We start from the raw sequence: 256,592 nt of genomic DNA, 5'->3' as shown, positions 1-256,592 counted from the left end.
GATCCCAACAAGGATCTTTCTAACATCTCTTCCTCCTCACCCAGCTTTGGTGAAGACATGAGCTGTCCTCACATGGATTATAGACTGTCAGAAGCACCACCCTGAAAATATGCACCCAGAGTGACCCCATTGGGCTGGGGGGGGGGGTCTTGGGCTCAAAAACATCCTTTCCTTCTCCCTTCATCAAAATGGTCTGGATGTGCTACAGTCAATCCCAAACCGCCTTGGAAAACAATTTGAGAAACACAAATTTGCCCCCCAAAATATTATTAATAACCGTGAAGATTCCTGTAGTACTTGCTCAGGGTAAGACACTGCTTTAAGAGAACAGTTTGGTATATTAGCTCATTTAATCATCACAACAACCCTAAAGCAAAGTCCAATTGTTAATCCATTTTACAGATAAAAATATGAAGCTTAGAGAGGGTAATGACTTCCCAAAGATTATACAGGCACTATGGCCAGAGTAGAAATTTAGACCTCAGAAGTCTGGCTACAAAATCCAGGGTCAAGTCCTTTCTATATACTGCTTCTCAGTACAGCTGTTGTCTACAGAAGATTTTTATATAATCTCAGGGGTATTCCAGGGAAAGCAATGCTTTAGCCCAATGGATTCCCATCTTTTTCCATCCCAACACATAAGAAACTGACTTCTTCAGTAAGTAATGGCTAGATTGATTCTTAACAAGCAATTCTTAACACCCCTAACTGCCCCTTCTGTGAATAATTACTGTCTCCTGCTTAAAGCCAAACACATGACTCTAAAGGGCAGAATTTCAGTCTTTGTGGCAGTGAATGGGTACATCTATCCAATGATTATTGTATGGCTACTTTCCCAGTGGTCCTTAAATCACAATGTAAGCCATCTGTGGCTCATATAAAGCAATCATTGTTAGATCAAGATGGGAGCCTGAGGTCAAGTAGGTTCTCTACTTCCTTAGCATCTCTACATACAGAGAAATCCCTGGGATTTCTCCCGGCCTGTTATCCAGTAAGTGTGAAATTGTCAAAGGTCGTCAAGGACAGTGACGGCAAGACTTGATTTCTCTGTCTTTTTCTTTCTCTTGTTCCCTCTTTCTTTTTCTGTCCCTCTTTCTCTGGCTGAGTGTCTCATTAAGATTGTCAACAGTAGAATGGATGCTATTTGACAGCCAAGATCACTTCCCTGGGTGATAAACTGTCACCAGTCCACACAGAGACCTTACTAAATATTAAATAATAATAATACCCAAACCCTAATCTATCATCCATCTTAGACAGGTTTGAATCATTTTTATTGACTGGGCATCCAGTTGTTACTTAAGCCTGGTAAGCCACAAGTGACCAAATCTCTTATACAGTAATGAGTCCATGATAAGCGTCTATCACCATGGTAGCAGCAAGTCAGGAGCACGTTTAGTGACATTTATGCAAAGAGTAAAGCAATCGTTCTACCAGGGATAAAAAGATGGAGAAAAATGGAATCAATGAGAGGCAGAAATCTGGCAAAAAATCAGGAGGAAGTCACTATAGCATCGAAGATACTATCAAGAAAGTACACATGTCATTATCATGGGCAGTTTTCATCTTCCCGATGGAATCTCTTGAGGCAAAATGAGAGAATGGAAAGGGTATGCTAAATTCTAAAATAAGAGGAAGAGCTCTCTATTGGAAATGCCAGCGAGAAAGTGGGAGCTTCAGAAGCGAGAGCAGTGAGAGGCCATCTGGAAAGTCATTTCCCGTTTGGCTTAACGTCTGGCACATAGTAGGTGCCTTGGTTCCTATGACATGATCATCGCCCCAGTGAGAACGCCAGTGCCGGAATGGTTTGCATCCTTTTCCCAAGCCTCTCTTACGAGGGGTAAAGCTCTCCAACCAGTTTCCGCCAAGTCTCCAGAAATGCAGACTTTTGTTTCTCGTGCAGCTTATGCAGCTCTGCCTTATTTCCCTGCAGCCAACCGGGCCTGAAAGACGGGAACAAACAAGATGGACAAGTGTGGCAATGAATGAACCATTTTACTGCAATTAGAAGTTCACGGAGAATAAATTATCCTCTAGTTCAAGCTGTCCAGCAGTCATCCTCATTAATAATAACACTTCAACAACAGTCTGCTTCCCACCACGGCAGCGAGTGCTACAAACTTCAGCATTACTCTTGAAGCAGGAGTCACATCCCATACGGCTAGCCCAGATCACCATATGCAGCGTGCAAGAGAAGGCTTAAATTACAAGGAAGCTTGAATGCATAACTGTCCATGAGGTTCACTGGCTAGATGAGCAGGTGGAAAAAATCCAAGGGCTTCTCTCCTTCCAGCTTTCTCTTCTAATTCATGCTAAATTGTAAATGATTTTTCACATTAATGAGTAAATCTATCTAAAAGGATACTTTCCTCTCTTCTTGCTTCATTGAGAACATCTCTTTCACTATAGTATCCTCATTTCCTACACGTGGCCATATATAGGGAATATAGAAGACAGAGATTTTTGCGCAGATATATTCTGTGGAGATATATCTTATCTCTACATATACACATACATATATATATACATTCACACACATCATCTCTCTCTCCCTCTCTCTCTATATATATATTATATATATATTATATATATATATATATATATAAACTAAGTGGAGATTTCAAATACTTTTTTGGTGATCTATACAAGAAACAATGGATTTTGTTCATGTTAGATATCAATCATTTATACTTTAAAAAGTATATATATATAATATATACTATTCTACATTTCTAATATTATAAATTTATATATATATAAATAAATATATAAAGTATATATAATATATACTATTCTACATTTCTAATATTCTACATTATATATATATATATATATATATATATATATATATATATATATATATAAAGAGAGAGAGAGAGCAATCCGGCTCTCAATTGATGCTGGCTATTGGCTAGAAACCTGTTCTTCTCCATGTGGACTTCTTCATGTTGTTTCTCTACAGGGCCTACTTTGGGCTTCTTTGGAGCCTGGTGGCTGATCTCCAAGAGCAAGTATCCACCCACATCCCAGAAAAAAAAAAAAAAAGGAAAGCCAAGCATAAACCCTATTGCCTCTTATGACCTAATCTCAGGGACTATACAGCATCGCCTACATCGATTTTATTTGTTGAAGATGTTAGAAAGTGTTGTCTAGATTTAAAAAGAGAAGTAATAGGCTTCATCTCTTCATGAGAAATAGCAAGATCCTAGGAATTCATCTGGGACCAGAAATGTTGCTGTGTATGTTTTAAGTTTAAAGATGAATAGATGCGTGTTAGACAAACAAAGGGCAGTGGCAGGAGCATTTCAGGTAACATTAGAAAGTGGCACAAGCAAATACCAAAGTGTGACACAGCACAGCTAATTCTGAAAACTACGAGTCATTTGGACTTTTGACTGCAACAGTTGTTTGACTGGAGTGCAAGATTCAAGGGCAGAAAAATATGACAGATATGTGATTCAAAAAGAAGTCCCAGTCAGGAATATAGAGGCTAAATTGCTGGAGACTAGATGAAAGTTAGCCCAGGTTGGTGACTACCTGCAAGTGAATGTGGGTAAGATAATGAGGTCTGAGATTATGGTGGCAGCACTGGGGATGGGGAAGTGGGGAAGAACAGAAGAAATTCAAAGGTAGAATAATAGGAAAAACCTATTTATTGAATTTCTACTGTGCATTTAATTATCTCTAAAGCTACATACTCATTTTCCTACAAGAACTGGGAGTTCTAGAGTCTAACACTGAAGCCCACACATTTAATTACCAAGCTATACTGATCAGATGTGGCGATAACAAAGGAAAAGGTTTCTGACAAGCAACTAAGTAACTATTACTGCCACTTAATAAAATAGAAAAATAAAGAAATATGGGAGGATGGGGGAATAGGATAGTGGACAAGATATGAACATGTTATATATAATGAATTTTAGGTGTCCCATAGGAAATTGAGTGGAGATTTCAGATACCTTGGTGGTGATCTCTGCAAGGCAAAATGGATTTTGTTCATGTTAGAAATGAATCAGTCATCAATCATTTCTCCTTAAAAAGGACCTTATGAAACATCCAGCCAATTTTTTATTTCATAAATGAGGAAATCTAGGCCCAAAGAGGTGATCCAACTTTCCCACTGATAAACAACTGTTTAGCTAGTAAAACTTGCATAAATTTTGACTCTTAGCCTAGCTCAGTAGACTATGCATTTTCCAAAGAATTATTATGAAAGAACAAAAGTGTCCATAGTCAAATGCTAGATTTAGCTAACAATTTAGTTTGATTTCCTCAAGACTTCTCAGAAGCTTTATTATATATATTGGGAATTGCTAAGAAACAAATTTTCTATCCAGAGTTTTCTAAATTCATATAGCCACACAATTTTTACTCAGAGAATACTTCTCAGCATTGATCTTCTTCACTTTATATTGGAAATGCTGGTAGAGTAAAAAATACATAGGCTTTGAAACCAGGACCGGAATTGGATTAAGTCTCTGCATACTAGTAGCTGGGCAGCCTTTGATAAAGTCATTTAATCTCTCTGAGTCTTAGTTCCTACATCTGCAACATAGAGTAAGAACATATTTTTCACGATACTTTGTACGTCAACATGTATAATACATGTGGCAAAGACCCTCAGACATAGAGATGATCAGTAAAAATTAGCTACTATTTTTTCCTCCTCTTTAATCAGCAATTATTCACTGGACATTTTCTATACTCCCCAAACCATTCACAGATATATATTAATTAATATGATATTACTCACCATTATTTCGGGAAAACTAAAAAGATTCTGTCTTTCCTATTTATTTTACTCCGAAAAAAATTGCTACCCATTAATATTAATCACCTTGACACCAGACCCTGAATTCTTCCGATTGGAAAGCTGGAAGAGATGGAGAAGTAGAAATCTCATTTATCATAACAAAAGGTCCCTGTTGATTCATCACAACAAATCTTCACGGAATTTGGAATTTCTCCAGATACACAATTAGCAAGTCTTCACTTCCTTGCTACTCATAATTGAATTATAAATGGAGTTAGAAATTCCTACAGATAATCAGTATATAAGACGGAAAGAAACTGTGATGGTTAATTTTATGTGTCAACTTGACTGGGCCGCAAAGTGCCCAGATTAAACATTATTTCTAGGTGTGTCTACGAGGATGTTTCCAGCTAAGATTAGCATTTAAATCAGTGTAATCAGTAAAGTAGATTATCTTCCCTGATGTGAGTAGACATTATTTAATCCATTGAAGGCTTGCATAAAACAAAAAGTGAAGGAAGGGAGGATTCATTCCCTTCCTAACTGCCTACTGAGCTGGCACATTGGTCTCCTGCCCTCAGACTAAGATTTATACCATTGTACCTTTGGTTCTCAAGCATTTGGACTTAGACTAGAAGCATACCACTGGCTTTCCTGGGTCTCCAACTTCCAAACAACAGGTTGTGAGATTTTTTAGTTTCCATAATTGTGTGAGCTAGTTCTTCATAATAAATCTCTATATGTATACCCTATTGGTTCTGTTTATCTAGAGAACCCTGACTAATACAGATTTTGATACAAAAAGTGGTTCTAAAGAAACAGAACTTGAAGAATGAGTTTTCTGAATTGGTTCCAGAATTTCTGGAATTGATTCTTTAACCTGATTAGAGATAAAGATGCTGATGACTCTGTTTCCAATAGTACAGAGAACACTGATAGTCCACAGCATGACCTAGCCCAAACATCTGCATGAGATAATTCTAATCAACTACTTATAATAATCAAGAAGCTAGGTAACTCTGTAATGATATTTTTGAGTATTTTCTAAAAACTAATGAATATAATGACATTGGCTGATTACTTCTAATGTTGGTGGACAGAGTAGTGAAAAAAAAAAAAAAAAGATGAGCTAAGAGGTTTCAATTTCCAGTTCAAGCACTCCATGAATAACCTAAGGAGTTTTTTTAAGTGTCCCAAAGGAGACTTCTATCTTCTGTAGCTGCAGAGATGAAATTGCTGAAAATCAAATGCAGAAGAACAATCCTGTGATCTTGGTATTGAGTTACAACCCAAGCTGAACTCCGGGCCTCTCAGAGTGTCTACTACTAAAATGAGGGCATTCATTGAAAAAGAATGGGATCCTGTAGGCTGAAACAGGGATGTGTGAGAAGACTGATGAAACTGGGGACATTAAAACTAAATTCTCATGAGTCTTTGCCAGTGGAAGAGTTCTCCCCACCCTCAGTGCAATCACCCTTTTCACTCATAATAGTGTTGACCTTTCCATCTCAGTCTGCATTGCCTAAAGAAACTGTAATGGCCTCTCCAAGGTAGTTTCCTTTCAAGCTAATGTTGAGTATCTTCAAGACCCACCCCATCACCCCTCTTTGCTTTTAGCCCTAATAATTATATTCAAGTGTCAGTAAACACCTAAAGATGAGGTACAGCATGTGTCCCATGAAGAGAAGCACTACATTCCAGAAGAAACACCTGAATTTTCTAATTTATACAAGGCAGAAAATCAGGGAACATCTGTGGATATAAACACTAAGGATTTTGGATAATGGTAGAAGGAATATAAAGTTGGGTAAGGTAGAATTTATTGATATAGGTTCACTAACCAAGATTGTGCATGTAATGTTGCAGCTCAGAAAGTTAGGGCTTTCTAACAGTTTTTTCATTTAGTTGGCCAAAACATGAACCAAAGGGTAGCCCATAGTGAACAAACTGGAAAAGCCCAACTTGCATTGGTTTAATGTATAAGAAGGGATTCAAGGGTTTAGAGACACTGGAATATTAGTGTGGATTTTTTATTTAAGACCTACTCACTCACACTGGAAGGATCCAGAAGAAGGGGCAGCCTGGTTGGTCCAGCGGTTTACCACTGCCTTCAGCCCAGGACCTGATGCTGGATTCTGGGATCGAGTCCCATGTCAGGCTCCCTGCATGGAGCCTGCTTCTCCCTCTGCCTGTGTCTCTGCCTCTCTCTCTCTCTCTCTCATAAATAAATAAATAAATAAATAAATAAATAAATAAATAAATAAGAAAAAGAAGACACACCTTTTACCAAAACTATGAGAAATAAATTTGTGAGGGAGCTCCAACATCCTTGAAGAGCTCTGTGATCACTCTTCTTGGTAGGTAAAAATTTACAGTGGAAACTGCAGTCACTGAATTGGGAAACCTAAATGCAATAGGAGTGATTGGATCCAAGGTGTCAGGAGCTGACTGGCAGCACTCAACCACCAAACACAGGATGGGCATAGTTACCATAATGGACAGCAGAATGAAAGTGGCAATCAGAATATCCTGACCTGTGTGGACTTTTGGCATTGAGTAGCTAATCTTATGATGTTCCTAGACATGAAATACCAAATTCTTATACACTCTGTATAAGCAGAAAAATTCTAGGTCAAATGAACAAAAGTCTAACTTGGATCATAAGACAGAGAGTCATGGCTATTCAATTTTAGGCTTGAGCCCATTTACAGACCCAGAGCACTTGGATGAAGGGGAGTCCAGGTCCCCTTGAGAGAGAACCACAGTAGACTACAGAAATGCAATACTGTTAATTTTCCTCCCAGCTTTCCCCAAAAGGAATCTATTGCCATTTACCAGAGCACCTGTACAGGGGGGAAAAGGAAATAATCAGACATTGGGAAGACTACTGGATACTGGCTTTGAACTGACACTCATCCCAAGAGACCCAAAATATCACTGTGGCCCACAAGACAGAGTAAGGACTAACAGGTGCCAGAAGGTCAATGCAGTTTTAGTTAAGGTCTATCACATAGTGGGTCAGTGGGGCCCTAAGCCCATTCTGTGGCTGTTTCTCCAGTTCCAGAATGAATAATTGGAACAGACATACTTAGCAGCTGGCATAATGCCCACATTAGCTCCCTGACCTGTAGAATAAGGGTTATTATGGTGAGAAAGGCCAAGTGGAATCCATTAGAATGGACTCTATGGAGGTATTGCTTTTAGTAAACCAAAAGCAATACCACACTCCTAGAGGAACTGCAGAAATTAGTGCCACTATCAAGAACTTGAAAGACACAGTGTGGTGATTCCCACCAAATCTTGACTCAACTCTACTATTTGTCCTATGCAAAAGATAGATATCAATACAAACAATCAATAAAACATAAAGGAAGATGGCAAGAGAAGAAAAAAGAGACAAAGAACTAAAAGACCAACAGAAAACAAATAACAAAATGACAATAAAAATCTTTCCTAATCAATAATTACTTTAAATGTAAATAGATTAAATTCCCCCAAACAAAACACATAGAATAGCTGAAAGGATAAAGAACTTCAAGATCCAACTATATGCTGTCTATTAGAAAAAAGATATTCCTTGCAAATGGTAACTAAAATAAAGCAGGGATGGTTATATTAATATTAGTCAAAATAGACTTTAAGTCAAAAACTTTCACAAAAGGGTCAATTCAACAGAAAGATATAACAATTATAAATATTTATGCACCCAACATCAGAGCACCTAATTATATAAAACAATGATGAAACTGAAAAGAGAGATAGACATCAATTCAATAATAGTAGAATACTTCAGTACCTTACTTCCAATAAGGGACAGAACATCAAACAGAAGCTCAAAAAAGAAACAAAGTACTTAACTAACCTATAGACCAAATGGACCTATAAAGAACATTGCACCCAACAGCAGCAAAACACCATTTTTCTCAAGTGCACATGGATCTTCTTCCAGGATAGATCACATGTTAAGTCACAAGATAAGTCTTAACAAATTTCAGAAGATTATAGTTTCACCATATATCTTTTCTGGCCATATGGAACTAAACTAGATATCAGTAGCTAAAGAAAAACTGGAAAGCTCACAAATATGTAAAAATTAAGCAACAAGGTCTTTTTTTATTAAAGCATATTTGACACACAATGTTAAATTAGTTTCAGGTGTACAATGTAGTGATGTGACAATTTTGTACATTATGCTGTACAAACAACACACTCTTGAACAGCCATTGGGTAAAAGAAATTTAAAAAGAAAATTAGAGAATACATGAAGACAAATGAAAAGTGAAAAGACAACATATCCAAACTTATAGAATACAGCAAAAGCACTACTAAGGGGGAATTCTTAGCAATAAATGCCACAGTAAGGTAGATGCCACTGCCCGGGAAAGAAATAAAGAGACAGTGCAACTGATGACACAGAAATAAAAAGGAAGCAAGAGATCACTATGTATATTTATACACCAACAAACTGGATAACCTAGAGAAAATGGATAAATTTCTAGAAACATACAATCTACCAAGACTGAGTCCTACAGAAACAGAAAGTCTGAAGGGACTAATAACTACAGTAGAGGTTGAATCAGTAATCAAAAACCTCCCAACAAAGAAAAGCTCAGGATCAGATGGTTTCACTGGTGAATTCCACCAAACACTTAAAGAAGAATCAACAGCAATGCTTCTCAAACTCTTTCAAATCCTTGAAGAAGAGAGAACACCTCAGATTCATTTCATGAAGCCAAATTACCCTGCTGTCAAAGCCAAATAAAGAGCACCAAAAAAGAAAATTACAGGCCAATATTCCAGATAAATGAAGATGCAAAAATCCTCCATAAAAAAACTAGCAAACCAAATGCAACACACAACATTAAAAAGATCACCATAACCAAGTGGTATTTATCTCTGGGATATAAGGATAGTTCAATATATGAAAATCAATTAATTTGATAGACCACATTAATAGAATAAAGGATGAAAATTACATAATTGTCTCAAGATGCAGTAAAAACATTTGACAAAATTCAACATCCTTTCACAATAAAAATTCTCAACAAGCCAGGAATAAAAAGGAATTACTCCAACAAAATAAAGTAAAGTCCACAGACTGGCACCTGGGTGGCTCAGTCGATTAAACATCTACCTTCAGCTCAGGTCATGATTCCAGGGTCCTGGGATGGAGTCCCATGTCAGGCTCCCTGTTCAGTGGGGCTCCCTGCTCAGTGCTTCTCCTTCTGTCTTCCCCTTTCCCTACTTGTGCTCTCTCATTCTCTCTCTCTCTCTGTTAAATAAATAAATAAAATCTTTTTAAAAAGAAAGAAAGAAGAAGAAGAAAGAAGAAAGAAAGAAGAAAGAAAGAAGAGAAAGAAGAAGAAAGAAAGAAAGAAAGAAAAAAAGATGGGGGTGAATGGGTGACAGGCACTGAGGGGGACACTTGACGGGATGAGCACTGTGTGTTATTCTGTATGTTGGTAAATTGAACACCAATAAAAAATTAATTTATTAAAAAAAAGGAAAGAAAGAAAGAAAGAGAAAGAAAGAAAGAAAGAAAGAAAGAAAGAAAGAAAGAAAGATCCACAGATTACACCAACTCCATGGTAAAATACTGAAAACTCTTCCTCTAAGACTCTAAGATCAGGAAAAAAACAAAGATGCCCACTCTCATCACTTCTATTCAGCATAGCATTAGAAATCATAGCAAGACCAAATAGGCAAGAAAAAGAAATAAAAGGCATCTAAATCAGACAGGAAGATGTAAAATGTTTCTGTTTGCAGATGGCATGATCTTATATATGGAAAAACCCCAAAGACTCCATAAAAAACTTTTAGAACTAATAAACCAATTCAGTAAATTTGCAGGATACAAAATCAACAAATACAAATTATTCTGTTTCCACATACTAATAACAAACTATCTGAAAAGGAAATTAGGAAAACAACCTCATATATAATAACAAAAATAATAGGATACTTAGTAATAAGTATTAAGGAGTGAAAGACTTGTATAGTAAAACTAAGACATCGATGAAAAAATTAGATAAAACATAAATGAAAAAAATGCCATATTCATGGATTGGAAGACAATATTATCAGATGTAATGCCCATCAAAATTCCAATGGCAAATTTTTACAGAAATAGGAAAAAAAGAACAAAGCTGGAGGTATCACACTTCCAGATTTCAAAGTATATCACAAAACTACAGTATTCCCATGAGTGAAATTGAACACAGAGGTCTGAAATAAATCCACACCTCTTGGGTCAACTGATCTTTGACAAAGGTGCCAATAACACACAATGGAAAAAAGATAGTGTCTTCAACAAATGGTATTAGAAAAACTGGACATCTACATGCAAAAGAATGCAGTTAGATCCTATTTTATACTACACACAAAAAATCAACTCAAAATGGATATACTTAAATGTAACACCTGAATCTGTGAAACTCCTAAGAGAAAACGGGGGAACAGCTTAATGATGTTTGTTTTGGTGAGGATTCTATGGATATGATATGAATAACACAGTCAACAAAAAACAACAAAAACGAAAATAAACAAGTGAGACCATATTAAACTAAAAAGCTTTCTACACAGCAAAGGAAACTATCAACAAAATGAAAAAGGCAATCTATAGAATGGGAGAAAATATAAAAAATAGTTAAACTCCCACCCTTCATATTGGTTGTGCTGTCTCATGTGATCAACTCAAGTTAATAAAGATGGAATATTTACTTGAATCAAAGAATAGAATGGTGATTACCAGAGGCTGAAGGAAGAAGAAATATGAAGTTACTAATTAGCATAAACTTTTGGTTAAATATATGAATATGCTCTAAATTTCTGGTGTCAAACACTAGACCTTTCGTGAACAATAATGTACTGTACACTTAAAAATTTAAGAGAGTTGGTCTCATGTTAAATGTTCTTATTATAACAAAAGTTTTAAAAAGAAAGTTAAAAAAATCACAGCAATTCCAATGTTTGGACTTATTTAGATCCTGATTCAACACACAAATGTAAAAAATAATGAGATAAATTGAACACTGACAATATTTAATAATATAGGAATTATTGCTAATTTTTAGGTAATAGTGACGTGATGTTATGGAGGTTCTTTTGTAATTCTTATTCCTTTGAATATTCACTTAAGATAAATGTGAATGAAATGCTGTGATGTCTAATATTTCCTTCAAAGTAATTAAAGTGAGGGGGAATGGTAAAAAATTTAGGTCGATCAAATTTGGATGTTGATAAATGTTGGAGCTGGGATTGTGTACAGAAAGTGCTTATCGGGTGCATATACTACCCTCACTACTTTGTGTATGTCTAAAAAATTCCAAACTAAAAACTTTTGTTTAAAGTGTACTATAAATGTTATCAGTATATCAGTGACATATGCAATTAGTTGCTTAACAAATGCATCCTGATAATCCAGTTTTTCCATCTCTTTGGAAGATCCTTGAGGGAAAGGAAATAAGAAAAAAAAATGAATGCTTGTTTGTCCCAGTGAAAGTAGCTCTAGATTTCAAAACTATAGTTCAATGATATTCTCCAAATTTAAGATAAAGGACTAACATCTTCAAACTCCCATCCTTCATATTGGCTTTGTGGTCTCATTGTGATTAACCCAAGTTAATAAAGATGGAATATTGCATGCACATGATAAATTTTCATCTTGACTCTGAGCATCCGTAATAACTCTCTGCCTTTGGTAACTAATAAAAGGAAGGTATATGTCCAGAGGAAATCCCAAACAACTGGTATCTTTCTTGAAATGTATTCTGTATCCATAAAAAAAAATTTAGCTCCTACATATAACTTGAGTTGGATATAGACACAGTTTAAATACATGGAAATAAGCACTATTCTCTCCCCCCACATGTGCCAATCATAAGTAGAATTACTTCTGTGCAAATCTAGTTAACTAGGTTAAAGACACAATGGCCAGAAATGTATTAAGGAAAATAAAAGTAAAGAAGAAACAAACAAACAAAAGAAGAAATGGAGGGAGGGAGAAAAGAAGAAAGAGGAAGGAAGGAAGGAAGGAAGGAAGGAAGGAAGGAAGGAAGGAAGGAAGGAAGGAAGGAAGACAAAAGTTGACACTTCCTACCATAATGCAGAACATTTCAGTTTAGTAAGCTTGGTGCAGCTGTTCTCATAAACCCATGAAGAGTGGAGCCAATTGTCCATTAAAGATTTACCAGCCATTCCTAATCTTCACTGTGCAAAGTGTCCATTAGAGATTTCCCCATACTAGTTGGTGAGGATTACTCTTCCTTTCAAAGTCATTTATGGTCACTAAGGAATCTGGACTGTAAGAAATGGATTGTTGGTTATATAACCAAAAATTTACATATGATTACTGACTTTGTCAAATTCTCAAGTTGTCCCAAGGCACTCTAATAGGACCTTAAATGTGTGCAAAAATAAATTTTTTAACTAACTATCTGAAAAGTTAAATCAATGGTATCTTAAAACCAGATCATGTCCTGAGTTTTGGGTTCAATAAAGGGTATTAACTTGGGAACAGTAACATTTCCCTCTTAACCCACTATCTCCAGATTTGTAAAGATGCAGCCAGGACTAAGACAATAATACCAGTCTTCTGAGATAACTGAACTACCAAAACCTAGAAAATACCAATAATCCTCTGAAATGTCCAAATTACTGATTCAAATAGTTTGGTTATTCTCATTCACATTAATTATTTCCAATGTACGTATTGGCTGCTTATATGCCAAGTACAGTACCTGGGAATACGAAGGTGATAAAAACAGAAAAGACTCCTCATGGAGCACACAATCCAGAGGAGAATTAAGGGCAGGTCTCATCTAGACCCTAAAAGTCTATAAGTTAACCTAATATGGTGGGACGCTCAGCAGCTTCCTCAAGTGACTACATTGATACAGGGAGTCCTTAGAGATATCTAGAATTATTCTTGCCAGGCTTCTCGGAAGGGCCCTCATCCTCTTCCCTCACTTCAGGAATAGTTTCAAAGAGAATGGAGAAAAGAATAGAAACTGGTTTACTTTTGGGAATCCAAAAGAAGAAAAAACACATTCCCTACTTCCCTTCTGGAACTCTGGGAAACATTTGCCTTCAGCCAGTGGATCAACAAACATTCATAGGGATCATTTTTGTGCTCCAGACACATCTTTATATGGCTTTTATTTTTTCACACCACCAAAGAAGGCAGCAGTGGAGCTGAATGACTTCGTAAGATGTCTCAGGTAGAAATTCCAAGATTTCTCCCAGTCTGCAACACTCCAAAAAGAATGGGAAGTACACTGACTCTTCATTCTTCCTCACCTTTTTAGGATACAGATGTTAGCTTTAAAAAGAGGAGAGAGAGAGAGAGAACAAGTGTCCTCAAATGGACCCTGACGTCATGATGAGGGAGCACAGAATTATGAAGCAGCATAGAGGATCAAATGGGACAACTGCTTATCTCAGGAGAGACCAGTGCAGGACAGGTAAGCACCAAGGAGTAGTTCTATCTCTTCACTGTTGCTATGAGACTGAAAACATCACAGTTTAGATCAGCCCTAGGAAGAAGTAGAAATGATCACTCAATAGGGCTTAAACCAGAAACAGAGAAAACTCAGAATTGACTTAGTTTGTCATGTTTATAACCAAGGAGTAATGGTGTCTTGGAATGTACATTTAGTCGAATCATACAAAGTTATATTTTTCTTACACAACCAAGACAACTGAAAATAGTACAACCTGTAGGCAAGCTCTGTGTGTATTTGTATGTATATGCATGTGTCCGCAAAAATCACCAGATGTACTTGAATATTAGACCCTTCATAACAGCCACCTTCAGAAGTTCTATTTATGGTATTGTCATTGTTCAACTCTTTCTGAACACTTCAGCATCATTTTATAAACCATACAATAGAAAATCAATTCCATTAGTTCATATTGACTCTCCGTGTTTGATAAGCATTTGTACAATAAAAAAAAAGAAGAAAAGAGATGATTTGCTTAAATCATGGCTTTGTTCACTGAACTTGGCACTTCCAAGCTTTTGGCAGTTTCCAGAAATCAGTAGACACATGTTTATTAGCTCCGAAAATATTCAAAGAATAAAGACAATCCCAAACATGTTTTAAGTAATGGCTACTATGTTGTATGTAATACATGCGTTGTCCAAGTGACTGTTTATTTGGTTGTGCTAGCATATTTGTGAAAAACTAGAACCAAGCCCCCCCCCCAAAAAAAAACGGCCAAATTACTTGATGGAGGTATTTTAGGACAGTGACAAGTATATCAACTTTGACCAAATGGTCGTTTCCCTTGAAATCACATTCTATCACTGTCTCAAATTCCATGACGCCTCATATTTTCCCACACTTTAGAAAGAGCTTTTTTTAAGGAGGCCATAGCATCAGTGCTGTCATGTAAGAAGAGCAGGGGGGGAGCTTGAGACAGTCGGTCACCCAGCCTCCACTGTCTCTCAAGCAGGTATCTTAGCATTTTTATGAACATTACTCTTAATCTCATTTTTCATTCCCATCTTGCAACTTTATGCCTTGCTATTGATCTATGTGTTGCTGCTTAGAGACACCAATGAGAAATGCTGAGAATATTCAATAAATAAAAAATATCCATCCACCCCGTATGTGATTCCTCTTTAGAAAATTGTGCAAGTAAAATAGTGTTTTTCTGCTCCCTGTTCGTTCTTGAGACCAAAGTCTATGCCCTGCATGCAGAATTAACTCCAGGGGATGAGTAGTGGGTGTTCTAAATTTCAAATCTCAAACCTGGTTCTGCAGCCCAATATTGCCTTAGAGAAGTTGCCTTCTATAATTATTGATTACCTTGCACATACTGTAATTGAAGTCACATCTACAAAGATCTCGGTTTAGATTGTAGCATTTGTGATTTTTCCTGAATGAGAAATGCATGCATTTGCATTATTTCTATAAAAGAAGTTGTTTTAAAATGAGAAAACACTTTTCTATTGCACATATTTTGCTACATTGAATTTAGCTGGGGATCTTGGTACATTTTTGTACATTCGGTACATTTTTCATTCAAATGATCATTCATTTAAAAAATTCACAAAGACCACCTGGGAGGTGAGGGATGAGTTTTTTATCAAACAAGTGAGTCAATTCAGGGATCAAAAATATGTGCTTCATCTTGGTACTGTGGACATTGGAGGTAAAGTTCACTGAGTAGGATGGGAAGAATCCTGACCTAGGCATCAGGAAATGTGGGTATTAGTATTTGCTTACCAGGCTACCTAGATTTAATTTGACTTCTCTAAACACACATTCTACTACCTGCATTCTCTTTCTCAGGCTCTCATTCTACTACCTGCAGAATGAAGGAGCTGAGACCTGATGTCTATGACCACTGATAATTTTCTGAGCTTCATGCATAAAACGTGAAGGTATATTTTCATACACAACTCGTTGCACCTTATGGCAACATTGTCTCTCTCTCTTCCCTTGTTTCCAAGTCTCTTAAGAGCATTGAAAATATTTTGTCTACAGAGAATAGAATACTGAGGAGTAGGAGCTGAGAGGTTGCACTGGGAAGCAGTCTCAATTAGAGTCTTTTAAGTTCTAAGTGACCCAAAAAATCCCACAGAAATCTACTTTGATGGGATAAGAACACAACTATCTTGCTGCCTAGGCATTTAGTGTATGATCTGTTCACACCCAGAGTCTGGACATTTAGATAAGGACTTGAGTTTAGGATTCCCGCCACAAGTTCCTGCTTTGGTTTTCCCAGGACATCTATTAAATAACCACTATGGTTGAGCCTACAAAATGTTAGTGACCTCTGTCCTTACCACCTTATAAATAATAGGTGCTTGCTTCTCTGCTCTCTATCCCCTGCTCGTTCATGACCTGGGATGGAGGACTGCCCTTCCCCAGGCTCATTGTGTCTGCCCCACTTCTGGGATTTCTATGTAATAAATCTTGAGATTTTATTTCTTTTGAGTGAAGGTATTGAAACCGCAACTTCAATCAAAATGACTCTGGGGTTTTGACTTCCCCAAAGTGGAAGCTCAGATGCTAAAGAAGCTATCTGCCACCCCATGTGTGCAGTTTATGCCCCATCTTTCAGCAGGTCATAATCTGCATATTCTTAATTTAATACACCAGTTACAAGCTCTCCAACACACCCCGCATTTAAAAAAGGAAATTTAGGGATGCCTGGGTAGCTCAGCTGGTACAGCATTTGACTCCACCTCAGGGTGTGATCCCAGGGTCTGAGGATGGAGTCCTGCCTAAGGGTCTTTGCTCAAGAGGAGCCTGCTTCTCCCTCTCCCACTCCCCCTGCTTGTGTTCTCTCTCTCTCTCTCTTTCTCTCTCTCTCTCTTTCTCTCTCAAATGAATGAATAAACAAATAAATCTTTAACTCATTTCTTTTTTTAAAAAAAGGAAATTTATTGCTCATGCCTTTGAATAGTCTAACTATGGACTGAATTGTAGTCCCTCAAAATTCATACATAGAAGCTCTAAGCTTCAGAATCTCAAAATGTGACTATATTTGTAGAAGCACTTTGAGGAGGTAATTAAGGTTAAATGAGGTCATTAGGTTAGTGGACCTTAATACAATTTGACTATTGTCCCTATAAAAAGAAGAAATTTGGACAAAGAGACACCAGAGGTACACATGCACAGAGGGCCAACCATGTAAAGAGGCAGCAACAGGATGGCCATCTGCAAGCCAAGGAAAAGGCCTCAGAGGAAGCCAACCCTGACTTTGACCTTGGACTTTAAGCCTCCAGAACTGTGAGAAAATAACTTCTATTGTTTCAGACACCGAGTCTGGTGTTTTCTTATAGGAGCCCTAGCAAACTAATACCGGTCCTTTGCAGGGCTGGATATAATTTGCAAAGCGTAGTGAAAAATGAAACTGTAGCACCCCTGGTTCAAAAAGCAGAAAAAAAAAAAAAAAGCACCAAAAATGATAATAAAACATTAGCCTTTTTTCACTTTTTCTTGTCTCCCTCCAACTTATCATGGTGGTTGTTGTTTAGGTTTTGGGAGCATATCTGTTTTTACTATTTTCTATATAAGTAATCATAAGCAGAGAAAAATTATAATGTTAAATTATTAACATGGATTTTACCATTCATCTCTATATTGTGCAATGCCAGTTTTAAATGCAAATGTAAGGCCACTTAACACACATGCAAGATCACCAAAAAAGCACAACTCATATTTCATAACCTTTCCATGCATATACATATCAATCTTATGAGAATAGTGGAAACACTGCAGAAGCTAACTCAACTATTTCTATTTCACTTCTTGAGACACATAAATCCTGCCAACACAGTCTATCCTACATTTATTGATGAATATGGAAGAACTGAAAGGAAAAGCAACTAAAAGTTGCTCTTTCTTACCCTTTCTTTCCAGTGATCATTTTCAGAGTAATGGTTAACTAATACAGGGAAGTAATACACAGGCAAGAAAAGTCCTGACAGGGTTGTCTGATTACGGTTTTTTGGAATGCCCTTGCTTGCTAGCTGTATTCCAAGTCAGTTCTGATTCAGAGGGAAGGGATGGCCTCCCTGGACCATCAGAACCGCAGCCTACTCAGTCACAGACATGGCAGGCTTACCTTGTACTCGCTCTGAATCTCACTGAGCCTCTACACATTGTGGAGTTTACTAAAATTCCGTATTTCTGGTTCATCATGAATGCTATATGCTGGTGGGGTGGCAAGGAAAGCAGACACATTTACATGTATTCCTGTGTTCATACCCATGTTCCACTGTTCCCCTGGACATCACTTACAAAACACAAGTTAAAGAATGAAGTATAAGATTTTCAAGACAACAGCTGAGCATCCTTCTGAGCACGGGGCTTTGTGTACCTGCACCGGACACACATCCGGGAAATTAGTCCTAGTCTCTTGATATGATGTTATAGAAAGCTCACGATAGCATCAAAAGTCAATGTCTCTTTTTTCCTTATCTGCTGCTGCTGCTTGCCCCCATGTTGGCCTTTCTCTCAGGCAGGCTCTTATTTCATGGTGACTAGATGGCTGCAGAAAACAAACCAGGTAGAGTTCTTTCTCAAAACTTCCAGTGACTGTCTCAATGCATCTTGCTAATTCCAATGATCATATGCCCATTTCTGAGCCAATCACTGCAACTAGATTCTCTATATAATTCTCTAATTATTCAGAGATCTATCCCAGTGCCCATCTCTGAAGTTAGGGTTTGAGACTACTCCACTGGAATGAAGGGCATGTACAGAAAGCCAGGAGTGGAGTAGGTGGCCAGAGGAAAATTGGGGTACAGTCACCAAAAGTAGAGCAAACGGATGCAAGGAAGCAAAAATAAAATAAAGGTCAGAGGTCATTATAATTATCCTGGTCTAGGATGTCAGGGTAGAAAGCTCAGTGTAATTAAAAGTCACAGAATTTGAACCCGGAGAAGTCATGGAACCTACGTTGATGACTTTCCTGTTCCAAGCTAGGGTCACCAGGTGAGGTTGTGCAAGAGCAAGAGCTCTTGCTATGGCTCTTTTCCAAGAAGTTATGGTATATGTGCAAGTTCTATTCCAGGATATTCCATTTGGATGCTTCTTTTAGCATTTTCCCATTATCATCTGAAATTTACAATCGAATTATCTTATACCCCCTGAAAGCATTTCTATTTCTAATTATTACATAAGAACTGCTTGCAAACATGTAGTAACTAGCGCTACAATTACTTACCTGAGTTCTATTCAAACTTCCCATGAAATTTCATTTCTGACTCAGTGGTTTTCATCATAGGGAATAGGAGGTGGTTAGAGGGAGGAGGCTGATGGGATGCTTAGAGGTGGAAGAGGGAGAGTGAAAACAAGGGGTCACATTGACAGTTGTACACCATGTTTGTCCGATCGGCCTCTGGACCAGTGATCATTGGAGCTTCTGCCCAAATCAAAGTCTCCCCTGGGGGGAGCCTCATACTTTCTCTTGGAGGAAACTTCTCCACCTCATATGGAGTACATATTGCTGTGTGACATCTCTTACACACACACACACACACACACACACACTCCCAGAAAGCCACTCAAGAGGATGTCACTGGCACCGCTGCAGTATATACCCACAGTGAGGCCACCAACCAGAAGGATCTTCCTTCCAAAGTACCCAAGACCACTCCAGGTATCATCACTTCCAGATCCCCTTGTCAGAGCCCCCTGGGTATCTTGATAGCTCTTGGCAGTGTAACTCTGCTAGAGCATTTTAGATTCTGTATTCTGATGTCCTCATTTCACAGAAGTCCCACTTCTGTTGCCCGACAAAGGTCTTGTCCATTTTGTGTTCCACCCTGTCACTCAAATACCAAAGCAGAGCAGCCAGGCTCCCTTAGATCACTTGGAGTTGTTAGTGGCAATAGGAAAGTAAAACTAATGGACACCACTATGTATTCAAAGACTTTTCAACTACCAAGGCTAGCAGAGCAAGTTTGGGGGCATAGAACTCTTCTCCAAGAATTTCCACCATGGACAGAGACTACATAATGTTGACAGATCTCTATCCCAATAGGCTTCTAGTGAGTCAGTGACCTCACTGGCTTGGTTTTGCCAAAAAGAACAGATGTGTCCTACTGTCTTCAGTGACAGTAGCTTAGACACAAGCTTGGGACTCACTAGCAGTGAATTAAATCTGATGAATTCAGCCAGGAGGAAGTCCAAGATGGAGATCTTGTTCAAAATTGGGGAGTCCCAAGAGTGTGGTATACAGAAATGTTACTCTATTTCTCATAGAAACTTCTGTCGTAGAAAGTTGTTTGGGATTCTTCTTGGCATATGAAGAACATTTTTTTTTCAGCTACTGAGTGGCAAAGCTGGAACTAGAATCAATAATTATTTATTTTCTCTCCTCATGGAAAAAGCACAAGAACCACAGGGCAAAGATTACTGACAGTCATAGATTTGGCATCTACCACCTTTGTCCCAAATTATGGAAAATTTGCCTTCATCCAATCCAGATGACTTATTATTCTGTAGTCTCATGAGAAATGATAGAGAGAAACTGTTAAAATTTTGTGAACTTTGATTGGCATCTATTCCCTAGGTTTATATGACAAAGCCAAAGTCTTACATCCTATTTTCCATAGCAGGTACCCTGGCTCTTTCAGGTTTTTTTCCCACTGAATTTTTTCTCATCTGTGATCCATCTAAAAGAAACGTCCTCATTGTCTAAATGATTTTCTCTCCTACACTTACTCTATTTCCCCAGAAAACCAGGATATGATTCTAGAATGCTAATGAATTCATATCTTTCTAAACTTCACAGATCTCTCTGATGTTAGCCTCCCCTCCAAATGTAGTTCTCCAGAGGTATGGGAGAGTTTTCACAGAACAGAAAACAATAAAGGTTTAGGTCATTTTAATAATGGAGAAACTGAAGAAAAGTTAAGTAAAAGTCATACAAAAGACACTCTAGGGACATGACTAGGACACATGTGATCTTGTCCCCAGGCTACTAGACAGAACCTATATATTATTCAAAGAATAATCCTGCTGACCCTCTGATCTCTGTGTATAATTAGGTATGGCTCAGATTCTTCTTAAGTGTGTGTGTGTGTGTGTGTGTGTGTGTGTGTGTGGCTCATGGTATTTAGTCCAGATAAATAGCTTTCCAATTGCTTACAATAAATGTAATGCTTCCTGAAAACAATAATCTCATTCAATTCTGCCTCCCTTTTCTTCATTCATGTGACTAAACAAAGACCTATGAGACTAGTCCCCTAGTCCCCAGGTCATCACCATGAGTGATTGAGTTGTCAGCCTTTCTACGAAAGCTCCTACCTGGATCTCAATTAGTGCTAATTATTATAGGGACTCCATTACCATTACCCAAGTGAAGAAATGTCTCCCCTGATAAAGTCTATGCTGTAAAAAAAAAAAAAAGAAGAAGAAAGAAATTTAAATTTGCCTGCTTCTGAATCAAACATCCACATTTTTAGTGACCCCAACACCAGACCTATAAGCAGGGTAAGTAGTAAGACAACATGGCAAGGGTGTACCCACACGGTGCCAAATCATGAAGACCCAAAGCGAGTGTTGATAGGAGTATTCTGTACATAAACAAAGATTATCTGCCATTGGCATCTGGCATTGTGCCCATACTACTATTAAAGGAACAGTTCTAAAGGAAAGGAGTGGTGGCCTCCCTTGTCACCAACTCCGCTGCCTCTCACTTAGTACTCAGCTTCACCAGATCTGCCTCCAGTCCCCAGCTGAGCTTCTGCTGATTTTACCTCTGGAACAAGGTTTCTCAACCTTGACACTATTGACATTTCAGATCAGATAATTCGTTGTATGAGTGGCTTTCTATGTACTGTGGGATACTTTGCCCATCCCTGGCTTCTACCTAATGGATGCTAGTAGCACCCACTACTTATAAAACCAAAAACATCCCAAGACATTGTCACATGCCCCAGAGCAGGGAGCGAAGCTGCCCTTGGTTGACAACCACTCACCTAGGGTCACAGAAAGCGGGGTCAGGAAGAGGTCACAGGTAAACTGGCTCTCAGAGGACACAAGTTAACCTTTCTGGTATCCTAGTACTCTCCCAGAATGTGCCAGGGAAAAATTTCTTACCCCGTATACACAAAAACATGTAAGTACATATGGGCAAAATTTCACTTCAGAGACCCCTCAAGCCCAAGAATTAATGCTCTAGGGCATTACTATCTTTACATCAACATTAGAATTTTTTCACACAGGAATTCCCTAAGAAGCAAAGCAAAACCAAAATAAAAAACAAATACTGCAAATGTAGTTCAAATACAGATACATTTACAAGATAGAGATATCTTATCTTAAACTAACTGAAGTCTAGTCACAAAATGGTTTGGCACAATTTAAGAGCTTGCAAGCTCTAGATTTTTTTTTTCTTCTATTCTGAGTGAGCTCATTTTTCCAGCTCCACCCGCATCCCCTTTCCTTCCCAGAAAAGCACTGAATTGGAAGTCAGAGTACTAACAGCTAACTTTCCTCTAGCACTTATCAAGGGCCAGGCCTTAGTTCTGAGCACTGTTCTAAGCATTTTTACTTATACTCTCCTCCTCATGGCAACTCGATGGGATAAGGACTAATTCTTCCCATTTTACAGACAACGAGATATTTAGAGAGTAACTTTCTCAAAGTCACATAGCTAGTAAGTAGCAGAACCAAAAGTCAAACTGAGATGGCCTGGTCCCAGAGCCCATGCTCATGACCACTCTACCCTCCAAACTATGTGTGGTTCACAGACAATGGGTAGTAGTTATCTAATGATAAAGGAAAGAGTCCTACATTTCCAGGATGTATGACTTTCACAGTTAATACTACAGGCATCTAACCATCATTTCCTCCCTGAACCCTTTTCTCCTTCATTTTCTCCATCCCACAGGAGGAAGGTAAAGCTTTGTTTCTTTATTGCATCCTGACTAGCCTCCAGTGAATTCAAATGATTCGGGTATCATTCACCATTGTTCCTCAAAGTCTGGTCCAAGAACCATCTGAGGATGAATCACAGTAGTACTTACTAAATATGCAAATTCTTAGGTCCTACCACAGATCCACTGAATTAAAATTTTGGAGGATGATGCCCAAGGCTGTGCTTTAAATAAGCTGTTTAGATGATTCTGATATATACAAAAGTTTGAGCTCAGTTTAGACTTCTATGATTGGTTAGCTCAGCTAGTTAGAGCTAATTAGACTGCAGTTCAATTCTCAGACAGAAGAGCCAACTTTGCTTGGCAGTTCTACTTCTACCCTTTCCTTATTTATTCAGCATTCTTCCCAATTACAAACAGCTAAACAATATGGGGAATTGGGGGAAACAATCTGGATAAAGTCAAGCTTATTACCCAAACTGGAAAACTAATTTCAAGAGTATCATTTTTATTCACAGTGGGCAACATTTTTTTTCCATCAGCATTTCTTGAATGCCTAACTAATAATCAAGACATTGTACTAGTTTCCAAAAAAGGAAAACATCAGTGAGACTTACCCTAGTTCTTGGTTAACACATGTCTGGGTCGTAGGTCCAAAGATCTTAAAGGCAACAGAGCCTGTAATTCACTCTTCTGAGCATCTTGTGAGGTCATATTGTGGGTGGATTCTTTTTATGAAACAAAAGCACAATAAAAGCTCTCAATGGGATAACCAGAGCCAATTTACAAAGTTCTGCCTAGACCACAAACCCTGAGTAATATTATTTCTTTATCTACCTAACTCCTGAACTACCAAATCTCTCAGCAGTTTAGAATCACTCTCAACCAAATCAAAGCTAATAAAAGTCTTTGAATTTTACTCTCAGTCATTTAAATCAGACAGTATCTCTGAAATAACTTTTGCTAAAGCTGCCAATGACAGAAATACTCTCTGATTTTTTTTTTTTTTTTTGGCTAAACTATATAGAAACATTGGTATTATTGTAGAGAATACATAACCAAAAAAGGAGTCAGCTTCTTCCTTTGAGAAATACTAATTAGTAGCCTGGTAGTCAGTGTTTGGAAGTGAGCATGAGAAAGTGTCTCCCAGTAGATGAGCTCCAATACTGTCTTCCCAGCAGGAACTGTGTGCCAGGACTGCTCCTTAGTTACAAGCAAGTTTTATTGTTTTCCCTAAACGAAAATAAAATAGTCTGGTGGTAGAATGGAATTAGAGAAATGGGACTTCATTTGGGAGCCTTACCAACCCTGTTCAGAGAGGAAAATTCTCAGTTTTCCATAATTGTCTGAACATTTCAGACCATGGTTCCAGAACAAATGCAAATTCTACCGCATTTCATCCCCCCAATTTGACTTTGACACAGCCATGTAATTAATGGTGCAAAATCATTCCTCAACTTTGCACAGCATTCTGTGCTTCAGCTTCTCATCAGTAAAAACAAAAACAAAAACCCAAACTCATATCATTTGTCTCCCCTTCCCTCTCTGTAAAATCCTAAGAATTAACAAAGTATCTACAGCATTTTTTAAGAGGGTTCTACTTTTCAAGGCCTTTTTTGAGGTGAAGCATTAAGTAGCTTGCATTATTTTCTCTCCCTGACACTTTAAAGGGAGAGTTGATGTGGTTAAACAAATGTTCATTAATTCCAAGTAGATAAGAAAATATATTGTAAGTAAAACTAAAGCCTTCTATTTTCCATTTTAACTAGACCTAGATTTTTTGAAGATGTAAAGTCCTTTTTGAAATTTTAATTGCATCTCAGATTTCTAATATATTTGACATTTATTCTGTAACCACCATGTCCTAGGACCCTTCATATATATAAAATATCATTTAAGCTTCTCAACAAATCTGAGGACAGGACTACACTATCTCCATTTTACAAACAAGGGCCTGGGGTTCAGAGAAATAAAGCATACTTGTTCAATGGCATAGAGCTAGTAATATGATTCAAATCCTGGTCTTCTAACTCCAAATTTAAAGTTCAATCATTTGTCCTATAGCCATTACCTGGTTAGGTACAACTGCTTAGAATAACTGAGTGATCAAAATTCAGAGATTCCACTCTGCTAAAGAATCTCCTATGCTTTATATCCTGTACCTTCATGAGGCAGTTTTCATGTATTTTGCAAGTTTGGCATGCTCCCATGTTCTCACCCTTTCCAAATCATACTTGTTTTACCGGCGTGAATTATAACAGAAATATCCACAGACTTCCTTCTTTTTTTAAAGCTTTTTAGAAAAATGAGCCATTGGAAAAGATATGGAAGTAAACATGCATAGCATATAGTGACATGACCCAAGAATTTCTTCCACTCAACACAAGACTTTAAATCACCCTTTCTAGTCTGCCCTGTTGTTGCCAGGGCAAACAGTGCTGCTAAGCACACCAGAACTCTTGCAGGATCTTTCTAAAGGTTCCCTGCAAAATGCATTGTTTTTATAACTGCCAGTTAAGTGATGCTTTGGCTGCATTTGAGGAAGAGTGGGGACATCCAGTGGCCACCTAGGTTGATAACAACTGAATTATCACTACAATGATACGTTATGATTTGATATAAACCCTTATGCTGCAAAAAATGCTAAAAGATTTTTGGTTTTAACAATTTTTAAACAACTGTAAATGGGATCCTTTGGTAGCTACCTACAAGTATTGACAGTTCAATTGGCAAGTATATCTCCCCCGGATAAATTTATTTTTGGATACCTAGGTCATAGTCCACTGCTCAAAATGATCTACCACATTAAACCAAAGTACGTGATGACATTAACTTCCAAAAAAGATTCTGAACATAATAAGCTGTTTGATTCAGTCCATTTACATGGATGACCTTCTGGCCTCAGGGTGTGCATGGCATACCAATATTGAAGAAGTCTTCCTTTTGGCAGTAGAAAAAAAAATGAAAAAATTAGAGGGGTCAAGAGGTCTCATTGACCAGCTAGTGCAATTTGGGAATTGAAATTTTTTCAGTGAGGAAAGAACGCTGTGTCTTTTAACCTCTCTAGAACAATATTATTGAAAGTTGTTTGGTGTTGTTCTGTCATGAAATGAAAGAAAGAGTTTGGCTAATAAAAAATACCATGTCATATTGTTCTCCTGGAATGCAGTTTTAATTATTATGCTTGTAATTTTTTCCTCCTGTCGCATGGGAAATTTTAGACCTGTTCAAAACTCAACTTTCATATCCTTATCTGAATAGAACAGGTAAAAGTGGAAGACAAGGTAAACAGATCAAGGACAAGGACAAGGGAACTCCTAAGATGGAATCTTTGGAACATGCATCATTATATCTGCCCTCCGAGTGGCTTAACGCAGGGGCAGCCACCCTCAAAAAAGTTGCAGGTAGATGCATCTTTTCTTAGTGTTTTCTCAGTTTTCTCAGTGTTGGCCCATCCCCTGGCTTTCCATAATAGTCACTACAGGTCTTAACCGGCTTGCCCTGTAAGCAGTGCTCCAACCTTCCTTAACTTTCCCCACAACTGTCAACACAATCATGGTATACAATCACAGGACCCTGCTCCCAGTGAGATGTTCCTAATCAGAAAGGAAGTTAATGACTCTTTGGAAATTTAAGGGTAAAGGACAGATGCTGTTTCACAATGTTAGTGCTCCAAAAGAATTTTTCCCTAATAGACAGTGCATATCACATAAAAATAACTTGCAATGTTGGAATTCCAAACATAATGGTGGGTGTTCAAACTGTCCATCTCAGAGTTTTATAAGTCATACCAAGTAGACTCTTAGCTAGAAATAAAATCAATCCTAACTCTTATCTATTAAAAATAATCAGAAGAAACAAAGTCCTGTATTCTAGCATCCTCATAAATCTCTAGATTTTTTTTGCTTGACAACCAAAAAATGTACTTAATTGTACTAATTGTGCTTAACCCTCTATCACCCAGGCTCACCTTGAATACAAAACTCATGTACACAGTTGATCACCTAACGATTCCCATTTTGAAGTCTATCATCTCTGTTTTGTAATAACACAGTGTTTTATTTTAGAATTGCTTTGGAAAGATTGAGGACCAAGAGATCAGTGTCCCAGCTCTGACTATTCCGTCTATTAACCATGTGACTCCACAGTAGTCAGTGACATTTCAAGCTTGGCTTTCCCATCTGTGAAATGAGTGAAACATTCTCTTCTACCATTTCCTTGTTTGTAATTGATCTATTCACCCAGTGTTACACGATTATACAAAAGTCATCTGACATCCTGAGGTCTCTGTAGTAGATTCTTTCCTTCCAAAGAAAGAACCACCAAAGTTTCACTGCCACACAGAAACTCTGTACTTAGTTAATTGTATATCCACATTTAGGCTGGATGATATGTGGCATAGAAATGCCCCAGATCCTCCTCTAAACTCCCAAAGTACTTTATTATACCTCCTATTTCTGTGAGATGTAGAAAAGGGGACGATGAAACGAGAATCCAGGATCTTACATCTCACTTTCTGCTCTAAACAATAATTATAATGATTTCTGAAGAAGGCAGAAAAAATGAGCAGTGCTGCCGTTCACGCCATGGTTCTCAACAGTTTGCCATAATACGCATTTGAAGATCTTTCTTATTTTTTTCCTGCCAACACAGGAATAGGAGGCAGATCAGCAGTGAGGGATATCACAGGAATTTGCTTTCTCTGTCTTAAGAAGAGCCATTCCGTTTCTTGCCTGAAGTTTAACTTGATTATGCATTCATTAAAGACGAGTGATGGCAATGATTAAACAAAAACATCTTTAAAATGCAGAGTTCATTTCAGCCCATTTGGTTTTGTTACACACAAATTGGATTTGCATTGCATCCTGCACAGCAGGTACTCCACTTGAAATCAAAGACAGATGCTTTTATGGGATTAAAAAGAAAACCTAGGGGGAGGGGGAGAGAGGTAGATATTGAGATATTTTGCATTTCGGTAATAATGGCTCCAAAATGAAATAGTGATCGTATTGCCGCTTTATCTACACAAGTGTTTGGGCTATAATTAAAAGGAAACAAGAACCCCCCATCATAACTTAAATCATTGTCACAGAAGAACATTTAATTTGCAGGGGAAAAAATGATTTTTCCCATAAATGTCTAATAATACCTTAGCATATTTGAAATTTAATCATAAGTGGCTTAGAATTAAACCATTTGAATTATTACTGAAACATTTCAAGTGGTGACATTAAATGCTTTGTTTGAAATTAGCCATTAATTCAAAAGTCTTCTCTAGCACTGCTGTGAGAGTTTAACTCCTTGTCTGTAAACAGAAGTCCCTGATTCTCACACTATATAATTAATCGGCATACTTCTAGAACATTCACATTGCTGGCTATTTACTCTGGCACCTCCGGTTAAATTACTCTGGACACTATAATTTTATAATTGATATCATCTGCTGTTTTAAAATTTTTAGATATTTGTCAGCTTACTGGACATCTGTTGGGAATGCTGTCTGAGGAAGAAAAAAAAAAAAAGTCAGGCTGCCAGAGCCCCAGTGTGGATTCCCTTTCTATTACTTCTGAGAAGCTTTGTACAGTGAATATGGTTAATATCTTACACTGTCTTGCAGAGTGTCTGACTCTATAACAGAGTTATATTAGAGCTTCTCATCTATTCGATGATTGCATCTTATGATAGCTTGATTGCACTGATGGCCTCAATCATTGGCCCCCTTGTATCTATGCTCTTTGGAATGTGAATTTGTAGATCTTCTGTAAAGAGATGGAATCTCTCTTGAATCTGGGCTGGGCTTGTGATTTGCTTTGGTCAATAGAATTTGGTGTAGAGGATTATGTTCTAAGCCTAGGCTCCAGAGATCTTTCTCTTGAACCCCTGATTCTGCAGTGAGAAGAAGCCCAAGCTTGTCTGTTGAAAAAATTGAGAGATGTGTGGCCCAGTCACCCATAACTCCTGCCAACATCCAACTACATCCAGAAGCAGACCGCCCCAGCCAAGATGAAGCTGACCCCACCAGAAACAAGAACAGCCTGGCTGAGTCCAGGACAAAGAAAATCATTAATTTGGAGATGTTTGGTTACACAGCAATCAGTAACGATACACATCTGGATCAGATTGTTTTTAAGTAGTATTTAACTTAGACTTTAAATGGTATCTTTCCAATGCTTCACACAATATTTATGTCATAGCATACATTCTGTAAGTATTTACTAATTCACAGTTCAGTGGCGATTTCTCTGTTTTAGACTGTGTGTTCTAATAAACTGTCAAAGCATGTAACTATGTCCTTTTGTACAATGCTTGGGAAACAACAGAAAGAGGTATTATGTCCTGCTCTTTTTTCTCACTGCAAATATTGCACATGAAAAGTGACCCAGGAACAATGGATCAAAGACTTGTTGTAGAGAAAAGCCAGTCCCATGTGCAAGTATTTTAACCAGCCTAAAAAGTCATGTGAAATCATACCAGATGGGCTTACTATTTCAAAATCTTCATGGAAGAAAAAAAAAAATCTTCATGGAAGAGAATTCCACATTCAAGGCTGGATGTCACTTTCCAATGATCTGTAAACCTCTCAAAAGAAGGATGTTTCTCAATATGCTGAATCTACAGAAACAAAGAATTGGAAAACATTTTAGGAATCATCTTGCCCAGCCTCCTACTTCACACAGAAATCTCCACCTCAGTCCCCCAGAAAGGTAATAATTGTAATTAGTAGCTAACATTTAATTTACACTTACCAAGTTCTAGATCCTGTTCTAAGTACCATCTGTGCATTAGTTCTTCACAAAAATATTATAAGGTAAGAGCTGTTCAAAAGTTAGGAAAAAATGAGCTCCAGAAGGTGAAGCAACATGTCTAAAGTTATGTAGCTAGTACATGGCAGAAATGGAATTCAAACTCTAGAGCCCACTATCTTAACTATGAACCGGTACTCCCTGTTAACAATTAGAGTCATTCATTGAAGATCAAGCTACCCTGTGGTGAAGTAAGTTCTCCCCTTCTCCCAGAAATACTCTAGCAGAAGCAAAACATCTGAAAACTATATAACTTAATTATTCAAAACCCCCCAAAAAAAATTATTCAAAACCAAACCTCCCACATTGTAATTTCTACCCATTGACTTTGTTTCCAGCCTTAATAGCTGCAAAGAAAAATTCTGTATTCTTTTCTACATGACAGACTCTCAAGTATTTTGCCTTTCTTTTTTCATTCATTCTTCATCCAACATATGTTTCATGTTCTTCACTAACTTGATCACCCTCCTAATGAAATCTCCACAACCTCATCAGTCCCTACCTTGCCATTTAATGCAGAGATCATTATCTTTGTAACCTAAGATAACATCTAGTTTTTATGTTGTGGTTGGTTGGTGTGTGGTTGATTTGATGATTTTAACTAGAAAAATTAACCCTGAAAATATATCAAACACTGAACTATTAAAACTACAAATATTTTTCAAGCCATCCTATAAATATTTTGTACATTTGTGTTATTTGCCTAAGTGTAAGACCTCAGTTAATACTTGGAAAGGTACATGAGTCAAGTCCATTACCAGATTCAAAGCAATTTCATTGTTAGCCTATTTAGACATATGGAATCCAGAGATGGTACAAATCCATTACTGTTTTTTCTAGACAGCCTTCTAATTCATTCAGAGTCTGCTTGAGAAAGGTGTCCAGCATCACTTCTTACCATTGGCCCACTTCCCAAGTTTCCACCTTCATTTTGGTGGTCCTTCTGTACCTGATGTCATAATACTTATGCACTTAGTACGAATATGGCACCAATGCATAGTAAAGGATGTCTTCCAGATTCTTCAAAATAAAGTATCCAAAAGAAAAATAATATGATCATTATACATCTTCTTTTTAAAGATTTTGTTCAAATCTTTTGCTCACTTTGGAGGGTTGTTTGTCTCTTAGTGAGTTGTAAGAGTAATTGATCTATTCTGGATTCAAGTCTTTGTTAAATATTGCAAATATTTTTACTCTTTTGGTTGTTTTCCTCTTCATTCACACAAGTGGTGTCTTTTGAAGAGCAGAAGCTTTTCATTTAGATATGGATCAATTTATTCAATATTTTCTTGTGTGCTTTTTTGTGTCTTAAGAAATCTTGGTCTACTCAATGTTTGAAAGAGAGTTTTCTATGTTTTCTTCTAGGTGTTTTATGATTTTATCACTTGTCTTTAGATCCATTCTCCACCTCCAGTTTATTTTAGTATTATGTTGTGAAATAAGGGCAGAGCTTCATGTCTTTCTCCTGTATAGATAGCCACTCTTTCCAGCACCATTTGTTAAAAAGACTGCCTTTTCCTCCCTCATTGAATTATCTTGGCACCTTTGTACAAAATTAATTGATAATATGTCTGGACTCTATGCTGCTCCATTGATCTATATGTCTTTCTTTATGCCAAGATCACATTGTATTGGCTACTATAGTTTTATAATAAATCTTAAAATCAAGTAGTGAAAGTCTCCATCTTCCTTTCTCTTTTCCAAAATGTTTTTGTCTATTCCATACCCTTTGCATCTCCTTATACATTTTGGAATCGATTTGTCATTTTCTATGAAAATCATATTTACAATAAGATTTTTATTAACATTGGATTGACTATATCAATTTGAGAAGAACTACATTAAATCTTTCAATCAATGAATGTGATACATCTTTCCTCTAATTCAGGTTTTCTTTCATTTCTTTTATCAGGGGTCCTTAGTTTTACCAGGCAGGTCTAGCACAATATTGTTGAAATGATATTTCAACAAATCTTGTGTAGGAATTTCAGGAATTACTAATTACATTTTTCAAACAAGAGAACAAGATGATCAGATTATGTAGTTCATTCAAAGTCAAAGATCTATCAACTGGCTGAACCCAGATTTGAATCGAGAAATAACTGAATCCAAAGATCATGTTCTTAACCACTAGGCCAGCAATTCTCAGGGCAAAGATAGGAGTTGAACCAATGAGGAAACTTTTTCAAATCTTATATGCCCATTGCCATATTAACTCGTTAGAGAGAGGAAAAGTGGGCTTGGATGGGTTACAAACCTCCCACAATGTTTCTGTTATAGCCTGCTGGTCAAGAACTACTGAGTAAGGCTTCAGTCTCAGCATGGTCAATTCCAGCTGGCCACCCTTTGAAGCTCATCCCGCTCGGTTTCTAAAAAACTAGGCTAGGAGAGAAAGATCTGGTATGACTGGAGAGCTAGACAGATCCTATGCTACCAGACACAGCTTCATAAACTGATGAAGCTCCCACATTTTGGTCTCACCTAAGCTTCCATTCTATGAATAAGTTTACAGTCATTAAAGATAAAGCATGCAATCTAATTTTAAATACAAGTAGGTTTTAAAATCTAACAATTATTTAATTTGTTTCACTTCATTCATTCCACTTTAACCTTCCACTTTTCCCTTCTGTCTCTCCTTCCTTTCATAAGCTAAATGTTTAGTTTTGAAATGTAAAGTTCAAAGAATATGAAGAATGGAGAAGCTACCAAGAAAAAGAAATGGGATAGGGTATGGCAGATTAGATGTGCTGCGTAGTACGTGGAGAGAAAAGAGGATCACGGTCATGGAAACAAGTCAGCAAGAAGCCATGCTCAGGAACTTCCCTGTCTGAAGAGTTTTGCCATGATGTGCTGGTCGTAGGATACACCAGAGGAATCTAGCAGCATGAAAACGAAATGGGTTTAGTAGTGAAATCTGCCTATGTCTGTTAGAGAGGGAAAGAATGACAGTAATTCACGAATTAGCTATTTGAATAGAAAGCAGACTTTTAATAGATATTTTTATTATAATACTAATAATTGCAAATACTGTCCTTGGAACTGTGTCAATGAAAAGGGAGAATAAGTTCATGTTTACTGCTCTCAAGGAGTTTTCACTTCATAAGGAAGAAAACACACATACGTAAAAGACAAGACATCCTGCAGTAAATGCTGTTGACTACTCAGAAACAATTTCTGCTCATCCAGCCCGCTCTGCACAGCACTCTGATATCCTAGGACCCTGACATAAAGGGTTAATCATCTTATACAAAGTAACAGGGATATGGATTCATAGGACCTAGGTTAATTTACTTGTAACATGGCCTTAGATCATTGACTTGATTCATCTGAATGGATGCTTTGGTCTGTAAAATGGAATGAGAATAAGTGCTTTACAAGTGTCTAATGAGTATTAGCAGAGATAATGGGGAATACTTAGTAAACTGTCAACATATAGTTATGGGTGCTGGTGGTGGCAATCATTGTAAGTCATAGTACCACAATTATCGCCCATTTCATCGAGCCCACTGTCTGTGAGCCCAACCTCAATCAATTACTTCTGTCTTCACATATTTTTAGGGACATCCATAATAACCCTTTATCTATATACTTTTCCAGTTCTATAGCTTCCATTCAGTGAAACTCCAAGTGTCCTCAGAATACCAGAACCAAAATTTAGATGTCTGAGTGGTGACTGTTAGGAGCATTCATTGACCTTGGAACACATTTGCCTGTTGCTGGTCAGATTTAGAACCCTGTATCTTCAGGTACAACTACTTTGGATCTGTGCTACCTCCCAGTCACAAACTTTCAATCCCCTTTGGTTTACCCATCTATACAAGACTTCTGTCTTGACCACTGATTCTAATCACTAGTGTAATTTGCCTCAGGGTACCTGGCATTTTGCCATGACTAGCACTCTCCATTTACCCATTCTAGAAAGGCTATATTGCTTCACTCCTGATAGAGGCACTTATCTTTAAATGTTGCTCTATGATGTAGAATATTGGGATTATATTTGTAATAATGACTAACATCTAAATAACATTTCAGATTAGAAAGCACTTTCACATCTAACCTCATAGCAACCTTCTAAGAAAGTTATTATTTACGCCCACAGTGAGAAAAATTGAGACTGGAAAGATTAAGTGAATTTTCCAGTATCATATCATATATCTAAGCTAAAACTTAAAACAAGGCTTCTGACTCCAGTACCTACAAATTTGTCACGCCCAAACTTCTATTTGGTAAAAGAATCTTTTATTTGCCAACTTAACCAAAACACACATTCATTTATTCATTCAGCAAACATGTAGCGAATACCTAAATGCTATAAATGCCTTTTCTTTCAAAGGTGTTCACAGTCTAGCAAGAATACAATTCTATAAACACAGGAGCAGTTTCTTATTCATCTTGGAATTATCAACTCCTGACACAGTATCTGGCACAGAGCATATTTATTGAGTGAATGAATGGTATATGAATGAATATATTAAAAATTAAATTACTTTTTAAGGCAAATGCTAATACAATGAGAAATTACTCTGTAAAGCACAAAGTGCTACATAAATTTTAAGCATTATAACTGTAGTCAATTTTAGGGGGAATTTTAATTCTAATTAGAATGCCACAGTGAGTTCTTTGATAATCTTAATAATGTCTTTTTTTATTCTATTTAACATTATTTCCTTCATACTCAACATACCATCAGTAGGAAGACTGTTTTAAGTCCCTACTTCAAGAGTTCTTTAATTCTCTGACCTGATTGCAATCACTTCAGCAAATTCACCCACACCCTGATTCTGTCATTGCCAAAATTCCCATATGGAAGGGGAGGAGCCCTCTCAGAGGACTTGGCACAAATCCTTATAATAGCACTTATCACATTTTATTGTAATTATCTGTTGACATGTCTTTTTCACCCTCAAATCAATGCCACTTGATTATTCACCTACTAAAAGTTTTCAAGATCTCAAAACACAATCCAGAATTTTTTTAAGTAAAATTTCCTCCTTAAGAAATTAACCCCAAATAAACTTCCTTTACATTTAGAAAAGATTTAAGAATGCTCCACTGCTTGATTCAGTGTCCTTAATACTTATCTTTCACTAAAGTCTTAAATTAATATGCAATATCCGAAAATGAATATTCAGTTTTTTAAACACACACAACCTAACTTGAGAGGGTAGTTTGGAACTACAAGGTTCTCTGCATCCAACTGATGGTAATGATGGCCAGGCTAATATGTTTCATTATTAAAGGTCAGTCTACTCGGTTATTACTGAGTTGCTAGTTAAAATCAGTACCATGTGGCTAAGGCTTCCACAAGGCACTTTCACACAGAAGTCAGGGACCTTGTGCTGATTTTTTTCTATAAGATAAATTTAAAGTAGCTTCTTGTAGTTTAAGAAAAATATTTAAAGATTGGGTAAAATCACTGTTTTAATAACAGATGGTCATTACTTCAAATTCATTTTCTTATGTGTTAAATTTGCTTATCATTTTATGTAATATTTGTGTACACATGCTCAGAGACTCCAAATTTTGTTAGGATCTGATTGCTACCGATTTTGCAGAAGAAGAGAAGTGGCAATATTTTGGAAGCTCAGTATCTGAAATAGTTGGAAAACTTCCTAGAGTGATCTGTTACTGAGACCCTCAGAAGGCCAAGATTTTTCTGCTTTACATAAATATGCCACAAGCAGATGTTTAGAGTTTATGCTGTGTACTAGCACCACCAGACATTTGGATTTGCGTCAGGCTTATGAGAGGGACAAGACCAGAAACAATATTTGACTCTCAGAATTGAGCTAAATAAGAGTAGGTAGCTAATTTTAAGTAAAACTTGGAATGACATATTACATAACTAGGATAGTGTGTGGCATTCACTGTTTCGTTGTACACTACATATGTGCTGTTTCTTTATAGAGATTCTAAAGCCTATCGCTTCAATTCATCACTCCCCAAAATTATTTTCAAAAAAGGAATAATAATTCCGGGCTATGGTATTGAGAAAGTTCATCTGACTGGGAAATATCATCATAGACGTAAAAGGTTCACAAACAAGCTAAAGACAAAATTCAGAGCAGGAATATTCTGTCAAAAGAATTCCAGCCACATTGGCAATAGCTCAGTGACAGCGGTTACTCCTGATAGCCTCCTGTCAAAGGCAGGGTTGCTGGGAAGTGACTGACACATTTCATCAAAGCTTCCACTCAGCTGCCTTAGCCAACTGTCGCTGGTAAATGACTTAATCTTTGCTAAACTTTCATGCAGCAAAAGCGAAGTAGTTGAAATGCACCCACATATAGACCTGAAACTCTAATGAGATCATTTGACATTCTGATTGATACGAAATCTACACTGTGTTTTGACTTGCCTGCCACCATTGATATGGTGTATTTCCAGTTTGAAAGGTTCCAAAGTGATAGTTATTTTACAATACATCCTGACTGTAACTGAGAACGAAGAAATGTGGAAATGAATTAGTTAATTGCCAGTTATTTGTTACAAGGTAAATTTTTAATCACATTTCATATGTACTATTTTTTTTCTAAGGGAAAGTAATTGGTTAGGAGGACAGAGGGACATAAATATTTTATGTAATCTCCTAAAAATAAAGAGTTGTGTGGGTTCTTTCATGAATGTGTGTTTATATGCCTTAGGTCGAGGGAATTTATTCATGAATGTTGAAATGCAAGATAATGCCAGTTGCAACATCTGCCTAAGTCCATCGTAGAACAGCCACTGCCACCCTACAGCATCCGCGACTTTCTTACTAGAATTTCAGATCGGTTTGTATTTTATGGTAAACCCACACACTTCCCAAAGAGGTTAGTGGGGCTGTGACTTTTTGTGCTCAATGGCGATCTTTTCTACAAACCTACGTCGTAGTCTTCGTGAGCAAGGGTGGGAATCAAAATGAATTCTGGGCACCTCCACTATACTGTACTGCTAAGTCAGGGAAATCCTATTATAACATTTACATACGAGGTGGGCAGAGAGGTCCAGCATCTGCATTCATGTACATTCCTCCGTTTCCACCACTGCTTGAGAAAGATAAATTGCTATTACCGGGAGAATCAAGAGGGAAAATGTTTGGCTTATGTCATCCAAAGCTTCTTTACCAGGGGAAATCGGCCTAAGCTTGTTAGTCACCCAACATACTAAGGCTCTGTGATCAAAGGCAACAACCCCCAAATTGCATTGTGCCAATCACTGTTTTCCCTTTGTTTTCCCTTCCACCTCTTAAGACATCAGCCCATCTGTTTCTGATTCTTTACAGTTAACTCTGCATGTTGGCGCTCCTCCCTCTCCCTCCCCCACTTGCTTCCTCTTTCTTTCAGTCTTGAGAACCGATTTTCCTTTAACTAGGAAATTTGATCTTGCCAGCAATCAGAGCTGGAATACAGACATACACAAGTTTCAGTCGAAACTCTCAATACGTAAAATTTGAATTGCTTCTAAATTTGGCAAAGTGCCTTGCTTTCTCCAAATTCATAAGACAGATGAGACACAAAAGTGAGATCTGTGATGCAGTCCTGCTATTTCAAATGCCATATTGATATAGTCATTATTTGTGCCAATAAGGCTCACTGTCATCTAATTTTAACCTGTTTCTGTGTTAATTATGCTGAATTTTTGTCTTTCCTCTCTTTTGATATATTATGTTCTTCGTTGAATAGAATCTAAGTTTGTGAACAACAGAATCTTTGCAACAACTCCCCGAGTGCCTGTCAGGTGCAAAACACTGTACTTGCGATCTGAGGTGAGGGTCGGGAAGTATTAAAAAATGAACCAGACATGCCTGGCATGTATTATGGGCTCCATAAAATGTGTGAAGAACAGAAAGAAGGAAAGGACAGTAAGGAGGGAAGGAGGAAAGATAAAACCATCTAATAACTCATTCCGTATAAGAAAGTATACCCTCCGAGAAGAAATGTGTGGGAGATATCAGAAAGGGAGACAGAACATAAAGACTCCTAACTCTGGGAAATGAACTAGGGGTGGTGGAAGGGGAGGAGGGTGGGGGGTGGGGGTGAATGGGTGACGGGCACGGAGGGGGACACTTGACGGGATGAGCACTGGGTGTTATTCTGTATGTTGGTAAATTGAACACCAATAAAAATTAATTTATTAAAAAAAAAAAAAGAAAGTATACCCTCCGTCCCACCATTCCACTATAATTTCTTCATGGCAGATGTTATTACCCGATACGGTCTTGGTTACTTGTGCGATTATCTTTCCATTTAGCCAAAAAGAAAGGACGATGAAAGGAACAAACTTGCTGGTCTGGCTTACAGTTTTGAGAAAGTGTTTTTGCCTAGAACCTGGGACATGCCAGAGAAATGGGAAATTAAAGAAAAATGAAAAACTCGTCTGCCTTTAGAAGGACAAGAGGACAGGAACTCTTTTCCACTTTGCACATTTATCCCCAGTGAACAGCCTTCCTTCTGGAATCTTTAGTCCCCACCACGGTGAGGAAGCCTACTCTGAGTGATCATGTTGGCCCAGTAATCAACTGTGGTGTGTAAACAAATTAGCAGCTGAATTTGTCCCCATCGACTGAGGGATTTTATTTTATTTTTTAATGAAGGCCAGCTTGGAAACTGATTGCTTTTGATTGGTCTTCCCCTAGCAGGTTGAAGGTGGGATTCCTCTCCCTCCTTTCTCAGCCCTGCTTCTTCACCCACCCCTTCCTCCCATGTCACATTTGAGTCTTTCTTTTACGTATTTTTTCTCCATTTAGCTTCCAAATTTCCCCCATCTCTTCCTGACTGAGGAATTCTTAGAGACTTTCTTAGAGTTTTATCCCTTCTTTCCCACTCTGTTGTACGCTTTTTTTTTTTTCATACACAGTTGATTTACCACAAACAGTAATCTATTTCCTCCAGGGAAAGGTGTGGTTGCCTCGGAGAGCACACTTGCTAAAATAATGGAAAGTTCATAGTTGATTATTTGCGCTTAATTATAGTTCAGATACTCATGAAAATTTCCTTACTCCTCTTTGCAATTAGGTGTAGTGATTAGAAAACCTTATATATCACTCTCCAGTTATCCTTTAAAAGCCCTCCTCTGCTTCATGGTGGTGTAATTGGCTCTTAATTTTATATTGCATAGACAGATTAAAAAGAGGCAGCTTACCCTTAGAGAGCTGGATGAATAGGTTAAAAAAATAATAAAATAAAGGAATTAGGACCACACTGCCTGTCACCCCAAATAGGTCTGGGGTCTCCTAATGACGACTAAATAAATAGCTCCAAACCAAACTTGAGCAAGTGCCTTTGGCAGTGTTCCTGGCTCTGCAAGTTCATTAATTACAGCCTCATTTATAGTCCTATAGGTGAAAATGCAAATATGATTGTTATTATGATTATTATTTATTTATTTGCTTAAAGAAGATCCTATATCTTGCTGAAAACTGTCATTTTGTAAAAATATTGCCGTAGGGCGGGCCCCTACCAAGAAATGTAAGGCATGTGCACTTCACACATCCTTGTGAGATGCAAGTGCCTGTGAACTCTGACAGGCTATAATTACTGGCAGGCAGAGTTGGCTGTCAGTTACTTGTAGGATTTGGGGGCTAAAACGCTTCATGCATGAGATTTCTTCCTGTGTGGCCTTTAGCAGATACCTGAAGCTCCCCTCTTAGGGATTTCTATGTTCAGGTCAGTGATTCCCAAGAAGGTGGGAGCGGGGGAGACAGGGAGGCAAGGAGGGGAAAGGCGATGTGAGAATCTTCATAGAGTGTGGAAAACCTACCTAATAGTTTGTCGTTTGGTTTTGCAAATACTAGAACTACAACTCTTGGTTTTATCTTTCTGAGCTTAGAAAATACAGAAGGAAAGAGTTTTGCATATTTGACTGTAACAGTTGATGTAGAACCTTGCCTTCTACTGGGTCCTAAGAGTAAATGCGAATGCCTCCGGGGTAATTAGTTTATCTGCCTACTTTCTGCAATAGGATCACTCTAGCAGAGCTTTCTGAGGATTTGGAAAAGTAACAGAGCAAGATCACATTTGCTCACACCTAGATCCTACCCCCGGCTTTTCTCTGGTCCCACTCAGTCCGGTGATGCATTCCAGGGCCTTAGCAATCTCCTGGCCCCCCTCCAAAGAGGACCACAAACAGACTCTGGCGGCCTTCATCCTACTTCTTTTTCCTGCCCCTCACCTCCTTTGCCCTCTCTTCCTTCCTTTTCCAGGTGAGATTCCATTATTCATTATTGTAATCACCCTCTGACATACACCTTCCACTGTCTTGCCCCCTCTCCCTCTGTCTTGGGTTCACTTGGTTGTGCCAATGACTGGTGTTGCCTTGCAGCTCCAAACCCTCCCTTCTTTGCTTTGCTTTGTGATACTGAACCTAGATTCTGCAGGCATCATTCATCCTTTGCCTGCTATTCCAGGGTGGCCTTTGCCGGTAGAGGACGCTGGCAGGAGACTGCAAGGCCAAGGAGGAAGAAGGTGCTCTCTCTTCGGGCGCTGTGTCTACCCCCAGATGCAGGTGGACTGGCACATTGGTGTCAAGGCAATCTTCCTCACAGTGGCATGGTTCACTCTTCGGCACAGCTGCAGTGGCCAGGTGCCTCCCCGGAGACCAGACTCTGTCTGCGGGGCACTCCTCCAAGCCTCCAGACCACCTCCCTCTTCATGGCTCCTTCCTCTGTGGTTGCTACCTCTGTGTACCTTAGATTTTTCCTTTACCCCCTTCTCATAGTCAGCCATTGCTGACCTAAGTATTGGTATTTATATTACATTTTTCCTGCTCTAGTTCCTGGTGTGGTTTGCCTTCTGACTAGACCCTGACCCCACAGCTGGTTAAACCAACTCTTGTCTACTTTGCAACTAGAACCTCAAATCTAAACAAAGCTGAAGAAAAAGATTGAATCCTTCTTACTACCTCACTCACTCTAAATCCATGATCACCAATATCAAGCAACATTTCTGCATCTGTAGACTGCATATGCACCCCTCATCTTCTAGAGCACTATTTCACATCTCCCTATCTCTCCCCAACCCCCAGTGCCTTTCTCCTGGTCCACACTCTCAGCTGACAACCCTGCTTCCTATGTTGATAAAGTAGAAGCTATCAGAAGAGAATGTCCACACATTTCTACTGTCATGTCTGTCAGCTCACTTGCATCTAAATCCATTACCCAGTGCCTTTCCCTGTCCTAATAGATGAATTTATTCATTCATTCATTCATTCATTCATCCATTTAGAGAGCATGCAAGCAGAGAGGGAAAGGGCAGAGGGAGAGAGAGAATGTTAAGCAGGCTCCATGCCTAGTGCAGAGCCCAGCTTGATTTTATGACCCTGAGATCATAACTTGAGCCAAAATCAAGAGCCTAGTGCTTAACTGACTGAGCTACCCAGGCACCCCAAATTGTGGTCCTATTTAAAACCAAGATCCCACACTTGAACACTAGGTCTCATCTTCTAGGGCCACTCCAACAATTCTCTCCCTCTTATAGTCCTGATACATTTCCTTCTCTACTCAGCCATTCCTGAGATATTAAAACCTGTTTTAATATCTCTCATCTTACAAGATCCTTCTCATGTTTCCGCAGTCTCCCTCCAGTTACTACTCCAGTTCACTACTCCCTCTTGTATTTCAACTCCCTAAACTTTGCCCATGTCTGGTCTTTACTTCCACTTTTCTCATTCTCTCTTCAACTCATTCCAATCCAATGAAACAGCTTTGTCAAGGTCACCGGTGCTCTCCAGATTGCCAGTCAGTGTCAGTTTCAACTTTATTGATATGTCAGCAACTTCTGACACAGAATCTTCCTTGTTTTAGCCACAGGCATCACCCTTGTGTCAGCCTGCTGGGGCTCACATAATAAAATACCACAACAGGGGGTGGCTTAAACCACAGAAATCTCTTTTCTCCCAATTCTAGAGGCTAGAAGTTCAAGATCAAAGTGGTATCAAAGTTGATTTGGTGAGGCCTCTCCTCCTGGCTGGTTGAAGCCTGCCTTCTTGCTGTGTCCTCATACAGCCTTTTCACTATACCCATGTTGAGACAGAGATTCCTTGTAACTCTTCCTCTTCCAACAAGAACCCTGGTTCTCCGTGCCCACTCTTCCAATCTTATTTAACCTTAATTACCTCCTTAGAAGCCTTAATTCCAAATACAGTCACACTGGGGGTTAGGGCTTCAATGTATGAATTTGGAGGATACAGTTCAGTCCATAATAACTCTCTAAAACTATGGTCTATTTTCCACAGAGTTTCAGAGTACTCCTTTTAAGATGTCAGATTAACTCATTCTTCAGCTGCAAGCTCTTCAGTGGATTCTCATCTCACTCGATAAAAGCCAAAATTCTACAATGCTCTCCCCTGATCTGATCCCATTCTACCCCCAGTATTTCCTCTGATCTCATTTTCTAGCATTATGCCCCTTGCTCCCTCCACTCTAGCTGTAAGGGACTCCTTGTTATTTTTTGCACATATTCTCATTTCTGTACTTTCTGCTAATTTCATAAATTTAATCTCATTTTACCCTGATATCCACATTGCTGGCTCCTTCACTTCCTTAAACTCTTTGGTCAAATCCTATTTTATTAAAGGAATTTTCCATGATTACCCTACAGAAAAAAGAAATTCCTTACTCCCAGCTTTCTATCTACTCTTTGCCTGTCTTATTTACATTTCTTTATATGTATAGTTTCTTTTTTCTCACTACAATTTAGTCTTTATAAGAGAAGGACCTTTGTTTTGTTCACTGCCGTATCCCCAGTACCCAAAACAGACCTGGCACATAGCAGGTCTGAAATTTAGGTACATGGAATATTATATGAGTGAATTAATGAATACTCAAGTCGGAACCCTATAAAATATGGTTTGGAAGTTGCAAGGAAGTCAACAGGGGGAGGGGAGCTTATGGCTTCAGTAATTGGGTTACTGATAATATAGTAAACCAAGATAGAGAACACAGTGATAGTGAGTTTAATGAGTACAATATTTAATATAATGGATTTGAGATCCTAGGAAGAATTTTATTATAGCTTGAATCTAGAAAATGAATCTCAACTGGAGAAAGACTTTATTCAAAGTCTTTAAAAAAAGGAAGTCTTAGAAGTAGATGATCTCCTGTCACACAAAGAAGACTAAGAAAGGCCTTGAGAAACCAACTGTTTACTGACATTGGCGCCAGACAAACGATGTTCCCTTTGCCTAAAACTATCTTTATGGTGGTATCATGTTTATCTTAGATCCAACTCTGCCTCTGAAACCAGGATAACTCTACAATGGGCAACATCCCAATAAACTGATACCAGGCCTTCAACTTTCATGATAACTACAAAACAAAAAAGAAAAAGAAAAGTGTGTTAAAGGAAATGATGGTATTTCATACGTGCAATTCTTTTGACGTCAGCAGCCAATTTCCCAGAGGTGAAATTTATTTTTCCCAAGGGGCAGGCAAAAAAAATTCTTCCAATTACTGCCATGAGGTGGAGACACTAGGTATTTCAGTGAATAACTTAGTTTGTTAATTCCTATTCCAATTAAACTTATATGCTTAGTCTTTGGAGGGAGCTGGGATACAGGATCTTTTCAATGAGCCTACATAACTGTGTACTAAGTGTTGTAGTCTTTTGGCCATGCATGATCAATTATTAGTGATATTAGTGTATCTCCATCTCCTTTGCTTCAGTCCTCTCTCCAGTATTGAATTCTAATGTAGTTGACATCACCGACCAGACCCAGGGATGAGCATGTAACTCAGACTACACAAGAAGAAAAGTTTCATTCTCATGGCCACAATGTTTCATTTGGGATTTGGTTTATGACCCTATCTGGGCTGATAAGAGTTAGTCCCAAGACTTGTGTCTAGTCTATTTGGTGAATGGAATTCTATTTCTCCATGAGACATGAACCTTAGAAGATGCTGAGCTAGAGCTACAAGTTTCCCACTAGCTTCCAAAAAGAACTGTGAATGAAGCCAACAAAGAAGGCAGAGTGGAGAAATAATGGGAGAATTGGTCCTGGTAACATCATTTTAGTCCCTGGAGCAGTGTATGAAGAGTTAGTCCTAGTCTGACATTTTGCAGTTCCCAAGCCAATAAGCTCTCTCTCTCGCTCTCTCTCTCTCTCTCTTTTTTTTTTTTTTCCTTTTCTGCATGAGCTGATTTGAATTGGGTTTTCTGTTATTTATAAATCAAGGAGTCTGAAACATAAAAGATGCCTGGAATTAAGACACTCACAGGAAGTAAATTCCAGGCCACAATCTGTAGATGGTTGGTGGGGAGCTAAAACCCCTGCATCATGCCCACAGCCCCATCAGTAACAGGGCCACCTATGAACTCTGAATCTTCCTCTCAGTTTCTTCAGGGTTAAGTTGATGGAAGAAGTCATTTTATTGTTTTCAGGTGCAATTGGCACTTAAATCTGCCCCCATCAAATAGAGGTGAGATTTGTTCAGCTCTCACAGTCCCAGGGAATGCAAGATCAGGATTTCCTTAGAGATGGGAAGACAATTCGAATCAGGTTGTCCAGCTCTATTTTGCTCCTTAGAATAATTTGTAGCTATGAGCAATGCCATTGCAATTCCAAGACCTAGGTTTATTTAAGCAAACCTAATAAACTTTTCCCCAGGTTTCCTGCTTTCCAGCTTAGGGGTTTGATTAGTGTCATAATCAATTTATCAATGATCTGGGGCCAAAGGGATTTTGATCTCAATATTATCCCGCTTTAGTCTCTTCTCATTTAGGCAGAAAATTAAGGAAATATATGGATTAAATAGGCTTTTAAAATAAATCTATTATCTTTTTATACAGATCAATTAATACCAGGTCAACTGAAATTTTACTATGCCCATATGGCAAACTAGTGGAAGAGGTAACTTCTTTTTTTTTTTTTTTTTTTTTGGTTTATTTGTTTGTTTTTGCTTTTTTGAAGGGAAGAGGAGCTGGCACTGCCTACATAAACCTTGTTCTTTTCATCCTCTGACAAGGATTCCCAAAGGAAGATCCTGTGGGACACTATCTATCCCAGCAGGAAAACAAACAAAAGCCCTTCCTGCTTTTGAAGTTTATCACTTTTAAAATATTGCTATTATGATGATAAGCCCTTTTGAGATTGGCTTTTTTTTTTCTCATGGATATTCTGATAGTGTTCAAATAAGCAAAACAAAGTCACCTTTGGATTTCTTTTCTTTTTTTTTTTTTTTTTTTTTTTGAGAAATATACTTCACTGAAAACTAAACACTTCAGTTCAAGAAGAGACCAATGATGTAGTCTAGCATTTAGCTTCCAAAATCAGGTAGCCTTGAGTAGAGTTTGGTGGTCTCCATAATACACTCTGCCCCAACTTCAGTATACCATTAGACACAATCCCAAGCATTGTTTTAATCTACCAGCAGTGTTTTACCTGCTCTCTAGAAAAATATATGTTATAGCTCAGCCTACTGAGGAAATGTTCATATTATTTCTGAACCTTCATGACTGACTTATTTGAAAGTAAGAGGTAATGCTACAGGAGGAAGTTGGTAGAGAAGAATTTATTGCTGCTATTGGAATATAAGTGGGATATTCCTAGCCTTTCCCTAGCAAGAGGCATTCAGCAGAATCATAGCCTTCTCACACATTTAACAAAGAATTGTTAGAGACCCAAACAGCACAAATATTCATTAGCCCTCATATGCAAGAAATAGCATCAAGAGAAATACTACTGGGGTACCTGGGTGGCTCAGGGGTTGATCATCTGCCTTTGGCTCAGGTTGTGATCCCGGGGTCCTTGGATTGAGTCCTGCACTGGGCTCCCCACAGGGAGTCTGCTTCTCCCTCTGTCTATGTCTCTCCCTGTCTCTCATGAATAAATAAATAAAACATTTTTTAAAAAGAGTAATATTGTAGACTGAATAGTATTTATCACTTATAAATCCTGTTTGGGTGTCAACATGAGAAAAGTTTGCTCCATCCTGTTCCTATATAGCTCAGTTGCAATATTTTCACATAAGTCGTGAATGCCAGTAGAACAGGATCTGAGTGGATAATTCACAGAAGAAAAATGGAACAGCCAAAAAAATTAAAAACCATATGAAAAAATGTTCAGCCTCATAACTAATAAAAAAATCCAACTTTAAGCATCAATGATATATAACCCAATTTAGTCTTCACAGGGGAAAGCCTAAATCCTTCCTAATGCCTTTGAAATTCTTCGAAATCACTTACAATTCTTTATAAATCTCATTCCACTTTGGCTCCATGAGTTCAGTACATGGTTGGAGCATCTTATCGTTTCACAACGCTGTCCTTTTTTGCAAACAATGTGCTACAGACATGAAACGTATCCCCCTTTCTTAATTTTCACATAAAGAACAGACTTACCAAAGGTTTGCAGGGACAGAGAGGTTGTGAGTCATTATTTTTCTAAGCTTTACTTCCTCCCTCTATTTTCAGAATTCCTATCCTCAGATTCAACCCACCCCCCCACTCCTCAACCCATCCCCCCATCCCTGTCCTGGATTTCCTACCTTCGTACATCAAAACTCAACTTCCCTCTATCTTTCCTGCAGTTGTTCACTTCCTACTTGGCTAAAGGCATCCTGAGTCACTGATTTTTTCCCTACCTCTAGTCTGTGTCCCACCTTCAGCACAGAAAAACGCACTGACGGAGACTTTGAAATTTCCTGCTTTGCCCTTCTGTCAACTCCACAAGGTTCTCTGAAAAGAATGAGAGGTTTAGATGTTTGTTTTCTCATCAATTCGAATTGTGCCACTGCTTTTAAAAAGCAGGACCTGCTGCAGTCTGTTTGGGCTTTAAGTAACTTTTTTTTCTCCTTTATCTTAAATTAGTAAGATTTTCACAGTAGTAATACTCAATGCCAATGAGGGTATATGGTATAGTCACATTCACACCTAAGTTCTAGGTGTGCAAATTGATGAAAAAAAATTTCAGACAAGCAATATAAAAAGAATATTAAAGTCAAGATAGTTCAAAGAATCTATACTTTTGAGCCTAGTTATTCTGCTTCTAGAAATTTATGCTAGAAATGGTAATTAATGAATTAAGTCTTATATGTAAGGCTGTTTTTTACAGTATGGTTTATAATAAGGAATTCAAAAATCCAATAATAAAAGAATAATCAGAATAAATCATGATATATTCATACAAAATACAGCAATTAAAAATTATTCCTTTGAGGAAACTGTAAGGCATGGGAAAATGTGTTATTCCTGTTGCTAGACTTAAGCTCTCTAAAAACATGATTAGTTGATGACTAATTTATATTTGTACCCCTCAAAATTCCAGACAGAGCCTTCCATATGATACCTGCACAACAGATATTTGTTGAATGATAAATAAATGAATGAATAAACAAGTGAATTTTGACTTGGTGAAATTCCCTTTCTTTTCTTCTAATGCTTTATGATTCCACATGGTCTTTTCTGTTCCAGAACATACAGTTTAAATGCAGAGACAAGATAAACCCAGATGGTAACAGTGAACAAAAGAACACTCTGCAAAGAAGTACCGACTTCTGGTTCCTACTTTTGCATGTAAACAGCTTGAAAGTTGCCAGACCATCGTAACAAAAAAGCAAAAAAGCTGAACAGACTGAAAAATCAACAACCCTTTTCAAATCTATTAGAGAGGGGAGGACATGGGGCAAACAGCTGCCCCAAGATTGCCAAGACGGATAGGTAAATAGAGGGAGTCACAGCTTCCCAGAGCACAGATTCACAAGCAGAAATCATGGAAACGAGTGCCAGGAAGCAAAATCTGAACCGTAATTGATAAATTGCTAGAGGCTCAGTGCAGACAACTCTGAGAGTTATAATAAAATACTGAATTATGTTCGTACTGTGGGGATATGGACAGGGCAAGATAGTGTCTTGGTGAAAACTCATAAACCCATCTCCACTGCTTGAATAAACAGACCCAAATATATTAGCTACTAACCCTTCAAAAGTTACATTGTATTCACAATCAAAGGATAGGGCATTTTTCCTAATTTGTGATACCCATCTTCCATCATATTCCTACCCACTCCAGCAGTTTGAGGAGAGTAACATAGCTAAGTAATCCATGAAGAATTCACACTTACATGTGCAAGCTTACACAAACTCATTTTTGGTTCAGCTGTTAGTCTCGAAACCAAGTTTCCAACAAAACACGGTCTTTGTAAAATTACCTGGTTGAATGTCCTCAAATACAATACATTCAGCAAAGAAAATTTTCAATAGTTCAGGTGAAATTAAAATAAAAGATAGACACTGTATATCTAGGTATGTCCTATACCCCTTTAGAGGATCATAAACTATAATAAGATCCAATATTTTTTTGCCTCCTCCCCCAAGACAATTTTTGCTCCGTTGGGGACAATATCATCCCCACCGAGAATGAACAGTGTGCACTATTCCTATGGAAAACAAACAAACAAAAACAATTTAAAGTGCAATGCTCTTAAAATGCAGTCCTGGATCTGCAGAGTTATCTTTGTACAAAAGATTTACAGCATATATAAAAGGCAGCACGTTATTTTCTTAAGCATTTGATTCAATCAGTTCATTTCCATCCCCCCCCCCCCGCCAATCATTCCTATTTCTTTGAAACTTTGAGGAGGTGGAGTGAAAAGTAACATTTAAAAAGAAAACAAAAGTTTGAGAACAAAAAAATAACAAATGATTAAATTAGAGATAAAATTCACCACCTATTCTAGCACTCTCGACATGCCTTTGATAGATTGCTATTGGCAGTTCTATACATAGTGGCTTGCTTTCCTCACTCTGCCCCCTCCCCATTTCTCTCAATCATTCATTCTGCATATAACATATACAGCCACATATCTATATTACTGAGAAAGGATCAATCATTTTTTTCCCTATGCTGCAGAGACATACAATATTTATCACAGGTTATAGAAAAGAAAAAAGAAAATCTAAGAATATTCCCTTCAGCTGTATTTCTGTTGTGGAATCAGGAGCGTCCCAGTCCTCCTAGTTTGGCTTGGTTGTCAGCTTGGTCCAGAACAATCTGTAGTGCAACAAGGTTGATAAAGTTAGGTCCCATACCCAGTGGCCATTGAAAAGAAAAACAGACCTGGTTATTGGTTATCTTCCTCACTATATTAAACACATCTCCCATTAGGCAAACTCCTTTCCATTGCTTTAAACCTCTCAATACCTTGTAAATCAAATATTTATCAACTGAGAACCTCTTTTCTAGCTGTCTGATGTTTCCGCTCTGACAAAGTTGGACACTAGCCAATTGGTGAAGAAACCTGTGAAAGGGAATCAGCCACAAGAAAAAAGAAAACTCTATTTCATTTTTATTTCACAGGAACAAACTGCCAACAACTCCATGCCCCCACTTTTTTCTTTAAAACTTCCTTTGTAAAAATGCTTGCCTGAAATGAGCAGAACTGGCCATTCATTTAGTCAACACATATTTATTGAATGTTCATCAGCTGGGCCATGCATCTTTGGGGTCTTGTAATCCATATTTTAAAGGTTGCTAGTAAGGTAGACATTGCAACTAGTAACAACTCATAGACGTATGTTCACAAAACACAGAGACTTACAAAGGTAGATCAGGGTCATGTGACTAACCTTATGGTTAAGGAACTATTTATGGAAATCTTTCTGAACAGGAAAGGTCCTGAACCTGACTTAAAACAGGAGAAGAAATCCATATGGTGAGTGGGCAGAGAGAGGTGACAAATCTACATGAAGGCACAACTGGCATATTTCCAGGAAAAGCAACCACTCCAACAAAATTACCATGTAGACGGACCGCTTTTAAAATACGTCAGAACCATTTTCAGAACTATTCTCTAACCCATATAGACGGTAGCCTAAAGTAATACTATTAGTGATTATCTATAAAATGTGTTCAATTAAGAAACTTAAAGGTGGCTCAGTCGGTCAAGTGTTTGCCTTCAGCTCTGGTCATGACCTCAGGGTCATGGAATCAGCATCAGACTCCGTCAGATTCCCTGCTAACTCTTTTTTTTTTTTTTAAGATTTTATTTATTTATGATAGACATAGAGAGAGAGAGGCAGAGACACAGGCAGAGGGAGAGGCAGGCTCCATGCCGGGAGCCTGACGTGGGACTCGATCCCGGGGCTCCAGGATTGCGCCCTGGGCCAAAGGCAGGTGCTAAACCACTGAGCCACCCAGGGATCCCCCCTGCTAACTCTTAAAAAAGAAAAAATATTAAAAAAAAAAGAAACATAAACAGTGGACATAATCTTGCATCCACTGCAGTTACTAGCTTACCAGTTTTCAAAAGGACATATTCAACATGTTGAACACAAATCTGGTTATCCAGGACCAAAATTCTTCCACTATTTTGTTCTGAATTCTGGTACATGACAGAATGACAAGTGGCAATGTTTAAACATATATACTCCCAGGAACCAGCACCAGAGTTTCTGATCCAATGGTTCCAGGGTCAGAGCCAGGACATCTGTGTTTTTCAAAAACTCTGTAGGTGATCCCAAATTGCACTACAGTTGCAAACAAGTGCTCAGCACAATTTCTTATTGCATCCAAGTTCCAAAATACCTGCCTTTGGCTTATTATGTGAGCCACGTTTACATATTGTTGTGAAAGTTGTTTCTTCAGTGTACCATGAATTTTCCATTTCTGGAATCTACATTCACTACTGGGAAAGGAAAAATAGTGACCACTCTACTTCCCAGATGCTACAGCTAATGCTTTCTGCAGAACTGTAGTAGTCCCTCGCACAAAACACACACATGAGAAGTCATATGTGGACTGAGCATACAACACTATTTGCAAAAGCCTAATGGCAGTCACGGGACCCAGAATTTTAGGTAGACAATATTGCTGGTTTATAGGAGGACTGTGTGTGTGAGTGAGTGTGTGTGTGTAACTAAAGAAGAAAAGAGAGAAGAGGAATTCTGGTTCCAACTGTTATAGTGAATGTCTACATAGCATCAGGCACCTTGCTATCATGGGCACCAGGTGAGCGCTGGCTGTATCACCAACCTTGTCCTTATGAATCTTACAGCATAGCAGAAAAGGCAGAAAATGAACAAGTAGTTCGCAGCATATCATGACTCATATGGTAAGTACTGGGAAGAAAATCAAGAAGGTACAGTGACCGGGAAGGGCAAAAAGCCTTCCCAGATAGGAGAGTCAGAGAAGGTCTTTTTAAAGTGATGACATTTGATATGTCAGGTTTCAGCTAATGGGTAACAGGACAACAGCCATGTAAAGAATGAGGAGGAAAGTGTTTAGGCGTGCGAGAAAACCTGAGGCTGGAAAGAACCTAACCATCCTGGGCCATCTGTAAAATGATGAAATTGAGCTACATGGTTTTAAATGACACTTTCTGCTCTAAAATTCTATAAAGAACAGACTCAAGTAATTAGTGGGTAAGTAGGGAAATGAAAAGCATTAAGCAAAGCATTTTATTCCAATCTGATAGACATACTAAAGTTAGAGACGGGAAAGATCTGTTTGTCTAATTCCAATTCCACTACTTGGTTTAATGACCCAGAAATAAGGTTACTCACCCTTTCATATTAGTATAACCAGGAACCTCTACTCACAGATCGTCTATATGGCATTTCTTGAAAACATCCCTTTAAAAAGGAAAGCTTAATGGACAAAAATACATAAATGGATAATGTAAGAAGAAGACAGGAATCAATTATTCTCATTAGTCAAGAAGACAGAACAAGAACTAATGGCTTTTAAGCTATAGAAGACAAAAACTTGGGTTAAATAGAGCAGAACCTCACTAATTCTCACTTCAATAATTTTCAACCCTATAATCTCGAGAAAGAAAACTAGTAGACTTAGTTATATTTCAATAAGCATTTAATAGTGCAAAGGTAGTTGGAGCACTCTAGTGAATTAAGTCCCATTACTCTCCAAAATCTGCCACGAGAACGTTTGCTACCTAGAGTTCCATGTAATGTGTCTAATAAAGTAAGTCCTTGTCAAAAGTAATATGCAAAATATAAATTTGGTTGTGACCATTTTCTGTTCTTAGAGAACTTTTCCTCTGGTTGAGATCTTATTCTCAAAATCAATAAATCATCAGGCGGTTTTCCATACAGAAATATCAATTATAAATTAGATAACAAATTATCCTCTTTCCATCAGGAAGGATAAGGTTTGTTTCATATCGTTTTCCATTATGTTTATTTCAGATAGTTACATAGATCCCGTAGAAAGATGAAAATTGTCCTACAGATGAAAATTGGCATCTTTCCTATATATTCAGAATACAAAGAAAAACACCAGTTAAAAATAATACAAAAAATAAATGATGTCCTATTTTAGCCTGTAAGAGGCTAGCCATGTGTCCTCTTCAGCTAAAAAGTTCATGCCTACGTTAGGGCCATGGGGTTATTTACCACCAGATCAGTGCTTCTTAAACAGTCTTTCACTACATGTTGATGGGCTGCCAACCCTCCATAGGCATAGCAGAAATTTGTGATCTAAATGTGAGAAGCATCTGTGTTAAAACTGAGGATATATACTGTTGTGTGACAGGCAATGTCTTGTCAGATAAAATGCCATAGGGAGAAGACTACAATTTTCTGGAAGTCAGAAAGCAAAAGGCATAGCATAATAGCAAAGTAGGTAATGCCAAACAAATGCTACCAGTAATGCTGGCCAACATTTACTGAGCAATCTCTATGTGCCTGGTGCTCTTGAAACACTTTATTACTTCCTTGAATCTTCACAATAACCCTCAGGGAGGTATTCACGATATTCCAGTTTTCAAGACCAGGAAATAGAGGCTCCTAACAATTAAGTAACTTTCCTCAAAGAAAGTGGTAGAGCTGAGGATTGAACCCAGGAAGTCTCACTCCAAAGCCTATTCTCTTAATTTATACATTGTAATTCAAGTCAGTAGTGCATAAGATTTTTTTTGTCAAATTAAGCCAAGCTACTTGGTATCTTTGGTCATGCTCCATTCAAAGACATATTAAGGTCTCCATATTAAACCCATGTCTGGAGGACACAAATCACAGGGGTTCCTTCCAAACAGAGAAAGGCATATACCTTCCTTCATGATCACCTGGCAATAAGGCTTATTGCCCTAAGGTAGAAGGCCCTTTGCCACACAGGGAAAAAAGATCCTCCCCTTCCACCCAAAGGGACTGTGGAAAAAATTTGGAAGACTAAGGTAGAAAAAGAAGGCCGATTTCAGCACCCTTTATTATTTTCTTCCCCTACCCCTGCCTTCTCAAAACCTTATGGAAAAAGCAGCATAGGTTCAAGGAAATTTAGAGAAACCTATAGTTAGGTATAGTTAGGTATGTAAGAACCTTAGGAGTAGAGAGTAGAGAGCCTCCTATTTATAAGTCTGGGAAGAAACTGCTTTCTGCCTTGCCTTTTATCTGTGAGTGGTGACAGTAATATAATCTCAATGACTCATCACATCTAGGCAAAAGGAAAGCCAGAATTCAATTCTCCTGAACACCCCCAGTCTCTGATGATGAGACGGAATTGAGAAGGTGGACTGCAAATTTCCCATACTCTCCCAAGTTGAGTTTGACCACCCAGAGAGAAAATGGGTCACACCAATATCACACTTCAGCAGGCCACGCCATTAGGACGAGAATAGGAAAAGGCCCACAAGCCAGTCAGAAGAGCCAACTCTTAGCAAAGACCAACAAAGATGCAAAAAATAGTGACCCACTGTCAGGTAAGCAATCACCCTCCTTCATGTAGCTTAATTCCCCCTTCAAGAAAAGATGAGTATTATGATTTCAGTTGTGTACCCCCCAAAAATATATACTGAATTCCTAACCCCCCAGTACCTCAGAATATGCCCTTATTTAGAAATAAGGTCATTGCAGATATGATTGGTTAAGATGAGGTGATAATGAGGGTGTCTGGGTTGCTCCGTCAGTTAAGTGTCAACTCTTGATTTCAGCTCACATCATGATCTCAGAGTCATGCGATCAAACCCCACATGGGGCTCTGTACTGGGCATGGAGCCTGTTTAAGATTCTCTCTCTCCCTCTGCCTCTGTCCCTCCCCTGGTTTGCTTCTCTCTCTGTCTCATTCTCTCTCTGTCTCTCAAAATAAATAAAACCATAAAAAAAAATGATGAAGTGATATTGGAGTAGGGTAGCTCTCTATTATGATTTGACTGATGATCTTATAAGACAGTCATGTGATGACAGAGACACACAGGGAGAACACCATGTGATGATGAAGCAGAGATTGGGATTACACACCTGCAAACTAAGAACACCGACAGTTGCTAACATATGACCAGAAGTTAGGAATAGGCAAGAAAGGAGTTCCCTAAAATTTCAGATGATTCATAGCCCTGCCATGGACTTCTGGCCTTCAGAACTATGAGTTAATACGTTTCTATGTTTTAAACCACCCATTTTTGTGGTACTTTATTATGGTGGTCCTAGGAAACTAATATAACAGGTATGGACATGGAATTCCAAAAGACTATTTTATTTGAGTCATCTACACAGAAGCCAATTTACATGAAGAGGCTATTTAAACATTAGACTAAAATATAGGTGGGTTTTAAAATAAACAAAAAAATTTTTTTAAATGGGGCACCTCAGTGGTTCAGTTAGTTAAGCACCCAACTCTTGGTTTTGGCTCAGGTCGGTCATGATCTCAGGGTCGTGAGATTGAGCCTTGTGTCAGGCTCCATGCTCAGCAGGGAGTCTGCTTGAGATTCTCTCCCTCTGACCCTCCCCCTGTCAAATAAATAAACAAATTGTCTTTAAAAATAAAATAATAAAATAAAATATAGGTGGGTTTTCCTTTCATTATCCAGTGGGTAGAAAGCTTTAAGGAACAGATTACTATTGAAAATTTAAGGATTCACATTTTCTTTGCATATCTGAGTATATTTGTGTTTGTGATCTCACATCATGTGATTACTAAAATTGTCAGAACTTTGTTTTATAAATAAATAAACATGGTCAAGGCAGTAACCAGTCCTGTGTTGTTGAATGGCAGCAAATGAATAGCATGATCGCAATGAATATTTTTTTCTTGGTTTTCCCAACTTGTTTATTTAAACAACTTTTTGTGTTTTAACCCCTTTAAGTGTGTTGCCAGCAATTCTCGTATTGCAAAGGGTGTTGACACACAGACGTCTGAGAACCTTTTCTTCTTTGGACACACTGTCAACCAAACTCATTTATTAAAGACACACTATGGGCTAGGTACTACAGATATGAAATGAGAGAGTTATAATCACTTTTTTCAAGAAACAATCAAGTAGATCATGGACTATCAGTAAATGTGTTAATCATGTGGCAGGATATTTTTTTTTAATTTTTATTTATTTATGATAGGCACACAGTGAGAGAGAGAGAGAGAGGCAGAGACACAGGCAGAGGGAGAAGCAGGCTCCATGCACCGGGAGCCTGACGTGGGACTCGATCCCGGGTCCCCAGGATGGCGCCCTGGGCCAAAGGCAGGTGCCAAACCGCTGCGCCACCCAGGGATCCCCGGATATTATTTTTAAAATAACTTTGACAAACTGATGCACAACACAGGAGGAGAGAAGAGAGACCATGAGATCTGGGAGAAATCAAAAAGGTTTCCTACCTAGCAAGGCATGATAGGAGCAGGGGTCTGAGGGGCCCACATGGACGATGGATTAAATCCATTTCCTGAGGATTCCATAACTACACACCACAAACTAGGTGACTTAAAACAACAGAAATGCATTCTTTTATAATTCTGGAGCCTGAAAGTCCAAAACCAAAGTCTCAGCAGGGCCACTGCTTCCTCTGAAGGCTCTAGGGAAGGATCTGGTCCATGCTCTCTCCCAGCTTCTGTGGTTGCCAGCAAGCCTATGTAGGCACATCACTCCAATCCCGGCCTCTATCTATACAAGGCACCCTTTCCTGTGTCTTCAAATTTCTCAGGTGTAGATGGTAATTGGCACTATTATGGACATGATGCATAAAGTGAGAAGTAGAATCTAGGGTGGAATTGTGGAGGGAATATCAAGTTTTTATAAGGATACCATACCATATACTCCTTTTTATAAGGATACCAGTCAATGGATTTAAGACTTATCCTAATCCAGTATGACCTCATTTGAATTTGATTTATATCTGCAAAGATTCTAGTTCCAAATAAGGTCACACTTACAGGTACCAGAGGTTAGGACTTTGGCATATCTATTAAGGGGCATAGTTCAACCCAGAGCATGAGATGAGTGATATTTAGTAGGGGATGGTTTTTAGAGAAAACATCAAGGATCGTTTTTTTTTTCTCCCTCTCCAGGTCCTCCCTTCTGAAGAAGCCTTAGCACCATGCAAGCCCCTAAAAATCAGTCTCTACTCCAGGGAAAATAGAATAAACCTCAACTTAACTAACATGAAATGTCCATATCCCTTGGGAAAATGGGGGCTTAAAATATAAATCGAAGCATAGAAAAAAAGTATACTTATACTTCTTCCTTCCTTTCCCAGGTTGGGGACAGAAATTCAGATAATACGATATATTTGAGGACATGTACAGAGTATTTTTGGACCACAAAGATCAGGGAAACCAGAGTGATGGTCTAAGCAGTGTTTATCAGAAGCAGTCTTGAGTGAAACCCCACCGGAAGAATAAGCAGTAAATACATAGCAACGACGGATACGATAAATGCAAAAGGCTTCTAGGCAGAGAACATGAGCTTAGGCACAGAAGTAAGAAAGAGTATGCAGGGCACTGGCATTGTTTTAGTCGGACTGATGGAAGAGCTGTAAGAGGAAGAGTAGAAGGAGACAGGGCCAGAAAATTGGGCTGGGGCCAGACTTCGCATGTCAGAAGGTTGGCTCCATCAAATACATGAATGATAGTGTGAGAAAGGCATGACTGGAGCCAGACTAGGGAGGAGATTACTGCTATCCATCTGCCTAAGGCAGTGGAGACCTGAATGAAAGCAAGAGTGGAAGGGATGGAAAGGAAGATATCTAAACAGAAGAAGAAAGTTAATGTGACTCCCAGGTTTCTAGCTGGATAACAACTGGTCAAGAGCAGCAGCTTTCAACAAGTTTTTTTTTACTGTGATCCACCAAGAAACATTTTGCATTGAGACCAAGTATATATACATATATAAACACACCCATCTGGGACTGCTCTTGGAGTTTTATGGAACAACATTTAACCTTACTATACGCAGTGCACTTGTGGTGTGTTCTTTTCTGTTTTTGTTTTTGTTTTGTTTTGTTTTTAATATTTTATTTATTTATTTGAAGAGAAAGACCATAGCAGGGGGAGGGGTAGAGGGGGAGGGAAAAGTGGACTCTCTGCTGAGCAGGGAGCCCCTATATGGGGCTCGATCCTAGGACCCTGGGATCATGATCTGAGCAGAAGACAGATGCTTAACTGACTGAGCCACTCAGGCACCCTGTTTTTGTTTTTAAATGCTGGTCACAACCCACCAAATTGATTTTACAGCCCATTAATGGGTCACAATTTAGAAAATACTTAGGAAAACACTTACTGAGGGATGGTGTTGCTATCATAGGGAAGTGAATACGAGAAGAGGAAAAGTTGAAGGAGAAGAAGAAGGGAAGATGAAGAATCAAGTTGGAGATATGTTGTTTGTCATGGACCAAAAGTTGCCCGGGCTGTTTCTGTTTCAATACCTTGTCTGATGCCTGAACTTAGGCTCCTACCTACAGCTGACTTTCTGGGGAGGTTTATCTGTAGAGGATTAGCTGCATGCATAAGAGGCACTTCCACACTTCTCACCCTTGTGACCCTGTTGCCCAGCAAGAGGAGGAAATAATTTTCCCTAATCTCGTATATTTTACATAAAGGTTAGACAAAAAGCGAAGTCAAAAAATATTTGGTGAACAAATTTGAAAATGAATAAATCAACCCAAGAAAGACAATGCACACTCATATTTCGAATTTCTTACATTTAGGGATCCCTGGGTGGCGCAGCGGTTTGGCGCCTGCCTTTGGCCCAGGGCGTGATCCTGGAGACCCGGGATCGAATCCCACATCGGGCTCCCGGTGCATGGAGCCTGCTTCTCCCTCTGCCTCTCTCTCTCTCTGTGTGACTATCATAAATAAATAAAAATTAAAAAAAAAAACTACATTTGAATTTCTTACATTTAAACGCACATTGTTGATGGAGATAAATGTTGGAGGTATAATTTCAAACTTCATAGTAATGCTTTTCGTAGGTAGCAAATGCATGTGGTCAAAGAACCAAGTACGTAATCAGTTATTTTGGGGAGATATTTCTGTTCATGGTATTTATAAATGACTGCTAAATACAAGGGATACACTTACTCAATTTTCAGCAGCTCAAACTGCATACACATGCACCTCTACTTTTCCTTCCTCTTCAGCATCTTTTTCTCTTCCTTTCTCAATTTCCCACATGCTGGTCCCCTGACTCCCTCACACAAATTACTATGCAGTCTTGGACTCTGGAAGATTCCCTGTTTTGCCACCAGCCACCACTAATTGGAGCGCATACCTCATAGTATAATGTTTGAAGATGGTTGAAATGTTATCATCATGGCTTAGGCCAGCAGAGTTTCAATTTCAATTCCAGTCAGGAACCATGTGTTCTGGTGGTGATTTTCTTGCACTGATTTTCTCTTAAACACTGCCATAAGAACTTGATATTCCCTCCACAATTCCACCCTAGATTCTACTTCTCACTTTATGCATCATGTCCATAATAGTGCCAATTACCATCTACACCTGTAAGAGCCAAGTCTCTATCTTCAGCCCATACCTCTCTTCTGAGTTCCAGGATTATTTCTTAATCCATCTAGTAGGTATCTCCACATGGAGAGCTTCAATTCCAATATGTCCAGATAAAATTCGTGGGTTTTTTCCCCCTCTTCCAGTCTGCTCCTCCCTAAACTGGTTCCATCTTTCACATTCTTGATCTTAATTGGGGGGGAGAGATGTTATATATTGAAGAGATGGAAACTCAGAATAACCACTTTCCCAGAACTCTTATTGTTCTAACAGAAGCTGCTCATCTTCATACGAGAAGAGGGGATCTGGGACGTTTTATTCAGAGAGTTGGTTGTATCAGACTCTTATAATAGCAGACTGTGTTGACCACCAGGCAAAAGCACTTCACCATGCTTACCCAGAAAAATCCTTTGGCCTGCCAAATTCACCATGATCTCTGTCTTTGAATTCTATGAATTCTATGAATTGGTCCATGAATTCCAGCAGGCCAGATGAGTCAAGTCTATCTAAAATGTGAAAACATATAAAGTTTCACTGAAGACTTCAAATCCCTTTGGCCCAAAGATAAGACTCTTAAAAAAAAAAAAAAAAAAAAGGCAAGTATTTCATCAACCCTGGAAAAATCAGATCTGTAATCCCAGTGTGTTCACCTAAAAAGCAGGTGCTCATTTTAAGCATCTGTGTTCTCCACAAAACACCTTCTAGGCAGGCACTCAAGGAAAGCTTTTGTTTGACTGTCACAGTCTGATTAGATAAGGCACTGCTAGCCTGTTAATTGGTCTCTAGGCTTTATTCATCTATCTCTTATCACTAAACTTGCTGTTCCTAAGGAGGAAACAGAAAAATTCTCCAGAGCTGGTGAGTAGTTTCATCAGGACTTTCAGCATTCTGTCCAAACCTATGATACCCAGCTGCTGGGCTACACCGTAGAGAGCCAAACCCTGGTTTAAAAATATAGGATTATCCCTTGTCTATTTAGTGAGGCAGAAGGCATTTCTTTTTCCCCATCTTCAAGGGGTTGAATGCCTGTGGCCTGCTCCCATTCATATGTTAAAATCCTAGCCCTCAACTTCAAGGTATCAGGAAGTAGGGCCTGGGGGAAGGAGTGATTCAGTCTAGAGTGTGGGGCCCTCTGGAGTGGGTTTACTGCTATAATAGAAGAGACCCCAGTGAGCTATCCCACTGCTTCCACCAATGAGGACACAGCTTGAAGATGGCTGCCTAGGAGCCAGGAAGCAGGTCCTCAGCAGATACCATAATCCACCAACTCCTTAATCTTAGACTTCTCAGCCTGCAGAACTGTGAGAAATGTGTTTGCTGTTAAAGCTATCCATTCTGTGATATTTTTGTTATAACAACCAAACTGACTGATCTTTATCACCTAAAGATACCACCTGGCTCAGAGAATTTTAAAAAGTGATTTTTAAAATTATTACCACTTAATCTGAAAACAATAAATTAGTCTCAATGTCCAGTAGTCACTGGAGTTGGCAAAGAAAATACCAGACTATGTGGTTTAATTTTCTAAAATGTAAAATGTGTGATGCAGTGTTTGACAAACAGTAGATGCCTGATAAATGTCCCTGTTCTTTCTCTCCCCTTCCTTCTCTGTCCTCTCCTTTCCCTTCCCTTCCCATCTGTTTCTATTACCACCTTATTGTACGCGTACTGTACATGTACAGGCATAAAAATAGGCAGATGTGTATCTTATAAACGCAATTACTTTAATAAAATAGGAAATCCCATTCAAGACATAAATACTTAGAAGTCTTCATATTTTTCTTTTTCCACAAATGTTGGAAGGCTAAGGAGAGGGACATGTTTTTCTGGACAGGCAGAAATGTGGGAGAAATATTTCTAATATCTTGTAGATGCCACTATCTTGTGGGAGAAAATAATTCTATATATCATAAGGATGCCACTCCCCAAATCTGAAAACCATAAAATCTGTTTTTCCTTCAGTAGACTGAACATAAATGGCCCTATCAAGTGAGAAGAATGATTAAATACTAGACAAAGCCTGAGCAAAACTGGAAGTGAGAAAAACTTATCTTTTGCCTTTTTACCCCTCCTCTTAGAGGCACCTTACCGGTTCCACATGCCTAAACCTAGGATTCTATCCTGTACCCTTTGTCCTCCATAAGATAACAACTGTCCTATCTTCATTCTTTAAAACCACTTATGAAAAAAATAAAATAAAAAACAAAAATAAATAAAACCACTTATGTCTGGGGGCACCTGCGTGGCTCAGTAGGTTAAGCACCTGACTCTTGATTTCAGCTCAGGTCATGATCTCAGGGCCAAGAGATCACCCAAATTGGGCTCTGTGCTCAGCATGGAGTCTGCTCCTCCCCCTTTTGCCCCACCCTCTGCTTGCATGTTCTCCTCACCCCCCAAAAAAGAAATAAGTAAATAAAATCTTTAAAACAAAACCTGATGTTTGCTGCAGTACTACTGCCTTGCATCAGCATAAAGCTTTGGGGTCTGACCAACATTGTAACTGAATTTACCACTCAGGCTTCACAACTCTGCAAAGCAAATAAAATGGCTGTCTCACTTTATGAATAAACTGAAGCTCAGGGTTTCAAAGTTATATGGCCAAAAAGTAAAACATAATGTAAAGCAGCCTTCCTATTGGCCTTAACCAAGATGACAGCATGAGAGGAACTCTATTTGGAAGTGTCTCTATTGAACAGAGAGAAAGAGAAAGAGTGAGATACAGCTCCAAAATGAAAGTTCTACTCTCTTAACATCAATCTTCTCTGGATCTTTTTGGTTGACCTTCATGATTTATCTATACAGCACTAATGTACTGAATTTTGAAAAGTTTTAAAACTGTTTCAAAAAATAGACTGGCCCATGATTTAAGTCAGGAACTTAGATTTATTTTGTTACAATGTCTTCTCAAGTTTTCTCTGAGGTTTATGCCCAGATTCTACAAACTGAGGAAGTTAATAAATAGATAATATAAGTTGACTATTCAACTAGTCAATTCAATTAACTATTAATGATGTAACTTACACATATCCTACCTCTTCTCAATCTCAACAATCTAGAAGGAAATCTGAAAGGGCAAGAGGGAAGGAAGGAAGGAGAGAAGAAATAAGAGGAGGAGAGAAGGAAAGAAAGAGGGAGGAAGGAAAAAAGGAAGGAAGGAAGGAAGGAAGGAAGGAAGGAAGGAAGGAAGGAAGGAAGGAAGGAAGGAAGAAGGAAGGAAGGAAGGAAATCTTCAGCCTTTATCTAAATACTCAGTATTACATAAGTCATTTCAAGAACTAGAGAGCAAAGTCAAATCGCTTTTTTGAGTCTTGAAGTAAATTATCAGCCTAGTACAGACCCAGGCTAAGACAGATATAGCATTTAACTTCACGGGTGGCTATAATTTCTGGATTTGTGAGAGAGTGATTCCTGCTTAGTATATTCCAAAAAGGACATGAAGTTTCTTAAAGGCCCTGTATAAATCAATTCACATTCATACTGAGGTAGTTTGACTGTGACTCCAAAATGTCTGAGTTTCATTTTCTCCCTGTTAGAGATGAAACCACTGACATTCATCTTTTATGGACATTTCCAGCTAAAGACTTTTTTTGGTAAGTTAAAATTTGAAGAGCATGAAAGAGAAATTATTCTGATTTATGATGACTTCCAATCAGGACCAATTAAGAGAAAATGAACCAGGGAAATTGGAGTGGGGAAGGGAAATAAGATCCAGCAAAGTGAAAGTATTTAAACCTAAGTTTTCTTTCACTGTGATCCCCTGGGTAGAATCAAGCAAAGGCAGCTTCAGGATCAAGGGTCCCTGTGCCCCCAGGCCTCACCCACATCAGGCTTTTTCACTTCTCATCTTGCTCTAGGCACAGATGACTTTGCCTGGGATTAGTCTACACATGCTCTATATTTTACTCAGGAGACTACCAGATGTACAGAAATGCTTGTCCTTTGTGACACTATTCAAGTATAAATGTAAAACAAATTCTTCTAATATTACCATACACCATTCATTTCTGACTTGGTTCCCACCTAAACACCTTGTGGTTTCAAGCTGAAAATCCAAGGCCTCAAATTTCACACATTTTTTTTTAAAAAGTATTTATGTCAGTTCTGCCCTTAGATGTGAGCCTAGGGGCCTCTGTGCTTGGGCAGGTGCTTTAGAGGGTCCCCATAGCACACTGCACTCACACACAAATAAAGGTTTTAAGGGCTGCATAGGTGCCTCTGTCCCTTGGGATCTTTCACTGGCATAGCACCTTTTATATTATCTACATCCACCCTTATGGCCAACATTGTCAAAACCCCAAAGAAACACCCTTCACCTCATGCCCCAGATTCACTACATATAGAACGACTTCATTCACTTGCTGTAAAGGTTTGTGGGTTGTGCCACTGCTTGATGCACCCACCCTGCTTTGGAATATGAAGAAGATCTCAGTGGCAGAGGTGTTGAAGAGACAAGACAAATTAATTAACCTGCCAAATGTTTCCTCTGAGGTAGTATGCACACCAAAGATTATTGCATAACAAAGTAGTATTTCCCAGCCATGCTAAAATGTTTTCTTGATTTTATTTGTGTTCCAATTCATGGTTCCAAGGGTACTCACAAATTAATAAGATAGGTGCAGCCATTATACATGATAGCTGAGAAACATTTTACAATCTTAAACAATTCATACTACTCTTACATTTGCGTGTGTATAATTAATATATGCATATGCACATACACGTAGACATAGACATAGACATACGCCAGGGTTTCTCAACGCCTGAGCTATTTACATTTGGGGTACATTAATTCTCTGAGTTGTTTTTGGTCTTCTATTTTGCTTTTTGGTGGAGAGGGGGTACTCGCCTATGCATCGTAAGATACTCAGATTTAGCAACATTACAGCTTTCCAACCTCTGGAAGCCAGTAGTTTCTCCCCAGCCTAGTTTATGACAATCAAAAATGTCTACAGACATTGCCAGATCTCCCCAGTTGAGAATCCCTACGCAGGACATTACACACATGAAACATGACATTGTTTCATTATGTTTGCAACCTGATGGTTGTTGAACTCTCAGATTGTGAATAGTTCTTTCTAAAAATACTTAATAAGATTCGATTAAATATCTTAAAAATTAAATTTATTTTTTTTAAATTTTTATTTATTTATGATAGTCACAGAGAGAGAGAGAGACAGAGGCAGAGACACAGGCAGAGGGAGAAGCAGGCTCCATGCACCGGGAGCCCGACGTGGGATTCGATCCCGGGTCTCCAGGATCGCGCCCTGGGCCAAAGGCAGGCGCCAAACCGCTGCGCCACCCAAGGATCCCTTAAAAATTAAATTTAAAACAACACTACTAAATAACATTTTAAATTTTGATATCTATTCCTTATAATTCGCATTTTGCCTTATAATTTTAATAGATTTTTTAATATTTTAGGAGACTATCATTTTTGCAAGCATTATGAAAAAAGTTCCAATTTTTTGTTTTATACGTTTGCTTTAATTGATACTTTTTGGTGAAAACATATTGAAATGTACTTTGTGTGGTTTACATTCTATTTTTGATCTTTTCAAATGATAGAATAATAGCAAAAACCAAAGCAAATCTCAGGAAACAAAACAGAAAACCTAAAAACATAAATAGAAATTCCTTAAAAAGTGGACTGCTAAAATTTTTTAAAACCCAGAGCAGGGATCCCTCGGTGGCGCAGCGGTTTGGCGCCTGCCTTTGGCCCAGGGCGTGATCCTGGAGACCCAGGATCGAATCCCACGTCGGGCTCCTGGTGCATGGAGCCAGCTTCTCCCTCTGCCTATGTCTCTGCCTCTCTCCCTCTCTCTCTCTGTGACTATCATAAATGAATAAAAATTTAAAAAAAAAATAAATAAATAAATAAATAATAAATAAATAAAACCCAGAGCAATGAACAGACACATCTGTTAAATATCACTCACTGGTTTAACCTTGAGGGAAGTCTGATAAGACCCAGATGCAAATCAAGAGAGAGAAACAGGCGCCTAGGTTACAGTTCTGTTACACAGCTCCCTGGAGAGAACACAGCGTGCTACAAAGGACCACACAAGGGAGGCAACCAGGTCACTCATGAGGTGGAAGGGGAATGTGGGGGAAAAGCACCTTAATGTGGTTTCTGTGGGAAGGAAAGCATGAGGCAGGACAAGCAGGTTTAGAATTTACTGATTTGAATAAATGCCTCAGGCTCTGGGGGAGATGGGCAACCTCTGGTCTGTTTGGGTGAATCAAAGCAGGTATAAAGTGGCCTAGAGTATGATGCCCCATATAAAGCAGATGATTGTGGGTGTGAATTTAGCTGCTCAAGAGAGGGAACTACCAGCCTCCAGCCAGGGCCTCAAAACTAAGTCAAGAAATAATTTTATTTATTTATTTATTTATTTATTTATTTATTTATTTATTTATTTATTTATTTATTTATGATAGTCACACACAGAGAGAGAGAGGCAGAGACACAGGCAGAGGGAGAAGCAGGCTCCATGCACCGGGAGCCTGATGTGGGACTCGATCCCGGGTCTCCAGGATCGCACCCTGGGCCAAAGGCAGGCGCCAAACCGCTGCGCCACCCAGGGATCCCAGAATTTTTAAAAACTCTATTACACCACACATAGAATTCAGAAACAGGATCTTACAAATTCTTTATTTGGTAAAGATGCAACTACTGATCGTAACAAGTAAATGAGGAAGAAAGATGTGGGTTTTTTTCTTCAAAAGACAACAAATGGAACAGATCATATGAAATCTTTGCAACTTTATCTTCTTTAATAAGTGATGATTTCATTACCGGATCAAACAATGTGAAGGGATGTAGGCCTCCTTATGAACTCTTGTTCTGACTTTGGAAATGTTAGGTGTGGATCTAATTTAACTAGATTCAAAAAGGATTTGATATGACTGACAGAAATGTATATAGACTGGGGAATAAATGATAAATGAGGCAATCACAATGAAGGGAAAATGAAAATATAGAGATATATCCCTGTTCTCCAGATAACTAACTACATAAAAGTTTGTGTCTTTAGAACTTACATATTATAGAGACAGATGACAAATATGACTGGCTTCCTAGTGATGGAAGCAAAGAATGAATCATTATTTGTGTAGGGGCCAGGGGCAGGCTGCCCATGATAGGCCACTTTGCAGGAGCATTATTTTGAGTTGAAAGTCATCAAAATCCAGCATATCAGGAAAAGCTCTTTTCCTGGTCCTCAACTGCCTAATTTTATGTTAGAAAGGAGAACCTGTACCAGGAAGAGAAATGTTAACAGAGACATCCCCCCTTTTACCTAAGGAACTTAACCACATAATAGGACAACCTTGTTTTTCCAAAATTCTCCTTTTACCTTCCTACTAATGGTCTTCCAACATTTGTATCCCCAGGCCCTTACCCATCTCCTTAGTTCATGTAAGCTTCATGTGCCCTCACTGTCTTTGGAATTTCTACTTCTGTGTGGATTTCCCATAGGTAACACCTATTAAATTTTACTTTTTTCCTGTTAGTATGCTCATGACAATTTGATTCTAAGTCCAGCTGGAAGAACTTTGAAGGGCAAAGGAGTCCTCCTCCCTGCCATTTGTTTCAGAGTTCACAAAATACCTATCAGAAAATAAAAACAAGGATACCTGCATGGCTCAATGGTTGAGCATCTCCCTTTGGCTCAGGGTGTGATCCTGGAGTTCCTGGATCGAGTCCCACATCGGGATCCCTGCATGGAGCCGGCTTCTCCCTCTGCCTATGTCTCTGCCTCTCTCTATTTGTGTATCTCTCATGAATAAATAAATAAAGTCTTAAAAAGAAAAGAAAAGAAAAACAGGGGTGCCTGGCTGGTTCAGCGGATTAAGTGTCTGCCTTCAGTTCAGGCCATGGTCCTGGGTTTCTGGGGTCCTGGGGTCCTGGGATCAAGCCCTTCATCGGGTTCCTTGCTCAGCAGGCAGCCGCTTCTCCTTCTCTCTCTGCCTATCTCTCCCCTTCTCATGCTCGCTCTCTCTCTCAAATAAATAAAAATCTTTAGAAAAAGAAAAAAAAAACAGTTGCTAAGAAATGCATCTTTTCTAGGAACTGGGAACACAAAAAGAATCTTCTAGATTCTTGGAGCTGAATATCATCTGTTATGTATGTATCACAACTAACATTTGTAGCAGGAAGTTTTTTACAGTTAACATTAGCTAACAGATTCTTTTCCATTATGATTTTCTTTCATAGAATGTACTGGAGGCAACTGTTCATTCACTCTTACCCATGCATATTGTCAGCAAGTACTCCTGGACTTCCCAGGTGGTTTTGAGGAGAGAAATGGGGAGAGGAGCTCAGCCTGGGAAGGCAGGCACACAAGCACAATCATTAATTAGCAGGAATGCACCTCAACTAGAAACATCTCCTGAGGTACCAGGTGATTTCTTTTGCAATACAAGCACCATACCCAAACTTTAACTACCCCAGATTCTGGACACAGGAGATGACCTCTGTGTTGGCTTCTGTATGTTAACAGGTGTATTATCATTGAATAGATGATATTATAGTCAGAAATTAGAGGAGCCATTACATGTATACATTTCAAATCACATATTTTTGCTCAATAAAATTAAAACCTTCTATTATCTCTCTAGCAAACATCATGAAATAACAAACCCAGTGGGGGAAGGTAAGGTGTATTACATTATCCAAAAAGAGCCACACTTTTATATCCAGTTAAACTCATTGCAGGTAAATATTCTAACAAGTCTCACCAATGCATACTTCAAGTTACCACTTCAGTCCAATTTGTTTAAATTATCAGTGTTACAAATTACCTTCCATATCATGTCCTGGGGAGGCCTGACAAAGTTTTGCCCAATGGGGCAATTTCCAATTTGGTCCCACAACACACTACAGGAAGTCAACTTCCAAGTGACACCTGTTGAGAAGGAAAAAAAAATTTCCCTTTAAGGTCCTTCCAGCGGGAATTAGAATCAAGTTGACATGACACAGATTGTCAGGGAAAAGTCAACTTTAATGGGCTTACATACAGGAATCCACCCAGACATGGCTATTCTAAAGACAATGAGGCAATATGAAGCTTATATGAGATAAGGCCTAAGGATACAAAGGAGAGAAAGCTCGTTAGCAAAAATGTGAAAGGAGGCTTTTAGAAAAACAGAGGCTGCCCTATTGTGTAGATAAATAAGTTTCTTAGGTAAAGGCTTCTGTTAATAGCTCTCTTCCTGGTACAGGCTCTCCTTTTCAATATAAAGGTAGGAAAGGACCAGAAAGAGAGCTTTTCCTGCACACACTGGGTTTTGACTACTTTCAACTCAAAATAATGTTCATGCCCAAATGGCCCATTTTGGGGCAACCTGCCTTTGGCCCCTACACACCAAATATCTCGATTGTACAGACTTTTTATGTTATATGTGAACTGTATGTGTCCACACTGGACTATCTACTCTAAGGCTACTTCCTGAAATTGTTTTTCCCAGTTGTGAGAAAAATTTTAAAGGCATGCATTGATCTTTGATAAATTTTCTAAAAATCCTCCCCTCTAAAACAAACCAAAAAGTCATCTATTTGTAAATGCTTTATATTATATAAAATTTATTTTCAGGATAGCTATAATCCTCCATCTACTTCCCCTGATTGGCCTAATTTATTTATTGTTTTTCTTGTGTTTAACAACTATGCATATTTAGTGAGTGCTTATTCTTTCTGGGCACTGACTTAAGTGTTTCGCTTCACTTGCGTTGTCATTTTACATTAGGATAACCATAGGAAATGATCCCCATTTTACAAATAAGGAAACTGAGTTTTGAATGAGCTGAAAAATTTGGCCAAGGTAAATGAAGATAAAAATATAGAATTCAAACTGAAGTTTATCTGAACACAGATCCTATTTCTTTAATCCTTATGCATCTAAACAATTATGCTAAAACTTACTATTGCAGATGCATGATTTGCTTCTTTAATCAAGTGTGTGTATGTATACATATTTATATATTTGTATATACATGCATACACATATTTGTACTGTATTTCAGGTAAATCATGGGTTAAATAAACTTTTGAGACTAGCCACAGAACCTTTCAACTATGCTCTTTTTAATTTTTAAGATAAGGTGTATTGGGATCTTCAATTTGAACATAACATACTCAGAGAAATTTGGGAGTGTGCACAAAAGAAAAAAATCATCCAATTCTTATTAAAGATGCACATTTTCTAATATTCTCTTAACCATTAATTACAACCATTTGATTAGGAAAACATTCCATGGAAATGTACATTTTAAATTTTGAAGACCGGTTTTTTTTTTAAAGATTATTTATTTATTTCTTCATGAGAGACACACACAGAGAGAGAGGCAGAGACACAGGCAGAGGGAGAAGCAGGCTCCATGCAGGAAGCCTGACATAGGACTCGATCCTGGTTCTCCAGGATCACACCCTGGGCTGAAGGTGGCGCTAAACTGCTGAGCCACTCGCTGCCCTGAAGACTGGTTTTAATATATTTTATACATAAAGTTTAGCAGACTTAGGGATCAAGCAGACATAGGTCGCAATTCTAGTACTATCACTTCCTGGTCAGGTGGTCTTAAAAAACCATTTGACTCCTTGCACCTGAGTTTCCTTGTATGTGAAATAAGAATAATAATTAGGGATCCCTGGGTGGCGCAGCGGTTTGGCGCCTGCCTTTGGCCCAGGGCGCGATCCTGGAGACCCGGGATCAAATCCCACATCGGGCTCCCGGTGCATGGAGCCTGCTTCTCCCTCTGCCTGTGTCTCTGCCTCTCTCTCTATGTGACTATCATAAATATAAAAAAAAAAAAATTATTAAAAAAAAAAGAATAATAATTATTCCTACCCCATGGGGACAGCCTGAAAATTGAGTGACACAGTATATGTAGGATGCTTGACAAATAGTGCTTGGAAGAAGAGAATGATCGACATGGTATATTTTTCTTTTAGATCTACATTAAAACAGGTAAATCAATTAAATAGCAAACCAAAATGTATGGTCAACATTTACAATGAAACTAGATGATTAGATTTCTTTACAAACTTCAGAATACCAGCTGGTGAGGATAAACTACCACAGCCACAACACCAGCAAGCATGGTATCAGGGTCTGTGCAGAAGAAAATAGAGAGAAGTAAAGACAAAGCACCATCACGGTGTACCCATTTGGCAACAGTCACTGAATCCAAAAGGGTTTTAGCTAATCCAGTAATGGGTGAATACAAAGATCCCTCTCTGTGAGGACTGGAGGCCCTGGAGGAATCTAGTCCTTCTAAACTTTCTTTCAGGAAAAGGCTCCTTTTCAGGAAAGGGCCATGCACTAAGGAGAAATTGCTGGAATGTAGTCAAAATTGAACAGAATAGGCCCAATAGAGACAAAGGAAAGAAAAAATACAAATAAAAGTGGAGGAGGAAAACAGAAGCTTTAGAAAAGTCATGGAAGTATTGGAAAACAATGAAAGAGGGAACTTTCTGAGTTAGAAAAGCCACTCTGAACCAGGCCTTTACAATTTCAGAAAGAGGGACGCCTGGGTGGCCTTTGGCTCAGGACGTGATACCAGAGTCTGAGGATCCAGTCCCACATCAGGCTCCCCTCTGCCTGTGTCTCTGCCTCATTTCTCTCTCTGTGTCTCTCGTGAATAAATGAATAAAATCTTAAAAAAAAAAATAAAAATAAAATTTCAGAAACAGAAGTCCTGGAAAACAACAGAAGAGGAAACTCTGTGAAGTTAGAAAAGCTACCCTGAACCAGGTCTCTAAAATTTCAGGAATCTGATTTAACATAAAAATGAGCAGCAGAAAAAGTATCGAAGTCAAGTCCTATGCAAAGTTATTGTAAGATAAAAGAGAATAAAGAGGAGAATAACATCACTACAGATAATAAAAGCATATCAGAAAGACAGGGACAGATCAAAACTGTAACCTATTTCAAAATGAGCTAAAACATTAAGAAATGATACAAGATGTAAAAGAACAATATATATCAGAATTAGAAAAACTCAGAAATGATGTGACAGAGCATAGGAAAGAATTATAAATAAATGAAAAGACATTTCAGAAATGATGATTATAATAGAACGAACACAAAAGCAAATAAACACAAAATATGCCTCCAGAAAATAGAAAGTGGAAAGGACAAAGATTTTAAAAATCAAAAACAAATAAAGAGATAAAAAGATTTTAAAAGAACATGACAAAGAAAAGATAGCCAAAGAAGATTCAAATTCCATAATACAGAAATCCCCGTGGAAGAAAACCAAAGCAAGGAAGAGAATAAGTGCTATAATAATAGTTCAAGAAAAAATTTCCTAAAATTAAAAAAGAATTGAGAATATCTATTGGAAGACACACCAGCCACCAGAGACCATCAACTCAGAATAACCAATGTCAAGGCATATTCTAATAAATTCATACGGTTTTAAAAAGAAAAAAATTATTTGAGCATCTGGGGGAAAGGCAAGTGATTCATAAGGGAAAAAAATTAAGCTACCACCATACTTTACAACAACGTTTTATGATAGGAAAAAATATACAGCAACCTAATTAACGTACTCAAGAAACGTCTAAAGGAAATATTTAAAAAAGGATTTTTTATCCAGCAAAACTGACTTTCAGATATGAAGAGCATAAACAAACTGTTATCAACATGTAAGAACTCAAGGAATATTATTCCCATGAGCCCTTCCTGATGAATATACTGTAAATGAGCTTCAGAAAATACTATAAATGAGAATAAAAATCATGACAAAGACATAGACACAAGGGCTAATGGTAAGGACTAAATATATAAAACATTTAGTTATAGAACTAAGATCAAATAAGCATTAAAAGGAGAAGGTATAGGACTAATGTCTATATACTTAGGCAATCCAGATGTAATACAGCTATAAAAATTAATGTGAGATGAGGAAAGTACATGCAAAAAGCATTTAGTTTCAGTGATCATATTGCCAGTATTTGTGAATATAATATTGGAACTGAGTAAATGAACAACAGCACAGTATCCTGATTCTGTCATCCCCTGTGTCCTTAAGAGCTAAGATTTTTGCTATGGAAGAAAAGAAATAGAGATATAATACAGAAGTAAAGAACTTCTGTATTACTTTTTAAATAAAAAACCCTGTGTTCCTGAATCTCAGTTAGGCCTATTGGTAGGAACTCATAAAGCAACTCTGTCCACTGAAGAGACCTGGAAATAATCACCATTCCCAGCAGATTGTGGTTTTGAAGTACTACCATCACCACCACCTAACCCCATCCCAAATCTCACCTCCCCAAAACATCCAGATGCTTCTAGAGCAGTAACTATCTGGGGCTGGAAATACACAAGATGAGCGTGGAAACCCTGTTATAGCAAAGAAGCTATCAAAAAGTGAATTAAAAGGATTCAGAAGCCAACATGTAGAGGCTCCTACTAGCCAAATACAGGGCAATTTGAGCTTCCATAAAGACATTTGAGTGGACGTAATGGGGACCGAAATTTCTTTTTTTTGCAGAAGGAAACAAACGCAAGTCTGGCCAAATGTCTGGATCCGGCTGACAATTTGTAGGGAATAGAGAAAAGATAATAAAGTGTTAAAGTGAAAAATGTAGACCGTGAGAAACTACAGCTCTGGTACCTCAGGTTGTTCAAAAAAGAATTTGTGAGAAAAAGAAAGGGATGGAAGAACTGCAGATTAAGAGAGATTAATTTTTTTGAGAGTTATTTATTTTAGAGAGAGAGACAGCAAGTGAGCAAGAGAGAGAAAGCATGGGGGTGGAGGAGAGAAGCAGAAGGAGAGAGAGAGAGAGGGAATTTTAAGCAGACTCTGTGCTGAGCATGGAGCCACATGCAGGGCTCAATCTCATGACCCTGAGATCATGATCTGAGCTGAAACCAACAGTCCCACACTTAACCAACTGAGCTATCCAACTGCCTCAAGAGAGATTTAAAAGACTTAAATTTTTAAAATACAGCAACCTAATTAACATACGGTAAAGGATGCATTACTTTTCTAGAAAACTATGAAGTCATACAAAGAAGCCATTATTAATGGCTTCTAATAATAGAAGTCTATTATTATAGATTCAGGATGGCGGCTAGTTTGGGGAGGAGGAATGCTGAGATTGGATTAGGATCCAGGGAGTGGTTTCTGGCATAACTGGAAAAGTCCTATTCCTAATCCTGAGTAGGAGTTACAACAAACACAGTTTACTAATCTATGCGTTTTTGTGTGACTGTCTGTATCTGTGCTTTATTTTAAATAGAAATGTCACATAAACAAGTGATAAGTGCTAAATAAATATTACCAATCCTTAAAATTAAATGGAAAACTTCTTTAAATGTCCTAACATTATAATAAGCAACTAAGCAATAGAAAAGAGAGATTCAAGATGAAGAAGTTCTAAGAGTCTCAGGAAATACCTAGATTTGGCTCTAGTCTTCAGAACAGACTCTAGCAAAGACAGGAAATTAAAGATTTCATCTTTGGTTTTCTCCTGGGTCAGAAAGAGAAGTTGCAATATCTGCTCAGAATCAGAGCTTTCCTAAGAATGGAAAAATTAAGTACTCAAAGCAACAGAAATAAAAGGGGAATAACCTTTGGAAGAATCGGGATAAGAAAATGAAAACCCTGGTGAAGGATGTTTTGGTGCCAAAAAGCACGGATGTGTAGCTACAATAGTGAGGAATCGACCCTCTCTGTGTAAGAGGACAAAGACACTCGTTCTGGCCCATGCAAGCCAGCTCAGCCCTCCCGGATTCTCTGGTTACCATTTTAAATTTTTTGTAATTCATGGGAGTCTAGCACTCAACTAGAACCAAGGCCCTTAGCTCAATTCTCCCTGAAATGTTTTAGCTCTTAAAAAAGTACCCACTTGTCTATCTAGAAACAATAAGTGGCACAGAATGTCTCCTGTCAGGCTCCAGAGCAGGCCAACTCTGGTGGAGAACTGCGCACGCATGAGGTTTGTGGGACGTTGCTTGTGGAGGCCAACAGCTGGGAGGGAGCGGAAGAATTGGGTAGAGCCAAGAATGGGATTGTGATAAGGCAAAACACAGACCTCAGACAATCCTAGGGAAAGGCCTGGAGCCGGGATGGCCACTCAAAGCTGTTTCATCTTGAGGCGAGGGGCATGGGCTTTATTACCACCACCACTGACCCTGCCACTGACCCTGAAGGTGCGCTGCTCCTGGGGAAGCGGCAGGGCCTGAGGCTAAATGGCTCTCTCCTCCTTTGAGGGTAATTCCCTGAGGGTCCCTCAGCTAAGAGCTGTCAGCCACCAATATGCCCGGTGATAGGACGGGAGTGCCTCAGTCTTAAGGGGAGCTGGACAGCTTGGCGGAGCATCCACCAGAGAGAGAACAATTCAACCTCCTCACTGCAAGTCATGTATCAGGGACACTGTTTCTACAAGCTTGCATCTCACCTTGCCCCTCCAGTACCTTTTGGTCTTATGCTTTTGTTTTTGTTTTAAAGATTTTATTTATGTGAGAGAGAGAGTGAGCGAGAGAGACAAGGAGCAGGGGGAGGGGCAGAGGGAGAAGCAGACTTCCCCCTTAGCCAGGAGCCTGACAACATCTGGCTTGATTCTGAGGCTCCAGGATCATGACCTGAGCTGAAATGCAGACGCTTAAGCGACTGAGCCACCCAGGTGCCCTGCTCTTATGTTTTGAAGAAGAGTTCTGCCTCAAAGTTCCAAAGATGCCTAGGAATTTGGCCTTTAAAGAATTTCCTTTGTGTGTTGAAATTCAGTTTATGTGAAGACTTGCATTTCTAAGATCACAACATTCCCATTCATTCATTCGACCAATATTTTTTAAATGCTTTCTAGGTGCCAAGCCTTGGAGATAGAACAGAGTCCCCTATTGGCTAAAGCTTACTATCATTCAGTGTGGTTCAATCTTGCATAATGATGACATTCTGCATAGGTTCAGAGTAATCTCCCATTTCACTTCCATTCTGGGGTTGAATGCTACAGAAGATAATTGTGTCATTCCTGAAAAATCTATAACACTTCAAGATTTTTCTGTGACATTTCTTCTCTGAGCTAAGTAGCTTCTTCGACTTGTTATCTCTTTGAGATTGTAGCCAGATGAATGAGGCAGGGGCTTTAGATAGCAATTCAAGATAGTGTTCCTGACACCTTTATAATGATCAAGCTTCACACTCTGGGACGTTTGGAAGCAAAATCACACCACCTATGTTTGCAATCACTTGGTATCATTCATTTTCTTGTATAAATTGCATGGAGCATGTTTTGGGATATAATTCTCCATAGATCTTTCACATCTCTGAATGTTTAAAAGGCTAAATCTAGTATTTAAGCAATGGAACGTATTTCTTACTTTGTGTTATTATTACAATTATTATTACAATTAGGTTGCTTTATTTTCTAACTATTTGCATATAAACCTCATTCTTTAAGGCCTCCCTCAATATCCTGCCCTATCAATTATTTCTTCTTTTCATGTGTTATTTCAATCATTTGCTCTTCACAAGTGCCTGTCTCAGCCAATAAATATTAAACACACTCAAATTTCCTTCACCTTAAAAAATAAATAAATAAATAAAAAACCTCCTTCCTCAACTTGTGCTCCTCTTGGATTTATTGCTTTATCTCTTTTCTTCTTTGTTCAGTCAACTATCGTGAATGAGAAGTCTTCACCTACTTTTTCCATTTACTCACTTCCCCGTTTATTTCTCGATCTTTTGATATCTGGATATCACCAGAACCGCTCGACTAGAATTCCTCTTGGTAAGTTTGCTGGTCACTAGTGATTTTTCACTGCTGTGATAGTAAATCCTATGTATTGGCTTGCCTGGGCCATGGGATGCCCAGATATTTGGTTAGACATCATTCTCAGTATGTCTGTGAGGTTGTTTCTGGATAAGATTAGCATTTGAACTGGTAGACTGAGAGTAAAGGAGATTGTCCTCCCCAAGTGGCCGGGCCTCATCCAATCCTCTGAAGTCCTGCACAGAACAAAAAGCCTGAGTAAGAAAGAATTCTCTCTCTCTGCTTGTCTTGAACTGGGACATCCATCTTCTCCTGCCTTCAGACTCTGGACCAGCACAGTCTCCAGCTTGATAGCTACAGATCTTAGTACTTCCCAGCCTTGAGAGCTACATCAGCCAATTTCATATAATAAATCTCTTTATACTTATTTATATATAAATGTTTTTACTTAACTTTTAAATACCCTTATATATATCCTAGTAGTTTTGTGTTCCTGGAGAATGACAATGAATACAATCATGGGGTATAACATTCCTACTTTGCCTATTTATGACCTAGGTGGTTGTTCATCAAACTCTTCCTCTTCAAACTTTTCCTCCCTTAGCATTTCCACAACCCTTTCTGCTAGTTCTCTTACCTCTCTGACTCCAAATAATTGGCTCTCCTCCTCTCAAATGTTCACTAAATTTGAAATTTTAAAGCACTTTCCTCCCCTTCATCCCTACTATGTACCCCTGAGGAATTTTTACCACCACACTCAGTTTAATTACCATGTGTTTGTTTTTTCTCCAGTTTTCACCTTTGTAAATACTTATCCTCCACACACATTCTTCTTCCGATTGTTTCTCAGTGTTTCTACCTGGACATGTGTATGCACTTCAGACTCAACACATTCAAAGCTATGCATGTTATTCTCATAGTCGTCATCATAATCATCCAGTCATTTAACCCAAATCTCAAAGTGACTTCAACCCTTCTTTTCTTTAGCACTACCTTACACTGAGTGGTTACCAAATCTTACTACTTTACCCAATGGAATCAATTAGATTCATCCCTTCTTCCCCACTGTTCTGCCTTATTTCTGATCTTTTATGCCTTCCAGCTCCTAGTATACCTTCCTACCTCCTGTCTCTCTCTACTCACAACACTGCCAACAGAGATGTTACTCTAAACAAACACATGATAGTGTCCTTCCCCTGCTTGAATGTCTACTAACATTTCCCCCAGAGGTAAAAGGACAAAATAAGAATATGCATTCTGACTCAAACTTGCTTTTCCAGCTCATCTCTCACTCCACTCCACCAGACCTTCCACATGCAACCAAAACAAGTATTCATGACCATTGCACTTTCATGGTGACTCTAGAATCCCTCTGCCAAGTTATTCCCCACCTGGAGAACTTCTATTTATCTATCTTTCAAGGTTCTCACACTAAAATGTCACTTTATCTGAGTAGGTTTTCTCAACACCTTCAGGCATGAACAATCACTGCTTTTCAATTACCCACATACTTGAAACATTCTCTGGCTCTTTTGCGATGATTAACTTACATGTTAGCATCCTCCATTCTCTTAGAAGCTCCCTCAGAGTAGGGACTACATTCTATTTGCTTTTTTGCTTCCAGCATAAATGTGGTCCTTTGAGCCACAATTAATAGAAGAGACTCAATAAGTGCTAAATGTTATTGTGTTGGGGCACCTGGGTGGCGCAGTGTGTTAAGTGCCTGACTCTTGGTTTCAGCTCAGGTCATGATATCAGAGTCATGGGATCGAGCCTTGCATTGGGCTCTGTGCTCAGTGCAGAATCTCTTGAGATTCTCTCTCCCTTTCCCTCTGCCCCTCCTACTCATAATTTAGGGAATATATTTTATATAGAAAAAGGGTTTCCAGGATGCCTCAAATTTCACTGTCTAAAATCAAAAAGAAACACAGAACTGGAACCTTCAACCAAAAGGTTAGATATTTATTTAAATTACCTATGGCTTTTAGTTATTATTAATATACAGAGATTTTAGGAATCTTAATAACTGTATTAATGAACACTTGAAGTTGTAATTTTGATCCTTTATGATACTGGTCTCCTAGTGTGCCTTCCCACCTCCTGTCCTTCCCTCCTCTAGTCATAACATCCTTAGGTGCACATCCTTATTTGGCCTGTATATCTGTTGGAAGACAACATTTGTTCTCTTTGATAAGAAGCAAACATTTTATCAGACTTTGTAAAACTTAATGAAGTGTGGGAGGTAGCCTACAATTGTTCTGTGATACCACTTTATGAGAGCACAATGGCAGGAGAGCTGCAGAGTAGCATCCCTTGGGGAGTTGCTCAGCACTAATGAGGGAGAGATAGAAGATCTGGAGGAGGAGCAGAGAAGCTGGGAATCTTGGTGGGCTTCGTGGTGCATTGTAGGCGCCTCATGGCTGCTCCACTCTTCTAGTTGCCATTTGACTCTAGAGAAGAGGATCAGCAAAGACTCTCCTAAGATTTCCTGGAACAATCCTCTTTCCCTTCCTGGTTTTCTTTCCAGTGAGTACCAACAGGGCTATCTCTTGAGTTAGGTTAAACTGTATGTCAACCCCAATCTCCATTACCATCACCACCTGGAACACTTAACTCTAGGCACAGCCTATGGCAAAGATCACACTTCCTATACCCTCTGCATCCTTATGGGCAAGACCTAGTCATAGTGGTAGTAAGGGTGCTTTTTAGATTTAAAGTCATCAGCTGCTTCCAGAAGATGACTATGTTAGGAGATAATCCTTAGTCACATCTAAGAGCAAATTAGTCTAGATATAAAAATGGCTTTCTTTTTCAGAGAAGCAAAATTCTTCTACGGAATTTATTTTAGAGCAGTGTTAATTAATCCCTAGAGCTAGACAAGGGTGTTGTTTCATGCTGTTCCTGAGAAAGAGACTATCTCAGGGCACCAGCATTTCATTTCCAGCCTCTGAAATTCAAAAGCTCTCTGGAGGAGGCCTGCACAGTTGCATACTGGCTGCCACCTCTGGGCAGAGCTTAGAGAAGCATCCTCTCTACTTCTTTTTTTTTTTTTTTTTTCCTCTCTACTTCTCTTGAGCAGCTCAGTAGATACACCTCAAAATGGATAGAAATATAATAGGGGCAGGACCAGATGTACATAGAGCAGTACAGGAATTCCAGAATGTGAGAACACTGAACAAGTGTATGGGCTCTGAACAAATCAACACATGTATGCCTAGCTTCTATTCTTTTTTCTTTATCCCATGGAATTAGAGGAGGATAATTCATAGTTACAGAGGGTACAAAATTTCAGAGTCATAACCTTAGGGACAAATGCACAAAATTTCCTGTGTTTCATGATATTACAGTACAGAGGCCACCTGTAGCTATAGAAATATCCAACTGCACTTTGGTCAGGGGCTCTTTAGGGGAGGAGAGAGAAGATAAGAATCCCTTAATATAGCTATTTGTGGGAAAGGACAAGAGAATATGATGAAAACTCATAAAGACAAAAGTGTCAATTCATGCAAACCAATATTATTTGTAAGTTAGAAAAAGAGGAAGTGGCCATGGAGTTAAATTTTGAAAGACGAATAAGTACCCAGATGAGGAAGAGCATTTCAGGACATAGAGAACAGCATGAGGGAAAGTGGAGAAGGGTGAGTGAGCAAGTATAGTTTAGGAAGCCAGGAGCATTCATATTCGTATTGGTGACTAGGGATAGTTGCAGAGAATGAGTTATCAGGGGAGAGAAACCGAGACCAAGTCACTTAGAACCTCTTTCCATACTGAAGACTTCCCTTTGCCATGACAACTCAGGCAGTAGGAACTCGGGCCATCTGTAACATGCTGAACTGAAACAAAACTAGCGGTCACAGAAATTTAATAATAAAGAAACAATATGCTGTAGTCAAACAGGAGAGAGCCACATCTTTGCAAGGGAGTATATAAAAACCCACCTCTCCATTGCCCAAGAACCAGCCTGTTCAGAGGTTCCAGTCCCAGAGCCGACATTTATTCACTACATGAGCAAGTCACCTAATGTCTCTGAAACTTCTTCATCCTCCAAAGTGGGGATATTTATATCTATTTTACAACATCATCTTGACAGTGAAATGAGCCTCTATCATAGGTGAAGGCATTTATAACAGTGCCTGGCATATAATTAATTATTCAGTAAATGCTATTTTCTTTTTTTTTTTTTTAATTTTTTAAATTTTTTATTTATTTATGATAGTCACAGAGAGAGAGAGGCAGAGACACAGGCAGAGGGAGAAGCAGGCTCCATGCACCGGGAGCCCGATGTGGGATTCGATCCCGGGTCTCCAGGATCGCGCCCTGGGCCAAAGGCAGGCGCCAAACCGCTGCGCCACCCAGGGATCCCCTTTTTTTCCCTTCTTCTTTTCTCCTTGTACATTTTTATATGTTACCGTTACCCCACTGAAATGAATTTCTACCCCTCCGCCCATTCAAATCTTACTTGTTTATTCGCTTGTTCATTAGTCCATTCATTCAGCAATGGTTATTGAGTGCTTGTCATGTACCAAGAAATGTGATGAAGCTGAAGATGAATATGGCAGTGCCTACTCTATTGGAAAGGAGAAATAAATAAATACACAAAGGCAATGTAAGAATAATATGAAATCTTCCTTGACTACTCCAGTTGTAAGTGATCAATCATTTCTCTGATTCCTTATGCCACTTTCATCACTTACGGCAAAATTACCTTGTAATGTAGTTAACTTTTCAAGTGGTTGTGATTCATCTCCCCAACCAGATGTAAGTTCCGTAAGGATGGGCACCATATCTCATTGTTCTTGCAATCTCTTCAGTGCCTCAATCATAAGAATTTAATAAACACACGCTAACGATGGTGATGAGCTAAAGAGGCAGGACCTTCTTCACTCATGCATTTATGCAAGGAAATTCCTATCATTAACAAACTAACACTCTACTCCCCTTTTATTGTCTTCTCATAGAATTGATATGAAAGGAAACAAGGCATGCACTGTAAGTTTTCATTCATAAGACTGCTGTGTCATTTCCCATCCCCTACAAATGGGCTTATTCCTAAACTTCAACCTTTCTCAGTCTTCAGTCCTGCCATGCCCCATTTACCTTCTGCAGATGGATGATCTGGCTATTTCTTTCACAGAAAAAGCAAAGCTCCTTGAATGAACATTTCTCAGACTTTCACCTGTTCTTCACCTACATGCTTATTTATATTCCAACCTCTTATCTCCTCCCCCCCACCTTCATTCTTGCTTAACATTACAATCCTCATCTCTTCACTGGATCTAATTTTCTCCCAACTTCAGATGAATCTTGCTTCCTCACTTATCTGTTCCTATCCCATGCCCAATCCTCATAATCCTAAGCCTTTCTCTACTGTCTCCTTCCTCTTAGCAAATAAGCATGCTTTATTGTCTCCAATTAAAGAATACGAAGGAGAAGAGAGGACAGAGGAGACGATGAAGAAAACAAAGCATTCCTTGACTGGTCCCCCTCCACCAACTGCCTTCTCTCTGCCCTGCCTCCATAGTCAGGCTTAGTTTGGGTGTAGATAGCATTTTTAATGACTTTCCCCAAAATTAAAAAGAATGAATGCTGTCTCAATGCAGACATCTTAGAAAACATACTACATAAGTGGTTTTTATGTCTGTACATTTTTTTCAGTATAACTTTAGAGGAGGAATTTTTTTAAAGGTTTTATTTATTTATTCATGAAAGACACAGAAAGAGAGAAACAGACACATGGGCAGAGGGAGAAGCAGGCTCCCTGCAGGAAGCCTGATATGAGACTCAATCCCAGGACCCCAGGATCACAATCGAGCCGATTGCAGATGCTCAACCACTGAGCCACCCAGGTGCCCCTAGGGGAGGAATTTGTTTTCATCATATGACTAGATCATGAATTACTTAACTGGTGCCTTATAATTGAACATCAAAGGTATTTCCAATTTTTTATCATTATAAATAATGCTGTGATTAGTACATATCTATACACTTTTGTGCATATCTCTGATAATTTCCTTAGTGACAAAGTGTGATTTTTTTTTTGCGCCAGAGACCACATTTTGGAGGGGCTTAAAAGAGTCACAGATAACTTGCCTTCAAAGACTGCATTTAGCATTTACACTTCTCTGCCTGACATTCACTCTTCAATTCACCGAAATCTGATTTCCTGAATCTGTTTGAATCGTTCTCCAGGTTCCAATTTCTAGATTGACTGCACTAACCCCAAAGCATTTGACACCATTGACAATTCCCTCCCACCTATCACAAAATGTTCTCCTCTCTTGGTTTCTGTCACCTCACTGTCCCTTGGTTTCTTTCCTGCCTTTCTGTGCCCCACTTCCCAATTCCATTTTTTCTGCACTGCCTATGTTGCCCATTAAAATTTGTATACCTTCCTTGAACTTCTTTTCAGTATATTTGATCTTCCTGGTCAATCTCATCCAACAAAATGTTAAACTACCACCTAGAGACAGATAACTCCAAAATCTCTACCTCTAGTTTAGAAATGTCTCTCTTTAGCTCCAGGCTATCCAACCACCAACTGGATGTTGCCTTCAAACTTGATGGTTCCAAACTTGAACTCATTATCTTTCCCCCCAGATGTGATGCTTTGCCTGCCTTTTGTATCTCAGTTATGATGACTCTTACTTGCCCAAACTAGAAATCTTGGAGCCATCCATCCTCACTAAATCCTACAGTTTTTTCCTAGAGTTCTCCTTTCTTTTGAACTGGACTTAGCATAACCTATGATAAACTAATTTATATAGCACTTTATACTTTGAACTATGATCAATCTTTTTTTACATATATATATATATATATATATATATATATATATATATATATAACTTGTTATTCTGTAGCTTTTAGGTCCGTGTCATGTCCCCATGGAGAACTGGGATTGTGTCACTAATCCTTAACACAAAAGTTCCTTTTTGGTATGAAGGAAGGTAAAAAATAATAAATTGTTTACACTCAATAAATGTTTGTTGAATTGAATAAATAAACAAATCATTACTGCCCCTTACTAAAATGCTGAAGCAGGAGATAAGTCTTTGGATCCTGTTTTCCTTTCCTGCATCTCTTCTATTATTCCTTCCTCTCCCAAGGCTTTCAGGTCTTTCATATCGACCAGTCTTTTCTATGAAAGAGGAACAAAATGATCTGATAAAAACTTTCACTGTGAGATGCATCATATCTCTCCCAGGAATATTTGCATGTTGAGAGGTCAGGGGATAGCACAATTTAACAAAGGCAAATGAATGAGAAGTAGATGAAAATTTGGGATTCATCAGAGGATGTTTGCAACTATGTCATGTTGCATGTGTATAGCAGACAGAATTTTTACATGATATAGAATTATTTTGATTTGAAAAATATGTTAGGGTAGATTCCAGCATTTGTCATGCACTATATAGAAGCCAGTCTTAGCTCATCTCCTCAGTTGCCAACTTGCTGACACGGTCTGTGTTGTGGAAGTCAGTGGAGAGGAAGTCCCTCCCTAAGGGATAAAAACAAAGCCATAATACCATTGTCTAAAATGGTCCTTGTGGTACATGGTTTTTATGTCAATAAGCCACATATCTCAATCTCAAAAACTATCTTCCTTTATTCAACAGTTTAAAGGAGGAAAAAAAATTTTCAGACATGCTAATTCTATCCACAGTTCTTATATTAAGTCATTACAATCCCTTCTTAAATCTTTCCAGCCTTTAAGTGGATTTAAAAAAAAAAAGTGCAGGGCAGTTGTGTTTCAAGAATTATATAATACCAAGTTGGCTTAGTCTGTTTTTTTTTTTTTTTCCAACTAGCAGTGGTCCTCAGCTCTATGTGGAAAATAATGTGCTCACAGTAATGCTGGTAGGCACAGCAGTCTCCCATTTTTTCAGGCTGCAGGATTCCTCATTACACACAGCTAAAATGATGTTTTACATTGACACACTGGGCTCTACCAAACATCCCCACATTCATGCAATACATCGTTTCATTGGTGAGAAAGGAAGGAATTTCAGGGTGGGATCAGGGCAGCAAGAGACTGGTCTTTGAAGAGTTATGACATTATTTCATAAACTGCACATCTCAATCCAAAGATATTTTACACTGTAGACACTATCAATCTCAGTCCACTTTTTTCGTATCTGCTAAAATAATATTTTCTTTTATTCCTATGAAGACATTACCATGAAAAAATTGAAGTGTTCCCATTCTGTTAAATAGTAATGCTTCATTTCCCTGGCATCTACACCTGCCATTGTTGCTTTCTGAACCAGTAATATCTGACAAATGGCACAACTGAAGGTTTATTTCTGTTATCCCCATGAATAAGATGTGTTAAGAAGGCAAACACAATTCTGCTTCTTCTCCTCCTTTTTACTTCTCCACAGAAGTTATCTTTTCCAAGTACAATACTTCACTTATTTACCTGTTTAATATTTATTAAGTATCTATTGTGTGTAAGAAATTTATGTTCTTCACCATTATTCAATTCTCTGCTAGGGCTATTTTTTTTTCTTTTGGTGTTTCTTGTTGGTGTTGTAGTAGTGGTAGTCATAGTGAAATTCCAACAGGTGGTCAAGAATGACAAAGAGACATCCACTTCCAGCCAAGATGAAGAACAGTAACCATTATCCCTCTGGACCAAAACAACCTAAAAAAAAGACAAAATATATCAAAGGAGTGGTTTTCAGAAATTGAACATCAGAAAATTAAGGACAACAATCACTGAGAGATAAGAAAGAAACGAGGTGAACATTATGAATGCCCCAGCTTCCTAACTGAGGAGAGTTTCCAGGCTGTAGCACAATAAGAAGAACCCACGTAGATCCCAGAGGTGTTCCTGAGTTGAGAAAACAGAGTCAGAAGTCTAGGTAAGCCATGGCAGCTCAAATTCACAGGGTAAAAGGAGCTGTGAGCAGCACTGTGGAGATCTATGATGGGTCTCCCTGGAGTATAAAAGAATTCTATGCCATAATAGAATTCCACCCAGAAATCACACAGGTGGTGGGATTAGCAGACAAGGACACTGCAACAGTTATTGTAACCATTTGACATGTTTACTAAGTTAAAGGAAAGATTGAACATGTTAAGTAGAGACACGAAAATATATAAAAGGTGCAAATCAAGCTTCTAGGAATGAAACTATAATATCTGAAATGAAAAATGCCTCTTATGGGAACAGTAACAGATTAGATACTGCAGATAAAAATATTGAATTTTCAGACATAGAATTAGAAACCATCCAAAAAGAAACAGAGAAAGAAAAACATTGGGGGGAAAAATGAGCAGATCTTCTGGGAGTTGTGGAACATCTTCAAGTGGCTTAGTATACATATAATCGGTATCCATAAAAGAGAGTGGACAGATAAAATATTTAAAAGTATAATGATCAAATTTTTTCTAAATTTGATGAAAACTATAAACCCATGAATCCTAGAAGCTCAACAAGTCCCAAGCACAATAAAACACATGAAGAAAACTACACCAAGGAACATCATAATTAAGATGCTTAAAACCAGTAGTAAACAGAAAAATTGGTTAGGGAGCAAAAAGTCACATTATATACAGAAGAACAAAGATGAGGAGGATAATTGACTTCTCACTGGAAACAAGACAACTGAGAAGATAGTGGAGCAGCATCTTTAAAGTACTGGAAGAATAATACTATCAACCTAGGATTTTATATCCAATAAAAACTCTTTCATAGCGAAAGCAAAATATTTTTTTAAAGCACAAGCAGAAATAATGCATTAGAAACTATTAAAAATAAACTTTTTTCTTATTATTTAACTCCCCCTGAAGGATAATTAGTATGCAACATAAAAATAATAAAAATGTATTGAATAGATTTTAGACATCATTAGGAGTTAGAGAAATGTAAATTAAAACCACAATGAAATGCTATCAAACACCTATTAAAATCGGATGTCTAGGTGGCTCAGTTGGTTAAGTGTCTGCCTTGGGCTCAGGTCATGATCCCAGGGTCCTGGGATGGAGTCCCATGTCAGGCTCCCTGCTCAGGAGGGAGTCTGTTTCTCCCACTTCCTACTTATGCTCTCTAGCTATCTCTGTCTCTCTCTCTCAAATACATAAATAAAATCTTTTTAAAAATTCTCTAAAATTAAAAATACTAATGATGTGAAGCAACTAGAACTCTCATGTCCTACTGGATAAAATGTACAGTGGAACAACCACTATACAAAACAGTTGAACAATTTCTCAAAAAGTTAAACACATACCTAGCAGCCTCCATGAGCAGCAAGTGTTTCAGTAAATGAAAGCCTTCCAAACCACCATCCAGTAGACCTACAACCATCCATAATGACAGGTGAGTAGTTGAAGGTGAGGAGAATTAGTCATTCTCTTTCTAACCCAAAGTAAAAGGCTTAGAGAGACACCAATTGAGAGAAATCCATTTTTGCCCATAAAACAGATTCTATTCCACCTGGCGGTACTATTACCTTTGGGAGATAAACCCAAATTTTCATGATAAAAAAAAAAGGATATTATTTTGGATCCTATTATAAAAGTCTTACAGAAATAGCTATAACACAACTGTATAATAATAAGCCTAAAGGAATATGATAATCATACATTGTATAGCAGGGCTTTCAAGTTCAACATCTGAAGCAATAATCATTTTTTAATTACTATAATTTATTTTACATATAAATAAGCAATTTTAACAGCAAAATATTTTTTAATTAGCTACATACAGAAACTATGCAAATTAGCTTAAGCCCCTATTTCCCCAAACTCAAGAGATATCTGAAAGCCTTGCCAAAACTCTTTGGTAAGTCCAGCATTTCCTCATGTTGAAAAATCAATCACTGGGCCCTAGCAGAAACAAACTACTCTAAAATATCACTTCTCTACTCTCTTTTAACTTTTTAAGCACAAGATATATAGAAAACACGCACAAATAATAAGTATGCATCTTAGTGATCTATCTCAATGGGAACACATCCATCTAAGCACTCCCTAAGTTAAGAATGAGTACATTCCTAGACCTCAGTCCACTTGTGTCCCCTCCCAATCATAATCCTTGCAGGACTTTCCTGAAGTCATGGATATCCTGACATCTAATGACATCTAATCATGACACCATAGATTATTTTTTTCTATTTTTGAACTTTATATAAATGGAAAATTATACCATATGTTTTGTTTCTTCCCTCAACATTTTCTTTGAAAACTTTTAAACTGTATTCATGTATGTCCTAAGAATACAGAAAAGTTGTAATATTGTATAAAAAATACTCATATATCATTAACCTAGATTTTCTAGTCACAAATATTTGGCCACCCTTCTCAATATATAGTTCTCCCTTTTTATAGATTATAGATAGATAGATAGATAGATAGATAGATAGATAGATAGATAGATAGATAAGAAACTAAATTACAGATATGGACATGACACCTCATTTTTAAATGCTTCACCATGTATGTCCTAAGAATAAAGCCATTCAACTACATAGCCATAATATTATCACACTGAAGAAAATCAACAATAATTCCATAATATCTACCATCCAATTCATATATAATTTTCCTCAATTTTGCCAAAAAAGATTTTCATATACTCTTTTTCTAAGCAGTATTCAGTCAGGTCTCACTTATTACAGTTGGTTGTTAATTATCTCTTTGGTCTCTTTTAATATACTATCTAATCCCTGCTTCTTTTTTTTTCCCCCATGACACTACCTTTTTGAAAAATCCAGACCAATCTGTCTTCTACAGTATCCCACACTCTGGACTCGTCTGTTTCTCTATGGTGTCATTTAACATGTGCCTTCAGTCCCTATATTTCCTCTATGATTAGGTCTACAGCCTCAGTGAATTCAGGTTAAATATTTTGGGCAAGAAGACTACATAGAAGTATACCCATCTATCCAATATACTCTCATATTCCTTCCTTCCATATAATTTCCCTCCCCAATTCTTTTGGGCTATTTTCAAGAAGAGCAGCAGTTAACCCCATTCAGTAAAACTACAGATATTCACAGAAAATGTGGAATAAAAGCCACATTTTCCAGTCAGTGTGCATGCAGTCGGACTCAGATGGCTGCAGCGTCATTTTCACTGAGGTCTTGGCTCCCTGACCCTCATGATGACAAAATAGAATCTTGAATTTCATGTAAAAGGGACAGCATACTTCTTAGTATTATTTCAGAGAGAAGTAGCCAAGTCTGCTTTTGCAGATACTATTTATTAAAGACAAATATTTCCCAGTGCATTTCATGTCTATCAGAATCAAAAAAGGCAAAGAAAGAGAAGTGAAATGGAATTAGAGACTTAGCAGGGGAAAGATGATAGTATTAGAGAGGTGGCTTTCAAATATTTCAGACCATGACTTAGCACCATGTATACACAAGCATGTATACAAAAATATTTACATGTATTTACATGACAATACTTACCCTTACTATGTGTGAAGGAACCCAAGTATTGTAAATCCTACTTTGTTGTTTATTTTTTTAAATAAAAGATTTTGTGTTTTATCTATAAAATTCTTTTTACTCCCAACAATTCATGTCCTGGAGTTGGGGAAAAATGCATTAGGCTAGATAGACTGTGTTTAGCCAAGAAATGAGGAACTGGATTAACAAAAACCGCATACCTGAGTAGAGAATTATCTGTTTCATTTTAATTACTCAAACCAATTGTCTCCTTCAGCTATAGAATTATATAAAGACCAATTAGAGTTTTAAAAAAGCACTTGAGTTTGAATTCTTGCCTAACTGTTTTCAGCCATAGTACCTTGAATAGGTCCCTTAGATTTTTCTGGGATTATATTCCTCCTCTGTGAAACAAAGATAATATCAACAAATTCCCTGAATTGTTGTAGAGGTTAAGGCAGAAAGAGAATGTGAAAGGCCTACCACAAAGCAACAAGTGAATACTGTGTTATGGTTCTGGGGAATGAGCACAAAGGTCACAGCACAAATTCCCTTTTGATTGAAGAAATCAGAGTAAGTAAACCATGTGAGCTTTTGGGATCATTTTAGAGTGCGCTTCATTGCCCTGATAAACCATCAGTTCTCTGTTTCAGACCATCTGCAGAAGAGTGGGTCAGACAGTGAGAAGCACCAGACGAAAAAGATCTCAGTATGTACCTACATCCTCTCAGAATGATGCATTTATCGGATCAAGAAATGGTGGAAATTGGCACAAATGACCAGCACAGATGATGTGAACTTCCTGCCATGAAAAGAGGACCTAAAAGCCAGTAAAATGGTTTAAATTTGTGCTGGTTTATTCCTCTAAGCGGATGTGTCTCGCTTATCATTTGTTTTAATTATTCCTGATGTGTTGCCTATCACATCACAGGCTTCTTCAAAGGGAAAGGAATAAGCAGTTGTCATAACAACAAAGCTCTTCATTACCCTGGGAACCTTCGACAGCTTTATTTAAAATGAAGGAGAAAAAAGAACCCTAACCAATTAGCTTTATCAGTCTGATTCATGTTCTTAAACTGATAACAGTGTTTCCTGAAGAACTTACAATTTGATGGGGACTGTGTCATGAATATTTATGGTAACATAAAACTCAGGAAAAAATTGGCTAGCTAATTATCACTTGGAAGGTGTTTCTGGTCAAATTCCTGCCCAGTGATCCATTTGATTTTTTTTAAATCACTTTTATTAAACAAATCAAAGAATTAGTGGGACTTTTGCCAATAACTATCCATTGGTTCAGAAACAGCAATGAGATCTATTTAGGTTTAAACTTTAAAGCCAAGGCTTCACCTTCAGCTAATTTGATTTGCGTTAATTTTGCATTCAGTTAAACTAGAAATGTGCTTGCCTGCCTCTACCCTTCCTTCTCTGTGCCAGAGATATAGCCCAAGTCCCCAGAGAGTTTTAATTCTGCCCTTCTCTGCAGAATTAAAAAAGCAGATGTTTTCTTCTGGCTGCAGGAGATAAGACTGAGAAGTAATTATTGTTCTGGTCCCAAATCCCACAGGTGTTTTCATTCCTGCCCTGTGACCACAGGAAAAATAAACAGTAAATCTGAGAAGGTCTAGTTGGGGTGCTCTTCAAGTTCAGATCTGAAGCCAAATGTTTGAATATCTCCTGCAAATGAAAAACTGCAGAAGTAGGCAAACTTTTTTGTAAAGAACTAGATACTAAATATTTTTCACTTTGTGGGACCTATGCTTTCTGTTGTAAGTACTCAGCACTGCCACAGTTGAGCGAAGCAGCCATAGACAATACGTAAAACCAGTGGGTTTGGTCTGATTTGATCCAGCCATTGTTTGCTGACTCAGAAGGGTTCCCAAGAAATTAAATATCTACCACTAAAGGAACAAGTGCTTGAGTTCTTTAAATAAACAAAAATGGAACACTTGGAAAGCATGCTCACAAAGGGTTTTCACATATTTTCATTTAGTCTGGAAATAAGGATTACTCTAAGAGGCAGGCATATCATATTTTTTATCTTACACATGAGAAAAGTAGTCTCAGGGTGCTCAGGTAACTTCCTTGCTTTTCAAGATCAAACAGCTGATCTCTTGATTTCAGTTTCAAGGATCTTTCTACCACATACCCAACTGTCTCATAAACAATGCACTCTATACAGATCAAACAGGAAAAAGTATGAATCATAACAGTTTCTAAATAATGCTCTATCAATGAGTGTAGTTAGTGCTCAAGAGCATGAAAGACAATTCATCAACACTCCTCAAGTTCTGTTGACTCCCCCATGACACTAAGTAGAGCATTACGCCAAGCTGGGAATAACCACGAAGCCAGAAAATCCTGTGTCTTGCATCCCAGGTCATTTCAGGAATTAACCACACAGGCCCAGTTCATTCTAAACTGCCTGTTTCCCCAAACTGAAACAAAAAAGAACTTCATCAGTTTTGGGGGTGGCGTGCAACGAAGGAAATGCACCCAGAAATTGTCCATACTGAATCAAATGCAGGAGCAGTTATCGATCAGGATTGGAACATAATTGAAGTTCACATATAGGAAAGGTTCTTGTTACCAAAGATTGTGCAGGCAGCTATTACTTAATTATGACAACTATACACAGTCAGGATATTGCATTAGGAAACACAGATGCACCATCTGTTAAGGAAACATGATTTAACTGATTTTTTTTTCACTAGACTTCAGCATTGGAAATATTAACTCTACACTGTTCAGCTCAAATGAAAGTCTCCATGAAAAATATTGCTGATGGGGCATCTCTAAATTATATCCTCCATATCCAATTCAGTTTAGTTCTACAAGCATTTACTGAATGTCTCCTAAGTGTCAAGCACAGTAAAACAATGTCTGCCTTCAGGAAGTTTATACGGTTAGCAGTAAGAATAAAACACAGAAGATTCGAGGCAGAATTTGGTGTAAAAAGGTTTACTATTACACAGATTGAGAGAAAAAGGCGATCTGAAGATAGAGAAGAAAGGTTTCATAAAGAAGAGGATCAAGGGAAATTTCAGCATGAAGTGATGGGAAAAGAGGGGAAGCAGTTGTCTTGGCTTGTGAACTGTCATGCAAGGAAACTGGGGCATAAAATGGAATTGGGGGTTGGGGGATTTAGTTGGTTTAGTGTTTGTTACACAGTTTACAGGTAGCAGTCCACAGGCCATATTCAGCCTGGAAACTTTTTATTTTCTTTGGGAGTTTGCAGCATTTTTTTAAAATTCGAATCATGCTCACATTTGAAAGTGGGAAATTTCACATAAGAGTAATTTCTGGCTCCTCTTAAAGAATTGGTAGAGCTGGCAACCAAAGACACCATTACTGCAATGTCAACAACCAAAATTGTGTAAAGGCTGACCCATAGACAGGATGTGTTTGCATTCATTGGCCTGGTCTCCTCCAGATCCCCTGAACTTACTTATGTTCCCTTGTTAGGCATTTGAATCTGCAGCAACTAATCCAGAAGAAACACAGGAAATATCTTCTAAGAACTTGAAACAATGTCAATATGATTAGGAAAGTATTTAAAATTATTCTGTTCACTTCAGAAAGAAGTGACTATTAAGTTATAAATCATGAATTACTGGAATAGGAAAAGTAGATTGAGTCATCTACACTGTGGAGAAGACTGGAAAAGAAATTGAGCTGCCCATTAGCTGAAAATTATTTATTCAACTCAATAAACAATGATGAGCAATCAAAGTTTTTGCACAGAGGAGTGATATGATTGTACTACTTCTGGCTTCTTCAAAAGATGGTAATTCTGGCTAAAATAAATTTTAAAATATATATGCTTTGTTTCAGGAAATAAACAGGTTATTTTATGAACTATGTTGGAAATAAATGTACTGTGAACTACATTTATATTTTGATTTATAACTTGGTTGACCTCAGTTTGAATCATTTGCCGTATAATTTTTTTTCAGTGCTCTACATGAATTTCAAAACACTTCCCATAAACTCCAGCATAAATATATATGGAACCACAATCAATAAAATAGTTTTACAAGTTGTGTGTTTGCCTATAATTTTCCTTTTCTTTATATCACTTATAGGCAATTATTTCCAAATGGAAAAGAATTCATAGTGAATATATTCTAGAGTATATATTTATTTCTAAATAAAAGGTAATCATTTCTGAGATATATGTATTCTAAAATTCTTCACATTTGCTGTTGACTTTTTTTTTTGTGGTTCACTCTAAAATGCCAAAATGTCAGTTGATTAATAAAGAATGTAAAGTTATTTCTTTCATAACATTTATATATGCGTAGTCAGCCTTTTGAATAAATAGGATTTGTACCAAGGACTGTTTTTATCCTATATTTAAAACATTCATGTGTTTAAATATATTCATATTATAAATTCAGTAATCTGTGTCTTAAAAAATACAGTTCTCACTTTTTTAAGTGAACAAGGTAAATTTATGTACTTCCTGGTGATAATTAAATTATTTCAAGCTCTCTCACCTTTTCTAAGAAACTATGTCATTGAATGGACACATCTCAGCCTTTGGACTTTTTATTTTCCCCCATTTCTTTCTTCATTCTATTAGCTCTCCCCTCCTAAGGTTATTAGTCACTTCTGCCTTTAAGATAATATATTTATAAAATTTCAAACCCTGCACGTGGGCCGTTGAGCAGAAATAAGTCCAGCAGCGACTACTAGTTATCTATCAGCTAGGGTTATTTTTCATTTCTATTGCCACCAGAACCATTTGTTTTTTAGAACCATAGTCTCCTTAGTTTATTACAAATGAGCTTGAATTTGACAATTGTGTGTGAATTGCACACATTTGTATTTCTTGGATAGGGCCTGCCTGATGAGAAATTTTAAAATAATCTCCTTTTCAAGGTAAGGGATTTTTACTTAAGCCAACAAATGCTTATCCCTGACAACAGAACCACAAAAGGAGACTATAATTATTTTGATAATCATTGGGTTTCTGTAAGAGATACTCACACATATGCACATATTTAGGTGGTCGTTGTGCCATTCATACCTCATAAATCAATCTGGCAGCTCCTTATAATCATTTGTGCTTTTCACATCTGAATCTCCTTTGTTTTTCAACGTCTTCCTCATGCTGAAATCCTGAGATCATGTGTTTTATTCCAAAAGTGTTTCACCAAGAAGATATAAACAGACTTGTCTATATTTTTTTGATCTATAATGTGATTTCTTTGTGTAGTCTACCTAAAGTCATATTGCTTTTTTCCCCTGCACCCCCTTGCATTACATGTTCATATAAATTTGCTGCTGGTTATCACCCCAATCCATTCAGCATTACTACTTTCCAAGTTTTTCCTCCTGTATGAGTGTCTGTTTCACTTCACACTTCCCAAATACATTAGCTCCATTTATCAAAACATCACTGTTTGGAACAATTCTCTGTGTATCATTAGTCAGCACATTTTCTTTTAACATTTTATGCTCATACACACCCCAATAGGAATTTGGTGATGATTTTGACAGCCCCTCAAACAAATAATTGCATCAAATTTCAAAAATGTTACTGATACTGAATTTCTTTTATGTAGTCATTTGGATCTCTAACTTATTTCTGCTGAAGTAGTAAGTTCATCCAGTATTACTGAAATGACATGATTTCAACATCTTCATGATCTATAGACTAAAGCTATCTCTGTGTGAAAGAAGGAATCAAAAACTAAATTATTCCCAACAGAGATTGATAATGTGATATGCTAAATGTGTAAGGGATATCACCGATTGCATATCATAAACAGCTTAATATGTATCTTACAATAGTATCTTGTATTGCCATTCAATTCTTACATTTGAGTTTTCATGTTTTGTCTCCTTAAATGGCTTCTAAATGCTTGAGAACATGGTGTGTGTGTGTTTCTTGATATTTTCCACAGGTTCTAGCACTGTACAATTTACATAATAGGGGCTTAAGAAATAAATCAAGAAGGAAACAAGATAGGGAAAGGGGGAGGAAGTGGGCAATGAACACAAAAGTCCTTAAATAACACTCCCAGGTTGGGTAAAACAATAGACCGAAGGCTTTGACCATCCCACCAACTCAGTTGTCACTAAAATTCTTTAGGGAAGGGGAGAGGTAGCCCAACCATACACTGTTTATGCTTTTTGGAATGAAAAAATATGACTACTATTACAGAGAAAGGGAAAATTATCAGCTTTTAAAGAAAGTGAAATTAATATGAACTATAAAGTACGGTGAGATAGTTGTAGCAGGATATTTTGTGCATTTTAGACAGGCACTTAGTACGCAGCAGGGACTCAGCACATGTTTGCAGGATCCACTAATAGTAATATCTCACCATTGGTATAAACTCAGTCATATGCCAATCACTATGCAAGGGCTTTATGTAAATAATCAATTTCAGAAAACTCGCTAAGTTTATATAAACAGGTAATAATTCATTTCATATAAATACTTAGGTGTGTGTGATTCATCTTTTTGAATTCTTGCTACTGCTCTTTAATGTAAGTACTATTACAGTCTATCTATATTTGTACATTTCTACAGATGAGGTAACTGAAGCTAAAAATGTTGACTAACTAACACAAGCTTTTACAACCAGCTAGTAAGTGGCCTACTAATGCTCCAGCTCCAGTGCCTGCATGCAGGTTCTACTCCAGACCTCCATGGACTCCATTACTTGGATAATATGCCTTATTCCGACAGTATTATCCAATTGTGTTTCCATGTTCGTATCCATGCTAGGCACCATGATTCTGACATTAATGGTCAAGTGCTATATATATAAAACATGCTCAGAAGAATGACACAGCCTGGGGACTTCATATAGGGATCTTTGGGTGAATACCTGAATCCACACACGGGAATAAGACCTTCGTACATTTTGCTATTCTTAAGTCTAATTATAGACAACAGGTTGTAAGCAGTGTACACTGGAGAGGACATACCAGTTCCTTTTAGGCATCTAGGTCTAACGTGAGCAAAAGAATAGCTCCTCTCTGCTTTGTTGTGGTCCTGATTCTTTTCTCTGAGTGTTGCTCCAAGTTGCTCTACATTCTTTTGTGTTCTAGGATTGGCTTCCCTTTGTTTTCATATATCTGGGATAAAGCATTGGTCTTCTCATTTGCAAAAGCCTGCAGTTCTCTTTAGGTGCTCCTAAAGCACCCCAGGAGCTTACACTCCTCATATGGGTTTGGTCATGTCCACCCTGCTACAGGTCTCTCCACTAGTCACTGGCTGTTTGACAGATACAATCAAATGGTGGATTTTAAAGCACATGCTTGTTGGCAACAAGAAGGGTTTCTTGTTTTGAAAACTTCTGTCCCAGTGTCCCGTGCCATGATACTCTGTCAGTCCACACTTCCTGATAGAAACAGAAGTTCAGACACATTACTCTTTGATTATTCATACCTGATACTGTGTGAACTCCTGATCTCCTATTCATTCTACCTTTCATATACTCAAATCCTTTCCTTGTGTATCTAAGGACTAGTTTTCACTACTGGCCCATGTCAGAGTCCTTTGTTCCTTTTCCATTCTTTGAGATTTCCCAGTACTGTGTCCTCAGCCAGGGAACAAGCCTTAGATGAGTCTACATTCCAATCCATGGCACAGCACGCTGTCAGTCTTTGCTGTGAATAATTCAGTGATTCTGTGGTTCCCGGCCCTTTCATTTACATTGAGATCAGCTTTCATTAATCTTTTGGGTGTTAGAAAAATAGGAAGTGCCCCAAATGCTTTATTCTAAGATATGAATGAGAATACTTGTGATCTGAACAAGAGAAGCTATAACTTCAGTCATTCTACAGATGTTTTTAAGAACCTCTATGTATGAGGGAAATGGCAGTGAACAAGACAAGCAAGGACTCTGCTCTCCTGGAATTTACATTGTATGACTTTGTCATTATTTAATATTTATCAACTACATTTGATATGGAAAACATATGTTAGGTGTTTCAGCTAGCCAATAAGTAACATCTCTCTTTCCCAATTGAACTCAGAAGCAATTTAAAGATAGAAGAGATAGACAGATGGAGATCAAACCAACAGCTTTATTACTGTTAGAGTTGATTGGAGAATGTGGCTTTAGATCTGCCTTTATCACTGAATTTAAAAGACCCATTTCCTTATTCACTGGTATAGTTTGACAACTGCAGGCCATTTTCCCCTAGAAACAGAGCCTTTACCATGCAGAGGAGAGGCCATGGGGATGCATGAATCCTGCAGACAGGTTCACTCTGAAAAAGAGTAGCCCAGGAGGGGCTGAGTCCAGTATGTTTGGGTTCTTCTCTTGAATTCACAAATCAAGGATGCCTGGGTGGCTCAGTGGTTGAGCATCTGCCTTTGGCTCAGGTAATGATCCCAGGGTCCTGGGGTTGAGTCCCACATTGAACTCCCCGCAGGGAGCATGATTTCCTTCTGCCTGTGTCTCTCTTTAAAAAAAAAAAAAAGAATGCATAAGTCAGATAGCTGAAGGGAGAGGCCAAGAATATCATTCTGGCAGAAGCCCCATCACATGGAAACATGAAATCAGAGTGACTTTTTATACAAATAATAATTGAGACTCTGAAAACTAGTTGAGTCAGGGAAAACTTACTTGTCCTCAGAACACTAATGATTTATGGAGACTTAGAGGGAAAAGCTCCCTGAGTCTAGGGTCCATGGGTTAATTAACAATGATTTTGAGAGTTGGTGCCATATAATGGTTTTGGTAAATGGTCATAATACCAATGGTGACTTTCATTTTGAAAGCAAAAATTGCAGGTGAGATCAGGAGTTGCAAGCTTCCCATTCTCATCTGAATTAAAGTAAACAGCAATTTAAAATACAGTCTGTATAACAGTGAAGAGTAATTATGACAGTAATTGGAAGAAATATTTTTCAAGAAGCATTACATGTAGAGACAAGTTGCTTGAATAAGCCTATCATTGAAAATTCAGTATCACCTTCTTGCAGGTTTGGGCTTACTAAACTATTTTCCAATATAATCTAAGAAGAAACAAATGGTTTTCGACCATAACAACTGGAGTAATCACCAATACGACCTCAAGTAACTTGGAATGATGGCTCTCTCACTCTGGAGGCTGCTGCAAACACAAGAGTCAGTCATATTCCAAAGCTGTTGCTTGTTCCTAAGAGATCAGGTCACACCGTTGAGTCCCCCAATTTATTTAAATCTGTTATTTTATTTCAAGTGCTAATTGTCTCTCACAACAAACAGAGACTCCTCTCAGCTGCAATTATTGGCATTACAATAGATAATCAACAGGAAAGCCTGAACGCAGAGCGGGAGGTGTTGCCTTGGTTACAAACCTGAGATGCTCTGGGTATTACAGTTCTGTGTTTCGAAATTTCCTAAAACACCCCAAGAGCAAAGTGTTCCTCCTTTTCTTCTTTGTGGCCCATCTAAATTAGTTTTAGCCAATATGGAGTCTTAGTCTTATACAGATATTTTTATGAGGTCTCTTCAGTAAGTAACCTTGAAACACAGGGCTTTCATTTAGAACATTTGTATTGCATGTTCATGCACTTAAAAGAATAATGAGAAGGAATCGGTTATTATTTTGTGTTAGAGAAGAATATTATTATATTTGCCTTATCCACAATCACACAATGCAGCCATTACTCTACAGTATACTCTCATCTCTCTTTTTTAAAGCAAACAGAAAAATAAATCACCTTACAGCCCATCAGTATTCCAGTAACAAAGTGGCATTTTTCCCTCTTGAGTGCAGATCGAGTAGGGCTAGTAGGGCAGGCCAAAAGGTAGAGCTCCCTAGCATGGCTCTGCTAGTAATTGCTTTGTTTTGTTCCTTCCTCATTTCTTTAGGAAATTGAGATTTTAAAAGTTAAGATGATTTTTCTGATAATGATCTTAATATAACTAGCCATCTAGAAAGCACATAATAAAATCCATGCTATGCGTCATAGAACAGCTTGTTGTTTATCAGGAGGTATTAGTGGCCAGTGTGACTTCTCCCTTCACTCATTAATCTTGGTTACAGGAGATATTTTTATTTCCAAAATATCACATGGACCCACAGATAACATTTCAGCTATCTCAATCATGATATTCAGAAGTACAACTGTTTACAAATACTGTACCCCGTACTAGTACTTTCAACAAACATTGTACTATCTAATCTTTGCAAAAATCCCATCATGCAGGAATTACTAATCATATTTACAGAGAAGGAAACTAAGGCTTATAACATAACTTGAAGGGTTTTTGTAAATCCAATTTTTTTTTTTCTAACAATGTAGAATGGAATGCTTCAACATCAGAATACTAGAGTAAAATCTAAGTTTTGCTTCTTAGGGCTGTGTGATTGTTGGCAAATTACTTAATGTCTATCATTTTTTTAATCTATAAAATGGGAAAATAAAAGAAATAGTTACAGTGAGTTAATACATGTAAAGCACTTAAAATATTGCCAGGAACATAGTAATTATCCAGAGTTAACTCTTTAAATATTTGGAATATTGTATATAATTTCCCAAAGTGATACGGGTTTTTTTTTTTTTAGATTTTATTTATTTATTTTAGAAAGAGCAAGAGAGCAGAAGCTGAGAAGAGGAAGGGGGGGGGGAGGTGCGGAGAGAGAGAATCTCTCAGCGCCAAGCCTGATGCAGGACTCCATCCCACTCCCCAGAGATCATGACTTGAGCCAAAATTAAGAATCCAACACTTAACTGACTGAGCCACCCAGGTGCCTCACAAAGTGATTATGTTTTAATGTTCAGTTATATTACTATAGTTATTTCTTATCTCTATAATAAGTTTAACCATTTTTACAAGGTTATTGAAGATTACAAAACATCCATATGGATATAAAGTATTATATACCATGCTCAGCATAGCTGGATAAGCAATATAGATTATAAGCATAAAAGTATATTATTTTGCTATTTATATGCCTACTAATATTTTTAACTATCTTTAATCTTTCTATGTTAATATTATTATCTAGAGACATCAAAGCTGACACTGTGCAAAAGGATAATTTCCTGTTCTCTGTTCCAGGGTAAACTTCCTGGAAATTTCATTCATGTTCCCCTCTAATTCCATTGGAATCTATCTCACTAGGTTTTTCTTCTCTATCAAAACCAGTTTTCAAATCTTTCCTTTCACAGTAAGCTTGTTGGTTATTAAGCTATTCTCTTTTAGATAAAAACCCATCCCTCTCTACTCTGTAGTGTTAGGGCTCAGATGTGGCAAAAACTATAGTAGTCACCCTTCTTATCTATAGGAATATATTATGAGACCTCCAGTGGATGTCTGAAACCACGGATAGCACCAAACCCTATATATACTATGTTTTATTCATATGCATCTATGATAAAGTTTCATTTATAAATTAGGCACAGCAAGACACTAACAACAATAATAATAAAATAAAGCAATTATAACAATGCGCTGTAATAAAAGTTATGTGATGTGGCCTCTCACTCTGAAAATATCCTATTGAACTGTACTCACCCTTCTTTTTGTGATGATGTAGGTAATAAAATGCCTACATTATGAGATGAAGTGAGGTGAATGATGTAGAGATTGTGACATAGCTTTAGGCTACTATTGACCTGCTGAGGATAAATCAGAAGAAGGATTTTCTACTTTCAAACCAAGATTGACAATTAACTGAAAGCACAGAAAACAAAAACAAAACCACAGATGGGGCTGTGGGGTGCGGGCTAGTATTAGATTTCTCTTTTGTCTTTTAGAGATGACCAATAAGGAGAAGTAGAATAAGAAAGAATGGAGACTCACTTTTTATACACCAGTTGTTCACATCTTGCCAACAATAGCCTAGTGGTAGGGTGGTCCCTTTTCCAGCTTTCTTCTTCACTCCAAGACACCTAGAAGCACCAGCTGGGAAGTGTCTTTCCTTCAGGTCCTGAGTTCTAAATCCATGGGCCCAACTCCCTTCGACTTCCTGAGGTACCAGAAGCTGCTGAATAGCTCCCCTTTCTGAGAAGCCTAAATTCTATGTGGGGCATCTTCCTTAAGCTTCTAGGTTTAGATAATTCCAACTCTTTCCTTTGTTCTAGGTGGTTACTTCTAATTACTATCTCTGTGTAACTTGTTATTCACATTTGGCTTTTCATTTTTCCAACATTTGCTTAAGTGATGCTTTGTTTCAAATTCCTTCTTTTGAAATACCTAATGTGGTTTCTGATTTCCTATCTGGATCATAATTGATCCAAAAATGCTATAAATAACTGTTTGAAATGTTATATTCTTTTTTTTTAAGGTTTTATTTATCTATTTGAGAGAGATAGAGCATGACCTGGGGGAGAGGCAGAGGAAGAGGGAGAAGCAGACTTCCTATTGAGCAGGGAACCCAACTTGGGGCTGGATTCCAGGACCCTGAGATCACCTGGAGTGTTGGATATATATCAAAAAAAAAAAAAAGAATGAAGATGAATTTTGAGCAGCTTCCATTAGATAGAGAAGACTTTTGTGAGATTAGAGAGAAGTTTTACTTGTCCCATCTCACTCCCAAAATAATTATCCTCTACCTAGGCAGCCAGTTCTGCCCACAGGCAGAAGGAATTTTCTTTTACTTGGGAGAGAGTCAGCCTTTTTGCTCTAGTCAGGCCTTCAACTGACTGGATAGGCCCACCCACATTAGGGAGGACAATCTGCTTTACTCATTCTACCAACTTAAATATTAATCCAAAAACTTCCTCATAGAGATATCCAGAATAATGTTTGACCATATCTGTGCCACTCAAGTCAACACATTAAATTAACTATCACATTTGCTAACAAACTAAGTGACCAATTGAGATTTTTGTCCACAGTCAACTCAAATAGCTATAACTGAGGAAGAGAATTCTGGGGTCCACCCTACACTTGCCTTGTGAAAGCCATTACATCTTTCCTGTTTAGGCATTCTACCCCCTGTCAGCCAGACCTTGCTGTGTCTCTGTCAGCTGCTGGAAAGACTCCTCAGTGCTTGGGCCTCTACAGATCATGAGCAGTAAAAGTCAGCAGCAAAGCACTGAGAAAACATATAAGGAACCAAGAAATATCTTAGAAAGAGTGGACTAAATAAGGAGGTATAAGGTCCCAAGGTAATTTTTTAAAAATATTATATATATATTTTAATAGTGAATTTTAAATGTGTATGAGTGTTTCCTAAGAGCTACACTAGTCCAGTTAGGGTACTTCTGGAAAAAAATTAGACCAAGAATCAGCAATATAGACTCCCTCTTCATTAAGAGTTTTTTGATGACTCTTTCCTTTGTTATCTGAATTGTGTCAGTTGCAAGTAAAACACAGCATCGAATAGTACACAAAATTTTAAATTATTCAGAGACTGATTATATGGCTTGTGAATTACTGTATCTCTTTTCATATCTCAACTTCTCACATCCATTATTAACCCCAATAAGAGTATGGCTTTGAAAAGTGAAATTTATAAAATGGGATCTTTTCGATCTAGAAGAGACATAGAGGTTAACCATGCCTAATCCTCTCCTTTGTGGGTTAGCCAACTGTCTTAAGAAAGGAAGGCAAATCACCAAGGCATGTGAATGAGTTCATGGAAGAGACTGAAATTAGGCAATTTGCTACTTGGCTTTTTTTTTTTTTTTTAAGATTTTATTTATGGGACACCTGGGTGGCTCAGCTGTTTAATGTCTACCTTAGACTCAAGTCATGATCCCCCAGTATGGGGATCTAGCCCAGCATCAGGATCCTTGCAGGGATCCTGCTTCTCCCTCTGCCTGTGTTTCTCTCTCTCTCTCTCTCTCTCTCTCTCTAGAGAGAGTTGAAGAGAATAGAAGGCTACCAGTGGAGCAGGGAGCCAAATGCAGCACTTGACCTGAGCCAAAGGCAGATGCTTAACTGGCTGAGCCACCCAGGTGCCCAGCAATCTGCTTCTTGTAAACTGACTTGGTTATACCTCTGAAGTTTTTCAAGAGAAGAATATGACAGTAGTAATGAAAGTAATATTGGAGGATCATGTAAAGATTTTAATTTTCTTATTTCTACTCCTTCTTCTATGGAAAACTGGAAATTGACTTTAACAGATGGCTTCTGTTCCTCAAAGAGAGAGATAATACTTCCTACTCCAGGGTCCCAAGCCTAACTGATATGTGTGTGTGTGATGTGTTCATTTGTGTGTGGAGTTGTCCTTCACCTTTGAAAATGCTAATGTTGGGGCATCTGGGTGGCTTAATTTGATTGTTGATTGGTTAATCATCAGACTCTTGATTTTAGCTCAGGTCATGATCTCAGAGCCCTGGGATCGAGCCCTGCATCAGGCTCTGTGCTGGACACAGAGTCTGCTTGAGATTCTGTCTCCCTCTGTTCCTCCTCCCCACTCCCTCTCTCCCTCTCTCAAATAAGTAAAGTTTTAAAAATCCAAAAAAAAGAGAAAATGCTAATGTTGACAGCATTATTTTTCTTGCTTATGACTATAGCTGAAAAGATCTGCCACATTGACACATGTATAAAATGTCCTTTAAAGAGATGATGTTGCTTGACTCAAGCACTGCCACTGACTAGGGCTGATATCCCTTGATTTGTCTTTGACCAAAGTCCTTGCAATACCCACAGCTAGGTAGCAGGCCTTTAGAGAGGACTTTCCAGGATTGGTGGAGAAATCTGGAACATAACTTCTCAATCTATCCTGGCCATACCCCTTATGCTTCAGATGTGTTTGAGGAGAAGAAAACTGGAGAGGGAACAAATAAGAAAGCAGGGAGTCCACCCTGAAGGCAGTTGAGTGCTTCTAAGAAGAGTTGGAAATTAACACTGTCATAGATGCACTGAATCTGGGTGCCTTCCTTCTGAGATGCAAGTATTTGGAAACATTATCCTGATTAAAATCAGTTTACAACTACCCATTTCCTCTAAGCAAAATGCCAAACAAAGTCCTTTGTGATTTCACCTGATGATTTATCCAGACTCTTTTCTCATTGCATTTGCCCACCTTCACTCCTACCTCAAAACCCTGAATCCTATGACAGAGTGGTACTAAAATACTTGTCATTACCTTTTCATCTTGCCGTACCTTTGCACATACTCCAACCTCTGCTTGGAACAGCCTTCTACTCTATGTCACTTGCTAATACAGCCTTCAGATTCAGCTCCAGGGTTCCCTTCTGCAGGAAGCTTCTTTCTTTCCAGTTTGTTCTGGGGAGTCTGGAATAGCCAGGCTTTATGATGGCCCACAGTGATCTTACCTCTTGATACTCATACTTCTATGATCTTCTCCTAACTGAATAAAGTTGACCTGTGTAACCTGTAGGGAATGGTCAAATGTGTGACTTTCTGAAGCTGTCATAATAAAAATAGTAAATCCTACCTTGTTCTTTTTTTTTTAAGATTTTATTTATTTGTGAGAGACACAAAGAGAGAGGCAGAGACATAGGCAGAGGGAGAAGCAGGCTCCCCAAGGGAAGCCTGATGCGGGCCTCAATCCCAGGACCCCTGGGTCATGACCCGAGCCAAAGGCAGACACTCAATGACTGAGCCACTCAGGTGCTCCCTATATTGCTCTTATTTTGATGACTTACTCTGGTAGAAGCCCACTGCCATATCTTGAAATCATTCAACCAGCCCTCAGAAAGCTCAGTGTGTGGAGGCCTTGTGCCAACAGCTGGTTGTCAACTTGTCAGTCATGTGAGTGAGCCATCTTTGAAAGATCTCCTGAAGCCCTAGATGCACTTTCAAAGAACTACACCCTGGCTGACACCTGGACTATAATCTAGGAGATCTCAAGCCAGAATAATCCTACTAAGTGACTCCCCAATTACCAATGCATAGAAACTATGTAGATAATAAATATTTATTGTCGTGCTAAGCCTCTATGTTTTGGAGTAATTTGTTATGCAGCAATAGAAACAGGGTCTCTCTTCTACAGTTTTCCATAGTACCCTGTGTTTCTGCCCATCAAAGCCTACTCCTAGTTGTCTTTTTACTTGTCTGTCCCTTCCACTATCCTAATAACATCTTGAGAACTGAGACATAGCAATTCATCTTCATCTCAATTCTAGTTCCAGTATCACTACCAGGACAATGAAGAGGGAATTTGTGGTTGAGAAGCCAGAGATTGATAACTGGCACATACAACTAGAAAACAGCCTTTTACTAATTTGTTCCACCTATAGGAATGCTTTGTTCAGACTCTCACAAAGGCACTCTATGGGTCTGATGGTTTGTTAGGGTCATGAAAACCTGGTTTGAAGTATGTGTCTAGTGTTCAAGAGTACTCCTAGTGCTCCTTCATGTCTCAAACCTGACTACACTCACCTATGTGGCCATCAATGCCCTGTCCTGGTGACTTCCCTTCCCATGATGTAGCAGCCTCTATCTTCTGAGCATTATGTCCATAGAACACCTTGTTATTACAAACATGGGCCTTGAAATTGATGTTACGTCCATCAAGTGTGACAGATGAGATGAAACTTTTCTTAACACTGAATCTGATGAGAATATAGGACTTCTGTCATTTTGAGGCTAACTGGCTCTTACCAGCAGTTTGGCTTACAATATCTGTCAGAGAAGGGTAATGTTTTGTGACATCAAATCACAATAGCATCTCTACTAATAAGGATATAATAATAATAGATAATTGCTTAGAGTTACACAGCATGAAACTATGGCTTATCATCTCCTCCTATTTGTATTATTTCTCTATAAAATGAAATGATAGCATAGCTTCAACCACCTAGCGGTCTCTGTTTATCCTGCTGCTCTGAAGAAATATGCTAATTATATGTTGAAGGAAAAGTTCTGTTTCTAATGTATTAAGGGCAGAATCCATGGCAGTTAGTTCAGTCAACATTTATTAAGTCTGGGTGAAGCTACAAAGAAAGAAGAAGATATTATAACTTTGCCCTAAAGTAACATACAATCTAATATTTCCTGTCATGGCAGCCTGTTGGATTCTGTATACTGCACTTTTTTTTTACATTATTTCTCCTTTTTTCTATGATACTTTGATATTAAATGAAAGCAGAACACTGGAGAACTGTACCAGATGACTCTCTGGATTTTGTCGAGCATTATGATAAACAACCCTCTCCTTTATCTTGAGATGTGCACACTCCTTGGCTAAAGAAACTTGGAAAAGGTAAACAGTTGAAAAGTAAATTTAAATCTAGTTCTATTAAAATGCCTTTGGTAAGCAATTCCTTATATGCTAGAAAAGTGTCACACAAAACAAAAATCTATAGAGAAGCTTTGAGTATTTTGCCATATTTCTTGGAAAAATACAGAAAAACCAAGATTTGCAAGCAAATAAGATGGAGTGGACCTAATAACCATTACTTTTAAGAAAAGGAATACAGACAGCTCCTATAGATCAAATTTACTCACCAATGATGCCTTTCTACAGAATTTTGGAAAATAAGCTTTGTTAGGACTAATCCAAAGAATGTTAGAATGGTGCCATCAATAAAAGAAAGGGATCAGAGGTATAATGATGATAATAAAAATGATACTTAATGTGAACATTCCCTGAACTCTTTTAGTGAGCCAGGCACTGTTCTAAGCCTAGGTAGGGTATTTAATCAGAGTTACCCAGAGAAACAAAACCAACATGATGATAGATAAATAGGTAGGTAGGTAGGTAGGTAGGTAGGTAGGTAGTAGAGATTTACTTTAGGAATCAGCTCAATGAGGCTCAGAAGTCCCATGCCTGCTGTCTACAATCCAGAGAGCCCAAAAAAGCTGGTGATCTAGTTCAGTCTGGAGGCCTAAAACCAGGAGTATCAATGTCTGAAGGAAGGAGAAACAGGATCTCAGCTCAATCAAAGTGAATTTTCCCTTCCTTCACTTTTTGTTCTGTTCAGACTCTCAACTTATTGAATGATGCCCACCCACACTGATGAGGGTGATTTTCTTTACTCATTTAAATGTTACCTATTTAAATGCTAATCTGTTCTGGAAACACCCTGTAGATACACTCAGGAATCATGTTTTACCACTCATCTGGGCATCCCTTGGACAGGTGAGGTAGACAGGAAAATTAGCCAGCACAGGTAGGTACTGTTATTATAAGCCAATCTGACTCCCCTTTTGACCAAATTGCTCCTCTGCCTATCTCTCCAACTGGAAACAGACACACACTTTAACACATGTTAACATATTATGGAACAGCATGTTCACTCAATACATGGAAATGAAGATAAAACAAGCATTTTTTAGGAGACTCTGATGTACCAAGTGCCACAGCAGGTGATTCAGACATATCCTATCTTGTTAAAACTCATTCCCAGTCTTGTCAGGAGTAAGCAGTATCTGGAATCTTTATTTTTACCTTTTGGTAATTCTGCTTTCTGATGACAGTATCAATGCTAGGGGGAATTAAATAAATGTTTGGGAAACCCCGATGAACACATGTTTGGGTGTAGCGATTCAGAGTCGTCTGGGGATAAGCAGAAGAGAAGCCCTCAGAGAAGAATCCTGGTTTTCTTAAGAATCATTTGGTTGTAGAGGCACCTGGGTGACTAAGTGGCTCAGCTTCTGCATTTGGCTCAGGTCATGATCCCAGGACACTGGGATCAAGTCCCACTTCGGGTTGCTGTGGGAGCCTGCTCCTGCCTCTGCCTATGTCTCTGTCTCTCTCTGTGTGTCTCTTATGAATAAATAAAACCTTAAAAAACAAACAAACAAAAAGAATCATTTGGTTGTGTACCACAGGAACTCACCCAAACTCAGGTAAGAAAAAATAGAGTTTTGGTAGAAAGCCCTAGGGTTCCCCCACGGAACTCAATCGTGAGAAGTACGTCTAGGTTTCCTGTTGATAGGAATTGGGGAGTAAAATGTTGATAACGGAGTCTGCTCTTTCCTTCTCACCAAGGGTCCCTCTCAACCCCACTGCTCTCTACAGTGATTCTTCTCTGGCTCAGCCTACTGGTCTTTTCACCTTCCTTAGGTGCCCTGGGCCACCCCAACCCAATGAAAAGTCCAGTGGTCTCAGGAAAAAGGTAAGATTTGGCCCAGCCCAGCCTTTGGATGATCCACTCTTACATCCTATCATCTGTAACCTGAAAGAGAGAGTCTGAGTCCAATGTAAGTATAAATGTAGGGCGATAATGGCTTAACCAAGGGATGATGAGTGTATAGGGGCAGGGGAGGAGCTGAAGATTTTGCAGGCACATTAAACAATATCTATTCTAGAACATCACTAGAAGAAGGTTATATCACTTCCAAGGGGAACTTGAGTAAGATACTTGACCTCTGTGTGCCTCAATTTCCTCTTTGTTAAATGAGGGTGGTGTTATTTTGTGAGAATTATATGATTTAATTTACATGACATGGCTTAGAATGCAGTACATTTTACCTATTCTCATTAGTATTTGTTGCTATTGTCTGGAGTCAACTCCTAACATCTGTCAGTTCAATAATCTAGATATTACATACTGTTCAGCCCACTCCTTATTTTCTACTGGATAATTTCTCCCTTCCTACTTGAAAAATCTGTATTCTATAAATTTGGGCATAAAAATCGAGGAGAATTCCAGAGTAAGAGGAATGAGAGGTTCAACTCTGTAAAAACACATCTTTTTAAGTCACTCACACTTCTTTTCACTTTTTAGGCATACAATTAAATTAAAAGTTTGTGGTTCATAAACACGAGAAGTGTTTGAATTCTAGGAGGAGTCTTGGGCCGAGGTCCTTAGGGCAGGCAGTTGGCTGAACTGCTATGATGGGACTGGCCAGTCAATCAATTCCAGGAACCAATTTCTCTGGCTTTTCATGCAATTGACTGGTGGCTTGAGCATTGTGTAGAAATACTCTGGAATGTGGGCTTTTTTGAATACAGCAAAACTAAGTGACCTGTTAATTTAGGTTACAATGAAAGAAGCGGGGTTCTGCTAGGAGCTGATTTTAAATAAGCTGCCCCATTTTGAATAGCAGAGGCTTTCTTTTCAAATCTTTATTATTTGAAGTTATTTTGTAAATTCTGGTGTAGCTATAATTTTGGCACCATTCTCTAGCCCTTGAAACAATCTCTTCTCCATTTCTAAGCTTCTGTGTGGCATAGTTGACAATTATTCTAATTCTAGTCAGTTTCTTAATTCTTATTCTTTCTCTGAGATCTGACATTATACACTCTGTTTTAAGAATTTAGATAACTTCCTGGTTTGTTCTATAAAAGGGAAAACTGCTTCTTCTTCTTCTTCTTTTTTTTTTCTTTGCTAGATGGGTGTCTTTTTCCCCTCCACCTCCCTGAATTAACTTATCATTCACTTTGTACTGCCTTCTCACTGTCAAAAAAAAAAAAGCTATTTTTTTTTTTTAGTCATTTCCCTCTGTACTGTCACTTCAGATTCACAGTTGCTAAGTGTTCCAGGAGCCCACCAGAGGGACTTTCTCATGGTGTGATTTGCAAACTTTGAAATAACACCCACCAGCAGAAGTACCATATGCTATGGAGTTACACAGTAAACTGACAGGAGCATCTCATTTGTCATATGAAATTCAGAAAATGTCAGCAATTTTCATACCCAGCAATTGCCTAAATGCCTCTCTGGTTAGCAAGAGTAACATTTACTATAAATGTACATGAAAATATGAAATTTTATATTGTGATTCTAGAGGAATAATAATAGCAAAGCCAGTATTAAGACCTACACAAGTCAGTGAGCATATGGACAGACATATCAAATTTCTGCACTCATTTTATATCATATACGTGCATCTCTAGGTGAATGGCTTTATCTATAAGGTTTATGGCATTTGTACTATTCACATTCTATGACATTGCTGATTCAAATGTGCCTTTTTATGATAAAATATAACACCAAAGACTATTTTTTAATCCATTAAAGGCAAATTAAACATGAGACACAAGATATTCCCTTTGTGATTAAGCAGAATTATCATCCAGCTGCCCTTAGCTACAACAAAGCCAAGAGAGAAAACTACTTGGCAATTCCTCCTAATTAAAGGATGTTAATTACTACTAAATACTATACACTTTCTATGTTATAAAGGTTCATCTAAATCAGTGTTATCACAGTATTAAAGAAATTAATAATGATTTCAAATCTAGTAAGTGTGGCCAAACTACCCATTAGTGTGTACACATTAGTTCATATTTTTAAATGACTTCCCAAGAAAATTTCTGAACTGGTATCATGTAAGGACTGGGATGTCTATGGTCTTGCACATTGAGTACATCTTCTATGCATTAACCATAGTACACAGTGGTGTCTCCCTTATACCTAAATATTAATGACCTGATAGATTAAGAGTCAGAGAGCATGAGAAATGAAGGATGGAACTTAAGACTCTAGGTATTTCCTTCCCTCTGAACTCACCTATGGCCAGAATGGCCTCTGTGGAATAGAGGATGTTAGACTGAATTCTCTACTATCTGTTCAGCAGTAGATCATGACCAGTAGGGACAGAAAACTAACAGTTCCTGAGCTCCAGAAGTTTTCTTATTTGATACAACAGTCCTTTGAAGTCAGTATATATTTTTTTAAGACTTTATTTATTTATTCATAGAGACACACACAGAGAGAGAGGCAGAGACACAGACAGAGGGAGAAGCAGGCTCCATGCAGAGAGCCTGAGGTGGGACTTGATCCAGGGTCTCCAGGATCACGCCCTGGGCTGTAGGCAGCGCTAAACCATTGCGCCACCAGGGGTTGCCCTGAAGTTAGTATAAATACCCTTTTTGGCATATGAGAATCTGGGGCCTCAGAAGTAGAAATTTCCAAGTTTCCCCAATTAATAGGTGGCAGCCATAAAGTCCAGTCTTTCTGACCTCAATTCACAGGTTTTGCCTACTAAATCATGTTCCCCATTATGTAAAGGAAATCTGAAAACCTTGCTTTGCTTTTTTGATCCAATATTCTTTCCCTTTTCTCCTGTCCACAAGTCCTGTTAAGTTTATTTGGGTTTTGACTCAAGAGGTGACTTGTAAAGGGAAGAACTCCAGACTTGGCCCTGACCTTGATAGAAAGAGTCACCTAGAAAAATCACTTCCTAAATTTAAGCCCTGATTTCCTCACCTGCAATGTGAGTAACACTTCCAAGTCACTCTTGGGATTGTGATGATGATCAATTAAGGTGTTGTATAGAAGAAATAAAGTATTTAGAAAAATATAAAGAACAATATAAGGTAAGGTGCTTTGGCTAAGTGCTATACGGGAGAATGAGTAAAGAGGGTGAACCATGTGGACTCTTTATAACCCACACAGTGATTGTTACTTTTAGATTTCTAAAATCCACCAATGGTTATAGGCAGATGCATAGATGAGTTTTTACAGTACTGAATAGTTAGGAACAGGGCAGCCCCGGTGGCTTAGCGGTTCAGTGCCACCTTCGGCCCAGGGTGTGATCCTGGAAACCCGGCATCGAGTCCCATGTCGGGCTCCCTGCATGGAGTCTGCTTCTCCCTCTGCCTGTGTCTCTGTCTCTGTCTCTCTCTCTCTTTCTGTGTGTGTGTGTGTGTGTGTGTCTGTGTCTCTCATGTATAAGTAAATAAAGTCTTTTAAAAAAATAGTTAGGAATGTGAGCTCTGGAATCAGATGGACAAACCAGAGTTCAAATCCAGGCTCCTCCCATTTCTGTTTGTTTGAACTTAAGTGTATTACTTCTTTTTTCTTTTCTTTTCTTTTTTTTCTTTTTAAGATTTATTTGATAGAGAGAGAGTGCACAGAGGCCAGGGGAGGGGCAGAGGGAGAGAGAGAGAGAGAGAGAGAGAGAGAGTCAAGCAGACTCTCTGCTGAGTGCAGAACCCAATCTCAGGACCCTGAGATTATAACCTGAGCCAAAAATCAAAAGTCAGATGCTTAACTGATGGAGTCATCCAGGGGTCCCTTAAGTATATTACTTATCTTACTATTACTATCTCATCTGAAAATTTAAAAACTTAGGTACTATCTCATAGCTAGGGCCAACTTCATAAACATAAACCTGAGTACTAACACAGAAGGGCCCCACACTTGGTTTAATGCTCTGCTGTCATTAACTTGAAATTCTTAATAATTTCATCAAGTTTGTGTCTCTACTTTCATCAAGAGAAGTGCAATATGACAATGGAGTGTGCATATGGGCAGAGGAGATATGTACCAGATGTGTGCCTCTGTGAATTCCTTCTTTACTCCACAAGCATATAACATTCAGGATGCCCCATGAGCACAGGATTCCAGTGGACCCATCACATATAGGAGTTCAGTGAGATTCAATGCAGGAATCAGGTAAGTCCATTAGGTCTATAACTGAGTAAATGGGAGCATTGATAGCCTGAGATGTATTCCTTCCTTTCTGAACCAGAATTTGTTTGAAATAAAGAAAACAGATCCTCTCATCACAGGAAAAATATTGTAATTATGTATGGTGATGGATGGTAACTTGACTTACTGTGGTGATCATTTCACAATATGTACAAATCATTATGTTGTACATTTAAAACTAAAGTAATGTTATAGGTCAGATGTATCTCCACTAAAGAAAAAAAAGGCAGGACATACAAAGAAATAGAAACAACCCAGGAACCCCATCTTACCCCTTCTTACTTGGATGTCATTCACCTGTGATAGGGAACCACTTATGCTAAAAATTATGAAGGTAAAGGAAAAGGAAAATAAGGCAGCCCATAGTTCTTCTTCTTTCAGCCTTTCTGTAACTCAACTGTAAACCAGATGTAGAGTGTTGTTAGAATGTACACTTCTCAAGAAGTGAAATAAAAACACTTGAGCTAGTTTTGCACAGCATTCTGCTATTCTGATAGTAACAAAAAGAAAAAAAAAGCAAAATAAAAAGTAATACAACAAAATATGTAAGCGATACTAGTGTAATTCGGGTGGTTCTGCAGATGAATTAACTATTTTTATGTTTAAAGTTGGCACACATAAATAGGAAGATTAATGGTAAAATTTACACTTGTAATCAATAAAAATTTTTAGCCACAATTAAGCAGCAAAAGGAAAAACACCATGACTAAGTCAAAAGAGAGACCACAGAGGAAAAGGAAAAAGCTTTATATTTTGGTACCTTTTTGAAAGAAGGACCCTCAATTTCATTTTCCACTCAGTCCCTCAAATTGTGGAGCCAATTTGTGATGTGAATCATTTGGCAGAGTATCTGATACATGCTCAAAACCCAGTAGAGATTGGCTACTAAAATTGTGATCATCTCTGAAATTTTATGCTGTTAATAGTGTAAAAAAGATGCTGTCGAGGGCTCAGGTTAATGCTCTAAATACTGTCATAACTTTGTCTGGTAACAGATGGTAGCTACACTTATTGTGAGGATCATTTCATAATGTATAAAAATATTGAACCACTATGACGGACTCCTGAAACTAACAAAATATTGTATGTCAATTATCCGTCAATAAAAAATATTAACAATAAAAAAATCAAGTCTAGAGTCACACTGTTTATATATAGGTTAAAATTCATGTTCTTCTGCTTTGTAGCTGTGTAATCTTGGGCAAGTCATTTAAGTATTCTGGGTCTCAGAAAATGATAGCACAGACATCACAAGGTTGTTGTAGAGAATCGATGGGTCAGTGAGCGTAGAATAACGCCTATGAAACATGCAAACGTTCATGAAATTTTTGCAACTATTTTGTTGTCATTGTTGGGATACAGAGGAGGGAGACATTAATCCATTCTTGCAGAAATTAAGAAAGGCTTGATGGAGAAGACATTTGAGGTTTCCCTTATGAACGTCACATTCATAAGTAAAGTGAGTAGAAATAAAAGGCCAGCCATATAGAAAGCTTGAAAGGGTCTATGCCATTTACTGACTTTGATGGCTAAGCCACATCAATCAGAGCCATCTCCAAACTCCCAAACAACTTCTATAGAACTATTTAGGCTAGCATGCTATTCTCTTTACATGTTGATTTATGCTCCTAGGAAGACCATTATAAGAAAAAATAAAACTCTTTAAAAACACATAGTTGTCAGAAACAATCCAAGATCCCCTCACTGGAAGACTGCATAAGAGAACCTCTTAGCAGAATAAAATTGCTCCTAATGTACAGGCGTACACAGGAATCAATCAGCTGCAGCTCTTGTCTGTTCATTTTATATAGTTGCCCAGTTTGACAAGAAATCCAGAGAAGGGCTGAGGAGTGTTGTCAGCATAAAGATGGGAGAGAAGTGATGTACTAGGCTAATAAAAGGACTCACAAAGGTCCCTGAAGTCATAAATCCTTCTTGCGGCTTTTAAAATCTGTTTCCTTTGTAGGATTTCGATGATGGAGCTTTGACAGAGTGCCTTTTCTATCCTCTCCCCTGCATGTCGGGAACCAAGCTGAGTGCGTGGACAGAAGACAAAATGCAATCTAACTTCCTGCCTTAACTACTCTGCTCTTCCTCCGTGAGGGTCTGTGGCAGCCTTGCGGATGGAGACCAAGGCAGCCCTGTGCAGGCCTCCCCCACCACACACACCCTCTCCTGCCTGGGTCACCCTGCCCTTCCCATAAACTCATGATTGCCTTCTTCTCACAAGCGCTTAGAGAACCACCCGATTCTCTTAGGCATCGATCTAAATCCTGAACTAATCCGTAGTGCTTTCATTAAGTAGGTGGGTTTCCTTTTGGTTTTAAGTCAGACTCGTCAGGTGAATTTGGCAAAGGGAATATTGCAAATCATGCACTGGGTTTTGACTTCCCTAACAGATGAGCAGTATCCAGGGATTCCACAAACAGGTCATCTTTGAGCTTGAGCAAACACCACGGATTGGAGACTGCCCTTGAAGGGGATGTGACTTCTGGCTGACCCAAGAGCTGGCCCCAGGAATCAAAGGCTCCCCACACCCTATTCTATCTTTGGGATGTACCTTCCGCCCATCCTGCCCACAGCCTGATGGGTTTGAAGGATGCAACCTTGACAGTAAGATGTTGCTGAGTCCACCTGGGGCATTTACATGACTGAGCCTCATTAAGGCCTCTCTATAAAGTTTTAATATTCTGAAAGTTGGCTGTGGAGATTTACTTGTCTTGCAGCCACTGGATCCAAGCTTCCTATGTAAGTTCACTTGCTTATTAAAATTGCCACCCACTGGGGTAGGCATCTGGGTGGCTGAGTGGGTTAAGCATCCAACTCTCAGGTCATGATCTCAGGGTGGTGCGATCGAGCCCCTCCTTGGGTTCTGCACTGGGCCTGGTGCCTAATTGAGATTCTCTCTCTCTTTCTGCCCTCTCCTCCTCTCTCAAAAAGAAATGAAACAAAACAAAAACTGCCTCCTACCAATCAGGAATGGTTTGCTTCTTTCTTTGTTCTCCCCTTGCCCTAAAGGTCTGGGGCCTGTTTCAAATTTCCTTCTGGGGAACTTCTGAGGTTGTGAACACACACACAGCTTCTGCGTTTCTACATTTGGGATAATCTGCTTTCCTGCACTCAGAAAATACACCCCATGTTTATATTAATTCAGGTAAAATTCAATTAGGAAAATCAATTGGTAAATGCCACTATAAAAATGTACCCACCAAAAGAAAATACAAATGTATTTTATTGTTGGTGTTTGTATTTACCCATCCATTGCTTTTCCTTATATAGTGTAAATATTTCAAAGTTGCTAGAGAGATAAAGGAACATAAATGTCCTGCCCACAATAAAGACATTTAAAACAAAATCAACAAAAATCTACCTTTTAAAAACAAATCTAAATTTGTTTTCCCTTCAATCAACTATAAGCAAGCAGTATATTTATCCCAATTTTGCTGCCAATACCCTGAATGTAAGAGTGTGTTTCATTATGTCTCATTTCTCCTATAAGAGACAGGTCTCATCAGTGTGGCTTCCAGAGAGAAGGCATGGAGCAGAGCTGCAGCTCCACCAAATGTACTTGGAGCCACACATGAACTTGGTCTATACCTGAAAGCGACATTCCTTCATCTAAGGAGAGTGAGTCAATGCAGCATTCAGAGCCATAGCATAAATACAGTCCCACTACTTGATAGTCATTTTTCAACCTTTCAACCTATAGCTTGAACCTACATGTTATTCACTACATGTCAGTCATTGGTATCAAATGACTGTGGGCCATTTTACCAAGTTAATTTTGCTCTTAGAGGACGAGAATTACTGCCAGTAGGTCTTTATCTACTGCTCCTGGGGAGTCCTATACCTTGGACTCAGGCAGGACAATTATTCTTGGTGTCAGGTTGGACCAAGAGAGTTTTCACCTAGAGCTACCTCTAGCACCTCAGCAGAAAAAAAAATCAAGATCATGGACAAGAAGAGAGGTGAGGGGTTAATGGTCTGAATTACAAGATGAGTAAAAAGGATCCAAGATAAGGAGCCTAAGACTTAAGACAATATAATAGAGGAATAGTTTTTTTTTATGGAGTCACAGAATCCTGAAGATAGTCAAAAGAATGTTCCTAAGGCTCTGAAGGCAACTCCAAAACAGCAATTCCAAAAATGTTTTCATCAGTGACAAAGTGACATTGAAGTAAGTGTATACTTACTAGATGCATACTTTGGAGAAAAAAGCACCTATTTGGGTGTGTGGATTCTGGCATATTTGTTAAACATCACACATATTACTTTAGAGTGACTCTTTAAATATGCAATACGTTCAGATGCAGGAAAAACCAACCTGGAACACTGTTGTGTTTTATTTCTTTATTGCTAGAGGTCCGATTCTTTTCTTTGTTGTTTTTTTTCAAAACACAGAGCCTTCTTATTTGAAAATATTTATGTGTATATGAGAGGATAGGAGATTTTTGTACATTGTTCTTTGAAACTTTTTTTTTTCTACATTACTGCATTCTCACACATCTTTTTCCATGGGGCAGAATGACTCTAGTTTTCTTTATAACCATCAGCTCACAAATCCACAGGGACTCTACATGGCACAGTTTATGATAACTTTCCAGTTCTCAAAGATTTGGGGGGAAAACTATATTAACTTTATATCAGCAGATGAAGCAAGTTGACTTTATTTGAAACCTTTATCAGTCTGACCTCATAAGGAGACATACCTCGGTTTACTAGGTGGCAGTAGGTCTGGCGACACATCTGATGACTGTGATTCAAGTTACAGACTGAATTTCACCAGTTCGCTTTGAGATTTGGGCTAAGTCTCTTTGCCTTCTGAAATTTCAGTTTCTTTTCCCAGTGCTTTCCACCCACTTCACAAAGATGTTGTGAATATTAACTTCAAAGGGCTTTGAGCGCTCCTGAACAAAGGCATGCCTCCAAATACAAGGCATTAAGTAATCTGAAAGGCTCCACTTCACGATTATCATATAAATAATCAGGAGGATTTTAGCAAGATCGCAGTTACTTTGTGTTAAATCCGGCTAGATAATAACAGTAATAAGAAAAATGTGTAGAAAAGGCAGAAACTAACGTAAGTTAGTTTACACCTCTAGGTGTATACATGACAACACTTCATTGGGGGTGCAAATAAAGGTGAGTCAATAGCCAAACTGTAGGAGGTATTTTACACTGTTGATGTGCTTGATTTCTTATTATTGTCATTTCCATTTGCTTGAGAACAGAACATTAGGACAGAGGACATAAATCTGGCAAAATGCTCAATATTGCCATTCACCAGAGAAATGCAAATTCAACCCGAGGAGATAAGAACACAGTTGAACAGATAAAAGTAAAAAGATCGATGTTACCAAAGATTGGTGAAGATGTAAACCAACCAGAACACAAATAAATTGCTGGTGGGAATGTTCAGTGGTGTAGTGCCTTTGGAAATGGGTGTGGGAGTTTCTTATAAAGTTCAGCAGAACTTACACAATGATCCCATAATTCCACTTCTAGGTATCTACCCAATAAAAAATGAAAAAGTATGCACCCAACAACATATGTGTATATGAAAGTTCATGGCAAACTTTTCCATAAAAGTTTAAACTGGAAATAACCCAAATGTCCATTCACAGGTGAAAAAATTGTGGTATAGTCATACAACTGAATACTACTCCTCAATCAAAAGGAGAAAACTGATAGGGCAGCAATATCGATACATCTCACAGACATTATCTTGCGTGAAAGAAACCAGACAACAGAGCATATCATCAGCTTTGGCAATGACTATTCTGCTACTATATCCATAAAAATTGGTTCTTATTTCCATAGCATATTTATTGTCACACACATGCACACAATTTCCAGCATGCAAAAGTGCAAAATCATTACATTAAATCCATAAAAATAATTTTAAATTTAGGGGTGCCTGGGCAGCAGTAGGCTAAGTAACTGACTTGATTTTAGCTAGGGTGGTACTCTCAGGGTTGTGAGATCAAGCCCCGTGTTCAGCTCTACACTCAGCACAGAGTCTGCTTGAGATTCTCTCTCCTTCTCTCCCTCTATCTATGCACCTACCGCCCATCCCCACGGTTAATGCTCTCTCTCTAAAATAATTAATTAAAAAAAGAATCTTAAATTTTTGAGTGCTTTCCACATGCCAGGCACTGTGGTAGGTGTTTTATATGTATCATATCATTTAGTGGATACGGCACTATTGTTACTCGCATTTTATAAACAAGAAAACTGAGGCTGAGCAAGGGTAATAGCTACCGCATGGCTAAAAATGAAGAGTTGAGACTTGCACTCGCAACCATCTGAGTCCAAAGCGATAGGAAAAACCAGTGCTGGCCGTCACTAAGTGCTAGTCTTTGCTTTCACAAAATATCAAACCTAATCTATCATCACTCACTAACAACCTATGGTTACTTATCACATTGTAATAGAAAAAAATGAATCATGGTGTTTGGAATTATTTACTGTATTTCCACATTTATCAGGACCTAGTTGTCAAAAGGAAGTGAAAGCCTTATCCAGTCTGGAAACAAGAACCCGGGTCGCTTGCAAGGAAAGGTCCATGGCATGGGAGAGGGCAGAGGAGAATTTACTGTGGTAGTCACATATATGAACTGGATTCAGTTCATGGGCTTCCAGTTTGAGGATTCATCCACATACTTCAGTTCTTCGCTTTCTGCCTCCCCCAGAATCTTAGAGTTAAATCAGTTCTTCTTCCTTCTCATACCACACTGCCAAGTCAGATGTTCTTTGCTCCCGCATAACACAAAGACTCAGGCTTCAGTTCTTCCAGGAATTAAGGTGTGATGTAAGGAATAACTAAATGGTCTCAACTCCATTCCCCCACAGCACACATACACAAGCATATTCCAGTACACACATATATCCATGTGCATGCATGTGTATTTAGGGGGACTTAATATCATTCTCCCATGTACTCTGATGCTGACCAATGGGGCTTCATGTGTCCTTTTGCTGATGCTAAGTCCTGGGATCTGGTGGCCAAAGGGCAATCACTGGCATCCCCTGTACTACTGCCTGGGATGTATCAGGTCTCAGGAACAGGTTGCCACTTTGATCACCCTACCTCATTCTGCTCATCCTGGTCTCTATTCTTAGGGGAGTAAAACCTTGCCTCTTACCCTCATAAAGTGGCTCAAGCCCTGCTGTACCAGTGACACACCCCAGGTTAGCCACACTTTCTGCCAACCTGACCAGAAAACCCACAAACCAGAATCTTTCCCAGGGATCTCTATGCATGGTAAGATTCTCTCTTTTTGAGAGCAGTGGTGTTCTCATCATCTTTAAAACTTGATTCTTCTGGAGGCACCTGACTGGCTCAGTCAGTGGACCATGTAACTCTTCATGCCAGGGTTGTGGGTTGGAACTCCACATTGGATGTAGAGATTAATTAAAAACAAAATCCTTAAAAATAGTAAAAAATATAAAAAGTAGAAAAATAATAATAATAATAAAATGGATTCTCCTGGGGGAAAAAATAACAACCCTGATTTACAGTGTTTATCAATTTCTGTGGTATAGCTACTTCCACCAAGACCAAACTCAGGCTGCCAACATGACATAATTTATCGTGCAGTTGGGAATAGATGAGCAGTGGCCCTCATTATATAGTATTTCTGCTATGCAGACACAGTGGAATAAAGAACCTCAAAAGCATCAGTGATAATAAAATGTAACTGAATCGGGAAGTAATATGCTTGAGTGTTTATTATCTTTATTTGTAATGTAATTTATTTTATTTATAAAGTCATATAATTTAATTTTTTACAATGGCTCTGCTTAATACAATTCCTAAAAATTGAACAGTTGACTCTCACATGCACAAGCGGGCTCCAGCACACCACTGCTTGAAGACATGGATCACCTTGTTATTCATTACTCTAGGCCTGACTCTAGGGCACATGTAGGCATCCGGTAAATCTATTACAGTCAATGAGTGAATAAATGAATAAATCAAGCACTTCTGACTGGGCAATAAAAAGATGTCGTATTAATAAACATTACACTTGAATAAATATTATAATCTCACATTTGTCCATTCCATAAACATTCAGTGAGTACCTACCAGGTGCCATGTGCTCTTCTAGGAGCTGAGGTCCAAGAGGAACTAGACAAACAAATGCCTGCCCTCAAGGAGCATAAATCCAGTGGGACAGTAATCAACATTTTAGCAGGTTTCCCATTTCCCTTTCTATTACAATCCCTCCCCAAGCCCCTGTCAGAAGCTGTACTTTGCTCAGGTTGTAGCTCTCTTTCATTTCTTTACCCTTTTCTTTTTTATTTTAAAGATTTTATTTGGTTATTCATGACAGACACACAGAGAGAAACAGAGACATCCATAGAGGAAGAAGTAGGCTCCCTGTGTGGAGCCCGATGCTGGACTTGATTCCAGGATCCCAGGATCACAACCTGAGCCAAAGGCAGAAGCTCAACCACTGAGCCACCCAGATGCCCCTTCTCTTCCATTTCAGTCTTTGTGGGTACCTTGTTTCTCCCTCACTACTCCCACCTGCCCCATCTGACTCCACTAGAGTAACCAATAACCTCTTACCTTTTCATTGTGTTTATATTTTCTCTTTCCAGACCTCCCAAGATCTACTTCTCTTATTACCACAACTCTCTTTGGGGAAAGGAAACTTACAACTATTGAACACATTCTGTATATTAGGCATCTACATATCTATTTCATCTAATTCTCATTACAACTCAGATGATGTAATATTATTTTCTCCATTCTTAGATGAGAAAACGGAGCTGGTTTGCTTGTTGTTTTTTTTTAAATCATGAAAGGTAGGACTTAAGGCCAGATCTGACTAATTGCCAAGTTCACGTTACTTTCTTTACAGATTTCTTCTTAGCACTCCTAGAGAGCTTTGATGTATACATGTTTATATGTTCCTATCATCTTAAATTAGCTTATCTTTGAGGTTATAAACTTTAAAAATATAAGAGTATTATTGTTCCTGTATCACCTAGGCTAATTGGAATTTAATAAATTTGGTTGACAAATTTTATTTAAATTTGTTTGATTTTATAAAAGTAATACATGATTGGGGCGCCTGGCTGGCTCAGTCAGAGCATGTGAATCTTAATCCCCGGGTTGTGAGTTCCAAACCTACGTTGAGTGTAGACATTGCTTAAAAGTATAACCTTAAAAAGAAAAAATGATCAATATTGTAAAATACAACTTACACAATGCAAGGAAGAAAAAAATCATATATGATCCTACTATCCCAGGATATCCAGTTATTGCTATTTTGTTATTTCCATGTTTTTCTATGGACAACCTTTGCAAATGTAATTGACATCATACTTTATATATACTTTCATTTTCTTAGACTATTAATAATACCAAGCTAATAATATACAAATATATGGATAATGCATTTTGTTATATGCATACGATTGAATATTCCATAGCTACAAAACTATAAGTATAATATATTTTAGCAAAACTAAAATATACTAATAGAAGTCAAGATAGCAGTTGCATTTGGGGAAGAGGGATTGTGTAGTGACGTAATAGAGGCTTGAGAACTTTTGGAATGTATCCTTTCATATTTTTATAAATTTGATTTTTTGTAGCAGACATCATTTTTTCCAAACCATTTAATATTCTTCTACAATGATAATAGCTCTTGTATTTATTTAATCATTTTCTTGTTACTGTTCCTTAATATTTCTTATTATAAATAATATTTGAGGAATATTCTTTTTCTAAGATTTATTTATTCATTTGAGAGAGAGAAAAAGAGAGAGAGATCATGAGAGCAGGAGAAGGGGCAGAGGGAGAGGGAGAATCTTTAGCAAACTCCCCACTGATTGTGGAGTTGAACATGCGGCTCAATCCTAGGGCCCCGAGACCCCAGGATCATGACCTGAGCCAAAATCAAGAGCCAGATACTCAACCGATGAGCCACCCAACTGCCCTGAGGAACATTCGTTTTTTTTTTTTGTTTGTTTGTTTGTTTTTTTTTGTTTTTTGTTTTTTTTTTTTTTGTTTTTAAGATTTTATTTATTTGAGAGGGGGAGAGAGAGAGAGAGCACAAGCAGGGAAAGTGGCAGGAAAAGAGGGAGAAGCAGACTCCCTGCTCAGCTGGGAGCCAGACGTGGGGCTTGTTCCCAGGACCCTGGAATCATGACCTGAGCTGAAGGCAGACACTTGGCCAACTAAGCCAACCCAGGTGCCCCCTAAGGAAAACTCTTATAGATGTATTTATACACATCCTTATTTCCTAAAATAAATCCCTCTATATTAATTTTGCAACTTTGTGTGACTTTGTGTGTTATCAAATAACTTCCTACAAAATTGTGCCAACTTACCTTTCTACTAGCAGTAGATGGAGTACCCAACTACCTTGTAGCCTGTACCCTTGGCTACATTATGTCCATTGTTAATCATTACTAGGCTGATAAATAGAAAGCAGTAAGTCTTCTATTTGTTATTTCTTGACTATTAGTGAGTTTGAACAACTTTTTATAAATTTAGCGACCTATGTTTTGAAAAAATATGTATTTATGGCTTTTGTCCATTTTTCTACTAGGACATATTTTTCATTGGTAAGCTTATTGTATAGCAAGGCTTTGAATTTTTCCTCTCTTGTGCTAACTTAATTTACTTTAAAAAAAACAACCTTTATTTTAAAATATAGATTCACAGGCAGTTACAAAATATACTACAGAGTTCTTGTATACCAAGGTTCTTGCATTGGTAACATCTTTACATTAACTGTAGTATATTATCAAAAGCAAGAATTGACATTGGTTTAAAAAAAGGGGGGGTTAAATAGATTACAGATCTATATGGATTTCTTCATTTATTTTTAAATCTATTAATGGAGAGTGTAAATATAAATTTTAATGCATTCATTCATGTTTTTAAATTATTTACACTTCTGGTTTCTGGTTCCACATATAAGAAGCTTAGAAGTTGCCACTCCACCTTAAGAACAAGTAAGAGGCTGAAGAGACTGAAAAATCAACAACTTTTCATGGATCTGCCAGAGAGGAGGATCTAGGCAGGGCAAGCTGCCACCTCCAAGTCTGGAGAGACAGGTAAATACTAAGAATTGTGGTTTAGGAGAGCAGAGACTCACAAGCAGAAACCACCATGGGAACCAGTGTCAGGGTAGGAAAATCTGAACTGTAATTGATGAATTGCTGAAGGCTCGGTGCAGACAAGTCTTACTAAGAATTAAAAATTCCAAAGGGAACCACTCATAGGGGAGCCCTAACAATATTGTGAGATTTACCCCTTGGGAACATACCCTGATTCCCACAGTAAAGCTAGGAGAAAATGCCCCTGGGGCTTCTGTAGGAGGAGGGGGAAAGGAATTACTTTGAAATACCTCAGAGGATTCTCCTTTTAATAAAACCTACCCTTGGAGGAAATAGTTAACCAGATTCTAACCTAGTCAGGTATTATCAAAGTGTGACTGACCTGAGGAAGGGAAATACCCAGCTCCAGCTCACTCTAGCCATCCTGCCCCACCCAAATTGGGAGAGAAAAACTTAGAAACATTGTGAAGTTCACAGTCCAGGGGCACAGTGGCACTAAAAGACTGAAACCTAAAAATAGAACTACAGAACCCTTCCCCTGCCCCCACACCTCATCACCACATTACTAAAGGTCTATTTACACAGTTCCTTTTAGCCAGCACATCGTGTTTAGTTATCAAGAAAAGATCAGAGACCATTAGAAAAGGCAAAAAGCACAATTTGAAGAGACAGATTAAGCACCAGAAGCAGGTATGTTGGAATTATTAGATGGGGAATTTGAAACAACTATGATTAGTATACTAAAGGTGCTAATAGATAAAGTAGACAACATGAAAGAATAGATGGGCAAAATAAGTAGAAAGAAATTCCAAGGGGAAAAACAAAACAAAATAAAATGCTAGAGATAAAAAACACTGCAACAGAAATGATGGATGCCTTTAAGGATCTTATTTTGGACATGGCTGAAGAAAGAACCTCTGGGTACCTGAGGACCATTGATATATATGATATATCCTCTAATATTGATGACATTTTGAGAAAAAAAAATGCCGAAATATATTAAAACAATAAAAACCCAACAATTAGATTTTAATGCCCAGTGTGTTGTGATAAAGAGACAAAAATCAAAGTATTTCTAAGCCACCTGTCACAACATGTAAAAATGGTAAAGGAAAAATTGAGCTAGAATTAGAAATCAGAAACGTGCACTTTCTCAAAAAGCATAGCTAAAAATGTATATTTCTTTTTTTTTTTTTAAGATTTTATTTATTTGTTCATGAAAGACACAGAGAGAGAAAGGCAGAGACGTAGGCAGAGGGAGAAGCAGGCTCCAGGCAGAGAGCCCAATGTGGGACTCGATCCTGAGACCATGGATCATTCCCTGAGCCAGGGGCAGGTGCTCAACTGCTAAGCCACCCAGGTGTCCCAATGTGGATTTCTTATTGTAAATGGGAGGGAATACTGGGCAATGTGCTATTCTGTGCTTTCTTTTCTATGTGGGAGTGAAAAAATTACAAATTTGAATTAGGGGAAATATTAGAACCTACGGACTATCTGCAAAAGGATTGGGATTTAAAAAAAAAAGGATTGGGATTAAAAAAAAGAAGAAGAAAAGGTTACAATATCTTCCATCTGTAAAATGGGGCAGTAACCTGGACTTCATAAGACTGTTGTGAATATGGATATTTGCGCACTATCCATCCACCTTCACCCACATCACTACCACCCCTCTAACTCCAAGCACCATCATGTCTTAGTGGTCAGTTTATTGCAATGGCCTCCTAACCAACTGCCCTTTCTCCAGTCTGCCCCACTATCATTCATTCTCAATCCAGGAAGAGTAATCTAATAATAAGCCTAATTACCTGAGGGACGCCTGGGTGGCTCAGTGGTTTAGAGCCTGTCTTCGGCCCAGGGCATGATCCTGGAGTCTTGGGATCAAGTCCCACATTGCACTCCCTGCATGGAGCCTGCTTCTCCCTCTGCCTGTGTCTCTGCCTCTGTGTGTGTGTGTGTCCCTCATGAATAAATAAAAAATAATCTTAAAAAAACAAAACCTAATTACCTGAATAAACCTAATTACTGAATCAGTAAACCTAATTCAGATCATGTCACTCCTCTTAAGTTCTTGCAATGGCTTCTCATTCCTTTACCTACTTCAAGTTAGGTAGAAAAGTGCAACCCCCTTATTATGGCCAACAAGGCCCTCCACCCATTTCTTCAATCTTCTCTCTCTCAAAACCCTTTTACCACAAATCCTCCTACTCCAGTCAACCCTTCCAGGCAGAGTCTTTGCTTGCTGTTTTTTCTGGAACACCTTTCCTGTAGATCTTCCCAGGTTACCTCCTTGTCATCCAGGTCTTTAGATAATATGTCAATAGTATCCTTGAAAATCACAAAGTCTGAGAAAAGCAACAGAATATCCAAGACAACTACACAAGGTGTAATATGTATGTAATGAGAATACAAGAGGAGTAGAAAGAGAGGAAGGAACAGAAGAAATATTTGAAATAATTATGACTGAGAATATGTTCAAATGTCCATCGTACACCAAACCACAAATCCAGGAAGCTCAGAGAATACCAAACAGAATAAATACCAAAACCAGTATAACTAGGCATATCATTTTCAAGCCAGAAAAAGTCAAAGATAAAGGAAAAAACCCTGAAACAATTCAAGTGAAAAAAATCTTACTCATAGAGGCACCTGGATGGCTCAGCCATTTGAGGCTCCACCTCTGGGTTTTGGTTTAGGTTATGAACTCATGGGTCATGGGATGGAGCCCCACAATGGACTCCACATTCAGCAGTGTCTGCCTGAGATTCTCTCTCTCCCTGTCCCTCTGCCCCTCCCCACCCCATGCCCACTCTCTCTCTCTCTCTTTCTCAAATAAATAAATCTTTAAAAAAAAGAAGTATATCTTTCTTCATCCTTGAGGTTACTAATTGTCTTTCCATATCAGAATTTTACCAATTCCCTATTGTTGGATTACTGCTCAGATTTCTTAGAGAAATAATAAATGGACTTGAAAATTCTGGTGCTAACCACGTACATTTCCTTTTCCTCTTATGGGAAAAAAGCTAATATTGTCGAGGGTCAATGTGCTCTTACACTAAGAAATCTATGTATTTACACTGTTGTAAAATGAATCATTTCAGTGAATCTTTTGATTAGAGCTTGTGTAGTTTATGAACTGTGTTCCTTTTTTGTGTGTGTGTTCCTTTTTTTAAGAAAATGAAGTATTTTGTGAAAAACTCATATGTTTACATCCTAAGTAGGACAAGATGTAAAAGAATTTTATTATGAGCTTACAGTTTTACCCTAGGAGAGGTAGCCCATCAAATCCGTGGATGTAGAACTGTGAAATCTTCTATCACTGTTGTCTTGCAGGCCCTGGGAGAAGGATGCCAGCCCTGAGTGCCTGGAACCTTTGGACTTTTAAATCTCTCACCTTGGGGCAGGTGGCTGAATACAGTGCAGTTGAGTTTGGAACATTATTTGGGCACCAAGTCTGATAGAAGATAAAGGGCAAAAAAAAAAAAAAAAAGAAGATAAAGGGCACATGCAAACTTTCATGAGCCTTTGCCTCTTGAAATGTGGACATCTCTGTCTCATTATAATTAAAAGAAAGAATCAAGGCTCAGTCTGGACCATGCAGTGGAGTAATTTCCAAAACTGGCAGAACCTAAAACATGAGCATTTAGATTGTTTTTTAATCATTATAATCAATACTACACTACATATTAATATATGGTGTTTATATCTTTAACATTTGTTCAGTTATTTCCTTAGGATAAATCCCTAAAAGTGGAATTGCTAAGCCAAAGACTATGCTCATTTGCAATCATATGGTACATACTGCCAAAATACCCATTTGAAGGCTGTATTCATGCATATTCCTACCAATAGGACATAAGAATGCTCATTTCCTACATCTTTACCAACACTGGGCATGTGCATCCTTTGTAACTTTTGAAGAATTTAATATTTAATATGAAACAGATCACGTTGCTCCTCTATTTTAAGACCTCCAAAGTTTTTCCACTGTCCATAGGAGTCATTTTCAAACTTTTTAGTTGCAGGACCTCTTCAGGGTCTTAAAAATAATTAAGGGCCATAAAAAGCTTTTATTTACATAGGTTATACTTATTAATATTTGCTGTATTGTATATTAATGTTACTATAAGTTAATATAAACAAAAATTTGAATTTTTATTTAATTCATTGAAAAACAAACCCATTATGTGTTAATACAAATAACATGTTTATAAGAGATAACTATTTTCAAAAAAAAAAACATGAGGGAGACATATGGCATTGCTTTACATTTTTGCAAATCTCTTTAATTACTGGCTTAAAAGATATTCTATTATAGTAGAAGCAGAAGTCTCATATCTGTTTTGGCATTCAATTTGTTGCAATATTGCACATCATGTAGCCTTTGGAAAACTTTCCTGTACACTCAGGAGAGAAGGAACATGAAAAAAGTAAACAGTGCCCTAGTATTATTATGAATGTAGTATTGGCCTCCTGGATTCCCTGAAAGGTTCTTGGAGACCTCAGAGGTCTGCGCACAGTGCTTAGAGAACCATAAAGTCCAAAGGATCAATTCTAATTCTTTAGCATGCCATGAATCCTTTTTTGATTCAACCCTGAACTTCCCTCAGTTAGTCCATAATGCTCATTGTTAGAGCCATACAGAAACCTGACTCCTTCCCAAACACAATATGCATTTTCAGTTCTCTGTGTTTTTATAAATACCATTGTCCCGTCCAGGAATGCCTATCCCTGGTGGCTATATCAAGATTTGAGGGAACTCAATAAATTATAACCCTATCCAAGCTCTGAATAAGAAATAAAACAAAAAAAGCAAGCAGAGAGAGAACCGAGTATCACTTTTATTATCAATAGGGCTGATTTTGAAGAATATAGGCAGCAATGAGCTTCTTGATATTTAACCCTCGGAACCTTACAGGTACACTCACCCCCACACAGACTGTGTTGGGCAACTGCAAGCCTCCAATAGAGTCTCCCTGCTCCATTATTAAATTTTGAGAAAGAAAGAGGGCTTCCTCCCAAGAGGAGAAAGGAGGAGTGACTTGAGCTACATGCAATCCTTAGTTCCTTATCCCAGAGTCAACAAGTAGGAACATCACTCCATCTTTCCAGAAGGCAGATGACTGAGGGGAAAAACCAGGAGAAACTGAGGAGAGTGGGATGCTAGTGGCTTTCTTTCACATAAAGAAAACAGGAATGGTAATGAAACATACCCTCCAGCACCCCTCACCCCACACACACCACAAATGATATCCTTTAACTACAACCTGCTTATCATACTCAAATGTTACCTCTTGGATGACACTTTACTTAACTTCTTGACTTAGTCTCCCCTCTGCTTACATAACATTTTGTACACATAAATTCAACAAGTGATATTAACACTATTACATACAAGACATGAAGAATGCAAATACAAATGAACTATTTCTGCCTTCAAAAACTTGGGGAAATGATATTTATCAGCATCTCTGATACAGCTCTCAGATTCTTAGCCCCGCCATTTATTCTGTCAACATATTTGGAAGTACTAAGTACACAGGTGCCCTTTTTCTATGAAATAATTTACACGTGCCATTGCACCATCTGAAAACTGTTTACATCCTTTGACCTTCACAAATCTGTACTCAACTTGCATGATGCCCCTGAAATCTTTCCAAAATACTCTCATTTCCTATCAAGATCTAGCCAGACCAGTGCCACTATTAATAATCCCTCAAACCTAACAATTCATTTTTGTATCCTTCCCATTTCCCTAGTAATTTTATAGTTGGGTGCATGCCTTTGTGTGTTTATGTGTTTTGTATTTATAGCTATAATGGTAGAAACCTGGAGTAGCACAGTTCATTATATAAGGATTTGGAAATAACATGGGCCAAATCCCAGATCCTAAGACCCAGCAGTAAATATAATAAAAGCCTGATATAACATGTTTAACCTATAAGGAGGGCACTGTTTCTGTCCCTGAACAGCTCATTATAGAGATTCCACTGGATTGTTATTTCTCCCTATCTCCATGGCAGCCTGCAGACTCCTTGAGAGCACGATCATCGGCAGAATGGTTAGATTAAATGACCTTTGGGGGTCTGCTCTTACCCCCGAAATTCTATCATTCTGGTGAGTTTCCTTCTTGGAAACATGGCACAAAAGCTTCACTTTATCAAAGCTCTTGGCACATAGTCTGTCACAATAGTTAAAAGTACAGATGCTGCAAACAAGAGTAACTGGCCTCAAATCCCAGCTATCTCTGTGACTTTAAAACAAATCACTTCCTTTCTTTATGCCTTCATCAACTTATCTGTAAAATGATAATAATCATACCCATCTCATAGGCATGCTGTGAGGATTAAATAGTTAATATATATAAAGCACATAGAACTGTATCTATCATATACTTAATGTACGATAAAGTATAAATTTCTAGTTAGTACCAGCAAATATGTGTTCAGAGAATTCTACAATACCATGAATTTCCAGTAACTTAAAATACACATTTAATAGGCACTCACAAAGTTCTGTAGACCGATCCTGGGTCTGAATTTTATAGTCTTACCCAAATCCTTTTAAATATCTTGTCTCATTAAAATAAAATTTCAAATTAGAAAGGCAGTTAGTTTTTACCGAAAACTAAGTCCCTATATATATATACCAAGCATAGACATGTTGAATCTACCAATGAAATCCTATTATAAGACCATGTTTGCATAATTCTATTATATTCAAAAATATTCATATCCATTTTTAGAGCTTCAATCAAGCATTTACACAATATCTGTAATATCTTTTCTTTGCAAAATCCTGCTGTAGGTGTGTCAAATGTTCTAAACATACCACCAGGTACAGACACTGACTGCAGTTTAAAAGACATAATCAAAGAACATATTAAACAGTTTCATAAAGCTTAGAAGTAAAGGTAACTTTCAACCACAGAATGGCTTAAGAAGTGGGTAAATTTGGCACATTTGCTCTTAAGTCATTTTAAAAGCATTAAAACATATTTCAAAGATTTCAAACATGCAATTATTTTTTCTGCCACTCAAAACATGAAATAAACATTGCTTTAGAAAGATATGTGCTTTTTTATCTATCAAAACAAACAACTTAATGAATAAAAATTGTTTTTCCTAAACCATTTTTCATACATTTGCAACTCATCCAGCAAATCCCAGGTCTGAAATTGTGGAAACCACTGGTAAAATGTATCATTGTCCCCCCAGATTAAAATGCATTAAACTTAACGTGTGGTTATTCTATGAAAAACCACTCTAAAAATAGGTATTGTGCATTTACCTTGGAATTGCATTCACTAGCAAAACTGCACTTTTGTCTACTTGGATGGCACCGATATTTTATGTTTATCTTTAGATCAGGGTTATTTTATAATCACATATCCCCTGTGTTTATCCAAAGTGATAATTATATTTTAAATTAATAAATAACTCTGGATCACCTACTCTTTACTAGGTCTACTGGATCTACTGGATCACCTACTGGATATTAAAAGGTGAGGGGGAAAAAAAAAAGGTGAGGGGCAGGTCCAGCTGGTGGCAACGGGCTTACTTCTCAAGGTTCCCACTTAGGGAGGGCAGAAAGATAATGCAGATGAATAAATCAAATACAAGACATTTGCTCTGTCCTGTCCTTTTACAGGTTCCAGGTCTACCATGTCATCATGATGAAGATCTAAGACCTCTGTCCTAGACCACTCCTGTATGACTTTTTTGCCATTTGTCTCTAACTTCTGTGATCTCTTAGTTTAAAATGTATCCATGTATCTCTACCCACCCCAGGCTAGTGCATTTGTTAACAGATACGTTTAGAGCCTCTTTGCTGACTTGGATTTTTCTCCACTCTTGAGTTCCAGACTTGCAAAGCTCCAGGTATGAGATTTGCTTGCCAGTTCTGCATTGTAAGACTGATACTACTTTGCCGAGACTCCTCCCCAGCATCCCTTGCTTCCCCTCCTCCTCACAATCTGCTTGCCATAGAGGAGAAATGGGAAAAAAAGTACCAGACAATAATTTGAGTATAATAATGACATACAGAATGATAGAAACCAGTCATTACAGTAAGTTGGAAGCATGAAAAATGGCTTCTAATTTTGAATCTTCTTTTTTGATGCTGCTTAGTGATGGGCTTCAAGGATGACTAGTAGGAAGAACTGGAGCAGAAGCATGTTTACACTCATAAAAAGATTAGATTTTTATTACCAAAATAGTATATCTTTACATGTGATTTTTCCATCCTTTTTTTAAAATGATGTCATGATGATGATAGAGTATAACTAGAACTTTTTATTTTATTTTATTTTTTTTGTTTTTTTTTTTTAGAACTTTTTTTTTAAAAAAAAGATTTTATTTATTTAATCATGAGTGACACAGATAGAGAGGGAGAGACAAAGGCAGAGGGAGAAACAGGCTCCATGCAGGAAGCCTGATGTGGGACTTGATCCCAGGACTCCAGGATCACGCCCTGGGCCAAAGGCAGACACTCAACCACTGAACCACCCAAGCGTCCCTAACTAGAACTTTTTGAACAGTTTCTACACACAAGACACTTTCCAAGCTCAGTTTTATTTATTATTCTCCTCCATTTTCCAGTTGGGAAGATGTTTTATCTGAGAGTGAGATACTGAATAATGCCAGTTGCCTCAGGCACTGCGGCTTCAACCCCCCATTTCTTGGCACTTTCCATTTTAGAATTGCTGTTGCTTTCGCTACTGATTTTACAGTGAATAAAATTTATGTTCACCCCAAATACAATTAACAACTATTCCTATTTAAATGTAACATTGTTACCAATTCCAACTAGTGGCCTTAGACTAAGGCAGCATATCAAAGCAGGTAGCCCACCCTAGGAAGACAGACCCAGAACTTCTACAGATTGATAGGGATAGGTGGTATACTGACTGGCAGCAGAAGTTTCCCTGGACTCAGTTTGGAATCAAAGAAAAGCACGGAAGATAAGGCTAAAAGAAAAATCATATAGCAATCCAAAATTTGCAAGCAGTAGCCTATTGTTGAGACAGGGCCAGAGGACAGACTGCATTGTGAGTAGCCCTAAAGTCACTGATCTCTGGTAGCTGGGGAAAAAGGAGTCACTTACACAATTTCGTGTCATAAGGAACTTACGTGTCTGAAAACAGCAAGAATTCCTGCTAGTGGAAAACATGGACATAGCATCTCTCCCATACAAACCTCCTGCCAGTAGCTGGACCAGAAAAAACAAAACAAAAAAAACAAAACTGACCTCTTTCAAAAATAAGCATCCACATAACGCTACTACAGGAAAATAAGAGAAGAAATAGAGATAAAATGAAAGACAAACAATAAGCAACAGAAAAAAAAAGTTTTCCGTAGAACAATTAAACATTTGAGCCAAAAATATTGCTATAAACTTGGAGGGTAAACAACTTAAACAGAGCTTCCATACCTATAAAGCAAGAGCTCATATAGGATATACAAGAGCTCAGGGAAGATACTGCAAGGAAGTAGGAAATGAAATACAATTTGGCAGAGCCCAGGAATCACACATTTCACCGGCAGCAACCAGATTCTGCTAAAACATGGAAAGAAACAAGTACATGAGGAATGGAAAAAGAGTGCAATTCAATGAAGTAGAAAAAATTAACAAGAATTATGAAAGAATAATAGCTAACATGGACAGATTAAAAAAAGGCTTAAATATATGTAATAACTAATATCCTGAAGAGGTTGAAAAATAATAAAATAGGAAAAAAGCTACAGACAAGCTCTGAAGTAGCTTTTCAGAAATATAACTCATACTCTATAAACTGAGAGGACTCACTGAACTTGGAAAAACATTTAACACAAAACATTTAACCCTGAATCATGTTTTAATAAAGCTGCTGGAACTCAAAGAAAAAAGTTGTTGCACATTAAGGCAAAAAGTTTAAGTCACATTGTTACTTTTCTCAAAAATGTTCAGTCCTAGAAGACACTGGAACAACAGTATAATTGCAAAGTCCTCAGGAAATAAAGTACATGATCCAAGAATTATACACAGCCAAAGAGTCATTAATGTATAATGAAAATGAACATTTTCTGAGCTTGCAAAAACTCAGGCAATATACCCTAAGCCCTTCCTGAAGAAAATACTACAGGCCAAAATCTGAAAAGCAAGGAGATAAGTGGAGTACTGATCCTAAGTACTGACTTCATTTAACTGTAGGACTAAAACTAAAATAATTGTGGAGGTTATGGTCACAGAACAGAATTTAAATGTGATAAACTCTAATGATGTAGAAATAATATAGCAAAGGTTTGGAGGGGGAAGAGGACAGATGGTGGGTAGTAATGTCAATATGCTGATTTTCTCATCTAGTAGAGCAGAGGATAGAAAGATTATTGAAGCTGATAAATCATGTAATAAAGCTATAAGTACATTTCAAAATCTAAAGAATAGGATATGAAAAATTATATGATCATCAAGAGTCAGGTGCACTGGGGAGGAAGATAGGGGTGGAAAATAGAAAAACTAATTCCATCATTACTCATGGTAGAAAGTCAATAGCTAGCTGTCTAGAGATCTAGAAGTTTAAATATAAGGGACACTGTCATATATTGCTAGTGAGAGTGACTATAGGAAGGGCTTCATAGGACTTCTCTAGCCCCATTCTGTGGGACCAAGAGACACAGGGCAGCTTTTGCAGAATTCAATTTTAGGGACTCCTAAGAAGTGGAAAGATAGTTGAGGGGCAATGAATCCTTCCCTAGCACAAAATATGAACAATCTCTCCAGTACTACCTTATTATATTGTGGTTGATAATTGTCATGATGAGTGACCACCCAACCTCTTTGGATTACCATGTGCCACTTCCCCCAAGAAGGCCAAACTTGCTTTCCCAGCTTCCTCTACAGATTGAGTTTTACAGGCATGTAACAGAGGCTCCAACAATCAGACACAACCACACAGGACTTTGACACCCAAGAGAGCAAGGTGAGGAGTCCAGCTTTGGCTACTGTGCCAAGTTAGGGCTCCAGCTTTTGATGGCAAAGGCAGAGGTTCTGGTATCAAGCGCCCAGTGGTGGTAGCAGTGTCTAAAGAGTGGAGCAGCCCTAAAGAGTGTTTTGGGCATTATTCCTAGCTGGCTGTCTTCTAGATAGAGGGGAGTTCTGTTATTTGCAACCATGAGCCATGCCTGATAATGCATAATGGTTGCAGAACACACACTTAAAAAGACAAAAACAAATTTAAAACATCTTTTAGTGTTAAAAAGACCAAGGACCTAATGTTTTCATTAGCTCCTAGTCTAGAGATCATTTACACGGTAGCTTCAAATTAAGAAGCCAAGTATCTGTGAAATGTCCCCTCCCTACAACATGTTATCTACTTTAAATATAAGTTAGGTGATCCCTGGATGGTTCAGTGGTTTAGTGCCTGCCTTTGGCCCAGGGCGTGGAGTCCCAGGATTGAGTCCTATATCGGGCTCCCTGCATGGAGCCTGCTTCTCCCTCTGCCTGTGTCTCTTCCTCTCTCTCTGTGTCTCTCATGAATAAATAAATAAAATCTTTAATATATATATATATATATATATATATATATATATATATATATGTTAAAGAATGGGCTCTGTTAAAATAGGTCTTAGTTTTAAGTACAATTACACTGGAATCACCAAAGTCAAAGCATTCCAAATAGGTAAAATCAAAGACAGCTGAATCTTACTATCTTGACTTGCTGAAAGCCTGGATAGATTTTATGGATAATGATCCTAAACTCATCTGAAATATTTATTCTAGGCTCCAAAGCTTCATTTAAGCCCCAAGTGTAGTCAAGTTTGCTGCCTACTGTGAAAGGGTTACAGGAAATGTCATTTACATTGCTCCCTCTCTTATTCTTGGCTATGAAAAGCAGCAAAATATACACATTTATCCTAGTTTCATGATACGGAAGTACTGCAGCTGGTGGATTTTACTAATGAAGAGATGCATTTACTTTGGAACCTAGGTATTGAGTGTAAGGCATTCCAGTCCAGTGGTTCTCAGAGTGAGGTTTTGGAGCATCAACACTGTTTGGGAACTTCCTGGAAATGCAAATTCTTAGGCCCCACAGCCAATTTAACTGAATTGGAAACTTCTCGGGGTGAGGCCAGGATTCTGTGTTTTATAAAACAACAACAACAAAAACAACCCCCTTGGGGTGACTGGGTGCTAAATTGGTTAAGCGTCCACTCTTGGTTTTGGCTCAGGTCATGATCTCAAGGTCCTGGGATAAAGCTCCACGTGGGCCTCTGTGCTCGGCAGGGAGTCTGCTTAAGGATTTCCCCCCACTCCCTCAGCCCCTCTCCCACACCTTTCCCCCTCTCTCTCTAAAATAAATAAATCTTTATAAAACATCTCTTGGTGATTTTCATGTGTACTAAAGTTTGAGAACCACTTTCTTTGGAAGCACAACTAAACTGCTGCAATCAAAGGACAAGCTATTTCTGAGAAGGGAAGACAAAGATGTACCTTCTTAATAACACATTTCAGAGTATTAAAAGAGTTCTTCCCTAGAACTAATCTAACTTCTCATGTAGGGTAGATGCATTTCTTCTTCTACAGAGGGGATATAGGACTTGGTTACTATGAGCCAGTATAAAACTTTTCCTAGGGCCATTAGATATCAAGTACTCTTCAATCTTCTCCTGGGGCTAAACAATCCTAGTTCCTTTAACCTTTATTTATAATCACTTAAAACTCTTTGTCATCCTGGCCAAGCTCCAGAATAAAGTACAGCATCATTTTACCATTCAAATCGATTAAAACACACTTTCTGTTGTTGAACCATATAAAATAATGCCACAAAACCTACGTCTCTTATATTCTACCCATGCTTCAAAGTACATGTACTTCTGAAAAAAAAATCTAATTTTGTCTGTCATTTCAAGATATTGATTTCTCCCCCCTCCCCCTTGTTCTTACAAAAAAAAAAAAAAAGAAAGAAAGAAGGAAAAAAAGTTTTAGTTTTAGTTCATTGTAAGGTCACTAAGTATTGCATTAAACATTCTGATCCTCATTTGCCCTATTAAATAAGAATTGACCAGATGGATATTCCACTGACTCTCTCTCCTGAGCAGGTTTTAGTTAATTAAAAATGATTATTTTTACTACATATTTTATATATTGGCCAGATGTTACCTGTGGTCATTTCTGGAAAGGATCATTTGGTGGTGGTTATAAAATACATATTTTCCTTTGGGAGGCAAGACTCTTGAGCATGATCAGGAAAGCAAATGTAGAAATTGATTTCACCTCATACCTTTTTCTTAGTGCCAAAATGGCCATAATGCTTCATTTCCTTTGAAAGTATGATCTATTCAAATTCTTTCTTCTATCTCCACTCTGGCCCTATTTATATTGTGTCAAAAAATTATCTGGTTTGTAGAAGAAAAATTAATACTGGTTTTTCTCTGCACTAGAAGTGTAAGTTGTTTTTTCGAAAGAAACTGATTTGGTTTCTCTAGATGTAGTTTATGTGAGACATCTACCTATGGCCTAGCAAACCATTCTGCTCCATCAAGACAGAGACTATTGTGCCCTGAGCACAGAGGATGACTTCCAGATAGAATTTCTAACAGTTCCTGCTTTTATACAGGTCTCCTTAGAAGCTATTTTTCATGCAAACTAATTTGCCTAAATTTCCTGTTAGCACTGAAATAAACTAGAATGAGGCAAAGATACTGTAATTATGAAATTGTTTTGTGATTGCACTAGTCATTTTCTCTTCATTTGTAGACAAACCAGAATCCAAACAAGCCCCTTCTCATTTTTGTCCTTAAAAAAAATAATAAACACAATAAAGCAACATTCAACTTTTTTTTTCTTTTTCTTTTTTTTTTTTTTTTTTTTCAGTTTTTGAGGTCACCCAAAATTCGGAAAGTGGATGGCATACACCACACCATCACCTGGGCTAGATTTAGATGGTGGGTCTTCAAAACACCATTAAGAAGACTTTTTTTCTTTTTTTAATTTTATTTATTTGAGAGACAGCATATGGGGGTGTGGAGCAGAGGGAGAGGGAGAAGCAGACTGTGCTGAGCACAGAGCCCAACGTGAAGCGGGGCTAGAACCCACAACCCAGAGATCACGACTGAGCCGAAACCAAGTCAGATGCCACCCAGGCACCCCCAGAAGACTCTTAAGAGGCAAAAGTGAGTCTTCTGAAAGTCTGAATTTCACATGCTGACCAACATAATGTTAGGTGTGGTAGAGTGTATAAATAAGAAAGAAACTTTCGATTCTAAAGCCCTGGCTATGTCTTATAAAATATTTCATGGCCAAAATACGGGCCTAAGCTCTGGTTTGAGTGATGCATGACATGTTCCAATGACAGACACAATGATTATTCAGAGTCCAGTATCTTGGAACAGAGAGGCCTGAAGGGGCTACAGCATCAGGCACCACCAAGCTCAGGTACAGAGGTGAAGCTCCGAGTGCGGGTTGACTCACGGCTTTATAAGCAGTTGCCATTTATGCGTGTTCCTGTTCTCATTGTTTCTTTTACCTTCTGGGATCTGGCTCTCCCATAGTCACAGCTCTCACTTTTTACATGGTCTTACATAAGTGACTTCCCCACGTTCAGTTTCTTTTCTTATATAAAAAAATGATAGTTAGAAATACACATCCTCTAAAGGCTTTTTAAGCCCCCAAATTATCTGATTTGTTGTTTATAAAGTAACTTTCAGGCCTAATATGCTTTATTGAGCAACTGGGACAAATGGGGTGGGGGGGTTGCTTTATTAATATAGAAGCTTTAAACACAGGACACAATCCTCATTTTCTGATCATATAAAGCATCTGCTCCCTATGTTCTCAAGTACACAAATCTGCTTGTAGTAAATCACAGTCACCTCGAAAATGACCTCTTCCTCTTATGTTTTCATAGCAATCAACATTTACTAGGGTCTTCCTATTAAAGGCATCTGTGTTACATTTGATTTCAAGAGCCAGGTAAGGGGCAGACATTCCTGATGAAGAGCCTAACAGTCCTTAGACTAAATTGCCCCCCAAAATATAAGATTACACACCTTCAGATCAGGCCATGCTCATCAGCCTTTAATAGGTTTGAGGGACTCACAGTCTTAATTTCCTATGTGAATCTATAATTGTCCGCAGGGGTCAATTTCAGTGGACGCCTCATATAAATTAGAATTGAAGATAATGATGCCTGTTCACTTGATCAACTAAAATGACCAGCTGGGTTTAATGGGAAGAAAACAGAAACCCCTGTGATATTGGAATAGTTTCAAAGGTGATAGAATGTAATTATTTTTCTGCAAAGTTACTTCTCTAAAGGTGACGGCCATTGTGCTGTGGGCACCTGGGCTGGCGTTGTTATGAAGGTGGATATGGCATTCAGAGCTACTGACCATATCCAAAGGTGTAAGTCAAGGGACAGCCTTCTGCTAAGGGAATGGGGGAAAGCAAGATTTCTCCTCCCTTCTTATTTTAGTCATTTCATTTCCAGTTGGAGAGGTGCTTTGGGGACTTGCCTAATTGATTCCCAAGAGGCACATTCTAATTTAGATTGCTACAAAAGTGTTTTCTCTTTATAGCTGTAAAACATTTTCTAGCATTTGTTATAATTATCCTTAGGGCAATATGATTTTAGGTCTCAAAGAACCTTGATATTGCCTGCCCAATCCCTCTCTTTCACAGATAAAGAAGCTGAGGTCCAGAGAGGTGAACTGACTGAAGCAAGGTCAGAGGGTTAGAAAGAGGAAGAGGCTGGCTGGGCTTCCATTATCAGAAGGTGAAACCAAAACGGATGCCCAGTCTGGGGTTTCCCACTTAGGAATAGCTGGAGACTTGTTCAAGGAGGATAAAAGACTCTCTCCGAAACTCACTAGGTTCAATCGTGCGGGAGAGGTGCTAGGAAGCAAAAATGGTAGACGTGGAAAGCTTGGAGGGACAGACAGAGCAAGGGAACGAGCAGACAACAAAGCAGATGCCCATTCCCCAGAGCAGACAGTGAACTCTGATGCTGTGCCTATGGGTGCTGAGGGACAGTGGTGCACACCCAGGGTGACTGACACCCAGGAGCCAGGCTGTCAGCCTGGGCTTGATTCTTGACTCTGCCATTGGGGGGCTCTGTGATCTTTGACAAGTTGCTTCAGCTTTCTGGCCTCAGGCCCTCATCTGTATAAAAGAATGATAATACCAGTACTGACTGTTACAAGGTTCAAATACATTGATGTGAAGAGCTTAGGACATATTAAGTGCTATGTTAGTGTCTGCTATTTTTTTCCCTTATTTCCCTTATGCCAGAAAAATCTGAAGTTTCAGCATATCTACATAAGTTGTATTCATTAATGCTCTTACTGAGGTGCCTTCTGATATACATATGCAAAGACTCTACTAGAAGGTGTGACTTCAAAAAGTCATTAATTAAAACCTCTTTATATGTTTAATGGATTAATTTTTCAGTAGGTGTTGTTACGATTTAAAGTATTTTTTTTTTCCAAAAAAATAACTACAGGGATTTTTATATTTAAAAATGCAATGTCCATAATATCCTATAACAACAACATAAGTTTCATTAGTGAAACAATTAATATAAGAGCATATCTGTTGCAAAAATTAAAGACAGATTTTCATGGCAGGAAATTAGTGCCAAGTCAGTGACTCCTGAAGTCATTAGAGTAGGGCCAGCAGCTCAGGGAGGCTGCGTTTTCTTTTGCTAAGGCACATTTCTTGGGCGGTTTAACTTTTTTTTTTCCTTAGAATTTAACGTTGTCAAAGCCATCATTAATATTTTACTCAGAATTTTTAAGGGAAAAATCTTCACAAAATTAACCATACAGATTTTCAAGTAATTAGGACCATTTCAAAAGTGCCTGAAAAGAATACTATGTATGGGTTAGTTGTTTTTTTCTTTTATTCTTTGAATTAAATTCAGTGAAAGTTAAGGGAAATAAAAAAGTCCCCTCATATTTTAATTAAACAATTTTAGCAATCACATAGAAAAACACATTCTAAACACTGATCTAAAGAGCTCTTCTGGAATTGGTCAGTGATTTAACACATTGGAAGATCGTGATAGGCTGCATATCTTCCAGTCACATGATGGTAAATCTGTAAGGTAAATCAGAATTTAGTTAATTAATAAGTATTCTATATCACATACATATTAATTATTATACTACTAAATAATAATTAATAACTTTAATGTTTCATTATAAAGCCCCACATTATTACACATTTCAGCAGACTTTCCATTCAACCTACTTCAGGTGGAGGTTTGCTTGAAAGAAAGCAGAAGTTTGGAAGCAATGAGGTAAATCAGATGAATTTTTTTCTCTAGGTCTCATATCCCAGCAGGGGATTTTTCATTTCTCTCTCAAAAACACACTTGTCAATTTGTCCCAAAGGCAATAGATTATTACATACCTGCCTCTCGATGTCTGAAAGCAGAGTACTGGCACCTATTCGAAAGAGTTCTGGCGTCAGCCATTCATCTCCCAGCTCTTCTTTTATGAGGGAGAGCCAAGCAAGGGAATCCTTTGCACTGCGGATGCCTCCTGCTGGTTTAAAGCCTATCTACAAAGGAAGGTGGGAAAGAGAACAATGTTTATTGTTCCTGGAGTGCTTTAAAAAATGATAGTGCATGGGGATCCCTGGGTGGCGCAGCGGTTTGGCGCCTGCCTTTGGCCCAGGGCGTGATCCGGAGACCCGGGATCGAGTCCCACGTCGGGCTCCCGGTGCATGGAGCCTGCTTCTCCCTCTGCCTATGTCTCTGCCTCTCTCTCTCTCTCTCTCTCTCTCTGTGACTATCATAAAAAAAAAAAAATGATACTGCATGGGGGTGCCTGGGTGGCTCAGTTGGTTTCGGCTCCGGACTCTTGGTTTCTGCTCAGGTCATGATCTCAGAGTCCTGGGATTGGGCCCCTTGTCAGGCTCCACACTCAGCACAGAGTCTGCTGGAGATTCTCTCCCTCAGCTTCTCCCCTGCACATGCTGGCTCTCAGGCATGTGTTCTCTCTCTCAAAACTAAGTAAATAAAATCTTTAACAACAATAAAAAAAATGGTACTGCATTAATACAGGGTCTCAATTCTCTTTCTCTCTTATTAAGTCTATTTCACTTCACCCAGCAAAAGAGCTCAGATCACTGACTCACGCCCATTCACACTACAAAATGACTTTTCCAAGATTAATGCGAAGAATGTCACTGCTTCTGAGGAGACACTAATGAGCGTTAATAACCCTCATTAACATTGCGTTTATTGGAAAGTCATAAACCTCAACCATCTAGACTATAGCTGTGAACCAGGGATAAACAAGAGAGGTGTCAATAAATAAGGAAAACAGATACCACCAAAGCCCATTCATTCTACATTTCTACAATTCAGCCAGTCTAGTTGCCTTTCAGCCCTTCCTTCAGAGGTGCAAAAAACACATACACGTATTCAAAATAAGAGGAGAGAATCAGTGAGGCCACACTAAGCAAAGTGGCAGCAATCAGGAAGGAGCACTGGCAGTTATTTTCATCAACTGAAGTGTAGGGACTTTTTTCTAAGTCGTCAGTAGCTAGAGTTCTGTAAAGCAGCCAGACCAGTTAAATAAGCACAGTAGAAAAAGAGTGTAGGAGCTCTTCACAGTTCAGTAGTCTTTGAAGGTGAACATAAAACAGCACGACTCAGCCAATATCTGATGTTTACAAATGATGTCCCTGAGTCCATTAGAAATGGATAAATGTATTTTATAAACAGTAAAACCTGCTTATCTGGATTTACTTGTCTCAAGAACCTGAGTAGAGACAGTAGAGTAGAGAATCTACAGACAAGAACAATCAAGAAAACACTGCATAGCCCAAGTACTAAAGCTCAGGCATTTGAACACAAAGAGCCATTGATTCGATAGGTAGCACCAACATGGGGTTAGTTGCTAAAAGAATGCTAGAGAAGGGAGACAATAAATGAATGGTCCCATAATTAACCTAAGCTAGAAATCTCACAGTTAACCTGGATTCCACCATTTTCCCCATCACACCACACTACACCACACCACACCCAATCAATCAAAGGTCAAGTCCTACCAAGCTTCCCTCTTTAACTTCTGTATCTCCCTCCTCCTATCCATACTTCCTCTGTACTCTCACTCCTGCTGTTTTAGTTTAGACCCTCATTAGTTCTAAGATCGGTGGGTCTCCTTACTAGTTTCCCTGCCACAGTCATACATTGCCACTGTACACTGATCCATTGCAGCTATTACACTGATCCTAACCCTATCTGCCTATTACCTTGGAGTCCAAGTGGCTCTGAAAGAGTGCAGAGACATGGGGCAAGTGGGGAAGATAAAGAGGATGAGATTATTTATTGAGAAAAGGTCCCCCAAATCAATTAGCTGATATTAGCATACATGTTAATCATAAGAGCATTTCTGTCAATTAGGCAGTACTGCATATAGATTTTTCTATACAGTTCAGTTGTGTCAGCAAGTCTGTTTGGCAGTGTTTCTAAAGAGAGATTCTAGCATAAGTTTATCCTTTTTTTTTTAAGGGAGAGAATATGGAAAACATAAATCTGCAATGAAATCAGTTATGAAATATTAAACCTCTGCTGCTCAGAGTGACACTAATCATGGTCTGGAAGACGGCCCATCACATTTTAAAACACCCCTTAAATCAATGATGTAGAAAGTTTACAGTCTAAGGGCTGCCCAGGCAACTTGTCAACAACCTGAAAGGATGCACCTGATTTGCAGATACATATACAGATCCTCACTATGTGAAATCAAACGTGATTAAAATGAATATGAATATGATTTGACTTGTATCTGTTTCTTAATAAAACTGGGATAAACTTTGTTTATTAGCTGAGGAAAGGGTCAATACAATTAAAAAGAAGTAATGAAAGCCAGCAGAGTCCCTTCTTACTCTAGCCTAGAATATTGAGCACTTAAAACTTTTATTGAAATTCTTTGCTTATTGTCTACGAGCTCTCCTGGAAAGGGACTTGTTCATTTTGTATCTCTGTTAACATAGGTTAACATGACACATAGTTAGCTACTCAAATGTCTGTTGAGAACACAGCAGGGTTAGGTGTCCAATGGTGGATTTTAATCCCGACTATAGAGCTTATGAAACATATAGATGCCTAAGGATTACTCCTCATCCAGAAGTGCTAGGGACAAGGGCCCAGGAACCTGTAAGCGTAAAAAACTTCACACTTATTTTGTTGTACTTTGATGGTAAATAAGAACCACTGGTCTAAATGAATGGTGGTGGTCTCAGCTGGCAGGACCAAAGACAGAGTTCTCTTTTTTTATAGCTAAACATTTCTTTTCTTTCTTTCTTTCTTTTTTTTAATTTAGATCAGTGCAGAAAAGCTACCAAACTAGAGGTTACTCAAATTGAGTCAACTGCCATATGTAAGGTCACAGTAGTTATCTTTCCTATTTGTACTTTTTTAAAGATATGAAGTTATTCTGAAGGAGAAAATTCTGGAAGGAGTTCATTTCCTCTCGAACCCAGTACACTTTAAAATACTTCCAAAAGTGAACCAAAGGTATAGTCACATATAAAGTCATCACATCTAGCTGGCATAGAATTAAAGGTCTTTTTTGGGTTTCCATTTGACAGAAATCCATAGATTGGTTTTAAAAGATGTCTTGTGAGGAAGGCACAGTTTCATTAAAAAACAACAACAAAAAGAAAAACAAACTACCTTTCTCTCCAATGATGTAAAAAAAAAAAAATCCTTTGAGATAATTTGCAGCTAAACAAGCAACTTGAAGTGAAAAGGAAAATCCAAACTCATTTTAAAAAACACCTCATACGCATTTTTCTTTTTAACATCATATGTTTCAAAAAAATATGTATTATTTTTCGAAAAGCTGACAAAAGCTAGCACATACCCTCCTCAGCTTAACAGTCTTCCAAAGAGCACATCCAACTGCCATAAAACGCAAAAATGGATATTTAATTCAAGAGCTATATAACGTCTAGCTACCTTTTCCCTGCTGTTTCACAGCATTTCATTATTTTGTTTAATAAGTTCATCTCCTCGAGAATTTTCTCTTCACCTCATATTATTAAAAGTAATAAGTTTTTCTGGACCGGGGGTTTCCCAACAGAAAAACCAATTTATGTGTGTCCTTCAATAATGACAGGAAAAGATTATTTCCCATTATATTGCATACTTTTCATATCACCACCACAGCTTATCATTCAATAAATGTTACTCTGCAATTCTTTCCATTCCTCAAGGAAGTTTAATTTCTGCATTAACCTGTTTTCGCTGGCCAACGCCTTACCAGAAAGCCTGTGTTGTAGCAGAATTAGTTCGTTAAAGAACCCATTTAGGAATCTCTTGTCAGTGATAAAATTGTCTTCAGTTAATAAAAGGACATAAAGTGAGTTTACATCTTGATCACACAGACTTACTCCCACACTCACACTCACTTTCTGTTAATCGCACATTTTTCTCCATGAATGTGTTCTTTTGTAATGAAAGGTAAATTAAACATTTATCTTCATAAAGGTAACTCATTCACACCTTCTGCATATAAAGACAGTTTCTGTGGCTGTAACTAGTATTATAAATAACATTATCTTTACTATGAAGAAAGATTTGCTGGCAATAATATACCTTGTTTCCAGTTTTCCAGAAGAAATCTCTAATGGCCCGTAGCATTACTATAGCTACTGGGAAAGTGGCATTTACTGTTTCTTTTCCAGTAGAGGTCTTAATAAAATCTGATCCTAAAACAAAAGGAAAAAAAAAAAAACTCCGTGTTAATGAAAAACTTATTTTTACACTTTTTAGTCAGTGAAAGAAGTGGGCTATGTAAATTTTTTTCCAGAGGAACACAACTTTATTTTTCATTAGTTACTTGAAAAATGAGAAACAAAACCTCTCTTTAAAATAATTCTGTCTATACTTTCCATCACCCAATTGTTACATGAATGACATGAAGTACCAGTTGGGTTCTCACTGATTCTTGGGGCCCCTGCCTCCATATTTCCAAATGATCAATTAAAATCAAGTTGGCTTATTTAATGCATAACTGAGATGAATAAAAACAATTTCATACTCTATGCTTAATATCATATATTACAACACTACAAAACTGGAGTGCCTACTCATTTTCCCATACTTGATAGGAAGTACACAGCTATGATAACACAAGAAGAACCAACACCAGCTGATTTGTACTGCACTGTTCATTAATGAAAGCACTGTCTTCCCAATGAGATTAGGAATTTCATCTTACAAATACTTTAAACAATTTTCTGTCTCTCAGATGTATCTTAAACCTACTGATGTAATTTAACAGAATCGCACAAGGAGACAAAGAAATGATAGTAACAGTTAAGATTCACTGTGTGCTATGCGCTATCTTCTATTCTAGGTTCACAAGTAATAACCCAGTCATTCCTCATAACGTATAAGTACTAATATGATCCCTATTTTAAAAAGATGAAATTGAGATACAGAAAAGTTAAATAACCCGCTTGGAGTCATAGTAAGGTAGGGACGTAGAATTCTAACCAAAGAAATATAGCTTAACCAATATGCTGTACTGTCTCCAAGAAACTCACCTAGGGTCACAAAGTCAGGTAGCCAAATAGAGATTCCACCTTTCATGTGGTTACCAACCCCTGAAATATTCAACATGTGCTCCACAGATGAGTAGCATGGGTACCACGAGGGTGCTTGCTAAAAATGCAGTCTTTTGGGTCCTATACTAGATCGACTGAACCAGAATCTAAATATTAACAAGGTTCCGAAGTGATTCCTATGCAATTCACAGCCCTAACCCACTGATTCTGTGGAACCATAGGTAATGCTCATCTCTGAGATTCTCCCAGGGTCCATCAAAGTCAATAGAAGCGGAGGAAAGAAGTGGCTAAAATTTTCCACTTTAGTTGCAAATGGAAAGGATATTTCCACAACTATTCTGTGGATGGAAAGGTTCAAATCAACACACCTTTATGTAAACACACTGTGTTTAAGGCACAATGGAAAATAAAACAAATAATTTAAGCCCTTGCCCTCAAAAGCATTCTAGGTACAGGTGGAGATGAAACATAAATCCTGGGTAATCACTTGATGAGCCAGAAGTCAAAAGATCTGACTTCATCTCCCAAACTGTCATGTTTGTAAAATACATCTGAAAATTCTTAGTTACTTCATAGTTTTAATTCATACAAGAAATTAAAAGCAACTATCTAGGTAAAAGCACTTTGAAAACTCTCAAGCATTTACAAATATAAATGGATCAAGGACCTAGGCAGGGTTTCAATCTGTAAATTGAAATTTCAATCTACATGATAGAAATTCTGATTAATGAAAGCATGTCATCAGAAGCTTTTTTTGAGGCAAGGAGGTCTGTAGGCCCACTGGAAGAATGATCTGTCACGCACGCATTTATCTACCAAATATTCACTGAGTGCTTGCTATGTTCTAGACTCTGTCGTAGATGCTGAGACCACTAAACAATAAAGTTCCCACCATTGTGAGCAGATTTTCTAGAAGAGAAAGACAATAAGCAAGTAAATATATAATAAATGTCAGGTGGAGATAAGTGTTATGAAAAAAAAGCATTGTAATGAGGTAGAAAGTGATGGAATTGGGGAGAGGTAGCAATATTTATACAGAGTTATCATAAAGGCATCTCTCAAGAGTGAAATTCAGGGATCCCTGGGTGGCGCAGCGGTTTGGCGCCTGCCTTTGGCCCAGGGCGCGATCCTGGAGACCCAGGATCCAGTCCCATGTCGGGCTCCCGGTGCATGGAGCCTGCTTCTCTCTCTGCCTGTGTCTCTGCCTCTCTCTCTCACTGTGTGTGACTATCATAAATAAATAAAAATTAAAAAAAAGAGTGAAATTCAAATAAAGAGTGAATGAAAGGAATCTGTGAAAAGAACATCACAAGCAGAGAAACAGCCAGTATGAAAGCCCTAAACTAGGCCTGTGCTAAGTTGATTAATAGGTGAACAAATGAATAGGACCACAGAACCAATGTCTGGTCCCTATGACACCAGAAATAAGAAATCAAGGGGAAGACATTAGAACCTCCAAATAGACTTAAGAGGTGAGAGGAACAACCCCAAAGAATTCAAAATGAGACCAAGACATTGTCTTCTGAACCACCAGAAAGCTTTCGGGTAAAACACTGGATAGCATCCAAATTCTTTCAAGCATCATAGAAGAGAAGATTATTATAAGTCCACGATCACATTTGGAGGCCTAAAAAAATGGTATGGTCACTTAAAAATCACAGTTTAAAGTTAACCAAAAGAGCCAAACTCCTTTGAAAGAGTCTAGAGTTAGGATAAGGGAGGGATTCTCCTCCTAACATATTTGGGAGGAGCAAAGCAGAACACCTACCATAATAGCAACAAGAGCCCAGGAGTAGTAACAGTGGCCTACACATTGTGTGTTTGTCTCCCTTTCTTGATTGCATTTTAAGCACATTGGAGGGCAGGTGCTATAGCTTTCTTTCTACGCACTCTGTATCCCCAGAGCATGACACACATGCAAAGCTCATTAATGAATTTTGAATGGATAGATGGATGGATGGATGAATTGACGGATGGCTACAGCTACCAAGAAAAAGCAAACTACAGTATTTCCTATCTTTAACTGACTAATGAGAAAGGGAAGATAGTTTTGACTTTCATTCCAGTTCAGGTAACAAAACTGGACAGGTGACTCAGAAGAATATATCACTCTATTTGTTTTTAAATAAATTTTAAATTTTAGAACAGATCTAAAGCTACAGAAACATTATCAAGCCAGTATAGAGAACTTCCATATATCCCACACCCAGTTTCCCCCTGTAATTAACAACTTTTATCAGTATGGTACATTTGTTATAATTAATGAACCAACATAGATATATTACTACTAACCCAAATCCATACTTTATTTAGATGTCCTTAGTTTTACTTAGCATCTAGTCTCATCCAGGATACTATGAAATACACATTTATCATATCACCATGGGTTCCTCTTGGCCGTGATAGATTCCAGTTCTTCTTGGATTTGCCTTATTTTGATGACCTTAACAGTTTTGAGGAATACTGGTCAGGTATTTTGTAAAATTTCCCTCAAGTAGGACTTATCTGACACTTCTTTCATGATTAAATGGGGGTTATGGGTTTCTGGGGAGGAAGACCATAGAGGTAAAGTAGACATTCTCATCATATCAAATCATGTGTACCTGCCATCAGCATGGTTTGCCACTGTTGATGTTGACTGTAATCACTCAGGAGGTAGTTTTTGTCAGATTTCTTCATTGCAAAGTCACTCTCTTTTCCCTATTTTCCATACTGTACCCCTGGAAAGAAGCCCTTACGTGTATTCTATGCTTAAGGAATGAGGAATTATAATTTAACACCTTTGGGGGGAATAACTACATAAATTATGTGGACTTTTTTTGCGTGGGAGATTTGTCTCCTCTCATACTTATTTACAGTTATTTAAATCAGTACAGACTCAAAGACATTTATTTTATACTTGAGTTTCTAATCCAATATTACTTTATTTCATTGCTCAAATGGTTCTACCTTTGGCCACTGGGAGTTCTTTCAGCTGCTTCCTATATTCCTAAGACACACCTCCATCATGCAGAATTTTTGTTTTTTTAGCACTTCCTCTGGTATTGCCAAATGTTCCAGGTTTATCTTTTATGTTTTCTGCCCCAGTCCCAGAATAAGCCATTACTCCAAAGAGCCCGAGTTCCTTTTATTAGAGAATGGTATTTGAACCCAAAATCTTGGTGCTAGGTGTACTCATTACTACCACAGGGTCTTATTTCTGGCTGTCTCTGTTGCCTCAAAAGGAAATCTATGTGTGTATACTAACCCATTTATATATACGTATCTTTTAATAATTCCATATTTAACAATCTGTATCTATATTAAACTAAACATCCATAATACTGACAACTCCAACTCTGACCCATTACCACATGGATCATCCTAGCCCTCTCTCCCCTTCATCTGTAAACTCCCACTTCAACAGTGAGAAACCTAGCACCTACCATCTGTCACCCATTTATTTAATTGTTCACATCCAGTATCCACATATACTGCTACCAGAACTGTTAACCTACACCATGGGAAACAACTTTATTAACTACTATGCAGTGTTAATGTGCACTTTCCTGTGTCTTTAGCTTTACAGCCCACCTTTATTTATAATATTATGTAGGTCATCACCTTTTTTCCTACTTCCTTCAGGGAGGCTGTTTCGTATATTTGTAATAGAGCTAGATTCTTTGCTCACAGTCCACATTCTATCCTGGAATGCCCTGATTATGTAAGTGATTTTTTTAAAAATGTGCATACATTAAGGTTCACTCTTTGTGGAGTTTCTAGTACTTCTGACAAATGTACAGTGTCACACATGCATCCTTACAGGATCACACAGATCATTTTCACCACTCTAAAAAGCTCCGTGCTCCACATTTTCATCTTCTCCAACTCATACTGGCAACCATTGATCGTTTTACTATCACGACAGTTTTGCCTTTTCCAGGATGTCATGTATGGGAATCATACAGCCTTTCAGACTGGCTTTTCACTTAGCAATGTGCATTCAAGGTTTACTCATGTCTTTTCATGGCTTCATTTTTTAAATTGATAAATAATATTCCATTGAATGGATGTACCACAATTTATCAATTCACCTTTAAAGGATATCTTGGTTGCTTCAGTTTTAGCACTTATGAATAAAGCTGCTACAAACATTCATATGCAGGATTTTGTGTGGACATAAATCTTCAAATCAGTTGGACAAATACTGAGAGGGGCAATTGCTAGATTATATGGTAAGACCATATTTTGCTTTGAAAGAAACTGCCAAATTATCTTCCAAAGTAGCTGTATCATTCTGCATTCCCAAGAGCAGTGAATGAGAGTTCCTGATGTTCTATATCTTTACTAGTAATTGGTGTTGTCAGTGTTTGGATCTTATCCAACCTAATAAGTGTACATATGGATTACATGCATATTTTTGTTAGATTATACAAGTATTCAATTTATGGATTGCTGTTTTAAATGATAGTTTTTTTATTTTAAATTCCAATTGTTCACACTGCTGGTAGACAGGAAAGCAATAGACTTTTTATATTAACCTTGTGTCATGCAACCTTGGTAAACTCACTCAGTAGTTTTCAAGAGTTTGTTGGTTTGGGAGGATTTTCTCCACAGACAATCATGTGATCTATGAGCAAAGACACTCTTATATCATTCTTCCTATACTAATTTCTTGGTTGTTGTAACAAATTATAACAAACTCGGTATCTTAAAGCAATAGAAAATTTTCTCAGTTTTGTAGGGCGGAAGTCCAAAATCAAGTTGTCAGCAGAGCTGCACATCTTGTGGAGGGCCTAGGGAAAATCTGTTCCCTAATTCATCCAGCTTCTTAGAGCTGCCAGCATTCCTTGGCTGCATCACTCCCACCTCTGCCTCCATCTTCACATTGCCTTCTCTTTTAGATATAATCTTTCTTTGCTTCTCTCTGATAATAACATTTGTGATGGCATTTATGTCCTGCCTGGAAAATCCAGAATAGTCATTTCATCTCAAGATCCTTAATTTAATCAGGTCTGCAAAGACCCTGTTCTCCAAATAAGGCAATATTCACAGGTTCTGGGGGTTAGGATGTGGATGTATCTCTGTGAGCCATTATTACCCTACCACACTTACCAATTTGTGTTTAATCTAAATTCTTTCTCTTGTCTTCTTGCACTAGCTAGGACTTTCCAGTACAATGCTGAATAGGAACTTATTCTTGCTTTATTCTTAGGGAGACTTTTGGGGAATAGTGTTGTTTCTCATAAGTGTGTTAACTAAAGTTTGTTTGTAGGTGTTATCAAGCTTAGAATGTTCTCTAGTATTCCTGGTTTGCTGAGAGCTTTTATTTATTTTATTTTAAAAATATTTTATTTATTTATTCATGAGACACACAGAGAGAGGCAGAGACATAGGCAGAGGGAGAGGTAGGCTCCCTGTGGGGAGCCCAATGCAGGACTTGATCCCGGGATCACAACCTGAGCCAAAGGCAGACACTCAACCACTGAGCCACCTAGGTGCCTGAGAGCTTTTATTATAAATATATATTATAAATAATTTAAACTCTGTTAGATGCCTCATCTGTATCATTTGATATGACCATATGATTTTTCCTCTATAGTGTACTGATATGCTGGATTACATTACACTGACCCAGCCTTGCATACCTGGAGTAAATCCCCCTTGGTTGTGGCATATAATTCTTTTTATACATTGTTGAACTCATTTTGCTAATATATTGTTGAGGACTGTTTTTGCATCCATGTCATGGGTGATACTGATCTATAATTTTCCTTTCTTGCAATGTCTTTATGTGGCTTTGGTTTTGGGGTAATGATGGCCTCACAGAGTGAGCACTATCCTTCAATTTTCTAGAAGAGACAGAGAATTGGTATTATTTCTTCCTTAAATGTTTAGTAGAATTCATCAGTGAAACCACCTTTAGCCACTGCTTTCCCTATTGGAAGGTTTTAATCTTTTAATCTTTCCTTAGTAACTTATTAAACTATTAAATAAATAAGAAATTTATTTTATAATATTTTAGAATTAAAATAGTTTTATAATAGTTTGTATAAATATATGCTTATGTATTTATTATATATAATATTTATAAAATAAATCAAATTAAAATTAAAATAACTTCCTTAATAGATACAGGCTTATTTGGACTATTTATCCTCGCAGATATTTTTTTTAAAATATTTTATTTATTCATGAAAGACATGGAGAGAGAAAGGCAGAGACACAGACAGAGGGAGAAGCAGGCTCCATGCAGGGACCCGACATGGGACTCAATTCCGGGGCTCTAGGATCACGCCCTGGGCTGAAGGTGGCACTAAACCACTGAGTCATTTGGGCAGGCCATCACCTTGCAAATATTAATCCAAGTAAATAAAGAATCACTTTAAATGTTAGTGGTCTAAATGCACCAGTTAAAATCAGAGACTGACAAAAAATAATGTATGTTGTCTCTAAGAAATCTACTTTAAACATAAAGATCTGGAAGGTTAAAAATAAAGGGATGGAAAAATATATAAAATATATATAAAATTAATCAGAGTAGAGTACCCATATTAATTTCAGGCAAAGCAGACTTCAGAAAAAGGAACATTATCAGGGATAAAAAAGGGTATGACATAATGATAAAGGGGTTATTTCTCCAAGGAGACATAGCAATCCTAAACATGTATGCACCTAATAATGGAGCATCAAAAATACATGAGGCAAAATCTGACAGAATTGAAGTGAAATAGACAAATCTACTATTATAGCTGGAGACTTCAAAACCCTTCTTTCAGTAATTGATAAACATGTAGAATATGAGCAGATACATTCAAATTGAATAGCATCATCAATCATCAATTATGATCAAACTGATATTTATAGAAAACTTCAAAAACAAAAACAAAAAAAAAACCCAGCAGACTACTCAAGTAGTCTGAGGACATTCACTGAGATAGGGCTTTTTGTCTTTTTTTTTCTTTAATTAATTTTTACACCTCTTTTTCTGCCTTCCCTGGTTTTAATTGAAGATTTTCTATGGTTCCATTTTATCTCATCTCAGCATATCAATTACACTTCCTTTTGTACATTTTTTTAGTAGTTGCCCTGGAGTTTTCACGGTATATTTTTAGCAAATTTAGGTCTACCTTCAAATAATACTATACTGCTACATAGGTATTGGAGATATCTTTTAACAAAGTATTCCTAATTCCTCCCTCTTATCCCATTCATGTGCATTGTTACTACTATTTTTAACAGTTACCTTTTACATCAATTGGGAAAGAAAAGTGATTTTTTATTTTTCATGTATTCCTTCTCTGATATTCTTCCTTTTTCAATGTAGATCAGAGTTTCTGATGTATATTATTTTCCTTCTCCTTGAACACTTCTTACAACACAGGACTGCTGGCAGTGAATTCCCTCAGTTATATATGTCTGAGCTCTTTCACTTTTGAAGGATAATTTCACTGGATATAGATTTTTTGCTTGGGTTTTTTTTCTTTGAACACTTAGTGCTTCATTCTATCCACTTCTTGCTGACATGGTTTTCAATAAGAAGTCTGCTGTAATTATTTTTCTTCTATAGGTAAGATGTTTTCTTTCTCTGGCTTTTTTCAAGATTTTCTATTTGTCTTTGGTTTCCTCTAGGTTGATTACGATATATTTAGGTGTAGTTTTTTTTTTTTTTTGTTTTGTCTTTTTGTTTTTTTTTTTTCATATTTATCCTGTGTTGTTCTCTGAGCTTCCTGGATCCATGGTTTAGTTATCTGTCATTAATTTTGGAAAATTCTTGGCCATTAATTCAAACATCTTGTCTGCTCCATTTTCTCTTTTTTCTTCTGTTATTCCAAATACATGTATCACATCTTTTGAAATTGTCCCTCAGTTTTTGTTCTGGTTTTTTTGTCCTTTTATCTCTTTAAGTTTCAGTTTGGAGGTCTTTCTGGTTCTATCTTCATGGTCATTGATTCTATCCAGTATTCTAATGAGCCCATCAAGGCATTCTTTATTTCTGCTCCAGTTTTTGATTTCTTACTTTTCCTTTTGAATATTTCTTAGAGTTTCTCTCTGCTTATATTACCTATCATTCTTCCATTTCTATTTTTTCCATTAGAATTAGTACTTTATTAATTACAATTATTTTAAATTTCTCCTTCTGATAATTTCAACATCTATGTCATGTCTGAATCTGGTTATGATGCTTGTTTTGTCTCTACAGACTGTGTTTTCTCTTGCTTTGCAGCATCTCTTATAATTTGTTGTGGGAAGCAGACATGACATATTAGGAACTGAAATAAACAGGCCTTTTGTGTGAGATTTTACACTAATCTGGTCAGGAACTAGGCTGTGTTTTACATTTGCTGCAGTCACCAGTGCTAAGTCTTCAAGTGCAATAGTGCTCTTGTTTTTGTCCACCCTTTTACTCTGGGCTTCCTTGGTCTTCCTCTTCAGAGACAGTCTCTATCGTTTAGCTCTGTTAATTGTCATCCACTAGATTACTGGAGTCCAACTGATATGGTGATAATGTGTAGGGGAGAACAAGTATTTCATAATCCCATGATTAAACTTCAGTCATAGTGGACTCATGTCTCTAGGTTGTAACCTTCACATATGTGTCTTAGCTTTTCTCTCCCACTTTTATGAGGCTGAAAGAGTGAAAGGGAAATGCCCTTCTAGGTGGGATAAGATTCTAGCAAATTCTGTTGCCCTGGAGAGCAGGCCTTTGTTAAGGAAAACACTTTGTGCATATTTTGCAAAGATTATCTTCTCCCGACCGGCCACAGCCAAGAGAAGATCTTGGCTCTTCACTCTAAGAACCTAGGGTTCCTGGAAGTAAAACCCACAAAAGTGCTGGCACCACACTTGGCCTCCAACAAGTTGTTAAAGTTATCATTTAAGTGTTTTTACCAGTTTATGGTTCTAGCAGATCTTGGTTGACTCTCAGCAGTCACCATCCCTCCAGACTTCAAAGTGGCAGTTTGCCCTGAGATCTAAGTTCTTTGATAAGTCTGGGAAAAGTCATTGATTTTCCAAATATTCATCTTTTTTTGTTCATTTTTGTTTTTGCTCTAAGGACAAGAGTGACAACTTCCAAGCTCTTCATGTGTCAGGACTGGCAGCAGAAGTTCTTAAATATTGAGACTTTATTGTGTATAAATCAGGTACAGGTAGAGATACTAATTATATATGGTATTTAAGGTGTTTGGGACATATGCCAAGTAACTATCATGGTCAAAAAGAACTGAAAAGGCTCAGATTCATTTCAGCTAAAAGAATAGAGGAAGGATTCATGGAACAGATGGAATTTGGCACAGATCTTGAAGAAGAGATAAAATGTAAAGATGAGAGGGTAGAAGGAAGAGCACCACCATTGGAAGAGGCATTGAAAGCACAGAAAGTACAAGACACAGCCAAATAATAATGAATGGATACATCTGAGGAAACTCTGTGAGGGACAGGGAGCATGAGAGGTAGAAGTTGTCAATGTCTATTTTAGAACACGTGACTATAAAAGTCCCTCAGGGAGCATAAGGTCTGATCACTTGTTATTACTGTTTAAGGCAGTAAATGCGGTGTTTGTTGGATCAGCTGAGGATAACTGAGAGCCAGAAACCACATGAGAGATTAAAACAGCAGTTTGGGCATACAGCTATTTCTTTATATCCAGGAATAAGACTTAGCTTTAATTATACAAAATACTTCAGAAAGTACATTAGTATTTTACAACTGTCAAAAGAACAATGGATTTTCCAGTGGGACTAAGTGGGCACACACTTTTGTCTTACTTCTTATTTTAATATTGCTTTCCCTCACCCCTCTGCTATAACAAAATTACCTTAGAGAAATAAAGCTAGATTTCAAATTATCAATATCACAGAACACTGTAAACTCTCCTCAGGGCTCATGTAAATCCAACATTAACCAAGCTCACCTCTGCTCAGCTTTGGGAAAAAAACCTTCTGAGAAAATAACTCACAATTAAAATAGCTATCCATATAAATGTTCCTCCATCAGTGCCCACAATTTCAAGGAAATGACTAAACTAGGAGATAAAAGGCCTGAAAAGTCAAAAGTAACACATTAAATGGATCAGAATTCAACTGTGATTAGTTGAAATTAACATTAATAATAAATTTATAATATTTTATTCAATTGTATTTTTTTATTTTCTTAATTTGAAATCTCTAGCACAATACTTTTTTGTGGTCTAAAGCAACTCAAAGCTTTTCTAAGGCCTATAATTACAAGTCTCCATGGTACAGTTTCATTAAAAACTTTCATTAAACAACAGCTGCCCTTGTATATGGTCTTCTAATCAATTTGGTCAAACAGAATGACTTCTAATCAGCTGTTGATAAAAATAGAAGATGAAATTTTAATTCTAATAGATTAACCACAAACTCAAGACAGTCTTCAAAATCCATCTAGCTCTATTCTCCAGTGGATTTAATGACTATTCAGCAACTCATTACTAAATAGAACAAGATGAACATTTTCCAGTTCATTAAAGAAATGTACTATGTATTTTTGCATTGTCCTCATGATTCGTTACAGGGAGTCTTAATTACAAGATAATGGATAATGGTTATTAAATGCAGACTGCAGTAATGAAGCTCTATTCATTTGCGAACCTCAGAGACTGCAAAGAGAGGAAAATAAAATTACTAGCTTCAAAAGATTAACGGATCAAATTATTATTCAATTTTGAAAATCTCATTCAGACTTCATAGAAACAAGAAGAGATTAAAAACTAGTATTAAGACCACAGTAGTACATTAAAAAAATAATATCTTAAGGCTATTACTGCATAATAAGCTTCAGATGTGATTATTAGAAAAACATATAGCTAACAATGGGAAAACATACATTTTTATTTCCCGAACAAATCTTATTTATGAGATAGGAAGTTACTAGCAGGATCTTAAAGACAGTCTTGGTGAACATGGAAGATACATGCTCCTGTGCTACAAAAGAACAGCACAATGGAAGGTATTATTAACATTTTATACTTTACTAATGAAAAATAGGATTTAAAATCAACTGCTGCTTGAGAAAGCTTGTCATTAAGCGGAATTCATGCCAACCCTATAATAAGAGCTTCTGGGCACATTATTCATTAGCACCATGTTTTCTATCGCTCTCTAAGAAATTACCGATTAAAGTTAGCAAGAGAGTTTTGTATGGTAATTCTGACACTAATTTATTCTTGCAATCTGCAATGGGACACTTTTTAAAAAACAAATATAATGTACAAAAATACGAAGCCCTAAATTAAAACATTTTCTTTGATACTATATTCTTTCACTCAACATAGGCTTGAAAATAATTTGGAGTGAGACATAAAGATCCAGTGTTATGGCTAAAGAACTGGCCAGAGTAAAGACGGAAGCAGAAGGCCCTGGGGGAGGTATCAATATGGTGCTAATATTCAATCTGGAGACAATTAAACCACAAAGACATCCTTACATGATCCAAGGATAATAACCTTAAGGAAGGGGTGTGGGGGGGAGAATGTTTTCTAAAAGAGAGAGGAAAAGCTTAAGAAGGAAAGAAAAAAATAAAAACACCTGCTTTCTCAGTTCTTTCGATCTAAATAGTGAGCACTGAAAATACTCTTCAGTTGGTCTAGTCTGTCACATGAGAAAGGCAACAGAGCATCATAATTAAGCAGCAAGGCATGTTCAAGCAGAATGGCAATCAGAAAGCAATCACAATCTCAGAGTTAGAAAATATCTCAAATACCCCAAGGGTAAGATTAGTTCATGATAACCACATTCCTTGCAGTTGCCTTCCCCTCAATAAAAATAAAAATGTGGCCATTTAAAATAATGCAGAACAGTATGATTCAAATGGAATACAAGGTGGGGACTCTGACTATATAATCCTTGGTAATTGACAGTAATGTCCCTGGGAGGATATTCTAAACCATTATGCTAACCATACAAAGATATGTGTTAGAACTGCTTGACACTAACAAGAGTCCCTGAATTATGTCTAATATGACAAAAGTTTCCTTTCACTTCTAAAACTTAGGTTATTTGAAATGAGTTTCAGAACTGTAATAATGCTAGAGATGAGTTTCCAGTCAATGCAAACATCTCTTTTACAGTGGATTTAAATTGTTTAATCTTTCAAACAACTCTAAATGTTTTGTTTGTTTTGTTCTTCATTTTGTTTTTTTACAAATTTGGAAAAAGAAAAGAATATTTAACTCAACTCTTCACAAGCCCATATTGTCAGCAAACTGAGAAACAATAGAATGTTTCCTAACATAGAGGATCTCTATGCCTCCTCTAATTTTTTTTTAAAGACTTATTTATTTATTTGAGAGAGTGAGAGCACATGTGACAGCAAGAGGCAGAGGCGGAGGGAGAGGAACAAGCTGACTCCATATGCAGCCCACAAAGGGCTCCATCCCACGATCCTGAGATAATGACAATGAACCCAAACCAACAGTTGAATGCCCAACCGACTGAGCCACCAGGCACCCCTAATTTTTAATATTGTATTAGTGTTCCTGAGGATGTTTGTGAATATCTACATGGAATTTACAGTTCAGAAATGAGTTCTCAAAATTATGTTGCACTTCTGAGTTCTTATGTCCCCTCTTCCCTCTCCTTTTTTTGAGTAAGGGGATCAGGGAAGAAAAGCAGAGATAAGTAAGCCCTAGAAGATTTACAATTAAAACAAAGGTTCTGGAGTTAAGATAGTAGGGATGGTTACAAAACTTTATAAATATGACTAAAAACTCCTGAACTTCACATTTTCAAGGTGAATTTTATCTTGTGGGAATTATATCTCAACTTAAAAAGCAAAAGGGAATGTATTCATGAGACAGAGGGAGAAAAAAAACTAATAAGACTAACTGTAAATAAAATTATCAAGTAGTTAACAAATCAAGTATATATAATCAATTGTGCCCTATCCCTTTCTTGAACTCATGTTTTTGTTTTGTTTATTTATTTGAGAGAGAGAGTACAGGCAAGGAGGAGAGGAGAGAGAGAGAAGCAGAGTCCCCAGTGAGCAGGGAGCCCAAAGTGGGGCTCAATCTCAGGACCCTGGGATCATGACCCGAGCCAAAGGCAGCTACTTAACCCACTGAGCCCCCAGGCACCCCCTGAACTCATGTTTTAAGGCAACTCCTAGTCTGTAAGTTGTTCCCACCAGCTCCCAAGTAGGACATCCACAATCCAAGCCTTCTCTCTGTCATCAACTATTACAACATAACATTTAGCTGTCATGGTTTAAATAGATATGGTATCTGTTGATAATGCTTTCCTTAGTAGATGAAGTTAACCAAATGAACAGCATTCATATTCAAAGCACTAAACAACCTGAAGCACTACTTTTGAAGAAAAGTACTTCAACACATTTATCATTATAGTTCCTTATAAAGATTTTTGAAGAGTGACACCAACACTGTGAATTTCATGCTGATCAAAGAGAGAGAATTTTAATGAAAGGACCTTTCAGGACCAGCTCACTGATGCCTGCTGGGGTAGAGACTGCCCTGTGCACAGTCTGGGGCCACACTGTCTAATATGGCAGTCACTCACCAGTGCAGCTACTGAGCATTGAAAAGTGGTTAATCCAAACCGGGATGTATCCAAAGAGTAAAATGCGCAAAGGGTTTTGGAGATTTAGTATAAAAAATGGAACATAAAATAACTCATAAATAAGTTTTATGTTGATTACGCTTGAAATTATATGTTGTGGATTTATTGGGTTAAATAAAATACATTATTATAATTCCTTCCACCCATTTCTTTTTACTCTACTAATGTAGCTATTAATATTTTTTAAATTCTATATCTCTGTTAGACAGTACTGGTCTCGAGCTTCAACAAGACACCAAAGTCTGTAATCATCCCATGTAGGCTACAATTTGATGTCCTTTTAAACTAATATCCTTTACGTGTTGGTTTAAATTTATTTTGAAAAAAAAAAAAAAGGTTCAATTCTGCCTAGAAGTAGAGCAAGAAGATCCCTGGTGACAGCACTTAACTATTCTCTTATCCAAGCAATTCGGCTCTGCCTCCAAATCTGAATTCTTCACTCAGCCAAACAAAAAAGCTCTGTAATTAACTAGACCCACCTTTCTTAAAAAGTGTAGAGGATCCATCTGGAGAACATAAGAACATGTCCTTGGAATGTCTTATACCCAATCCCAATCACATACTGTAGAGGAATTCTAGTAAATGCCACTTCCTCTGTCTGGAACAATTTCAGTGGTTTCAATGCCTCTTATGAATTAGCACCCTAGGAAAATGGCCAACTGGCCAGCCCTTAATTGGCTAGAATTGGCCTTGCTTTCAGTTTTCAAATACACAGGACTAACTCTAAAACTACACTAGACTGAATATGACTTATACTCACAGCTCTGTGCTCAACCCAACCACTCTCTTTCCCAACCCTTCCACATCCATTCAACTAATATCTACTGACCACTTACCATGTGCTGGTACAGTTGTACACCTACAGACACAGCAGTGTGTACAAACCAAGGTTTTCCTTTACAGGACTCTGTACCATTAGAGGCAACACTGATTTAATATAGAAGTTGTATTTTTTTTTTCTCTTAGTCTGTCTACTTAAATTAAAAAATATATATATTTATCTGTCTCCATCACATTACCCTGTTTTTTCAGAGAGGATGTGGCATTGCTAAGAAGAAAAATACTGAGATTCATGAGATTAGGCTAGTACTCAATGATCAAACAAAAATGCCAGAAATACCCACAGGCATTGTTATTGTATAGGTATAATGGTTTGGATAAAGTAGTAAAGTGTTTTAGACTCAATATAAAGTGAAAACATCAATCTGTAAATCAAGTTACTGATGCCAAATGCCTCAAAATCGGAATGCTTTCCTGTTTAGCCAGCCCCTGCAGCCGAACTTACTGATGTAGGGATTTACTATGTTAAGCAAATGTCCTCTATTGATATGGTAGTTTTAAAGTCATCTTATCTGAAAATGACACAAGCATATCTAACATATTCTTTTTTCCTCCGCATTTGCTGGGAGGGAAGAGGGAGATGGAACCTCAATACGAGGTAAAAATGTGATTTGGTATCACTATACTTTGGCAAAGAAGAGTAAAATGAAGAAGCATTTTATAAAATAACAAGCTAGATATGCTTCAAACAACTGAATTTCATTTTGATTGTGCTTCCTATTGTCACTAGCAAGTTTGGAATATATAGTATATATTAACATTAAAAGTCAGGTATGCTTGTGTGGAATCTATTAACTTGAGAGAAAATTACTCAAATTGAAGAAATAGCTGCTTAAAATGGATTTAGAAATACATTTTACTGAACAAAGCAAGCTAGAAAATTAGGCTACTTTATCAGGATTAGAAAGTGCTATGAATTTTAAACACAAAGCTTTTAAAAACAATGCAGAGCATATTTGAGATTATCATACCTCAATGTCATCATAAATCTTTTTTTTTCAACAATGGATGATAAGTATGTAGAGTTTCTTTTTACGGTGACCTGTCTTTCATAATAGAAGTTGTGTTAATTTTTCTGTGGGGAGTTTTATCTTGAGGTGATTGTTTCACTGTACCTGGAGACTCCTATCATATGCTTCCCATTAGCAGATCTACAGATGGGTCCACCTTGAAAAGGCTCTGAAAGTATTTACCATGTGGAGCGTTCAGGGTTGGCCACTGGGGTTACTGCAGTTACCATTCACCAACCACTTCCAAAGACAATGCTGCATCTCTCCTACTGTTCACAAACCATTTTCACGTTAGAATTCTGTTTCTATTTTTCAGCTAGGCATGCCTTCATTTTTATCTTTATTTCTCCTTTTCACTCAACCACCACCAGAGACCTTGATTCCTCCACAAAAGAGGTAGGTACTAGCGAGGAGAAAGTGATAGAGCTCTGCAAATCTCATCTATGGATGAGGGTCTATAATCAGAAAGGGTCACGGCAAACTTTTGCCAAGTCATGTGCATCACTGGGACATTAGAATCTCTCACTAATTCCTGAAAACACATGAGGCAAAGAGAAAGGAGGGAAAAGGAAGTTTGTGAACTAGGTAGGAAGACTAGTCCTGACCCAGACTCTGCAAAAGTCATGGACTAATACAACATGCTTGCGTTAGCTGGATACATTTTGCATATTAACTAGAACTCATCTAGGATCTCCCTGGATGCCATATATCTATATCTATATATATATATATATTTTTTTTTTAAAGTACTATCTTGCCAATGAATATACATGCCTGAATTTCCCTCATAGCAGGAAGGCTATGGGTTCCTTTTTTGAAACTTAATAGAAATAGAAATAACATATAACCATACAGTAATGATGTATATTTCAGACAAATAGCCTACACTACACACTTAATATAGAGGTTTTATCTGTCTCTCACAGAACTCCTTATTACAAAACTAATAGGTTTGATTAAAAGGCTATTCATTTTTAGGAGATTTCCCCCCCACTAGAAAACAGAATATAAATAGTTTCTTAACATGTATAAGTTAGGTCTTTACCTACCTTCCTTTTAAACCTACATTGAAAACTTCTGATACATATTTAATGTTTTTAATATTACCTATATAATTGCTTTGAGTGTGGCATTTATTTCCTCCCTCTAAAGTACATGTTATATCATAGATATAATTTCTCCCAGGTATTTCAGGGAGCTATTAAATGTCAAAATCCAAAGTGAACATGTGGGTAACTAAAAAATGTAAAATCTCGGTGAAGAAAAAATTTCAGCTGTTAAGTTTATTACCAAAAATAGGAAATGGGATTCACAGTGATAACCTATGAGGTAAAATGGCATTTAAAAAGCTGGGTTAGAGACAGTTCACAGTGTCAACTTATGTTGGAGATCCATTTACTTGTGTTTCTGTCAGAAATAACATACATTTACTCTTGAGAAAGAAGATTTTCTGAGTTGACCTGGCCCACTTTTTTAAATATCTTACACATGGAAACTAAAGAGCACACAATTTTTTAAGTATGAGGAGCTAAAAAGTGTTGTAATATGGAAAGGACAGATAAGACAGGTTTGATCATGGCATTTTTCATCTCAAACCGTCAATTGCTTAAAGAATAAAACTTGAGGATTTCTACTCGCCAGGATCTGAATCTAATCTAGTATTCCATTGTTCTCTCCTGCTACTCACTCTAAAGTATCTTGGACTCTAGCTAACTCTGAGCTGATGATGACACAGCACTAACAGTGGTAGTAGTGACAGAACAGGTCCCCCTTTCTGAGAATTCACCAGGTGCTTGGCTCTAGATAAACACTTTATATATCTATCCTCATTTAATTTTTAGGATAACTTCAAAGACAGGTACTTTTGTGATGTCCATTTGTAAATGAAAAAAAAAAAAAAACAACAACAAGGATTAGAGATACTGAGGACCTCATCTAGGACCACAGCTTTTAAATGTCATGAATGGAATTTAACACAGCTTTTTCTAAATCCAGGCTCTTAACCACTACACACCTGTCTCCTAACCCAGACTAGTTACTGTTTTGCAAAAACAAAAAAACCCAATGTCTACCTTGTTAACTTTGTACTCTCTATTCCTTCTCTCCCTGTCAAAATCTATCTGACCTAGTTCAACTGTTCCTTTCAATATGAAGTGGCACCAATGTTGCTTTCTTCCTGTTTTGAATGTAATGTGATGACTGGAGCTTGGCAGCCATTTTTCAACCCATGAGGCAAATGCCAAGAGAATAACAGGCATCAATCTTGGTACTGATGATGAGCCAGCAGCAGTGACTGGTTACATCTCTAGACTTCTTGTTATGTAAGAAAAATAATTTCTTATTTATTTAAGTCACTGTTGTCAAGTTCTATGCTATTTGCAGCCATATGCAAGCCTAACTGATGCAGTCTCTGGAATATTTACTTTTGCTCTGCTGACCCAGAAATCCAATGGAACACTACATTTATTAATTTCCCAGGGCATATCTCTGCAACCATGACACAAATTATCACCCCTGCCACACACTCACCCACACACGTGCGCGCATCTGCTTGCACCCACTCTGCCTAGCTGAGAACCCTATGATCCCTCCAGCTATGCTTATCCAGGCCTTTACCTCCCCACTCTGCCTATGCTGGTTAATCAGACAGAAGTCTGAGTCTAACTGAAAAAAATGTGGAAGGAAAAGTAGCAAGTGAAAGGGGATTCAAGAAAGCTGTTAGGAATTATTAGGAAAAGCTAAAAGTGAAAAGCCACAGAACAGTAGAGATTTCTGGTAGAGAAGCAACCATCTGAGAGACTAGTCAATGAAGCATCTACATACCAATTATGTGAACAAGTTATGGAAGAAACCAAGAGAAAGGAACTATTTTATCAAGGAACAGAGAATATAAGGAGCTCTAGCAATAATAGAAAATGGAAGAAGAAACTAAAGTAGAAGTCTTAAAAAAAAAAAAAAAAGCTAATTGGAAAAGGTAGGGCCTGAATAAGTTGAGAAATTTCTACATGTGTCTGCTCCTCACTCCTCAGCCCAGGGAAGACACGCTCTTTGAGGGCTGTGACTGTCTCATTCATCATCATGATACTGCCCATGTGCAGCTAGCACGGTGGTCATAGTATAAACTTAATAACAATCCAAATGAATTCAATATTAGTCAAGCTTTAGTGAAACATAATACCCACACTGAACACAAATGAACTCTTCAATGATACCACATCTGCCTATTTGTATAAACAAATGGTTTTTATTTAATTCATTTTCTTTAATCAACACTTACACAGCACTTACCATGTGCTGGACAGTGCCCTAAGAGCTTTAAGAATAACCTGCCAAATCATTGCAAATAAAGTAGGTACCCGACTCTTCTGGCTCCAAATAAAGTGATCCTGCTGAGTAAGTCTGGGTGTAACATAGAGGAGAAGACATATTTTTAACGCTGACATACTCAAGAAAAAATCTTGAGAATTCCTTGATGGCAACCCAGGCTTATGCTTCCTGGCTCTGGTGATCTTTATTTGACCTATTTTTTTCACATCACAAGTATTTGTGGATGACTGCTGTGCGCTCAGCGATGACTATAAGCTTCCCTGACCCGAAGCGGTTCCATTTTGAGAGTGGGACATACATAGGTGTGAAGTAGCCTGTACAAAGTGCCGGAGAAGGGAGGGATAGCTGGAAAGTACAAACTACAGTGCAATGACAGATTGGAGTCCACAGATACAATGTGAAGAAGCGAGTGGCTGAGATTTCTCCTCAGCCAGTGCAATAGGAGGAACAGTGGATGGAGAGAGAGCAACTTAGTTCCAGGACATTCTAAATTAGGGCTCCACACTAAAGGGTACAATTTGGGTTTGGATTATCTGATTTTAGTCCTAGTCACAGTTGGTTTAACTGAGCAAATTTATATTAAATTTCTTCTGCTCTCCTTTTCTAAATTATTTAGTTGTAACATTAATATAAAATATCTTGATTGGCAATGCTGTTTTCAGCCTAGAGAGAAAATCTTCTCTTTTCTTGTTAGAGTTTCTAATTTTGGTTGGACAAATGTCCCAACTTCACTGGTGAGAAGGGAGGACAGAATGAGGAAGGGTTTGTAGCCCATGGCTTCACCTTGGTGGATTTTCTTTAATCAAATATTTTCACAGAGTCCACACACATAGTTCTCTTCACCTATCTGCTGGTTTTGCACAAGTAATGTTACACAGGTACTAAAGTATATTACTTCTTTCACACAGATTTAAATTTTAGCAGGCTTAAATTAAAGAATGAGGATCTAACAGTGGAATTCCTAATATGAGCCACAAGAATGGGAAGGGGGCAGTGTTACCAAAGATCACATGGGAGGTTTTCTATAATTGGACCCATAACAGTGGCATGCATATGCTTCTACAGCTACCTGTTAACTGTAATCTTGTCTGCTTAAAGTTACATTTCCACAGACCACAATCTTCTATGTCTACAGGACCTGACACAACCTACTGAGTATTCTTCTTACTCTTTTCTTCGGTTCAATATTAATAATGATACATGAGGAAAAATGCTGCCATACTTTGAAATTTTTGATATGACAGCCTTAAACAAAAATACACAATTTTCCCTTTTGTAAGTTTTCAGGGTCCTTTCTAAATACATGTGCACTAGGAGTGTCTTACTAGAGTATATATTACCCAGTATCCCCAAAGCCGAATGACCATGAGGCCCTTTTGTCAGAGAAGTTTTCACTGAAATACTGTTTCACAGAATACAATTTAGAAATCATTGTTTTAGCTGAAAAGCTGTCCCCAAATACACAATTTTTCTTTATTCATTTGGTTGGAGGCAAGCTGGTCTTTAGAATAACCTTTCAGTTCTGACTCTACTTTTCCAGCATTCCAAATCATCCAAGGCCATGTATTGTGGAGTTCGTTATATTGACTAGCTAATGAAAATGTGTTTTGAAGTAGACTGCATGATAAAGAAAGAAGATAATCTTTCAAACTTCTAAAACTCTTTTTTAGCAAAATTTTATTTTAACTCTATGTAGGACATGAAACCAAATCATCATTGCTGTTTCTTCTTTATCTAGTTTTCCACAGACTAATTCTTTTTTTTTTTTTAAATTTTTATTTATTTATGATAGTCACACAGAGAGAGAGAGAGGCAGAGACATAGGCAGAGGGAGAAGCAGGCTCCATGCACTGGGAGCCTGATGTGGGATTCGATCCCGGGTCTCCAGGATCGTGCCCTGGGCCAAAGGCAAGCGCCAAACCGCTGCGCCACCCAGGGATCCCCCCACAGACTAATTCTTAAAAAAAGGTTCATAAATCCCCTTAAATTATCAAAAGGTAGGTTTCTAACCCCTTGCACTAAGACATACACATATGCAGATGATCTTTATGAATCAGTGGTTCCTAACCTTGATTTTGAAAACTCTCAAGGTATTTCCATCTTAATTTTTTTAAATTTTTTAAAATTTTTATTTATTTATGATAGTCACAGAGAGAGAGAGAGAGAGAGAGAGAGAGAGAGAGAGGCAGAGACACAGGCAGAGGGAGAAGCAGGCTCCATGCACCGGGAGCCTGACGTGGGACTTGTTCCCGGGTCTCCAGGATCGCGCCCTGGGCCAAAGGCAGGCGCCAAACCGCTGCGCCACCCAGGGATCCCCTCCATCTTAATTTGTAGTAGGATTTTCTTTAATTCTTAAAAAACATTCTTTATAATCTATGTTAATTTTTGAAAAAAAAAAAAAAAAGAATACAACAAAGAACCAAAGTTCCACTAAGCCATTTGTTGGCATTGTAAAAAGAATACACTTGCAAATGCCCTCTTGTTTTTAAGAAGATAGCATACAATTTTATAAACTACAGTGATTACTAATAAAAATTTAGGAAGATGGCCAGTTCTCTTATGTCAGAAAATAACGCTACCCCTTTTCCTCACTAGCTTTTTTTTTTCAATTCATTAACAAAAATTGAGAATTGTTGCATTTACAAGTTATCTTTTATTAAAGACCAGGAGGCATGACACTCCTAGATTCATACAATAAAGAAAAAGAAACAAGATTTGGTGGGGGAACAAGGTTGTCAGGGAGCAGTTAAAGCTTTTTAGTTTAGTTTTGCCTTATGTAAGGTCTCTGGGGGAAATTATGTGTGCTTTTAATTTTTTCTCTGTATTTTTTTCTTAAAGATTGTTTATTTATTTGACACAGAGAGAGAGACACACACACACAGACAGAGAACAAGCAGAAGGAGCTGCAGGCAGAGGGAGAGGGAGAAGCAGGATCCCTGATATGGGGCTCGATCCCAGGACCCTGGGTTCAGGCCCTAAGCTGCAGGCAGACACTTAATTCACTGAGCCATCCAGGTACACCTGTATTTTTTATTGTGAATGCTGGTTTTAGATTCAGATTTAAATGATCTGCATATATTAAACTGTTAGTTGACTATACTGATAAACCGGTTATATTTTTCCACCTTTAATTAGTAAATTGAAAGGATTAATATACAATTCTCCAACCCAGAAATGGATTACATTCCAAGTCTGTAAATTCATGGCTGTCTGGAAATCAAACTGTACTTCTCCAGATAAACAATATTTCCCCTGATAGTAAGTCTCAGGTCAGCCCCCAAAAGTATGCTTTACCTTTACTGAACCTGAGTTCTACTAACCCCTCCTAAGCATTTTGCATGGCAATTCCCCTGAGAAAAGAAGGGAAGGCCAGGATACATATGACTGTCAATACCTCTATCATCTGCCAGGTTGGGGATAAGTTACTCTGAGCTTTAAATTACCAACAAGGTTTGCATTTGGACAAGGAATCTCAAGATGATGAGGCAGAGGAGGACTGGGTAACCAGGTCTGTGTGGGGAGTGGGTGATGAAGGCAGCTCTGAGGAGCAGGGGTATTCCTAAGTTCTCTGCCAATGTTCTTGGTAGTCTCTGGTCATGAAGAAGAGCCACATTTAAGTCAAGGTCATTAACATTGGGTCCTACCTAGTATTTCCTTCTATATCTATATTGTTTCTCTAGCTAATAATTTATAGAGTTTATAATCTTGCTTTTTACAGTGCCTGGTAGCCATTCTAACTTTATTGAATTGGACCTATTTGGGGCACTAAAGAAAGGTGTCTATGAAGTCCACATTGAGATTTCCTTTCTAAGCTCCTAGAACACCCACACTCTCTCAACAACTTTGCAGCCAAATGCCCCCCTTCCAAAGTCCCTGGCCAGGGCCATCTCTGGGGAGCAGGAGGCAGGGTGGTCAGGCTTATGTTCTCTCAACTCATTACCTTGTCCTCTTAGGAAATCCTTCCTCTAATACCATTTATTTCCTCTTCTTGTCCTTCCTAGTTGCATTCCCCTCTTTGACTACCATCCAATAGACATAAACTCAGGCAGATCCTCTCCAGTGATCCTATACATGTCTAGATTACTTAAACATGGCACACCTTTAAGAGCAGCAAATACAAATATAGCACAAGACCAAGACTGTAAGACTATGGTTTCACAAGCACCTTTTCCCCCCTCTCTGTGTTTCTAAGCATGAATCTCGTTCCTGTCTCTATGGGAGTTATTCTTTTCTCTGAGCCAATTGTCTTGAATTAAAACTCTGAACTTTTCCAGTCTAGCCCTGAAGGAACAACCACAGAAAACAGTTAGTGGAAAGAGATGGGTTTAACTGAAAATTATACTCAGTTATAAGAAGTGCCTAATCTCTTCATGGGAGTCTGGTTAAAAAGCCAGGCAGGAAGAAATCAAGTATCAGCCTGCCTGGGTGTGTGCTTACGAATGGAAGATGAAAATGAGAAATGTACTTCAAAAATAATTTCAGTAGAAAAATATACTTAATAACCACTCAATTTAGAGAATACCATCTATAATGAAAATGTCTCAGCTGTTTAAAGAATTTTTTTATTTTATATTTTTCAAAGGCCTTATAATAATGAATACTGTAAAATGAGGACACCAAGAAAGGCAGAAGAAAATCTGCTTTTTAATTGCCTAAATTATCTAATCTGCAATCTCAGGCAGAAACTTCGGTAGCTATGACTGCAACTCCAGGTAACACTATAAACTCTGAGGTAATTTATATGCTTTAGCTTTTTATTAAAAAATAAACAGGAATATTTTAATTATTCACTAGAATGTTAATATCAAACCAGTGTGATAGCAGCTAACATTCTACAAACAGCCTTTTGCAGGCTTTGTGTGACATGGATGATCTAAATTCTTTCCAATTTCATTGACTATTCAGTGCCTCTTCTGTTGTCCCTGACCAATTTAGCAGCTTTGTAGCACAGGAAACTTCCTTTCGATGCCCCAGTTGATGATAAATTTTTTACAAAAAGCATACTATAACACTCATTCTTGGACCACTAGCAAAGCAAAGCCTCACCCCGATAATTCAAGGAAAAGCATGAATTTCCTTTTCCTCCTCTCCATTTCATTTTATATGCCTTGTCTTGTTCATGTGTTCTAAATAGAAAAATAGCCTCTCTCTTTTTCATTGCCACAGCCTTAATCAGATTTCCTTAAAAACACTAAATATTTTTTTCCTTGTGACAAGAACAGAAAAGTAGAGGAAAAGTGGTAAGACTCTGCAGTAAGCCAGCAAAGGAATGAACCGATGGAGGTCTTATAGAGGGCAGTGGAAGCTCAAGACTCGGATTCCGGGGCTGGGAAGAAGCCACATTTGTCTTGAACTCCCTACCCTGGGGAAATGGCACACCATTATGAGTTACTGTAGTAAGGCTGTGGACAAATGGAACCATTCTGAGTTGTCTTATCCTGTCCTTCCCTGGTCAGCATAGAATCATTCACCAAACACCATTTATTCTGCCCCCTGAATGTCTCCCCCAGCCGCCCCCTTCTCATCACGGCACTACCTCAATTCAGCCCCACGTCATGGTCAACTAGACTGTAATAACAGCTTCCTAACAGGTCCCCTGTCTCCAGCCTAAACACACTGCCCAAAGGCCATGTTCCTAAAATGAAAAGCTGAGCATCGTTCCACCACCACAAAGTATCTGGAGTAAGGATCTTTTATCCCTGGGTGTGTGACACAAAATAGACTTCAATAAGCCCTAGTGAATGAAGAGCTGGGTGGATGAATTACTCAACTGCTCAATTCTCAGGCTAGAAACTTCTAAGAGTTAAAAACTTCCCCTACCTGGGGCACCTGGGTGGCTCAGTGGTTGAGCGTCTGCCTTCAGCTCAGGTCACATCCCGGGATCCTGGGATTGAGTCTCTGCTTCAGGTTCACTGCAGGGACCCTGCTTTTCTCTCTGCCTACGTCTCTGCCTCTCTCTCTGTGTCTCTCATGAATCAATCAATCAATCAATCAATCAATCAATCAATTGTTAAAAAACCCCAAACTTTCCCTACCTGCAAACAGGAAACTCAAATTCTTTAGCATGGCATTAAGCCCCAGCAATTTACCAACTTCATCCTCCACCTCTCCTGCCACTCTCCATTAACTCTGCACCCCAACCATACCAGCTTTCTCATCTTGCCATGCCTTCTACGTCTGTGTATGAAACATATGTGTTTCTCTGTCTAAAATACCCTTCCTCTATGTCTCTCTGCACCTAATGACACCTACACAAGTACCACTTGCTTTACAAACCTCCCATGACTCTCTGGAGGGTAGCCCTGCTCATGCAGCAATTGGCATAAGTGTCCCTATGGCTCTCAACATGTTCGCAATGAAGCAATCATAAACCTTCCATTTCACTCCCTCATCAAACTAAGAGACACTATCAGTGTTTTAAAGGGAAGGGGTTGGGCAGCCTGGGTGGCCCAGTGGTTTGGCGTCACCTTCGACCCCTGCATGATCCTGGAGACCTGGGATCAAGTCCCACGTCGGGCTCCCTATGTGGAGCCTGCATCTTCTGCCTGTGTGTGTGTCTCTCACGAATGAATAAATTAAAAATCATAAATAAATAAATAAATAAATAAATAAATAAATGGGGTTCTGTCTAATTTTTCTCTCCTCTTTCTCTCTTCTTATGCCTCTCCCATGTGGAGAGTAGCATCTGATAAACATTAGATGCTCACTAAATGCTTGCTTATGGAATAAGCCTATTCAAGTACAAGGAATTCCCCAGGCATCAAGATGGCAGAGATCCTTAGTCTTCTTCTTCTTGACTAGCCTCCTTCCCTCTCCCCTGTTCCTCTGTCCCCACTGCAGCTCTCCTGCCCCACCCCCTCAGCCTCTCCTCTCCTTCGTCTCTCTGGCAGAGCTTGGAACTGGGGGAGTCGTCATTCAAATCCTACACCTAATATGTTAAAGGAGGAAGGAGGAGAAATCATAATACTTCTATCAAGGAGGTGAAAGGATTAAAAATGTTCTTGGAGACTTAATTAAAAATATAAATCCGTGTCTTTCCAAAACCACTGTTTCATGTGTTGGTTCTGACTTATAGAACTACTGGTGCAGAGCTGACCATTTATTATCTTGTTTCTATGGGAGAGCAGGCTTAGAGTTCCAAACAAGCAATCTGTAAAGTAGCCAACCACTAGGACAATCGATTTGTGAACTGTGTGCTGTCCATGCTCAAGATTTCCACCCCCCTAGAATCTGAAATTCTTTCTCTAAATAACTTCTCAACTACCAGGGTGAGTGGGAAAAATGCTGGTCTTAACATCAGGAAACCTAGATTCCAGATAGAGGTTCTCATTCCTAGACAGTGGGAACACTCGAGAAAATTTTTAAAAGCACTAATTCTTGGGGGGATCCCTGGGTTGCTCAGTGGTTTGGCGCCTACCTTCGGCCCAGGGTGTGATCCTGGAGCCCCAGGATGGAGTCTCGCATTGGGCTCCCTGCATGGAGCCTGCTTCTCCCTCTGCCTGTGTCTCTGCCTCTCTCTTTCATGAATGAATAAATAAAAATCTTTTTTTTAAAAAAAAAAGAGCACTAATTCTCTTGGCTCCATTCAATACCAATTAAAATCAGGATCTCTGGTGATGGGATCTTTTAAATAGCTTATTTAAAAAACTCTTCAGGAAATTCTAAACATACAGCCTGGATTGAGAACCTCCTTCTAGATTGTTTTGATTTTAGAATATTTGTCCCTGGATAAATTCCTTACGAATTTGACCTTTTTGGATCTTGGTTTTTTTCACCTGTAAAATGAAAGCTTTGAAATTAATGAAGCTCCTTTATACCTTATAATCCTTTCCAGTTTTCAAAGCATTTACAACTTTTACAAGTTAACTTTTAACTTTAGTTGCTCTATTTCTCTCGACTTATCTGACAATGTACAAATCAAGGAGAAACAGAGATGAATTTGTAAACAATGACAATGTACAAATCAAGGAAAAACAGAGATGAATTTGTAAAGATCTTTTCGTGACTTAGACAAAAGGAGTTGCAAGCAAAATTCCAATTTTACAAGTGTTGTTTCCCCCATACTTAAAGTTCCTGGGAGGGCAAAAGTTACCTACACAATCACTGAATTTTATGGATTGTTTCGAGCCATTATGTTAAAAATTTTAAAATGGAAAAGAAGAGAGAAACGTTCCATACTCTAATATTTCACTGCCTCAGATACATAGCTTCATCGTTCTAACAATGACTTTTTTGTATATGCTTCCATTAAAGCCATGACTGCAGAATAAGCTGATGATTTCAAGAACGCCCCCTCACTCCTTAAGTCTTTTTACTGAATAGCTTGCTGAGCAATTTAACACACAGGGTCCCTAATTTCTTTATTCTGGTGATGGTAATATAACCTTTGTCTTGCTTCAACCAATTTTTCTCTCAGCAAGCACATCTTCCCAAGTTTAAAAAAAAATTTTTTTTCATTTATTTGGCTTATAAAGTAAACCGAGAAACCTGCAAATACTTTTTAAAAAGCAAATAAAGAAATATTCACCCATGCAGAAGAAAACAGAACACAGGAGAATCGCTTGCTCCATTTTATAATATTATGGTACATTGTGTAGTCTTGTGTCAGTATTTATTATCAGTCATTTAGTTTATGATAGAGAATAACTTTTGATTACTGATGCTTGTAGTATTACTCACTCTGTCTTGGACTGTTTGAAGATCTGTATTTTTATTACAAAGTCCAATAAAAATAAAGTGAAAAACCCATAGGTCCCAAAACTGATTCCTGGCTTGTGCTGTATGTCACTCCTTTCCAATCTAAAAAGTATTTCCTTCTACTGTTAGTCTCTGTCTCTTGCTCATAAGCAAATTTATCTCCTAATGCCTCATTCTTTATTTTAGCCATTAATCTCCCATTGAGAACCTTACCAAATGCTTTTTGCAGATAAAAATATTTAATATCTACTAGATTTCCCCTATCCACAAAACCATCCAACATTGCTTAGAGGGAAAAATCAATCTTTTGTACCTGAATTTAAGTTTGCTGGTTTGACTCAAAGTATTTTTTCCAACTTCTTCAGGTCTTTACAGGAAATAACAGAATCACAATGCAAGAACCCTATTTCTCTTTGTTATGGGTTTAATCTTGCCCCTCAAAAAGGTACATTGAAATTCCAATTCCTGGTACCTTAGAAAGTAACCTATTTGGAAATAGGGTCATTGCAGACATAATTAGTTGAATAAAGACAAAGTCTTGTCAGAACGCCTGGGTGGCTCAGTTGGTTAAGTACCTGCCTTCGGCTCAGGTCATGATCCTGGGGTCCCGGGATGGAGTCCCACATCAGGCTCCCTGCTCAGGGAGCAGTCGGCTTTTCCCTCTGTCCCTCCTCCTGCTCATACCCTCGCTCTATCTCTCTCAAATAAAAAATAAGAAAAGGTTTTGCAGAGTAAGATGGGGCCATTAAGTGACTGGTGTCCTTATAAAAAAGGAAGAGACACAACAGAAATATATAGGGCCATGTGTTGATAGAGACAGAGAACGGAGTGTTGCACCTATGTCAAGGATTGCCAACAAACACCAGAAGCTAAAAAAGGCAAGCAAGGATTCTACCCTACATATTACAGAGGGAGTGGGGCCCTGCGGGTACCTTGATTTCAGGCTTCTACCCTCCAGAACCATGATAATAAATTTCTGTTGTTTCAAGTCACCCAGTTTGAAGTGGAAACCGAGGAAACCAATACACTCTTTTCTCATTATTTCCATATTTGAGGCCCTGTCTATACTGGATTGTAATATACATTGAAATGTCGCACACACATGTAACAGTTGTGTGTATGTGTGTGATATGTTTTTCTCTTCTTCATAGGATCACACTGAACTCTAAAACAGCACACATCTCTAATGGGCACTTAATATCACATATGTAACAGCTCCATCGGGCTGTCATTTAGCCTGTGCTTTGAATATCTCCTGCTCCTGATGTGACCCATCCAATTTCTGGAAAATCTGAACCTTAACAAAACTCTGCCTTATACGAAGCCAGAATCCATCTTTCCACAACTTCTAAAAGCTGGTTCCCAGTCCTCCTATATTGGAATAATAGAGATTAATCATGCTTTTTCATCCTTTTTGTATGGGTGTACACAAGTATTTGAATTCAATATCATAACCCCAGCAACTGCCGTCCTCCCAAATAAGATGCCCACTTTCCTTTTGATCGCTCTTCATAAGAAGTTTTTAATGTCCCTCATCCTTTGCTAGGTCAATCCTCTACATGTGCTCCAATCTCATCACTACTGTCCTATACCCTTTTATGTCACCCCCTCTGCTCCTTCATTCTCAGACTGCCTCCAATGGGTGGATAAGAGAAAGGTCCACTTTCTGGATCACTCCCTAGTTGTCCTCTCACCACCAGGTAGAAAATCTGAAAATAATCAAGAGCTTCAGTGCAGGACTCCAGCAGCAGTCATTAAGCCATGACCCCACTGATATTCCGAGGGCATCATCATGGGACCATCAGCAGAGTAGGTAAACACACATACACAAACAGTATAATCTACCTGAGGTGAGGCTACTCTAGGTACCCTTCCTTTTCATTCAACAAGGGTTACTGCAGGCCTATCATGCATGGGCCCCTGGGCTTACTTCCATTGTTCTCCTTCATGTTTATTTCATGCCTGCCGTCCCCTGTAGTTTTCCTCCAAATACTGTGTCTCTCTATTGTCCTTGCTTCCTCTGTATTGTCTTTACTTTGCTTGTCAATAAAAAAGTCAGCTCAACATATAAATCTCACTCAGAGACTCTAAAAATACATCTGTGCCTCCAAAGATTATACACAGCTTCTATATAATATCTTACACGCAGAGGAACTGCAGGATGGAGAACAGGATTGTACATGGAATCTAGAGTCAAGAGTCCTTCAGAATTTTGCCACTGCCTCAGTGTATGGCCTTGGTCTTTTCACTTAACTTCTCAGCACCCAGGTTTTCATCTATTACAAGATGATAAGGTACCTCCCCTAGTGCCCTCTTAAGACAACTGCAAAAAGAATCTGTGAACTAGTAACCTTCCATGATTTATTAATCTTTACTCATTTGCTCATTCAACAAATGTGTATCAAATATCTACCTGGTGCAATATGTTGAGAGACCCATTCAAGGATTCCAATTTCCTAGCATTTAAGAGTTTGCCAATACATCAGTAACCATCCAGCAGAGACATTAAAGAATAAATAACAGAAGTGAACGTGTTCGGAATCAAAGACAAAAGAGTAACAGAATCTCAGAAATGTGAGCAAGTATCTATAGGCCTGGCCTCTTTGTCATGTATCAGAATTTCATCGAGACATGAAAAAAAGTCCCTTAATGTTTCTTTTAATTCAAAACATATATTTATTAAAAAACTGAATTTTATACATGTTGTTTACAAATATATCTATCAATGCCTTTGTACCTGATAACTAAACCCATCAAGAAGTACTTCCTAGGCGTCAGCCCTGTACCTACCAGTTTCTCTGAACAAGCTACCTCTGGAGAAGGCAGTTATAAGATTTTAGGTTGGTTTTTTGTTGTTGTTGTTGTTGTTGTTATAAGATTTTAGAATACGGTGGGTTATGCTTTTAAAAATCTTACACACATACACACTAGTATATACAACATAAAAAAAATGAAGCTTATTTGCTTTTTTTTCCCTCTAAAAGCAGCCATGAAGAGGCAAAGAAAACACTTTATGTTTAAATGTATACTTATTTTCTTTAAAACAACACACATAGACCAAAATGAACCATCAGAAGTTCCTGTACTACTGGAAGGCCAGAAAACATGGCAGCTTCTCTCTGGTACTGAGCTATTTTGCATTCAACAAAGGATGGAGAGAGGGTGGATGAGGACTGCAGGGTGGGTGGGTGGGTATGATGGGGTAAACCTGAAACTTTTGCTCCGGGGGCTAAATTTAAATTTGCTCCCTGAAATGAGATGGCAAGTTAATTAGTTCTTATTCTATCGGTGGTTTAATTTTCAGGGCTAGTTTAAGGAACTGTAAACCAATTTATGCTTTAAATCCATTAACTCTTAACCCAACCTGATATTCTTACACTTTCCCCAGTGGTGAACTCTCAGCTGTAGCATATCTTTTCATAAATTAAATGTTTTTCCTATGAAAGGCAAGATCTTATTTTTAAAAACCCCCCAAACGAGAAAACCAGGCTGGATCCCCACAGGGGTCTAGATGTGCCATCTGGATCAATACTTCTTGAGTATACAAAGATTTTCAGCCTCAGATGAAGGACTCAGTGTGACTTGTGACAATCTTGAGAAAAATAAAAATACACTGTCATTTACTCTACCATTTGACTCCCATTTAAATTTTTAAAAATGGTTTTTAAATCTTAGATGTTAATTTCCTCCTAATCACACCATTTCTTTTAAAGCGTTGGTTTCCTTCAGTTATAACAGGTTTCTCACGGTTTATTTTCTTCCCTTCGTTTTATTATTTTTAATGGCTTCCCTTATACTTTCTTTTATTTCTCTGCTTCATCTTATTGTTCCTGAATTACTCTGATCTTATTGGGTTGAATTTCAAATATCCCCTCTCCTGGTTTCTACTTTTTTCATTTTTGATTTCCTATACATTACAAAATTCCAGCCAAGTTCAAAACTCATTTTGCATTCCTTCAAGGTCTGCTTTTCTCAAGCCCCATATTTTTGTGTTCGTACTTTTCCCACAGATCTTCATCAGCAATTCAAACCTGATGACATTATGATTGCATCTTTAGTGCTTTTCTACTCCAACCTTATTTATCATGCCTGCATTATTTCCAAAGATAAGGTCTAGAATAACTTCAGAATGGAGCTTGTTAGCTGTTGCGTGTGTGTGAACAGTCCACCGCTACTGAAAGATAAAGCCACTTTTCTACATTCTGGCATTATTCTTAATGTCTGCGTTTGTGGGGCTGAAATCCCTTAGCAGTAGATGGACCTGCTTTAGACTTCTCTTTTCTATAAGCATGTTTCCCTTTCTATCTTACTTCCTATCACCTTGTTCTTGCATTGTTTGATGAAAAAATATGGCTCTCGTTTTTTCTTTCCTGATTATATTCCTTTCGAATTGCTTACTCTTACCTCACCCCCTCCTTTATTTGTATTTCTCTCACCATACTGCCAGCAATGTGAAAGTCAGATCCATTTTCCTTGACCAAAAAGCCAAGGCAGAAGGTTTTCTGTAGCCCTCCGGCTGCCTCAGAATCTTCTCAAAACTTTTATATGTCATACCACTGCTTGCGTCATTCAAACAATGCCCCCAATACATAATCTCCTTGTCAAACTATAAATTATCTTTTTGTTCAATTAAAATAAAATTTTGCCCTCCAGATAACACGTCCAAATTCTACAAGGTCGTGGTACATCTGGAAGGATGAATCTAGGTCTTCAGTGTTTACTTTGCCTGTTTTTACTTTTCCTTATCTCGTTCTTTCTCATTCATCTGTCTGTCCATTTGTTCATTCATTCATTTCAAAATATTTTCTTAGGCTGTCTTAGATGCCAGGCATAGTAGCAATCACAGAGAAATACAAATAAGTTAGACATAGTCCTTGGCTCAGGATGGTTCATAGTTTTGCAAAAGACTCAACAGGTAAAACAATGGATGATGATACTGTATGACAAATGCTACTGGTATTCACAACTGTCCTAGGAGCACAATGGTATGAACAATAATTAATTCTGCCTCTAGAGGATCATGGAGAGGTTTGGCAAAGTATGAATATTTTATTTAAATCTATAAAAACAGCTAAGAGGAGAAGAGAAAGCTGTAATAGACAAAGGAAATGATGTAACAAAGACAGAAGTATGTGGAATGTTTCCAAATATCAATAATGACCATATAGAATTGCAGCAAAAAATCCTTTTTAACTGATGTTCCCGTTTTGCCATAGAAAAGTACCTACCTCATAGAGTTACTGTGAAGGTTAAATGTAAACATACATAAAGTCCTTAAAATAGTATCTGTTACATAGTAAGAGTTTAAGAAATGCTACTATTACTATTGTACTGTAGATTGTATTACATATATTTCATCTCTTTGAAATATTTTCTTTCCTTTTTTTCCTCCTAGTTCCTGGCTTCATTCTGGATCATTGTGGCTGCTGAGTAAGTGATCTCCAGTTAAATATTTTATTCCAATACACATTTAAGGAGATAAGGTGGCTTATAGTTTCCAGAGTAAAGGAATTAGGAGGTATGACAAATAACTACAGCTGAGAAGTATAGGATAAACAATTTAATTGGGCCACATCTAATAGTGATTCTAAACTAATCAAATTCTTTTGAAAATTTTCTTTTTTTAAGACAGAGCCAAAAGTTGGCAAAACAAGTTCCTATCTAAGATTCGCTGAACAATCCTACTAACATATTAATAAGCTTTGAGATCATCACAGAATGGAATCCTGCTCAATATATTCTATCTCCTGCAGCTACAGCAGATGGTTCTGAAAAGTGATAGTCTGAATAATGCCTTATAATAGTCTAGGAAAAAAAGATTCAATTATGTTTCCTTCCCAACTGAGGTAGGATGGCGTAGGAAGGTATGCTGATATTTTTTAATAACTTGCAAAGTACTTTCTATATAATGCAGCCATACACATTACTTCACTTGAAATGATAATCAGATTAATTTATTTACTTAAAGTCACAAACTGTGCAAGAAAGAACAAGAATCCAGGTCTTCTAACTCCATGACCTATGGCTCCTTCCCTTAAAACATCTGAAAGACCTAAACCAAAGTAAACCAAGAGTAAGCTAGCAATCTAGTTGACCAAACATGGGAACATCTAGGTTAGTTTTTTATTTACAATGAAGCCTGATACCAGACCAATACAGTTACATGTCTCTAGCTTACTATCCAGAGAATTGGTCTGCAATAATCTAAATAGCTATCAATGTAACAAGATAACTATTATTAATGTGAATGATGAAACATCTTTCCTTTTGAGATTTTTATGCTAAATTAAAGCGAAAACAAAAGCCATGAAGATAAAACAGAATAAATGTACCAGATTTACCCTCCTGCTACAGCCATACCACTGAAACAAAATATAAAAGGCAACTATTTTCAGGCCCTGGAAAACTGGCAGCTCAAGATACAGATGCCGAGATAATCCAGTTACATAAATTAGTAGGGAAGGACTTTTAATCAACTGTTATAAATATGTTCAAAGACTTATAAAAAATATGATCTCAATGAGTGAAAAAATGTTGAACAACAGCAGAGAAATGAATCTCTAAAAAAATGAAATGGAAATTCTAAAACGAAAAATGTACAATAGCATAAATTTCACTACATGGGCATAAGAGCAAATTTGAGTGGAAAATAAGGGTCAATGAACTTGATGATCCATGTAAATTAACCAATCAGAAGAACAGAGGAAGGAAAAAAGATTAAAATTAAAATGAACAGGGGGCGCCTGGGTAGAATAGTTGGTTGAGCATTAGACTCTTGGTTTCATCTCCAGTTGTGAGATTGAGACCCGCATCAGGATCCATGCTCAGGGAAGAGTCTGCTGGAGATTCCCCTCCCACTCATGCTCTCTCCTCTCCCTAAAATAAATAAATCTTTAAAAAACTAAAAATAAAAAAATAAACAGGACTTCAGAAACCTGTGAGACACTATCTAGCACTCCCATACTTAAAGTCCTAGAAGGGAAAAGGGGGTCGAAAATATGTTTGAAAAAATAACTTTGGACATTTTAGTCCAAAACTGGGTGGAAAACATCAACCTACAAATCCAAGAAGTTTAGGAAACTAAAAGCAGGATAAATACAAAGAAAATCATATTTAGGCACATCATGGTCAAATTAGTAAAAAAACAAGGATAAAGAGATAATACTAATTGACCACAGCCAGAGTAAGAAGAAACCTTACTTACAGGGAAACAAGAAAAAGTGGAATTCCAAGAAATGGAATGGCATGTTTAATGTATTGAAATAAAAGTAAAACGATAATCTGGAACACCATATTCAGCAAACAATCCTTGAAACATGAATGCAAAATGAACACATTTTCAGATGGACAAAATCTAAGAGAATTAGTCACCAGCAGACTTACAAGAAAGAATAAAGAAGGAAACGACATATGTGTGAGAAAATATAAAAGACTAGTTTTGCTTGGTTTTCTTTTAATGTCCTTAAAGGACAAATGACTTAAAACAAAAATCACATCCTATTTAAGGAGGAGTTTATAAATAGATGGAAGAACACCACTAAAATAAGTCAAAGGACTAAAGAGGGTGTAAACACACAACTGTTGTTAAGGTTTTTACACTCATAACACATGAACTGTAAAGTAGAATAATATTAAATCTATGTAAAATGTGGTAAGTTAAAGATGCATATTGTGGGACGCCTGGGTGGCTCAGTGGTTGAACTTTTGCCTTCGGCTCAGGGCGTGATCCTGGAGACCCAGGATCAAGTTCCGCATCAGGCTCCCCACAGGGAGCCTACTTCTCCCTCTGTCTAGGTCTCTGCTTCTCTGCGTCTCTCATGAATAAATAAATAAATAATATATATTTTTAAAAAGATGCATATTGTAATTGCTAGAGCAACTGCTTGAAAAGTACAAAAAGGCTGTAGGTAAAAAGCAAATAGAAAAAAATAAAATGAAGTGTTATCAAATATTTAATGAACCCAAAAGATAGCAGGAGAAAAGAAAAAATGGATCAGAATAAATAGGAAACTAATTGCAAAATGACAGATTTAAGTTCTATCATATCAAATATTGTGTAAAATGAAAATGAACAAAACATTCTAATTAAAAAGTACAGATTCTCACAAAGGAAGAAAAAAAGACTGTCTACAAGAGATAGCTTTATATATATATAACAGAAGATGGGTTATATATTTCATACATACATATATTTTTTTCATAATAAAAGGATGAGAAAAAGATATACCATGTAAATGGTAAGAAACACACAAGAAACCTGGTCGGGTTAGATTAATACCAGACAAAGCAGGCATTCAGACAGGACTAATACAGGAAATAAAAAGGGACATGTCATAATAAAAGCATTAATTCAACAGGTAAACAAACATAACAATCCTAAAAGTGTATACACTTAATAACAAAACTCCAAAATACATTTCAAAAAAACTGACAAAACTAAAGTGATAAGTGGACAAATCTACAATCATATTTGGAGACTTTAACACCCTTGTCTCTTGGTAATATACAGAACAGGTAGACCAAAACAAAATAAAACAAAACCAGATCTGAAAAATGTGATCACCAACTTGACCTACTTGATATTTATAGAACACTGATACTAGTGTCTGCAAATACATGATATTCTTTTCAAGTGCACTGGATGCATACTTAAAATATAACATAAAATGGGCTACAAAGCTCTTTAATTTCAAAAGACAAAAAATTCTTACTCTTCCCTGAGCATAACAGAATTTTAAATTACAAGTCAATAACAATAAGATATCCAGAGAAGCACAGAATACTTGGGAATTAAAACATTCTGTTGATCTATCTCTGTTAATATTTGCTTTATGTATTTAGGTGCTCCAATATAAATGTTTATTATAAATAACACTCTAATAATATCCTAAATATCAAGAGACATCACAAGGGAAATTAGCAGTATTTTTAACTCAATGAGGATGAAAAAACAACAAAGCAAAAAATTAGTTCTCTGAAAAGATTAATAAAATTGGCAGAACTCTAGCAATATTCTTTTCTACCAAGAAGAAAGACAGAAACAAACAACAGGAAAGAAAACAAATATTACAGCATCAAAAGTAAAAAAGGAGGTATAACTACAGACCCTATAGACACTGAATACCATAAATTTTACAGCAATAAATTTGGCAACTTGGTATATTTGTACAATGGAATACCTAAGCAGACTCCTACACACAGAACAACATGGATAGATCTCACTGCTATTATCTTCTGGGTGGAGGGAGAACAGGCACAGAAGAGTACATACTGTATAACTCTATGATGTTCTAAAACTGGCAAAGCCAATCTACGCAGATAAAATCAGAGCACTAATGGCAGCTGGGGCAGAAGGTAAAAAGTGTGGAACTGAAAGCAGAGGCACCAAAAATATTTCTGGGATGATGGAAAATATATATTGTAGAAAGTCATCATACTGTACACTTAACACTCCAATGTATACAAATTTACCTCAATGAAGTTGATTTTTAAGGAAAAAATATATCAATAAAAAATGCCAAGGTAGAACTGTAATATATATAAATGTAAATTCAGTCCAGAATTTTTAAGAATTCTTCAAAACATACCTCATTTCTATTATATACCTTCTTAAGAGAATATGAACCATAAACTATGGGCCAGGAAGTATGCTGAATGCTTTCACTTATTATATCTTGCAAAGATGGTTATGTGTCTTAACTCACTATTAGGCCAAGCACAGTACCTGAGGAGACAGCTGTGTTACAGCGAAAGTAATAACCCTGGAGCCAGAAGACCTATGTTCAAATAATGACTATATGTGATCTATTACCTTTGTGACCTTAGACAAGTCACTTTTAAGTTTCTTCATCAACGACTGAGTTGATGTGAAGATTAAGGAATATCATTTTAACGTATCTGGTAACACACACACAAATATAAATTTTCTTACCCATAGGAAGTGCTCAACAGACACTGATTAAATGAAGAAATGAAAGAGATAAGTAACCACTTGGACAGAGATACATGCAGACAGAAGAGACAGGGGACAGCATGTTCCTACTCATGTTTGGTTTGGTTTTGGTTTTTTTCTTGTGGAGGGTAGAACAGGGGCTTCCTGGCATGACGACTTAATACCATGTTCCTATCATGAGCAGTAGGTACAGTGAGTAGGATAGGCTGGAGGTTGGCTGACCTCCCAGAATGAATATACTTTCCTTATGACCTGGATCACAGCATTCTGGGCTAACAATCCCTTGTCCTGGCAAGGAGTATGAAAAGGGAGTTTTTTTACCTGCCTACCTAGGACTCCAAGGGGCTTTACCCAGGCTCATAAGAGCTCCAGCGAGTCTTCTATTATTGCAGACCTTTGAAAATGCCAACGTAACTGATAACCCACTGTTTACCATCTTCCATTATTCCTCATCCTTAGGTTTTCAGAGGTTGTGCTCTAAATGAAACAACCAGAGCAGAGATCATCTGGATACAGTGGCAATGAGTAGAGCAATAGCTTCATGAATGCCCAGCAGGTTGATTTTCTGTAGAGTTTCAGAGAAAAATGACAATCTGACAGTACTCAAAAAGTATATGAGTATAAAAATCTAGAGGGTGACTACAACAGAGGTTCATAGTGAAGACCTGAGAAGTCATGTATCTTCACCCAGATACGGAGCCACTGGTAGGGCATCTAGAAATGTAATACTCATTCACGCTATAGTGTGTTATGTCATCTTACAGAGGGTTCAACAAAATGCCCTGGGGGCATGCAGATGAGATACTGAACGAAGTGGTGAGGGAGGAAGCAGTATTGGGGAAATACTCTTGAAAAAGGGGACGCCTGTGCTGAATCCAAAGTTATGAAGGAATTACTTGGGCAAAAGGCATTCCAGGCAAGGACCACAGCATGTATGATGACTTGAAAGGGTTGGATGGTGCCATCTGTGGAGAACTATAAGGAATTTCATATAGCTGGAGCATATGGTGTGAAGGGACAATGAGACTGCAAAGGCATAGGCAGGGTCTTAAGAAGGACCTTTAAAGTCAGGCTGAAGGAATTTACATTTTACCTTGACAATGAAGGGAATCCACTAAAGGATTTTTTTTTCTTTGACTGGGCAGGCCAGGTGCCCCTTGTGGTGACCCTGGCTCTCTGAAAGTGATGTGAGAGTGGAGGGCAGGGGAGGTAGAGAGTGCAGCTTCTGGTGAAGGCCTTGTGTGTGTGTTGTTTCTTATTTATGCAAGTGAATTTTATTTCCCTCACATCTCGCTGAAGAGAAGGCTGCTCCTTCCATCACCTCTCTCCTCATGTGCTCTCCACCTTCACATTTTTCTTATGTATTAAAAGAATCATTCAGTGGCAAGATTACATAAAGCACACTGGATTCAGAGGTGCCCTGCTGGCAAATACTAGCTCAAGTGTACAGGTGCACAAGTATTTTCCTTTGTCTCCAACTGGGTCCAGGGACAGCGTTAAGTCACCAAAGGATTTTAAGCAAGCACTACCAAAATCAAATTAGCATTTTTAAGAGACTATTCTGGCAACAGTTTGGGAAACAGATTGGATGGGAACAAAAGCAGAGACGGGGCAAGTAGTGAGGAGACTGATGTGATCCATGTTGGGTATGGCCGGAGAAGGCAGCACGCAGGATGGAGAGAAGATGTGTTAGATACAGTGAAGAGGTAGACTTCTCAATACTCAGTCACTAGTTCACGTGAAGATGAGGAAAAGAAGGAACCAAGCTTGACTCCCAGGTTTCAAGCTTAGATGTATGAACGGACAGGCCTGCTGTTCAAGGAGATGAAGAAGTCAACCTGCATTTGAAAGTATAAAAAGCAATGATATTGCACTCCATTTTAAAAGAAAAATTAACACAAACAAAAGCACTGGCTGCCTTAGACGGTATAGTTACACATCTCTGAGAAAAATCAAACACTTAAATTCACAGAGAGGAATAAGTCAGAGTTAAAGAAATTCCTGTCTAACATATGTTGATGAATGAATAATCAAAGAATAACAAGAAGGCAATTCACTAACAAGAGAGCCATCTACTGCCTTACAAGGATAGTGCAGCAATGAAATGCCACAAAAAACGTGGGAGAAAGCCAAGTTTGTGACCACTTTTACACTGTACATGTATTCACAGAATATCTGAGTCCTCCTACAAAAATGTCCAAGTGGTTAGCATTTTTTAGCTAATAGCCAAGTATTTTAGCTTGCTTGTTTCTCCTAAAAACATCAATTCAATTTATATAATCATTTGAATTAGAACACTTACCTGCCATCATTGCTATCATACTGGCTTTATAGACATTAGTAAGAGATGCAAGTTCTCCTGTTGCTAAGATGGTTTTGAGATGAGCCTCCCCACAGGCCTTGCGAAACTGACGAATCTCATCATACAGGGCTGGGGGAGGAAATAATTGAAGCAGTTACAAAGCAGGCAAGTGATAACATAACTTGGCAGCCATGTGCAGCTGGTAGAACCCATCTCGGATTTAGGAAACATAAAACATTTGTCACTTTCTAAAAATCACCCCAATTTAATATCGCCTAGAGCATTCTGTTGCCGTTCACATCCTGTTACAAGAAATGCTTAGTTTGTTACCAGGGAACTTTCTAAGCCCCTGCCCAAGGTCCAGAGCCACACAGCTTTTAAAATATCATTATAATGACATGCAAATCACAAATAATTTCTACCTCTCCCATATGTTGGTTACTTACGAGAAAAAACACATTTATCTACCATATATGGGGGTGTGCCACTTTGCAAACTAAATAAAAAAAATCCTCAGGTCCTTATTAATACTTCCATTCACACATAATAAGTTCCCTTGTTAGAATATAAAGCAGGCCTTTCCTGAGAGCTCTGTTAATGACAATAAAGATGTAACAGCCTTCCCCATTATCTGTTTAAATATCTGACTAAAAAGCATTGGCCTAGCCAGGTATGCTGGATGTATGTGCACAAAGCCAATTGTAGAGAGACTCATAGGTGCAGTCTTGAATCTATTCACCCCTGAACGTGGTACCAAATCTGGCTTTTGAGGGCTCCACTAAGCACCCTGAAAACAGCTTGATTAAAAATACACATACACCCCCAAAACCCCACAAAAACCTATACTCAACAACAAAAAAAGAATCAAGGGGGGAACAGTTCATATTCAAACAAAATCGACAGAGTTTTAGTAAACAAAATCAGCTTAATGAGTATGAAAAATTTTTTTTGAAGATTTTATTTATTTATTCATGACAGAGAGAGAGAGAGGCAGAGACACAGGCAGAGGGAGAAGCAGGCATCATACAGAGAGCCTGATGTGGGACTTGATCCAGGGTCTCCAGGATCACGCCTTGGGCTGCAGGCGGTGCTAAACCGCTGCGCCACTGGGGCTGCCCCAATGAGTATGAAATTTTGAAAAATTACTTAACAGAGCCTTCTGTCATGACACCAGTAGATTTGGCTTTTACTCTGCATCAGGTTCACTGCACTTGTTCGCTGAACTTGGGTTATTACCACACACTGTTGCATAGTATCAGGACTTTTTTGTTCCTCTGTATAGGTGTATATTTTAGGATACACACCTATTCATAATACATAAGCACATGGTCTAAACTGAGCAGGAAAGAAACATTTATAATATGGGATAGGGTTAGGGTAAGCAGTTTTGAATGCAGACACGAGACTTCCTTATCAATTCATGGGTTTACTAAAGTCCATGTAAAAGAATAAAAATTAGTCACAAGTCAGCAAACTCAGTCAAAACCATGAAAATTCTATCAAGATGAAGAAGACCTGGCATCTCAATCCCAGAAAACCTGAACTCAACTTGAAGCTCAAAGGGAAAACTGAACCCAAATAAAAGCAAATATTCTATTACAGGATGCTTGGTAAATTTTAGTGTTTGTCACTGTCAAGAGATGGCATCTACAGAAGGTTTTTCAAGAAAGGACTGAATATTTTCACAAATCCCTAATAATCAGTGGCTTAGAGCACTAGAGATGATCTAAGATGCCACACTGCCTACCTCACCCTGGGCCATCCTACCCAAATCTTGAGAAGTCATCTCACCTACACATCTGATATGACATGTGTGAGAGTGGTATAGGCAGGAAAGACTATGTGGCGATAACAATTTATATTCTTTTAGCTCAGGGAACGAATCTTGAATGGCATAACACTTGTCTAGTTACTCAATCTAAAAACAGAAAGTTGTTCTCTAAGAACTAGTGACAAGGAAATCTCTTGATCTGAAAATTCAAGAATACTAACCCAGAGTTAACTTGTGACTTAATTAATGATTTTTCTTCCACAGTACAGCATAGCCATCAAAAGCAGGCTTGAGAGTCAGACAAATGTGGATTTAAAACCCATCCATCCCTTCCTGCATGACCTTGGGCAAGTTATTCTCTCTCAGTCTCAGTCCCATCCTTGAAGTGTCAATAATAATACTTATTTTATAGGGTTATTATGAGGATTAAAAGGGAAGATACAAAGTACTCTATACAATGTCTGGCTCATTGTAAACACTCAGAAAGTTTAACCATCATTCTTAAGCTCAGAATTCTAGTAAAATGAGTTTCAATTAAGGTTGTGTGATAAAAGCCAAATCTGATTCATGGCCTGACCCAACTCCTTGTACTGCACCAAAATCTTGTTATACGGATTAGTGCTTACAATCAGTGAGTCATCAGATAAGGCTTGAAAATGTTTTATTACAACATTTGTTAAGGTGAAGTTTGATCTGTACAACAAAATTCTTAAAACAGTGATCCCAATCATACTTATGAACAAAACTATCAGCCTTTTTCTAAAGAGTATTACCTTTTGATATCCAATTTCTTCACCTCCAGTTAAAATTAATCAGAAAAAAGATGTATTTTATGACTCAATTATCAGCCACCTGGAAGTGATGCTCTGTAATCCATGATCCAGAGTGTAACTGGACTTAAACAAATACATAACCAGTGTCTTATTCTCTAACTGCCAATTCCTCAAATCATTTTACTAAACGATTTCACCACACAACAGGGTCAATTTTGCTGAGCAAGTATCTAATCTTAGAGTTCAACACTGGGAAGTTGTTCATCATTTTTTTCTGTTACTATTTTGCCAGAATATACCAGAACAATTCAATAAAAAGCATACTGAACCTGTCCTTTGTAATAATGTGACTGGGCTCTATCAGGCAAATGTTTGGGCTTCTGGATCTTACTAAGTGATGCAAAGATGACAATGCAGTCAGGATGTTCGTTAGTATGACTACAGCAGCATCACCAATGGCAGCAGATCCAAGAGTCCCATGACTCAGTGGCCACTGGCCAACAGCATAGTACCTATGCTGGCCTTGGTGGCAGCACCAGAAGTAGCCTGATAACCACCCTTCCCATGTCACATCCGGCTATATTCTCTGCTCCCCAGTCTTTCATGGTCCTGCTTATTTCTCAAGCCTGGTTCTCCTGGCTTCTTACTGACTCAGTAAGCTACTCTATGTCCTCCCAATAGATGCCTTTTCAGCTTAACTTAATCTGAATTGGTTTCATTAATTTTCAATTCATAATTTTAGTATAACAAGCATTTGCTAAGGAGTCTAGTATAGTGTGGGACAATAGCATGGGTGCCCCACTACCTGGATTCATATGCTAGTTCCAAAACTAATCTGCTGTTTGATTTGGGCAATTAACTCTTAAACTTTGTCTCAGTTTCCTCTTCAATAAAATGGGGATTATAGAGGTATGCACACCTCATAGAGTTCTTTCAAGCATTAAGTAGGCTAATATGTGTAAAGTGCTAAGGATAGTATCTGGTACATTGCCTAATGCTCAAAGAATGTCAGATTATTTTCCTGTTGCTGGTGGTGCTGTTATTGTTACTGCTGAGTGCTTATTAGGTTCTGACCTAGAGGGACTTAACAAAGCAGGGGAGACTGTGACCTATGTTTCTTAGAAAACATAAACACAACCTCTTTGGGGCCTAGAAAGCAGGTTGGGGGAATAATGTTTACTACATCACAAACTTTTTTTTTAACTTGGAGCCCATGTTCCCAGACTCCTGGGATAAGAGTTTTGCTACTTGCTAGTTATGTAAATTTACAGGAATCATTCCATTTTCCAACCCTGATCAGTTAGGGGAGCCTAAGTTTGCTCATATATTTTTGTGAAGATTGGATAAAATAATACATATGGCCAGAATAGAACAAAGCAGTTAATAGGCATATACTCAGTCAATACTAGATTTCCAAACTTTTCCTTATATAGCTCCAGGAATGCAAAAGTAACTCTGAAAAATTAAATGGAGCAAGCACTGTCTTAATACTTATAAAAACAAAATTAGAATTTACAAATTTAACCTGTTAGAAAAACAGATCACTTCACTCCAACACAAACCTGTAGCCACAGAAAAGCGCCAGTAGTGTCCAGGTGGTTTTAACCACCTTGGCATTACAGTGATTGATGACATATGTAAATCCAAGTGACTTGATGGCTGAAATGTAACCCAGTCAATCTCAAATCATAATTTCCTTTCACTATAGATGAAGGAAATAATGGAAAAACTAATGGGTGGATTTTCCTCATCAGCAGGAAAGGACAGCAGCGGGATGTGGGTTTATATAATTGCTACTGGAATATACATGTGGAGGAAATTACAGTGTAATTAATATGTTCAATAGACCCTCTTCCCAAAAAACTCTTCATGAGGAGCAGCTACTGAAAACAATGAGAACTCCCTAAGTTGTAAAGCATCTTCCTTCAAGAATGCTCAGTGTTTTCTACGTATCAGTTAAACATCCCCGTGGGGTAGCTGACAGTTACCTCCACATTTTATATGCGAAAAGTGAAATGCAGAGAGATGAATGACTTGCCAAAAATCTCACAATTTTTTGTCTCTATTGCACCAAACACATACATGTGGGCAGGTACACACATGCTGTCGTTAAAATACATTCTCAAGGAAATAAACTGAAGAACATCATGTAATAGAGTAATCAAAACCTAGGACCTAAAAGGGATGTCAACTCCCATTTAGATCAAATTACAAACATTACAGATGAGCATTATAATCCTAGGACCTGATTTTCATTCTTGGAAGGAAAACAAAGTTGAGGAAATTGAAAAGTTCCAGAATAATTCAGAAGCATAAAATAATTTTATGATTCAATATGTTAAAAAAAACTATAAATTGCTCTATCAGCCTTCTGGTTGGAATCAGAACAGCACACTATGTTATAGTGAAGTTCACTTGTCTGAATCAGGACTTTTCTGCACTTGCTTACCCACTAATTGGCTGTTGTCATTTGGGAAAGTTACTGAACCTCTCCAAGCATCATTTTTCTACTCAAGATCTGACAGAAGATCTTTACTTTTGGGGCTCAAAGACATCTCAAATCCCGGGAATAAATGTAAATGTAATTATTTAAATAATTATGAAGGTAATTGATTAACTGTTTTTCTCTTGGCTCCATCTTTAATAATAAGCAGTTATAAAAATGAAGATACACTTTGACTTGCTCTAAAATGTTATATTGTTAAAATTAAGACCAGTTTCTTGTTATTGGTTTAGAAAGACATTTTGGAACTCTATACTTTGTGGGAGCTCTCAGCCAGAGAGAGGTAGGAGAACAGAGGTACTTTCATTTGCACACTGCCATGAAGGTGGAAGTAAGCTTGGAACTGGCATGTCACTGGGGTCTTGGGAAATTCTGGGCTCACATGCTGCCAGATCAGGGTCAGGGGTGGTTATCCTCATCGGTGAGGGCTGGGAGTTCTGGAGGACGTGGTGAACTCAACCAGCCTGAATGTGCAGTACTGAGCCAGGGAGATAGCCTGTGTGGTCAAGAGACTGTTACATACAAGACAACTGATCAAATAAAGAAATATACTGAGGATGATGGGAACAAGATTTCTCATGACAAGAAAGAGGGGCATAAATATAGAAAGGGAAAGGGGAGAATAACCACATGATGCTGGCTTACGAGGAAGTCATCGATGTGAACTTATTTATGGTTTCTACTATGGATGATAGATAGACAAATAGATATAAATGCATGTGTGTTTATACGCGTTCATCGTGTATATGTGAACACTCACGTGTTTCCTAGATCTGTCCACTGAAAGGGCTTAGAAACAATAGCCTTGCAGCAATGAGCCCATCTCGCACCCAGATCTTGGTTTCTAAATACCAGTCTTCAATGAAAAGAAGCAGAGCTCTTGGAAAAATGGCTGATTCCAGGGCTTGGGTAGAGACAGTTAAAGATAAGCCTGAAATATTTTTGATAAGAATTCAAGGAAGTTCTCAAAGAATAATACAAACATGTCAAAAGGACAGAAGAGCCATCTGAAGCAGCTCCCACTAGCCAAATCTGAGAAAATCTGAGTATTAAGATAAATAATGACAGTAATGGATTATAACTAGTTAAATAAAATAGAATTCCATGAGTTCTTACAAACAGAAAGGAAGAAAATGGGAGAGGAGAAGGTGACGCTAGTAAGTATAGAAGAAATGATGGAATTAGAAAATTGCCACTTGACAACAGAGTAATAACTGAAGAATTATGAATGAATGCTAAAACTACTGAATAAACATTAGATGAGGGATAGGATATTAATAAAGTCTAAAAATATTTCCATTCATATTCTGTATTAATTATTAAAACACAAAATATTTATTAATTTTACAATGGAGAAACTTGCCAGAAAGCATCTTAGCCATTTAAAAATTAACATAATGGGACAAACCAGTATCTTATGATTCCTGAAATAATGCACTGAGAAGAAATGAGCAAAACATCTGTGGTATTTCTCCCCAAAACATAGAACTTGAATCTAATCATGAGAAAACATCAAACCCAAAAGAACCATATTTTACAAAATGACAGGCACCTATTCTTTTAACTCAAGGAAAGACTGAAGACTGTTCCAGATTGAAGAAGTCTAAAGAGGCATACAACAACAGAAACCGATAAAGAACATTATTGAGACAATCTGCAAAATTTAAGCAGTCTATGGATTTAATGGTAGTATGATATCAATGTTAATTTCCTGATTTTGATGGTGCACTGTGGCTTGGTCCAAGTGTTCTTGTTTTTAGAAAATACACACTGAAATACTTATGAGTAATGGGTTGACAGGTCTGCAACTTAATCACAAATAATTAAAACAACAATTACATATACACAATTTTATATATATGCACACATGTACATACGTACAAAGAGACAATGAGAAGGCAAAAGGTAAATAGAGCAGAATTTTTTTTTTAAGACTTTATTTATTCATGAATGAGAGACACACAGAGAGAGAGGCAGAGACACAGGCAGAGAAAGAAGCAGGCTCCATGCAGGGAGCCTGACATGGGACTCGATCCAGGGTCTCCAGGATCATGCCCTGGACCAAAGGTGGTGCTAAATCGCTGAGCCACCCGGGGTGCCCAATAGAGCAGAATTTAATCATTGTGGAATCTCAGTGAAGAGTAAATAGTTGTATGGATGATTTTTGCAACATTTCTGTAAGTTGAAAATTATTCAAAAATAAATGTTAAAAAGACATGTTTCACATACATTATTGTAATTTATTTAGCATCTAGATATTTTTCTTATAGAAGGGCTTTCGAGATTATCAACCATTCTGTTTTTTAAACAAAAAAGTGATTATATATGGTACATATTATTTGGTAACTTGCTGTTTTCCCCTCGAAATATCACATACATCTTTCCATATTAATAAATATAAGTTTATAAGCACAATTTTAATGGGTGCATAATCTCCCATTGCATGGTTATAAATAATTTATTCAATCATTTTTCTATTATTGGATACTTAAAGTTTCGTGTGTTTTTTTTGCTATTACGAACAATACTTCAGTAAACGTCCTATGGTTACATCTTTGCATACATCATGACCTATTCCTTAGAGCCTTTATTAATTTTTCTGCTCACATACTTCCATGTAATCCATGTTCATTGCTAAAAATTCAAACATTACAGAAACTCAAAATTCCCCATTTAAAAAAAAGTAAAAAAATCTTGCATGTAACAGAAAAATAATAATCAGGAAGGCTATTATAAAAGATGACTGACAAATGAAAATGGAATTCAAACACCATGACTGCAAATTAGTCAGAATAATGCAAAATACAACAAAACACATACCCCAGAGAAGTTGCTGGCATAGTGATGTCACATTAAAAACCTGATAATAAATGTTTTGACTTTTAATGAGGTTTTCAGGAATAGCAAAAGTGGGTGTACTAGAAACCCAGGATATATTACCCTGTTGATGCATAATCAATATAGTAGCACAACCAGTAGAGGAGTTGTCTCCTATCTGTCCCCTCACATCCCTCCTACTAGTGCCACACTGAGAAGGAGGAATGGAGGTCGTAACCTGACCTTCTGCTCATCCTTCCCAGCTGAAAAACAAGTGAGGCTGTGTTGACGGAGTGTGTTCACTGACAGGAATCAGAGAACCTAGCCACACTGGGAAAGGCCTGTGTGATGAGAATGTAGATCCAAGGAGCAGAGGGGGTCACACTGCATCTGTTTTAAACAGCATCCCAAACAGTTGACAACTGGCTCTACCTTCTGCTCCCTGTGTCAGCAGGAATTGCATCTATAGCATTTTGCTTTTCTCCATTCAAAATTATCTTATTTCTCTCCAGTTTCTACCTATAAGGAAAGTATATTCTTAATCTTGAGACTCCTGGCAATCAGTTAAGTTTTCTGGAAAAGCTCTGCTATAAGACAAAGAAAACTATGTTACTAGTAAAGCTTTCATGAATACAAATTATGACTTAAGTAAAAATCCAAGTGTTTAAAGACTATGTTTCCTATCTAAAAGTCATAAAGCAGATTCCCTTTTATATTTCATGCTTTTCAAATACACTTTAACAATTATTAAAAAATAATTGTTAACGAATATATCTAAGCAATTATTTTTGAGTACCAGGAAGATGTTCAACACTGCACAATGGCCTGAAAATAACTCTTAAGATAATTATATGTACAGTAAAACACTTAATATAAATTGTGCAGCAACCTTTGAAACTAAAAAAGTCACAAAATGTTCAAGAACAGTTTTCATCCACCAACGCAACTAATTAATGTTGTAAGACTAAAACAGAGATGAGCTAAAACACCAGGTAGCAAAAGTAACCTACGAGAGATAAAACACACACATTTTGGTCAATAGTATTTGAAGTTTTAAAGAATCATAGCCTAAATACAAAAGCCATAAAAGTCTACAGCTATCATAAGTATCTCCAGAATTTTTCTGTTATAAACAACCCCCAAAACCGAGAAACCACAGATTATAGATTATGTGATTCCTCTCCAAACAGTGTCTATAGATTTAGAGATTGCTTTTCTCATAAGATATTATGATTAGCAGCTCTATAAAACAAGGAAAAATTCCAATTTCTTTTAATAGTTGCTCTTTCTACCATCCTTCTTGTGTTAAAATAAGCAAATAAGAAAAACAAACTTGTGGCCTGGATGCAAGATTTTTCAGGATCCACTTCATAAGACACAATGATCGGCACTGTGGTGTTGGCCCAAATATTTCATTCTCTTGCCCTAAAGCTCTTGATAGTGTGAGGCATGTACTCCACAAACCAAGTTTAGGAGAGCAAGTCAGGGCTGAAGAACCAAAGAGGATAAAATAGGGCTTTGGATACAGGATACAAACAATATTTCCAAGTGCAACACTGAACACACTATGCTGAAAAATGTCACAAAAGAATCCACCTTTGGGGTCGTTTCTGATGATGCTCCAATATGGAATGGGTTTCCAAAAGCCAGTAAAGTCAGCTCTAGGTCCTAAATTCAAAGAACTGGAAGATTCCTGAACAAGGCAGAATCTGATAACATTTCCATGTCACTGGTAATATATTAAGGTAAATATATGCAGCAGAGAAAGGTCATAAAAAAGTAAAAAATGAACACCTCTGTATTTACAGAGCATGGAATGCATTTAATTTTCAAAACCTGTTCAATAAGACTTATGAGATGATGAACCCCTTCTAGTGAATGCTTTCTTCAAAGAACTGTTTAAGAAATGCAACTTACATGTCGACTTTAATATCATCATGAAAAAATACTGTATTATAGGTCCTTATCAAGGGAATAATACTCCCAGACAATGAAAATGCCAAATATAAAATCACAGGCCATTATAGCTCTAAAGGACTGTAGAAATCATTAAGTTTTATCCCCTCATTGGTAGCTTATTTAAATGGAGGCAGAGAGAAGTGAAGTGTTTGCCCAAGGACGAGGTATAAATTAGCAAAATCACAAAGACTAAAATCCAAGTCTTTTAGAGTTCTACTTCATTTCCTCAATACATGTACTATTATGGGTACTTCCCTTAACAACATACTATCAGTATCGGAAGGAGGAGAGAGAAAGAGAAGAAACCACAGCTGGCAAGGAGGGATTCATCTGGGCCAAGCAACGGGATGATAAAGTTACATACATTATCTAATTTAATCCCCATTATAACCCTGTGAAGTAGATGCCATTATTCTTATTTTGCAGAGAAGGAACAGAAGACACAGAGAAGTAACTTGCCTAAGACAAAACAGCTGGTAATGGTAGTGCCAGGATTCCAACCAAGGTCTCTGTCTGAAGCAAAGATCTGCTTTCAACCATTGCTAATCTCCCAGAGTTATCCTTCCTTCTTACTCCACAGTATATTTGTTCTGGGTAAGCTCTGGGTCTGGCCACCTCCAGTCATGACTGGCTCACATGCTATCTGTCTGGCTGGGTGCCCCCACCTCTCCTCTAGTCCAGCACAACTTTCCCAGGTAGAGGAGAGCCATCCTTTTCCTAAGAGCTTAGGAGGTAGAAGTCTCTCTGGCAACACTTTCCAGATTAACTCTTTATCCTTAGGCCTTTCTGTTACAGCTAACTGTAGATCCAGGCTAAATAAATGGAAACCCAGAGGAAACACTATTTGTACTAATTAACCAACATATAAGTTCAATAATGTTTCAATTACCCTGCATCTAAACTATGGAACCAAGAACAAGGAGTATGTTTTTTTAAAAGAAAAATAGATGCTCCAAGTTAGTGATTGATTCTCTAGGACTATAGGATGGGAGGGAGGGTAGAATCAAAATCACCTGGGGCAATCTTCAAACTACAGGAGCCTATTGCCCTCACCTCCAACACCCAGCTATGACCTTACATACACTCACAGAAGGGCATGCTAGATTCTGGGAGGAGAGGGGCTGGAGAAGGTAGTTTGAAAATGTCTGTCAGGGAATTCTGAGAACCAGCAATATATTCTGTACCCTATCCAGTTAAAGCTACTGTCCTGGGGTGCCTGGGGTGCTCACTCAGTTAAGCCTCTGCTTTCAGCTCAGGTTATGATCCCTGGGTCCTGGGATCGAGCCCCACATCGGGCTCCCTACTCAGTGGAGCGTCTGCTTCTCTCTCTCCCTCTGCCTCTTCTCTTGCTTGTGCTCTCTCTCTTTCCAATAAATAAATGAAATCTTTTAAAAAAAATGTTATTTGTATTCTCTGGAAGGTAGCAGGTAGGTCTTCTGCTAAGAGAGAAGGAGCCTCAAGGTGGCCAGAAGAATTAAAAGCTTGGGGAGAGCAGAGATTTTAAGTTGTCACCAGGGAGAATTCAAGAAGAAGAAAATGAGCCCCCCCCACCCCTCCAGTTGCCTCTTTGAGTTCACACCCGAAACTATAGACCCTATAACCGTGAGAACTGACCAGGATACACTCTGAATGGCCAGGTTTAAAAATGGGATTCTTTCTTTTGTGCTCTAACCAGTGTCCTACACACCTCAGTGCACAGAGGAGATGGACCTGGATTTGAATGTGTAACAGCCGGACAGACATTTCCACTGGTACATTACAAGAAATCAATTTTAGGCTCATATTTTATAGTAAACAGCTAATGAAAGCATGACACTGAAAAATATAATATGTAATCAAATTGAGGCAAATTAAGACAAAATGCTGCAGTGAAAAAAGGCTTCAGTCATTGCAGGTTTCTATTTAGAATTAAATTTCTAGTATTAAATGTTCCTTTTCAATTTGTTTTGGGTCAAGAGGTTATTAACACCATAAAAAAATTAATAGAAAAGTATGGTCTAGGACTAAGATGTATTATTATATTTTGCATGAATGCCTGTTATTAGGAAATTATCAGTTCCTAAAAACAACCATTCCTAGTTCATTAAGGGACAGTCAATTACATCAAAACTCATCTCCTATTATATTTTATTTCCCAATTAGTATTCTAGAGACAAGAGCACAAGTTATAATAGAACATATGCTTCTATGTCTACATTTAATAAAAGACACATTGGGTTTTTTTTTTTATCTAACTAAATCATATAGTTTATTTCCAAATTTGTTTTAAATATTACACACATTCATTTTTTTTTCCCTCTTACTCTGGCCTGAAATCTTAACTGAAATCTATGACTAGAAGGAAATAAGAATCAATATATAGGAAAAAGGGACATCTATTTAAAAAAAGTCTTTTATGAGTGAATGCAAATTGACCAAATCTCATATGAACCATAAATAAAGGAACAAAAATCAAAAGCACAAAAAGATACTTGTGAACTGTCAAGAATTTAAACTGGGTAAGGATTAAAGATGTTGATGAGTATAGTTGGGAGTATAGGACAATAGGAATGGCTGACATATTTTTTTTTTCTAGATCAGTCAGAACTGTGGTATCAGTGATTGTATTATCCCAGAGCACAGTGATGCTCATGGAGCTGCTGAAATCTCTGAGGTGACCTGCTCCACAACTAATAGTGCTGTGCCTTTTGACTACATGTCTCTTTTTATTTAAATATTTGTGTTATTGTTGTTTCATAAGACCCTTTGCTATTAAGCTTTTTAATGTCAGTCCCCATTTAGCTCCTTATTGCAATCTGTCCTTCCATGCCAGAACTTCCCTCAGTCCTTTCCATCTGGGCACAGAAATGTACATCATTTAACTTGTTAAGAATGTACGAGAACACAGTTAACATTCTAAGCTAAAAGACTACATTCTCTGGCCTCACTTGCAGCCAAGATGGCCATGTAATTCAGTTTGAGCCAAGGAGGTATATACAAAAATGCTGTGGGAGACTTTTAGGATAAGACAGCCCTTCTTTCCTGTTATCTGGGAGATGAGTGGAAAGGCTGGAACTTCAGAAGCCATCTTAGATGATGGAGTGCCCTTAAGTCTGAGAGTAGAAGCCACCCCTCCCACTTTGGAAGTGGAAGATCAAAATAGCATAGGTCATTAAGAACTTTTTGGGACTGCCACAGTACCCCTGAAATACCTACCTCCAGATTTTGTATAAGAAAATAAATCCTCAAGTGTTGAAACTACTGACTAAATCTTTGCTACTCTGTAACCAAAAGCAATTCTTAATGGATATACAATGGAATTAGGATTTATAGAAGATAAGTTAGATGGACCGATGGATAAGCAACACAGAAAGATAACAATGAGACATTGGCAAGTCCAATAAGTAGATTAAGAAAAAATACATTAAGTATAATCCTACTTTTTATTTAAACTTTTAAAAAGGATGTCAGTTGCATGTGTATATATGAAGAGAAAAAAGTCTGAAAAATTGTGCTGTTATGAAGTTATTTCTAGGGGATAAGATTATGTGGAACATCTATTTCCTTTATTACTGGTTAGAATTTTTGTTTTTAACAGCAAGCAGGTAAAACCTCAATAATGACTATAAAATATGCCATGTATTTCATATCCACCTATCTAAAGAGACAACATATTATTCTGGTTTTATCTTATAATTTAATTAAAAATTTTAATTGAACTCTTTTTATAATGTTTTTTGAAGCAGAGGATTGTACTTATCTTAGCTATCAACAAACAATCTCTAATATACAAAATATATTTAAGGCAAAGGTCAAATCTATTTTTTAAATATCTAATTATAAAAACAACAGCTTGTTACTGAAATGGGTGATGTTTTATCATAATCGGTATGATAGTAAATCATGAATCTCAAAGGTAAATATAAAGTAGTATCCATAGGAATTATGTGTAAGAACAGCAGGAATGAAAACAGACTTATTACTAAGCCCACATCCTCAAAATCCACCAAGATTAACATTAAAAAAGGGAAGTTTCTTCCACCTATTAAAATAAACTTTGCATAAATGACTTGCCTAGAGTGATTTATGTATTGAGTAATAAAACACTAGAGAATAGAATAAAAATTAATAATCTACTGCATAGAAATAACCACTCACCCAAGCACTCAAAGGGATCTAAAAAGTTAATGCAGGTGGGCAACTACCTAGGATTTATGAGGGGAACAAGGAAAAGCAATACTAGCCATGTTTTCTCTGAAATTCACCCTCTGATCTGGTGACTTGTAACCTAGAACAATGACTTCCAAAACATGTTGCCTTTTATCAATCCTCACCATTTGATTCACGCAGGAAGAACTATGTCTCCCTTTTGGGGAAGGACTTGCACATACCTTCCCACTGGCCTGTCAGCACCAAGGTCCTGTTAATGACCACGTCAATTTCTGTGGCTCCATCTTCCACAGCCAATCTGATCTCTTCCAATCGTGTTTTTAAATGAGTCTGTCCAGCTGGAAAGCCAGTGGCCACTAGTAGAGAGAGAGAGAAAAGAAAGGAAAGAGGGAAGGAGGATAGGAAGGGAAGGAGAGAGGGAGACAAATTTCAGTTGGTGTATCTCAACTAGGAGTTTCATACAAAACAAAAACAAAACAGCATTTTGATCAAGGAATAGATGACACTAAAGAGCTTCTACACGCTTATCCTACAAAGTGAAGTGCAAAGAAACAGAATGTCATCTCACGATATTGGAGTTAGGATAAATATTAGTATTTTGTTGTCTGAAAAGCCTGAAATTAAGTTTCTGTAGAGATGCTCATAAGCAGGCTTTAAATAAACAGAAATTAAGAAAATATGTATCATCACAGTGATAGTCATAAAATAGTAGTTACAGACTTGTCTTGATGGACACTGGTTAATTATGGATCCTACTCTTAATCAAATTGGTTATCATTGTATTCTTGATTTACTCACTAACATTTACAGCTGTTGTAACCACATGGTAACATAGGTTCTTCCCACTGCCTATCTTAAAATGAATAGCCATATAGATGAGAATAAAGGGAAGAGACTGTACCAGGGAAAAGCATCTAATAAAGTCTACAAAACTGGGGCAAGGGTGAGTTGGGAAGAGCAAAACCAAGCACAAATTTCTTTAAAAATGGAAACACAGCTACACTTCAGAAAAACCATTACATTTTTTACACGTGCATCATTAATTCCATTTCCATTACTAATGATAACCTTTTGTATTTCCTTGATTTTATTAAATTCCTTGGGTCTGCTATCTTAGAGGGAAGCATGTTTCCCTGTTGTATAAAAGAAAAGTTGAATTGACTGAGGCTGATGAAAAAATTTAAGGTAGCTGCCAAACACTTTCAGAATCTTCACAAGTAGCTTGTATATCAATACTATGTGTTTCTTCTGATATATCCCTAATAAAATAATCATGTTTAGACTCCTTATTTTAAAGCACCAGGATATTCCTCTAAAAGTACAATCTAATTTTGTATCTATCCATAACACACACACGCACACGCGCGCACACACACACACACACACACACACACTCACCTACACAGAAACTTTAAAGACTCTTCTTACTTTCATGCCAAGTCCTACTGGGTCTATCTTAAGTAATAATTCCTGAACATACCCTCTCTTCTTTACCTCCCAGGCTTTGGGGTGGCTCTCCTCACTTCTCACATGGACTATGGTAAGTCTCCTTAACTCCCTGTCACCTCTCTCTACTGTATCCACTACCATCCCCGACTCATTGCATCACGCAGCTGATCATGATATGCCTCTGCTTAAAATCTTGCAGTATCCCTCCCATCAGCAGAATAGACTCCAAATGCTACTGCCAGACCTGGTTTCCCTATGTGAACTGGCCCTAATCTACCTCTTCCTCTTCAACTCCCAGAGCTCCCCCTTCATCCCAACTTAGATCCAACAATTACAAACTACTTACAGCTCCCTGAGCATGCTTCTGTGTCTTCACACATGCTAGTTCTTCTAAAATGCCATTCCCTATCTCACCGACACCATCAACTCCTCCTTCCCTTTGAGACCCCAAGCAGTTATCTCCTCTACGAAGAATCCCCTCACTCTCTGAGCATTACCAGCCGATGCAAAATAAATCACTCCCCGCTCAGAGTTACAACTGTACCTTCTGCATATCTTTACTATCACATTTTACATATATATAATACAACATATCCTGCCTTATGATGTTTTAAACTCAATCATTCCTCCTAAACAACCAAGTTTCCTTAAGGACAGGGATACAGTTCTGTATTCTTGAAAACGAGTATGATTTGCTACTCAGGAGGCAATTAGATACTGAAAGAATGAGTAAAAAATAAATAAATAAATAAATAAATAAATAAATAAATAAATAAATAAATAAAACCTGGGGCACCTGGGTGGCTCAGTGGTTGAGCCTTTGGCTCAGGTCATGATCCCAGGGTCCTGGGATCAAGTCCCACGTCAGGCTCCCTATAGGGAGCCTCCTTCTCCCTTTGCCTAGGTCTCCGCCTTTCTCTCTGTGTCTTTCATGAATAAATAAATAAAATCTTAAATACACACACACACACACACACACACACACAAGTAATTAACATCATAATATAAAATTATATATAAAACCGCAGGGGTCTGAGCAGAAGAGCTAGAAACAGGTAGAAAGACAACAGCAAAAGTCAAAACCATCTTACCCGAAGCCACCGGGATTGTACAGCCTGCGGTCTTCAGTGCTTTTACAGCATCAGACACCCGTGCAGGATAAACACAAACAGCAGCAGTAGTAATGCCTGTGAAGAAAGAATCATAATGGCCTGCTTTATGGGAAGCTCAATTTGCATAACACACTTTTAATTATTATTTACACCATAACACTGGCAGAAATCAAAATGAGAGGAAGAATAATTCTATGATGCTGCCCCAAATGAAAAAGTTTTGGCTCTTGAAGTCCCTCCTAGTTCTTGAAAATATGGGTCATTTTCCCCTTGGACAAGTCATGGAATAATTGTGATGCACTGTTTTTTGCAGTCAATATAAGACCAGTTTCTAAAAATTCCTAAACGGTAAACTTAATGGTCTCAACTCAATGAAAATATTTGATTTCAAGTAGGTAGCAAAATCCAGATTTATAGAGTTAACAAACAGTGGCTGAAAAAAGTGGACATGAACCTTACGGGGTAGTACAGCAAAATGACATTTAACTGATCCTATTTCCTCTCTTTTAAGAAATAACACAATCTGAATTTGGAGTCCTCATTTGGAGGGATAAGCTCTTATATTAAAAAAAAAAAAATCGAAAACCCACTATAAAACAAAGCAAGAACACAGACTCATATAAAGTTGCTACTTTTTTTCAGCCTCTCCCACAAAGTTGTTACTTTTAACAATGTTGTATAGGCCTATAAGTAGGTGGTATTTTTATTATCAACTCAAAAGAAACATAATAGATATTTTTCAAAAGCTGTGGAGTTGTTCAGGTCTATAAATTATTTTAAATTACTTGGGATAAAATACCTGCATTGGGCCAATGTAACATCTCTAGCTGCATATTCATTATGGACAGGCATTTGGGAATCATGAAGCATCCCTCCAGAGAAAGATGTGGCTCCTAAAATCAGCCCAGTGAGAACCATGGCACACGGTCTTGGAAACACCATTTAGTCTTCCAGACCTCAGTTTCCTCATTTAGAAATAGAGGATCAACTCTCAAAGGTCTTCTCCATTCCTAAAATGTTAAGATTCTAAACTTACGGCAACTTCATAAAGTCTTTTCTTTCATGTATACTAAGAGAGTGAATATAACTTTTTTCAAAAGATCTAACCTAATATACGAGCATGCAATATTCCCCATTTGCATTTTATTCTCCAAAGTATTTCATTTACTCACAGAAAATACTTTATGTATGAGATGTGATTATTAAGTAATGAGACTGGCTTTTGCACATGTGGCTAGGGAATGAAAATCAGTATTTTAGAGTCACTAGATAGAAATTTTTCCACACTGAAGAACTGGAAAGAAAAATAAAGAAACTCTCTACCAGCAACTTTAATCCATGATGGAAAGAACTGACCTAAAAATGAGACTCAGATTCTCTCCCTGCTGTTTTTCAGAGAAGAATCTTAATTATTTGTCTATGTACACAATTCAACCATGGATTTTTATTGCTGTTATTTTAGCAGCTGAATCTTGTCTTAAGTCCTCTTAGATTTAGTAATTAGTTCTGTAAAGAGGCAAACACAGACAGATTAAACACAACAACATTACCTTTATCGTGCATATTTAAAGCTTTTAAGAGATCTTCCCGGATTGGATACTTGGCTTTATAACAGAGCCTCTTAACATTGGAAGATGTGTCATCCCCTGAAAGTGTAGTAAGATCTATAAAGGTAACAGCTTTCAGGAGCCAAGCAGCCTGGTTTAAGAAAAAAAAAAAAAAACAAGTTTAAAAAAAAAAATCATTTCCAATTCAGTGAATTAGTAGAAAATCATTAGACAAACATGGGTACTAAAATCTGACATCTAAGGCATGTCATTTTCATATGTGCTATAAGCATTGCTCAAGAGTGACCAATAAGATGAACACCGCATAGAACAAAATAAAAGAGTAGCCTTAAAAAATTATTTTTCCAGGGCACCTGGGTGGTGCAGTTGGTTAAGCATCTGACTCTTGGTTTTGGCTCAGTTTGTGAGCTCAGGGTTGTTGAGACTGAGCACTGAGTCAGGTTCCGGGCTCAGCTCTAGGATTAAGATTTTCTTTCTCTTCCCTTTGCCTCACCCCCCAAGCATACGTGCTCACTCACTCCATCAATAAATAAAATCTTTAAAAAAAATTATTTTTCTTTCCATAGCTATCCCAAAGTGAAATCCCTAATAGATCAAGCCTCCCCACATGAGACTTCTCTATCTCCTCAACTAGGAGCCCGCCCCTGATAGCTACCATGGTATAGTAGAACTTGGGAATAAGAGGATCTCTATCTGATATTTTACCTCCAGCCTTGGGATCTGGGATGAGACATTTAGAAAAGAGTCTCTAATTTCTTTGTCGGTTTTTTTTTCCACCTTAATCCAATTCTGTTTTTAAAACAATATTCATAGTTCATAATTCATTCTAATGAATTTCCTTTTACCTTTCAATAGGAATATTTCCAAGGATGAGCAAAATGTAAAATGTCACCCTAAAATATTCTATCACAATATTTTGCCTCATTTGTGAAATGAACTCTGAACGCCTTCTAGTCTTGTGATGCACAGCACATCTTTGGAAGGATATGCTGACCACAAGTACCCTGTGAAACATCCTTTTTGAGTTTTGGAAAATGATTTATGAAAATTAATAGTGAGGTAAACACAATGGTCAAAGGAGGTCAACTCTTATGCCTAAGGACCTCAATAGCAAACACACCAGGTTTAGATGTTATGGTTTAAAAATTAAAATAGAAGACAACCAAAGAAGGTATGTCTAAGGAACTGAATAAATGTGTTGAGGAAATATGCCATTTAATTCACTCATGAATAAAGATGCCTCAAATTCATTTGCGGCTTTGCCACTCAAGAGTGATAAGATTTTTAACTTGTTTGGATAAATGTGTTATCTTTCTTCAACCCGTCATCATCATATATGAATTATTAAAATAAGTCATGGACAGCTGCAATCTTTTAAGTTTAGATGCATCTTGAGCAAAATTCAATATTGCGGCCTTGAGGGAAGAGACCAGGCATTGTAAACTACAGGAATAGAATACTCAAGAAGAAACCTTACTTGCCACTCTTTTTTCACGGTTCTCCGAGCCTGGATTTGTTCTGCACGCCTCAGAACTGCTGGTTGATTCACTTGTATTTTGGAGATCCAACTAAGGTCTAAAGGGGAAAGAAGAACACTTCTTATTAAATATATTCACCTATTTTTCCATGGCCCTTGAAGGGATATATCATTTTACATGAAAATTTTTTTAAAGCTTATGCTTCTTTTTGCACAATTACAAATAAATAACCTTGTTGAAAGAAACCCAGTCATGAAAAGGCATGCTTCATGTAAAATCAAGTACATTTGGAACTGGAAGGACCTGTATTGATTCATTACACAGACACGTCTAACGAGGGAGGAAAATGTTGTGTTACCCATGTCACGTGCCTCACTTCTGACAGCAAAGACTTATTTGTAAGAGCCCAGTGCAGGAGAACAAATGATTAATAAATACCTAAGTGAATTAATGTTGGGGCTTAAAGGAATCCTTGATCACTACCCCCTTACTGACAAGATTAATATCTCCTAGAGGCTGATATGATATAGCCCATTCTTTCCTCAAAGGAGACTTTTTCTAAATGTATTAGAAATTACAACATCGACAGAACAGAAGTTAGAAAAAGAGAAAGAAAAAAAACAAGGTGTTCAAAATTCTGGGAGATATCTCTTCTGCTTCTGTTTCAAAATGCTCTTCCCTACCTCGATCCTACTCTCTGTCTTAATTAACCATAATTTGTTTTAAAACCAGCCTACATGTTGGCTTTCATGAAAACACTGTCCACTCCCCAGATAGAGCTAACATTTGGATGCTGCTGTACTATATAACTTGTATTCAGTTCATCAAGGAGTCATGGTAAGATGGTGTCCTGTCCTTACTGTATGGAGTCATGATCTTATCTTTGAGTGTTTAACACATGAAAAACACAATGTGTATTTCAATTATATTTCAGTTTTATCCACCAACACTCTATTACATAGGTGACCTTGCAGTAAATTGAGCACATACCCATTTATCTTCTATAACTAACATATATATAAAACTTTTATATCCTTCTAATAACCTCTTCTACCTTCTACAACTAACTTCCTTTTTATATCCTTCTAGCAACTTCTTCTTAGAAGAGACTTAAAAAACTACTATGGAAAAGGAAATAGCCCCAATTATCCACAATTTTGCTTTCTGCAATTTCAGTTACCTATGGTCAACTGCAGCCCAAGAACAGATAATCCTCCTTCTGAGGTAAATCAGAAGGCGAATAGTAGCCTGATGTTACATCACAATGCCTATCATTCACCTCATTTCCTCTCATCAGGTAGGCATTTTATCATCTCACATCATCACAAAAAGGGTGACTACAATACAAAAGAGTATTCCAGAGACCACATTCACATAACTTTTACTATGCCATATTGTTATAACTGTTGTATTTTATTATTAATTACTGTTGTTAATCTCTTACTGTGCCTAACTGATAAACTAAAATTTATCATAGATGTGTATGAATAGGAAAAAACATAGTATATATGTGCAATGCTGTCTACACTTTCAGGCATCCCCTGGGGTTGGTCTTAGAGCACATTCCCCACAAATAAGAGGGGACTACCATACACAATTCTCTGTAATGTGGTGGAGAAAACTACTAACTGCATATTGCACTATGTAACAACACAAATAATAATAATAATAATAATAATACAGTATTTGTATCCACCGTAAAAATAAGACCACATTTCTACAAAAGATATTCGTTTCCAATTGATTCTGCCTATCAATATTAATATTGTAGAAATTCCAAGTCAGAGTCTGAAAGATTAATAATGATATACTTATTTAAATATCACTGAATAAGGAGCAGAGTCTGGATGCTTTTTTTCCCTAATTAAATTATTTTGTTAGCCGAAATCATTTAACAAAACAGGTTTTTAACATTTCAATCCATCTGCTCCTCAAAAGACACTGTATGTTTTCCTGCTCATCTGCTGAGCCAAAATAACAGAGAAAAAGGGAGTCTAAGGTCAAGCAAATGAAACCTGCCTCTTCTTTTGCACCCAAAGATGGGTTCTAGGTAAAGCCCAAAGAAATAAGACCAGATACACCAAACTCATCCTAATTTATAAGACCTATAAGAACCCCTCTCTACCCAAAGGCAGGGGAGATTCTTTTTTATAAAAAAAAAAAAAAAACAAAAAACAAAAAACACTAATAATGAATGGTGATTAGGCTTATGGCAAAGATCGTTTCTGGGAGATAGTAACAATGAGGTAGAGTTGTGTGAAATATAAGGCTTTTCATGAAGCAACCTTTGACAGTGGCCAAAACAGGGACACCTATCTGTGGGGCAAGGCTTTGAGAGGCTTTCCTTTATCTGTCATAAAGCCCCTCCCCACCTCTTCTCTACTCCCTACACATACTGCCACCACTGGAAGTACTGCTACTGGAGAGACATCTCAGGCAATCCAAGACTTCACCATCTGGCTCCCTTTGCCCTCAGAGGACCCCTCTTCTCCTTCTCTGCCCCTCCAACCCTGTGGCACAGCTTTCACTGGCAATGATATCACCTTCTGTCTCTGGATCTGTGCATGCTGGTGGTTCCTTCTGCCCTTCGCTATCTTGCCAATACGGTTAACTCCTCCTCAACCCTTAAGACTTAGTTCAAAGGCCACCTTCTCTGTGAATCTTCTCTCACCCACACAAGTTGAGCTATTCCTTTGCTTCTTTGCACTTAATGCTACCTTAGCGTCTATCTTTAGTGTAGTCCCCTAATTCTGAATGCACTGACTTGTCAAATTGTTTATATTCCCAACAGATTTTTAAAACTCCAAGCAAAGTGCCTGACACATGGGTGGCATTCAATAAATAAAATGAGTGGTTCTCCAAGACCAGAAATGATCAAAATCTGGGCAGTATCTTTCTCAACTACTTTTTCTTAAAAAAAAAATAAATAAATAATTAGTGTTTACCTCCCCCCTCCAGCTTTACTGAAGTATAATTGACAAACATTATATATGTTTAAGATATACATCTTGATGTTTTGATACACATCTACATGGTGAAAAAATCACCACAATCGAGCTAATTATCTATCACTTGACACATTTCCCATGTTCTTTTTTCTTTTTTCTTTTTTGTGTGGGCTAAGAACATTTAAGATCTACTCTCTCAGCAGAATTCAACCATACAATATAGTTTTGTTAACAATAGTCACATTGGAGGTGCCTGGGAGGCTCAGTCAGCTGAGCGTCTGACTAAGGTCATGATCTCAATCAGGGTCCTGGGATGAAGCCCCTTATAGCCTGGCTCCATGCTCAGCAGGGAGTCTGCTTGTCCCTCTCCCTCTGTTCCTCCCCAGGCTCACTTTCTCTCTCTCTAATAAAGAAATAAGATCTTTAAAAAAAAAAAAAAAAACACAAAACATTAGTCACAGTGCTGTACACTAGGTCTCTGCAACTTATTCATCTTGAAAGATGAAACTGCACCCCAACTGCTTCTGATTAAAGAACTTGTGGATCTTCATAAGAGAAGCTGGGACTGAAACATGAACGCAATACCTAAGGGCATCTGCCTTAAAAACTAATTTTTAGTACAATTCCCCACCAAAGGTTAGAACCCACAAGACCTGCTCTCACACTTCTGAGACACCACTTGCTAGAGGTCCCCGCAAACCACCTACTGGAGAATGTAATAGGATTACTTATCTGGCAATATCAGCCTCCACTGTTAAAAATATCATTAGTGGTCATAAAATTATCCGGCCCCATATTTAATCCAGCCACAAAATTTGCCTCTGTGACCTCCCATGGTAATGAATTATATAAGTGACTATCTCATTTTATTAGCACTTAATTTGCTACTCTTTAATTTCATCAAATAACCCTTGTTCTCTTATTATGGGGTCTAGGGGAAAAGAAAGGGCTGATTGGCCTTTGTTATGTCCTTCATAATTTTTAATATTTTATTCGAGTACCCTTTAGCGTCTCCTTTCCAGGAGAAGTGATTCTAATGCACACAATCTCATCAGTACCATAGAATCTTCTCTTATGGGGCCAAGAGGGGTTTCAAGTACACGCGCCTTTGGGAAGAAGAGACATGAAGCCATAATTGGACGGCGATAATATTCTTTTCTCAAAACTCTCCCATGAAAAAATACCCTACTGTGTCTCTTAGTATGTCATTTGGTTGGCTTTCAGGCCCTTCCGTCAGTTATAAATTTGTTCTCAAATACTCTTCTCACAATTTTTTATTATTATTTTTCCTATGCCTCAGTGGAGACAAATCATCTTCTCTACAAATCCACCATATAGTCTTTTTGTCACTTCCGTTGGTGCTTCCATGGATGTTCTTGTACATCTTCACAATATTCCTAAACCATGTAACACCAAATGATAACTTTGTAAAATGAGGTTTATTTTGTATTTTGATTTTACCTTTGTTCCTAATGGAGAAAAACAAATTGTGATAATTTATTAGAGATTCTTTCTCCTAAATTTGGGAAAAGAAAGATTAAATTTCCCATGTTTTCTCTTTTCATTTTTTCTGGTTATTTTCAATTCTAATTTGCAACTTCCCAGGAATCAGTCACACCTTCCCATATGTGCAAGTGCCCAGCACAGAAATAGTTGCTCAATAAGCCCCTTGCATCATAGTACATTTATTTTTTTACCTCAGACACTGAAACCAGTGAAATATCAACTTGATCATGTCTAGTATTTGATCTTAGCCTTGGAAAAGGTTAGCATGGCTAGAAAAAAAGAGCCCTGGATGTCAGGGCATGCCTGAACCATTCAGCCTCAAAGATATTCAACATATGTAAATGAGCAGACTCAGCCTTATTCAATTCCTAACCAAAGATACAAGACAGATACCATGCTGAGAGCCTCATCCTTACTAACAGGTAGAAACTAGAATTAATTTTTTTCCCAAAGTCTAGTCTACCATCCAATAAGCCCTGGGTGAGCTCCCTAGGGGATCCATGCCCCTAGTGGACATGAGCCAACTTGTCCAACATTCTACTGTGTAAGCCTAATTCTTAGAACCTAGACAGATGGTCTAGAAACCATGACACCAACAACCTGACAGCATATATTGCCACCACTCACAGAGCCTTACTACTATGACTACTTTGACCCTAATCTACAACTCCCATCCCACATACATTCTCCATCTAGACCTTTCTTTAGGATATCAGTCTGAGTCCAGGTGAATAATGAGTTTACTACACTCCCTAAAATACTTCAGAATAGATTTCAGGCACCAAGCTGAAGGCCAACATGATCTGTTCACTTGATCCTTTGAAACCAGGCTTGAATATTTTCTGCTTACACTCCTCTTCCCTCTGTCATTTCCAGTACGTCTTATATCCATAGCCACATAGATTATAACATTTTCTCAGAATACATGATCACAGTGGAAGAGAGTCTGGGTTCACATTACAGGCATCTGTGCTCTTGCACCTGGCTTCACACACAGCATCATATGGTATTTTAAAATTTTCCCACTTTTCTCTTACCCTTCATCCCACCTTGAGATATTAGCCCTTTCCCAGCTTTTGCTGCTCTTCACTAATTAATTTTTGTCATTATTCCCCTTCTCAACCAACAGCTATTACCTGTCAGTTAAGCTAGGCATTAAAAGCAGAACCTAGGGACGCCTGGATGGCTCAGTGGTTAAGCTCTACTTTCGACTCAGGGTGTAAGCCTGGAGTCCTGGGATCGAGTCCCACGTCGGGCTCCCTGCATGGGGCCTGCTTCTCCCTCTGCCTGTGCCTCTGCCCGCCCCCTCTCTCTCTCTGTGTCTCATGAATAAATAAATAAAATCTTTAAAAAAAATAAAAGCAGAACCTAGTCAATTATTCTAACATCCAAATACTGTTCGGTGCAATCTCCAGTTTGCTTACTTCTGTTCCACTTGTTCCCAGGGTACCTGTAATTACCCAGTGACCAGCCTCACAGGCTCAGCAGCAGGTGGTGGCTGCAGTTATGTCGCTAGAGAACCACAAGCCTTTAGTGCAGTAAAGCACCCACCTACCACAAGTCCTAATGCCTCTGCATTTAGCACCTCTGGAGAGCAGGCACAGGGTGACAGGATGTGAGAAATGCAGTGGCACTAAGTAGGTTGCTGCTGTCCTGAAAAAGCTTAGGGAATAAAGGCACAGAATGGGAAGAGTTGAAAAATATAAAATGTAAGCCAACATATGGGGACAAAAATCAATGCTTGTAACCAACATTTCCAACTAGTTCTACTGGTCATGTCAGTCAGGAACCTATCCGTTAAAAATGGTGAAAACTGACTTTAGTGACTGGAACAAAAAGGGAAGGGTGGTAAAAGCTCAGGTAACTGAGAAGAGACTGGAAAACCAAGCTCAGGAAACAGACAAGGACCAAAGACAGTAAGCTAGAAGAATGTCAGTATTTTACACCAACAGCCTCTCACTCCAGCTCACTCAACCTCAAGTTCCATATGGAAGCATCCAAAGCCTGAACCATGCATGCTTGTGTGGAGCAGGGAAGAGGGAAGGTCCATTCCTTCCTCTGTAGTGCCACCAACCTGATCTATGTAAGTTAGATAGAATGACCCAATACTAAGAGGACACATGTTAGTTGCTGGAAAGCCAAAAAGTGATAAATTTCTATTACAATGATAAGTGAGTTTGGGACATGCTAGGTGAGTTAGCTTCTCTTGGAGATGCATAAAGCATTTTTGGACTGTACTAGATGGACATGAGATGCATAAAGCATTTAGCACATTAGATTCTATGACAAAGTCCCAAAGGAAAGAAATACTGAATTTTCTTTAATTCAGCATTTCTCAAACATCTGATCATAAAAGGCTTTTTCCCTGTTACATACACTTACCACACTGGCTGGACAATAAGTCAAGCTCAGAGAAATGGAAGGCCAGAGGTGTGTACACACACAAAACCCTCTTAGTAGATAAGTGGAGATGTGAGATTGAGGCTAAAGCAGAGGTTCTCAGTCTAGAGACATTTGTGGTTGTCACAGCTGGTGATAGGAAAGTGCCACTTGCACCTAGTGGGTAGAAGTCAGGGATGCTGCTAATAGTCTCTCAATAGTGTAAGTGACTGATATTAAGCTTTCTAATTGTAGTATAAGTGCCTGACATTAAGCTTTTTATTGCTGAGGCATCCATTTCAAAAGACATTCATCCTGAATAAACATATGACCAGCCGCATGACATTGCTACTATGAACTAGACAGCCCCCACACACGAAGGTTCCTCTTTCAGAAAGCTCTGGGTAACCTAGATAACTGCCTGCTCAAGTGACCCTGCTTCCCCTTCCCATACCGCAATTCCTGCTCTTTAGCTTTAAATTAGCTAATAAAAAGTTAACCCACAAAACCCTAGACATCCCACCCTCAGACCCTAATAAAGACTCAGGTCATTGCTTGCCTGTGCACACTTGCTCTTTCTGCCCAAAACCTCACAGTGCAGCTCTTGGATACACTTGCACTCTCCAGGACTTGTGAGTAATAAATCCTGATCCTCAAGTTCCCTGATGGTTTTCGCTGAAGTGTGTGTCCTGAAGTCAAAATAAGAACCAGAAGAGACAGCCCACCCATAAAGAGGAGGCCCAGTAGGGGAACCGTCTATGGAATTTGCCACAAGTGATATGCCCAAGTTAGCATCCCGGGCATTCCTAACCAAGGGCACTGCCGTTAACAGGCTCAGGACCAATGGAACAGTCCAATCCTAGAGAATTAACTGGCCCCAAATGTCAACAGTGCTGAGAAACCCTACCCAAAGCATGGGCAGGATTCAGGAAAAATAAAGAGGAAGTGCTGAAAGTTTATAGGAAACAAGAGTGTCAGGAGCACGGGCAAGTTGGCCCTATTTGATTCACTGTGGCTTCCTTATAAAGCGTAAGTACCAGGGAAAGGAGTCTAGATCTGTGCTATCCAATCAGTAGCCTCTGGTCACATGTGGCCATCTGAGCATTTGAAATGTGGAACAGTCCAATTTTGAGATGTGCTTTAAGTGTAAAGTACTTAGCAGATTTCAAAGATTTAGTACAAAAAAAAAGAATACAAAATATTTCTGTAATTATGTTTTTTGTTTTTAAGCTCAGCATGGTGCCCAATGTGGGCCTTGAACTCACAACCCTGAGATCAAGACCTGAGCTGAGATCAAGAGTCAGTCAATGCTCAACTGACTGGGCCACCCAGGCACCCTTCTGTAATTATGTTTTGATATTGCTTATACACTCAAAATACGGTATCTGGGTTACATCTGGTTAAATAAAAAGCTATTAAAATTATTTTCACTTGTTTCTTTTCACCTTTTATAATGTGTACTCCAGGAAATTTTAAATTACTTCATGTTGTATATTAAAACAGCACTGGTCTAGACTTTATCCTGCAAGTGATGAGAGCCATCAAAGATTTCTAAAGCAAACTGTAATAGAATTAAAGAAGTATTTCCTAAAAATAATCAGCATGCAGAATAGGTCCCATAGAAATACTTACACAAATATGCAAGTACAAATATAGAAAAATATTTATGCTAGTATTGTTGCAAGTGACACCAAGATCCATGATGGCTTCAAATACAGCAGATCCATAAGGTAGACTATGACCCATTATTAAAAAGAATGAAGTAGATGAGTAAGCACTGTCATGGAAAACCAATTATGATACTTGACTCGGTGAAAACAAGTAGCCTGTACAGCAGTGATTTTCTAAAATAAAAATGTTTATAAAAACAAAAATACAAGTATAAAACATATATCTGTTGCTACATGGGTAAAAAAGAATAATAGAATATATACCAAATTGATAGAAGAGTTTCTCTTCAGAGCTAGAATTACATAAGATTTCTACTTTGTAAAAAGGAAAAAAAAAAGATTTCTACTTTCTCATGTTATATAGTTCCATAACACTGAAATTTTTTACCAAGAGCATGCATTACCTTATTGAGCAGTAAAAACAAAATATACTTAACTTTTGAATTAAGAGGCACTGCCAGGCAGCAGTGCGCAGGGCAGGTAGAAAAGAGACAATAGAAGGTAAACCAGCAAGATGGCTGTTGCTACCTATAATCCAGGCATCAGCATAGGACAACACCTCCCTGGGGCATTTCAAACTCCAGACCTGTCATGCCCAAACTCTGCCACTGAGGGCTTCCATCAATCCAGCCTGACTCAGCTGCATGATACAAGGCAGAAATGATAATATAATCAGAACACCATCATTACTGCTCCCATAAAGAAGATCACTAAACATTAGCACCCTGGGCTACCAGAAAGAACCTGATTATTATATAAATCCTGAGTGACACAAATATCACACCTGGGTGAGACAGGCCCACGCTGGCCCTTGCAGACCAATGCCCTTTCCCATAGTGAAGGAGTCTATGGGGTCAAAGGTCTAGACTTTCCCCAAGATCACATTCTCCTTCCAGGCAAGGTAGACAAGATTCCAAAATTCTCAGACCAAATGGCATCAGGTCTGCTCACAGAGTTTATAGGGTTCTCCGACCCAAAATCAGTAGCTTAAGCATAAGATAGGATACAGGTTTGGAACTCTGCTCCTACAAAGTTTGGTCAGTACATATCTGTCTGTGAATTACACTTATTCATTCATTCAACTAACACACGATGGTGCCAGCACTGCTCTAGGTTCAGCGGATTCAGCAGTGAGTGAGAAAACAAAATCGGTACTCTCACAGAGCTTCTTCTAATGAAATGAGACAAACATATAAATGTATACTGAATATATTACACAGTATCCGTGGGCTACAGTGAAAAGTTATATAGGATAAGAGAATGGAGAATGCAGGGATGGGCAAGGTCAGGGAGAGTCTCTGATAAGGAAACACTTGAGCAGAGCTCCATATAAAACCATCAACCAGGGGAAACAGTGTTCTAGGCAGAGAGAAGAGCAAATGCAAAAGCCCTCAAGTAAGAGCGAACATGTCATATTTATGGCAAAGAAGGGGCACGGGTTTAACTGAAGGACAGTAAGCCAGGGGGACTGGGAGTGGCAGAGTTAAAGTCTGAGAGGCAGGCAAGGACCAGATCATATAGTAAAATGTTCTCCAAACTGAGAATCATGACCCATGGACCTGTCATGAAATCAAGTTTGTCAGCTGCAACTAGAATTTTTTGAAAAGAAGAAAAAACAATAAAATGGAAAACATCAGGACACCTTATATATAATACAAGTAAGGGTCATTTACAGAAATGTTGTTTCAATTATACATACATAGGCATGTACTGTGTGGCAATATAAAATACGTGGCCTGTTGTGAGGCATGCCCATAAGGTTTGAAAGCCCCTCAAGAAGGATGTTTTCAGCATGGAAAGGACTTCAGATGTGAGACAGGAAGTCTTCAGAGAACTCTGTGCAGAGGAATGAAACTATCTGATTTAGATTTACATTTTAAAAAGTCCCTCTGGCTGCTAAGGGGAAGCCAATTAGGAGGCTCAAGCAACAGCAAGTGGTAGCTTGAACCAGAACAATAGTAGTGGGGAGGAGAGAATGGTCAAAATCTCATCAGTGCACCAACTGTAGCATTTCTGTCTTTAAAATTTGCCTTCAGGGCAGCCCAGGTGGCTCAGGGGTTTAGTGCTGCCTTCAGCCCCTGGTGTGATCTTGGAGACCCGGGATCAAGTCCCACATCGGGTTCCCTGCATGGAACCTGCTTCTGTCTCTGTCTCTGTCTCTCTCTCTGTGTCTGCCATGAATAAATAAATAAAATCTTAAAAATAAAATAAAATAAAATAAAATAAAATAAAATAAAATAAATAAAATCTTAAAAAAAATAAAATAAAATAAAATAAAATAAAATAAAATAAAATAAAATAAAATAAAATAAAATTTGCCTTCAAACAAATATGAGCTGCTCATTCTCTGGTGCCATCGGGAGAATGAAGTGTCCAAGAAAAGCTGATATTCCAGAAGCAGCTCCAAGGTTCACAGAGCACAAAATTCAAGGAAGAATTCCATCTGCTCAGTACCCACAAGTATCCTCAGGTAAGTCTCTGTGTGGAAGAGTTCACAGACTGGCACAAACCATCAGAGCTGATCCCTCTGTCTCCATGCTCTGACCACGACAGTAAAACTGACTACTCTTCCCAATCCGTTCTATCTGTTGAGCTTCTGGTCCTCACTAGCTTCTGGACCCCATGACCCTGGTTTACACCTCCTGTCCCATTCAGTTTAGCATTTGCTTCTATGGTTCATATATTTTTAAAGAATTTTACTTACTTACTTACTTACTTACTTACTTACTTATTTATTTATTTATTTATTTGAGAGAGAGCAAAGGAGATAGAGCAAAAGGAGATAAGCATGTAGGAGAGGGAAAAGCAGACTTCCCACTGAGCAGGGAGCCCGACACAGAACTAGTTCCCAGGACCCTGAGATCATGACCTGAGCTGAAGGCAGATGCCCAACCGACTGAACCACCCAGGCACCCTATATTTCATTTTTTAATAAATATCATAAACCAGAGTGGGTTTCACAGATCCCCAACTTCTACCACATTCTCTAATAATAGTTTTAGAGGAAAGTGCAGGTTACAGAAGCCTTGTTTGAACATGTGGTTCACTGTGTAAGGAGACCAAAACTCGACTTTTCCCCTGGCTCCCAGATAGGACAAAACTAACACTTCCAGCACACAAGGCATTTACTGACAACTGAGGGTTCTTGTAATATTTGTGGTTAGCAACGGCTAACTCCTTCCTGTCTTGGGTAGGGGTAGAAGTCTGCAATGCTCTTGTGTCCCTGCAGTCATGTGAACATACCAGTCAGTTGTGCCCTGGCCTCGGCCCAAGCCCACAAGAGATATAGATACCCCATGCCACCAGTCGGTAGGGCATGAGAAGTATGACAATCTATAGGTAACATGAATATGGAATATGTATGGGGAATATCTAAAGTCCTAGAGGAGAACTAATTGAAAGCAATGCTTTTGTCATTTTTAAAAAAAATTTAAAGATTTTTATTTATTTATTTGAGAGAGAGAGAGAGAGAGAGAGACAGAAATAATAAGAGAGAATGTATGCTGGGAGCAGAGGGAGAAGCAGACTCCCTGCTGAGCAGGGAATCCATGTGGGGCTTGATCCCAGGATTTTGGATCATGCCCTAAGCTGAAGGTAGATGCTTAACCAACTGAGCCACCAAGGCGCCCCACTTTTGTCATTTTTATATTCTATATAGCTAAACATATTTAGGGTTAGCCCTTTTTATTTTGAAAAAAATATATATTAGCAATAATGATCTCCAAAAAAGTATGCTTAATGAAATATTAAATTCTGAATTTCCACTTCTCTGAAAAGTTGATGATCTATAATTTGCACAAAATGCTTTTCAACATTTATCACGTGCCAACACAGCTCTACAGAGATATCACTGACTCCAAGACCCAAATCTGCTAAAAAGCATCTTTATATACTGCAAAAATTAGCAGTTATGTTAAGAAGCCTGTGCTTAAAGATGGCAATTTTAACACAGCCTCAGAAGAAGCAGTTACAGAAAGCTCTGAAGCATGACTTTCCATTTAGATAAAAGAAGTATGGATGGTCCCCAACTTACGATGGTTCGATTTATAATTTTTCAATTTTACAATGGTGCAAAAGTAATACACATTCAGTAGGAACCATACTTCAAATTTGCAATTTTGACCTTCTCCCAGGCTAGCAACAATGTAGTAGGATCTTCTCTCATAATGCTGGGCAGTGGCAGCCACAGTTTCCGGTCAGTCACGTAGTTACAAAGGTAAACCACCAATAGTGACAACCATCCTGTACCCACTGCAACCATTCTGTTTATGTCAGTCCAGTATTTAATATATTCCATGAGTTACTCAACACTTTGCTATAAAGTAGGCTTTGTGTTAGATGATCCTGCCCACACAATATAAGTGTTCTGAGCACATTTAAGGTAGACTAGACTCAGCTACAATGTTTGGTGGGTTAGTGTGTTAAATGCATTTCACTTGCAATATGTTCAACTTGTGATGGGTTTATCAGAACGTGACCCCACCATAAGTCGAGGAAGATCTGTACTCTAAATACAGCTCATTAAAATAAATTAAATTAAATTAAAAAAAATACAGCTCATTTTTACATCCAAATCTAGTATAAGAAGTAAAGCAGAAGTTATTAATTTGTTTGCTTAGAAGCAGAATTTCACAATCAACTAGAAAATACGAGTCTTACATAGAGTCACAGGTGCTTCAAGAAGAAAATCTGTTAAATTAATTCAAATATTGGCTCATTTTAAAGATTGAATTTATTAAATCAAAGAAAAATTTTAGAAGTCAATTTTGTTGAAGGTCAAACATCTGACATCATTGGGGCTGCCGCTGTAAATTCAGTTTAACAGGTTGGTGTTGAACATGTAATTATTTGATTTTGCAATGATAACATGGATACAAATTTTGTTGGAATATAGTATCATGATAAAAAAATTTCTTATTAAATTAAGAAACCTATGGAGCATAAATATACTTGGATATGGTTGTGATAGACACATAATTTATATTTTCATCCAAATAAGCTTCCACATTGTAACAAACTGCAAGCTGTAGCTGTCAAATTTTAAATATTTTATATGTACACAGAATAAGTGAACTACCTGATCTTTGTGAGAAAGCTGATGTTTAATTAAAAATAAATACTTCTTCCTGGCAGTAGGCACTATCTCTCTACTGATCATCATCAGTTGAATATTAGAATATTTGGCTCTTGGAAGAGTAGGAACCGTTTTGTCAGTCAATCTCAGCTGATGTACAACTAGTCCTGAACTAGTTTGTAAATAAGACCTTTAAATGTTGGCTTTATTGTTTCTCAAAGTCAGTTGAAAATCTTTTTAAAGAAAAAAAACCTGTTAAGTAAATAAAAAACCAAAAGCCTCCAGCTTTTGAAACTTAGTGAACCACAATTATTGATGACAACTGTTTGTAAACATTGCAAACAGGAAGACACTAAAATATATCCCTACAAAAGTAAAGACAAGATTTCAACAAATTAAATGAGGGCATGTCAACCAGTAAACAAGGCTTTGTTTTTAAGATCTAAAATTGCACTTTCAAATATCACTGCTTATCTGTTTTGATTATCTACTGCTGTAAAACAAACCACCACACAACGTCATGGCTGAAATCAGCAACCCTTGCGTTACTTCTGATTCTGTGGGTTGAGTGGAGCTGAAACCTGCCACATAGCTTCACCCACATACCTGGTGCCTTAGGGAAGGCAGCTAGGAGCCTGGGCTCTGCAAGGACACTTGGTGTCCTTCACTTTCTCCATGCAGAACCAGAACATCTCCCTCTCCAAGTGCCTTCTAAACAAAGTAACTGAACCTCCTACAAGGTGGCTCATGGCTCCCCAAATCATAAAAACAGCTATTAAAGCCTCACTTCTGCTGCATTCTCTGGGTCAAGGTGAGTCAAGGGCAGCCCAGATCCCAGACACCTGATCCATCTTTGGAGTCTAGTTACCACAAACTCCACTTTTAAACTGGATACATTTATATCCTGTACTGGAAAGAAATGAAATGGAGAAGGCTTGAGGTTTTACAGTATTTAGATTTAGCAAAATCTTCTTCAAAAGAACCTTAAACAGAGACATCTTATATGACAAGTTTTTGTCTTATAAAAATACATATTATTTTGCCTTAGCAAAGAGGAAAAAATACATTAGCTGTGAAACTATTTGTGCCAAAATATTTACACATTTCAATTTTTAAAAATGAGAAGAACAACCTCTACTTGCAGAATTTGTTCTAAGCTTACCAGATACCTCACCATCCATAAAGAAAACATTTTCTCAATTAGAAATGATATGTTCCACAGAGAAGAATCAACTAAAGGTGTCAAGAATTTTAAAATTTAAGAAACATAAGATGGAGCTTGAAAAAAATTGATGGACATTTCAATTATTTTTTAAAAATTTCATTGGTCTTAAAAAGATACTAATGACACAAGATTGATATAGCTAAGAAACTGGTTAAAGCAGAGCAATGCCTCAACTTGTGTTGTTTCATAATGCTGAGATAATTAAGATGGATACATTTTTTGGCTTTGATATACATAAATATATTTTGTTTCAGAATGAAGTGTTTTTAAAAGTTTTTGAATAGAGCTATTTTCTCTTGAATAGAAGGTTCACTAAAAATACAGAAACAATTTGTCAGTTAATAAATATTTGTAATTATATTAAGTGTTTTAATGCCTCTTTTCACTGTCAAAAGTATCTAGTTTGCACACTACATCACCCCTATCGAAATTCCTACTCTATCTGGGGGCATCACAATGCCAGATTTCAGGTTGTACTACAAAGCTGTGGTCATCAAGACAGTGTGGTACTGGCACAAAAACAGACATATAGATCAATGGAACAGAATAGAGAACCCAGAAGTGGACCCTGAACTTTATGGTCAACTATTATACGATAAAGGAGGAAAGACGATCCACTGGAAGAAAGACAGTCTCTTCAATAAATGGTGCTGGGAAAATTGGACATCCACATGCAGAAGAATGAAACTGGACCACTCTCTTGCACCATACACAAAGATAAACTCAAAATACATGAAAGATCTGAATGTGAGACAAGATTCCATCAAAATCCCAGAGGAGAACTCAGGCAACACCCTTTTTGAACTTGGCCACAGTAACCGGAGAAGGACAAACAGTATGTGTTCTCATTCATTTGGGGAATATGAATAATAGTGAAAGGGAATATAAGGGAAGAGAGAAGAAATGTGTGGGAAATATCAGAAAGGGAGACAGAACATAAAGACTTCTAACTCTGGAAAATGAACTAGGGGTGGTGGAGGGGGAGGAGGGCGGGGGGTGGGGGTGAATGGGTGACGGGCACTGAGGGGGACACTTGACGGGATGAGCACTGGGTGTTATTCTGTATGTTGGTAAATTGAACACCAATAAAAATTAATTTATAAAATAAAATAAATAATAAATAAAATAAAATAAAATAAAATAAAATAAAATAAATCCTACTCTATGTCACCCTGAGCAACTTTCCCAAGCCTTTCAATCACAAAACCTTCTGAGCTCCACTAGAACCTTAACAGATAATATATAGTCACAATTCTTACCCAAGTCATTCACCAAATATTTAGGTGTTTACTATGTATCAGGCACAAGGCCATAATATAGTGGTTATTATGTTGGACTGTTTGTTGAATTGTCTAGTTAGATGTTGCCAACAAGAGAAGCCTCCACAGAGCTGAAACTCAGACCATTTCATTAGTATACGAATTTCTACCTCCCCCAGCCCAGCTCCCCATCACTGCATTTAAGTGACATGTAGCAAACCATCTATAAAAATTTGAGGAATCAATGATAAAAACACATAGATTATAGAGAGGCCTTGTTGCACATCTGGTTGAGCAGAAAACTCTTGGTTTTGGCTTGGGTTGTGATTTCAGAGTTGTGAGATCAAGTCCCATGTTGGGCTCCACACTCAGTGCAGAGTCTGCTTAAGATTCTCTCTCCCTCTTCCTTTGCCCCTTCCTCCGGCATTCTCTCTCTCTCTCTCTCTCTCTCTCTCTCTCTCAAATAAATAAATCCTTAAAGATAATATATGTATTTTGGAGAAAGGGGACTGGCAGTTTGAGGAAGCCTTGATACACTAGAACAAAAAAATCAGAGCCATTCATTTAACCAAGATTCATCACATAGCTACCATCTGGTGAGAAAACTTCAGAAGTAAGGGACATCTGGGGACAAGGAAGAAGGATTCAAAAACAGCAAAGCCTGTGGAAGAAGTACTGGCATCTGAGGGGAAGGGAGAAGAAAAATGTGGGACTTAACACAGTGAATCAAATTAAAACAAACTACATTATTTTGCTATATTTAATTAAATAATGGATACAGGCAAGCTCTGCTGGGACAGTACAAAGGTCTCCACGTAGGACCAGAACTTCTCCTTCTCCAAGTGCTTTCTTCAACAGGGTAGCTGAACCTCTTACAAGGCAGCTGAGCTGAGAACTCCCCAAATCATAGAAACAGCTATGAAAACCTCACTTCTGCTACATTCTCTGAGTTAAAATGAGCCAAGGACAGCACAAATCAATGCTGTCAAGAGACCAGGATGCAAAAGGGGCATCCTGGGTGGCTCAGTGGTTGAGTGTCTGCATTTGGCTCAGGTCATGATCCCGGGTCCTGGGATTGAGTCTCACATCAAGCTCCCCACAGGGAACCTGCTTCTCCCTCTATGTCTCTGCCTCTCTCTGTCTCTCATGAATAAATAAATAAAATCTTAAAAAAAAAAAAAGACACTGAGTGAAAAATCTGTGGGGAACTAGATACTCAAATGGTATGGAAATATCACCTCATATATCACCTGTAGGTCAAAAGGCATAAACTGGAATTATACAACTGGCAGATGCAACTGTAATCACCTTAAACAAATGATCAAACTTAATATTACTGAGTGAGATAATCAGACACTCATTATGAGCCTCATGATATAATATAAAATATACAGCATCACTTATGAAGTACTCTTACCAGAGCTATTTAATCTGAATCTAATAAAGTTTTAAATATGTGATAGTTAATCTTATATGTCAACTTTGGGCCACATGGAGCCCAGGTGTTTGTTTAAACATAATTTCTGGGTGTGTCTTACAAGGATGTTTCTGGATGGGATCAGCACTTGAATCAGATTGAGTAAAGGAGGTTGTCTTCTGCAATATGCCTGAGTGTCATCCAATCCGCTGATGGCCTCAATAGAATAAAAAGCTGAGTAAGAAAGAATTCTGCCTGTCTTTGAACTGGGACATTGGTCTTCTCTTGCCTTTGGACTTGGACCAGAACTTACACTGTTGGCTTGTCTAGTTTCCAGGCTCTCAGACTCAGACTGGAACTTAGACCATCTGCTCACCTGTGTCACAGACCTTTGGACTAGGACTAGAACTTATACCATCAGTTCTCTTGGCTCTCAGTCCTTCACACTTGGACTGGAATTGTACCATTGGCTCCCCTAAATCTCTAGCTCACTAACCCTATCTTGGACTTCTCAGACTCCATAATTACATGAGCTAATTCCTTATATTAACTCTCTTCATCTATATTTGTATCTATATTCATATATCTACTACTGACTCTGTTTTTCTAGAGAACCCAAACTAATATATGACTTCTAAATTAAAGGGAATACAGAAGAAAAAATAAGTTAAATGACATCATGAGGAAATAATCAGATAAATCCTAAAGTTGGGGCAATCTACAAGTTAAATAACCCCAAATCATCAAACTCATGACAGTAAAAGAAATGAATGCTATTCCAGATGATTACCTGCCTCCACAAATACAAAAACTGAATATAATGTATGGTCTTATAAGATTCTGGCTTCAACAAACCAGCAACAAAATACATTTTGGGGACAACTGGAAAAATTTAAATACTTAGTATTAGATAATATCAGGGAATTATTTTAAATTTGGTGACTGCAACAATGATATGGGGATGTTGTAAGAAAATATCTTTATTCCTTAAAAGATGCAAACAAGTATTTATAAATAAAACATCCTGATGTCTGTAATTTTAATTTAAAATAGTTCGGAAAAAAATTGCCAAAGCAAACTGTAAACCACTAACAACTATTACCTCTAAGAGATTGGTATCTATGGGTGATTTATATTAATCCTTCTATTTTTCAGAATGTTTGAAATTTTTAGTAATTAACAGTAAACAAAAGCAAGCTAAAATAAATATCATAATGAATAAGAGAAACCATGATAGGCATCAAAATTGCTCCCAGTGATTCTCATCTCCTGGTATTCATGTTCCTTCCACAATGAATGGACCCACCCATATGACCATTAAGATATTGGGGAAATATCAGGGTATGACTTCCATTTGGTAATAAAAGACATTGTGGCTCTTGCATTACTATTTTGGAGCACTCTTTTTGAAAGAAGCCAGGTGCTGCAACACAGGATAGTCAGGTGAGGCCTAGAGTGAGGTCCACATAACAGTGAGCTGAGGGCTCTGGCCAGTTGCCAACACTAATTTGTCAACCATGGGAAGGAGCCACTTTGAAAGCAGAGCTCCAGCTCTAGGTAAACCTTCAGGTGATTGCAGCTTTGACTAATAAGTTGACCTAACCCTCATGAGAGCCCCAAACCAGAACCACACAGCTAAACAACTCCCAGATTTGGCCCACAAAAACTGAGAGATAATAAATGTTTATTGTTTTAGGTTACTAATTTTGGGAGCCATTTATTTCATAGTAATACATAACATACAAAATCCAATACGACAAGGTGCCCATAGCAAACAGTATCACAAGTATAAAATGGCAGACTAAGAGTTCCAATGTAAATATTTAACACTAATAAAAATGTATAAACCAAATTATACTGAAACTCGTCTCTATAGGTATCTATACATTTAAGATTAGTACATCTTACTGTAGATATGTCTTACAGTCTGAGTGCATGTTTATGACATCTCCCCTCACACACATATACACACACACAAATTCATATGTTGAAACCTAATCCCCAATGTGACAGCATTTGGAGGTAGGGCCCTTAGCAACTGATTAGTCATAAGAATGAAGCCCTTAGAATGGGATTAGTGCTCTTATAAAAGAGGCCCCAGAGACCATGTGAAGCTACAGTGAAAAAACACCCCTCAAATAGGAAGCCAGTCCTCATCAGACCCCAAGTCTGCTGATGCCTTGATTCTTGGACTCCCCATCCTGCAGAACTGTGAGAAATAAACTTCTGCTGTTTATAAGCCACCCAATCTATGGTATCTCTGTTATAGCAGCCTTGACAGACTAAGATATAGTTCAATTAAATTTATTTTTAAAAATTAGTGAAACTCTAGAAGCTAAATATCATGTGATGGTACATCCATATTTTTAAATTCAGCCTAAGTTATTTACAAAGCTTGCGTATTTTTTAGTTTTTCAAAAGTTTATATCCATCAATTGTTTTTCTAAGCTGTCTTCCAAAGAGTTCTGTTAGCATTGAAAATATCATGTACTATAATAAAAACGGTGTCAGCCAATGACTGACCTCTCTGGGGAATGCACAGCAGCTTTTCACTCACATTTTTTTCTATTGTTTAAATATGTTCAAATCTATGAAAAAAGCAATACTTTTTACTCTGTTGGCATTTTTCTTAAACTCTTAAAGCAAGCATTATCAAAAGGTTTTTCAGAAACTAAGTATTTCTACTAGGTTCCCAGTATGAAGCATTTCATTAACTATTTCAAAGAACTCTTAACCTGCCAGGTTGGAATGCTATAGTTTTCCTCAGCAATCCACATATCAAAGCTGTTTGAGAAATGTACTCTTAGCTTGAATCAAGAAGTGAAAGAAAGAGGCAGTTAAAATATCCAATAGTTTCCCACTTACTTTATTTTTAATTTACTATAGTTCCAAGTGACTTTACTATAAAACTTCAACAGTATAGTGGTAACAATCCAAACCCATAGCCTATCTACTGGGGCCTAATACTTTACTGGCAATGATGGAGAATCATAGACTCACGGGGGTGTCAGCTCTACCCTGGAAAAAAAGGAATTTCATGTTCTGCTTCTGTGATATGGGTCATCATTGGATTTGGAATTGGCAAACCATGGACAACAGGTGATGATGCACTGACCCTACGTCAGGCACTCAATAGGTGTCCTATGATGTTTTAACATAGTAAGGCTGATTTGACAATGTAGGTCTTCTCTGATTATCTTAACCACAGGATTTATTCAATTAATCTGAGCAATAGGCATGACAGTGCGGAGGGCATGACAGTGCAAAACAAGGCAAGAGACTGCATTCTAACTCCAACTCTGTCATAATGAGAACTCTAGGCTGGCTAGAGAAGGTTTCAGCAAGCCAACTTCCCCTGAGAGATTAGTAGAAATTAACTATAGACCAATACAGGAATGGTTATAGCTTGTTCCCAGAATACTAACAATGGCAAAAAGGTGTGTTTGAGAGTAAATATATGGCTGTATAGGTAAGGTGGTATCAGGTCACACAGAATCCGAAATTTACACACAAGATACTCCAGATTTGAAATACTGGACCACAATTAATTTATTTGATCAGTTGGTGTATACAGTAGAACGGAAAAAGGGAAAAACTATAGTCAAATTTCTTCCAGTTCTGTATAATGAACATTTACTTCTTTAAAACCCTGGGAGGGAAAAACTAAAGCTTAGTTTAAAATAGTTAAAAGACGGGCACTTGGCTGGCTCAGTCATAAGACCATGCAAATCTTGATCTCAGGATCGTGAGTTTGAACCCCATATTGGGTGTAGAGATGACTTGAATAAATAAAATTTTTGAATAAAATGGCTTTTAAGAAAGGTAAATGGGGGAAAACAGAGCCAAATAGGTAGGCTTTTTTGTCTTTGATATCAAATTATAACGTCAAACGAAGATGTAAATATAATGGGGATATCCTGAAGGGATATTCTGAACAACTATAACTTAGAACACTTACGTGCATTCTCTAAGGTGGGGATTGGTGGCTGAGAAGGCAAGAGCCTCATTCTAAGCAAGACACTGGGGGGAAAGAATACAAATTTAATTCAGGAATAATCACAGTTGTTTTTGTTCTGTTGTGGTTGTTTACATAGAGATAGAAACAAAGGCTGAAAGACAAGTTGGGAATATATCATGAAAGGTGAAGATTGGTAGATTAGCACTAGATTGAATATAATGCAATAGAAAAATGGAAGACATTGAAAGTTTTAAGCCCAAAAGTGTAATACTGTGCCCTAGTATTCCAAAGGTAAATTCAAAAGTCCTTCAAGACATCTAAATATTCAGGTATAAGCAATAGCTAATCTAAGTTTCAGTATCTACTTAAAACTACTCTAGTTGGCCAGATTACCATTACAAAACAAAAAACACATGATATCTGGAAGGTAATGTCAACAAAGAATCAATACAGATTAACAAGAAAATGCATGACTCCTATAAATACTCAACTTTTCATGAGAAGTCAAACTACACATACCTAATGTGTAAGTTTAAATCTTGACTCCTAAACAAAAATTCCTTTAGGTCCTCAATGCCTTTATACATACATCTGAAAAAGATTTGTTATTGACTAGTTAGCAGAATTAAACACCAACAGATGTATTCCCTTCAAACTAAAAATTGCCTATGGTATTATATCCCTGGTACTATATTTCTAATAATATGGACCATTATAACAAACTGATACCTTATGTACTACCCCTTCCCAAGTAATACTGACACATCTACTCAAAGAAATTTATGAGCCTCTAAAATACCATTCACTCCATTCTCACCTAGCTAGCTTCCTCTACCCATCCATGGGTATCTGTTTAAATATTCTCTGTGATTCTTTCTTTGATGCCCCAAGTACATTAGGTGTCCCTGTTCACGTGCTCCCTCAACGCCTTGTACTGCTTCTGTTGTCAAGACTGTTATAGAGAGATAGGATGAGCACTGGGTGTTATACGATATGTTGGCAAATCGAACTCCAATAAAAAAATATACAAAAAAAATTTTTAAGACTATTATAGAGAAAAATAAAAGGAATAAATGAAAATCAATATTCAGTGCTATTATCCTCCTCCTACTCAACTCTGAAAACACTAGCATTTAGGTTTATGCTCTCCTAAGAAAAGACTCATTGGATTCGGGATGCCCAGGTGGCTCAGTGGTTGAGCATCTGCCTTCGGCCCAGGGCATGATCCTAGAATCCCAGGATCAAGTCCCACATCAGGCTCCTGCATGGAGCCTGCTTCTCTCTCTGCCTATGTGTCTCTCATGAATAAATAAATAAATAAAATACTTTAAAAAAATGCTGAAGGATTCATTTCTGCAGAAACTGCCCAGACCAAGAAAAAAGACCCACAGACAGTGAAGTTGGAGTCTTTTCAATGAAACAGCCCAGCAAGATCGCTCTACAGTTTATAAGCCCCATCCATGCTCAGAAAGCTTCTAATGAGCTTCTTAACTGCTACAAAACTTGGAAAAATGTACAAGACAACCCTCACTTCTGATGCCAATGGCAAGTTTGGGGGATGGATCCCTAAAACCACCTCGGATTTAATAATTTACTAGAAGGTTTACAGAACTCAACAGAAGCTAGAGAGCTTTTACACCCATGGTGATAGTTTATCTCAACAAAAGCATATGGATCAAATTCAGCTAGGAGAAGAGACATGTGAGGCAAAGTCCAGGGGAGTTTCAAATGTAGAGCTTCCAGTTGACTTCTCTTGATGGAGCAATGGACAGCATTAACACCTCCCAGTAACAATGTATGTGAATATGCAGAGTACTGCCAACCAAGGAAGCTCACCTGAGCCTTGGGGTCTCGAGTTTTTATTGGGGGTTGGTCACAAAGATGTGGTTAGTTCCTAGAGGCTGACCTCAGTCTCCAGCCCCTTGGGGTAGAGCTGATACCACTTGACCCAAAACATTCAACATGAACCATACTGTTAGACTAACTGGCTTGGCCCAAAGCCCCCAAATAAACAAAGACACTCTCTAAGGTACGACATTTCAGGAACTTAAGATTACCTCCCATGAGCCAAGGGCAAAAGAGACACCTCTTTGAACAAGACTAAATTCCTTACCACACAAATGTCTCATTCTTAAATATAAATGGACAAAATAGAATTACCTGATATATGAGGAAATCTTCTAACATGAAAGAGGCAAAGCAAAAACAACCAGAGGGGAGAAGAAAGGACAGAATGGAGGACACTTAGAGGAAGTAAAACATGTAGGAAGCAGAACAAAATTTGAAAATGTGTATAAGTAACATCCTCGCCCACAAAACCAGAAAAGGAAGCTATTAAGAAAAAGAAACATTTAGGAGTGCCTGGGTTGCTCAGTCAGTTAAGCATCTGAACTCAATCTCAGTTCAAGTCGTGATCTCTGGGTTGTGAGTTCAATCCCTGCATTGCGATCCATGTTGGGCATGGAGACTATGGAAGGAAGTAAAGAAGGAAGGCAGGCAGAAAGGCAGGCAGGCAGGCAGGAAGGCAGGCAGGAAGGCAGGAAGGAAGGCAGGAAGGCAGGAAGGAGAAGGGAGGGAGAGAGGGAGGGAAAAGAAACACCATTTATAAAGCTAAGGAGCAAAAAAAAAAAAAAAAAAAAAAAGCTAAGGAGCTCTTAGAAATTAAAAATGTGATGGCAGAAATGAAAAGCCTATACCACCAAAGTTCATGTCTATGAAATTTTAGAACCCTGAAGACAATGAGAAAATTTTTCCACCTTTCACAAAGAAGAATAAAGGAGATCACATTATATAATGGTGATAAGAATAAAATCAAATTTGTCAACAGGAACAGTGAATAAAATCTAGAATACAGCAGACTTCTGGGGAAGATGGCAGAATAGGAAGATCCTAAGCTTACCTCCTCCTACAATACAACTAGATGAAATCTACATTGGTATTAAATAACCCAGAAAACCGAAGACTGGCAAAATAAACTCCCCATAGCTAAATACAGAGAAGAGGCCACTGGAAGAAGGCAGGAAGGGTGGACCACCAGACTGTTCTCAGGAGGCAGAGATATGCAGGTGCAGAGAGAGGAGAGAAATAGACCTTCACACCAAACATCCTAGGTACAGGAAACCTAGACTGGGTAGATGAATTCCATAACATCTGGCTTTGAAAGCCTGAGGGGCCTAAATTCATGAGTCCTTACAATCAGCAGGGCTGAACATCTGCACTTTAGAAATCAGTAGGATCAGTTCTGGGAGAGTCAGAGGGCAGTGGAGAGAGGAAACTGAGTCCTGCCCTTAGAGAGAGACCACAACAAACAGCCCCTGGTGACATATAGCACAGAAGCAGCAGTTTAAAAATGCAGTTAAAAATGTCTAGGGTATGTGGAAGGGAGATTTGTTTACTAAATATAAAAATATTTAAATATATAAATAATAAAAATATGCTGGAGAGTCAGGGATCCTTGGAAGATTTCTCCAAGAACTGAAGAGCTGCTAGTAGCCATTTCCTTCCTCTGTCTGACACATGGACACCTGTAGGAACCAGTGCCAGCCAATGCTTTCCAACTAACTTGTTTACAGCATCTGCCCCCACATTTCCCTGTGCATAGTCCACCTCCAGCCAGGTCTCCGCTCCTGGTCCCCTCCCATAGCAGACTCCTGCAAACCTTGCTAACACTATGCATCCTACTCCCACCTGAGGACTCGCCCTTCTAAAGTACAGCAGACCTGTACAAAGCTTGTTAACACTGTGCACCACAGGCCAGCTTTCTCCTGTGGACCTGCCGCTCCAATATAACCTTGGCTACAGCCCATTCAAAGTGCTGCCACAGGCTTGGCAGTATGCAAGCAGCCCTGAGAGGGGCCAGCACCACCCCAAAGTGATTCCTTTCTTGAGAAGAGGGAAACATAACCACACACACCAGTCTGACTGTGGCCCCAGGAGTGGGCTGGGGGCAGACATCTGGTCTACTGCAGGCCCCAGCCACTAATGAGCACTTCTCAGGAGACAACATAGGGAAAGTGCCCTACAATTCGGTGCTACTGCATCTCTGGCAAATGCCTGGTTTGACTGACTCAACTCAAGCCCAAAGTGGTCCCAGACTGGCCCAGTAACAACACAGGGACAAAACCCTGTGCCTACAGGCAAAGACAGCCATTGCAGACAACTGGACTGAAGGCAAAAGTGGCTTAGCCAAAATAGCAGGGTGTATACAACACACATGGGAGATGTCCCTAAAGTGCCAGGTCCTGGTAAACAAGGAACACTGCCCTTCAGGGCACTAAAGGATCTCTTCTTCACAAGGACACTACTTTTAAGAGCAAGAGACACAGCTGACTTTCCTAACACATAGAAACAGACACAGAGAGTTAGACAAAATTAGGAAGACAGAGGAATATGTCCCAAATCAAAGGACAAAATTACAGCAAAAGAGCTAAATTAAATGAAAATAAGTAACACGTCTGACAGAGAATTTATTTTTTTATAATAAATTTATTTATTGGTGTTCAATTTACCAACATACAGAATAACACCCAATGCTCATCCCATCAACTGCCCCCCTCAGTGCCCGTCACCCATTCACCCCCACCCCCCGCCCTCCTCCCCTTCCACCACCCCTAGTTCGTTTCCCAGAGTTAGGAGTCTTTATGTTCTGTCTCCCTTTCTGATATTTCCCACACATTTCTTCTCCCTTCCCTTATATTCCCTTTCACTATTATTTATATTCCCCAAATGAATGAGAACATACACTGTTTGTCCTTCTCCGATTGACTTACTTCACTCAGCATAATACCCTCCAGTTCCATCCACGTCGAAGCAAATGGTGGGTATTTGTCGTTTCTAATGGCTGAGGAATATTCCATTGTATACGTAAACCACATCTTCTTTATCCATTCATCTTTTGATGGACACTGAGGCTCCTTCCACAGTTTGGCTATGGTGGACATTGCTGCTATAAACATCGGGGTGCAGGTGTCCCAGCGTTTCATTGCATCTGTATCTTTGGGGTAAATCCCTAACAGTGCAATTGCTGGGTCGTAGGGCAGGTCTATTTTTAACTCTTTGAGGAACCTCCAAGTTTTCCAGAGTGGCTGTACCAGTTCACATTCCCACCAACAGTGTAAGAGGGTTCCCTTTTCTCCGCATCCTCTCCAACATTTGTGGTTTCCTGCCTTGTCAATTTTCCCCATTCTCACTGGTGTGAGGTGGTATCTCATTGTGGTTTTGATTTGCATTTCCCTGATGGCAAGTGATGCAGAGCATTTTCTCATGTGCATGTTGGCCATGATGACAGAGAATTTAAAATAATGGTCATAGTCAGTGGATTTGAGAAAAGAGTGAAGGACCTTAGGGAGACTTTCAACAAAGACAGAAAATGTAAAGGAGAACCAATCAGAGATGAAAGAACTCAATAACTGAAATTAAGAATATACTAGATGGAATAAATGGTAGACTAGAGGAAGCAGAAGAATAGATCAGTGACCTGGATGATAGAGTAATGAAAAACAATCAAGTTGAGCGGATGAGAGAAAAAATAATAATAAAAAATGAAAACAGACCTAAGGAACTCAGAAACACCATCAAGCATAACATTTGCATTATAGGAATCTCAAAAGGAGAAGAAAGAGAAAAGGGGGCATAAAAATTACTTGAAAGAACATAAAAGCTGAACACCTCATGAGTCTAGGGAAGGAAACAGAAATCCAAATCCAAGAAGCAGAGAGAGCCCCCAACAAAATTAACCCAAGGAAGTTCATACCAACTCACATAGTAATTAAAGTGGCAAAACATAATGATAGAGAATTTTAAAAGTAGCAAGAGAAAAGAAAACAGTCACATACAAGAGAAACCCCATAAGGCTATAAGCTGATTTGTCAAAAGAAACTTGCAGGCCAGAAGAAAGTGGGATGATATATTCATACTGCGGAAAGAAAGAAACCTGCAGCCAAGAATACTCTATCCAGCAAGACTAACATTCAGAATAGGAGAGGAAAAGAGTTTCCCAAACAAAAACTAAAGGAATTCATAATCTATAGGAAATGTTAAAGGAGACTCTCTGAGTGGAAAGGAAAGACCACAGGTAGCAGTAAGGAAAGGAGGAAGTAGTAAAATTAGGTATATTTATAAAAATAAGTCAAAGGATTCATAAATTGAATGAATGTAAAGTATGACATGTGAAATGTAGGGGAAGAGCAGTAAAGAAGAGCTTCAAGTGTAAGCAATCATTAACTTAATATAGACTGCCATATAACATAAGATGTTATATACAAACCTACAAATCAAAAATTAGTAATAAATATACAAAAAATAAAGAGAAAGGAATCCAAGTATATCACTAAAGAAAGCCAGAAAACTATGAGAGAGAAGAGTAAAAGAAGGGAACAGAGAACTACAGAACTACCATAAAACAAGTAAGAAATGGCAGTAAGTACATATCTATCTAAAATTCCTCTGTAAATGGACTAAGGGCTCCAATCAAAAGATATAGGGTGACAGAATGGATAACAAAGCAAGACTCATCTATGTACTGCCTATAAGAGACTAATTTCAGATCTAAAGACATATGAAGATTGAGAGTGAGAGTACAGAAAACCATTTATCATACAAATGGAAGGGAAAAGAAAGCTGAAGTAGCAATACTTGTATCAGACAAAACAGACTTTAAAATAAAGACTATAACGGGACAAAGGACCATATAATCATACAGGGAACAATCCACAAGAAGATGTAACAATTGTAAATAATCATACACCCAACGTGGGAGCACCCAATACATGAAGCAGCTAATAACAAACATAAAGGACTAATTGATAGACTACAATAATACTACAAGAGTTTAACACCCCACTTAAATCAAAGGACACATTGTCCAAACAGAAAATCCACAAGGAAATAGTGGCTTTGAATGCACAGTGGACCAAATGGATCTAACAGCTATATATTCAGAACATTCCATCATAAAACAGCAGAATACCCATTCTTTCAAGTACACACAGAACATTCTCCAGAATAGATAATATATTAGGCCACAAAAGAAGTCTCAACAAATTCAGAAAGACTAAAGTCATACCATGTATCTTTTCCTACCACAAAGCCATGAAACTAGAAATTAATCACAAGAAAAAGGCTGGAAAGAACACAAATACATGGACGTTAAATAACATGTTACTAAACAATGAACAGGTCAACAAACAAATTAAAGAGGAAATTGAAAAATACATAGAGACAAATGAAAATGAAAATATAATACACCAAAATTTTGGGAATGCTGCAAAAGCTATTCCAAGAGGGATGTTTACAGCAATACAGGCCTCCCTTAAGAAGCAAGAACAATCTCAAATAAACAACCTACACTTACATCTAAAGAAGCTAGAAAAAGAAGAACAAACAAAATCCAAAACCAGTAGAAGGAAGGAAATAATAAACATTAGAGCAGAAATAAACAAAATAGAAACTAAGAAAACAATAAAACATTTCTTTTAAAAATATTTATTTATTTGAGAGAGAGTGTGTTGAGTGTGGGGGGAAGGGAGAGAGAGAGAGGGAGAGAATCTCAAGCAGAGTCTGTGATGAGCACAGAGTCCAACACGGGGCTCAATCTCATAACCCTGAGATCATGACCTGAGCCAAAACCAAGAGTCAGACACTTAACCAACTACACCAGGAAGGCACCCCAACAGAACATTTCACTGAAACCAGGAACTAGTTATTTGAAAGGATGAACAAAATTGATAAAATCTTAGCCAGACTCATCAAAAAGAGACAGAGGAAATGGCAGCAGAACATCCATTTATGATAAAAGCCTTGAACAACTAAGTTTAGAGGGAACATACCTCAACATAACTAAACCCATATATGAAAAATCCACAGCTAACATCACACTCAACTGTGAAAAACTGAGATTTCCCCTAAAATCAGGAACAAGACAAGATGTCCACTCTTCCAACTTTTATTCAACATACCACTGTAAGTCCTAGCCACAGCAACTCAGACAAGAAAAAGAAATAGAAGGCATTCAAATTTGTTTTTGTTTTTTTTTTAAAGATTTTATTTATTTATTCATAGAGACAGAGAGAGGCAGAGACACAGGCAGAGGGAGAAGCAGGCATCATACAGAGAGCCTGACGTGGGACTCGATCCAGGGTCTCCAGGATCACGCCCTGGGCTACAGGCGGCGCTAAACTGCTGAGCCACCAGGGCTGCCTGAAGGCATTTAAATTTGTAAGGAAGAAGTAGAATTCTTACTATTTGCAGATGACATGATACTATATATAGAAAAACCTAGGAGTGCCTGAGTGACTCTGGGTTAAGCATTCAACTCTTAGTTTTGACTCAGGTCATGGTCTCAGGGTTGTGAGATTGAGCCTGATGTTGGGCTGTATGCTCAGTGCAGTCTTCTTGAGATTCTCTCCTTCTCCCTCCCCCTCTGACCACCCCTACCCTGTCCCTGCTGCTTGCATGTACTCTCTCAAATAAATAAAATCTTAAAAAAAAAAAGGAAAACCTGAATATTTCACCAAAAAATTACTAGAACTGATAAATGAATTCAGTAAGGTAACAGGATACAAAAATCAAGGTACAGAAATCTGTTGTATTACTGTACACTAACAATGAAGCAGTAGAAAGAGAAATTAAGAAAACTCTCCCATTTACTATTACACCAAGGAATATACTTAACCAAGAAGGTGAAAGATCTCTACTGTGCAAACTGTAAAAACACCAATGAAAGAAATTGAAGATGACAGAAACAAATGGAAAGATATTCCAAGCTCATGGACTGGAAGAACAAATACTGTTAAAATGTCTACACTACCCAAAGCATTTACAGATTTAAAGCAATCCCTATCAAAATACAAATAGCATTTTTCACAAAACTAGAGCAATCCTAAGCTTTATATGGAATCACAAAAAAACCAAAAAAGCCAAAGCAATCTTGGAAAAGAAGAACAAAACTGGAGGCATCACAATCTCAAATTTCAAGATAAACTACCAAAGCTGTAGTAATCAAAACAATACGGTACTGGCACAAAAACATATGGAACAGAAGAAAGATCTCAGCAATAAACCCACAAGTACATGGTTAGTTAATCTTCAATGAAGAAAGCAAGAATATGCAAAGGGAAAAAGATAGTCTCTTCAACAAATAGTGCTGGGAAAACTTGACAATACATGCAAAAGAATGAAGCTGGACTACTTTCTTACATCATATATAAAAATAAGCTGAAAATGGATTAAATATAAGACCTGAAGTCATAAAAATCCTGGGAGAGAGACAGGCAGTAATTTATCTGACATCAGCTATATAGCAACATCTTTCTAGATATGTCTCCTGAGGCAAAGAAAACAAAAGCAAAAATAAACTATTGAGACTACATCAAAATAAAAAGCTTCTGCACAGCAAAGGAAATGATCAACAAAATTAAGACAACCTACTGAATAGGAGAAGACGTCTGTAAATGATATATCTGATAAGGGGTTAGTATCCAAAATATATGAAGAACCTAACATCAAAAAATAAAACAATTAAAAATGCACAAGAAACATGAACAGACATTCTTCCAAAGAACATACACAGATGACCAACAGACACATGAGAAGATACTCAACATCACTTATCATAGGAGGAATGCAAATCAAAACCAGAATAAGATATCACCACACAACTGTCAGAGTGAGTAAATTCAAACACGGAAAAAAACAACATGTGTTGGTGAGGATGTGGAGAAAGAGGAATCCCTGCACACTGTTGATAGGAATGCAAACTGGTGTTGCCACTTGGAAAACAGTATGGAAAAATTGAAAATAGAATTAGTATATAATCCAGTAATTCCACTACTGGGTATTTACCCAAAGAATGTAGAAACTCTAATTTGATAAGATATATGCACCCTTATGTTTACTGCAGCATTATTTACAACAGCCAAATTGTGGAAGTAGCCCAAGTGCGATCAATGGATGAATGGATAAAGATGTGGTATATATCTGTGTGTGTGTGTGTCTGTGTGTATACACACACACATACAATGGAATATTACTTAATCATAAAAGGAATGAAATCTTGCCATTTCAACAACATGGATGGAGTTAAAGAGTATAATGCTATGGTCAATAATACGTGTGTGTATATATGTAACCCACTCACCTGGCTGTGGTGTTCTTCCTATTCCACCCACCCCAAGTCTGTGTGTGTGTGTGTGTGTGTGTGTATACACACACACACACACACACACACACATACACATATGGTCAATAAAAATAGAATATTTTAATAATTCATCAGGATAAATACCAGCAGGCTTTATGTTGTGCAATAAAAGGGTGTGGGGAATACTGTTTACATTTCTCTTGTCCTCTCAAAGGGATTTTCTCAAAGAATTAGCTGGCAAAAAAACTCAGATGTGAGAGTTTGAGCCCAAAGTTAAAACCAAAGAGCCAACCTCTCCTCAGGGTTTCTATACTACTAGATACTTATAAATTCCTTTATCACTCTAATAATTCACCCAAGAGATTTGCTGCCAGGGCACATCTCTAACATTAAGGGTCACTGATTGTCCCCCAATAATTCTCTACATTCCATCCTATTTCATTGTGCCTCTATTTCAGCAATGTCATTAGAAACCATTATATTTCCTCAATGAGGCAGCTTTTCCTATTTCACAGACCATCAGGACTTACATTCTAGACTTAACATATGGACTTACACCATAACTGATTTTATTTATTTTTAAAGATTTTATTTATTCATGAGAGACACAGAGAGAGAGAGAGGCAGAGACACAGGCGGAGGGAGAAGCAGACTCCATGCAGGATCTCCAGGATCAGGCCCTGGGCTGAAGGCGGTGTAAACCACTGAGCCACCAGCGCTGCCCAACTTACACCATAACTGAAATATCACTATATCCAGATGCTTTGCTTTATAAGGATAAGAGAAAATATCTCAGAAGCAAGAAGACAAAAAGTTCTTTAGAGTTTCTTTTAATGTCTACCTGGCCTATCCGTCACCTTTATGAAATGAACTCACTCTGTCCATCTAAATCAAGTATTGCTTATTCAAGCCTCTATTCCTGTAACTTTGCCAGGATCTACATGGGTTTCACACGTGTTTGTCAAATTTGAAACACACACACACACACACACACACATTTACATATCAAACACTGCTGTGAATCAGTCCTTAAACTCCCAATACTCTTCGAAAGTGTCACCTAAAAAATCACTGCTTCCATGCTTTTCAATCAAATTAACATCTTAAATAAAATTGCTAGTAGACAAAATTTCCCATATCACAAAGCATTTCATTGCCGAGATCTTTGTTTTACTCCTAAACACTTTTATGAAGATACAGCATAAGACTTACTAAACTATGCCTGGATTTCCAAATACTTAGTCTTTCAATTTAACAGACTCTGGGAAAACTTCGGATGAGTATTTCTCCAAAACCTAAATGTGCCTAGTGTTTAGAAAGAATCATTAGACCTTAGAGAAATTCACTAAGAAGCCAGATAACTGTGGCCCCCTGTTGGGTAAAGATCTAACTCTCAGTCCTTGGAGAAGATTTGATCAATTATTCCAGGAGCTATGAGCTTCCAAGAATATTTAACTCTTTCCTCTCAATGAGAGTTGACGACAAACTTCCCTAAATTAAAATTTGAAAATGTCAAAAAATGCCCTGTTACTTATTGAGTTCATATTATAAGGCAATAGTAAAAGATTATTCATAAAGCTGCCACCTGTGCTAGATGTTGTACTAATCATACAAGTTAGAGTCTGCAAGGATACTTATGTGCTAAAATAAACCTGCACAATTCACCCCACCAAAATACCAGAAACATATTTTAAATGCTACAGAATAGAATTAAAAATAATAAAATCTATTTCATTTAAATTTAAAAGTAATCTCAAGAAAAAAAAAAGAATACACCTATTAATGAAACCTAGAATTTATATGAAACCTATTCTTATTTTTCCAGAAATCTATTTCCCTATTTCCACTGCCCAGTACTCAATGCCCTGCTCTCACCACACACTATCCCACCTAAATCTCATTTCAGAAAAAAATCTATTATTGGTCATACGCACTTTACTCATGATTTTAGGTAACATATGACCTCTCCCAGGAAGATTTACTTCTAAGTTTTACTTCTATGGTAAGATATGGTGAATTATAAATGACAAGTTGTATAAAGGATGTTAAATTATTTCCAAAAGTTTGTGAATTTATGTTATTCCTGATACTTAACCTTTTAAGCAAATGTTTTTTTAAATGACCTACTAAGAATCACTACAATTCTACTATTAAAATTTGTATAAATTGAGTTTTGAAACCAATGTCTACTTTTACCAAAAGATACTGTTGTTTTCAGTTGAATGGTTTATAAATATTTGCCTATGATTATTTACCTAAAATGGTCATAGAGTGGCACCACAGAGACTTAATTAATGAATGAACACCTACTCTATAGTCTGGGTATTGATCAATTTCCAAAGATGCTGATCACAGAAAAAATAGTTAGAGAAATAAAAGAATATGAACTGGGCAAAAAGAAACCCCAGAGAAATCTACCTTTTATCATATTTCCATATGAAGGGGAGCAAATCACTGTAAAGGCATTGAATACACATCTAGTTTCAACCTCCATTATATTCCAGCACACACTGGGGCTCCACCCACCCCTCTTTGAATCTCTCCCTCACAATCCCACGTTATATTCTGGACAACAAATATCTTTGTTCACAATCAGTTACCCTTTAGCTTTAAGGTCAGAACTTTCCATCATCCCTATTACATCTGTGCAAAGGGAAGGGTAAATAATTCTTACTGTGGCTTACTGGCACCAGGCCAGTTGCTCTACATGTGATACCTCAATTAATCTTCACAACTATTCTATGACCTAGCTTTTATCTACCACCTTATTTTAGCTGTGCAAACTCAAAAATCAGAGGTGGATGAATCAGGATTTGAATCCTAGGCAGTATGAATTTCAAGTCTAACTTCATTTCCTCCAAGAAAGCTCTATTTAATTAAATAGGTAACCATCTCAAGCATCTATTTATTTGCAGAAAATTTTAGGCTGGGTCATCTAGAACTACAGAGCCAAATTCTCAAACTTGAACAAGAGAACATCCTCTCAACTAAGGGAACATCCAAAGTGAAGTAAGCTTTGAAAGAAAAAAAAATTTTTTCTGAAAGAGAAACACTTCTGGTAGAACTACCATATGTATTACTCAAGCCTTAAATGACCTTCTCCCTACCCTTTGATTTGCGGAAAATATCAAATGCTTTCCAGATCCCTACTTACCACAATCTCATGCTCTCTGGTAATGCCTTATCTGTGTTCAAAAATATATTTAAACACACGCAGAAGGAGCTTGGCATATAGGTGTACCCCTTAAGCAGCAGGCATCTAACACGTGCTAAAATACTCTGCCTGTAAGCAGACAGGGCTTGAGCTGATAATGTCTTCCAAAACAAACAAACTCCGGCTGCATTATGGAGCACAAAGATTGCCAACACTGCCTGGGAATATCTGTTCAAAACTGATTCTGAATGGTATTCACCACCTGCTGGGTGCTGATTCTAAACACCGCTTTCCCCAGCACCTCATCTCCTTCTGCAATTTCTCCTCAGGAAGTTCTCTCATGGCACAGGTTTTGACAAGGTGGCCCATTTTCCCAATGCTTTCAGATGCTCCGTGACAAGTCATCAAAAATTCTAAAGCACCACCACCCCTCCTTTTAAAAGTCATTAGATATGCCAACTCAGAAGTTAGTCTGAGTTAGCTCTACAATAACAACTTGGCCATTCATCTGGAAGCATTTCCCCTTTTGGTGCACCACAGGAACACAGGGGCTTCCTGGAGCCTGCTCCTGGGGGCAGGAGGAACCTGAAGTGGTGGTGGAAGTCATGTGACTGTGTCAGCTCTCCAGGGAAGCTGGGTCTTGTCCAATTTTCACAGACAAGGCTACTTCTGTCTACAGGCAGGATTTAACAGCCACAGATCCAGAGGGCTGAGAGACTTTTTACTTAAGGTCAACTATACAAAACACAGAGCAACCAGAAGAGAAAACACTTAAGATGTCAAGTGTAGGAAGAGGGCTCCCCATCACTCAATATTCCCCATGGGCAAATACTTCAAATTACATAATTAAAGAATCATTCCTTGGTATTTATTAAAGCTAGCTTTCCCAGGAAAATGTAGCTCTTTATGCCATCAATCTCTCAAACATTAGTGAAAAGTGAATTTTTTCTTCTCCCAGACAGTGTTCAAAGAAGGAGAAAGGTACCCTCAAAGGAGACACATCAGAGGTGCAGAAGGTGTGCAACAAGAAGCTGGTGCACCCAGAGGCAAAATTTCCCCTGCCTCATAAGGAGTATCTCTGACACGAGCGGACTCTCAATTGTTCAGGGATTAATGACCCAAACAGGTTGATCTAGGCCCCTGGTCTTTTCTCATTCTAATTGTTTGCCCATGAAATGTCCAGCATATAGTCCAAAATGCAAATATATAGAGTTGAATTTTAAAGTAATCATTTTTTTTTGTTTTAAAATCCCCCAAAGAGGAAGAATGAACAAGAAATTTTAAAATTATTAATTAAAACAACACTTGAAGATTACCTATAGATATCCTATCTCCCTTCATTTTGGGTTTAAAGTTAAAATGGGTCATGAGCCAGTGGTCATATATGGAATGTGAGGTAGTATTAACAAAAATATAAGTAAAAAAAAAAGTTTTTTAATAAGTATATACAGAAGCAATGTAGCTTTCAGAGTGGGAGGAATCTCTCAAGTCACACAGACCAGGGCTGGGTTTCAAGTTGCCAGTCTCTCGCTAGATGTATGACCACAGGCAAGATGCTTTACCTCTCAAAATTCAGCCCCTTGATTTATAGAATCAGGATGAAAATAATACTGACTACATAAAATTGTTGGGAAAAGTACAGGCTACCCCATCTACTTAGCACAGTGCCTTGCATATTTTAAGTATTTATTTTTATTTTTTTAAGATTGTATTTATTTATTCGAGAGAGAGAGAGAGAGAGAGAGAGAGAGAGAGCAGAGACACAGGCAGAGGGAGAAGCATGCAGGGAGCCTGATGTAGAACTCGATCCATGCAGGGAGCCTGACATGGGACTGATCCCAGGTCTCCAGGATCACACCCTGGGCCGAATGCAGCGCTAAACCGCTGAGCCACCCAGGCTGCCCTATTTTAAGTATTTAATAAAAATTAACTGTTATCATAATATTTATATCATCTTCATGAAGGCAAGATCATCTCCCTTCAAAAATCTTTTAAGTAAATCAATTTTAATTTTGTTAGCATGTAACAATCAAGTAGTTTTGTAACAACAGAATGTTTTTCTAGAGATACATACCAAAGTAGTAGGAGCAAAATGGCATGATGCCATTTTGAGTTTATCTGAAGTTACTACAGCAAAAAAGGAGGGCTAGTATAATAAGTGTGGCAAAATTGATTTCTGTTGAAACTGCGAGACAGGTATATGAGTTCATTACACTAATCTCTCCACTTCTGTGAATGTTTGAAAACCTTCATAATTAAAAGGTTAAAAAGAATCAATTGGTCCATCAATATGTATTTATTAAGAATCCTCCAGGAGCCCAATATAGAATGGGTGACATGAGATAACAGTTAACCATTGCTTAAGAAGAAAAACCAGGCAGGCATCAATTTTACCTCCCTGGCATGTTGCCAAGAATCAAAGCACGAGTAAAAGAAAGGGCTTTAATCTGTGAATAGGGATTTCACAGCACCCGCACATGGTGTTTATGCACACGACTCATCAGGAGAGCCTAGCAGCATTTCTCAGACAGGGTTTCTCATCTGAACCAGAGAATAAAACAATGATTTGAATGACTGTTTTCTCATTCTTCCCAATGGAGAACTAGTACCCTTCTAGATGCTTCAGAGAGAAGTTAATTTGTGATATATAATGGATGCCTTAGGGCAGTAAGGCTTAATTCTCATGCAGAACCCCAACTGCAGAAGGCTGCTAGAATCTCACTCAGAACCCTCTTGCTCTTAGTTTATTTATTCACATTTCACATTGATGCTCTTGTCTCAAGTATATTGGAAACAGCAAATCAGAAGGTAGGAATCTCTATAGCAGAAGAATGATCACAGGAGAGAAATTCAAAAGTTTATTAAAAACTCACTCAATGAAACAAACAGCAGAGCAGCCTGGTCACCTAATCAGAGGGAAAAAGCCTCATGAGTCCATTTATACCTTTTATACTAGAAGTTAATATTTACTGAGTACTTACAATATTGAGCACCCACAAGAAATTACATGCTTGTAACAGTGATCCTCCAAGTCACCAAAAACTATTAAATTCTACTCAGTGTACTCTCCCTCAGACAGGGACTAAACCTTCAGAGTTCTACTGCTCCATGGGAGATACTGGGTAATTTTTATTTCCTTCTTTATATTTATGAATTTTTAAAAACCTCTATAATAACTGTGTGTTACCTTTGTAAGTAGACAAAAACATCTTTTAAAGATACTTAATTTTACAAAAATTTCATCCCAGGTGACATAAATTTTAAACATTTCAAATCACTCCATAGTGATCCATTCTCCAAAGTTCACAGATAGGTATACACCTTATATAGTAGTTATTGTCCTTTAGTCCTTGGTGTTAAGGAAAATGTGATCAAAATAGTAAGAAGAAAACTTGTAGAGAAAAAAATAAAAATTAAGTGTTAACAGACATCTCTCAAAAAAAAATAAAAAAAAAAAAAGAAGAAGTTTTCATGAAAGGGGGAGGGGAATCAGGCTTGACCTTAAAGGGCAGAGGTGGGTACAGGTCACAGGCACAGGCCAAATGACACAGAATCATCAAAGAAACAAAGAGCAGAAGTGTTGGAATTTGCACACTAGGCAGTAAAAAGCCACTGTAAGTTCCTAGAAAAGGCAACGATGCTTCTTTATTCATTCCATTTAATAAACACTGATAAAAACAAGTTGCTTACATCATGAAAAGTCCTGTTCTCAGTGAAAGGAGGGATACAGATCTAACAAACACAGACCCTACCCTCAAGTGGCTTATTAATACAGTAACACTACAACATACACACACAAGATGAAAATCAGCAGCTACCAGAAGAGAAGACAAAGGACCTCAGAAGATGAGGGATGAACAGCAGAGGACACAGTCTTCACAGATTAAATAATGAAAGCAGGGGTGCCTGAGTGGCTCAGGGTTAAGCCTCTGCCTTCAGTTCAGGTCATGATCCTGGGGTCTTGGGATCAAGAAGGAAGCAAGAAGCCTGCTTCTCCTTCTCCCTCTTCCTCCCTCCCTACTTGTGCTCTCTGGCACGTGGTCTCTCTCTCTCTCATTCTCTCTCTCTCCCTCTCAAATAAATAAATAAAATCTTTAAAAATAATTAAAGCAGTATTTTAGGAAGATTACTGAAATAGTCACTCATCAAATTAAGGGTGATCCAACTGTCTTTCTTACTGAATACTGACAGTAACTCTGCCACATAGTAGGTCCATTTTACAGATGAGAAAACTGAAACTCAAAGAGATGAAATCACTTGTCCAGGGTCACGCAGAATATGTCAGGGCTAAGATTCCAACCCAGGTCTCCAAGATTCCAAACCTACCCTACTTAGGGAACAATCATTTGGTTGAAAACACATTTACTTAATTCAACAATCTGACAGATAGTCTTAAGAATTTAACAGACATTTCTATTTCCAGTCTTGTGAGAATTCCTACCTGGCTAACCACATTCACCATTTCCTGACAGCACTGTTTCGTTGTCCCCATCAACTCAGTTATTTCCTTTGACTAAAGACAGTGATTACATTAATTTGATTATATGAGGGTATATACTTCTCAAGAAATGTAAGTCCATCTTAGAGAAACCAAAATAGCAAATATGAGAAGATAAATATAATTTCTTCTGTGTGAGCAAACAACAAGAAAAAGTTTAGCCACATATAGATTTTCCTGGGGCAGATAAGACAGACCAGGGTGGAGAAGTCAGCTGCGAGGCTACCAATGTGATTTAGGTGTATAGTAGAACAAGCCAAGCATAGGAATAAAAGAAAAGAGAAAGGGGGGAATCCACAAGATATTTTTTATGGAAGATACAGTAAGACTATAATCAATACTCTGCCATGCAGAGGAATAAACACAAAATAAAAGGCTCTGACTACATAAAGATTTATGAAGTTGAGATGTACACTCATGAAACATCTAGAGAGAAAGAAAATATATAGTTAGGTATTCAATCACGTTCGATCATCAGAGAAACAGGGGAGAGGGAATGTAAACTAATCCCTGGAACTTAGAGCCTTGAAAGCCAGAGAGGACTGTGATGGTCAGGGCATGAATTAAAAAGTATGAATTCCAAGTACAGGGAACATCATAAACCTAAAATTCCAAAGAATAGAAATTCTAAGTAATGATCAGAAGACTCAAATAAGTTCAGAACTGAAAGGATCCTCAGGGAACATGTGTCTGCTTTTTTGTTTAATGTTTTAAATAGACTCCATTTTTTAGGGAAGTTTTAGGGTTACACAGCAAAATTGAGCAGAAGGTACAAAGATTTCCCATCTCCTTTTGTCCCCATACATGCATAGCCTCCTCCACCTCATACATGTCAATACCCCCCCCCCCAACCCCACCAGAGCAGGGCATCTGCTGATGCACTGATGAATCTCCATCATATAAGCTAGTACACTGAAGTCCCCTGCCCAAGACCACAGGGCCAGATGCAGAGGTAGGACTAAAATGCTGAAGTCCCAATCCTATATTCTTCCCAAAGAAGCCAAAAGGCATTCAGTAAAGCATACATGACCAAACAGATTCCCATCAATCATCCCAAAGGATACCAGATTTCAAATTGGACTGTAAAAATAGCTACTGTCACGTACCAAAACAATTTCTTTCCAGAGTAGATGGAACTCTGCTTTTCTCTGGGACATCTTCAGGTAGCATCGATGCCTCTAGTCTAGACTCTACATGATAATCACTATGTACCATAGTTTCTCTACATTATATAATTACTAAGGTAATACTACAAGCAATCAAACACAGTATCCATCTACAGACTGAAACTGATTTTTTTTTCTTCCTGAAGCCAGCTCTATGGAGGTGTTTTTGCTAATAGAGATCCATATCAGATCTTTGCCTATATAAAGAGACCTCTCACAGTATTTTAAAATGATTATCCAAAGGTTAATAATCCAGTGTTGGCTGGTTCATCATTTGAAACAGGGCAGCTGCATATCCTGACGATGGGCAAAGTCTGCTCTGTGTACAGCAGTGCACCTCCCCAGTGATATTTTAGTTTGATTAATGGAAGTTTCTCAAGGGCAGGGCCTCCTAACTTCTATTGCTCTCGTGTCTTTCACAAAGACATGGAAAGTACTGAGTATACAGCAGGAGTCTCTCTCTCTCTCTCTCTCTCTCTCTCTCTCTATATATATATATATATATATATATATATATATATATATATATATATATATATTTATAGAAGTAGGCTCCACACCCAGCATGGAACCCCATGTTGGACTTAAGCTCACAACCCTGAAATCCAGAGTTGGATGCTTGACCAACTGAGTCACCCAGGAGCCCCTATTTTCCTGTTTCTTTTTTTTTCAACTTTTGACAGTCATTATTATAATTTAAATTATTTTATTCAGCAGGTATATATATATATATATGTATATATATACACATACATATATATAGTTGAAAAAAAAACAGGAAAATAGGGGCTCCTGGGTGACTCAGTTGGTCAAGCATCCAACTCTGGATTTCAGGGTTGTGAGCTTAAGTCCAACATGGGGTTCCATGCTGGGTGTGGAGCCTACTTTTTTAAAAAAAGGAAAATAAACTGTGTTTATAAAGATTTAGAAGACTAAGATAAATTTCTTGTTTCTTCTTGGAAAACTATCAGAAGCACTGAAATTTCTCCCCACATACTAAAGAGAAAAAAAAAAAACTCCCTCAAAACATCAAATCCTACAGAGCTTGAGCTTCTTTGCCAAATCCAAATAAAATGAGAATCGTCACAACCTACCTTTCCACTGAATCCACAATACAAACTTAATTAATAATCTCCAAGGAAACATGAACAAGTTCTTTTTTCCACCAGAAAATTAACTACATGACTCTTTCTGGTAGATCATCTCACATCTTCAGGCAATGAGAAATCTTTAGGGTCTGTCCCCTCCTGTGTCTGAGGACCATGGAGAAGATACACTCATGCCAATTTCCAAAATCACCATGAAGAGCACTTATATTTCCCATTAGTCACTGGCATTATTTGAATAAAATACACTCCTTTTCAGACACAATGCCCTTTCACTTATATGCAACTACTTAACTGCCTATCACCCCTCCTGATTTTTCCAAGATGCCTTCATGCTTAATTCTTCACTTCCTGCAATCAAAAAATAAAAGGCTCCTTTCTCCTCAAATCTGCTTACAGAAACATTGCCAACCAAACATAAACATGAGAAAGAAATTAATTAAAGGTAAAAGTGACAGAGAGAGGATTTGTCAAAAATGATATATAGTAATGGAACATTCTTGAATCTCTAATTAATATAGGTTACTCTAGAATTTCCTGCAGGGTTCTGAATCTGAAGTGCTCACAGGAACCCTCTGCGGAGCTTGTGAAAATGCAGATTCCTGGGCTCTTCTCCCCACTATGGATATTTAAAGCTACTGAGGGACTTGGAAATGTTCATTCGAGAATCTCTACATCTTAGATGAAGAGTCTGACATACCTTAAGCATGCTAGACCTAGCTTAGTGTCAAATGTTAAATTTGAACTTCTCTTTCTCTCTCTCTCTCTCTCTCTCTCTCTCTCTCTCTCACACACACACACACACACACACAAACACACACACACACACACACACACACACACACACACTTACCTTCTGGCCATGGGGACAGAAATGTGTCTACTAGGTGTTCAACTGAAAAGTTTATCCAAATCCAGATTACAAGAAAAGTTAATTCGGATATTTTTACCAGACTATAAAGACCACAACCTTGACATCATTAACCACATTCTGTCAGAACCAAAGCACCAGTTAAGTGGCATTCTTTTAGGAAGTAATTACCAGAAGCTACTCTTATCTCAGACTTTGCTTTAGGGGAGGAAGACCAGACTATACAAAGAGAGTCAGAAGTTGCAGCCAGTGTCTTCACATTTTAAAAATATCCTGTATAGTTTGCTGGAGCAGAGATGAAACATTTATCCTTCTCTTGCAACCACTTTAGTTTCCAAGGGACTGACTCACAGCTGAGGCAGACTGACGACAGGTACATCCGTTAGACAAGCACACAACACACACCAAAGTTAACTGAAAAATTTCAAAGTGCCTTTTTATGCCTTTAACTCAAAGATGAACACATTTCAAGGTGACCCAATCCTCAAGTGACAGACAGTGTTTTAAAAGGGCCAGAGCTCTCCACTTAAACAATTTCTAGTGACATGTTTAAATCGCATCCTCAAGGGCTCTATCTGCTGTCCTATTTACTAGTCTTTCTTTCCAGAGGTATCCCATTTTAAGTGAGTGCTTGAAGTTTCTCTTCCTTTCTAACAATTAATATCTACGGGGCTGAGATGCTTAAAAAAATTTTTTTTAACTAAGGAGGAACCATAGAGGACTTTCAATTATTTAATTGTATGACCAATCCAAATTATTATAGTTTTTTTTTCTATTTATCAGAACAATATCAGAATAATAAAAGACAGCCTTGGGGCACCTGGGTGGCTCAATGGTTGAGCTTCTGCCTTTAGCTCAGGTCGTGATCCTGGGGTCCTGGAATCGAGTCCCACATCAAGCTCCCCGCAGGGAGCCTGCTTCTCCCTCTGCCTATGTCTCTGCCTCTCTGTGTCTCTCATGAATAAATAAATAGAATCTTTAAAAAAATAAAAATAAAAATAGTAAATAATAGCCTCATCACTCATGCTCACAAGCAAATAGTAAAAGACTTCTAAGGTAAAAGCCAAAGTTCATAAAAGGATGCCCAATTTAAAATCTAAGGATACATATAATTATTATATTGACAGTGTATGTATTTCATAAATAGAATATGAAGGATTGTTTTCTTTCTTCACTAAAATATTACTCATACCCATTATAATATAATGAGAAGATTACACTAGAAATCTAAAAACTGGGTTCCTATAGTTAAAGAAACATGCCACGCTGGTTTTACTCAGGCCCTTTGCGGAAACGACTATCTGTTAAAATATCCTTTACCAAAAAGCCTCCCCTGAACTGCCTGTGAATTCCTCTGTATTTCTGCAATCTGACTACTTCTCTGTAATGATTTATATGACTATCCCCCTTAGTGGACTGTGAACTCCAGGGAGAGCACAGAACAGGTAATGCTTATTTTGATAATTTTATATCCCAGACATTACTATAAGTATCCAGAAACAAGTGCCAGCAACAGCAGGCACGCCACATAGTTTGTTTTTTAAAAAAACTATGTATATACTATGTATAGTATAAACTATTTATACTATAAATTTATAACATATAAAAATAAATTTTAAAAAATTTATTCTGGTGCCCTCTTTCCTTTTCCTTTCTGACCATTGTTGGGAAGGGTGGTGGGGGGAGAGGATAATCAAAGTTCTCATTATAGAGAGAAACATAGATAGATGATAATTAGATAAATATAGAAGTAAATGCATGTGTGTGTGTGTGTGTGTGTGTGTGTGTGTGTATAGTACATACATTCTCTAGCTCTGCCAAGTGGGAGACTTGGGAATATAGACACTCCATTTACCATGAGCATACCAACTGCCCAGATCTTGCTTCTAAATACCATTATCCACCAAATGAAACACTCAGAGAAATGGCTGGCTCTGGTGCTAGGGCAAGGAAAGTATCAAGTAAAGCTGGAATACCTTGTGAAGCCGGAAAACAGGAAGTACTTAAAAGTAATGGTCATGTCAAAAAAAAGAGAGAAGCCAGGCTGAAAGGGCTCTCGTAGGCAAAATCTGGGACAATCTGAATATTAACTAATAATAGTAACAATTACAAAACATGGGGAAAATAAGAAACCTCAAATACATACTAATATAAACAAGCAAACATAAATAAATTGAAAATTTGCAGAGGAACAGGATATTTAAATAGTTTCAAGGTACCACCCCACAGGGGCACCTGGGTGACTCAGCAGGTTAAGTATCCAACTCTTAAAAAAAAAAAGATTTTGTTTATTTATTTAAGAGAGAGAGAGAGAGAGAGAGAGAGAGAGAGAGACAGCACAAGTGGGAAGAGGAAGAGAGAGAGAAGGACAAGTAAACTCCACACTGAGCTTGGAACCTGACGTGGGGCTCAATCCCACAATCCTGAGATCATGACCTGAGCTGAAATCCAGAGTTGGATGCTTGACTGACTGAGCCATCCAAGCACTCTCTATCCAACTCTTGACCTCAGCTCAGGTCTTGATCCCAGGGTCATAAGTTCAAGCTCTGCGTTGGGCTCCATGCTAGGCATGGAGCCTAGTTGAAAAAATTTTTAAAGTACCACCCCCACAAAATACATATTAATTACAGAGGTTAAAAACTGACTTTACTGGGGCATCTGGGTGGCTCAGTTGGTTAAATGGCTGCCTTCAAGCATCCTGGGATTGAGCCTGACATTGGGCTCTCTGCTCAGTGGGGAGTCTGCTTCTTCCTCTCCCTCTGCCTGCCACTCTACCTGTTTGTGCTCTCTTTCTCTCTCTCTCTGTCAAATATATAAATAAAATCTTTTTAAAAAACAACTAACTTTACTATGGGAAGGCTAGCTACCACCTTAACCGAGTGATCAAAATGAACATCATCCATAATGAAACAAATCAAAATCATATGCTTACTCAATAGGATGCAGCAAGAACACAGCATCTTTTCTGTGATAATTCTGTCAAAGATGCATGACCTATATCTAACACAAACAAAAAAAAAAAAAAAAAAAAAACCCAATGCAGACAGAAACTGAGGAACATTCTACAGAATACCTGGTCTGTAGACTGCAAAAGCGTGAAGATCCTGCAAGTCCATGAAAGACTATTCTATACTGAAGAAGACTAAAGAGACACAGGACAAAGGCAATGTGTGATTCTGAACCGAATTTTTTTGAAATAAAGCACAGTATTTGAACAAGTGGCTACATTTGAATGAGATTCATGTACTGGATATAATAATGCATCAATGTTAACATTCTCACTATAATGGTTGCAATGCTGTTGTAGCTATTAAGAAAAATCTCCTAGAGGAAATAAACAACCAAAGGTAGTGACACAACATGTCAGTCAGCCATTTTCCTCAAATGGTTCAGAGGAAAAAGATCTTCCTACGGTACTTACGACTTTCCTAAAAGTTTAAGGTTGTTTTAAAGTTAAAAGAAAAAGGTGTAGCAAAAAGAATTTTTTTGTTATTCTGGTTTATAATCCATATTTAATGGAAGGATAATAAATTCATCATTACCAATATCATAATTACATAAAATAATTACTTTCATAGTATCTTTTTACCCAAGCTCCTAGAATATTCTGCACACGTGCATAAGTGCACACACACACACATGCACATACAGAGGCAGCTATGGTACAAAGAACTTGGAACCAGAAGTTCTGGATTTGAATCATGTCCTCAACTCTTACTAACTCTGAAACATTTAACAAGTTACTTACTCTCTCAACGCTTTAGTTTTCTCACCTATGAGATGAGGATTACTAGGAGAATTAAAAGAGAAAATGTTTACAAAATTACCCTATTAGACCCAAAAGAATATATACATATGTTAAGCATTAAGGAGAAAAAATACTGGATTCAGATATAAAATACACACTAACTTAAAATATTGCACAAACCAAGTCTAATGTCAAAAAAAAATCTCAAGTTAACTCCACTTGGTCCATTTCCTTCAGAAATCTATAAATTTTTAAATTTTATTCTTACCTAACCTGAGCTACAGCCAAATTTTCACATGCCACCTAATAAAGAATATGCTACCCTACATTTTGTTTTAAGCAGGGATTGGCTTTTTTAACTCAAAGACAAACTTCAACATCCTTCTGTCTCACTAACTAACTAACTAAATAAATGGAATTATTGAAGCGTGATTTATGTCATTTCTCCCCTAAAATCTAGAGACTCTTAATTCTGCTTGCCTTGTTTACAACTAAAGAGATTCTAGTTCTCAGGAAACTATAAAGAGAGGCCTCAGACTTAGAAATCAAAAAAACAAAATGGACAAGAAAGTCATCTCAAATTAACAAAACAAATTACAAATTTTCAGTAAGTACTTATTTTCTTTCTTTCTTCTTCTTTTTTTAATCATGAGATGACATCAAGAGACAGGATTGGTTTTTAAACCCAGCAAGACAAGGTAAGCCCAAAGACTGGAACATGAAAGCTGGGATTTTATAAAAATACAAAGAGACAAGAAAAAGAAATTAAGGAAACTAAAACTCCTCTACTCTGATCACTTGGCAGATCACTCCCAGGTCCCCACTCCACGATGCTCTGAGGTGTATCAGAACATCTATGTAAAGAATTCCCAAAAGTGCCTAGGTGGCTCAGTCAGCTGAGCATCCCTCAATTTTGGCTCAGGTCATGATCTCATAGGTCATGGAATCCAGCCCCACACTGGGCTCCATGCTCAGTGGGGAATCTGAGTGAGATTCTCTCCTCATGCTCCTTCCCCTGCTCTCTCTCTCGAATGAATAAATAATCTTAAAAAAATAAAATTCCCAGAGGAAGGATGGGTTTAACATGTCATCCCAGAAAATTTCTTATTCATTGATATCTAAACCTACTCTCCTAATCTACCAAAGATTGGATACTTCCATTCTCTCTCAAAATAAACTTCATCTTCTCTAAAACAAATTGCAATGGTTAAGGTGTGGATTATGGGGGCACCTGGCTGGCTCAGTCATACAGCATCCAAGTCTTCAACTTGGGTTCAAGCTTCACATTGGGTGTAGAATTTACTTAATAAAAAAAAAAGGGGGGGGGGGCAGCCCTGGTGGCGGAGCGGTTTAGCGCCGCCTGCAGCCCGGGGTGTGATCCTGGAGACCCAGGATCGAGTACCACATCGGGCTCCCTGCATGGAACCTACTTCTCCCTCTGCCTGTGTCTCTGCCTCTCTCTCTCTCTCTATCTGAATAAATAAATAAATGTTAAAAAAAAAAAAGGAAAAAAGAAGAAAGAAAAAAAGGTAAAAAAAAAAAAAAAGAAGAAAAAGGTGGATTATGGGAAGAAAACAAAAAGCTTTCACAGGGGATCCCTGGGGGGAGGGGGGGCGGTGAGCGGTTTAGTGCCTGCCTTGGACCCAGGGCGTGATCTTGGAGACCCAGGATCGAGCCCATGTCGGGCTCCCTGCATGGGGCCTGCTTCTCCCTCTGCCTGTGTCTCTGCCCCTTTCTCTATCCCTGTGTCTCTCATGAATAAATAAATAAAATCTTTCAAAAAAAAAAAAGATTTCACAAAGACATGGGCAAACCTAAGAGACTCACATTAAAATTAATCACCTGCTATTGACTTGCTGGTCAACAATACAATCTTGTATTACAGACTGAGTGCTCCCAATTAGCACCAAGAGACAGTGTCTAGTGGTTAACCATGCAGCGTTAGCACCAAACCACCTAGGTTTGAATTCTGGCTCTGACACCTTAGCTCTGCCTAAGCTCCGCCTAACTGGTTTTTGGCAAGTTACTTAAAACTCTCTGTATCTCAGTTTGCACATCTGCAAAAAGGACATCATAGTAGAATCTTCATAGAGCTGTTGCGAAGAATTACTGAGATAATGCAAAAAGTATTTAACATACTGCCTGGAATGTAGCTAGAGCTCTATGTTAACCGTTATCTTTGTACCTAGCATCTAGGCACAGTGTCTGGCACGTGGCTAGTATTGAAGAATTATTCTCCAGCATCCTGTGCTTGGCCAAACTTTAAGATTTAAAATTTCATTCCAAATTATTTTTTTTTAAAATTCTTTAAAGATAGCTTTGCAGTGGAAAAATCATCATTACCAAAATCTGCGTTCTACATCAAAGTTACTCTTCAGCAGGAGTGGCAAAAATGAGCTCCCTATATTGCTTGGTTCTTACCTAAGTTCTTCAAGGGAAGATAAAAGTTACAATGTCAGAAGGTGGAACACTTGGATATCACAATCCATTCAAGGTACAGCTTAGGTACCTCTAGCTAATTGCTTAAGCGGACAAAAATAAATGAAAAATAACTGCTTATCACATTTGCAATTATTTTAATTGTACCTTTGGCTTGATGCCCAGCTCCTGAATCAGACCTAGGTCTGTGAAAGCAGGAACTATCCTTGTCCATCTTGTATCCAGAATACTACTACCCAGTGCATAATTGGTATTCAATAACCACTTTTTGAATGAATAAATGTGCTTCATAAAATACAAAATCCCATCATGGCTCTTGGTTTGGCAACTAGCCAAAGCTAATCTCCTTTATCTGTGTTTTAAACAAATAAGAGGCCCCTTTTGTTTGTTCTGACTTGCACTACAGAAAGCGCCTCCACAGAGTGAAATAATCTGTACATTCCTCAGGAATCATGATCTCTGATCATTCCAACTGAGGATATATGCCTAAAATAATCTCCTGTGAATGTAATACAGGAAAGCCATCCCTCCAAATTAAAAATCAGTTTTTGAAAAATAAATAAATAAATAAATAAATAAATAAATAAATAAAAATAAAAATCAGTTTTTGGGCAGCCTAGGTGGATCAGCAGTTTAGCACCGCTTTCAGCCCAGGGCATGATCCCAGGATCAAGTACCACATCCGGCTCCCTGCATGGAGCCTGCTTCTCCCTCTGCCTGTGTCTCTCATTAATAAATAAATAAATCTTTAAAAATAAATAAATAAATAAATGCATACATAAAATAAAAATCAGTTTTCAATTGCTTTCTTTCCCTACTGTTTTTCAGATACTTTTGACATTTTTCTTTCTGTACACAAGAGCTTACAGATATACAGAGTAGGGAGAGCATTAGAAGTTACCTAATACAACACCCCCATTTTCCAGATGCCTCCAAAGAAAATTACATTTGAATGGAAGCCATAAATAAATAAATAAATAAATATATATATATATATATATATATATATTAAAAAATGAAAGGAAGCCACAGTCAACATCCTTCATAAGCCTCTTGAGACAAAAGTAACAAATTTAAATTTTAATGATGTTCAGAAAAAGGAAAGTGTACCTCCCCTAGCACCTGCCTACACAGAAATGCCCCAGTTCTCCCAAGCAAGGAGCGGTTCTAAATTCATTAGTTCATTCAACAGACATCTTTGAGGGCCTCTGGTACGGTGAAAACTATTCCAGGTGCCTGATATACACCAATGAACAAAAAGAAAGATCACTGCCTGAGCTGTACCTACATTTTAGGCAAAACTTGGGAGGTGTCTAGGAGAATAAAGAAAAGAACATAGGAACATTTTAATAGAATACATAAGGCAAGAAACGCCCCATAGCACCATAGAGCTCATTAGGCTAGTGGTTCTCAAACTTGTGTGTGCTGCAGAACCACCCAGAGGACTCAGAACTCAAAAGGCCCAGCCCCATCCCAGAACTGATTCATTAAGATGTCAACGGGGCCCGAGAATGTGCATTTCTAATATGATCTCATACAATGTCAACGCTGCTAGTCCAGGAAGCAAACTTTGACAGCCAATGACTTAGGTGGAAACAAATCAAGTAGCTTGGCCAGAACCATAGGCTTCTCAATACCAGGCCCAGGTTTAGGGCTTTTAACCCTTCCGACTCCAAACTGATCAAGCTTTTATGAGGATACAGCTGTCACTTATGCACAAAGGGCAATAAGAATTGTGCAAAGAACGTGTTTTTAGCTTTATGTTTGAGTTGGAGAAAATCAGAAATGTTTTAAGTATAAAATACCCTACACAGACAGCACTGATCACTAACCAGAGACATAAAAATTAACATTAAAGTTAGAGGATTTGCTTTCTTTCACATATCTAAATGCCATGATAAAAGTAGGTTTTCCCTAAAGGGTTTTATCATAAGGGTGAGGCTCAGTCTCAAATGAGCCTATTTATTAAAAAAAAAAAATCTATTAACTAGAGGTATATACACTTCATATAAATAAGTGATTGGATTAGTAATAATTTCAGGGTTTTTGTGCTAATTATATTTTCTAAAATTTTTACAATAGGCATGAATTCCTTTTGTAATAGGGAATTCACATTAATTTCTTTAAAAGAAGTGACAGTGTTTATTCAAAAAGACTTTTAATTAGAAAACTATAAAAGGCATCAGTTAATATACTGCATAAATTAATACTGAATGATTTTTTTCCTAGTACATAAATAATTCAAGTAACTTATTTTACATTTTAGGCTAAATCTCTGTCTGGAATAACGATTAATACCAGTGAAGGGAAAAAAAAAAAATCCTTGAAATGTATCTGATTTTATTTAAACAAAGAGAATAAAGCAAAACTATGATCCTTTAAATAGCTGCAAAAAAACTTGCATTTACAATTATTCTACATAACAATCGTTTTTTGTCTTTACTGTTACTTTTCAACAAATGTACGGATGTGATGGTAATTTTTGCAAATAAAGTAAAATGTCACATGTCAATTTTATCAATAAAAAAAGTAAAAATGGTTTTAATTGTATTTCTTGGAAGAAAAATAAACATCTAAGTTTTGGAAAATAATGGCGTATGCTCAGTGTGTGCAAAGTTAAAGAGCCATATTCCAGAAGATACCAATGCAAGGCCTACACTCCATCCTGTACCGCATCCACCATCTTTCTGGATCTCCCAATCTGGGGAATATGCCTTTATTATTAAAATCCACATCTCAGATTTAAACTAGAGTTCAAAACATAATCTGCTAAAGGGCAATAACTGAAGGAGAATCAATTTGGTGAAGAAATCAAGTATCTTTATAAAGACACACACTTACCATTTAACAAAAGTTCTGGACTACCTCCTTAAGTCTAGCCTATTTAATTGGAACAGTCACTTTTAAAGAAAAAAAAAAAAGTGCTTCTGTGTGTCGTAAAAAAATCATAGCTAATTTTCTGAAAAGTAGCCCCTAAAACCAGAATTCTATAGAACACTATTATTACTTATTACTGAGTACCCAGAATGTACCAAACACTTTAAATCCTCTCATTTGATCTCCAAACAGCCCTACGAAGTACTACTATTATAACCATTTTACAGATCAAAAAACTTCAGCAAAGAGTGATCAAGTAAGTTGCCCAAAATCACACAACTAAGTCGAAGATCCAGGATACAGATATCCGGAGCTATACTTAAACCGAGATCTTTGACCTTTGGCCCCGATCGTGGTTCTGCTGTTTGAATCATGAAATTCTCACATTTTAGGAAATCAGAAGTAAACTTTTTCTTGCCATGGCTGATAATATCAATAAAATGAAAAATGACCAAATAATTCATGCACTTTCATGAATCTCCGGACTTCCAAAACCAAAACCAAGGCCCAACTCGCGGTTAGTTACGGAAATGGGACAACTTTCCCACGAGCAAGGCCACGTGCGGCCACCTGGGGGCACAGGTGTGGTCACAGCACGGACGCGCGGAAACCCCGCGGGAGGTCGCAAGGGGCTCGCGGGGGGGGGCGGGGGGCGGGGGCGGGGCGGGGAGGTTTCTGCCTCGTTCTATTCGGGTTTAGTTCGTACGTTTTGGTGGTTTGAGGGCTTGTTTTGTTGTGTTGAGGGGGGCCTTTCGGGGAGGCGGCTGCTAGTCTGGTTGGCTGGTTTGGGGTTTGGTCTGTCTGCCAGCGGGGGAGGCAGAAGGAACGAGTCCCGCTGGGCCACGCCAGGCGGGTCCCTCGCCACGTCTCCCGCTCGCACCGAGCGCAGGAGCCGCCGAGTCTCGGGCCTGGCCTTTGCCCGGGGCGGGCGCGGGCGGAGCCCCCGCGGGGGCCGGCGAGCCCGGGGAGCGCCGTGCGGAAGGGCGGGGGGCGGGGGGCGATGGGTGCGGGCGGGGACCACCCGCGGGGCCCTTACCCAGCTCCGTGCCCCAGTTGCGCGCGGACATGGTGCCGCCGGCTGCTCGGCGCCCGGCTCCCTCGGCGCGGCGCGGCCCTCCCCGCCTCCCGCCCCCGCCCCCGCCCCCGCCCCCGCCGGGCGGCGCCGCGCTCGCCCCGCCCCTGGCCCTCGGGGGCGGGGCCGCGGACCCGGGGCGCGCGCCCCTGCGCCGAGTCCCGCCGCCGCTCGCCGCCCTCCTCCGCCGGGGGCGGGGCTCGGGCGCTGGCGCCCCGCACGGTGCCGCCAAAGCCCGTTTTAAGATGCTTCAGTTGCCAGATGCGCTGAACCAACACGTTTAGAGACTTT

The 256,592-nt window shown here is 38.0% G+C and overlaps 1 protein-coding gene across 2 annotated transcripts; it reads right to left on the bottom strand.

Annotated features, from left to right (window-relative positions):
• Nucleotides 1–135,870: 135,870 nt before the first annotated feature.
• DERA (deoxyribose-phosphate aldolase) lies at nt 135,871–256,342 on the bottom strand. 2 transcript variants are annotated; one of them, XM_055318919.1, is made up of 9 exons: nt 256,266–256,342; nt 203,796–203,893; nt 202,301–202,448; nt 200,730–200,825; nt 198,411–198,545; nt 184,218–184,346; nt 143,536–143,648; nt 139,335–139,484; nt 135,890–139,019 (listed from the first exon to the last, which is right to left on the bottom strand). In XM_055318919.1, the coding sequence occupies exons 1-9, from the start codon at nt 256,294–256,296 to the stop codon at nt 138,963–138,965; spliced, it is 957 nt and encodes a 318-aa protein (XP_055174894.1). In that variant the 5' UTR covers nt 256,297–256,342; the 3' UTR covers nt 135,890–138,962. The 2 variants fall into 2 exon arrangements, with proteins under 2 accessions (XP_055174895.1, XP_055174894.1); XM_055318920.1 differs by lacking the exon at nt 184,218–184,346 and having other exon boundaries at nt 135,871–139,019.
• Between the last annotated feature and the right edge of the window lie 250 nt (nt 256,343–256,592).

The sequence above is a fragment of the Nyctereutes procyonoides genome, unplaced genomic scaffold (assembly GCF_905146905.1).
Source record: "Nyctereutes procyonoides isolate TBG_1078 unplaced genomic scaffold, NYPRO_anot_genome, whole genome shotgun sequence".
Classification (NCBI taxonomy): Eukaryota; Metazoa; Chordata; class Mammalia; order Carnivora; family Canidae; genus Nyctereutes; species Nyctereutes procyonoides.
The sequence above is the reverse complement of the archived record's forward strand: the minus strand, read 5'-3'. Positions and strand labels throughout refer to the sequence as shown.

What these genes read in the sequence shown, in the direction of transcription:
- DERA (XM_055318919.1), bottom strand. Translation starts at nt 256,296, where the DNA reads ATGTCCGCGCGCAACTGGGGCACGGAGCTGG. An exon ending in TACAATCCCGGTGGCTTCGG is followed by an intron (nt 198,546 to 200,729) that starts GTAAGATGGTTT and finishes TCTCTCTACTAG; the next exon opens with TGGCCACTGGCTTTCCAGCT. An exon ending in TCTGGAAAACTGGAAACAAG is followed by an intron (nt 139,485 to 143,535) that starts GTATATTATTGC and finishes CTTCCTTTGTAG; the next exon opens with ATAGGCTTTAAACCAGCAGG.